The following is a 288,358-nucleotide window of genomic DNA, read 5'->3' on the forward strand; positions in this document are numbered from 1 at the left end:
TAAACTATTTTGACTCTCAAAATCTGTTCTTCTCCTTACAGCCTTATTCATTCACTTATCTATCTCCCTTTGGTTTCTGGGAGATAAAATAGTCTACATAAAACTTCCAGTAGCTTAAATGAAGGCACCAGGTGCACAATGAAACCACACCAAATTCCAGGTGTCAAAAGCTAGGTAGCCATATTCAAAAATGGTCTAATTTTAAGCACTCACCCACAGTTTCAACCCCATACAGAGGTAAATGATGTTACAGCCTAAATTATTTTTGCCCAGTAACATTAAAGAAAATCAGCAGCATATTACAGCTAACAGTCATTTTTAGCAAGTAATGTAAATGACCTGATGGGTAGGATAGAAGAGGAATATTTTTACCCCAAGTGTTTTATTTGTCTTAAGGCCTATAAGTCCTCTGTGTGTGTATATATATAATAGTACTGCATATATAATTGAGATATCTAGATGTAGATCTATAGCTATATAGCGCATATATATATCTGTATAGCACATACAGTATATAACAACAGAAATATATGTGTTAAAATATATAATGTATGAATATATAAATACATATATGTGTGTGTGTGTTTGTATAAACAGGGAATAATTGATTTTAAGACAAAGGCATACATATTCTAGTTTTAACTTGACATGTTTCCTAAGGAATACGTATCCCTTTCTTTTCTTCTTATGATCCAGTTCAGTCCTATGTTTGAACCAAATTAGCCCTAAATTCTTGATAGCTGGAATTTTTGCAACAAATCACAGCAATTAAGTGTTTTTTTGATAACAGACTCAAAATGTATGGCGCACAGTTCTTCTAAGCATCCTGCATAGGAAACAAGTTACTATAATTCCTCATGACTATCCTTATTTGCACTCTTATACATCAGTTCTGCTTGCCAGATCTCCAACTATTTGCCTTACTGTTGCTTTTCCAATAGTTAATTGCCTCACACAAGTCTCTGTTTAACACAGCATGATTTCTCAGTATGTTTGAATCTTCAAAGAGTAGTCTCTTTGGGGGTGGTCTGGGTACAGATTCTTTGTGGAAGGACAAGCTCATTAATAACTTCCTCCCTTAAAATGGATACATTTTTGAGACATTTCATTGCATTCATATTCTTAATTCTAGTACGAATAATTTAATAGGGATTTCCTAGAGTCCAGCATAGAAACTCCATTTTAATTCTTTTTTCTCCCAATTTGTTTACTGAATGTCATTGTATCAATATAACCTAAACTTGAATGTAGAAAGTAGAGTCATTGTTCACATGTAAAGTAAGACACATTTTCTGATCGAAATTTCAAAGTATGTTACAGCAGTAATAAGAGAAAATGTGTAAATTCCTCAAATAGCCATACAAAGTAAGCTGGCTCAGATATGTACACTTTGTCTAAATTATCTGAACCCTAGAAAAAGTCAGGTTCCAATGCTAGTGAAACTGATTCAAATCTTGATTATTCGCAGGTAGTTTATTTGAATTTCAGAACATCTACTCTGGATGGATATTTAAAATAAGAACCAAAGACCTTTTTGGTCAGATATTAAAGATCCTAAGGCACTCCCCTCCTATGAACTGGAAGTTGTATCAGTTCCCTAGGCCCAACTTTTCTCCTCCTTGTCTGCCACCTACCCAGACAACTTGCAGTTGGAAGTTCAAGTTGTCTGGGAAAACTGAAAGAGAGAGCCCATGCTTGCTATTGTTTCTTGCCACATAGACCTTAACAAACATAGAAGTCTGGACATTCACCCACATAGGTGCCTCAAATCCTCATGCAGTCCCACATTCCTCAGCCATAAGGATGCTAACTGCCAACTCTCATCTAAGCCCAAGCAAATCCTAAACTGTAAAAGTTGAGATTTCTCTTATATCAGAGAAACCATCACAGTCTGTTGCTGCAACATCCAACACTATTCAAAGGGAAAAGTCCTGGATTGTTAGAATCAGGTTTATGTCCATTAGGATAGGAACGTAATTGAATATATATTTGTCACTCTGGAGTTCACACCATTCTTTTAGAAGGAACCAAATTACATTTGGCAGTAACCAGCAGGTACTTTTTGAGACCAGGCAATTTCAAACTATTCTCATTCATTACTTTTCTGGTTTTGCTGTTTTTATTTTAATAGATATACCTATATTTAAGTAATAATTTGTTTCCTGATAGGGCTGAAGTAGTTCTATATCCAATTTGTATGGGACCAGGCTAGCAACGTTCTGTTTCTTATTCATCTTACTATAGTCTGTAAAATTATGTGTACCAACTATCAGAACAACCTATGTTTTAATTAACAGAATCTACTCTTTCAAATGGATGCTTTAAGTAGTATGCCCCTACTGTGTTTCCAGTGTATAGGCAACATATCCTCTTCTAAACTACAGTAAAAGTGAAGTCATTTTTAAGAGCCAATCATTTGAAATACACGGTCGAGTTCAGCAAGCATTTCTCACCGCAGTAATGTCAGTGTAGGAAATCATGATGCCATTCATGTCAACACAAAACTCCCTTTGATTTCAGTAAACCAAGAATTTTGCCAAAATTCTTTGGTTTGCTTTGGCTTTCTAAGTTTTATTATTTATCATGTTTCTCCCAGCCAGGACACAAAAGCAGAATATTCTTTTAACTGTCTCTCTTAGCTGAGCTAATTAAAGAAATATACCTACATGGAAATGGGGCAGCAGAAATAAGTCTAGATACTTTACTACTTTCTGTGTGGTATTCAGTAATGATGAGGTATCAGATCCATGCCTCTTAAGCAAGCAGTCATTATTCAACCAGTAATCAGAGTAATACATGTAGCTAGATTTACACAGATGTTCAAGGTCTCTTTATCCTGCCACCAAGCAGAAAGAAGCTTTGTAATCGTTCTCAATTCTCAATTTTTAGATTATATTATTCCAGCTGAAAATATCACCATTGCAAGTACATTATATTGTTTCAAGCGTACTTCCTATGCAGAGCCATGCTATATAGAAGTCCTGTGTCTGGTCATAGAGGTTGGGATACTTATAAATATACATTTGGTGGCTGAAATGTAGGTGGAAGAAACTCCTCCTGAACACACTGGTCTATTATATTGTCTCATGGATATACTGCTCTAACTGCAACTGTGCACCAGTGTATGCCACTTTTACACTGGGGTCTGTGAAAGCAGTGTAATAAAAATTATGTTTTTCACAAATGTCATACATTAAATTGCATTAATATTAGTATCACCGTTGACTTCAGTAGAATTGGTTAACTCATGATTAAAGTTATCCACATAATTAAGTATCTTAGGGAACCAGAAAAGAAAAGTTGACATTCAGAAGACCCTAACAAAAGCATGTAAGTGTTCTTTATTTAGATTTTTTCTCTTATATTCCCCTTTACTTTAAATGATAGTAAAACTTCAATGCGTCATGACAGATTCCCAAAGATTTCCCCCTTAATTTATTTCCTTCAAAAGTTGGGGATGGACCATTTTGAGTTTTTTTAAACTTCTCGAGAATTATCTTCCTAAGTGTTTTTTTTAATTTAAAAGAAAACAATCACGTACACAAAAAGTCCATTCTCCATCAGTAATGCTTCTTTGGTTTTTGAGATTCATAGCTCACTTCAGGAGGGGGTTTTGCTAATGAAGCTTTTGAAGCCCCAGTGACAGTGTCTGATTGTAATTGCAGAAAGGTACCTCTCTTAGAGGTTTATTTGCACTAATCAACACCATGTTGTGCCTCAAAGCTAAAGTTTTCTCAGATTCAATGCTCCTACTGGGTTATTCTGAAATAACGAAATAGCCTTTTAGGTTTACTTTTGTTCTGGCACCATACCTATTTTAATAGAATCCTTTGAAGCCACTCTTCAAACCTATTTGACAGCAGAAACTTTATAACTTCTTTTTGACACTTTTCTCCTGCATTCACCTTGCTCCCCTCCTCGGGCTCCCCACCAGCAAACCCTTAGCAAAAGTGTTGATGTAAAATATCCAGAGTCTCAAGAAACTTTGAAAGCCTGGCAGTGCTTAGGTAGCAAATCTATTAAAATAATAGATTGACTGGATGTTGGGATCTTTTATAGCAACTTACGGAGTAAAAATCAATTCTTATTTTCTTGATGGTGGCCATTTGAGAACATTGCATCCACAGTGCTGAAAGACATTTGACAGTATTGGCAGGTGATTCTTATTCACAGTCAGAATGGGTATATGCTTCTCTTCGGGGTTTAGTGGTTGGGTTTTGCTATTATATTATTAATCAGGTTAGTATCATAGAATCATAGAATCAATGAGTCGGAAGGGACCTAGACAGATCATCTAGTCCGACCTCCTGCCATGGGCAGGAAGGAGCACTGGGGGTGGCAGGGGTCATAAGACCCCAGCCAGGTGCCTATCCAGTCTCCTCTTGAAGATTTCTGTCACGGGGCACTCCCGTGCCCCGCTCCTAAGGAGGCTCAACCCCGGGAGGGGGAGAGGTGTAGCAGGGCACCCAGGGTGCCTTCTACTAGCAGTAGGAATAGGGCTGCTGATGCTCCCTGAAGCAGCACAGATGTGGTTTGCTGGGGCAACCAGGCAGGTCACATGGCCAAAAAGGGAGCAAGGCCAGACCTTTATAAACAGCTAGGCCAAAGCCTAGCTAGCAGTTCCTGTCCGGCAGCTCTGCAGAAGAGTCCAGCGGGGCAAAGACAAGCAGTGCACCCTCACCACCCAAGGGGCTGCACCATGGCGAGGGTTGAGAGGACCCTGATTAGAAGGCCTTGCGAGAGAGCCAGGTGGGCCTAGAATAGATAGGCCAGGAGGCTTATTGTTATGTTACGGCCGGCAGGCTTATGGTTTAGTTTGGTTACTGTTACACCGGAGGACCGGGTGAGGCTGTAGGGGTGTGAGGAGGCCTCACAGGAGCTCCCCCAATAATCCAGGGGGATCCTGGTGCCCAGTAAGGGCACAGTGGTTAGTGCCGGAGTTGGCACAGTGAGTGAGCGCTGGAGAGGCGCGGTGTGCAGGGTTTTGGACCCCAGCCCGTGAGGGCGGTATTTTGCCCAGTGGGGCAAATGACCCAAAGAAGGGCAGGGGGCCAGGCACGGCTACGCACCACCTGAGCCCCAAGGCACGCGAGGCGCGGCATAGGCCCCGGGGGGGGGCCACGGGCGTGAGAGGCGCGGCATAGGCCCCAGGGGGGGGGCCACGGGCACGAGAGGCGCACGAGCTAGGCCCGAGAAGGTGGGTCTGGGGCCAGGCGGGGAAAGGGCCGCCTGAGCCCAACTTTGAGAAGCCTGAGTAAGGGCGAGAAGCACAGGAAGCACAGCATAGGCCCCAGAGAGGGCGGGAGCCCCAGAGAGGGCGAGGGTAGCGCGAGCAGCGCAGCACAGGCCCCAGAGAGGGCGAGGGAAGCGTGAGCAGCGTGGCACAGACCCCAGAGAGGGCCAATCAGAACAAGAGTCTCCGGAGTGAGCAATTAGTCCCCGATCAGCACGAAGCCCCGGAGAAGGGCGGGCGCATGGTATACGTCCCGGAGAGGGGCAGGCGCGCGGCATAAGCCCAGAGAGGGGCTGACGTCCAGGTAGGGGCTAGATTGATAAGAGCTCGACAGAGCCAATAGAAGCCCAGGAGGGGTGAATATAAGACAAGAGAATGTCCGGTACAGCTGCGAGGCTTGGGGCGTGCTGAAGGGGAGGTAGGAGGCACGCATTAGCCCTTAAGGCAGGCGTGCACCAAGGCACCCCATACGGAGTAGGGGTAGGTCAACTGACGCTGTGTATTAGGAGATAAAGGCAGCCTCCCTAATTGAACCAATTACCATCAAAGACGTGGCGGGTGAGGATAAGAGGGTGTTGGATCACCTAAGTTGACATGGCAGGGGGCGTTAGCGTGATCACGGCCGCCCCTGCGCCCCACTCTGTGACAATTTCCAGGGAAGGTGAGAGCACCACCTCTCTGGGAAGCCTGTTCCAGGCTCTGGCCACCCTTACAGTGAAGTAGTTCTTCCTAATAGCTAACCTAAACCTATCCTCCCTCAGCTTGTGGCCATTGTTCCTGGTGACTCCAAGGGGGGCCCTGCTGAACAGACTTTCCCCGAGTCCCTGCTGCTGGCCCCTGAAAAAGTTGTAGGCAGCCACAAGATCCCCCCTCAGTCTCCTCTTGTGGAAACTGAAGAGATTCAGGTCCCTCAGCCTTTCCTCATAAGGCTGGCCACGGAGGCCCTCAACCATATGAGTGGCCCTCCTCTGGACCCTCTCCAGGTTCTCCACGTCCTTCTTGAAGTGCGGCGCTCAGAACTGGACACAGTACTCCAGCTGTGGCCTGACCAGCGCCACATAGAGGGGAAGCAAGACCTCTCTGGACCTGTTAGTGATGCCCCTGTTGATGTATGATAGGGTGCGGTTGGCTCTGCCTATGGCTTCGTCGCATTGTCAACTCATATTCATCCTCGAGTCAATCCTGACTCCAAGATCTCTCTCTGCCTCCGTGCTGCCGAGAGGGTCAGCCCCTAGCCTATAACCATAATGCTGGTTCCCTCTCCCCAGGTGCAGCACTCTGCACTTGTCCTTGTTGAACCGCATTCTGTTCAGATCCGCCCACTTCTCTAACCTATCCAGGTGTGTCTGGATGTGGTCCCTGCCTGCCGGTGTATTCACTTTACCCCACAGCTTGGTGTCATCAGTGAAACTTGAACAGGGTGCACTCCACAGCCTTGTCCAGGTCGCTAATGAAGATGTTGAACAGCACCAGCCCAAGGACTGAGCCCTGGGGGACTCCGCTGTCCACACCCTCCCAGGTCGACATCAACCCATCCACCACCACCCTCTGGGTTCGCCCCTGGAGCCAGTTTGCCCCCCATGTGACCGTGCATTCGTCAATGCCGCAGTCCCTCAGCTTGCCCACCAGAATTGGGTGGGACACTGTGTCGAAGGCCTTCTGGAAGTCCTGGAAGATGACATCGACTTCCTCCTTCCCATCTAAGCTCTTTGTTACCTGGTCATAGAAAGAGACCAGGTTATTCAGGCAGGATCAGCCTTGCATGAACTCATGCTGGTTACCCCTCAACATCACTTCCCCTGCAGGGCTCTCACAAATGTGGCCCTTGATAATTTTTTCAGAGACCTTCCCCAGGATAGAAGTGAGGCTGACTGGCCTGTAGTTGCCAGGCTCTTCCTTCCTCCCCTTCTTGAAAATAGGGACCACATTGGCCCTTTTCCAGTCCTCAGGGACTTGGCCCCGAGCACCAGGAGTCCTCGAACAGCCGTGCCAGTGGCTCTGCAATGACACCAGCCAATTCCCTCAGCACCCACGGATGAAGGTCATCCAGGCCCGCTAGCTTGGACACATCTAAGCCCTCCAGGTAGTCCTTAACTAGGTCTGAACTAACAGTTGGGGGACTCGCATCCTTCCCGGGCCTCTCTACGCTATCACCCAAGACCACCCTGTTGTCAGCAAACAGGAACATGGAGGCAAAGAACTTGTTGAAGAGTTCTGCCTTCTCTCACACGTGCGTCACCAACTGCCCTGCCCTGCCTCATAGGAAAGGTTTAATGGGTTAAATTATGAGAGGTTAAATTATCAAAGGGAACATGGCAAGCTTGCCACTTATTTTCACATTAATGCATTGACCAATTGCTAGGCAATACTCCATAAGACAGTTTTCAAGAAAAATAATGTTGGGGATTTAAAAAGAAAGACTGTGAACGGCTGATCTGAAGCTCTTATCAGATCAACTCTTCACTTTCTTTTCTCATCAGACATCTTTTGTTGTGCTTCTTTAGCTTCTCCATACAAATTGTGCTGTACTATCCAGCTCAGGCCTGAGCTGGTTACAGAAGTTCCCACATTTCAAAAAGTCTTACTCTCCTATTCTGTGCTCATTGTATCATTAAAAAGAGATGGCATAGTAATGACAGCACTGGAATACATGTCAGGAGACCTGGGCCCTTCACTGACACTGTTAGTGATTTCCTTTGTGATCTTCGCCCATCTGTAAGATCTGGCTAGTACTGGTTGGCCCACTTTTAAAAAGTTTTCAGATCCTCACGTATGGAAATCTTTATAGAACTGAGAAGCATGTTCTCTCAACATACAATTATATGAAGGAGAAAGGAAGGGACTGTCAGGGGAAACTTCTGCAATCTGGCCATTTAGAACCATACCCAAAGCAATCACTTAATTTCTAGGTAAAGACCACTTGGTATAAGGGGAGGCATTTTATGCAGAGGTGTCAGCTCTCCTGGATTTACAGTATATCTTTATCATAGTGTCAGGATGGGGTCCTGAAGGATGGCTGTGATCTCCCAAGGCCTTCTTACCATGCCAAGTTGGCCCAATGGGCACCCTCGATTCTCGCCTGCCACATCTTTGATGGTATGAACGATAGGGAGGCTGCCTCCAAGTTCTCTTGGACACAGTTGAGATAGATTCTCAGGACCCCATGGACCCTGGACCCTTGGTGGGTCACACTCCAGGATGGATGTCACAATAGGTGTTTTGGGGGCACCCCAGCCTTATGGGTTATACATGGCTCCAACCACTCCTCTACCATGCCCCAAGCCTCACAGATGAAGCTGATGTTGTTCTGTCTGGGCCTTGTTATAATTTGAACCCCTGGGCTCTCCAAAGCCCTGTCTTGCACTGCACCCCCTCTGGTGCTTGGGTTGGTGTACCCCAAATGCTGCGCTCTCTCTGGCACTTGGGTCCTCACACTGCCGTGGGTCCCCTATGAGGGCTCATCCATCCCCTAATAGCCTCACCCAAACCACTAGTGTTATACAACAATAAACAAAACACAAGCCCCTGGGCTGTAACATAAATTCAAGCCACCCTACCAGGGAATACTCCTTCCCACAACAGTATCAGGAGCTGCTTCTGCAGTCAGGCCTCTCCCCTTTGCTTACTCTGGGAAAGCTCCTTCCCCCTTGGCTGCTGGCCTCAACCCTGGGGGTTTATAAATGAGCTAGGCCCTCCCCTTTCCAGTCAGCTGACTGCTGGCAGGTGTGGGCCTCTAGCTCATTCTGGCTGCCCTGGTAACCAGCAGCTGGAGCTTTCACCTCACTGCCAAGCCTCTTCCCCTGGCAGTTTCAGCTCTTTAAAGAAGCAGGGCACCCTAGTGCACTGCAACACATAGTATCACTCCAGCCAGTCTACATACAGATGTTTGGAAAAGACTGAACATTCCTGACCCTGCTCAGTTGGCAGGTCATGAGTATGCCCTATTGCAGCCTTATGAAGAGGGGCTCTGGATCAGAGGTGAAAGGATTCCACACCCAGTTCTGGGAGCATGACCTGTCTGCATCTTAAATAAAATAAATCTGAGGCTGATAGTTCATTCAATGTTATAAAGCCAGCAAGTTTAACTGGCTCGTTCTAACATTACTGGCAGTCTCCATGCTTTAGAGGCTTAGAGCTAAACCAACAGGGAGATGAGTTATGACACTCCTTCCAGACAAAGTGAACCTTTTGGGCCAATGCTGAGATCACTGACTAGACAGAGCTGGAGAGTCTGAGCAATGAAGAGGCCATTATGTCAGAATACTGAGATATAAAGAGAAAGAGTCTGTAACATTCTTTTAAAGAATGAAATTAACACTTTCATGAACTCATGACAAAACACCTCCTTGGGTTCTTATTGGAAAAATTCTAATTTTTTTGTTCACAGGTTTATGTTTGTAAGGCAAAGTCATTGTGTACATTACAGGCTTTCTGAAGGAAATTCCCTGGCCAAAAAGCGTCTCAGAGATTCAGGCAAAACCAGGTTTCCTGGGAGTCTGTGCCTGCCTGACACTGATTCACTGCATCACCTTGGATAAGTCACTTAACTCTTGGGTGTCACAGCATCTCTAATCTCTACAAATGGAATCATGCCAAGACACCATGAAGAGGATGACTTGAACTTTCAAAATGCTTTTAAGATAAGAACCATTAGATACCAATATGTATCTTATTCATAGAATCATAGAAAATTAGGATTGGAAGGGACCTCAGTCCAACCCTCTGCCCCAACCCTCTCCTCAAAGCAGGACCATCCCCAGCTAGATTATTCGAGCCAGGGCTTTGGTGAGTCAGGCCTTAAAAACCTCCAAGGATGGAGATTCTATCACCTCTCTAGGTAACCCATTCCAGTGCTTCACCACGCTTCTAGTGAGAGAGTTTTTCCTAATATCCACCCTAAAATGCCCTTGCTGCAACTTGAGACTGTTGCTCCTTGTTTTGCCATCTGCCACCACTGAGAACAGTTCAGCTCCATCCCCTCTAGAACCAACCTTTCAGGTAGTTAAAGGCTGCTATCAAATCCCCCCTGTCTTCTCTTCTGCAGACTAAATAATTTCCCTCAGTCTCTCTTCATAAGTCATGTGTCCCAGCCCACAAACCACTTCCATTGCCCTCTGCTGGGCTCTCTCCAACTTGTCCACATCCTTTCTATAATGGGGGGCCCAAAACTGGACACTGTACTCCAGATGTGGGATCACCAGTGCAGAATAGAAGGGAATAATCACTTTCCTCAGTCTGCTAGCAACGCTCCTACTACTAATGAACCCCAGTATGCCATTAGTCTTCCTGGCAACATGAGCATACTGTTGATTCATATCCAGCTTATTGACCACTGTAACCCCTGGGTCCTTTTCTGCACAGCTACTGCTTAACCGGTTGGTCCCAAGCCTGTAGTCATTCTTCCCCCCAACTTGGGGTCATTCATGAATTTGCTTAGGGTGTAATCCATCCCATCTTTCAGATTGTTAATTAAGTTATCAAACAAAATTGGCTCCAGGACTGACCCCTGGGGCACCCCACTTAATACCAGTTGCCAACTAGACCTAGAGCCATCGATCACTATCTGTTGAGCCAGCTTTATACCTACCTTACAGTCCATTCATACTTCCTTAGCTTGCTTACAAGAATATTGTGGGAGACGGTATCAAAAGCCTTGCTAAAGTCCATGAATATCATGTCCACTGCTCTCCCCATATCTGTGGAGCCAGTCATCGTATCATAGAAGGAAATCAGATTGGTCAGGCATGATTTTCCCTTGGTGAATCCATGCCGACTGTTCCTGATCACTTCCTTTTTGTCCAAGTGCTTAGAAATGGATATCTTGATGACCTGCTCCATGATTTTTATGGGGACTGAGGTAAGGCTGACTGGTCAGTAGTTCCCTAGATCCTCCTTCTTCCCTTTCTTAAAGCTAGGCCCTTTTCCAATAGTCTGGGATATTGCCCAATTGCCACAAGTTTTCAAAGATAATAGCCAGTGGCTTGACAGTTACATCAGCCAGCTCCTTCAGCACCCTTGGCTACATCGCACTTAGCCCCATGGACTAGTACATGTCCAACTTTTCTAAATAGTCCCCAACCTGTTCTTTCACCATTGAGGGCTGCTCACCTTCTCTCCAAACTGTGCTGTCTGGTGCAGTAGTCTGGGAACTGACCTTGCCTGTGAAGACAGAGGTAAAAAAGGCATTGAGCACTTCTGCTTTTTCCTCATCACCTGTCACTAGTTTGCCCTCCCCCATTCAATAAGGGATCCACATTTTCCCTGATTTTCCTTTAGTTGCTAACACACTTGTAGAAACCCTTTTTGTTGCCCTTATTGTCCCTTATTATCTGCAACTGCAATTGCACATTGGCCTTCCTGATTTCATCCCTGCATGCCCAAGCAATATTCTTATACTACTACTCCTCTTATATTCTCCTTATCTGCTAGTTACTATTTGTAACATGCAGGAGCCTTTAACAGATGCTTAATCATTTGAAAATGCTAAGGCAAACCAGCAGTTTAGAGATGCTGTTCTATATAACCCAACCATTTATACACATAACAGCCAATAAGGCATTGGATTAACATTAATACAGCTCAGAATCCAGAGACAGTTTATAAGATTACTTCTAAAAAAGCATAGTTTAATAATGACACTCTCACTTGGATTTTGAGAAAAGCAACCATCAATTTCTTCAGTGCATGAAGACATAGCTTTGGTGAAAAACTATGGGCTTATCAGTGGTTCAGTTTGAATGGAGCTGCCAAGCTTTTACTACAGTGCTATAGATGTCAGTTAAGACTAACTTCCTGCTAAATGGTAAGCTGATTTATCAGCCTTTGAGGGGACAAGGATGCACACGTAAACTAAAGGCAACGGAATTAGAACAACATAGAATGGACATTGTTCAAAACAAAAGCCCATCTCCCATTAGCAGCTATTAGAGGATCTTGCTGTCAGAACATAATAGAAAATTCCCAGGTTTTAATGGCTTGACCTTCTGTTTCTGAAATGCACATGTGGGTGGTTGACAGACAGATTGTGAAGGTTAACAACTCTCTTGATTTTATCTTAAGTCTCACCCTTTTTGAAGCCCCCAGGTCATGATTACGTAAGAATTTTTTTCTGTTAGAAACAGTTTCTAGACCCAATGCGTGAAGACAAAATATTTAAAAAGGTGAACCCCAAAGGCTCAAAGACAAGATAGGAAGAAATCATCCAATGTCTTATATCTTAAATGTCATCACTTTAATCTGATCTCAGGATATTCTGGGGACAAACTCATGTTTGCTTTTTTTTAATACTGGGGCTGAAAGTAGTGGGAAGTGACACATCCAGCCAATCAAGGGGTCTTAACCTGCATAAAGTGGGGAATGTGAATGAAATAGGCCTTATTATTGATACTGGAGCAGGGCCCCATTGTAATGATCCCTGTACGTGCAGTTATAAAATGATAGTTCCTACCCCAAAGTGCTTAATATATGAGCATGTAGGGACAACAAGCAACAGAAAGAAGGGAAGCAGATAAAGCACCACAAAAACAAGTTATGCTTGGTAGAGAGCTGCAGTAAAAGGTGCACAGCTCATTTGTTCATTATTTGAATTGAAAATATTGACCTAATCATGAAAAAAACACTTTGTATATGCTATACAAAAAACTAGAACCCTTGGTTCAAAAATGATACCTTTTATTAGATCAACTGGAAAATGGCAAGAAAACTGTCCTTTTCTGCAAGCTTTCGGGATCAAAGTCCCTTTGTCAGGCTCTGGGAAAAGTGTAGATGGTACAAGATGGTAAAAAGTCCCCTTAGGTAGGAAATAAACTTCATTTTGCACAGAGGGGTCCAGAAAGTGTCTTTGTATATGCTATGAACTCTTGACTGCCATTGTCAAGTTCTTCATGCACATCCATTTCTACTCTTTTGACTCTAGGAAACATCTACACACACACACCAGTTATACAGTTTCTAAGATCCAACAATAAATTAGTAATCTAATTAGTGGACAAAGAAGGAGCTATAGTAATCTTCAATCAAGACTAATTTCACCCAGAACATCAGAAAAAGGAAGAAGAAAGCTAAGGGATGGAAAAACTCAAACGGGTAGAAAAACACTTTTCATAGAACACCCTCTACCTTTCTGACCTTCCAGTCCTCATGCTCAAGGGAAATTTACAAAACACCCTCAAAAGATGCATCTTGGAAAAAATAATTCTTAAGCTTTCTATACACTAAAAAGCAGAGACTAAACACAGATATTGACTTTATGGCTCATTATAATCTACCTGATCTCTCTCTAACCTCGCTGCACTCCATAGGTGATAATGATGTTCTTAAATGGTCTTCTGCTTTTCCACTTACTAGGTTATCCTTTCTACTGCATTTCTCTTGTCTGTTACATGATAAAAGTTTTTTTTAATCATGTTTTTAATTATATATGGACTTTTACACAGGTCTTTGTTCTATTTATTATTTAGCTCAAGCCGTGTCTACTTTTTTCTTGGACCTGAGGAAAGGTACTTGGTACCTGCTTGTTTATATTCCTATACAATTCATCCAATACAAGATATCACTCAAAATCCTTGCCTACATATGCATGCGCACAAAGATACTGGTACTTTTATTGAGAGGCATATTGCTGACATCATTATAAAAAACTCTTCCACGTGGAGCAAAAAATTAATCCCTGAAAAGGCATGAAATAGTTCAGACTACATAATACAGAAGAAGCGAAACAACAGCCTGATTTCTTTAAAACACTAGAAGGAAGTCAGGAGGTTGGGTACAATGAAACAGAGTGGGGGCAATGAGAGAAGTGCTTAAGAAAAATAGTATCATCCCTAATTCTAAGAAAGTTCCTTGTTCAGTTTTAAAAGAAAAAAAAACCATCTTTCATTCTTTACCATTTTGTGCTAATTGTGGGTTGTGAATATATCATTTGGGTCTTCCCCTGGGACAGGCTAATTTATAAAAAAAATACCCTAAAAGAGGGGTGTATTTGAAGTGCACAATTGTATCACTTCTAAGATAACCATACTCATTTGGTTACCTCAAGAAGTTTAGAAAAGGCAGTCTTTCTCTATGAAATTCAGGACACATGTAAAACTATCACATTAGCTGCAGCTACATTAAAAACACAACAAACTACCGCTTTTGCAACTTACTAAAAGGCTTCTTCAATACAGAATATTTGCAAATGTACCCCAAATTAGCAACATCTCTCTCTCATTTCACAGCTTAGCTTGCTAGTTGCATGGAAGAAACCAGTCTGAGCTGCTTGCTCCTCTAAACTAACAGAACTGATATTTTTTCCAGTTTGCTTTGCTAGAGAAACCTAGTATACACAAATTTCAGGGAGAATGGGATTAATAAAGAACCTGTTTCCCTACACTGGACATTCTAAGAGGGCAGTGAACAGAGAAGATTAGTGGCTGGAGCCACTCCACAAAACACAACACAGGTCTGAGAGTTGACCTGGGGATTCACTTAATTTATTACCATATGTCCCGGGACCCGAGAAGACTTACTGGGAGAACAGGACGCCGCGATGGAGGGAGAGCCTGCGCAGCTCGTTAGCCGCGTCTATGTACAGCTGCGGCCGGCAGCTGACGGTGGCATCAGCTGCCGGCCGGGAGATTTAAAAATGGTGGCCGCCGCTCTGGAGACAGCGGATGGAGAGGGGAACAAATGGCTGGCAAAGCCGCCCCCGCCATTAGCCCAGCGGGACGGAAGCTACAGAGCCAAAGTGTTTGAGAGTCTGGAAGCCTGGAGAAGAGGCAGAACAGTTGGATCACCAGTGGATGAAGCCTGCGGTGGCAGATCGAGTGAGCAACGAAGGATCCAGACCACCCAGAAAGATCCCAAGACGCTTGTAGTAAGTGCCATGGCAGTGGGTGCGGGAAGCGCCGAAGAGGGGCGTGAGGCTGAAGGCTCACTTGGTGGGAGAGAAAGATCGGGACGGGATCTCCACCTGGAATAGAAGGCATCGATTGAAGAATACGGGGACAGCGCTATATATCCATCCAGGAGACGTCACTCCTGGGCAAGATCTTAGGGGCGTTGGTGGCAGGTCAGGGAGGTAGACGTTATAGAAGGATCACTTTGAGGAAGTACGCAATTGATGGTGTAGGGTGATGCATCAGTGGTGGGAATTATCCTTTGTAATAGGGCTGGGATATCTATATCGGCGGGGAAGGAGTCGGCTGGCACATCACGGAGCAGGTGCAGGGAAGTGGAGACCACAGGTGGTATGAGGCCAGGGTGTAGGGGTGGCAGGATCCCCGTATGTAACCGACGAGGCCAACCCAGGACACCGAGGGACCCGTGGACTAGCCCCACCCCACTGGGATAACAGCAAAGTCGTGGCAGACGAGAAGCGGGGTTGTCGAAGCCGGTATACAACCAAACGTAGTAACGCCAGTGTTCGGTGAAGAGGGCGGTCGCCAGGACAGAGCCAGACTACTCGTAGAGAGCTACGAAGGTCTGTCTAGGACACTATATAAGAGTAATAATATTATTTTAGTTGTACCTTTCTTTAAAGATTCAAAACATCATTGTTTTACATGTGTCCTGACATCTGCTGGGAAGAGCAGTCAGCCAGATCTGACCGCTCATGTAGGTTCCTAGCCCAAATACAGGACCTCCATCTAACCCAGGAGGTGCACCAAGGGAGACGCCTTGTTGGACCTGGTGCTGGCCATGGGTGATGACCTGGTGAGGGGGCTGCGGGTGCTTGACCACCTGGGTGACAGTGATCATCGCCTGCTGGAACTCACCATCCAGCACAAGATGGCAAAGGCCTGCAGCAAGACAGCAGCCCTAGATTTCAGGAGGGTGGACTTCAATGAGCTAAGGAGAATAGTCAGGGAGACACTGAGGTCCCAGAGGGGAGGGGAGCCAGGTTCCAAGAAGAGTGGTTGGTCCTTAAGGAGACGATCCTCCATGCCCAAAGGGAGGTAGTCCCAACATGAATCAAAGGGAATAGGAGGGCACAAAAGCCTCCATGGCTCACCAAAAGCATCCGGGAATGTCTTCTAGCTAAAAGGGACGTGCACACCCAGTGGAAGGGAGGGGTAATCACCAAGGAGGACTATACTGCAGTTGCACGGAGATGCAGGGGGACAGTCAGGAAGGCCAAGGCAGAGATGGAACTGGGACTAGCTACCCAGAACAAGGACAATGAGAAGTCCTTTTTTAAATACACAGGGGGCAAAAAGAAGGTACTGGGTAATGCGGGGCCCCTGCAAGACATGCTAGGAAATTTAGTCGTCACACCAGATAACCTATTTAATGACTTCTTTGCCTCCATTTTCCTGAGCAGGGACCAGATCAGCCCCCCCAACCAGAACCCCCTCAGGCCCCATGGGAGGCACACCTAGGCCAAGGGTCAGGGAAAATCTAGTCAGGGAACTTCTGGAGAGACTGGATGTATTTAAATCAGCTGGTCCTGACGATCTCCACCCCAGAGTGCTGAGGAAATTAGCTGAGGTCATTGCGGGACCCCTGGCATGGCTTTACAAGCACTCGTGGTGCTCTGGTGTGGTGCCAGAGGACTGGAAGTGGACCAACATGGTTCCCATCTTCAAAAAAGGGAGGAAGGAGGACCTGGGAAACTATAGGCCAGTTAGTCTTACCTCGATCCTGGGTAAGCTTTTTGAGAGAATTATCCTGGCACATGTGCGCGAGGGGCCAGCCGGGGAGATTATGCTTAGGGGCAACCAACACGGGTTCATTTGAGGCAGGTCCTGTCAGACCAACCTGGTGGCCTTCTATGACTAGGTAACAAAATCCTTAGATGCAGGGGTAGCAGTGGACATAGTCTTTCTGGACTTTCGGAAGGCCTTCAACACTGTCTCTCACCCCATTCTCATTAAGAAACTGGGGGACTGTGGTCTCGACACCTACACAGTCAAATGGGTCGCCAACAGGCTGGAGGGTTGCACCCAGAGAGTGGTAGTGGATGGGTCATTTTTGACCTGGAGGGATGTGGGAAGTGTGGTCCCCCAGGGCTCGGTCCTTGGGCCTGCACTGTTCAACATCTTCATCAGTGACTTGGACAAAGGGGTAAAAAGCACCCAATTCAAATTTGCTGATGACACTAAGATGTGGGGGGATGTGGGCACGTTAGAAGGAAGGAATAGGCTACAATCAGACCTAGACAGGTTACAGTGTGGGCGGACAAGAATAGGATTCAACACTGACAAGTGCAAAGTGATGCATCTGGGGAGGAAGAACCAGCAGTATACCTACAGGCTGGGGAACTCCCTTCTCATCAGTGCAGAGGCAGAAAAGGATCTTGTAGTCATCATTGATGCCACAATGAATATGGGTAGCAGTGTGGGGATGCAGTCAGGAAGGCCAACCGCACCTTGTCATGCATCCACAGATGCATCTCATGCAGGTCCAGGGAGGTGATACTCCCCCTCTATGCAGCACTGGTCAGGCTGCAGTTGGAGTACTGCATCCAGTTCTGGGCGCCGCACTTCAGGAGGGATGTGGACAACATGGAGAGGGTCCAGAGGAGGGCCACTTGCATGATCAGCGGACAGCAGGGCAGGCCCTATGAGGACAGGCTATGGGACCTGTACCTGTTCAGCCTCCATAAGGGAAGGCTGAGGGGGGATATAGTGGCCTGTTACAAACTAGTCAGAGGGGACCAGCAGGCACTGGGGGAGTCCCTGTTCCCCAAGCAGTGCCAGGAGTGACTAGAAATAATGGTCACAAGCTGGCAGAGAGTAGATTCAGACTAGACATCAGGAGGCGCTACTTCACAGTCAGGGCGGCTAGGATCTGGAACCAACTTCCAAGCGAAGTGGTGCTGGCTCCTACCCTGGGGGTCTTTAAAACAAGGCTTGACAATCACCTTGCTGGGGTCTTTTGACCCCAGTACTCTTTCCTGCCATGGCAGGGGGTCGGACTTGATGATCTGCTCAGGTCCCTTCTGACCCTGCTAACTATGAAACTATTAAAAATTCACAAATTAAGCTTCCAAGCCAACTATTCCACTGGGCCAGGCAATGACTATTATAGGTTAGTTGAAACATGATTGAAACTCTTGGGTAGAAACCCTGCCCTTCTTAAATGAGAGCAGTCTCCAAAGCAAAACACAGGCACATATCACTGGCCAGCAAAAAAGACACACTTGAGGTCATCCTGGACTTCAAATAACATGACAGAGGGAGATTCCTGAGCACTGTCTAAAATTGAGATGTTCAGGTATGAAAGACAGTGGGAAAGAAGTATCAAAGGCACCAGAGGGGAAAAAGAGAAGTGGCAGAACCACAGGCGTACTGCTGGTATAACCCTAAAGAAATCAAAAGCAATTTTTTCTAGTGCTGGCTGAAAGAGGATTGGAGTGATAAGCAAAGATGCTATATCCAGTTTGATTTTTGCTGTGCTCAAAGAAACAGAATTTTGTTTATATTTTGTAAAAGAAAAATTGCATCGGAAAAAAACTCCCATTACCAATATCTCCTTGTAGAGATTCCCACCATTGTCAGTTCCTCAGGCAATGGTGGAAACAATTTACAAGATGCCTATATTTTTGCTTAACTACTTAGGATGCCAAGTGTGAAAATATTATTATCTCTATTTTCTACATAGGGAAACAGATGGAGACAGATTCAATCATTTACCCAAAGCATAACTATAAATTGGAAGCAGACATTTATAAAGAAAGAAACCCCCAATCCTTCTTCCCTGTTCCTTTGTCTAATCTCCCTCACAAAAAAATGGAGATCTGAAATTTCCACAAGCACTCTCACATAGTGAGCTTTAAACTCCAAAGCTGAGATCTTTTAAGCAGAAAAATTGTAAGTAGATGCCTCCTTTGATCAATGAGATTATAATGCACAATTTGCAATAGACATTTTACCCTTATTGCATCAACTTTCAAGTTTTCCATTTCTGTACAACATAGAATAAAACAGTTCCTCATTCCTGACCCAGATCTGCAGTAGGTCAAGCAATTATGAATGAAAATGCTATTTTGTTTATATGAATTCTGGTTTATGACAGAGATGAAGTTAAGAAATTCTTACTCCTGACATCTTATTAATACTGTTCCTCTAAAAAATTCCTCAGGCAATGGTGGAAGTAATTACTTAAAACTTCAACGGGATAATTACCTTAACATGTAGGCATTTTGAAGATAGAGTTACCACAGGATTTGAAAATACAATTTGTTGGGTTCTTGTCCTTTATAAAAAATGACATGAAATGTATACAATGACCCTTATTTATTTCAATGATACTTTGGTTAAGATCAAATAAGTTGTTAGTACAGTAAGGAAACTCATGATATTATTTAATTACATAATTCAACCATTCCCAGCAATTTTCTCAACACTTAATTTTGGAAATTTAAATCTTGAAATCTGTCAGAGAACATGGAGATATTAGTAAAATTAGAACACTTAAGCTGCTTGCCATTGGTCAAACCTGGGACTTAAAAGTCAATTTTAATATCTCTCAGCAGCCAAAACATTGTGATGATTCAAAGAAATTAATTAATCCCAGCCATGGCCCAAATTTTCTGCTTAAAGTGCAGTTTTTTGTTGAAAAGTAATTATCGATTTGCCTATGGGGCAACATTCAGGAAAAGTGTTAAAGGATTTCTCTACATTACAAGACCCATAGGCAACTGATGCCACCTTATTCAGGGGAGACACATGCCCCCCCCAGTGACCAGTCAGCAACTGGGGGGAGGGTCCCCCTGCAGCCAATCTCACTGACAGGGAAGCAGCCACGGTGCTCCGAGAAGGGGCTGTGGCGCTCCCGGAAGTGGCCGCAACACTTCATCTGGCGCTCCCACTCCCCAGCTGGCGCTCGCAGGGGTGATACCGGCAGTCCCACTTGCCTCCCTTACCTTGCCTAAGTAGAGAGCGTGGCCTGTCAAAGTGCGTGCATGCATCCCTGTGCAACCGCTACACGTTGCCACTGGCAACACCCAATCAAGTTAATCTATGTTAAAATAGATTAGTTAGCCTGTGTGAAACTTCACTTTTATTCAGAATTTAATTGGTGTAATCTTCCATGTCGCTTGCTAGTGTGCTTCACTCTTCCTGGCTTTTCAGGTGCCACCACCTCTTTTCTGGTTGACAGCTTGTCATTGTGGATGACACCTCATAAGGTCCCCAGGGATTCTTGCCTGCCGCATATTGTTGGTATTGGTTATAGTTGGGAGGATATTTTTAAGTCTGCCTCCCCTGGTTCCCTCCTTTGGCGCTCTCACCTGGCCTCCCATATTGGGGCTCTGCCTCCTCAACACCCCACCTTTTGCAAGCCAAAGATGTTAGTGAATATGGGACTGAGACAAAGCTTGCCATGTTCACAGTCTAGTTTGGATGGCATACCATCCGGCTTCAGGCCTCACATCAGCCTAACTTGTATTTCTATTCACCCATGATTGCCTTGCTCCCAGATGCGCTCCCTTTTCTTTTGGTTTTGACTCACAGTATCTTATAGTTTCTCTTCTCTTTCTCTCCCCAGGCTCGCTGCTGTTCCACTCCAGGTTGGCTGTATCTGGGATCCACGGTCCCAGGTAAGTGACTACTTTGCCAAGCCAGTGTAGTCTGGGTATGTCTCTTCCTGAGGCTGCCACCACTCACCCCTCTCAGGGCTGGAGATCAGTCCTGGCCACTCTGGGCCTTCTGGAGGATCCACTTCCAGTCCTCCTTGATTGTCGCCTGGTGGGATTCTTAATCCTCCCTCAGGGGGTCAGCTGGTGAACCAGCATCAGCATGCTGCCATAAAGCAGGCCCACGCTGGTACAAGTGCACATGCTGGTTCTCCCGTCTCCCTAAGCTTGGCTCTCAGAGCCTTGTAGTGTCTCATGACGTGGTCCGGACTACTCCTGGCTGTGTCATTAGTGCCCACATGGATGAGGACCAAGGGGTAGTGATCGGAGGGCCGTATGAGGTCTGGGAACATCGCCATGATGTCCCAAATCCAAGCTCTGGGCAGGCAGCAAACCAACGGGTAGCAATCGGAGGGCCGTATGAGGTCTGGGAACATCGCCATGATGTCCCAAATCCAAGCTCTGGGCAGGCAGCAAACCTCCGTGCCATGGGATCCAGGCAACAGATGGGTCCCTCCATTCCACTCAGGACGTAGTTGTCCATGTTGAGGGCTTGGCATCTCTTCCTCGGGATGTTCCAGCATCAGCCTGTGCCATACGTGGCATGGCATTGGCTCCTCTGGAGTCATCCTCACCTGCCTCCTCCTCCAATGCTGCCAGGGCCTTGTACCTGTTCCCCAGTTGTACTGGGGTGGTGGGGGAGATGACCCTGTGGCAGCACGAATAGCCCTGGCCCTGGTGGTAACCGTCTGCCATACCACTGTGTTGGGTCCTGCCCAGGGTACCTCTCTACTAGATACTTGACTCTGCAGAGAATGGAAATACCTGTCAATTTCATCCTTGGCAGCCCTGATTCTCCTCAGCCTGCTGACCTCCACCTGGAGTTCCTTCACCTGCCTCTCCAGGGCCCAAAGGTGGGCACATGTGGGACAGGCAAGGGAACTCCCATTCCCCACTCTCCGCCAGGCTGCAGAGGCCCCACCAGGCAGCCCCCACAGACTCTAACCTCCCCATGGGCTCCGTCCAGGTGGAGGCCTCAGAGGGGCCCTGGCAGGCAGCATCACTGGGGCTGGGTCCCTGGCAGCCCGCCATGTCCTTACCATTATTGTAGAGCAAAGTGTCTTCCTCTCTCCCCTGCCAAAGCCTCTGACTTGGCTCCTCCTGCTTGCCTACCTTGCACTAACACTGGCACAAACACTGGTGCACCCTTACAGAGGGCGTGTACTCCTGCCCATGAACTGGCCTGCAAACTGCCTGAAAACTGCTCCTGTTGACAGTCCCTTGTCACAGGCTCCCTGGTTGCCTGGGGAGTCTCCTTTTATACCCTTCTGAGCCTGTGGAATGAACCTTCTATAGGAATTTGCCAAGCCTAGGAATGACCTCATCTGTTTCTTGGTCTGAGGTGGGAGGTGGTTTTTATTATGGCTACCTTACTCACCAAGGGTCGTATGACCTCTTATCCAATTCTAAACCCCAGATAATTTGTTCCCCGCATCCCTAATGAACACTTTTTGGGGTTAGCAGTCATCCCTACATGACAGCATTCTTGCAGTACTGCTTTCAAATGATTCATATGTTGGAACCATGACCGCAAGTAGATGACAATATCATCAATGTATGCAGGTGCTTACATTGTATGAGGTGCAAGTATATGGTCCATGAGGCACTGGAATGTCATGGTGGCCCCATGGAGACCAAAAGGCATCCATGTAAATTCAAACAGTCACCATGGCATGCTGAAGGCAGTTTTCAACTTGCCCCTTGCTGCTATGGGTATCTGCCAATACCCTTTTGAAAGGTTGACTGTGGATATGTACCTGGTTGTCCTATCCTTTCTAGGCGCTCCTCTACATGCAGCATGGGGAAAGCATCAAACCTTGCAATTTCATTCACCCTTCGGAAATCTATGCAAATTCTCAGGGAGCCATCAGTCTTGGGTACCACGACCATAGGACCCAGGGCTACGGGACAGTATTATGACCCCTTGGGCCAGCATCTTCTTTATCTCCTGGTATATGTTAGCTTGTAAATGGTGTGGAATGGGTCTCCACCTCTCTTGCATGATGGTCCCCCTTGACGTGTTAATTTCATGCCTCACTCCTCTGGCCTTCCCATGTTTTTCATTGAACACATCACTAAACTTTTCTATGAGTGCTTGTAGCTGCTTCCGCTGATCCTTATTCAATTTCTGTCCCTGGTCTACTTTTCCCTGCTGTTTTACCCCTCTTGGCTGATCACATACTTTGGGTCCTAACTCCTCAGGCGGGTCCTCTGGGCTAGGCATCCAACCATCTGGTTCCTGCCAGGCCTTCAGCAGGTTAACGTGGTATATCTGTTGCTCCCATTGGTGGGAGTAACCCGAGGACCTTATGCCCTTCATGCAACTCCCTGACGCACGCTTGTCTATCATACTCTTGTTTTTGTCTTTGTTGTACATTTGCTAGGTTTTCTTGAGTTAGCCACCTGGCTTGCCTGAGCCTCTCTCCCATCTCTTGTTTATCTCATTGGACTCTGACTTCCTGCCATCCCGTACTTTCCCATTCCTTCCTTACTTCTTGCAGCAAGCCTCATCATGGCTTCTGCCCAAATATTAAATTGAATGGGGTGACCATCATGGACATTTTGGAGTGTTCCTCAATTTGAATAGCATTCTGGTATCAGAATTAGGTCCCACCTTCAGGGTTCCTTCTGGGCACAGCGATGTAGCAAATGCTTAATCATACCATTGAATCATTGATAAATGGAGGTACATAACTGCTGGATCCCTAGTACCTGGCACTTGGCTTTGATAACACCCAACATGAAATTTGTGCCCTGGTCCATGATTACTTGTCTTGGGACTCCTACTCTTGATATCCATTTTAATAATTCCTTGGTGATCCGAGGTGCAACTGCTGACCACAGAGGTACTGCCTCTGGGTAACAGGTCACATAATCTACTATGACCAATATATATTGGTACCCTGCTCTGCTTTTTGTCACAGGGCCCACAATGTCTAATGCTATCCTATCAATTGGTGTTTCAATGAGGGGCATCATTTGCAAGGGAGCCTTTGGCGGCCGTCTCTTTTGCACCCTCTGGCATTTAGGGCAGGCCTTGCAATGCTGTGTGACCTCCTCCCTCATTCCTGGCCAGAAAAGCCATTGGTTGATCTTGGAGATGGTCTTGCCCCTTCCAAAATAGCCCCCCATTGGGGTGATATGGGCCAATTCCCATATTCACCTGGGAAAAGGGCATGTTACCATCAGTTGCCATGTCCAATCATCCTGGACTGGGCACTTCCTTACTCTATACAATAGCCCATTATGTATCTCAAAATGTGGATCACTTACGTCAAGTGCCGGCTGTAGCACCTGGTCTTTGACACGGGCCACCTCTTCTTGGATCCACAGGAACTCCTCATCATCCTTCTGAGCTGTCCTAAATTGGGGTCCCATTGTTCCAATCCCCAGATTCAGTAGGTCTTCCTCCTCTGAGGAGGACATCTCTTCTTCAGCTGCCCAGCCTTCGAATTTGGGCAGCCTTTCCTTTCTAACTCCTCCCTTTGTAGTTCCTTTAGCAATTTGTACAAGGATGGCTAATCTCATCCTATGATCATTTGTCCATCCAGCTCAGGTGTGAATGGACTCTTATTCTACCCTTCTTATTGGATATCTTCACATTGATATAACCCCTCTCATACTGGTCGGCCTCCCCATGGATTCAACACATCGTTACCAGCCTGCACCACTATGGCATCATCTGGTATCAATCCAGCCCTCACTAGGGCCTGTGAGGATACTAGCCCATATCCAGGGTAGCTTGTACCATCTTGCTGGCCACCCAGGCCATCACCGTGGGCCAGTCCCAGATGGCTATTTCCTCACTCTGCCCAAAGCTGCTATCCATCTCTTTGACAGCTTTGCTGGCCTCTGGCTGTTCTTTGATCCCTTGATCATCCCCATCTGGTTTTCACCTTTCTTGTGTGCCCAGCATTCACTCCTGAGAGACATGGCCTGATCTTCCACATCTATAGCACACTACCCCTTTTCTCAGGTAAGTGGGGGCCCCTCACCGTGGTTCTTTTTCCTTTCTAGCACTAGCTCCCACATTCTGGCATTATCTTTCTGTAGTGGGTTCTAGTTCTGATGCTGCAAAACCCTCAGCGACCCTTAAGGCCTGTGTTGCTGTCCTCGGGAGGTGCCGTCACACCCACAGTTGGGTCTCATCTTCCAAATTCCCCACAAACTGCTCTAACAAGATTTGATCAGCTAGTGCAGCCCTATCTACCTCTTCTGGTGGTACTCACTTATTCATAATATCCTTTTGTAGTTGTATCAGATTGTGGGGCTTTCTGTCCTCTTTCCCTTTTCAGGCTCTGAACAGTCACTGTAATGCTCTGATGTTAGCGCTAAACAGTGTAATATTGAGGCTTTCACTTTGTCAGAATTGTAGGCGTCCTCCCTAGGAAGGGCCTGATATGCCGCTTGTGCTTTCCCTACTAACAGAGACCCCAACTGACTTGCCCACTGTAACCAGTATAGCCCCATTTGTATCACTGTTCTCTTGAATGACTTGATGCATGCCTCAGTGTCATCCTCCTCAGTCATCCTGTGAATTTGGAAAGAGGTCCAGTTTCACTTCATCCATTCTTGTTGTTGCAGAGCCTGTTGCTGCTGGACCTCTAGCACTTTGGTGACAGCATGTAATGTCTGGCACAACAACTCAATTTGTGGTGCTAAGTTTACCTTCATCTCTACGTCAGCCTCCAGGGCTACCCCTTTTTCATGCTTCCCAGCCAATGCACCAATTTGTAACCTCCTGTGTCGCTTGCTAGCATGCTTCTCTCTTTCTGGCCTTTTGGGTGCCACTGTCTCTTTTCTGGTTGACAGCTTGTCATCCAGGCAGATATCTCAAAAGGTCCCCAGGGATTCTCTTCTGCCATGTCTTGTTGGTATTGGTTATTGTTGGGAGGATGTTTTTACGTCCTGCCTCCCCTGGTTCCCTCCTTTGGCACTCTTGCCTGGCCTCCTGTATCAGGGCTCCACCTCCCCTACACACTGCCTTACAGCAATCAAACATGTTGATTTCAGGCCATGACTGAGACAAAGTCTGCTTGCCGTGGTAAGGGCTTTAGCCCTTATAGGTTCAAAGTCTTTGATTCCCTGATCATCCTCAGCTGGTTTTCACCTTTCTTGTGTTCCTAATATTCACTTCATCCAGCTTCAGGCCTCACATCAGCCTAACTTGTATTTCTATTCTCCCCTGGTTACCTTGCTTCCAGGTGTGCTCTCTTTTCTTTTGGTTTTGACTCACAGTATCTTATGGTTTCTCTTCTCTTTCTCTCCCCAGGCTTGTCGCTGTTCCACTCCAGGCTGGCTGCATCCAGCATCCACTGTCCCATCCCAGGTAAGAGCTCGGGCTTTGCCAAGCCAGTGTAGTCTGGGCATGCCCCCTCCTGGGGCTGCCACCACTTGCCCCTGTTGGGGCTGGAGATCGATCCTGGCTGCTCTGGGCCTTCTGGACCTTCTGGAGGACCCACTTCCAGTCCTTCTTAGTTGTCATACGGTGGGGTTCTTATTCCTTCCTCAGGGGGCTGGCCGGCGAACCGGTGTCAGCGTGCCACCATAAAGTGAGCCTACGCTAGTGCGAGTGCATGCACTGATTCTCCTATGACCCACTGTGACTGCTCCAGCTTTTTTCCCTCCAGTTTCAGTGCAGCACGTTCTCCTCTGGTGGTCCCTCTCCTGCCATGCTTTCCACCCTTGGCGGTGTCCTACCAGCTCTGTGCCTATCTCTGCTCCCGCCCACCAGGTAAGTTTTTATTCATGGTGAGCAATTTTATACAATTGGTAATAATTAAATTTACATATTTCAGTTCTATATGAAAGGAAGATTTAAATCTGAATATGTCTCCACATCTGAATATGTCTCCACTGAGGGATCTACTGTAATTTAACCAATCCACTTTCAAAAGCTTTTTCATTAATTCAGATTAATTTCCCTGAGTGTTCCTATGTATATGAAGAAAAATCTAAACATAACAACACAACTAACTCTTGTTCATGATTTTGTAATGTAGAGTCTGACTGGATGACTTGAGGAAAAAATATTTCCCTAGCCCTACAGAACCAACAGAGGCCAAGGGAGTGATTTGGTTTCTTTTTTAGCCAGTACATGAATAGAATTTCTTACCTACACCATCACACATCTCAAGGCAGGGGTGGGCAAAATCATGGCCCATGGGCCACGTCTAACCTGCCAGATGATTCTGTCTGGCCCACTGCAGGTCCCCTGGCCCCGCCCAGTCCAGGCGTAGGGGGCAGCCCAAGTCATGGCACATGCAGCTGGCCCTGCTGCTCCTGGGCACACATATGGTGCCTGGGGTGGAGCGCAGCCTGCCCTATCCCCACATGCAGCTCTTGGCACGCCACAAGCTGTAGTCCGTGGGGCCAGGTGGTTAGTAGCAAGGTGAGGGCTACTGTGTGGCCAGACTCAGCTTCCTGGCAGCCTCCATGGTGGTGATTCACTCCCACTGTCACTCAGGCTGCCACTGTCAGTGTCTCCGCTGCTGGACCAGTCCCATTGCCTGGGCACCACAGCCCATCCACCTGGCACCTACTTCTGGGGGTGCCATACAGAGCACGCAGGCAGGGTCTCCCTGGAGACTATCCCAGGACCCACACGGACAAGTCTTGCTTGCTTGGGTGGATGGGATGGGGCCATGGGCAGGGAGGGAGTAGTGTCCAGGAGTGGTGCGGGCAGGGCTGGGGCCAAGAACAAGACTGCGGGGCAGTGACAGTACAGGGCCCAGGCTTGGGGTAGAGCCATGATATGAGCCCCGCACATTCCTGCAATGGGCACCAGTTCTGCCTCAGGTCCTAACCCTGCATTGTTACTACCCCATGATCCTGGCCCCAGCCCTGTCCACCCATCCCACTCCTGGAAGCCATTCCACACCTGTCTGTGGCCCCATCCTACCTACCCAGCCAAGCATACCCTGCTTGTAGAGGTCTTTGGCTGGTCTCCATGGAGACCCTGCCTGCCCACCCACCTGTTCTGTCTGGTGTCCATACTGGTGGGTGCAGGGCAAACAGGGCCAGATAAGATCAACTGGAATCTTCGCTACTCCTCTCCCCCACCTCCACCGCCATGCTAGGCAGTGTAAATAGCCATGATGGGGGCTGAGGCCTGGTCAGCACCCCTCTCCCAGCCCCCAACAGCTCACCAAAACTCCTTAAGTGGCCTTCCAGACCAAATAATTTCACACCTCTGTCTTAGGGGCTATGAAGTTAGACAATATCACTGCAAGCCTAATTCAGCCTGAAGATTCATTGTCAATGGTGAAGATATTTGAACTGGAAATAACTGTATCACCAGAAAATTGCTTTCTGCCAGTTCAACAGTGCAAAACAAAAAGCAGTTGTAACGATGCACCCGGAGAGATCCTTCTGTACACTAGAGTATCCTCTCAGAGACTAATCCAGGGCAAACAGGGCCAAGGCTAGGGCCAGGCAGACTTCTAGCAGCTTCTGAAGTCAAGCAGGTTTAATAGTGAATTATGGCTATCTACCATCCTGAATAATGAAAATGAGCTGGTTTGCGATAAGAACCTTATGATCTGATTCTTAAAGAGACAATGAATCTCTGGATTACTACAAACACTTGTAGAAGCTTATTAAGAGGTCTTTTTGGTCTTTTTGATACTAGACCACCTTATGGGAAATTACAATATAGCAAGTCCAGTTCTGGGCGCCGCACTTCAAGAGGGATGTGGACAGCATCAAGAGGGTCCAGAGGAGGGCCACTCGCATGATCAGGGGACAGCAGGGCAGGCCCTATGAGGAGAGGCTACGGGACCTGAATCTGTTCAGCCTCCAAAAGAGAAGGCTGAGGGGGAATCTAGTGGCCTGTTATAAATTAGTCAGGGGGGGATTAGCAGGCATTGGGGGAATCACTATTCCCCCGTGCACTGCCAGGAGTGACCAGGAATAACAGTCACAAGCTGGCAGAGGGTAGGTTTAGGTTAGACATCAGGAGGCGCTACTTCACAGTCAGGGCGGCTAGGATCTGGAACCAACTTCCAAGAGAAGTGGTGCTGGCTCCTATCCTGGGGGTTTTTAAGAGGAGGTTGGCTGAACATCTTGCTGGGGTCGTTTGACCCCAGTATTATTTTCTGCCATGGCGGGGGGGTCAGATTAGATGATCTACTCAGGTCCCTTCCGACCCTAGAAACTATGAAACTATGAAACTAAGTAGGGCAGTAGCTGCAAAAAGAAATGACACTCTATGCCAGCTGAATTCAGCAAAGACTGGCAATTGGCAAAACAAAAAAGTTATTCTGGAAATAAAATGTAAGTTGGCTATGGTAATGAATGATGCGAGAAATCTAAGTGACATGCTAGAGTACAACCATAGAAAATTCCTGTAATAAAAACTAGAAATATTGACGGTTTAACTCTAGCTCATAACTCTAACCTCAGCAGGAAAAAAGCCTCTTTCCCCTGTTTATTATATTGTTAACAATTTCTGAGAAGGGACTTCAAAAACTTATGACAAGAAATCTAAACTATGAGGATAGAAAAGAAAGGTGAAAAATGATGCATTTGGAACCTGTGGAAAAGATACAAGTTTCCCCCTTTTCACTTCCTTCCAAGTCCTGTTGTAGGAAATGAGGGACTAATGTGTCCAGGTTCCTTCTCCCATAAAAGAGCATATAGGCTTGATTTATAGAATCATAGAAAATTAGGATTGGAAGGGACCTCAGGAGTTTATCTAATCCAACCCATGGCTTAAAAGCAGGACTGTCCTTAACTAGATCATCCCAGGAAAGGCTTTGTCTAACCAGGTCTTAAAAACCTCCAAGGATGGAGAGTTCACAAGCTCTCTGGGTAACCTGTTCCAGTGCTTCACTACTCTCCTAGTGAGAAAGTTTTTCCTAATATCTAACCTAAACTTCCCTTGCTGCAACTTGAGACCATTGCTCCTTGTTTTGTCATCTGCCATCACTGAGAGCAGTCTAGCTCCATCCTCTTTGGAACCCCCCTTCAGGTAGTTGAAGACTGTTATTATATCCCCCCATCAATCTTCTCTTCTCCAGACTAAATTAGCTCACTTCCCTCAGCCTCTCTTCATAAGTGATAGTCCCCAGCTCCCTTACCATTTTCATTGTCCTCTGTCTCTCTGCAAATTTTCTGCATCCTTTCTAGTTCTGCAGGGCTCGTCCTCGGGCCCACACTGTTCAATATCTTCATCGGCAACTTGGACAGGGGTGTAAAAAGCATGCTGTTCAAATTTGCAGAGGACACTAAGATGTGGGGAGAAATGAGCATGCCAGAAGGGAGGAATAGGCTGCAATTGGACCTAGACAGGTTACAGGGGTGGGCAGATGAGAACAGGATGGATTTCAACACTGACAAGTGCAAGGTACTGCACCTGGGGAGGAAGAACCAGCAGCATACCTACAGGCTGGGGAACTCCCTTCTCATCCATGCAGAGGCAGAAGAGGATCTTGGAGTCATTATTGATGCCAAAATGAACACGGGCTGGCAGTGTGAGGACGCAGTCAGGAAGGCCAACTGCACCTTGTCATGCATCCAGATGCATCTTTAGCTGGTCCAAGGAGGTGATCCTACCCCTCTATGCAACACTGGTCAGGCCACAGTTGGAGTACTGCGTCCAGTTCTGGGCACTGCACTTCAGGAGGGATGTGGACAGCATCAGGAGGGTCCAGAGGAGGGCCACATTCATGATCAGAGGTCAGCAGGGCAGGCCCTACGAGGAGAGGCTATGGGACCTGAACCTGTTTAGCATCCACAAGAGAAGGCTGAGGGGCAATCTAGTGGCCACTTACAAACTGGTCAGAGGGGACCAGCAGGCATTGGGGGAGTCCCTGTTCCCCCGAGCACTACCAGTAGTGACAAGAAGTAACGGTCACAAGCTGGCAGAGGGTAGATTTAGGCTAGATATCAGGAGGCACTACTTCACGGTCAGGGCAGCTAGGATCTGGAACCAACTTCCAAGCGAAGTGGTGCTGGCTCCTACCCTGGGGATCTTTTAAGAGGAGGCTAGATGAACACCTTGCTTGTGTCATTTGACCCCAGTACTCTTTCTTGCAAGGGCAGGGGTTTGGACTTGATGATCTGCTCAGGTCCCTTCTGACCCTACCAACTATGAAACTATGAATGAGTACTTGCTTTTCTCAATGCAAGATGCTAGTTTGATCACGCTAAATACAAAAGGCAGGAACTAGAATACTTAGAATTTCCAAATAGTAGGTAGAATTTCTTCAGTAGCAGCTTTTTTAGTTCATTAAACTGGATGTCCTGCTGAGGGAGAAATGGAAAACAAGGTAAAAGAAGTCACCATGACAAATGCAGAGACACAATCACACTGGCAGCTGCACTTTCTCCAAATACTACAGATGGGATATGCAAGATTCAGCCAGTTCTATATGTGCCAAAAGAATAATCCCAGGGATCTTTCAATAATGTTATGAAATCAAACTTTCCTCTCCCTCTCCCACACACACACACCTTGTTATACATAAAGGCCCTCAGCTGAACTTCAATTGCTGTAAAAACTCCATCAGTGGAATTGTAAGCCTGGATGCTCAAAGGAGAAAAATCAGACAGTAATATCCCTCTCATTTTACAGTGTAGTTTTGCTTTCATTAATTCTATCCATGGAAGTGACTTGACAGGACAAAGTTTTGTCCATCAGATGAAGGATTCTGCTTTTAAAATAAGTTGTGGAAATGAAATCTAAATGTCGTTCATCTGTTTTAATCAGAGAGGTGGGGGTTTCTAAACTGCACAGGAATAGCATACAACTGCATTAATAGTTTGCACCAAAAGACAGAGGTGGTGGTGGCAGACAGAACATTTGACTTTGAAGGGATTGCTACATTTATTGTTGATGTGGTTCAGCCTTCCCTTGTAACTCAGGTTTGCACCTTAAGTTGTTCCTAAATCCTTTGTTGCCCCTGGATCTCGTGGTGGCTAGGGGGCACCTATCAATATAACTCCACTTGGTGAGAAAGTTGTGTGACCCTTTCCTTTAGATTCAGATTTGGGCACCATCATCTACACCAGCACTTTTCAAATTGGTCCACAGAACCCTGGAGTTCTGTGATAGGTCCTCAGGGGTTCTACAAAGAGATCTGGGATAATGGTGGAACAGGCCAGGAAGTGATGTGCTGCTATTGTTGGACCAGCTTGCCAGGCTTCATGTCAGCTCATGCAGTCCGTGGTGCCAGGGGGAGGGGTTTCATGGCAGAAGAAATTATATGAAAGGGTTCCATGACTTCAGGAAGTTTGCAAACCACTGATCTATGCTTTCATACCCTCAAACATAGACTACTGCAATGCGATCTATGTAAGGTTGCCCTTGAAAACAGTCCAAAAGCTGCAGCCAGTGAAGAACAGGGCAGCCCATCTTCTGACAGGGTGAGTCACCAGGAGCACATAACTCCAATACTCCAAATATGCACAGATTCCCAAATAGCTTTCTGGGGGATATCCAAGTTTTGACCTAGAAGGCCCTAAGAGATCTGTACCTAAAGAACTGCCTTCTCCTTTATGCCCCATTGTGATCCCTGAGGTCAACTGAAAGCAACCTCCGGCAGGTACCATCCTGATGCCCAATCCACTTGGCAAAAATGCACAGGAAGTCATGTTTTGCTGTTGCTCCTCTGCTTGGGAACTTCCTTCCTTTTTTGGCTCACTAGAGCCTGAGGCTTGACATCTTTAAGAAGCACTCTAAGACCTTCCTATTTGGACACTTAGCAAACAAAGCAAAGCCAAAATATTGTTAGATTTCAATTTTATAGTGATCTTGTAATTCCCTTTTAAGTTGTTTTGTTCTCTTGCTGTTCTTCTAGTTCATAAGTTATTCTCCCCTCTTAATGTAAGCCAGCCTGGCCTGTGTTGGGAAGGGTGACAGAGAAACTGTATAAATACATACATGTAAAAAGTTTTAGCTTTTGGAACATAAAACTAACCTTCTATTTACGTCACAGGCCATAATGCATGGCATAGGATGTTAGTCATCCCTATGTGTCTACAGACGTGTTAAAATACTACATGAAGTTTTAGTCAAGCATGCTTAGAACATATTGGGGGTTACTTTAACTGTGTACCAAGTGTTACTAATCAGAACCACAGAACATAACGGCAGCTGACAGCTCTATTAACCAGAAATTGATGGTACTGCTGTAATGGAGTTATCAATGCATAGTTATCCTGTATAGCTTCCAGGTCCCTGCTCCACCGGGCTTTAAACTAAGCCCGCTGGGAGATGGGGGGACTACTGCCACTGCTGGCCCACTGAACGACCCTTGCAAAGCCAGCAGACCAAGGCACTTAAGGGAGCCCACCCCTGCCCCAGCCCTGGCACAATCTGTGGGCAAGGCAAGAGCCCCTAAGGGCACACTTGCCTGCCTGTACACTAATGCCAGGAGCCTGGGTAACAAGCAGGAGGAGCTTGTCCTCCTGCTCAGTGCAAAGAATTATGACGTCATTGGGATAACGGAGACCTGGTGGGACTCCACCCATGACTGGACCATGGGTATAGAGGGCTATACCCTGTACAGGAGGGATCGTGTTGACAAAAGGGGCGGGGGTGTAGCTCTCTATGTGAAGGAAAGCTACATGTCCCTGCAAGCTGATGTTGGCGACCGGCATGGACAGCTAGAGACCCTCTGGGTAAAAATTCATGGGAAAAACGGCACAGGGGACACAACGGTGGGAGTCTAGTACAGACCTCCCATTCAAAGTCCTGAGCTTGACCAGAAGTTTGCCCGGGAACTGACTGAGGCCGCTTGCTCCAGGACCTTGGTTGTCATGGGTGACTTCAATTACCTGGACATCTCCTGAGAAGATCACTCAGCAAAATCCGAGCGGTCGCAAAGCTTTCTCTCATGCGTGGATGACCTCTACCTGACTCATGAAGTCTATGGGCCAACGAGAGGCAAAGCGCTGCTCGACCTGGTACTGGCTACGGGGGACGACCTAATCGGTGACCTAGTGATCAATGGGAAGCTGGGTGACAGCGACCACGAGCTGATCACCTTCACCATCCACTGTAAAGCTGGCAAGTCAGTCAGCAACACAGAAGTCCTTGACTTCAGAAAAGCCGACTTTGACAAGCTCAAGAGGCTTGTCGGTCAGGCCCTCAGGGACCGTGACCCCAGGGAGATGGGAGTTCAAGAAGAGTGGTTGCTTCTCAAGGAAATGATCCTCAATGCACAAGCTAAATCTATTCCAACACGGAGGAAAGGCAGCAAGAAGGCACAGCAGCCCTCCTGGCTCTCTAGGGACCTAGCGGACCTCCTGCGGCTAAAAAGGAAAGCCTACAAAGGATGGAGGATGGGATTCACCTCCAAGGAGGATTATTCTGCGCTGGTCCGGTCCTGCAGGGAGCAAACCAGGAAAGCCAAGGCTGCAACTGAACTCCAACTAGCTTCAAGCATCAAGGACAACAAAAAGTCCTTTTGCAGATATGTGGGGAGCCGGAGGAAAAGCAAGGGCAACACTGGACCCCTGCTAAACCAGATGGGGCAACTGACAACTGACGCCCAGGAAAAAGCCAACCTATTAAATAGGTACTTTGCGTCAGTCTTTCATCAGTCCCGTGGGACACCCATGCCTGCTATGGGACAGGGAGATCCGGGTGATGGGGATCCCCTACCCTCCATAAATGCTGACCTCGTGAAGGAACACCTTGAGAAGCTGGACACATTCAAGTCAGCCGGCCCTGACAATCTGCACCCCAGAGTACTCAAGGAGCTGGCGAGCATCATAGCCCAGCCCCTGGCACGGATCTTTGAAAACTCCTGGCGCTTTGATGCAGTGCCCGAAGACTGGAAGAAGGCCAATGTGGTGCCGATCTTCAAGAAAGGGAGGAGAGTGGATCCGGCTAACTACAGGCCCATTAGCCTGACTTCTATCCTGAGGAATATCTTAGAAAAGTTTATTAAGGAGGCCATCCTTGATGGACTGGCCCAGGCTAACATCCTAAGGGATAGCCAGCACGGGTTTGTTGCAGGTAGGTCTTGCTTGACCAATCTCGTTTCCTTCTACGACCAGGTGACCTATCACCTGGACAAAGGAGAAGAGATTGATGTCATATATCTTGACTTCAAAGAAGCCTTTGATCTGGTATCCCACAATCATCTCTTGGCCAAACTGGCCGGTTGTGGCCTTGGCTCCACCACGATCCGCTGGCTGGGAAACTGGCTCCGTGGTCGGACCCAGAGGGTTGTAATCTATGGCAGTCACTCATCGTGGTGCCCTGTGACCAATGGGGTCCCTCAAGGCTCTGTTCTGGGACCCATCCTGTTCAACATCTTCATTAATGATGTGGACACTGGAGTCAGGAGTGGACTGGCCAAGTTCGCCGATGATACCAAACTTTGGGGCAAAGCATCCACGCCAGAAGATAGGCGGGTGATCCAGGCTGACCTGGACAAGCTCAGCAAATGGGCGGACGAGAACGTGATGGTGTTTAACACCGAAAAATGCAAGGTTCTCCACCTTGGGAGGAAAAACCTGCAGCATCCTTATAGGCTCGGCAGTGCTACGTTGGATAGCACTACAGAAGAAAGAGACTTGGGCGTCATCATTGACCACAAGATGAACATGAGCCTCCAGGGTGATGCTGCGGCTAGTAAAGCGACCAAAATGCTGGCTTGCATCCACAGATGCTTCTTGAGCGAATCCCAGGACGTCATTCTCCCCTTGTACTCGGCCTTGGTGAGGCTGCAGCTGGAGTACTGCGTCCAGTTTTGGGCTCCACAATTCAAAAAGGATGTGGAGAAGCTTGAGAGAGTCCAGAGGAGAGCCACACACATGATCAGAGGTCAGGAAAACAGATCTTACGATGACAGGCTGAGAGCCATGGGACTCTTTAGCCTGGAAAAGCGTAGGCTCGGGTGATCTGATTGCCACCTATAAGTTTATCAGGGGTGACCACCAGGATCTGGGGGAACGTTTGTTCACCAGAGCGCCCCAAGGGATGACGAGGTCGAACGGTCACAAACTCCTGCAAGACCGTTTCAGGCTGGACATAAGGAAGAATTTCTTTACCGTCCGAGCCCCCAAGGTCTGGAACAGTCTGCCAGCGGAGGTGGTTCAAGCACCTACATTGAACACCTTCAAGAGTAAATTGGATGCTTATCTTGCTGGGATCCTATGACCCCAGCTGACTTCCTGCCCTTTGGGCAGGGGGCTGGACTCGATGATCTCCCGAGGTCCCTTCCAGCCCTAATGTCTATGAAATATAATGTATAGTTATCCTGTATAGCTTCCAGGTCACACTCACTTAAGCAATGATAAATGAGCATGAAATTCTGTTAGCACAAAACAGAACCATAAATATAGGTTTTAGTTCAGGAAATGTAAGACAGCTGCAATATCAAATAACTTCCAAGGTTCTATGGGTGTCTTTAATCCTGTCAAAAATATGCCAGGTAGTACTGGATGTAAAACATTTTTGTAGACTTTTTGGAAACATTGTTGTACAGCCATTCAGGGCAAATACTGCATCCTGGAGTGCTAAAAACAAATGCAGTAATAGACAATAAAATTTATTGTAGTTGGTTGGTATCCTAAGGTCCTGCTAACTTCAGCTGTAGAGCCATCCCAAGACCCAAGCAAAAATCTACAATGTGGAAAACACATTTGGAATGGGAGAATACTGCTACATGCCAGTCACCTTTTCCCATCTAAGTCGTATCCTTATGCCCTTTTCCTCTAGCCTTCAAAGATGACCACATTCTGTTTCTTAATTCTGGGGCACAGAGCATATATCCTACCTTCCTCTGTGAGCCGCTTCTAGGAATATGCGTCTATGGCCTACTTCTTTCTAAGGATAGAGAGGGAAAGGAAGCAGGATGCCCAAAGGCTAGGAAATAGGGACAAGAATGTGTAGACTTTCTGCATCCAATGCTTACCTATGTGGTAAATTTCAGGTACACTGCAGGAAGAAGGGCTAGGAGATGGAGACTTGAAGCTGGCTTTGTACCAAAAACTTCTAGTTTCCAAAATAAGTGCAGGCTATCAGCAGCAGTTTAACACAGGAGTTTCCAGTACAGATGATTGCCATATATGGGTGATCTTTGGGTCAGCCCTAACAACCACCAGACATTTTGGCAATCAGGAAACCACCTGCCTGGAAATAAACACTTGGCTGGAAAAATCAAAGGCTTGATTTTAATCAGGAGATAAAAGCATACCTAAATCAATAAGAAAGCAGGCTTTCCAGCTCAGGTTGGTCCCTACCTTAGCCTACAATCCTCAGGATCCCAATTTGCCCAATTCATCCTTCTCCCCATGGCTGCTGTCTCAAAGCAACCACACAATTCATTATAGCATTCATATATCTGGGGCTTCTTGGCATGACAAGGAATGGCAACTGTTTTAGCTCTTAAAGTGTTGCGGTTGAAGAGTAAAAGACTATCTCCCCTCATTCCACTTTTTCTTAAGATTAGTTGCAAATTCCTCCCCTACTTGTCATGGATTGGGTAGGGCTAACATGACAATGACATGGCAACTGTCATGCTATGCCATTGTAATCAATGGTGTTGCTAATTACCTAATAATCAGTGGTGTTGCCAATTGCCTGCCAGAATCAGTCATCTCTAACTTCTTCCAAGATGTATTCCCCCCACTTTTTTAAATTAGAGTATCATACTTTATAGTCTCATGTAAGACAATGTTATTCTATCCATTTGCAGGAAAAGAGAATGCCCAAAGAAAATAAATAACTGTACTTCATGCACTTGAGGATATACTGATACCCTGGTATGAAGTATCTGCATAAGAGGTAATTGGTGAGAGGGGGGATGGTTGTCAGTTTGATGCCTTACATGGGCATTGTAAGATTTTTGTTTACTTTTAAAAAAAGCAAAAGCTTCAGCTGTCATAGGATTTCCCATGCTTATGTTTGTCACTGCAGGTTATAGCTGTCTGCCTACTGTCATAATGAGCCTCTTTTAGTATGAATACTTGGAATTAATAGTGAATTCTCTGTGTTAATACATTCAGTCTCCAGGCTCTGATATTTGTTCCTAAGAACAAAAAAAAGTAACAACTAAGCAAGGAAGTAGGTGGCAACTCTAGAGAGGAGCAACCACAGACAGTATCCTACTGCTGCAGGAGCTGTGCTAAGGGACAGCTACTCCAACCTACCTTTAATGTTTTCTGGTTTTAAAAGCCCAACCCCTTATGAATATTTACACACGCAAAACAGGATTCTATCTTCACATGCAATGGGTTATGAACAGACTACATCAAAATATTTTAGCATTCGATTAAAAAACAACTGCCATTTACTTTCAGCAAACTTGGTCTTGGTCCTTCAGTCCCAAGACAAGTGAACATTTCTCCTTACATTGGTTTGCTGGCCACTTTCTCCTTTAGCTGGTATCACTTTCAAATTTCTGGCACAGCACTTAAACAATAAACAACCTGCAAGATTCCCTTAATAAAGCTACAAGAAAGTAATCTCTCTGATCACAGCCTCTGCAGACCAAGATTAATCAAGATCAAGGCCTAGATTAGTGGTTGCCAACCTTTTTAGATTCAGGGAAACCCTCCATAACTTTTTTCTAATTTTACATCATCCCAGATGAGAAACATGGTTGTGCTGCCACTGCTTACCTCATTAGTTTTCAACTGGAGTGTTGCCACCTCTACAGCAAGATGGAACTGCCCTGCACAGCTCGTATGCAGTCAGATAAGACTAAAGTAGGAAGGGGCACCTGCTTTTGCTGCAGTCCTCCTCCCTCTGCCCCCCACCACACACACTACTCTCTGAAACAGAGGTGCATGGGACAGTTCCACCTACCCTGCACAGCTGGTTCAAAGAAAAGGTTGCAGGGGGAGCACACCAGGAAGGACTGCAGCAGAACCAGTCAACTCCTGCCTGCTTTAGGCTGTTTAGAAGGGAGCAATAGATCAAAACTGTATAGCAGGAAGAAAACAGGCAAAGATTTGGAAAGACTTGACGTCTGTTAAGTCAGCTCTTATGCTGATTCAGCAAGTTACCATACTTACTGGAAAAACAGTGCTATTTATTTCAACTCCAGTATTCTGAAGTGTTACTATACTGGAAACCCAAAACCAAATCTCAAACCCACATGTATTGAATGCTTACCCATCTAAGAGGTGCACAAGATACATGCAGGTAGAAAATAATGAAGGAGACAAAATTGCTATGATCAGAATTTTTTTTATTGTATCCCTACAAAAAATATGTAAACGTTAGCATACAGATCCAGAGAAATCAACATAAAGATGCATGAACTGTCATTTTAAAGAACGCATCAAGAATACTTCAACAGTTTATAAATTAATATATACAGCAACGCGTTTTCATAATTGGATAAGAACACCTCATAACTGAGGAATTTAGGTGCAAGAGCTGTAAAGTGAAACAAAAGTATTCTGACGCCTAACTTGATTATGAGACCACACTTCAATGTAACAGACTGCAAACCATTGTTATACGTTGTCATTTAGTTTTGCCACTAAAACACAGTATAAAACAATAGTTTTGGTAAGAAGTTTAATTTTTTTTTTTATTTGAACTTAGTTAACAAACACCCTTAAAGGAATTAAAAGCACCGAGTATTCTATAAACAGCTTTTTAGATAAATGAAATTCCAGCTTCGCAAGCTGCGTGATTAGCCCATCAGTACTCTCCATTTCTCATTATTCTGCGTGCAGCACCAAAATACATTTCTGGCTAGACAGAGAGCTCCAGATAGTTCAGAAATGGTTGGGGCTGATTGGAAGGAGGGGGAAGGCAAGAAATCAAGATGCAGAGCAAATATTACACTGACCCAACATTTTCTTTTTGGCTTTGATGCAGCATCCTGAGCAGTTTGTTCTTAAATTAAAAAGAAGCTGGGGATATAATGCTCTTGTTAATTCCTTAACCCCCCCATGCTGTTTTGCTTTAAATCTTAGGAAGTAAGTAGAATATTCAGGCTGCATTTGCTGTTACACTGCAAGTGCCCTGCAACATTTCCCTTCCAAAAATCAAATATGGAAATAAGGACACAGGAGCTATTAAACTTCAGATCTTTCAGGTAAATATATATAAATTAAAACAAGTTATTATCTGCACTACTACATGTAGGTTCTACTGTAGTCTTGACTGTAAATAGCCACAGATATTTACGTACCATATTGTCTGTCCCTACTCAGGGATCTGATATTGTGCTCAAAATGTTGGCTGTCAACAGCTTGCTATTTATACTACATCTCCAAGCATACCTGACACTTACTGAGCTAATTTAGGAGCACCAATGATAAGGAAAAACTGGACAGAAGAACCTAACACATAAGAAGCTATACTTCTAATTTGAGGTTAAACAGTAGATTGCTTACTAGAGGCAAAATGCCCATCAACATCAATGGATTTTGCCCTGCGATGCTATATTACATTTATGTACCTGAAGTTCTTTGGAACTTATTAATATATTTCTTTAATATGCTACAACAACATTCATTTGGGTCTGCAGAGATAGTAGTAGTATAATTCTTACACTTCTTTCTTTTACATACCTCCATTGTATTACATATACTCCCTTCTGTACTTCATAAAGGCACACAGATTTTAGCTCTCACCAGCAGCAGCTGTTTTAGGATATTTTCTTTTTTGTAATATGGAAAGAGCTCTCTCCCAATAATGTCCAAGCAAATATAAGATCCTAGTTCTATTTATTTTGTGTGCATATTTTGTGTGACCTACATGCACTTCTGTGTATATTTTCATAAGGGATATTATATGACAGTTGATTTGTAGCTATGTATCTAACATAAATATACCTGAACTGCAGCAAGCAATTTTGGCTTGAATAACTTCAAATGCAGCATTGTGTTCAAGACCCTGTTTGTAGTTATAATAGGTGGCTCCTACCACAATTTAAAAAAACAACAACAGAAAAACAAAATGGGAGTACGTTCCCTCTACTTCCTCTAATTTTAATTCTGTTTCTCTGTTCTTATAATTCTAGCCCTTACTTTAATTTTCCACTTTGTCTTCTTATCCTGCTTTCCTCGGGCATTGCTAAGTCAAGCAATGGCATATATAGGTGATGCTTTTATTGCTTCCCCCAATCCTTGCTGTCCTTAGACTTCCGCTTTTTATTTTAAAGAACAGGAAGTTTTTTAAGATAAAGAATAACAAGCTGAAAAACCCTGGTAATCCCAAGGAGAGAATGGATTTGTTAGAACTTCTAATAAGATGGATAATTATAAAGCTTTGCTCCATCATCCTTGTAAGTCACATGGCTATGTGTATAACAGCAACCACTTTGCACAGGAAATCTATATAATTTATAGAATCTCTTGAAAAATAAAAGCAAGGGAGAGCAAAAATAAATCCTTTGCAATTTTTAAGTCAGTCTTGGCATCTGTAGATTCTGAAGGGTAGCAAGTGTAGACCAAAATCAAGAGATGACCAAGAAGAAATGCAAACAGGTATTACTGACCTAATCGTTTCTGTAGGCAGATGATCGGTGTTTACAATGAAGAAACAAAAACAAAAATCTGGTTTGAAAGTTGTTTTTTTAGGTTAGGGTGGCATATAGGACTACAAATGTAGTATTATACACACTGATATATGTTAAGCCAATCCATATATTACATCCAGCAAGTCACACAATATATTAGAGGGAGAAAAGGAAAAATATCCTCAACATAAATGTTTACTCTAATCCTCAAAGCACAATTCTTTTTCTTCTTCCTTCTCCTCATCATCTGTGGAATCTGCATAAGATTCAATGGTATTATATAAGAAAGCATAAAGCTTGCCATCTGGTCCTGAAGTGGAACAGCTTCTGCATTCTTCATTATAATATCTAAGCAAGAGCCTGTATACATCCCCTTGAAAAGAAAATACATTTTTACTATAATTAGGACTACAATAAAATTATCGTGCATCCTATATCTCTATCTACATACACACACACACACACACACACACACACAAAAACTATATAGAAATCACAGTGTAGAAGCTGTAGGTTGCACTCCACAGGGAACTGTGTTACAGCTTGTCCGCTACAACAGAGCATGGACAGACACTGTCTTAACCCCTTCTACTCAGTTCTCTTCACAAAACCAGTTTATCAAAGTCGTGTGTGAAAACTGGTGAATCTCACTAACAGTATACATGCATGTGTGGGTACACATGCAACTGCTGTATGAATTTAAACAAGACATTACAAACTGATTATTTTGTCAGTTTATTTGCAAAGACTGATATTCAGTCAGTTCTTTGTTTCCTGTACAAAAGTTGAAGACACTGCTATGCATTCCCCTCACACCCTCCACTCAGTAATTGCCAAGGGCCCGCAAATTATTAGGTTACCTGAAATATCAGAATTTCCAGGATTACAACCAGTGTTATGAAATAGATTAGTATAAAGAAAAAAATGGGTCTATTTTATTTAAAAAATGAAACATGCCTTTTGAAATTCTCTTTAAAGCTCCAGCATGCTTTTAACTGTTGCAGACTAATTTCTGTGATGGTAGAAGTTTATGACCACTTCTGCCATAGGCCTAGACTATGCAGTAATTGTTTCTTTCATAGACTTAAAATACTAGTTTCACTTACTTGGGTTGAGTATTTTATAACAAGTGAGTACAGCTCTTATGGTGCAACCTTCTCACTGGAGAGGAATTATCCCTCTTATTACGTCACAGCAGAGGATTATTTTATGCTTACCAACAGTTTGGCTCTTCTCACAGAGAAAAGTGTGCATGTTGTAAATATCTCTCATCAGCTCAGCATCTCCAAAGGTAAAGTAAACCACATCTCTCCCAGCTTCAGCAGCTGCCAATATCTGTATTAAGGCTGAAACAAAAGGAAAAGAGGTAACACAGTCCACAGGTAGATTTCATAGATTTTTAGGGTCAGAAGGGACCTTGGTAGATCATCAAGTCCGACCCCCTGCCCTGGGCAGGAAAGAGTGCTAGGGTCAGATGACCCCAGCCAGATGTTTGTTGAGTCTCCTCTTAAAGACCTCTAAGGTAGGGGAGAACACCACCTCCCTTGGAACCCCATTTCAGACTCCGGTAACCCTTACTGTAAATAAGTTTGTCCTAATGTCTAGTCTAAATCTGCTCTCTGTCAGATTGTGGCCATTGTTTCTAGTTACTCCAAGTGGAACCCTGGTAAACAGAGTATCTCCTATATCTTGTTGGCCCCCACCCCTGCCGACAAATTTGTAGACAGCCACCAGATCCCCTCTCAGCTTTCTCTTATGGAGGCTGAAGAGATCCAGGTGCCCCAATCTCTCCTAATAGGACCTTTCCTGTAGGCCCCTAACCATACAAGTGGCCCTCCTCTAGACCCTCTCAAGTAAGTACAGGAAAGGCAACTTGCCATAGAAGAAAAATGTGTCATTTCAACTTGAGACTGTGAGCTTTAGCACAACCATCACACCACTTAGCATTTCTATCTGCACACTTCAAAGCAGTTTTACAAGTACTGCATAAGTATTACTCCCCCTGCGTATGGATGCAAAAATCATGTACACATTTGTGCGCATGCTCAAACTAAAAATCAGAAATAAACTCATAACTTAAGCATCTTGCCAGAATCACAATGGGACAGATTCTGCCACTGTTACACCCATGTTTTCCCTTGACTATAGTGGGTCTAAATTCAAGGGAGACTCAAATCAAGAACAAGCCAATATGCCTAAAGTGTGTGGGACAAGGGCACAGAGCCTTCTCTTAGGGTGCATCTACATGTGTGCTTTAATGCTTATTAGTGTATTTTAATGTGCATTAAAGCACCACTAAAAACCCTATGTTTTTTAGTTAATGTGCATTAAGATAGGCTAATGCACATTTTCCTAGTACCTCACAGTGGGGTACTAGATTTAATACACACTAACTAAAGTGTGTTAATATACATGTAGATGTGCCCTTAGAGCCCCCATATGAGCTACATGCATTGTGGATCATAAAACAGGAGTGGACAACCACCTCAGTATTTCTATTCTCCCCTACACACTGATGGCCCAGGAGCATTGAAGCCTCAGTCCCTCCAGTCAATATAACAACCAGTGCATTTGCTTGCTTATTCCACTCCAGTGGAAGAAAAGAGCTGGGACCAACAACAATTCCTGGAGCCTGTGCAAACACCCACTGTTCTTTATTCAGTGGAGACTACAAAGTGCAGACTTGTAGTAAGACACCACTCAGGACAGTAAATGTGGCCCATTTTTACTAATCAACTTGACTGGCAGATCTGAGAATACTATCATGGATTTCAATTCTCAGTTTGAACAAGGACACCCAAACTCTGACATTAGGTCATGTTAGAAAAATAGTCCTTAGTTTCTCTGCCTCAGTTTTTCTACATGGAAAAGAGAGAGAATGCTTCCTACACCCTGAGGAAATTTGTGAGGATTCATGTTAAGAAATAGTACTTAGTTACTGATGCGATAACCAGAAGTCAAATGTGCCCATCATATTTAGTCCAATTAACTTTCCAAGACTGGAAATGATGGATTGCCACTGACCATTTATTCTGCTATTGTTTTTCTTGTTTTTGACCATACACTCACAGGGAGTGTCCAGACAAGCGCACACGTGCCTCTTGCAGTGTCTCAAACCCCTTTGAGATACTGCAAGAGGCACGTGTGGGACCAAAAAAAAGTTCCCTGCGCTGGGGGGCAAAATTAGACCCCTGGATATCCAGGGGGCAAAAAGAACCACACTGCAAAACAGCCGGGCAAAGCACAGTCCCAGACTGTACCCTGAGGCAACCAGAGGATTGGGTCTTCCAGAGACACTCTGGTAGCCAGCTAGAGTGTCTCTATGACTGGCCCTTGCCATAGTGCTGAAGCATGCTGCCTGACTGTGCAGGGCAAGCAGTGGTGCAGGCCACAGTGACTGGGACCTGGGCTCCGTGCCAGGTAAGTAGGAGGAGGATGGGGCTGGAGAAAGGGGAAGGGGAAAAAGCAGGGACCCCCACCTGGCCCCCGCCCATGCTCACTCCCCTGATAGCCACCCCCTGCCCAGCACCATCCCCTTTTCTCCCCCAGCTCCCTGATCACTGCCCCACCTGCTCCCAGCTCCCCACTTGGTGCCTGCCTGGCCCCAGCCTCCCAGCACTCAGAAAAACAAAACTAAAACAAACCAACCCCCAAACCTCCCCCCACCAAAAAACTCTGGCACTCGCCAGCTGTAGCAGCGGCCGTTGTGGCTGCTGGGAACTCATGGCAGAGCCCCTCCACATGGCACAGGGCAGCTGGGTGTGGCAGGCATGCAGCCTTGGGAGCATATGCTCTTGCAGGTGGCAGCAGGTCACAGCCAGGCCGCATCCCCCACTGCCAGACTGCTGCAGTGGGTAGAAGACACAGGCAACTGAAAGGGCTGCTTCAGCAGTCCAGCTGGAACAAGTGGTAGCTTCAAAGTTGGTAGGGTTGCAAGGGACCTGAGCAGATCATCAAGTCCGACCCCTTGCCATGGCAGGAAAAAGTACTGGGGTCAAATGACCCCAGCAAGGTGTTCGTCTAGCCTCTTCTTAAAAACCCCCAGGGTAGGAGCCAGCACCACTTTGCTCAGAAGTTGGTTCCAGATCCTAGCTGCCCTGACAATGAAGTAGCGCCTCCTGATATCTAGCCTAAATCTACCCTCTGCCAGCTTGTGACCGTTATTTCTTGTCACTCCTGGTAGTGCTCGGGGGAACAGGGACTCCCCCAATGCCTGCTGGTCCCCTCCCACTAGATCCCCCCTCAGCCTTCTCTTGCAAAGGCTGAACAGGTTCAGGTCCCTTAGCCTCTCCTCATAGGGTCTGCCTTGCTGCCCCCGATCATGCGGTTGGCCCTCCTCTGGACCCTCTCCATGCTGTCCACATCCCTCTTGAATGCGGAGCCCAGAACTGGACGCAGTACTCCAACTACGGCCTGACCAGTGTCGCAAACAGGGGGAGGATCACCTCTGTGAACCTGCCTGAGATGCATCTGTGGATGCATGACAAGGTGCAGTTGGCCTTCCTGATTGCATCCCCACACTGCTGGCCCATGTTCATTTTGGCATCAAAAATGACTCCAAGATCCTTTTCTGCCTCTGCATGGATGAGAAGGGAGTTCCCCAGCCTGTAGGTATGCTGCTGGTTCTTCCTCCTCAGATGCATCACCTTGCACTTGTCAGTGTTGAAACCCATCCTGTTCTCATCTGCCCACCCCTGTAGCCTGTCTAGGTCTGATTGCAGCCTATTCCTCCTGTATAGCATGCCCACATCCCCCCACATCTTAGTGTCATCAGCAAATTTGAACAGGGTGCGTTTATCCCTCATCCAAGTCACCAATGAAGATGTTGAACAGTGCGGGCCAAAAGATAGAGCCGTGGGGAACCCCACTGCCCACATCCCTCCAGGTTGAGAATAACTCATCCATCACCACCCTCTGGGTGCGGCCCTCCAGCCACTTAGCAACCCATTTGACTGTGTAGGTGTCGACACCACAGTCCCCCAGTTTTTTAATGAGAATGGGGTGAGAGAGAGAGTCGAAGGCCTTACTAAAGTCCAGAAAGACTACGTCCACTGCTACCCCTGCATCTAAGGATTTTGTGACCTGGTTGTAGAAGGCCACCAGGTTGGTCTGACAGGACCTGCCTCTAATGAACCCATGTTGGCTGCCCCTAAGCATAACCTCTCCCACTGGCCCCTCGTGGACATGCGCCAGGATAATTCAAAAAGCTTACCCAGGATTGAGGTAAGACTAACTGGCCTATAGTTTCCTGGGTCCTCCTTCCTCCCTTTTTTGAAGATGGGAACCACGCTGGCCCTCGTCCAGTTCTCTGGCACCACACCAGAGCATCATGAGTGCTCATAAAGCCATGCCAGGTGTCCCGCAATGACCTCAGCTAATTCCCTCAGCACTCTGGGGTGGAGATCTCCAGGACCAGCTGATTTCTGGGACATCCAGTCCCTCCAGAAGTTCCTTGACTAGATCGTCACTGACCCTTGGCCTGGGTGCACCTCCCCTGGGGCCCGAGGGGGTCCCGGTGCGGGGACTGATTCAGTCCCTGCTCAGGACATGGTGATCCCAGGTACCAGTTGGCTTGGCCCCAAAAGCTCCTGAGCTACTAGCCAAGGCAGCTTTTTATACTGCTGGGGCCAGGACAGGTGCTGGCCCCAGGTTCTAGCTCCCCCCGGCTGCAGATCCAGAAAGAGCCAGGCAGGGTTATTTTGCCTCACACCAAAGTGCATGTCTGGGCACATGTGCTGAGGCAAAAAGTCCTGGCTCAAATTTGCACTGCTTCTATTTGAGCTGGTGCAAAAGCATGTGCCTACATGTGTGGATGCGCCCACAAACTGCATGCAGATTCTTCCATGGACAATATCCATTGCGGATTTTATCTATTTTAACTATATAGAAGATGTCAAAAGGAATTTTATTTTAAATATATTACTTATGGAATTTTCCTTTCACTGCACTCTGCCAGAAGAAACCAAAAGAGGATTGGTTTTCATTAATCAGTCTGAAAGAAGTTCTTTCACTTTTTATCATGGACAGACTTAAGAAATGCCTATACTCCTTAATCAATGGTCTCTTATAAACCCATAACTAGGCTTATTAATTGCACTCAACACGTGCGATCAATCTTAATTTGAAGATGATATTTTAATTAAACTACTGTAAAGCTTCAGTTGTTCAGTTTTACAAAATGACCTAATTACCTAAATTGCACAGGGAACGTGATCTAATGAATCTTCACATTCATGCCATGTAGACAATGCAACTTCACTTTTAACTAGAAGCTTAAAGGGGTATTGACACTGCTTTCCAATTCTAGCCTTACTTTCAATTGCTAAAAATGTTCCTAGTTTGGCACTTATGAAGGTAAGAGAAAAGAAACAGCTGAGCCACGAGTCAGGCATTGCGTTCATTTCTGGGTGCCACACTTCAGGAGGGATGTGGACAGCATGGAGAGGGTCCAGAGGAGGGCCACTTGCATGATAAGGGGGCAGCAGGGTAGGCCCTATGAGGAGAGGCTAAGGGAACTGAACTTGTTCAGCCTCTGCAAGAGAAGGCTGAGGGTGGATCTAGTGGCCTGTTACAAACTAGTCAGAGGGGACCAGCAGGCATTGGGGGAGTCCCTGTTCCCCCTGAGTACTACCAGGAGTGACAAGAAATAATGGTCACAAGCTGGCAGAGGGTAGATTCAGGCTAGACACCAGGAGGTGCTACTTCATTGTCAGGGCAGCTAGGATCTGGAACCAACTTCCAAGCAAAGTGGTGCTGGCCCCTACCCTGGGGGTTTTTAATAGAAGGCTGGATGAACACCTTGCTTGGGTCATTTGACCCCAGTACTCCTTCTTGCCACGGCAGGGGGTCAGACTTGATGATCTGCTCAGGTCCCATCAGACCCTACCAACTATGAAACTATTGTACATCTCAAACTCTTTCCCCTTTCCCATTTTTCATAGGGCCTGATTCAATGCAAATCCTCCCACTGGCCCCTCACTTCGATTTTGTAGATAAAGATTTTTTTCCTGGTTAATTAAGCCTCTATGATGAGTGATATGGGTAATTATGTTCTCTTCCTCACACACGGACATATACACACAGCACTTACAAATATACTTACCTGAACCTAATGAAAGTTCTGAACATTTAGGTCAGGCATGAAGTAATACTTATTGTGCGGTAGGCATACAGAAAGTATTCTATAGCCATAACCAAACAGATAGTCAGGGCACATAGATCACTGTAAAAACGGCAGGTCCCACTCTAAGATAACCTTGGCTGGATGTGGTATCACATTTCAGTGCTGTAGGTTAGAGTGACATAACAAACATCTGTACCACATCCCATTGCAACTCATTGTAGGTCACATTCTGTCAACATCCATGGGGCTTTCCAGCACCCTGCTCATCCCCCCATCTCAGGGCAGCTTTCTAGCCTTGGCCAGAGCTCATGTGGGTCTGCCCAAGTGCCAGGCCAGACCTGTCCCCAGGCTGTAACTGACAAGTCAGCAAAGCCCTTGTTTCCATCCCTACCAACCCCATTCTCTCCAACCAACTTTGAGAGCCACTGTCTGGTATTACAGCTCAATGCGTGGATTCCATCTACCCCATCTGGGCACTTGTAAAGACTGCAACTTTCAATTAAGAGCATGATACACTCCCCACACGCCCTTGCCCACAGACCCAGGGCTGTGCCCCAGCCCCATGCTGTCACTGCTTCACAATCCTGGGGTTTCTAAGGAGACTGGCTGGAAGCAGGCAGGGTGCACGACTGGGTGGATGGGATAGGGCTTGGGGTGGGCGAGAATCTCTGTCTGGGGCCAGGTCCAGGATCTTGGAATGGTGACAGCATGGAGCTGGGGTCATGCTGGGGTCAGGATCGGGGCCAGGGTCAGGACTGGAGCCAGGGCCAGACCAGAGCTGCAATCTGTTCCCTGCACATCCCTGCCTGCAGAACAGGTGCCCTTTGTCAGGGAATGTAGGCAGTGGATTGTGGGTCTGCCCAGGCCCCAGCCCTGCACTGTCACTGCCCTGAGATCCTGGCCTCAGTCACCCATCCTGCTCCTGCACAATGTTAATTACAGTGTCAAGCTTTTTAGTGCAACAACTTCTGGACCATACAGGAGCACAGTTATCTGCTGGGACAGATAGATAGAAAATTAGGTTGGAAGGGACCTCAGGAGATCACCTAGTCCAACCCCCTGCTCAAAGGACCATCCCCAACTGCATCAACCCAGCCAAGGCTTTATCTAGCTGGATCCTCCATGGATGGAGATTACACAACCTCCCTGGCTAACCAGTTCCTAGGGAGAAAGTTTTTTTTTCCTAATATGTAACCTAAACTTCCCCTGCTGTAACTGAAGACCATTGCTCCTTGTTCTGTCATCTGCCACCACTGAGAACAATTTAGCTCCGTTCCCTTTGGAACCACCCTTCAGGTAGTTAGAATCTGCTATCAAATCCCCCCCTTAGTCTTCTCTTCTCCAGACTAAATTAGCCCAGTACCCTCAGCCTCTTCTCAGAAGTCATGTGCCACTGCCCCCCTAACCATTTTTATTGCTCTCTCTAATTTGTCCACATCCTTTCTGTAGTGGAGGGCCCAAAACTGGGCACAGTACCAGATGCAACCTCACCAGTGCTGAATAGAGGGCTGAATCATTGCCCTTGAGAAAACACCTACTAAATTTAGGCCTGTAAGTCATTAGCCTTCTTTATAACAAGGACACACTGTTGGCTCATATTTCACTTGCTGTCCACTGTAACACCCAGTTCTTTTTTTGCAGAGCTGCTGCTTAGATAATCAGTCCCCAGCATGTACCAGTGCATGGGATTGTTCTGTCCTAAGTATTTGTTTGTGCTTGTCCTTACTGAACCTCATGAGACTTCTTTTGGTCCAATGCTCCAGTTTGTTGGGATCTCTCTGAATCCTAGCCCTACCCTCCAGCATATCTATTATTTCCTCCAACTTGGTGTCAACTGCAAACTTGTTGAGGGTGTACGCCATCCCATCTTTCAGATCACTGATGAAGATAGCGAACAAAACCAGGCCCAAGACTGGCCCCTGGGTACCTTGATACCTGCCAACTAGCACAGGTGTAGATGAAATGGGGGCCCTAAATTGAAACAGTGGGTTTTTAAAAGATATCACTGCAAGTGCAGTGGTTCTGAGCACTTTAAAGTTGGCACCCCAAGTTGTGCTGTCTAAATGGCTTAAGGCAGCTACCCATGCAGACAATTTACTGCTGGCCATCTAAGTGTGTTTATAGGTGAGGTAATGGTCTAATGCAACTCCTTGGTAAGTCGGTATGCTCAAGGGGAAAGATATAGTTGCCTACTCTGATATTCAGTGTGCTCTTGGCTTGACGGTTGTCCACGTGGAAGACTGATGGTACTGATTTATTGATGCTCCCCACTCAGTCAGTCAGTCAGCATGTGCATTATTGCCAAGCCATGCGGTAGTGTCTTCAACAGTCATATGCAGTTCCTCTAGTCCATCACTAAACTTAGTCAGTGGGTAGTCATCAACAGTATGTAACATGGTGCATGTTTTACCACAGCTAGTCTGGGCTGTCATGAAGATGCCAAAGGTAGAGGTTGTCTGCAGACAGACCTATTCAGCAAGGCCCGCTGACTATTCAGCAAGGCCCGCTGTGTGGCAGGTTGAAGCCAGGTGGGCAGACTGTAGAACAGGGAATGGCAACCCCCGGCACATGTGCAGATCATGGCACGTGAAGCCATTTTCCTCGGCACACGTTGGGGCCAGGGCTGGGGAGGCAGCAGCTGTTTGCAGCCTCCTGGCTGCAGCTGGCCCAGGCTAGTCCTAGCAGGTAGCTGGGAGGCTGCAAACCCTGCTGGAAGCAGCCCGGGAGCCATGGCTGCCAGCAGCTACCACAGAGCTGGGACTGGCTGCAGCCAGGAGGCTACAAACAGTTGCTGCTTCCCCACCCTGGCCCCAGTGGGTGCAGTGCTGGCACCTGCTACCTTCCCGGAGCTCAGGGCCAGGGCCAGGGCCAGGGCCAGGGCCAGGGCCAGGAAGGCAGCAGCTGTTTGTAGCCTCTCAGCTGCAGCCAGTCTAGGCTCTGGGTAGCTGCTGATAGCCAGAGAGCCGGGGGTGCTCTCAGCAGGTGGTCGGGAGGATGGAAGCCCTGCTGCAAGCAGCCCAGGCTCCGCGGCTAGCAATAGCTACTCAGAACCTGGGCCAGCTGCAAACAGCTGCTGCCTCCCCGGCCCCAGCTCCCACCCCCGGGCAACATGCAGGGTTGTGCCCCTTGCTGCAGCCCCCGCCTGCAGGGGAAGTGTGGCGAGGGCAGTGGGGAGCTGGGAGCAGCAGGCAGCTTTCTGTGCGCCCCTCTGTGCCCTTCCGTGCCAGGTTCCAACGCTGTTCTGCAGAAGTGGCGGTGAGGGCAGCACAGCAGGGAACATCGCAGGTATCTGCTGGCTCCATGGAGCCTGGGCTGGGTGGGCAGCTGGGGCCGGGAAGCAGCAACTATTTGCAGCTGGCCCAGGTTCTGGGTAGCTGCTGATGGCCACAGAGCCTGATCTGGAAGAAAAAGGGCACAAGCAGGGCATCCCGCCATGTACCCCCTGCCTTCGTTTTGTTTTTCTGGCATGCTGCACGCTGGCACCTTCCAAGGCAGGCATTGTGGGTTTTTTCGGCACTCCGGCCAAAAAACATTGCCTACCCCTGCCGTAGGATCTGTGGTAAGGAACTGGTTTGGTGATGATATTGACCTCCATTCCTCACACTAGAGGGTCTCTGCTGTGTGGTCCTAGTGTGGCACTTTGGACCACAGTGAGTGTCATGATGGTAGACATGCAGCAGGTGGATTTAAGAGATTGTTGTAGGCTTGGATTGTCATAGATCTTCTCCAGTAACTTGCTACCTGCAACTCCCCATCACATATGAGGGGTAATAATGTTGCTCGGAACTGGGAGCCATGGTAGAGGCGTCAGCCAAACAGTTCCCAAGATGATGTGCATCATTGACATTGCACATCAACGACTCTGATTCCAGACTGGTGTGCAGTACTTTGCTGCAGAGTACGAGATGGCAAGAGCTGACATCCTTAGGGTTGAGGGTCTGGCACCCCATGATGACCCAGCCAGCTTAAGGAGGTTGTTACATGTCTTAAAACTTTCATTGCTGTCTTTTTCAAGTGTTCATGACATCAAGTCTGGTCTAGTGTCATGCTCAGGTAGACAGGTTGTGCTTCATGCCTCTGGCTATTTAGGTAGATGTTTAGCTCCTGGGCAGCACTAGCACTGCATAGATGGAAAACACTGGAAATCATCTGATTAATACTTGGCTGTAAGTTCCATATCTTGCAGTAGTTAGCCAGCTTTGTCACATCACTCTTCAAAGTGTATTCTAGCTCAGAGAAAGTCCAGGCCTGGAATCTACAGCAGGTATCTTCAGCAGAGTTGAATTCCCATGGCTGCATTTCTGGCAGGTCACTGGTGTAGAGGTTGTACAAGGTCAGAGCAAGTGCAGATCCCCGAGCCAGTCTGTTGATCTGTCTTCTTTAAGTGCTTGTCTTCTCACCCATGTGCACCCTGAACCATCTGTTTAGGAGGAGCAGTTCGATGTTAGTCCTGCAGGCGGGACTCTTGCCATCTTTACAAGCAGGCCAGTGCCAAACAGTATCATATTCTGCTGTGAGGTCAAGGAAAACAGTGCCTGTCTTCAAATTCCTTTGTAAACCATTTTCAATGCTCCCCACTGACCTTATGCCTCTCAAGCACCTTCCTACCTTGCACATGGAACAAAGTAGAGGAGCTATGGCCAATACCCCGTACTGTTGTTGGGGTCTTATCAGTTTGTGTTATATTAAGTGGGGCTATAAATCTGGCTAATTGTCAGCTGACCACCCCATCCCTCAAGGTCATATTACTTTCCTGAGTGAGGCCATTGCATTTACTTGGATCCATCTGACTCAAACAGATCCCGATCTACACTAAAAGCTTTTTTTTCGAGCACCACAGCCAAGGTGTAAACAACAGGCAAAACCGTGCATTTTCACTGGCAACCCTCTTCCTAGCAACAGCCCACCACACCCCATCCCATGCCTGCACACGTGCACACACACACCCTCCCTCCCTCTCCTCCTGGAGAACCGGAAAAGGCTCATGCCTCTAGGCCCTAATGCTTAGGTTTCCCAGTCCTCCCACCTTCCACAACAGGGAGATGGAACCCAGGCATCCAGATTTTCCCAGCTGGGAGGTGGAATGTGGATGTTCTGTGCCATGGTCATGAGAAGATGTGCAGCTTCGGGCCCCAGGTGTGGGAAAGGGTCCAGACAGGGAACTCACCATAGATCCCTCAGTGTCTCCCTTGTCCGCAGGCTCTGCATTTGTGCATGGGAGGCCCAGTCATGGATCCCAAGATGCTGGATCCAGGATGGTCACCCAGACACTTGCAGAGCACCAGAGATGTGTGTAGACAGCACTAGTGACATGAGGACCTAAGGGTACCATCGATGTGGGAGATTAGAATAGACAATTCGGTGACTGCTTGCACAGTGGTGCTGCAGCATTTGAACAAGCCACCCAGGTCCAGGAACATGGCACAAACATCCAAGAAGAAGAACTACAGATGGTCAGCTACTCTCCAAGGGAGGTTGCATGTAGAGCTGCGAGAGTTGCAGTGCCAGGATAAGGAGTTTATGCACAGGGTCAAAGACCACTTGGAATTCAGCTATGACACCCCTACGTAGCATCAGAACTGCCTCCCATGGGAAGACTCCCATGGTAAGGCAGGCTGCTACCCACTCCCTGACATGAAGAGCCTCACTCCAGGTATTCCTCCCTTGGGTGACATGCCCAAGACCCCCAAGGGGGTGGCTATGGTTGGCAGCCACAGGGAATGCTCCACACTGCACAATGATTGGGAGATGCTAGGCTGCTCTAAAACAGAAGATATGGCTTGTGGGAGCTGCTGACCTGTGGTCCGTGAAGCCAGGAAAGAGTCCAGTGGAGCCCACTCCAGGGGGCAGCAGTGCAAGAGGGAAGGGGGCCAGGCTGCCTGAGATCCAATGCCAGGGGCAGCATTAACAGCCCACCTTCCAGGACCAATTCTCTACTCCCAGCAAGTGGTGGTTACAGGCACAGGGCCCCAAAGAGAACAGGTGGAAGGGGCATCTTAACAGCACACTGGGCCAGGCCACTGCAGGCCTGCAGCACAGACTCTGCAAGGAGTGGCAGCCCCATGGGCTCTGGTCCAAGTTCCAGAAGAGGCAATGTTCTACAGTTTTTCTTTATTATGCACATGAAAGTTTGGCAGATGCAACATTTAATTAAACCAAGGCTGCAGCATTCCCCCTATTGCCCAAGTTTTCATGTTTAAGTTAAGCCTCCCATGGCTGCTCACCTGCTTCTCCCTCTCAACATCATAACAGCCGGTACAGCCAGGATCTTTTCCCACTCTCTCAATGTTAAATAAGACGACGGTTCCAAGTTTCAGAGCAGACAATGTTGCATAGTTGTTGCACACTGAAAGTTTGGCGCTTCAACATTCCCAAATCAAAATGAGGCATGTCTCTTCCTTGTGCTGCATTCCCCTACACCCTGGTGTATGCCCCTTGGGAAGAGGGGGTTGAGGAAATGGGACAGGACTCAGGCAGCCAAGACTGTGGGCAGCACTGCCTGGGATGTGGGGCCAGAGGAATCTGGGGCCCAGTGCTGGGGTGGGGACACTTGAAGCCCTCTGGCCTTACTTATTCAAGGAGGACTCCCAGCCCACACAGGTGAGAAGGCAGTTAACCACGACTGCAGATCCAGACATCCTGGCATGGTGCGGGGCTGGGACCATACACATCAGCATGAAGCTCACCCTCCCCCATCTCTGTGCTGCGTGTGCTCACAGCACCAGGCCCGATGTGTAGTTGAAATGCTCCTTCCAGCAGACCACCTTCCCCCCTGTAGGACCTCATACGCCAGGGCAGGTAAGGGTAAAGCTACGCCCCTGATGAAAACCAGGGGCATTACATCAGTGATGATGATACACTATGGACCCCAGGACCATAGTGTTTGCTCTCCATCACCCCGAGGAATGGTGAGTTGCACAAGAGGTAGGCATTGTCCTCATCAGCCACATGAAAGTCAGTGGCCCAGCTGTGCCGTCGAAGCCTGGATTACATACACACAACCTAGGTGTCACAGCAGCAAAATGTTGGGGACATGGTGGCTCATGGCCAGCAGCCAATCAGGGGTGGCTTGGTCATTCAGCTCTACTCAGGAGTCTTCAGCAACCCCAGGAACCCATGGGACATGCTAGGAGGTGTGTGAGAGCCCACTGGACTCAGGCCATGCAGGTAGGCTCTGAGCTCTCTCCCTCCCCACCACAAGGGCAAATGTGTGGTCTGCTTCTTCTTGACCTAACCCTAGGTGCTTAAAACTCAAAAGGTAGAACACTTCTGCTACAGGCTTCTTGAATGCCAGTACTTAGCCTTATTACTTATTTTTGTAGTTTCAGACCTGTTCCTCCCTATTACATAGAATACAATTAAAAAATCCTAATGATCCTGCTTTAACATAATGAAGATAACAGCTTGGAAGGGGATAAACTGAAGCGGGCATCTTCAGAAAGAGATGCTAATACAACATCTTCCCCATCCAACCTTCCTCTACTTGGCCCCTGTTTCTTTCAGTATCTATTTCAAAATTGCTTTCCTTTGTTTTTAAAACCATCTGTGATCAGATGCCTGCCTATCTCAAATACCCTGAACTCAAGTCCGCTAAGGTCAATGGTAATTACTGCATTAGTTTCAACCGGCTTTGGCTTGGACTCTTACTCTCTTCACTCACTCCTCTCCAGTTCCATCACTCTGCCAAGTTACAGTATTGTTGGTGTGAAAGTTTCCATTTAGATCATACCTGCTCAGAAATCTTCAATCTCAGTCTCACCAAAAAATCATGCCTTTTCTCCCTTTTATAGAGGGCAACTAGCAAACCGCCCATCAAGAATGATGGGCAGGGGGAGGGAAGCTGGGGACAGAGGCCTGCGTCCACACCCCCGCCCCACTTTCATGGGTGGGCCCAGTCCTCCTCTCCCCTCTTGCCGCTTCATAGCCAGGCTGGGCCGGGCTGGGCTGCCCCTCCCCTCTGTCTGCTGGCCTCAGCACCCTGTTTCCTCCATCACCGCCAGCTGCAGGGCCAGGGGGGGTAGGCATGGCTGGCAGCGCTGGCCTTGTGCCCCCTTCCCCCCCACTGTATTATCACGGCCTGCAGGGAGCAGGGGGAATTGGGCCAGCGCCCTCCTTCTGTTGCCACCACTTGCAAGGACGGGGAGTGGGGCCAGCAGTGCTGGCTCTGCCCCCACCCACTCCAGTGGCACCACCTTCTGGGGGTGGGGGCTGGGCAGGGACAGAGGCCCAGGGCCAGGCTCGCTCCCCCCACTGTTGCCCCTGCTGTTTTGGGGCCGGGGCCAGAGCCAGAGCCATACCCACCAGGGGGCCAGCGGGGACAGAGCCCAGCATCCAGCCCTGTGCTCCCACTCTCCTCATCTGGCCCTACCCCCCATTCAGCCCAACCCTGTTCCCCCAGGCGATTAGGGTTTGGGCCTGGGGCCACTCCCTCCCCCTGCTGTGGCAGCCCCGCCCCCATTCCCCACCCCCTCGCACTACCACCATTGTCTCCTCCATGGAGTTTGGGCAGGGGGGGAGGGCCAGGCCCAGCCCCTCTGTCCCCGCCATCATGGTGGCACTCCGCGGCCTGCTGTCCCTACTGCTTTATTTGCACTCTGATTGGCTGCCTCGCCCCCTTGATGTGCTCCTGGGTAGGAGCATGGCGCAGGCTCTCCCAGGCAGGAGTGGGCAGGGTTTGCCCCATGCAAAGCATTGTGAGGGCAGCTGCGTGCCAGATACAATCAATATAAAATGGTGGCCACCTGTCCATGGGCTGGATCCGATCAGCTGGCAGGCCAGATCTTGTCCACCTCTGTATTGAACAGAACAGTTGGAGATATTTCTCCTGGCATCTCTGAACCAATAATGGTGAATGCCAGAGAGGGTAATAAACAAGTGACAGATCACTGTAGATATATTCTATTCAATGCTCTCTCTCTAAAACAGCAGTTAGCAATTTTTTTCAGGTTGTGGGCTGGAATGACTCTGAGTCACAAAGAGCAGGATGGGCACTAGGACCCAGCTACCACTGTGGCTGCTTCTGCTTCTTCCTACAGTGACAAGGAGTGAGTGACAATCAAAAGCTGCTGAGGCCCCTACTCCACAGGCCAGATCAACTGGCTCCAGAGGTTGGATCCAGCCCATGAGCTATAGATTGCCAACCCCTACTCTAAAGCATCCATTTCTGCCACTGTCAGAAACAGGCTACTATGGACCATTAGTCTGATCCAGTTTGGCTCTTATGTTCTGATTGTTTTTACTTTGAGAATGAAGTGCTACTTATGTCCACCACTGATGCTATTTAATGGTACATAGCAAAATTATGTTACAAATTAAGACAGCAAGTGAAGGGGAACATTGTGGTCAATAAACTCTGCTTAGCTTGAAACCAGGAAGAAGCACAACCACAAAATGGTGTGGGTAACATGTGCGCACTGCTGTAAAATAAGATTACAATGTATATAATCTGCAGAATGTGCAACTAAACTTTCTAACTTTTAAATATATAAGCATACAACCTGAAATTTGGTAGCTCAAATATACTTTGAACTGCACCTATCACACTATGTAGAAAAGTACTTTTCTTGCTCTCAAAGTGCAATTTTTCTTATTAACTATGTTCAGCATCAAGATGACTACAGCAGGAGAAAATAATTCCTATCTCCTTTCCCCTTATTGTCTATTGTCCGTCCCATACAACTGTCACATCTTTCCTGCCCAGAGCAGAGGGACTGGACCCAATGATCTTACGAGGTCCCCTCCAGCCCTAAACTTCCATGAATCTGGTCTAAAACTAAGCCTTGGATCCTTTAACGTTCCAAGTTCAGGCTTGTTTTGACACACTGAATACCTCATGAGACTTAACTTTAAGGCCTGGTCCCTAGCAAATCCAGGATCCAAACTGGATATAGGATATGATCTACTTCAATATAGTACAGAGAAAGGCAATTACACTTTTCTAAAGAAAAAAATAAGTTGCCCAGGGGCTAAAAAACAGACTGTTTTCAATACTTTTCTACAGAACAGTGGAGAGCTACCTCAAGCACCGCTCTCTCAGATGGCAAAGGAAGCCACTGCAAATCTTTAAATATCATGGGAACAAGTGTATCATGGCTGTTGGATTGCAATAAATCAAGGAGATACACAGGATAAGTATGTCCTTAACCCTTTATGTACTGTATTTACTGGAAAAATTATCATAAACTGCAATTAGGAAAGAATACAAGCATTTGTTCCATAATATGGTTCCCAGAGGTAAACAATACAACTCTCTCCTAAATATTAAAGAAGAGTTTTCTAAAATCAGAAAAGAGCTATGAGCTACCAAATCTATGGTAACTCTAAGCCATATCCTCTCCTTTGAGTTTCTTTCTGCTTGGTATCAAATGCACACAAACCTTTGGATACATATACCAAAAGCGCATCCAAACGTAGTAACTCTGGGTAGGGACAAATTTTTAGCTGCTTTTAAAGGAAAGGAGGGAGCTGCTGCTGCTCAGGAGTACACATTAGTTCAGGGGCAGGTAGTCACTTTGGCTGGCAGGCCACTTAATGAGTTCTGGCAAGCTGTCAAATGACACACACAAAACCTTTCAGTAGGCATCGTTTTAAAAAGTTACAGGTAAAAAAACAAATTGTATACTAAAAATCAAACATCTACTGTAACGTATTTTTATTTAAAAAATAATTCTGTCCTGATCTATGTGTTTTTGAGTAGTGTATATAGAGGTGATTGCATAATAACTCAAAATAAAGTGTCGCTCTTGTATATTGTGTGTGGGGCAGGGTGGAGGGAGTGTGCACATGTGTGGGGGGCTGCCAGCTCATTAAGTCCCAGAAGCCAACTGGGAGTGGGGGAAGTCCTGGGGGGGCAGGCGGCATGTGCAGCAGAGCTCACCCGGATGGTGTGGTCCACACCCCACTCCTCTTCTGGCCTGCAGTTACCCCTGCAGTGTTCCCCACAGAGCTGAGCCCCTCCAAGGTCAGCCCGCACCACACTCCTTCCTATGCCTGCTGACAGCCCTGGCCCTAGCCAGTGCACGCAGCTTCCTGCCAGAGTTGCTCCTGGTGCAGCTGCAGCCATCCAGTTACTGCTTGGCTCTCCCTGCCTCCAGCAGTTCCTCCTCCTCCTCCTGCCCCTGCTATGCTGTTCTGAGCAGAAGGTAACACAGGGAAGTGACAGTGGCCATGAAGACATGTACCAGGCACTCCCTGCCTAGCCAGACCAGGGGGGACTGCAGCCAGATTGCTCCTGTTCCTGGCTTTACTCTATTTTATAATCAGAAATATCAGGAATTATTTTCTTTGTTCTACTGACTGAGAACTTGAGTCAAGCTGTATTTTATACATATTTAATGCAGTGGTTCCCAACCTTTTTTTTCCCCTGTGGACTGGTACAGGGAAGTGACAGGGTGTTCAGAGCTGGCTGCCTCCTTCCCGGGGCTGCCCCGCCCCAGCTTTAACCCCACATGCCCGGAAGCCACTCGCCCAGGTAGACAGATGGGGGTCCAAGCGGGGGGGCTTGTGTCATGACCTGGCAGCCAACCCTTAGCCCAGTGGTTGGGAACATTGCATGGATAAAGGCTATAAGAACAGCGTACAATAATTTTTCAAAAAATAAAATAAAACCACCAGTTGGTACTGAAGTCCATGCTGAATAACTGGATACAATAGCTGAGGATAATTAATACTATTTTTGTTCTTCCGGTCTTCTGTGAAAATGCTTTAGAATCCCAAGCTGCATTTCAGAGCACACCAATACATACATGCATTGGTCAACATCATACTAAAGAGTGTACAGAATTATTTCCAAAAATATTATATCAAAATAATACAAGTTTTTAACTGCAACAGTGGCTTGATCACTGCCACAGAGTGTCAGCTCATAAAGTCTAGACAAGTGAGTCATAAAAAACAACTTGCAAAACCCATAGTTTTACACTACCTTCCATATTGAAAGATCCAAAGCTTTTTACAACAATCTTTTCTCAGTACCATAAACTCAGCTTACAGCAGGGTTGAACCACTGCCAAATTTCCCATATATAACAGTGATGCAGAACAGCATTTTAGGATGGGAGGAACAGTAAATACCTTTTGTACATGACATTTCATAGTGCTTTTTCATAGACTAAATATAATGTGTATTTTTCCATTGCACCAGACTACCAATCTACTCTTTTTTTCCATTTTATTTAAAAAGCAATATTGAGCCTCTTAGTACCAGATCAACACCGACTCAAAAGAAAATATGTTGCCTAGTGAATCACCAATATCATTTCCTGTAGCACCTACCTGTTCTTAAATACTCCTGCCCAAGTATTGTCCAACAGACTCCACTTAGAACTTTAGGCAACTTTCACTGAAGTTCTTTTAGCCAACTCAAATGAAATTGGATTGACCCCTTACTTGGTAAAACTGATTATTTGAGGCTACACACATACTTTTGGTTTATGCTTTCAGAAAACCAGATATAGCAAAACCTGCTTTGCTAGCAGTATCAAATTCAAAATATTAACTTTGAAAAAAATTAAGCTTGATACACAAAGGCAGGCAAATTGCACCAACAAACAGAAAACAGCAGACTAAATGCACTTAGCCTACTGGAGATCAGGTAGTAAATATTTCTTTCACATGAACAGGCCCTAAATTTTACTGAATAAAATATCCAGTTACAAAATATATACACCTATTTTTTATTTAATTTAATTTGTTTTATAACATATTGTTAATACCCATGCTTAAAATCTACCAGGTCCTTTCTCTCCCTTTCTCTGGTGTTAATGTATCATTTTGTTCTATAAAGCACTGGATGTTTAAGTTCTATTTGTTTTACTTTTTGGCAATGTCTCTCTTCGCATGGGCTACCCCAATAAATAAGATCAGCTTGGGATGGTCTTCTAGCAGTCCCAATATTTGACTTCCAAATAACCGAAAGGTAAGGGTCTTTGGAGCCTTTATTTTATGCTTTACTCACTTGACTTTCAGAGGAAACCTGTATATTTTCAAGCTATTGTGGGATACAGCAGCATTCATATTCAAATTAAAAATGTATTAAAGCTTATCATGAACTATTCATCATATATGATTCTGGATTGCAGTGTCTTTGTATTGATGACCTGACCTTGGTAATCTATTCTATCTAATGGAAACCAAAAAAAAATAGCTGTCATAAAATCAATGTGTACAGAATGAAAAATAGACTCTTACTGGAAAAAAAAAACAAACCATTCAGAAAGAAAATTTATGAAGCCAGCAGCCAGAAAAATCACACTAGTTACCTGTACTTTCTAACCTGACCACCTTAAATATTCATTAGGCTGAGGGTTCTCAAATTGTAGTTTGCAACCCCCAGGGGGGTCATGAGCAACTTAAAAGGGGGCTGAAAACTTCCCAGGGGATATGCGCAGCAGCATGGAGTGATGGATGGCAGCGGTGGCTGCCACCTGGGAGCTCCCTGCCCCCCCCACCATGCAGCACTTGGGGGTGTGGTATCACAAAGTTTGAGAAGCCCTGCATTGGCCAAACTTTAATTTCTGAAAATGTTAAATCCTCCACGAACATTTGACAATAAGCAAACTTCAAATTTTTTTAGACTTATCTGCATGGTAAATTGTAAGTATATACAACTAAATTAGAAGATTTATGAACCTTGAGTTATTCGCCAACTAGGAAATAGTTTCAAAGTAATGCTGGACATTGGGAACTGCTGCAGCCTAATGCTGCCATTAAAGAGAAAAAGCAGTGTGATGTCACATGGGAAAGATTTAGGAGACAAAGGTCTGAAATACACATTGCCACTAGTAAGGCAGAGTTTGGGAGACATTTAGAGGCTTAAGGGTTGCTAATATGTCCTGTTTTTCCTTTGAGATGTCAAATGCATTACATTGGTAATCAGTGGACACAAAATTATATGGAGAAAGGCACAAGTTTTCTCCTAGAAAAAAAACCACGGGCAGAGAGCCAAAGTTTACCACTGCATTTAACATTTATGCCTTCAAAACCCACATGGGGTAAGTGGGCAAGTATAAACCTTGGTTTACTCAGATTATGGTCTGCTTGAGGAAAGGAACACTAATATTTTGTATGTAGAAATGAATGCATACAACAAGCACTGGATACTAACAGCATTTTAACCTCTAAGGGGTGGGAAAAGGAAAGGGCCAGGCATTAGTCTTTTCTGTAGTGGCAAACTATGCTTACAAATACAGGCAACCCCCACTTAGCACTCTTAATTGGTTCCTGAAAAACCGAGTGTTAAGTGAAACCGAAAATATTTGATGACCCAAGAGGGCGACTGCCAGCGTTATAACAAAACTCACTGAGTGCTAAGTGGAATCACGTATCAATTTTAAATGAGTGGTATAGCAAAACAGCGCTAAGCAAAACAGCATTAAGCAGGGATTGCTTGTAATAGCTGGCTTACTTTTGCAACCAAAATTATTTATACCTATAATTTGGGTCATTGAGATATCCAAGAATTGTACACGGTTTATGAGTACAACCAATACTTAAAACAGCTTTACAGACCCCCAAACATAGGCCTAATTAAGGTCTGGCAAAAACATGTTTGTTTTTGACTTTTCTATAATCCTTAGAAGTTCTGGGATCCCAGATCCATGCTCCTTCCATTTGATCTTGCTGACTGTCAAAACAGTATTAATCTCTAAGCCCTCTACAGTACTGCAATATTTAAGAATATTAAGCAATCACATTGTTTTTGTGGATTTATATCATACATGGTTTTAACATTACTTTGGCTCTTGATCAGATGCCTGCTAGGAACATTCATTTCAGTTTTCAGGACTTCAGAAAACAAGTTTTTATTCCTTTAAATTTAAGGCAGTAAATTTTTTTTCTAGCAGCTATTTGAGTCCTGTAACTCCTTAAAGCTACAGTTTACCTTTTAATTTGGCATCACCTCCAAAAGCTCCACAGCCCCAGTTTCCTGTGGCTATCGCTGAAAGGTGCTGAGGGGGAACATTAGGTCGAGCAAAACCACAGTAGGCCTGTAGGAAGAAAAGAGGAATATCAGCAGATGAAATTATAACAAGCAAGTCATATGTTAAACAGTAGCAGTAAACAGCAGTTTACTAGTGATCCAGTATTCAATATGGCATTAAGCTGCCTTAAAAATTAAAAATCAAGACACTAACACTAAGCAACAACTGTAAGCACTGGACAAATTTAAATAAATGTTACATAAGAAAATCCTTGCTATTTCACTACCGCTAAAAAATGAATAGGAATTTTTAGAAAGAATCCTGAGAATAATTTTAACACTAGAACAATAAATTACCTGCATAGTTATACATCATTACACTAGATCCCAAGGCACTTTATATATTTAAGCTTTGTGTAATGAATACACAGCAAAGGGCCACTTTGTCCGGCACTGAAATCTCTTGGATGATATACGAGTAGTTACACGATGAACAGTTCAGCATAGAAAGAGAGACTGTTATACAGCTAAAACTAGAAGATGTATTTAGATGAGCAAAAAGCACATTACTTGAACTGAATGCTCCAGAACACTTCCAGTTTTCCTACTTGAACACAGAAGGTCAAGATTTCTCAATTATCATGGTTATCCAAGAGCACTTCTGGCAGTAGCGTACCAACTAACACTGGACCTGGAACTTCAATTAAGTGTTTATTCAGATAGGACAGCTATACAAACTAAACCAACTTCTACAGTGTTGAGGTTTCCATTACAGTGACCCATATCTGCAGATTTTCTGCCTTGGTGCCCTTGCCCCATGCCTTACAAAGCTGTCACCTTTGAGGACACAGAACTATTTTATTTCTGTCTCTCCATTCCTCAAGCAATTCAAGCCCACATTTCTCTTTGGAGGAAAGCAGTTTCTCATCTCAGATGTATTTTCAATTAGTTATATTTATTTTTTTAAAACAATTTTAATTCTACACTGGAAATTTCAGACCATAAAGCAAAAAGATGGTATTAGTTATAGGTGAAAATAATGCAGTTTTTCTTATTCTGCCTCTGTTGCAATTATACTGTAGGCTTAACGCACAATGCATCCCTTTTTATCTCCTGCCCAATCAGTTATTTCTCATACAGTGTGTCTCATCCCACTACTTAAGCAATCAAGCAGGATCCCAAGAAAGCGCCTTGCCAAATATAACAGTAGCTGGCTCTCTCATTTGACAGAAACAAACAAAATGACTTTACAAGAAAATAAAACAGTTTTTCCAGCAGTAAATTAACTATAATGAGGCTTTTTTTTCATAGTTTGTGCAGTGAAAACTTGAACAGCCTACCGCTGATCTGCACTTTCAATGTTATGAACACAACATAGTATGCTAAATTTGTATACAAACTGGGCAAATATGTCTATTTCTTTAAACTCCTGTAACCGAGAATAAAAAAACCCACCCTAAAATATAGGCCCTATGAAATACTGAATTGAGGCAAAAGGAGGGAAAAAAATCTTTAACTTTGTTACACGTCTTGGATAAAGAAATATGCTTTGACAAGAGATATATGTGGAAAAAGTAAATCTCCCTGTGAAGTTCTTGCAAAGGTATAAAAATTTATTGAATGCATTGTCTTGTACGGATTAATAAACCCATTTCTTTCACTCCATTTGAGCTGTAAATTCTGACCGATATTAGTTATAATTTGGCAGCATACCATTATTCAAGGTTTGCAGTAAAGGTCTTGCACAATAGTTCACAAATCACTTGTTCCCTCAGATGCATGTGGCTTTTTAAAGTTTCTCCCTCCAGTGAAAATATTTGTGTGTTCAACGTTTGAACCAGATTTGTAAGAAATGACAGAACCTAGCAAACATTACCTTAGCTTGTGGAAAATAAAACCTCTCCTGTTGAGAGAACTGGATTCATACTAGACACGACAATACAATACCATTTTGTTTCCCGCTTTCAAATCTACCAATTTATTTTGGGGTAATGACAAGAATAGAAAATATGGAGGAAAAGCTATCTTTTCAGTATTTTTCCTCTCAAATTTGAATTGGAAGAGCTGTAAGGTAGCCAGCTAAGTGCTGGAAGGTGGTACCTTGCACTGCTCCACAATAACCCTTATAGCCAATATAAAGGTAGAACAATCTTGTTCAAGGGAAGTCACAATAATTTCTCTCTAAAAAGTGAGACCAAGGCACTAGAATTTTATGTTTTGACTTCAGGGTACCCAATCCTACAGGAGTACTTCTACACAGTGATTGCAGAATCACCACAAATATAATCTGACTGAAGAATCAAACCTAAAACAAACCACTTCCAAAAGATGCTGCTTTTGAAATTATGCTGGTTAAAAGACCAGATGAATTTGTAAATTGCTTCAAGGAAATAAGTTAGCTCACGTTATGTTAGCTTGCTTAAAAGAGTCAGTATATTTGTGTGAATGAGCTATCATCATATTACCATTCAACACTAAGCTTGCTCCGGCATTTCATAACACTGGTTAAAATATATACACTCTCTAAGCAACAATATGCAATACTACACTGGAAATAACAGGATCAATTTGCAGTCTTAGTGTAAATTCAAGGGCCTGTGGGCAGCATCCAGCCCAGAGAGCCCCATTATCTGGTTCCTGGTGTTGTTCTTTGATCTGAATTGAGCAAGACATGCCCTATGGGCATGCTGCAAGAGGTGCCCGTTCTGGAAGCACACTGCACATGGCACCTGACCCAAGCATTCTGGGACACATACTGCCCAAAGTGCTTGCTCTGGTCAGTCTGGGACCAGCTTCTGGGGGTCCTGCATGCAGTACGGATCCCAGAATGGGTGGTGCAGTCTGGCAGGTCCAGGGTCTGTGATGCCTGTGGCACCCACTCCAATCAGACTGCAGCCCTCACAATGTCTGTTCCACCCACCTCAGGAGCTATGCTGTATGTGGCGCCTGCACTGGACACTTAGGAATGCCCACCACATGTAGCGTAGATCCCAGAGCAAGTATCAGTTCCAGTCTGGGGGTCAGGAAAGGGAGGGAATCTAGGTCCTATGGGCTCAATCTGGCCCATGAACCAGCACCAAGTCACTCATCCAATGCACAGGGCCAGATGAGTTTGACAGCTGTAGTATAAAGGTATCTCTAGTGCAGGGGCTGCAACAGCAGTGGGTGGGGGTACTCGTGCCCAGCACAGATGCTGATGCCCAGCACAAGGTTCTGGCCAGCACTGCACATTGCGGTAAGCTGCACAGCCCTTGCCAGGCGGACTCTATCGCTGGTGCTTCTCACCATGCACTTGCAACCCCCACACTCACACGGCACAGGAGGAAAACCCCATGAGCTGGATCTGGCTGCCCTCTCTGCCCCCTCCGCGTGCGTGGCAGGGAGCACCAGTGATAGAAATGGCTCAGAAGGGGCTGTGCTCCTCACCACAAGCACAAGAGTGCCTTTGATAGAGATGGCCCAGCAGACACCAGCACTGGGCACAAGCACCCCCACCTGCTGCTGTACCATGGTGAGCAGTGGGAAGGGGGGGTCCCCATACCCTCCCACAAATGCCAAACACCTACACCCTACCCCTACAACCTCTCAACACACCCTATGCCCCCCCATACACAGCTACACCCTCATAACCCTTCCACACCCCACCATATATACCCCGCCACAAAATAGACAAGACTAAGACTTTTTTAGAGTTATTATGCAACCGTCTCTATATACGCTACACAAACAAATCATGACAAAAATATTTTTTGTAACAAAATTAAAATAAGTTACAGTAGGTGTTTGACTTCTAATGTACAATTTGGTTTTTTTCTAGTTCTAAGATAGCAACTTCCTGCTCCTAAAAGGAGTATTTCTGGGGAGACAATAGGAAGGGCTCCCAATGGCAATGGTCAGGAGTGGGACTTCTGGTCGCAAGATGGTGACCAGGGGGCAGGGCAACTGTTAAGGGGCCGGGCTACTCATGTGGCCCTTGGAAGCTCACCAAACCTTGTTAAACAGCCCTCCACCCAAAATAAAGTGCCCACCCCTGCTCTAGGAATACGTACTAACTGGCAGTAATCGTTAGGGAATAAGTAGACTATTACTGTGCCCAGACTCTCTTCGTATCACATCTCTTACAGCATGTATTTGTAAATCTTACTGCTTCAATCAGACATAATGCATTTGTTAGAATTCTGAACAGCTTATTACAGAACAGCTAATCGTAGACAATGTTAGTAGCCTTTTTCCAGGATTAAGATCTGGCCCCATTAACGCAAGTGAAGATTACAGATGAGATATTGTACCTATTTGTGAAAAGGCAGAAAGATGTATGTAAAACAGATTTACTAATTTTTATTTTCTTTCAATTATTTTCTAATGCCTAATGGCAGAACTGAGGTAAAGCAGAATCACTGGAGTCAATGGATATTGATTCCGGAAATACAACAAAGGTGGCCCAGTTGTTGATTGCCTATCTAAATAAATGGTACTAATAAGTGGCCTAATTAAAATTATTAGAAAGAGCTACAATTTCTTTTCATCTAAAGTTTGCTTCCAGACACCACAAAATCGCCTCTCACAGTTTACATAAATTGTAGCCAAAAATGTCTTCTGATAACTACAGTAGTATGCACCCTAATACATTATGTACCATAGTAATTTCTAGTCTCTCGTGTAATTTAGTACAGAAGTTTTCCTTAACTTTAAGTTTACCTTACTTAATGAATTGTAAAATATATTTAAGTTAGCAGTTGGCTTAGTATTTTCCTCAAATATGATCAGTCTGTGTCAAACTCTCTCTCTGCCTAACAGAGATTCTATACAAAAACAAATGCATATATCTAGCCTAATGTATGAAAGATGCAAAGCCTGTCAATGTAATTGGTAACTTAAACTCTGGTCTCAAATGCACTGAGGTAAGTGATTTAGTTTTCCAATTAAGCTGTCACTGAAGTTTAATAAATTCATTTTTCAGGGCTTATTTCATTACTATCAGCATAGGAATATGATGAATTTTATTTTACACATGGAACACACCTTTTTTGTTTGTTTTTTTTAAACTAAATTAGTCTGGATCAGAATACAGCATGTTTGGAAAAAGATTATCTTTAAAACCACATCTTCTTCTTAACTGGAAGATAAATGAAAGAAGTTAAGCAAACTCCAGCAAATTTGGGTAAGCAAACAGAATAAGATTTGATTCTGAAAAGTGACAAATGCTTCAGTCTCCGCTGAAATAAAATAGAAAGTGAGAGCTTCCACCAGCTCTCCTGGTTGAATCACATACTGTGTTGTTCACCTATTCTAAAGATTAATTGTGTAAGGCACAGAAATTACTAAAAATACCTGTGTTACTTGTTTTATAGAAGATCTGCAGCTAAAGATATTTCTATCTGAAAAGGTTAGTGCCAAGGTGGTACAAGAGAGAAACCACCACAACTGGCTCATCAGATGGGGCTTAATACAATTAGAACTGGTAAAGTTGGCCAGATGAAATTTTATTTGGTAAAACTGAAAATGCAGAAAAAACAAACATTTCAAATGTCTTGATTTTATTCACTTGTTGTTCGGAAAAGAGAAAGACTGTAATAATATTTTAAAGAATTTTTAATTCAACTAAAATTGTTTCAGGTTAGCCCATTTTTTCATACTTCCGAATGGCTGGCAGACTGGACAGAGGGTGGAAGGACAGAGAGGAGAAAGTTATTTGTACAGTTCTATCCAAGATGTAGGTATGGGAACTCTCTGTTCAGACTAATTGAAAAGGGAAGTTTAAGTTGGACAGCTATTAGGGGGAAGAAAATTATGTCAGAATTTGATCCTGAACTAGAAACAGGGGAGGATAGCAAATAATGTGAGAATTCTTAATCACTTCTGTATAGAAACATGAAGCACTATGTTTTTTTAAAACCAGAAGAGTAGGCTAGATTAATTTGAGTTAATAAATCATAACTAGAAAACCACAAATGGTACAAGATAGTTACAAACAGGGCCTTAGGATCTCTAAAGTGTATCTGAAATAAGTGCCCAGTAGCCTGATTAGTTTTTACAATACAACCATTTATCAATCAGCACTCTATGTAGTAAGCTTCTTTTATCTTACCTTGCAAAATTTGAAGTACGCCTTTTATAAAATGACACTAAAATTAAGTTGTCCTTTAAAGGAGTTGTTGACACTGAATGAATTATTAAAAAAGCATGACAAATTATTATTTTAGCTGTGAAATAATAGACTTTAAACTTCAGGATGGATTAAAAAATTACTAGCCTTGTTGAGCTCTCTTTTAATTTTCTCAGGAGAAAACTGATCAAGGAAACGCCTGAAATGAAATGCATCTATAGCAACAATTTCAGTGCAGCGCCTCTTCCATTCATCTCTGTAGTGGGGGAAAGAGAAGAACAATGACATTAACTATTTTATATATCTCAGACAAAAAATTTCCAAAATGAGTTATTCTTTCTAGGACTTCTTCAAGAGTAAAAATATGGAAATAATGTCAGAGAAAAGCAGCAATGTAATGTCACAAGGAACTCTTCTGAAAAAGGAGTTGTTGAGGAAAACAGGAGTATTTCTAAATCTGTAGAAAGAAATCCAATTACAATCTGAATGCTAGACTTAATTGTCTAATAAAATGTGTAAATACACAAACTTTACAGATGCATTGAATGATCAGAAAAATACTAATTCTACCTATATCCCCAATATCAACTATATATTTCAAGAAGCATTTGTTCTGTTCCTATACTGTACTCGCAATTTTGTTCATTATCATATTATATTACCTAAGGAACCCTTCCAGGAACTCCTGTGCAGATCAAGGCCTGTTGACTGTAACTCCATTTAATGCTTTCATTACCAACTCTAAAACACAGCCGTTGTAGGAAAAATACCACCATCTTGCAGGGGTATATGAAGATAAACTAAGATCTGTGAAGCACTCTGATATAACGGTAATGACTGCCATAAAAAACCTTTTTAATATGTTAACAAGACTTTTGTACTGAAAACTCATAACTATAAAAGCTGTCAGAATTTGAAAATGAAGTACTGGCAGATTAGACTTTTGGCACCTGGGAAGATAAGGGAAGCCATTTAGCGCTACAAAATAAGCATATTAGGTTGGTGTTATTACAAAAAAAATTTAAAATAATCAGCAGTAACAATTGAAGTTGGCCAGCTGTCATTTTGTTTCAGAGGCAGCACACTTTCTGACTGTAGGCAGTTCAAGTGTCTCAGAATTACTCCTGCAAGTTACCTTTAGTTTCAAAAGATTCTTGTTTGAAAACCTATCATGGTTACTGAGAACTAGACATTTTTAAATGAATGCACCAATTACCTTGCATAATCCTGTAGCAAAGTATGGATTTTGTAACAAATTCCAGAGAATATATAGGCCTGGTCTATAAAAATGTAAGTATTTTACTTAATTAAAAATGTCTGTGAAAGAGAAGAGAGAAAATAAGTATCCAGAGCTAAGGTTCAAAATTTCAATGCAATTTCCTTTTGCCTTTTTCACAAACATTAATTGTTTGGGGGTTTTTTAAAGCCATTTAACAGTGAAAATGTTACCTTGGGGTCTTATCTTCATGGCTTCTTGCCCATCGGTATGTTTCGGCATAGCCTGTATATTCACTATACTGTTCAGAACCTGAAATAAATAATTTAACACATCTCACACACCATCTGCAAATCCCCTCCCATTTGAGGAGTCTTTGCTTCTCAGAATATATATGCAATTTATACCAATGTTAACGGGAGCTACACATTAGCGTTAAATGACAAAGTGACTTCTTTGTGTATGAGTATCTTTTCCAACACTGGCAGGTCACAGCTACAGGCATCTTGAATTCTCTAGCACTAACAGGCAACAAGTATATGCATTTCTCAACTTTCTCACTCCACAGTAAACTCACTAGAAAAAGGCACAAGATAGATGGCAGGGAACAATAAGCTAACTGCTTTTGCCAGGGTTGGCACCGTGAGGGAAATGGGTGTAAAGGGATGGAGGTGGAAACAGAGAGAACGGACAAAAATGATTCCAATGCAAAAATTTTCAGTGGACAATGAATGTTTAAACCAAAAGTTTCTCGTAGTGAATGCTCATTTAATACAGTCCAGACGCCTTACTGCCATCCAAGTAAAGAAAATGAGCTTGCTAAAATTTCGGAGTGCCAAGTCTGGGAAAAAGTGTCTGGTTAGCATTATTGAAATGCACTGACAGCCTTATTATAACAGAGGGAAGCTGTCATGCTCGATCAGCCCAGAAGACCAGAAAAGGTTGTATTATCTCAGTCACTGTTCTACTGTGATGGGCACAGAATAATCAGCTGTTCTTTCATACAAATAGAGTAGCAAGTTTATTTTACCCAGATTTAATAACTAATATCTAATATGAAGTTTTAAAAGTAAAGAAATTCCACACAGAACAAATCCTGATAAAATGGATTAAGTTCTTAATGTTAGGAGTTCTCTTTATAAAGTCAATTCAATTCTGCTGCCTTGGAAATACCAGGACTCAATCATACAAGGAAGGGAAGAAATCTATAATATACTGACAAGGATTAACATTTGTATTATTACAACTCATTAGTACATAGTTAAAGTCCTTAACATGACATGCACTATTATTCTGTTATGACCAGGGCTAAACAGGTAGTAGGTTCACTGTTCCTTAAACCAACTAATTTATGTACAAAACAGTAACAATAAAATCATCAACTCAGTAGTCAGAATGTAACACGACTATATTTTAACCATCATTAGTGAAATAAACCTAAACATGGGAAGGAAACACGGTAAAAATGGAAAAGTGAACTTTGTTAGAACTGTTTTCATGGGACAATTTTATTTCTCTGAAAGAAAACCTATAAAACATATGAAGGAGAAAGGACCAGAATGAAGGAGTTAATTATTGCCTTGCATTAGGAGAGATGCAGCATTTTATTACCCAATAAAAGCATTAGGCATCAAGACTGCATACCCTGAAAACAATAATGCTCCATCCAGGTCTGCTTTTCACTACATCAGGTATAAGGTGTCTCATTTTGGATCTCACTCCTTACAACTACCTCCCAACCAAGACCCCTGTCTGGAGTCAGAGGGCACGTCCAGACGAGCGTGCATGTGCATCTGGCCCCGCCTCAAACCCCTTTGAGGCAGGGCAACAGGCAAGTGCAGGAATGAAACAATGTTCCCTGCGCTGCAAACTTAGATATCATGGGGTCTAAAAAACTTGAAGTTTGCAGTACTCTGGGGGCTTGCAACAGGACACATATCAGTGGTGGCAACAGGCGGCCATACCTCTAGTGGTAGCTATTTTTGTCACTCTTCACTGGACTTTCCAATCTGTCCACATCTTTCTTGGAGTGTGGGTTCCAACACTGGACACCATACTCCAGGTGAAATCTCACCAGTGCCAAGTAGAGAGGAAGAATTACTTTCCTTGATCTGCAAGTGACGCTTCTGTTAGTACAACCCTGTATGCTGTTGGCTGTCTTGTTTTTTTCTTTTTGGCAACAAGAGCAACCTGCTGGCTTATATTCAGCTTAAGGTCCACAGTAACCCCCAGGTCTTCCTTCATAGTGCTACTCATGCAGTTGTTCCATCTCAAATGCAGGACATGTCACTTATCTTTGCAAGTGCAACTGATTTCAGGCCATTTCTCCAGTTTATCCAGGTCATTCTGAATTCTAGCTTCACCCTCCAGAGTGTCTACAGCTCAGCCCAACTTGGTATCATCTTCAAATCTGCTAAGTGTACATTCAATCCTATCCTCTGAATCATAAACAAAGATATTAAACAATACTGGACTCAGAACAACTCCCTCAGGAACCTAGGTCAACACATCCTCCCAACTGGACATTGAGGCATTGATGGCTAGTCTTTGAGCACAATGAGCCAACCAGGTTATGTGTTCACTTGCTAGTACTTTATGTAGCCACTTGACAGTACAGTAGTCTGTATTTCCTAGCATATAAATGAGAATGGCATAGGACACTATAAAAAGCCTTGCTAAAATTCAGGTTCATCACATCCACTGCTCTCCCCATATCCACAGATCCTATCACCATATCATAGAAGGAAATCGGGTTGGTCAGCCATGACTTGCTCTTGATAAATTCATGCTAGCTGTCCCAATTACTGTGTTCTCCTCCGGGTGTTTCACAATAGATTCCTTGAAGACCTGCTCTATGATCTTTCCAAGTACTGAGGTTAGACCGACTGGGGTCCATAGTCCTGGATCGTTCTTCTTCCTTTTCTTAAAGATTAACACTATATTTGCCCCTTTCCTGAATCATTTGCAACTATATTGCCTTCTGAATTCCATAAGAGATATATACTTTTCTTGCCCTACCCTGTATTTCTCACAAACTTGTAGAATCCCTTTTTATTGCTTCCTATGTCCCTTGCCAGTTCCATCTCAAATTGTACGTTGGTCTAAATTTTCTCCCTGCATGCCTCTTATATTCTCTGCCTTAGTAATAAGGTGAAGTAAGGATCCTTTCTGTAGGATTCCTTTTCAGGTTTTCAAATAAGTGAAGAACTTGCCATTTAGCCTTGCTGGACTCCTTGCTGCAGCTCCCATTCTTTCATCACTCGGGGATAGCTTGCTCCTGCACCCCTAATAAAGCCTTCCTGAAGTACAGCCAGCTCTCCTAGACTACTTTTCCCTTCAGACTTAACTCCCAGAGGATTCTGCCCACCAGTTCTCTGAGTTTGTTAGTCTGCTTTTCTTAAGTCTATTCTGCTGCTCTCCTTCCCATCCCTTCAGATCTTGAATTCTTATTTTGTGGTCAGTTACCAAAGTTAACTTCCACCTTCATATTCTCAGCCAATTCCTCCCTGTTTGTGAGCCGCAAATAGAGAAGAGCTTCCCCTGTAGCTAGCCTCTCCACCACCTTGATCAAAAAGTACATGCTCCACGAACTTGTTGGTCTACTCACTGCAGTGTTACCCTCCCATCAGATGTTGCAGTAACTGAAGTCACCATGAGAACCAAGTCCTGCAATTTAGAAACTTAATGTCTGCAACCTTTACCCAACTGACCAACCAGTGTCTGCCATATGATCCCAGCTGGGATCATTATTATCTGGTTGATGGGGAGGGTGATCTTTCTAGATACAAACTGACAGAAAATGTTCATGAGGCTCTGTGAAGGCTCATCAGCTGCCTTCTCTAATCTGCAGTCTGAGCTGCCTGCTGCATGAGGTAATGAAATCATCTAAAAATCACTCATATGTGGTACTGAAGGAAGGATGATTACCTCATCTGGAAAGGAAGACAGCAGTTTAATGTCAAGAAATCCCCCCTTCCAGGGGCTGGCTCTGAAGAGTCCTCCCATTCCAAGGTCAGGAGGGAAAGGTCAGATTCGAATAACCTGTGACAAACACCGCAATTCTCTTTAGTAAGGCACTTGGGGCCAAAGCAGCTAAGGATCCTTGCAACTTGAAACCAACAAATGAGAGGTCCTGGTCCAGAAGTTCAGTGCTTCCACCTAGTCACAGCAGGGTGCAAAGGGGAGGAAGATCTGAAACCACAGTCATCCTCTGAGTTGCAAAGACAGCATCAAGTGAGGAAATCCCAATTATGATGCCAATGAACCTCCTCCAAGTTCCTCTCTTTCTACTCTCCAGTCTCAGGCTTACCAGACTCTGGACACATCTACACATGCATTAATGTGCTGTGGTTACTGTGCATTAAGTTTAGTACTTGTAATGACACGTACTAACTAAATGTGCTGTAGCTGACGCTACTGTGAAGTAGTGCTGAAACACCCTTTTTAAGTGACACTAAAAGCGCAGAAGACTAATTCTACTGTGCATTAGCACAATAACACTGCTTTTGCCATGACGTGCTAACGTGCAGTAGAATTAGCCTACTAAACATCTCGTGTAGATGTGCCCTCTGTGTCCCAATCTACTTGGTTACCTAATTTTTTCTTGCTTTCTTTCCTTTCTATTTAAAAATCAGTGACTTCCTTACTCCAGTAAGTAAGCCATGGCTCTACTCTTTCCTTATTCTCTGTCTGCTTTCAACTCTTGCCTCATATTTAGATTGCACAAGATTTTTGAAGAAAGGGACTACACTTTTTTGTTCTGCATTTGCATGAGGGTGTCCTGGTGCAACTTAAATGCACTGAGAACAGATCCACTGCTCTCAATTCTGACTCCAAGCCCCCCAGAACAGCCTTACTGGAAAAGACTTTGGAGCCCCCAAAATCTATAGGCTAAAGTATACTTAGGTGTTTTATGAGAATGATGTGGGAAACATTGAGAGCGATAATCTTCGAGTACACTCACTAAAAAATTTCAGGGATTTTAGCTCTTAAGCTCTAATAAGTTTCTGAATGTGAACTGCTTTTTTCAACTGTTTACAAATATGCCAAATTTGGGAAGATTTTTATTGCGATAGAAAGGGGCATATTCCTAACAGGCCAACCACCTGCAAAACCCTGGGGATGCTGGACCATTTCAAGAAAAAGATCATACCATTTTTTAACATGATCCAAACAACCTATTTGTCTCTAGCTCTACTTCAGAAACTGCCAGTTTGCATGAAGTTTTCAGGAGAAAAAAAACTAAGGACGATTTAGAGCTTTTAGATTTCCAAATTCTAACTGTTGAAAGTTATCAGCAAATAAAAACATCTGAAGTGTTGGAAAACCTTAACAACAGGCCATACTAGCAGCCTTGCTTATGATATAGAAATGAGAGTAGAGAGAAACTTTTCAATTTACTCAATATTATGACAGCTGGTCCTATAAGAGAGAGTTTGTTGACTCAGGCACTAATAATTCAGAACTTTTCATAAGAATGATATAGAGGAATAAAACAAAGGGTAAACTTAATCTCTTCTAAACTTTACGGCTGGTAACTGGAAAGGTTTAAGAACTAAGTAATCAAATAAAATGCATACAACTGTTTCCTTTTTTGGCCTCATGTGACAAACAGATTCTGAATATTGATCTGTTCATTCTAAATGGCACTCTAAGGGAAAAACAAAACAGAAGCTGGGAATGGCAAATTATTGAAGAGTATATGTACAGCTTAAATATTTTCTCCACTCAAGCATTTGAGTCTAAAATGATGAGCCTTCTTACCAGCTCTTTGTTTGGCCCTTTAACCTATTATAACCCATCATTTATTGTAGAATCAGATTTCTGTAGACCTGATTCTAGGTTCCAGATGTTTGCAATGTGATGAATCAAATTTAATACTCCATTCAATATTAAATAGAAGTGACCCTAACAATTCACTTGAACAGGACCAGAAACAAATCCACTAAACTCTCAAATCAGAAAGCATGGAGCACCAGGAGCCTGCTTACGGTTATATAAATGTTAAATCAGTTGCAGAAGAAAGTGCTTCTGACAGAGCAGGCATGTGTGGTTATATGGGAGAGAATGCGAGCAAACACATGTGTGTAGTTTTTAAATTATTATACTTCGGTGATGCTGTTCTTTACTTGTTTTTCAATTCACTTATTGATTATGCTTGAGAAAACAGTCTGGCCAAAAAAGTGAAAAAAACCCAGTAAGGAAAGTGAATGACCTCTCTGACAGCTAAGAACAAACTAAGAAGCATTCAACTTTGAAACTAAATTTTTATTTTGGATACAGCATTTAGATGGAAATCACTGGGTTACCAGAAATGAAGCAATATTGTGTTGTTTCCTTTTTTTTTTTTTTTTTGTATTTAAGGGTCATCATTTTCATCTATTTTTATGAAAAAACAGCTTTTGCTAGTCAAAACATCAAATAGTGAATAAATAATCAAGAGGCTCAAGGAAGCCATATAAAATCTAAACTCATGTCCAGAAGCTCAGCATTACTGAAAACCACTGATTTTTATAAGTGAAACCCTGGAAAACTCTCTGACAAACATAGTTGATCAAGATGCAATCATCTTGCTTTTGAATCACAGGGTTAATTGTTGTTGGAAGGAAAAACAATAAAAAACAACAAAAAGATCTGCAGGAATTACTGGTTAATCTTCAGATTCTCCATACTTTTTCCTATACTTTGGCTTACCTATCAACATTTTCAATATTTGGATTAAAAATTAAAGCCTCAGATACCATATAATACTGAAGAGCCCCAAAGAAAACAGGCCTTTAAAAACCAAATGATATGCCATTTATGCAGTAAGCAAAATACCAAAAAACAGGAAGAGAAAGAAGAAAAAAATTACTAAGAACGAAGTGAGAAGCAAGGATTTTTGTGGGCAATATCTTCCATTGCAGGGGTGGCCAATCACTGTGGTATGCATGCCACAAGCAACCTCTGTGGCACACAGAAGTTTAGGCAGGGGAAGGTGTGGGGCTACTTTGTGGCATGCATGCCAAAAAGGCTAGTGCCAACTTTTACTGCACTCATTGTATCGCTGAGACAGATTTGAATGCTTATCAAAGTCTGTTCCAACAATGTGGTTGGCCAATAAAAGATATTAACCACAAAGTCTTGCCTACATTTCCTAGAGTACCACACTACAACATTACTCCAATACTAAGAAATACAGTATTTAGGCAAATATCTACTCAAGTTCAGAGGACAAACTACAAAGCAAGTTAAAGGTGGCACAAGAGTAAGTACAATAAACCAAGGCAGGCATGGTTCTTTGAGTAGATGTGATATCTTTTATTAGACCAACTGAGCAGTTGGAAAAATGTGCTTGGCAAGCTTTCAGCTGCAGTCACCTTTCTTCAGGCATAGGGAGTAGGGCTGTGCGAAGCTTTGGTAGCCAATTTGATTTGGAGGAGTTTCGGCTCGGTGTGGGGACCGAATCTCCAAATCGAATCAGGAGACCAATTAAAAACTCTGAATTGATTCAAAGCATCCGAATCAATTTGGAAAAGTTTCAGAAAAGATTCAACCGCTTCAGAGATTCGGCCATAGACTAAACAGGAAGCTGACAGCTGCCTCCAGCTGGTAAGTCTGTTGGGGTTGCGGGAGGGGAGAGCAAAGATTTGGGGCTGGGACAAGATGTCCAGCCAGGCCAGGGGGAGTGGGGGATGTGAGCACAGCAGCACTCACAGCGGGGACTCTGCCCTGCTGCAGCTTGCCCAGCCAGGGTGAGGAGGGGGAGTGGGAGCCAGATGTGGGCAAGCAGCAGCAGGGCATGCTGTTCTGAGACTCCAAGAAATGAGAGAAGCTAGAAGTGTGGCAGATGTCAGTGAGAATGTAAATAGGTGGAAATTAGAAAAACAGAAGGTAAAGTAGGGAGGGGGAAGACAGCAGGGGGAAAAAAGGTTAAAGGGAGATATTACAGTGATAGAATATAAGACGGAAAAGAGGCTGTCAGTGAAAAAGAAAATAGTTGGAGATCAGGGAAACAGGAATGAGAGAAGCTCGAAGTGTGAGATGTAGTGAAAATATAGGTAGAAAGGAAAAACAAAAGGTAAAGTAGGGGAGGGAGGGGGAAGAAAGTGAGGGGGGAAGCGGGGTGAAGGCCAAAGGGAAACATAATAGTGGTGATTCTGGGGCTCTCTATAGAACCTTTAGCAGTCACCACTGGGTTTGTTGCAATCAGGTACACAAACAGGATAATACTGTATTTTCTCACATAAAACACATAACTTTCCCCCCAAAATCAGCTGCAGGAAATGGGGAAGCACACTTTAACCAAGGAATTATGGTAATACCAACTTCTGCCATGCAAGCCTGTCAAGGGAACAGAAGGCTTCTGCCACACAAGCCTGTTCCCTCAACAGGTTTGTGTGGCAGAAGCTGCTATTACCTTTAATAATAGCAGCTCCCTTGCTGTTGTCTATGTACACTTTCTCTTTCCCTGACCAAGGCTGGTGCTGTATAAGCTGCAACCAACTCAGCAAAAGCCTCTGCTCTGGCACCCAGCGCTTACCTTTGCTATATTACTAAAATGGAGCCAAGCCCATGTGCTGAGGCAGAGGCTCCTACTGAGCCAACTGGGTGGGCCCTCAGCTGACTTCACAGGCAACACTGGCTAGGTTCAGGCTCTCAGCTGACCTGGCAGGCACGTCAGGCTGCATACCCAGCTCAGGAAGAGAAAGAGAAACGAAGAGCAGATGGGCAGTCTGACTCGGCCAGCAGCACCTATAGTGTCCTGAAGCTAGGGAGTTAACAGAGAAGCATTTTGCTCTCCCCACTCCCTGCAACAGCAGCTACCTATGTTTTCCCTGGGAAGATAGCATACTTACCAGTACTTCCAAGGAAATCTTTTTTTTCATCATTCTGCCTTTCAAAACAACATGTGTATCTTATTCCAGAAAGCACAGTAATAGTTAAACATTTGGGGAAATATATTATCCCAGGAATCTCTAGCATTCCCTTCAACATTTCTGTAGAAAGATAACGCTATCTATGTTGAAGAACTGACTGCCTTGCATGACCAGTCTCACATTAATTACAGCGATGATATCAACCAGATGCTGCACAATCACAATAAATCTAATTTTCTCCCCAATTTCTCAGACTATTCTGCAAATTTGGGCAGCACAGTTACATCCATTAGGCCACCGAGTCAAGATGTATCATAGAATGAATGTAATTTATCAGGAGGGTAGCTGCACGGAAGAGATTCACCTAAGAAGTGAGATGGAAGCAAGCCAGAGATCAAATGAAGATGATGAAATGGCCATTTCCATTAGAGGAGCAGAACATCACATTGCAGATATTAATTAGAAGGCACTATAATGAAGTAAAGTGGATTGGAGGAATACCGGTTGAATAAAAAATTACCCTGCTGCAGGTTTGTTTGTTTGTTTGTTCCTAGTACATACTTCTTTTTCTGACGGTGAATGTCTATCAACCTTGAAAACTTATTTTCTTACTGTATCCCCAGATGGGCTACCAAGCAGGCTTGTACAGTTGGGCTCATCTTTACCACCATATTTTTCCACATCCCACACATGCACAGATAAGACAAATACCTTGTTTTGGGGGGGCAAAAAGGAGAAAAAAAATATATTACTCCTCAGTCATGGCTGAATACTGGCCATGTGGAGCAGGGACAGTCTACTTATCAGTATCACACACCTTTCTCTTCCTGCTCAGCAAAAACCTAGGGGTTTAACCCTGTAACAGCTGCTACCAAATTGGCAGATAGTACAGCAGTAAGCTGTATCGTCAGGCTGAAGAGTACCAGATCCCTCAACCTTTTCTCATATGACTTGCCTTTTAAGGCTCTGATCATACAAGTGGCACTTCTTTGGAATCTCTCAAGCTTGTCCATGTCCTTGTTAAAGTGTGGTGCCCAGAACTGGATGCAGTACTCCAGCTACCGTCTCACCACTGGTGAGTACAGTGGAAGAATAGCCCCCTTGGTTTGGCCAGAGATGCATCAATTGATGCATGCCAGAATATTATTTGCCCTAGTGGCTACAGCATTGCACTTGTGGATCATTCATACTGTCATCTATTATTACCCCCTGGTCCCTTTCATTTGTGGTGCTAGTCAGTTGGTGCCACCACACCTGTAGGTGTGTTGGTGGTTGCTCATCCCAAGGTGGAGCACTTTACATTTCTTGACATTGAACTTCATCAGATTCCAATTCGCCCAACTCGCTAGCCTGTCTAGGTCTGTCTGTATCTGTAACTTATCTTCAAGCACGACCACGCTCTCCTATAACTTGGTGTCATCCGTGAACTTGGCCAGTGAGCTTTTCACCCCCACATCCAAAGAGTTAATAAAGATGTTGAAAAGTACTGGACTGAGCACCAACCTTTGCAGGACACCACTGCAAACATCTCGCCAGGATGACAGATCCATTTGCTATGACTCTCTGGGTTCTATCTTGCAGCCAGTTTCTCACCCACCTGACTGTCCTTAAGTTAAGCCCACAATTTTCTCACAAGGGCATCGGGGGATACTAAATCAAAGGCCTTTTGGTATACAATACCTCAAGGTATACAATGTCAATGTACTCCCTTGTGTGCATGTGGTGAGTTACCTGGTCATAGAAGGACATGAGGTTGGTAAGCCAAGACCTGCCTGCGACAAAGCCATGCTGGCTCATTCAGAATCTTACCTTCTGCAAGACTCCTTGAACTTTTCTAGGATTTTTCCTAGGATGGAAGTTAAGCCAATTGGTCTATAGCTACCCAAATCTTCTTGAGGATGAGCACAACATTGGCCCTCTTCCAGCCCTCAGGAACTTCTCCACAGTGCCACGAGTTGTGGAAGTGTTTCTCCAGGGGTTCTGCAGTGGCTTCGGCCAGCTCCTTCAGCACTCTTGGATGAAGATCATCCAGTCCTGCTAACCTGTAGTCTAAGTTTTTTAAGTGGTCATACACCAAATCTATGGTAATAGTAGGAAGGTGATTATTATGCTCACCTTCTACTCTAAATGGTGTTGTTTTTCCCTTGGTCCAGTGAAAGACTGAAATGAAGTAGTCATTCAGGAGTTCAGCTTTCTTCTGCGTACCAGTAAGTAGATCTCTTGAGTTGCTGAGAAATGGGCCCACATTCCCATTTGTTTTCCTCCTGTTCCCTATGTACCCAAGACAGACTTTTTGTTGTTCTTGATCCCTGTTGCTAATCTATGTTTGGTCACCGTTTAGCCTGTCTTATCTGTTCCTTGCAAATATAGGCCATCATGGAATAGTCCTCCTTGAGGCCTGCCGCAAGCTTCCATTGTTTATAAGCCTCTTTCTTCTTTCCTTCTCTTTATGATGGCTGCTGTTCTTCTTTTATTCTGTTTTGTGACTAGAAGCCTGTTTCTTTCTTCAATCAAGTTAACTGTAGCTGATCATAAGGAGGAATTGGAAAACTGTTTGGCAAAACAAGCATCTGTTAATAGTGACTGATTGTGGCTTTTACTTACACATTCTTCCTTGCTGTTTTTCTTACTAGGAACTTAAAAATAGCTCTGGAGAAGGTTTAAAAGTCTCCAGAGACCTGTGTGTAAGGGATGAGTCTTATTTCTCAGCCTGTTCCATCTATTCAGCCTGTCACTAGCCACTTCCATTAGAGCGTACGCAAAAAATATACTATATTGACATTTTTCTTGGGGGGGATTCATTTGTCCATTTAACTAAGTGGGGGGTTTTTAAAACACGTTATTGGATCATTTTAAACTTCAATTTAAAGTATCAACTGACATAAAACATTTTCAAATCCCGACTCAAAATTTCAAAACTATGCGGGACTCTAGCGATCCATTAAAATGTTGCACACTGTCAGTTCATTGGGTTTCTTCTGAATTTTTCCTTGTGTTAACTGAAGAAATTATCCAAGGTTCATCCAGAGAAAAATAAATGACAGCAAGGTAAAATATTCCATGACGTAGACCAGGCATCAGCAATATTTACTCATGGTAGGCTGGAATGACCCAGCTCATGTCTGAGGTGGGCTGACACTAGGTTGGCTCTGCTGATTATTCCTGACACCAGCTGTAGCATGGCGCAAACTAAAGCCCTTCTCCACTAAAGCCTCCGCTATCCAGTTGCAGTACAGCAAGGGCAAAGCCCATACCACCCAGCTGCGGTACAGTGCAGGCACAGCCACTGAATGCCCACAGCTCCACAGGCTGTCGGTTGCCAACCCTTAGTGTAGTGAGTTTGGTATTTCAACCCCCAGTAACTGAGACATTTTAATGTACTCCTTGCCATAGAGCTTCATCCACTTTCCACTGATTACAGTAGATGCCTTTGCACTGACTTCAGAATGAGTAGAGACACCACATTAGAAAATATGTAGTGAAATCATATTTTATCCCTGATGGCTTAACAAAATTCAGTCTTGGATTGCTAGAGTCCTGCATAGTTTCAGATCTATTTATAGTGCGTTCCTAACAGTTTTATGTAAGTTATCAATCCTGGAAGCACACGTGTACATGTATAAATTTAAACATTTGATTTGTCACAGGCTTATGACACACTTAACTTCCTTTCCCAAACTGCTGAATTTTGCTATTAAAAACACCTGTCATTTTCCACCCTAGATGTAGCTGCACTTCAAATGATAGATGGCATAAATAGTGTGCTATTAAACAGTAGTGAAGTGCTTTCAGTTGCTTCAAAAGCCAATTTCACAATTTTTATTTTGTTTACATGTGCTATTGTTCAAAACATGTATAGGCAACCTCTGCTTAATGTTGTTTCACTTAGTGCTATTTTGCTATAACGCTCATTTAAAATTGATACCTGATTTCACTTAGCGCTCAACGAGTTTCGTTATAACACTCAAGGTCGCCATCTTGGGTCATTAAAAACAACTGCGGTCACCATCTTGGGTCATCGAATACTTTTGGTTTCACTTAACACTCATTTTTTTCAGGAACCAGTTAAGAGCACTAAGCAGGGGTTGCCTGTACCTAATAACTATAACAATATGATCCCTCTTCAAATAAGTCAGTTTCGTGCATTTGCTAGGAATACTGGTAGTGATACCATCCCAAAATCAAGTATCAAGGAGTCAGGAATGGCATAATAAAAAGTGAGACTTCCTCCCCAGAAACCACTGCAGGTTTTGCATAGAATTCATGATTTGCTAACACAGAACTTTAAGAGCTTAGTGAATATTCCATATATAACCCAAGAACCGTAGACATCTTCAGTAAAGATGCTGACTTCTTCATATCAAATCTTAATATTTTCAGTCAAGAAATCCACAGTAAATTGGGACACTAGAGAGAGAGAGATGTTGGTATTGTACCAGATGCTACGATTTTCCTTTCTCTATCATGTAGCTGTTACCACCAAACCATTACATGAAAAAAATTGCCTTTATCATAAAACCTGACCTAGTACAACTTGAAGCCCATTAGATTTTTCAAAAAACCTCACACCATAGCAATACCAGGCCAATATCCTATCACAACATTAATATATGAGAAGCAGTGGCAGAAATACTCAAGTAGTAGGTGTCTTTATAAGCTAAAGTTAGGAACACAGGACACTTTTTGAAAATGTAAGTGATAATGTATGAAAGATGAGCTGGAAAACTTACAAAATATTTCATTTCAGTTTGGTGATCTATAAGAAAAATGTTATGGAATAGCCCATTTATGAACTTCACTGTTGTCAATGGGGCTTGAGCCCCTGCAATTTTAGGGATCTCAGCCTAAGTCTGTTGGCTTCACCAGCACGTCTGCATGTCACATGCATTCAAATATTTGAACAACATAACAAAGACTAACCTGTAACAATAAGACATTCATTGTGATCCAGAACTTCAGTGATGAGTCGAGATACAATCAATTCTGGATTGATTAAAAAGCGAATTTCTTCCTGTACAAGTCCTGTACCAGTGACACCACCTCCAACAAAACGGTTTGCAAAATCAACCTAATAGGAAAAAAATGGCCCAGATAGTTACAGGATAGGCAAGCATCTTTACATCCTTTCTTTAATAGAGTAAATAAGTGTGATCAGTCGTTCTGTTTGGCATTTACTTATTTAGCCACTAGCATTTAGAAATGCAACCAGTCATTCACATAGACGCAGATGAAATTCTTGCTTTTTTCCTTCTGAGCAGAATAAGCCTGGCAACATATTTTGAGGTGGGCATATTAAGAAGTTTGAGGCTGAAATTGATCATAAAACATCATACACATTTATATTTCATAAAATAAAATATTGTATACTCGAGATAATTAAAAAGGATATTTCATGTGTAATCAATTGTAAAAGAAAATATCTGCTGTTCCCATTTTTACATAGATTTATTACAATTTTCCCTGACATTCTTTAAGCAAACACTCTGCTATCAGCTGATGTCTTGAAGCATTTTTAGCTCAGTAATGCTTTGGTACCAACAGTTCTGTTTTTAGCAAGATTCACTGTGAAGTATGACTGAAGAGACCTAATCACCATGAATATAGAGAGTAAGTGTGCCAGAAAGAGAAAGACTCTCAAAGTGTTGTAGGAGTAGCACACATTTCACATTTGGCAGACTGAGAATAATATACAGTGTATCAAAATTAACCAATTACACTAATAAATAAAGAAACAGATAAATCAATCAATCAGGTCTACATTGTAAGTTAGGGTCTAGGATAAATTTATACACCAAAAGGAAGCTGTTTCATCCCAACCTTTCAAATTCAATTATGTTTTTCCCTGTCTCTATTTGGATGATCAGTGAAGACACCTGAGCCAAACTCAGAGGGTGGCAAAAAAGGAGAGGCAGACTGAATATACTGCCCTTGGACAACAAACTGGCATGATATGCCAAGCTCAAGTCTAGAATGATTTTTAATTTTGCTGGCAAGGCACTGAAACAACCAATCAGGATAATAAAGGAAAGAAATCCCCATGAAACCCAAATGGAAATGCTAACAGACATTTAGTAGCTGAGGTGTTACCAAGTGTTTGAAGTATATAAAACAAAAAAAAGTTCACACTGTCTAGCCAAGAGTTCTTCATATGAGCAGAGGGATTTACAGGGATTTGTACTGTTTATTGAGACTCAGAAATGACTCGAAGGAGGGAATATCACACCTCAGGAGATATTTATTCTTTTTGAGTTTAATGTAAATTCATATGGTACATAAAAGGAATGATAATTTCCTCCTTTCTCCTGGGGTTACAGGATGGGTGGCTAGGGAGAAGGAAGAAAAATTAATACTGTAGTGCAGTTTTTAAATTTATAATTTTTTCAATACAGGTTCAGTGGAGCGATAGAGTGAGTTAAGCAAGACTTTCCTCACATAAAACTTCAGCAATCAGCTTACAATGATGTTTTCTCCTGCCACATATATGCCATACAGCAGGGCTGGTCCACCTGCAGCACATGCCACGAGCAGCCTCTATTTGTGACACATAGCAGATCAGGGAGGGGACAGGGGGAACAGAGGCAGAAAGAGCAAGAAGCAGAAAGCAAGGTAGCAGACTGGGTAGGGAAAGGGGATCGGAGTGGCACTCGGAGAGTGCAGGGCTAATTTGCAGCATGCCTGCCAACAAGTTAGCCCCCACTACCATACAGAATCAAATCACTGGGTTCTTCAAGTTCACTCTCTCATCTGTTTCATTCAGTATCTAAGCAGAATTTTGACATCATTACTTACAATATTTTAGCTGCCTAACAACAGCTGGTTAATGTATTATTGTTACCGTATTTATTCAAATATAAGATGAGGTGTTTTCTCCCCAAATCAGCATGAGGAAAAAAGCTCCTCGTTTTACATTTACATACAAGGAAACCTCATAAAATACACTGTCCGTCATTAAACTGATGCCAAAAGCAACATGTGCTCAGTAATGGAAAACAACTGTGACGTTCATTTAAATGCAGCCAACACTGAGCACGACTACAGAACACATGGCCCACATTAGGCAATCATACTGATAAGAACCTTTTCTTCTTTTTTTCTTGGAGGCGGAAGGGGGGCTTAAAAAAAAAAGGGGTGGGGTGTTCCCTCCATAGGGAACTGGCACCAGGCCTAGAGGTACTGCAATACCAGGTCAGCACTGAGAGGCTGCTCCTTGCCATTGCACCCACAGGGGCTCCCATCTGCTGGGCCAGCCATGCCTCTAGCCCACAGGCGCTAGGAGCCCCAAGCAGCACCTCCCTCCCACCTGCCTGCCCAGCCTCTGGGCTCTGGCAGCTGCTGCATTGCAAGGACACGGACTGGCTCTTCCAGCCCAGGTCTATATGACAGACAGTCGTGTCACACAGGATCATGCCTGAGGCACCCACCTGCGGGCTTAGCACCCTCTGCCAGAAGCTGGTGCCTTCTATGTCTGGATGCAGCCAGCAGCTGGGCTCCTGCCACACTCCTTCAGCTTTCTTGGCTGGGGGCTTGCCCCAGTGCTGCAGCTCTTAGCAGAGGGTGCTCAGGCCACAGGTGGATCCCTCAGGCACTATCCTGCATGTCACATGGGTTCTTGCCAAGTGGCAGCTGCTGGAGCCCGGGGGCCAGGGTAGAGGGAACGGGGCGGAGAGGAGAGGAGGCAGGAGGGAGGTGCCGCACAGGGCTCCAGGTACCTGCAGGCTGAAGGCACCACCTGGGTGCAGCATGGCTGTTTCAGCAGGTGGCAGCCCCTGCGGGTGCTGAGGCAGGAGTGCCTGGCTCCTTACCTGGCCCTTGCAGCACCCAATGGGAGCCCCGCCGCTACACTTGTTCCTACTTAAGTCCTGCCAGTTCCACTGCACAACTTTGCTCAGATCTAGTCCCCCAGGTAACCACTAGTTACACCTCCCTGCAGCAGCCATGCCATGCTGCAGTCTGGATCCATGCCATGTCCCATACTGCCTTTGCTGGAACCATTCCCCCAACAGCAGGCAGCACTGAGCCAAGGGCCCTGTCACCCCATGCCACTGCTGCTGGTGGTGCTGCCTTCTCACTCCCTCATACTTGCTGTAAGGAACGTACTGTGGCCATGGGGTTCAGTTCTGGCTGGTGGTGGAGTTCTCTGCAATCCTACATACGACCCTCGACCCCAACTTCCTGTGATGCTCTGCCACCTCTGTCATGGGACCACTTAACCAATGTCATTAGAGAAGGTCAAATAGGTCATTTTTTTAAAGTGATATTTACATCCCCAGTATCCTATGGCTTCAAATAAAACAACAGTGTTCCTTGGTATGAAGGACACATCCTGATCAATCTGTTTTAGCTGACTGGCTCTCAGACCAAAACAACTGTGCTGGCATCAGAAAGAGCTCTGTGAACTATTAAACTGGTCACCAGCTGGGGCACAGCAATTGCTTTTTTTTAAAAAAAATATAAAAAACCATGACAGCCTGTCAAGATCACAGTCTGTAAACTCTTCTCTTGTCAATCTGCAATCCATGCCTGAAGGGAAAGACCTGAACTGTCCAGGTTTTGTAACTTTTCTGTCAAATGGCATGGGGATAGGGTACAAATGTGCAAAACAAGGTGAGCTAGGGAATACCAACACTACTAAGCCTGTCAAAATGATCAGGGTTTTGTTTGTTTGTTTGTTTCTTTTACACAGCAATGTCTCACTACTTAAAAGCAGCTCAGTGAGGTCCACATGAATAACTTCGTTAAATTCCCTGATCACTGAATGCTTTGGCTAAAGCATGATATAAATCCACGTTTGCCTTTGTTATAGACTCACCTGCAGCATGCCATGTCCATTGCTTTCGATAGTGCCTTCATAGGTGATGTGTAGCCTGGACAGTTTTTTCTGAGATCTGTAATTCAATACAGTAGAGAGACAATGTTACTTTACAGGAAAGAGAAACAATTAATTACAGCAAACGTAAAAAAAAAAAATCTCCATTATAAACATTTGCCAAAAAACGAAGCAAAATTTCTAGCTGCAGCAACATAAATCCAAAGCAATTCCACTGACTTCAAAAGAACAACTTTTATGTTTTCCAGAGAGATATTCCAGATAAACAAAGTAACTGGGCGCACCTACACATGTGCTTCAATGTGCATTAACCCATTTTAATGCGTATTAAGACGTCACAAAAAAAACACACACTTTTGCTAATGTGCATTAAAACAGGCTAACGCACCTTTTTCTAGTACCTTACAATGGAGGTACTAAATTGAATATGCATTATTAAAAGCACATTAATGAACATATAGACATGCCCACCAAGACCAGAATCCGGCACAATGAAACAAAAGACACCTGAATTGGTGATACAGGTTATGAAAACAAAAAGGAACCCCAAAACCTTTGCACTGCACCATCCATTTGATGATCTCCATTTCTTATGAAGAAAATTAATCCACCCTACTACCTCTGTGGCAAAACAGAAGTTAGTTTAGGTCAGAGGCGGGCAAAATATAGCCCGCGAGCCGCATCCAGCCCATAAGGCCATTCTATCTGGTCTCTGAGGCCCCTAAAAAAATTTATTAAATTATTATTGATCTGTCTTTGGGCAGATATTCAAAAATAACAGGAGCCAGGGCAGTAGGACCCAAGGGAAGACCTGGAGGGCTCCCGCAACAGCAGGGCCTGCCCAGCCCTGCCCCCCAACCCCAGCCGGAAGCCCCAGCAGGGGCTTCCAGCCTGGGACCACGTGGATGCACCGCGCCAGAACCTCAGGTAAGGGTGGGTGGGCAGGGAAGGAGCACGGGGAAAAGTGGCCTGGGGAAAAGCGACTTTTCCCCCACCCTGTGGCCAGCGCTCTGTGCTGCAGCCACTCACAGCCCACATGGGGCTGTCTTGAGCAGGCACAGGCTGCAAGCGGCTGCAGCACAGGGTGCTGGCCACAGGGCGGGGAGGGGCCACATTTCCCCCACGGTCTGCACCGGCTTGTAACCCGCCCACGCAGCCAGCCTGGGCCTGGCACTGGCTCTGGGCTCACCCACTGGGGCTGTGCATGGCGGCAGCAGCTGTGGCCTCCCCACTTGCCGCACCAGGCAGCGTTTGCCACTGCCACCCTTAGGCTGCCCAGTGTGCGAGCTCCAGGCAGGCAGCAACAGCAAACACTGCCCTGCGCAGCAAGCAGGGGGGCCACTTTTCTCCACACCAAGCAGCTGCTGCTGCTGCGCACACCCCCAACGGGCGAGCCCAGAGCTGGCGCAGGGCCCAGGCTGGCAGTGGGGGTGGGTTACAAGCTGGTGCTCAGCGCAGGAGAAAAGTGGCTTCTCGCCCGCCCTGTGCCTGGCACTGCAGCCCTTCACAGCCCACCTGGGGCTGCCTGTGCCTGATCAAGGCAGCCCAACATGGGCTGTGAGTGGCTGCAGCACAGAGCGCAAGCCATGGGGTGGGCGAGGGACCACTTTTCCCTTGCGCTCAGCACCAGCTCCTTCCCTGCCAGCAAGCAGGGTGTTGGGGCTGCATGCTGCACGCCCCCGCCCGTACCGCAGGGCTGGGCGGGGCACTGGGAGTGAATGGGTGTGGTAACAGGGCCCAGAGCAGGGTGGCAGAAGCGTAGGGTCCCAGCTGGCAGGGGCTCTAGGGAGGCGGGCCAACTCCCTTCTCTCCTTGCTGATGCAGCCCAGTCTACACTCCATTTTGGGCCCCACTAGTGCTGGCTCTGGGACATTGGTCCCAAGACATTGGTCCCAAGATGGCGACCGGGGCCAGGGCAACTGTCAAGGGGCGGGACTACCCATGCGGCCCTCGACAGCTTGCCAAAACTGGCTAAGTGGCCCTCCACCTGAAATAATTGCCCGCCCCAGGTTTAGGTGCCCAAAGTTAAATAACAAGTAAACAACAGAGTTGGAAACAGAATTCAGATAGTCAAGGTTTTCAGTCCCTTGCTTTGTCCACTATATTCACTGTATAGGTCTGTAACTAAATCCTCAGTACATAATGGATAGACATAAGCTCTGTTTCCCCAATGTATTATACCACGAATGGAGACACAGGAGGGAAAGTGCCTGTGGGAAGGCAGAATTCCATGCCAGTGTGCCACATAAACTGTACCTTGAGGAAAATGTGTTATGCTTGCTTTGCCTATTGCAGTGGTTCTCAAGCTCAGCAGACTCAAGGCACCCCTCAGAGTCCTGCAACACCCAGATTGATAAGCATTGCTTTACTGTCAGTTATTCGCTCTAGCTTGCTAAACTCTGAAAAATCTTGCTGTTCATGTAATTTTATTTCTGGGTGTACCCTTTAGCTTGCAATGTACTCTTGCTCTTGATTTTTATAAAATTGGCCTTATTTCAGTCAAAATGATAAATAATTTCCATGTAGAATGGAAAAAAAGAAATGTGTTTTATTTTATTAGGACACCACCCAAGTTAAAGTCAGACTAATTCTGTTAATTCCACTATGTAAGATGTTATCAATACATTTAATCATAGTATAATCAAATTTTAAAAAACAGACCAAAAAAGTAATTTAAATTTGGCTGTATTAAACATTCAGCAATTTATTTCCTGCCTAAGCCTAAATTGATCTCTTCTATTTAAGCAAAAAGAAAACATTAAGAAAAAAGAAAACAATACTTTCTATATAAGAAATTAGCACACAGAACTGAAGTACATTCATATTCATGAAGACTTATGTTGTTCATTTAGGTGGACATTAAAATAGTTTCACTTTTCAGTTAAAAAAAAATATGCATTCTCAAATCCCATGAAACTTAATGGGAAATCTCTCTATACCCTCAAATCAACAGCATTCAGTAACATACATGCATTTCATATTGATAAGTAGTAGGTGGGTATATTACTCAGCTAAAACTATAAGGCACTAAGTTAAGATTTTTTGACAAAATTATCAGCATATGCAATATTTTGCCAGATTTTTAAAAAAAAATTGTTTCTCAGGGCCATATGCACTCATGTGCCCACTTGCAAAGCTCACTAAAATTAATGGAGCTACCCTGATTCACACCAGCAGGAGATATGGCCCAAGAGATATACTGTACATTCAGTTTAAAAAAAAAATACAAGACAGCAAATGCTGAATGTAAGACAGCAAAGCTGCACGTACTCTGCCATTAATAATCACAGAAGAATTTACTTACCATGACATGTAAAAGTAATGTTTTTTTTAAAGTGTGCTTTGGACACCAAAAGCTCTTTTCTGCTAAGCACACATATATCTTGATTTACTTCTCTAATTTACAAATTATAGTAAACTCTAGTTAATTTGTGGAATTCCAATTAGAATTCAAATAATGGTGAAATTAAAACACTGGTGAACTGTTCAGTATCAACCAGTAATTGAGGGTAGGTGGAAGGTGCACTGGGAGGGAATCTAAACAATGGGTAAATTTAACCAGAGTGGAAAATTTTCCAATAAGCAAATTTACCAGAACCTACTGAAATGACACTGAGGATTTTCTCACCTTTTTCTGCATAGAGGCTTAATTCCCTTCCCCTGTCCCTTCACAGTCTCCTGCAGTAATCATCACGTTTACCTTGAAACCATACAACTAAGTTAACTGAGAGCTTTTCCTCACAAAGCCCTGTATCACCATCATCTCCAAAAATCAATCTCTTTGCAAGAGGAGAACAAAATTATTCAAGCAGTGAGTGCCAAGGGAAGGCAATGTCAGCTCCTACCCTAACTGCTTTCAATAGGATTACTTTCTAAAAATCTGTAGCAGGCCCTTTAGAGTTTGGGTAGCCATTTATCATGCTGTAACCATAACATAGCTGAAAACTGACAAGACTACCAAAAAATAATCTATTTCATGCCATTTACAAAATAGTGTCAAATTTCTCATTTTGTGTCTAGCATGTGTGTGTCCCTTTTAAGGTTAATATGAATTAGTAGTAAGTAAATGAGAAGTGAGTGTACACACCCTGGTTTTATTTTTTGCACATTTTAAGACTACGGTTTATAACTATTACAGTAATGTATGAAGCCTTTGTTTTTAAAGCACTAACCAGAATCTGCCTAGGAAACCCACAACAGAGAATACCAAGTCTATGAATTGCCATTTAGATTTTTTTTTTTTAATAGAAAAGTCCTAGAACTAAATCATTCAGGGTTATACATGCAATGCTATGTTTCCCCCAACGGCCCCCACTTCCACCACCAGAAGTAGGCTTAAACCTAAAAATGCATATTTTCTACACATGCAGGCATTATCTTATTCAAACTGTTTAACAGAATTGATAGCCCAGTCGAACACTGTTTTCCATACTGACTGTCAACTGTACTGCATTAGAATTCCTGTCACAAGTATTATTTCAAAAATTTGTTTAGATCAGGAACAACTCAGCAAAATGAAACAAGCACTAGAGATGCAATTGATGGGTACATATCAAATTTGCTTTTATATATATATATTTATTTTAATTTTTTTTACAAATTTTGGCAATTAGAAGTTGAAAATTTTGTTCTATAGAAGACTGAAAACTGCCTGAACATTAATGTTGTAATCTGGAAAACTCCCATAACTGAAGAGGGGGAAAAAATCCCAAATTACTTCTGGCCGCTGTAAAACCAATTTTCCCCCAAATTCAATTAACAAAAATCATAATTAAAAGCCCCATACAAAGTGTTGCTCTTTGTAATGATTAAGGGCCGAATCCAATTCTCAATAAAGTCACTGGGAGTCTATGGCTTTAATGGAAGTTAGACAAAGCTAAATAAAACAATTTCTCATGGTGAAATATGTTTGACTTACTTTTCCCAATCTGGAAACTCTTGGAGACTCTGCCTTGTAAATGTCACCAATCCAGTGGGTTCTATAAGCAAATCACACCCAGATAAATACATATTATCCACTGGAAGCTTCAAGTTCCAAAAAGTTACCATTTAAAATTATTCATGAATAAAAGTTACACAGATGTGATTCTTATTTGGAAATATTGTAAACCATTGCAAATAAAAGAATATCAAATTTTCCTCAAGACTAAATTCGATTCTTACGCTGACAGCACCAGTACTCAAATGGAAAAGTGCGACACAGAATGAAAATTTCACCGCGTATTCTACCTTCATTTTATATTTGTTAAACAACTAAGAAAAACAGTGTGGGCGCAGTTATATAAACCGATTCCTAATTCGAGTGTTATTTTTCTTTTTAAGTTTCATACGAAAAAAGGAAAGCACATAGAATATTTACTGAAAAACTATCTAAGCTTTAAGCATCACTAGGGCAGAATGTGCTGCCATTTGTAACAATAAGGCTTCAGATGGAATATGGTCCACTGTTCTAAGTCATCAGGTCAGGAGGTTGTTCATAAAAAGTACTCAGCTTGTGGCTGGATGGAAAGGTTGTGGAAGCAACAGACAGTTTAACATTTCAGCTGCTCTGGCTGATTAAAAAGATGCTGTGCTCATAGCTTCGAAAGACAGCTGCCGTGGAGCATATAACAGACAAAAATGGAAAGACTCAATCCTCAAGAGAAAAAAAAGAAGTCATTTGGAGTAAGGTCTTGCAGGACAAGACTTCTAATTATGTGGTTTTCTTTTATTTCCTTCCAGTAAAATTCAATTGCAAGAGAAGAAACAGCAAAAAAAGTTTTAAGTATTACTAAGAGCCATTTTTTTTTTATTCAGAGCATTCTTTGTACAGAATAAGATACAGGATCCCTATTACTCCTGTGGAAAAAACTTTGATAGACTGAGCAATATCAGAGACAATACAGTAGGATCATATTTATAAAAAATATCCTTTGGGACTATTTTATTCCCTCAGAAATTTTTCACTTTCTCTGCTACAATGTATAACTACTTTTATAATGAATTTGCATTATTAGTTGCCAAAACTAATGTTGAAAGGTAAAAAGCAAAGTGTCTGAAGAAAATGATCCATCTTCTAGGAAGTTTTAAATACTCCTACAACTTAAAAAAAGTCTTAGAAAGTTTGTTCGTTTTTTCTTTTAGAAGATGTACCTCGTATTAATGAAATATTTCCCCATAACAGCAAGACAACGTTTGACAAATTAAATATTCACCCCTGAGTACAAAACTTTTGGTTTATGTGTGCTCTGAAGTATTCCCTTACAAGGAACAAAATCAGCATTTATTATAAAATAGTTAGGGAATATGTACACTAATTTCTAGGCCTATTTCTAGCCTTATTAATTCATACTAAAAAACACAGAGGTCTTTTTGAAAGTACAACAAAGTACTAATTCAAGAATTTCAATTATTAATTTGAAATGATAATATTAAAATTCAATATACCCATTTTACAACACGCAATCTCAGCTGCTTTCATATGCACAAAGGTACAGGGCAGCTGCATTTAGAACAAGAAGGTTGTAAAAAACCAGTTTGCAAGAAGACATTTTTATTTAAGTGTAAAAATGTAGTAAGGTACATGCATCTAAGTCAGATGCATGGATGATACTTCTTTGGTGAATATAGGCGAATGATTTCTACTGACATTAGTAAGAGTTTGATGGCTAAGACAAAAGGCAGAATGGAACAATGATAGCACCAAAATGAGATTGTGTCGAGTAAAATAGGAATTTTTTAACCAAATATTCAAGGCATTTATAAAAGATACTAGCCAATTGCCTGTCAAGAATGGTGTGCCAACATCTAATGCCCCATGCTGCCACCGTTCTGCCTCTTCAGGAAGGTGGGTGGGAGAGCTGAGGCCAGCGCTGCAGGACCCCCACCCCCTGTCCGGTCCTCGGTGCTGCTTGCAGGGAGCGGGGTGGGGGAGCAGAGACCAGCGCTGCTGGCCCCAGCTCCCACAGCCCCTGTCCAGCCCTCGGCCTGGTTTTGGAATTGTGGCAGTGCTCCCACATGCTTGGAGCACTCTGACTGGCTGTTACCATCAACCAATCGGAGCGCAAATAAAGTGTTAGGGACAGACAGACAGACCTAGGCTTTTATAATATTAGAACTGTATTGTACCTGGACAGTTTTAAGATGACTTTAAGAAAAGATGCACACACAAATTTCTGATATGTATGGAGTTAATCACGAAGGAAAATGCAATTTCAAAGTGTGAAGAAAAATATTTTCTAAAACAGACCTTTAAGAACAGAAAAATTTTGCATATAAATGGGGTATGCTAGCCTCATCAAATCATTAATCACCACACCAAAAGGATAGATATACATAACCAGGGCCTGTTTTAAATCCCGGGACCAGCTTGCTAGTACCATGGCCCAAACATGGTGGGGTTCCAGATTTCCATGCCCAAATTGTGGTGTGCCCCCCACCCCATGATTGGCAGAAGGGGCAGGTTTAGGGCTAGGTTTAGTTGCACCAGGCAGGAAAACTGTGGTGCAGGGGGTTGGGGGCACTTGGAGGCTGCCTTGACAGATAGCCCTGGCATTGGGGAAGGGAGGAGAGGGGCTATTTGGTCCTCCACATATGTTCCCTCCCTCCACCCTCAATGCCCCTATTTTCCATGATATGGCTAATTGCTGAGGAAGGCCCCAGTAAGCAGCTATATTCTGGTATTTCATCGCAAATAGCATTTTTTGTGAATACACTTAATTTAATGATTTTCATGAAAAATGCAAAATCATGATTGTACAGAAAATATAATGAGGAAAAAAATGATACAACAAAGGGTCATATTTTCAATGATACAACAAAGGGTCATATTTTCAATGTCTCACTTTCTGTGCTAAAAATATCCATCACAATTTTGTACTACCGTTGTTGGGGTTTTTTTGCATTTGATACATATTCTTCATATGTGTCTGCTTTCTAACCAATGAAACTACACTTTTCATAGCACTAAAAGAAGATCTAGTGAAGTAATGAGAGGATTTACTTTTTTCCGTGACTCTTCTAAAGTAGCAGAAAAGGGTTTTAAGTTTCTCAGGTTTTCTGGGAGACCGTCCTTCAAACAACCTGAATAATAATAATAAAAAAAATAAAAGATATAAAAGCTGTTAAAGAAATGTCAGTGGCACACTAACTTTTAGTAACACCAATCTGATCAGACTTGAAAATAACAGGAATAAATTTCAATTAATAGTTGTTATGCACTTTGATTGAAAACAATTTCAGCTTCATAAAACTCAGGCTGTGAAGAGGGGCAGGATGAAGAGAAGAAAGTCTCCCAAAGAAACCCATTATGACACTGTAAGCCTGCCACACATCTTTGGTCGAGAATCACATTGGTCTAACACAACTACAATCCGAATTGAAGCAGACAGAACTCAATGAGCCAGTGGGACTTTTCTAGTTTTATGTTCCTATAGTCCTTTTTTTATTTCCAAGTTGAAGTACCAAAGTAGAGAATGGCAAGAAAAGTTTGCACTGTTATTACTCTTAATTTTTTTTTCATTTCAAAATCTTTCATTAATTTAATGTGTATCAAATTCTCAGGATTGACAGCTTTGGAAACTAGAAACTATCCACAGAAGAGGTGTGTACCAAGGAGCAAGAATGAAAGGTCTTCCACATTTTGTTACTTTTGGCTTGAAAATGGTATTTAAAGGTCTGTTTTTGGGGGGGAACTCGACTGGATTGGAATCAGTTACCTAGAAGTAAAAAGCTCCAACTCTAATACTCCAAACTTTCTAAACACCACTCAAAGAACTTATCCAGCTACATGTTGGCAATTCATTTTGGGCTGAAAATAATTTAACTATATTACTCCTTATAAATTTGATTGCATGAGAAAGACACTACTAGCCATACTTCAATATAAAAAAGAAAATTACAGACAATCTCACAAACCCCATTTTAAATTTAACAGGGGTCTACTGACATTCGGAAACTCATTTGTAAAAATCTAAGTATTAAAGGGAAACTTCTGTATGTTTGGCTTTAAGTTAACAGCTTCTTTTAAAATGTTAACTAAAATATTTTTTTTACTGAATCATCCATCTTCCAGTAACCTGCACTTGTATTGCTTAATTTGGTTTCCTACAAAATGATACAGCACGGTTATTGGTAAGATGTAATGGAATTTGTCTGGAGGGAAAAATAGTTTCCAAAAAGCCCCTGCAATATGCCTCAAGTAATACGTTCACTAAAAGATGTCTGATACAGTAGAAATCCTTGGGGTTTAAATCTATTTTTGAAAACCATTTTTTAAGTGTAGCAAAGTTAACTTAGAAAGAAGTGACAATGTTATTCATCTGTTTCTATATACCACAAAGGCAACTTGACTTTAAAAGCAAAATGCCTTCAGGTGAAGCAGGCTTTGTAGAAAACAAATGGATTACATTTTTTTCATATTAATAAACAACACATAAAAACAACAACAAAAAACCCCAGGCTTACACAAAAACTTATGTGAAGAAGCAATATTAGACGCTGAACAAATTAATATTACCTCTTTTTCAGTTCAGGACATTAGTTAGAAAAAGACAAAAGAAGTCTCTAAACCTATTTTACTGTATAGTCACTTTAAAAAGTAGTTAACTACAGGTGTTAACAAAGTACAGTGCTTACAGAGCCAAAACAGAAATTAAGTAAAATAGGTGCAAATTAAACCAAACTAAATTAGGTCTGAGAGAAAGGTTTTTGTCAGAAAGAAAAAGAGAAAAAGAAAAAATATAAAAAAGGAAAATAACAATTTACTTGTGACATTTTATTTACTGTTTATTTTTAAGTGTACCCTACATGTGGTTAAATTTATACAGAGTTAAAAATACACTCACTTATTGTCTCTTTAAATTAAGCAAGATTTTAGTTTAGATCTTAAATCCTTCTCAATCTCTGCCAAATCTCTAGTGAAAGGCTGTCTATGTAAAAAGACAGCATATGATTTGGTATAATAGGTAGTTTCTGTTCTGGAAAAGACCAAGACTTCAATAGCAAAGACTGGGGAAATTGAGACAAAAATCAAGCACAAAGGTGAAGCAAAGGTGAATTGCTTCTTTCTTTTTTGGTTATTCTAACAGAAGAGCCTTCCCTGGTTAGGAAATTTATGCAAATACATGTTCAAAACAGTACCGTCCTCAACTGTATCATCCCAGCCAAGGTTTTATCTAACCAGGTTTTAAAAACCTCTAAGGATTCCACAACCTCTCTGGGTAACCCATTTCAGTGCTTCACTACCCTCTGAGTGAGAGGGTTCTTCCTAACATCCAACCTAAACTTCCCTTGCTGCAACTTGAGATCATTGCTCCTTGTTCTGTCATCTGCCACCACTTAGAAAAGTCTAGCTCCATCCTCTTTGCAACCACCCTTCAGGCAGTTGAAGGCTGCTATTAAAATCCCCCCTCGGTCTTCTCTTCTCCAGACTAAATGGACACATGGCCCAATGCATTCTGATTAGCAATGAGTCTGCTGGAGTGGAGCGGGGAGCTTCAGCCCCACGGCTTGCATCCCTTGCGTGGAACTCTGGCAGCAGCTCCTAGACTGAAGCCTCTCACTCTAGCACCTTCCGCCTTCCAAGGCATCCGGGAGCTGAAGCTGGAGCTCCACGCATGGAACAGAAGCTTCCCCACCCCAGCAGCGCAGCGTGGCAGACTGCAGCCCTGGGTGCTGCACTAGGCAGAGGGCATAGCAGTAGCAGCTGTCAGACTCAGGGCCCACCGCCACCTCCGAGCTGGCCCTGGAAGCTCCCCTCCCTGCCCTCTTAGGGGCCGTGCTGCAGAATAAGCAGGGGCAAAAACTGTTTGCTTTTACGCTTAGTCATTCCACAAGAAGCATCGGCAACTTGTTCTTCTTACCCTGCCATATCTTAAGAGGCATCCGCTACTTGTTTCTCTCCCGCCCTGCTGACTCATAGTTAGAAAGTCCCAAGTCTTGTAACTATGTTGGCCTAAAGTACGCACGCGCTAAAGGAAGATTCCAGTACTCTGTAACAGGATATATAAGTAATGAAGGACCAGCACTTGGGGTCGGCTTTGATCTGAGTCTCATGACTCCAGGCCGACCTGCTTGCAAGCAATAAAGGCTTTGTCTCTGTGGCTCGTGGTGTGACTCACTTCTGGGGACCAAATTGGAACTTAGCCTCCAGGAGCTCGAACAGCCCCTTGTGCAACACTGCCATCCTGCAACTGCCGCAGCAAGAGGGAGTGGGGGTGCCTGGCAGACCCGGCTCAGGTCCCTGCTGGTAGGACAGCGAGCGGGGAATGAAACCCCTCTTTGGCCAGATGCCCAACCCCACATGTTCCTGCTCCAACTAGGGAGCAGAGGGCAGGCCCCTGCTGGGCTGGAGCTGAGCATCCAGCCCAAAGACCATGCAGGAATGCTGGGGGACTCTCATTTAAATTAAATCAGGAACTGGTCTGGGATAGACATTGAATAAGCTGGTTTGAGCCAAATCAGTTAAGTCTGATACTACATTTAATCAGGTTTATCTGAAACTGGTTTCGGTCACTTTAAAACTGGTTTATGTGCCTGAATATCTGTTCTGTTACAGGTTTAAACCAGTTTCTGATCACTTAAACCAGTTAACGTAATGTCTGTCCCTAGCCATGGAGTTTCCTGCTGCACATTTGCAGATGTGTGCCCTAGGTCAGAGCCAGGTGCCTGGGGCTGTCGTCCTCCAGGATCTGGCCCCAGAAGTCTCAGTGTGGTAGACGAATTCTGTGGGACACAGGCCCTGGGTGATATCTATACCTGCCAATCAACTGGATCAGCTGTGCCAGGGCGCATCCCGACACAGCTGATCCCTCAACAAAAATATTTGTTAGTAGCCTAAAAAAATAGGTTGTATGAGGGCACGATGCAAACATTAACCAGGGGTGCACCAATAAAGATTTACTTGGCAGATACCAATAGCTGATGATTAACCAACCATATCAGCCTATGCCAACCCGATAACTGATATTTAGCAACAGTGCAAGGCATTTTAAACTACTGACATAAATAAATCTTTTTTACTTAGAGCTCTGCAAAGCAACTCAAAACATCGCATCAAGCAACCCATGGACTAGGAGCTGCCTCCTGTCTGCTCCTGCCCTCGAGGAAGAAGACAATGGTCACCTTATTCCCATACATGTTGTTCTCTTGCCTGTGACTCCTACCTGCAGCCCCACTGCCCACACAGCCTTTGCTGCTGTCCTGGGCGGGCAGGGCAGATCTTCGCAGAGACTGTGGTGCCAGGCACAGTTAGAGCCCCAAAGCATGTTGCTGCCTCAGTGCTGGCAGGCCCCATGCAGCTGAGCTTCTATGGCCTCCAGGGAGAAACTGCTTTTGCGAAGGCACCCAGTGACCAGCTGAGTGGAATGTCCGTCATGCCGTGCCTTACCCGGCCCACACGCAGCCCACTGTCTCCACAGCAGCCCCAGCACTCAGGCCCCTGCTGCAAGTGCTGCATTGTCATGGCAGCAGCTATAGCATCAGAAGCTGGTAACGCTCCTTTTGTTGCTGAGCAGAGCAATTTGACTGCCCCCTGGTGCCCCCTCTCCATCCTTGCCGGGACCTGTAGTTTGCCACAGGCTTGGGCTGATGGCAGTCGCAGACTGAACTACACTTGCCAGGGTGCTCTGAGCACACTATAATTATCAACTACAATGATCAAAAAAAGCTGATAGTTGGTAATGTCATTTCTCCTTTTATCAATGCCAATCTGATAGCCAACCAATATATGGGTGCACCCCTGTTATTAACTGAAATCATTCTTCAGCCCCAAAAGACAAGATCACAAAAAAAAATTCTGAATAGAATGCAGATAATCAACTTACTGATAGGGCAATCCAAATAAAAAAGCATGAATTCAAATTTTAAGAATTCATCCAATAAAGCTCACTGCAAATCAAACACCAAGCACTACAAGACACATTTTAAATTCAAGTAATTGATAAATTACTTGCAACTACATATTGTAAGCCACTTCTAGTCTGTACAAGATATTCTAACAGCTGTACAGCTGCTTCAATTTAGTAGAGAGACAGATGCAAAAAGCTCACAGAGCTGACCATGGAGGTAATGCCAAATTTATCTCTGACCTTCTGATTTCTAAGCAAATGTAGTAGCAACGCTAATCAAATTCCAGACCTTTAAATAGATATTGAGGTATTCTGAGGAACCAAGGAAGAAGCTAAAGAAAAGGTCAGAGATATTTAACACAAGCAAGTAGACTTGTGTGTGCAATACATAAAATACATTTAATTAATATCACCTGCCAAATGTTCTTTCCAACTTAATCTTCAACTGTTTTAACACATTTGTCTTGAATATAAATCCTATACTTGATACATCAAAAATCATATAAAAACCATGTAAGACATTAGTATATTGGAGCATAACAGAAAATATGCAATCTGATGAACAATACACACAGGCATGATGATAGGTGTTGGGAGTATTTTACAAAATTTCACTATTAAATGATGGGAAAAAGATCAAATCAGTCTTATTCTAATTTTTTTCCCCTAAAACAGTGATTCTACACTGGAAAATATTAAAATATTATCAAGGTGATTACAAGTTTCCAGTTTTTTAATTACTTATATATACACATTTTCCTGATTTTACAAGTAATGTATATACCCTAGTTGACAGGTGAACAAACAGCAGCACCAATTCAAAATGCACTTATGAATATTGTTTAAGTTATTTCCCAAATGCCTCAACTTGGGCTACATACAGATATTTGGGGAGGTTAGATGGCATTTAAAATAGCCAACCAATCTAAGGTAAGTCAGGATGGGTGGGGAAATCAGGCTCATGAGGGAGGGGAGGCAGGATATGCGGGGAGGGGGGGAGTTGGGAGGGCAGGTGGAGTTCACAGGGAGAGGGGTGTGGCTAGGGCCTGGGAGGGTTTGATGGGTTCATGAGGGCTCACAGGATCTGTGAAGGTGTCTTGGGGGATAGGGGGCTCTCTCCCCAGGAACAGGGTCTATTTTTAGCCCCCCCCGACACCCTCCAGCTCCAGACAAACAATCCCCCCCGGCCAACTTACCCACCCTATCTCCCCCTCCCCTAACCTGACTTACTTCCTCAGTTCCCGGCATCGGCAAACACTGCTAAAACTGACACTAGGAGTGCCTTGCAGAACGGGAGGTTTGTGCGCTCAAGGAGGCTGGCTGATCTGTGGAGAGGGGCAAATTGCATATCTAGGTGATGGGAGGAGGGAGAGTGTTAAAAATAGCCTAGTGCCAGGGAACAGGTAGGGAGAGTGCAACCCCACAACTGGGGCCAGCAACTGGGTTTTCCCAGCCCTGGGAACTGTATGGAAGTTCAGTTAGATCGGTCTCACCAGACCTGAGCTAAGTTAGACTGCCTTGGAAGTACACAACTTAGGTCAGATTGGCTATTTTTAGACCAATCTAACTATCCTGAACTTGGTAAAGTTTGCATGTAGAGCCACTTAACAAGTGTCAGGTCTGCAGCTGGACAAACTAGGTTAGATCAAGTGGTCATTTTTAATGAAATCTAACCTCTCCGAATGTCTGTATGCAACCTTGATGCCTGGAATTTAGATTCCTTCCCCACCATTTCTTGGATTTTAAAAATAACTTAGCCAAATCTCTTCTGCACAAAGAGTAAGTACATGAACTGTCCATTATGAACATTCCTCTTACATTTTCAAGAGGAAAGAACACAACTGGTTTCTATAACTGTTTGGCTATAATACAAAACTTTGTATTTACCTGGCTATTTAATCACTTTTTCAATTAAAAAAAACAGCAGAAGAATAATACTAATCTACAAGTAGAATATCACTATAATTTACATGCTGACCAACTCTAAGAATTACATGGAACAAGCATCTTAGTTTTCACAGTTATGGAATTTAAAGCTTTAAGTTATTTGACGTAAATCATTATGCTTGTATGTACTAAAGACTGATCTCAACCCCCGTAAGGTATTAAGAGCCTTACCCATTAAGATAGTAAGCACCTTCAATTTTTACTGATGTCAGTGGGAAATACAGACAGCCCACTGCACAAAGCTCCAATGGGGAAAAATTAATGTCCCATTTCACAACATATAACAATTAAGCTAAGATTATTGCAGCTAGATTAAATGTGTGTGTAGAATTATCAGCTTTCTTGTGAAGTTGCTCTTCTCTTGGAAGCATACAGTTTTGCCTATTTTCCTTCTGGAATTCCATGGAAATATAAAAGCTGTCCAAGATGAACCCATCAAACTGAAGAGTTGCTTTCATGTCGTCATGGGAGAAATGTATAAGAGACTTAACAGGATTGGTGGGCATCCTATATTTTCTAGGACTGCAAATAGGCCTGCCCTGCTAACGGTGTCAAATGCTTTGGTTAGATCCATGAAGGCTATATACAATGGTCAATTTTGCTCTCTACACTTTTCTTGAAGTTGATTCAGGGAAAATATCATGTCTATGGTTGATCTTCTAGCCCTGAATCCACACTAAGATTCAGGGTAGACATGACTCACCAGCTGTTACAGGCACACCCAGATGGCCCTTCCAAAAGCTTTTCCTGCTATACTTAGTAGCAAGATACCTCTGTAGTTGTGGCAGTTGCCCGTATCATCTTTATTTTATACAATGTGATGGTGTCTTGTGGTACCTCATCCTCTTTCCAGCATTTGAGTAGCAGCTGATGAAGATATGGCTTTCTTTCCGCACCTGAGAATTTCTGCTGGGATGCCATCTTTTCCAGGAGCCTTGCCCCTTGATGATGAAAACAATGGCCTTACTTAGCTCTTCTACAGTGGGCTCCACGTACAACTCCAGCACGACCTGTAGAGTTGGTATTTGGTCCATTGATTCGCTGGTGATGTTTCTTTCTTGTGAGTATAGCTCTGAGTAGTGTTCAACCCAACAAGACATCTGCTTCCTTCCATTTGTAATGGCTTCACTGCTGCGTGATTTGAGAAGAGCAACTTTGTTGACAGTAGGGCCTAGAGCTTTCTTCAGACCTTCGTATATGACTTTTAGGTTTCCTGTGTCTAAGGCTTCACAGAGCTTAGTCCAGTACTGATTTGTACAGCATCTGGTTGCTCTCTGTACCTCATTATTTGCACATCGAAGTCTCACTTTGGTGCTGACTGTTGGCTTCTTATTGTGTTCCAGATAGGCTGTGTTCTTGATGCTGATGAGAGGTAATAGTTCTTCTGCATTTTCTTTGAACCAGTCCTTATTGGATGATATCTTTTTCCCCAAATGTAGCTTTAGCTGTTTCATAGATTGCAGTTCTTAATTAAACCTTTTCAAACTTCTGCCTTCTCTCTCAAATATGCTGCGTTCAAAAGCCTTCACAAACTGTTGGCACTTCCTCTGGTTCTTGGTGTCAGTGATATGAATTCTGCTCCTAGGTTTTGCTCTATGTAGTTCCTCGGCTGTAATCTTCACTTTGCTAATGATCAGGGAGTGGTCAGTGTCAGTCAGCACTGTGGAACATGCAGGTCTTCTGCACTGAAAGTAGGTCTTTCCTCTTAACAATAACAAGGTCTAGTTGGTGCCAGTGGCCTGATCGTGGATGTCACCATGACACTTTGTAGCAATCTTTCCCAGCAAAATATGAATTGTTAATGAACAGTTGGTTTTGGACACAGAATTCAAGAAGCCATTGGCTGTTTTCATTCATTTTGCCGAAGCCAAAATGTTCTAGGCAATCTGGCCATGGGCCGTCTGAACAGACCCTTGCACTGAAGTCTCCAAGAAGAAAATCACTCAGTTGATGGCATTCCTTTGACAACTTGGTGCAGTGTCATAAAATGTATCCTTCTCTTCAGGGTCAGAGTTGAGTGTTGATGCATAAGCACTTATGATGTTCACGAAACTGATGGTAGTCTGTAGTTTAAGTGAGATGATGTGCTCTGACTTCCTAATAGGTATTTCTATAAGCTTAACCAACTTGTTACACACAGCAAAACCGACAGCATGCAGATGATTTTCTTCAGTGCTTTTACCTTGTAAAAAAAGGTATAAATGGCCTCTTGGACAGAAACAGCATCTGCAAATCTTGTTTCCTGGAGTGCTGCAATGTCAATGTTGAGTTTGTGTAGCCCACGGTCAATCAAGACTGATGTCCGTATGCTGTTTGTGTACTGTAGGTTGTCACAGTCCGTCAAGCTAGGACACATGGTCCTGATGTTCTGAGCCATAAAGTTCTTAGTTGCTTGTTTTTGGCAGGTGCGAGGTTTCTGTCTACTTTTGGCTTTTGGTCTAGCCCCATGCAGCCAATGAGGAAGACAGACTGTGGTGGGTCAGCACCTAACTATCTGGGGGCTAACCAGCATTAGGAGGGGTGGTAGCTGACCAGTTCCTTCTACCATCAAAGGTGATCCATGGTGCCCTCTTCTACACCAATCAAGTGACAGCTTATGACCCATAACTGCCACCTTCTGTGTTGGGTCCATGCTGCCAGCAAGGATAGAGCATCCCCACCTGCAACAACCTGGGCAGTTGATATGGAGATACTGCTTTTCCCCTGTATCAGCGTACCCCTCTTGGATTCACTGGTTTGCTCCAAATAAAGGACAGAAGTCAGTACTTTTGGAACCAGCTATGCTGCAGGAGTTGCCAGTACAGAGGAGGTCTTTCATCTGCCTGCCTTTCAAGGCTCCACTCCTAGATCGGTTGCCAGCCATGGCTCAAGAGCCCAATCTGCCCTGTGTGAATACCCTTGGCAAAATCACTGCATGATTATGCTCATCTGGCTTTTGACAGCATTTCCTCCATCAAAGATTCTACTATCCTCCTCAGGCACTCATCCACCTGAAGCCATTGGCACTTCCTGAGGTTGACAGGTTATTTAACCACCATCCAGCACTCAGTGTTGACCAGTACAGGTTGTACTGCTTATGGTCGCAGTGATGGCAGGCTTACAATCCTCAACTGTGACCTAATGTACGTTTAAGTTCTACTGAATACACTTTTGTCTAAAAGTCAGCTCATACGGACTAATGATGATGAAAGCTCTTTTAGTATAAGATTTTCAAATCTACTGACTGAGGATTTTTAAGGTCCAAATTAGAAAAATTCATATGCTAATTTGGGAAGAGAGAGACATCTTTCCTTAATGGGTATGAAGAATAATCAATAAGAATAACCAATTTGGCATTAATTCCAAGGGAAATGCAACTATCTAGTCAGATTTTGTGTATTCTGATCAGGAAACCTCAGAGCAGCCTTATGCAAAAGTGAGACACACTAGGCACTGCAAAAAAAGTAGATAAGGTACTGTAAATTAAGCAAATCCTACCTTTCTACATTAAAACATGCCTTCCATTTTATATAACAGAAAAGTAGTTGAGAGGTTTTGAATTCCCCCAGCATCAAAAGAAATGCACTGTGCTTCAAACGTTTAACCTCACAGACAATTTCTTTTCTTACTTACTGCAAACTATTAATTGTTACAGGTATCAAATAACGTCAGGACAAACTCAGACAAAATACCACATTGTACAAAGTGTGGTCTTAACTGTAAATTTAACTTTAAATAAAATAGATACTTTTCACTCTGATTTGTATGTGAATATGTAAAAAAAACTGAGCAACAATTACAAATAGTACTCTCTCTTCCTTTAGGTATCAAATTTACTACATGTACACAAAAACTGGGAGGGTGGAGAAACAGATGGGTATCTGCTCTCTAGATTTTTGACCACATTGAGTAAATAATTTGGAACAAAAAAAGCATGTGTGGCTTTTAAAAAAAAACATTAATAGTGATATTTTTGAGTCTTGGGTACCTCAGATGTTGAAGTCATCTATGGAAGTGCAGTACTACCAAAAATTAGGCCTTAAATCCTCAGAAAGGCACCCAAAAGTTATGGATGCTTGAAATAGTTGAATGAAATGATATATCTGTGGCCATACAATGAGTTAATAAAAGAACCGTAACTTGAATTCAAACCTCAGTATTCTGTTTTAAACACTGAACCAAGTTGCCTGTACCCCATTCTTTAAATATGCTCTACAAATAATGCTAAAATATAAGGCTTCTCATTTGGTAGTTTGGAATTCAAATGCACATGCCCATTTGAAAGTGGTACAGAACATTAGACACTACTTTATAATTATTTCTATTCCCAGTAAACTTGGTTAGAATTCACAACTGCTATCTTAAACTACTTCAAAGCAATATTTAGTTGTTTGGGATGCAACTGGAAGCACTTTTTATATAAACAACATATATCCCTAATCCCTAAACAAGTTACTGCAAATACACTGGATAATTTACTCCACAGAGAATACTCATTAATGCTGCAAAACTCATATTGTTTATGGTACGAGATAATTGCATTACTACTAAATTAGATTTCTATTCCCTTGAATAAATGTACTGTACAGTTTGTCCATTTCCTTACCTATATTAAGAAATTCCATAAAAGACGCATACATCTTAACTAACACAAGTTTTCTTATTTCCAATTGCTAAGAAAAAATAGATTAAAGATCTTGGTTGACAAGGCTGAAGGAATTAACTTAGTCTACATACTGGCAGTAGAATATTTTATATTGCCACTATTATTGATGTGCACTCTAACAGTTATGTGTTGTGCATACAGTTTTATTTTCCCCGCTAACATTTGCACTAGGAAATCCACTAGGTTTATATTGCTGTGCATGTTATTTTTAAATTTGAAAAGAACTTGAACTTTTATGAGCTGAGCTATTATACAAGGGGAGAGGGAAGGAAGTCATGCCTCTAATGCACTTAGTCTCTTGTAAAAGAGAGACAGGAAAATGAGCAATTGTACCTTAGTTAACAGCAGCTGTCAAACTAGAGTCACAGTCTGGGACCCAATCCAGGTGCAAGAAGGACAGTGCCAGCATCCCAGAGCCTAATCCTGGTGTAAGAGGGAGCAATCATGGTGAGAAGCAGGCAGTGTTGCTCTTCCCATGGCCCAATCCTTGTGAGAAGGGGGGTGATGCTGGCTTCCTGATGCCCAAATCCCACTATGCAGAAGGTGGGAGGGAGAGGTGCCAGTCCTCTAGGACCCAATCTCAGCACGCAGGGGATGGGAAGGAGCGATACTGGCCACTCCCTGCCCCCACAGGCAACCAATCCTGCCAAGTCAGTCAGAGAAAGGGCGATGCCGGGCCCCAGGGCCCAGTCCAGCCCACGGATGGGCTCCATGGCCATTCATCTGGCCTGTGGGGCCAAAAGGTTGAGCACCACTGGTTTATCCTACAGTGTGACATAAAGGTGAATTTCACATAGCTAAAGAGCAGATGATATTCACTTTTGTTTCAAAGTCCTGTTCTTCCCATTTAAAACACAAGATTGCCATGAAATGAGACCTTAGCTATCAAAAATGTTAATTAAATAAAAGGATGTTCAACAAAACAGAGAAGCAGGCTCCAAGGTAACACAAGTGAAAAAATACATGACTTATTATTCTACAGGTTTTTTTTAAACTACCATTGAACATATGTATATCTAGTCCCTCCCTGATAGGATACAGTAACATATAATAAAACTGGGAATATGAACACTGTATGAAATTAAGCACACCCTAGTAGTAAAATGCTTGCATGCTTGTATTTATTACACAAACAAGCTACAGATTTTATTTCTCAGTCAAAGTTTTGGAAAGAAGAAAAATGTCTTATGTGGATATAACTTAATGAACCTGAGTTTCATTAAGGAATAAGGAATTTGTTATTAAAAAGCATACACAAAAATTGCCACCCTTCACACAGTTACTGTGCTTCATTAAAGGTCTGCACTAGATGAATTTTTGCAGCCCAGAGAAATAAGTATTTCATCCACAGTTATACAGAAGACAAATTATTTTGAAACAGTAATTTTAGAGCTGGATGTAACTGTGGATTATAATGCTGTAGGAAGAATAGGTCTTTCCCAAAAGCCAGCAGGGAAAAAAAAGCTTCTATTTCTTTACAGTGAAGTGGGCTGTTATAGCAGTTGCATAAATTATGATTTCAGGGTCTGTCTAGTACATTTTGCGCATATGTAGCCAGGTAATGAATGCCTGTTTGTATTTCCAAATTTTATAACAAACTGAGGTAAATTCTACCATTGTATCAGAAGAAAACTAATAGCTGAGAAAAAGTCATTCATTTTCTTGTCTTTTCTTGTCTCTTTTCTCCATTGAATAACTGGGAAATGAGGAGAAATTGTGGGAACAATCAGAGATTACTCCATCCTTTCCTTTTTCACACCTTTCATTTCAGAATGCCAACAAGATCAGAATACATTAAAAGACTGAGGTAGAAAATGTTACCCTTATGTATCATTTTCTCCACTGCCCATTCATCCACCTCACATTCCTTCAATTGTTTTTTATCATTTTCTCCTCATCTCTTATTACATCAGTCCCTCATACCTCTATCACATTCATTTACCCTTCCTGTCTTATTCTAGGTCAGGTCCGTATTCTTCCATACAAGACACCTTTCCCAAATGCTCATCACAATCGCAAATGAGATACAGAAAAAAATTAATGATGGTCCAGGCTGGGATAGCAAAAAGATATTAAAAGCAAAATGTAAGATAAAATGTGTTTTGTAAAAATCAACAGGGAAACTGTAAGCCCCAAGAAGAGGAATATTTTTGCATATGTGCAAAAGGGGCAAAGTTCTGCCCAACATATTGGCATTTTGTATGTACATATGCATGTATTTATTTTTGAAAAGGAGGTTCTCAGACAGTTTATGCAGCAGTGATGAAACACTGCAGAATTTATATGGTCTCAGACTGAAGGGTCAAAGACAGCAAAGAGGAACAGACCAGAATGATGCAGACACTATAGCAAAGATTGTACTCAGATATTCTATCCAATTATCAAAACAGTCATTGTCTGAAACTCTGGTAGGAGGTTACATACCTCATGCAGTCTGCCAAGGACCTAATATTTTAAACGGTTTAAAAATATAATCTCTTTGGATAGCCATTAGCATTATATTGCTCTGCTTTTACTGTGTAACTTTCAGAGAAAAGGAAAGGACATATATTCAATTTGGCAGTTTAACATCCAATTCAAAATGTTCTTCTACTCTTGACACTGATTTACCTCCTTGATTTATATTATGCTTTTAAGTAATGAAAATTTTGGCTTTGCCTCTCACATTTTCCCACAGTTTAAATTCCATGACAAAATATTATAAATAAGGGCAAACCTAAACAATTCCATGTGAGGAGATTTGGTTGCTAATCCTGAGAGCTTTCTTGCACCAGTTTTAATATAAATCCCATTAAATGAACAAATTTCTGCTTTTACATTGATCCATGTCTAAGATTTCAAAATCTGATGGCTTCCTAAAGGATGTGCCTTATGTCCCACCACAATCCTCTTGTGCTCTTGTCCAGTAACCTTACCTTGAAATCAGTATGCTAAGAGCAATCAGCTTGGATGTCTGCATATGTGCATGTGAGTGTTCACATGCATATGCACAATAACTTGGGTACCACAATCTGTATAACTGTCTTGTCTAAACTCAGAATTCTATCAATATAACTTTTAAGTTGTGATATTAAACCAGTTCAGTTTACCTGCATCACAAGAAGGTGAGTGCCACTTGATTTAAGCCAGACTGACTTTAATTTTCACTCAAGTCAATTAGGAACACAAACTGAGCTGAAAGAAGCCACTCTTATAAGAAAGACCACTCTGGTTGGATGCTGTCTTAATTAAAACAGTGCAAGCATGCATGTAGAACAGGGTAAGTCTACCTTATCAACCATTACATTTTTGTCTGTAAGATTGTTTTTTTATTCCTCAGTGATAACCTGATTACATCACTACTTCCTGTTCCCCCCCACATTATAATTTTAGAAAATAAACCTAACTACTGAATTAAGGATAATGGGCTCCTAATGATGTGAAAGGAAAACAGGCATCTTCCCTAAACGACAAAAAAATAAATTCTCTGAAGAGCCATCTGCTCCATTTATTCCAGAACACCATACCTGTTGAAGTTAATGTCTGGATAACTAGAATACTCAGACTTCATCTTGGCATTGCGTCGTGGAAATGTGCAGAAAAAAGCGTTGGCTAGAAAGCTAGCAATCTGCTCCTGTGACATTGTGATGGAGTGATTCATCTTTTGTTTCAGTAGAGGTATTGGCTACCAGAAGAGAACACAAAAATGAGAGAGAGAAATAGAGAGAGAGAGAGAGAGAGAAAGAGAAATAATTAGTTTAGCAATTCAAAAACAGGAGTACCAAATCACATTTGTTAAATTAGAGCCGGAGTAAATTAGGGCCATTTGTAGGTCCTTAAATCAGCATTTGTAATTAGAGTCAAGAGCTGTTTATCGAAGATGATTTGGAAAAGGTTTGTTTGATAAATTGCAGATTTCTAATCAATATAATAAAAGGAACAAAGAACAGCTTATCAGAGAAAAACAGATGAAAATAAGTGGAACGTAGCAATTCCTGGGCAATCTTAAAATCGAAGTAAAAATAAGAAAAAGCCACACATATATACACACAGACATACATACTCATACTCTCTGGATGCATGTCTCATTTGAGTATGGACACTTCTCCATACAACAATATGTGGACCAGTTGCATTTTGCTAGGTCACTGAGGGTGCACTCTGCAAGCTAGAACAAAGATGGCTAGTCCTAAATATGTAACTCCATGAAGACAGTTGCAGGGAGGGTGGAAGAAAGGTGGTTTTAATCTCTGGCTATACAGGTATTTTGTTACTAACAAATGTTTTGTGCTTGGCCCCTTGGGGGCAGGAGCACGCTGTTGTACTTTCATCTTCTGTTTTTAACTTTTTTTTTAAACTAAAGGTTTAAAAAGTCAAGTCTCTTTCACTTGAGCAGCTGTATTCTGGAGTCAGGATATAAAACTTAGATAAAAAGAACAATGCTCTTTTTACAGATGAAAAGTAAGAGGCAGATGGTATATATATACAAGCCACCTTTAAGCATAAACATGACTTTTTCCATTTTAAGCAATTAGGCAATGTAAATATACTTTAAATAAAAGAGGACTTGATAATAGCAAATATTATTATTAAGAAACTGATCATAAAATAAATGTGCAATCAGAAGTTGTCTTCCTTTTTGTTACCACCTATAGAACTCATCTAGTTCATAAACAGTCCTTCTATTCCACAGACAATCCAAGTCAAGTTGAATGGGGAAGAAGGCTGGCATGGGATTTAGTTTATTTTCTTTTCTCTTTTCTTTAAATCACTGATAAAATTCTGAAAACTCATTATACAGACTGTACAGATAATAGTCTAAGGGCAACCAGAGAATTATAGCACATGAAGTGCACTATAAAAGCAGAGAAGAGGTATAAGACAAGATCAGAAATTAAATGCACTGACAGAAATAAACTGAGACAGTTGTATAAAGCCTATTTACAACAATAAATAGTAGCAACCTGTATGATAAAATGAATTTTTTTGTTGATGGCATTTTCTGCCATAGGCTCCACCTTAATCTCATTCCATGCAGGAACTAAAGTTTGAAGAATTCCTTCCCCCAAAGAATTTGCAACTCTCTATAAACTGACATTATAAAAACCATGGCACAGTAATCAAGGATTGAGGGTTACAGAAGAAAAGAGCTGGCTGGAGTGGAATAACCTATCTAAAGAAGAAAAAAATAAACCAAATGCACTTCTGTAAGACCAAAATAGCAAACAAAATATCAGGCATAAAAAAGTGAAAGTTGGGCACCATTTCCAAGTTATCCAAGGAAAAAAAAAGCATAGCATGTCTTAACTAAAGCTTCAACTAAAGCCTGATCCTTATTCTGAAGGAGCATTTCTCTATCAGAATTTTTGTGGCACCTAAAGACAGTTCATCATCCTAATCTGATCGCTAAAGCTATATTGCTTTTAGATTTACTGGAGTAATGTTAGTAAATGAACAAATAATGTTTTGCAAAGTTTTCTGCTCATAGTTTTGCATAGTGGGAAGGACATTATTTAGCCAGGACACAATTTTTAAAAGATACCACAGAGCTGTCATCAAGAGATTAACATGAGTTACACATTCTGAAGAATCTTCAGCACTTGGGTTATATAAGCAATCATAAATCACATCTTTTTATAACACACTACAAAATCCAGAGAAAACATCACATAGCAAGCATTTCCAACTTATAATAAATATTACTTTTTCCCAAGCGGCAACAAATTTAATGGAAACATCTCTGAAAAGGAGTACCTTCTCCCCTCCTGTTCCTTGCAAAAGGCAGTCTCTCTCAGGTAAGTGAAGAAGCTGGTCTTAACCCCAGCTAGTAGACAAATGGGACAACTACTCCACCAGTATGGTTATAAGAACTTGAGGGCTGAATTACTTCAGGTTAATGGAAAAGAAGGGAACCAGTACAAGGCATATTGAAAGAGATGGCAGAAGTGAAAGGAAGATTTACATTAACTTCCCACTCCCTAAACTTGGCAACAAGACATTTCAACAAGCAGGGGGAAGTCTAAGAGTGGAGGAATGTAGCCATTTTTTATAGGAAGCTACTTTCTCCTTAAAACAAACTGCAAAACCAACATCCAGTTTGAACAGACCAATTGGAGGTTTACAGAAAGACCAAGGTTTATTAGAACAGCATTTATATAAAATTACACTTTTTTTTTTTTTTTTTACTTCTCATGTTATTCCATGTTCCATATTTTATTGTTAAATTTAGTGCCACTTAAAAATATATTTGCTGCTGGAAACATCTTTATTTCTCCTTTGTTTTAATAATTCCATAACTTCCTCTCCTGCCTCAAGCTTTGTGTTTAACCTCTTTTGAGTGTGCATTTCCTTCCTTTAATTAAAATCTCAGCTCCTGTCCTCATGAGCTTTGCCCCACCATATTTTCCTTTCCATCCACTGAATGCATCAGTATTTTAATACCTAATGCTGATGCTTAGAGTGCATGCTGTTATCAGGCCTCTTAAGTATTGCCTCTGGCTGTCTACAAATGCTTTATCCTTATCTGTGCTTTCAATGTTTGTTTCCTGACAATAAGAATGAAAAATGGACCTTTTCCACCAAAACAAAAGCCTAGATTCTGCAGAAGTGAGTGTGCCACATGGTTTACAACAACCAACCAACAATGTGCATCAAGAGTACTGAACAGGAACACTTCTGGTAACAATTAACACACTAATTTAGAACAACAAACCAGTACTAACTACAATATGCTCCAGCAATACTAACCCTTTTCAAGACATTTGTCATAAACAATAAACTGGCAGAACTAAAAAGTATTAGATTAATAGTATAAAAAATATCAGTTTATATAACACAAAAGAAAGACATCCTCCATTCTGCAGGAAGAATTTCTACTAAAATATTAGAAGATTAATATTCTCTCCATTAAAAGCTTGGGTATCTTAGGTTAGTTTTTAAGCAGACCATGAGGAAAAAACACATTTCTACTGCCCTTCTGTTTCTGTTGGTTGAGGGGAGGGGGAGAGTATACTAATTTTTTGGCAGGCCTGCATTAAAATTAGGAAACTAAAGTGGCCTTCACATATAATTTTATAATTTGACTTTAGAAGAAAATGTGCGTTGTTCAATTCTATATTTTCATTAGAACAAAAACAATTATTTGCCGGCACATCAGATTGACTTACTGCAACTTTGTAGATTTCAGGAACTGAAGTGAAACTAACAGACTATTATTTTGGGATTGTTTAGTCAGGGATGATCCTACCTTGAGCAGAGGACTGGACTTTCAGCCCTACTTTCCTATAAGCCTATTTTTTAATTTTAGATGATTTAACAAAAACAAACAAAACAAAACAAAATACCTTTAAACTGTGCATCAAGAGAAGCCTGTACAAATTTCCTTCATTGGGTTTCTTCCATAATACTAACGGATTTATTTAACAACACTATTATAGCTACAGCAACATAACAAAACACTGCAGGGTTGTTTTTTCTTTTTAACAGACTAATAGCTACTGTAGTAAGTGAGCTGAGTCACTGCATTTTAGGACTTTTACTTCTGAAGATAAATTTCTTTCATGTAAAACTGCCTCAGTAACTAGAATTATTGTATATTCAGTCCTAGGAGACAAATAATAAGTTAAAATATGAAACAGTTCTTTCCTGTTCTGTACAAAAGCCCTATTTTGAAAAACTTAAAAAAATAAGTCCAGATGCTGGTGCTCACAAAATCATGCAAATTCATACTTGCACAAGTCGTCTTTAGTCACCTGAGCAGTCATAATGACTTCAGTAGAAGTAAATCATAACACAGCTTTATATGAGCCAGCAAATGTATGCAGGTTTGGATGCTATTACAATAAAATAAAAAGTTAAAGTTTATTAAGAACAGTATATTCACAGATATTGTAGAAATACAAATATGATCAAGTATTTTACTCAGTAAAAATGCCTTAGGAGAATATTGCTATGATTAAAAATAGTTCTAAAGATGGTTTCAATCAAAGCCAGAGGAACTTAAATCCATTAAAATGTTTTAAAACAACAGGAGTTCTCAAAATATAAACACTTCATGCTCATCAGTAAGAGTAACATGCTATTCCAGCATATATAGAATTTTGATAAATGGTACAGAAATGGGACAGTGAATTTTCAAACTTTTTTATATCATTATGGATGTGTATTGTCCTCTTTATTCCTTAAATCTCAGCTAGATGTAGAACAACCACTAAAAAGAAACATAACAGGGCCCTCGCACTCTGACCCCAGAGAGAAAGGTGGTTAGCTATGTTAGTCTCGAGTCAGGCACAGGGCAGAGATATGCACTTTACAGACTAGTTAAATACGATGCACATAAAAATGTTTTTCGCAGCATACCTAAATATATCTTATTTAGTTAGTTTTTACTGCCTTCACTCGGACTCCAGCCATTACTTATAGTTTATAGAGAATTAACCTGACACAGGTGATTTCCCTAGATCTGTTTACTTACCTGGGTGCAGATAGTAGGGAGACAGAGTGCTAGTTTCACCATATCAGGCAGGATGGACTGGAACAAATGCTGAGCTTCTGCATCTTCAAGCACCTATCAAATGAAATAGATGTGTTTTGCACCAGAAATGTGATTACATGATTAAAGGTTGGCAGGTTCAATTTTCACAAGGGAGTGGTAGGGACCAGGAGAGAAAAGATGGAATAAATTAAGACTAATATTATTGTGTTTAATCTTCTTTCTGTTTCTACAGCATCTTTCATCAGAGGACTTCAGTTAACTTTACAAACATAGAATAGAGTCTCATACAGACATTTAGTTTCATCTGGGAGAGTTGCTGGTCTCCCAGGGAAATCACAAGCTTACAGATGTTCAGGCTTTTTCTCCTACGGTAAAAATGGCCACTGTAGGTGAAAAATAACCTGGGAACAACCAGGGTTAAATCACACCCAGAAGAGTTTCTCCTGAAAGAGAGAATGTACATGCTGTGGCTTTTCTCAGAAGAGAACACAGTTCTCCAGCACCCCCTTCTCCCTGGCCAAAGAGAGACAGTATGTCATTTGCTGAACTCTCCTGCTCCAGCAAGGAGCAAAACATGCATCCTTCACAATCCCCACATTCTGCTGTAGGGAAACACAGGCTGACCATGGGCAATCTGGGTCAGCCAATCAAAGATGCCCTATGCAATGATGTCATGTGTTGACAGGCTGACTAAGGTAGCCCTTAGAGCAGCAGTTCCTAATCTGTGGTACAGGTACCACCAGTGGTACACAGACAATCTGTTAGTGGTACGTATTAACAGATTTATTATAATTACTAATTATTATATAATTATAATTACTTTATATGACAAAAATTTGCTGGTGGTACTTAAAGTTTTATCATTTTATATAGGTGGTGTGCAATCTGTCAGAGTTTGGGAACCACTGCCTTAGAGTGCACAGATGTGTGCCCAGCCCCTTCCCCTTCCCCCAATCTGCAGTGTCAGTGCTGCAAGCTCTCCACATTTAGGACCTTAGCATTCAAATGTTTGTACATATAGCCATGAGTAAGTTTCTCTATTGGAGAACAAACCTGGAAAAATTCTCCCAGATTATCTGAATGTATATATACAACCTAATAAGTCTTACCATATCCCCTAAGGTTCAGAGCAGGTAACTGTTATCCCCTGTGATAGAGAGAGACCAACAGCAAAAGCACAGAAAAAATTCAGGAAAATCTCTGGGACCTTTACTGACAATCACAAGGCAGACCCTCAACTGGCAGAAATCAGTATAATGCTACTGAGGTCAACGGAACTTCACTTAGGTACACCAGCTTAAAGATCTGTTCCATAATCTCTAAAGACAAAGAGGCAGGTCTGAATGTGTGTGATGGGTATTCTCCTCCTGTTTATGCCCAGTTCTTTCCTTTTCTACATTACCTTCCTTTTCTACTTTCTTTGCAATTTGATGCCACTTCATCCATGCATGTTTTTATCTAATTTGAAAATGTACAGAAGGATTCTGAAGAGCAAAATAGATTGTCTTCTTCCAAGAGGTGACTGATCAAAACACTGAAGTCCTAAAAAAATTACAGATATACTCTATATATCTGAAGCTCATATCAGTTTAAAACAGTGGGAATCTTTTCAAAATACTATTCACAACAAACTATTACAGCTGATAATAGACTTGACAAAGAAAACTGATCAGTATTTGTAATTTTATTTCTGAACCTTTATTACTAAAGTGAAAAGGAGGAAAAGAAAAGAAATCTTTTAAATCATATTCAATGCCTTATATGTTTGAAGTATTCACCAGATGATTTTACTATACATTGTATCTCTGTAAAATACTACAAATAAGAGCAGCTCTTGCAAAGAGGAACTGGTGGTTTCCCTTCTTCCACAATATGCTGCTTCGGTTCTTTAATTCTGTCAGTTTTATGATTTTCTTAAGGCTATTGCCTTCAACTTTTGCCAAATTATTTCTATAACCCCATGAATTCAGAGTTTCCCTTTTATTCCCTCCTTTCAAAATATATGAAGGACCAAATAAAAAATGCTTATGAAGTTAAAAAAAGTTAAGGAACAAGAAACATGTGAAAGAAAGAAGAATTATTCAGTCTTAATACCTACACAGTTCAGCTCAGCTTGTTATTTATACTGCCCATGGACAAAAGCATAAAATTAAGTTTTTATTTAGCAACTTTAGTTAAAAATTTAGCTCTGCTCATAAACAGCAAGTCTGCAAAATCTGAAGACGATTTCACCACAGAGGAGCAACAGAACCCAAGCTACACACCTTCCAACAATAAAATTTAAATCCATGGTAAAGAAACGTAAACCTTTAAACAAAAAGTTGAATAAGGCATCTACTTCACTGCAGCAGCTACTGGCTGAGTGTACATTTGCATTTTTGTAGAGTAACAGATACTGAAAATAACTTAAATCATCTTCAATTTTAGCAGGAAACTTTGGCTTGTTCTTCATCAACATATTTTGGTCACTCACAAGTAATAAAATTAAGAAGCGTTGGAAGAACTGAATTTGAAACTTATATATTCATTTAATTCTATATATTGAAGTCTATTCAAAAGATGACATTTAGCCTTAAGTGTCTACCAGGCTGTCAACTTCTGATATTCTCTCCCCTTTGGGCAAAACTTTCTGTCTTTTAAAATTGACATATAAATAGTGGTTGGCATGCTTTGCTGACTGCCACAAACTATACAATATCACTTATCTGGTGACACATTATGGCACCAGACTTTGTCACAGCTGTCAACACTTCAACCTTTTCCTTATGCTCCTTTAGAAACAATATAATGAGAGCATAAGACCTGTCCTTCTCACACCAGAACCAAAGTCAGCTAGTTCACAACTCAGGCCTGATGCAGAATACATAATAAAATGAACATACATTTTAAAATCTGATATTGTTTCTCTCTTCCTTTCCTCTTCCCATTCACTAACAGAACTATACCTTCCTTTGTCTTTCCCCCACCTACCTGTAATATTTATTACAAGCCCTCCCTCATATATCTAGGTCTAAACTAAAGTGCCAAACTGGCATCTATTTGTAGCTGGAAGCATTCTTCTTGAACTTCAGAGAATTACCCCTATGCATAAACTTAAGCATGTGCATAAATGCTGGCAGGACTGGAGCTTAAACCATACTTTGGTGAACATTAATGGACTTTCTTCTTTTGAGATGAGTAAGGGCAACCAATTTTGGATGCTAAATTCACATGCTTTCCACGAATCTTCCCATCTTACACTACCATCTCTAGGAATCATCATTGCTTTAAATCCTCCCTTTTTTAGGGCAGAGTTGCCTAATACTTACAGTCATTTCCAAGGTGGCTGCACAACACTTCAGCTAGCAAAGGAAAGAAAGAGAGTAGAATAAAAAGATGTCACCTAAAAGCTGTCTAATGGAAACAAGCTGAAATGGTGATTTCACTCCCAGAGCGCACACTTAACTGTGACACTGTAGGCCCTCAGCTTCAGGTTCCAATAATTCTCTGGGCCATCAGCACAGTTCCATTGTTGAGGTGACATCCTTCTAGGCAAGTCAGTAATAACTTCACAGGTCTTATGGTCCAAAGGTCTTCTATTTTAGTTATTAATGCATATCTTCTGTTCCCTCATTTTCATCCTATTTCTAGCCTTTCCTTCCCTGGCTTAGCTGCCAGCTGTATGCAGTTCTATCTTCCTATCTATGCGACTGGAAGGTCATTCATCCCTTGTGGAGTGGAAGTATAAAAGGAACCAAAACCCACTTTCTTCTGCAGTTCCCTGGTCCTGGGAAATCAAAGTAACTGGACAGTCTTTCACTCACTTCCATAAATCACAACCTTTACTGAACTGCACTGCTTCTACTGAATATCCCACCATCTGTCACAGGCAGAATCTAATAGGGCCTAGCAACAGCAGAAAGGAGTGTGGGATGCCTAGTCACAATGCTGAGCACATAATGAAGGCAATATGTCCCCGCCCACAATGCAATACCTTGCACTGAAATAAAAACAAGCTATTAATTCAGATATTATGTACTAGTTAATACAGAGCAGCTACAAAGATCTTTGAACGTCTTGTGTAGACAACCCTTTATTGATTCAGGAAGGTACCTTTTAAAATCTCTTGTTCTATTATACATTTGTACTTTGCAGCATCTTCCTGGAAACTGGATTTGAAAATAAATGCATGGACAATCATATTACAGAATTAAAAGGGGTCAGGAACGTCACATAAGCTGATCCATGGCTACCGTCTGTGTGTCCATCTCTAGTCCATAGGAAGTGAAAGCAGTAACTTGGCCATGATTCATTGAGTGGTAAACTATTCATATTTAGCTTTCCACTTATCATGGGCTAAGTGCAGAAAAATATGGTCAGCTGGCACAAAGCAGCCAGCATATGGTACATCCATCTTCTTTTAACTTCTCTATGTTTGGTTCATTTGTTCATGTCCTCAATTGCACAAATGGGCAAAATCAACACTACTTTTATCACTGAAAGCTTTGGAAAATATTTTAAAGTAGGTTTTTAATTCTCAGGAAAGGTCTAGGAAACCTTTTTTATTATTATTATTAATATCTACTGCTATTTGCCAAAGAATTCACTTGGTGATTTCATCAAGGTTTGCACTTGAGTGGTTGATTAAATGAACATGACTTAGAGATGCAAATATCTCAGTGAGCTGTAGCAAAGGTAAGAGCTCCTGACCAAGCAGATCTGACCTGCAATTTAGCAAAATGAACATTTATATTGCAGTAAAAGAGGCTTGACAAAACACTGCCATAAGTAATAGCCTCTTGTCACTATTAACCGGTCCTCCAAATATAATGAATAAGTGTGTCTGACAGTCCTAATGAGAGGAGGCTGAGGTAGCATAGGGTGGTAGCGATGGTAGGGAGTTTAAATCTAAACCTGACAGCCCATCAAACCAAACAAACTAAACATACAAAACATGAATTTGGACAGCTCTATCCATCACATAAGAAGGCAGGATAATCAAGCCAAAAAAGGCAAACGGCATGCAAAGACAGCAACAGCTTAGCATTTTCTACCTGTTTGTTTTTATTTCCCCATATTAACTTGCTGTGACAGGATACTGATTGACTAAAGTGCATTTCAGTGACAAAATGAATGCTTACTTCAGACCTGATGCAATTTGTGTTTCCAAATTATAATGTATTTTTGGCTTTTTTATCAATTTCCTCTCAGACTAGAGTAGGATTTTCTCAAAAAAACACTTCCTTTTTGTAAGTATCTTGACTCATATTTGGAATTGGTCTCCAAGCCAATAGTTAGTGTGATGGCCTGCCTCTCCAGCTAGCTAGTTTCACTAATTATTGTAGCAGTGGATTATTGCTGATTTTGTGCAACATATCAACTGCATTCAAATTAAGGGATTTTGTTATATTTAAAGTTTAAGAGCAGGCCAATACTTGCATCTCTGAAATGTTTCAAGTCTTAGCATAGAATAATAGGCTGAAATAATTCTAACAACTAATAAGATCCAAAGAAAGTTTATTTCTGGATTGAATCTCTCTAGTAAAAATGAAGTACACACTTTCAGTAGCCTTTCCAAAGGAAATAAGCATCAATTAAATTTGGGTAACTGAGAAACGATGTGGTCCCAGAAAGAGAAAAAATAAATGCAATAGATACTATCCTCACTTTCACAAGGGAAAATGACTGACTGTCCATTTGAGCATGAAATCGCATTGATAAAATGTAGGTAATTTTTGTGGACATCATAGGTATAATGACAAGTGGGGGAAAGCAAGACATCCATATATATCTTTGCTATTCACAGGGAAGAGGCTATAAGCTTTTATGTTAATTTGCATTTTTTTTCTTGAATAAGATCACTGTCTTCTCCCGCTCGTAAGCATATAAAATACTGCTTCTCCTTCATCACTTTGACCACATCTTCTCTCCTTTCATCTTCTTTTCCTACCACTAAAATTGTGATGTGTTAACTTCAAAGGCCCTTCAAGATGTTTACTTCAGTCTCCCTTTGGTCGATGATGTCCACTTTCATTGCCTACATGTTAAAGTTTTCCAGTGAGCGCTTTCAGGCTATCATCTGCACTAACTTTCCTGCTTCAGAGATGCTCCTTGTAAACATGAAAGACACTACCTCATTGTCCTTCAAACCTCGCCAAAACTTCCTTCGAAGTAACAATTTAAAAAACAAACACTTGGTAATATTTAAGTACTGGTAGCCTGTAACCAACCATTCAGTTTCCCACATTACCTGTTTCCTTCAGTTCCCACATTTGTCTGTCTCTACCTGCTGTTCCCCCGTCCCACCCACAGCTTGCTAAATGTTGGTGACAGGGACCATCTCTTAGTTGTGGTACAGCTTCTAATATAATAGGCTTCTAGTTTGTGACTATATTGCAATAATCACCTCAGAGATTTGAATCCAAAGAATGTTTAAAAACTTTACCAGGAAGAGATGCAGCCTCATAGTCAGTCAGTCTGGACCACCCAATCTTTCCAAATGTTGGAATAAAAATACTTCAGAACACTGTGGAATCCTTATAAGCTTACTGACAGGGAGATTATTTGGAATAGGTAGAAAACAGATGAATTCAAATAACTTTCTTGCCCTACTGGTAATGAAACCAATTCCAAATTCCAAATTAATCTAATATACTCAGAAGACAGTTTCATGACATTCTTTACAAACTGTTTTAAATCAAACTTGCTAGTATCTCTTAGTCATCGCTTCTGGATTGGAAAAAGACTGATTCTACTCTGACTGAATTGTGACGTACCAACCTCTGTATCAACCACTGACATAGATATTAGGGTTCAATTCTCTGATAAGAGCACATTTTCCTTGCATCTAGAAAACTAGCTGTTAATCACTACTTTTATCCAAAATACTTTAAACAAGGAGGCTTGGATCCTGGCAAGAGAAAATTATAACTATTTAGGCTTTGGTTGGTTTTTTTAGAGGAGTTAATGAATTTGCAACACTGGAACATAACTGTCAGGCAAAGAATAAACTCCCTCATTTAGTTACCTCACAAAATTAATTCAGTAGAAAATATACCCAGCTGTCAAACCCATCCCATTTCTCAGACACTTGTCTGATTGGAAACCAGAGGAAAGACAAAGTAATCTTCAGAGGGAGGAAAAAAAATCACAACACTGGATTATGCAGAAAAGAGCCTTATTTGAGGGGAAAAAAGTGTTTCTGACATTTATCAAAACCACAAATTGACATTTTGAAAAGAAAAAGGAAGACAGCTTACAAGACATAGGTTAATTTATTTTTGTTTAAATTTTTGAAGGCTTGTATGCATCTGCCAATCCAACCTTGGAATGATCTCTCAGGTACATCACCTCTAAGGACTCCAGCTTCATTGTTAAAGGTTTTCAAAATGTTAGAGTCTAATGTTTTAAGAGAAATTATAAAAACAGAATTTAATTAAGTTTTTTACTTCATTTTAAAACGCTTTTTAAAGCAAATTTAAAATTTGAACACAACTGGAAATCTAACATTTTCTTCATGAGAAGAAATAGGATTGTGATTTAACACCAGGGTCTGGACATGGATACTACCTGTAATTCAACCAAGGGACTCTTCTGTCATTATAAGCAAACAGTGGAGCTCAACTATTTTCTGAGCTTAAACACACAGAGCCTTAAGAGCAAAGGCCAAGTAATTATGTTTTCTATGTAATTATGTACAACTGCTGGTGGGCACAAGATTGAAAGCCTGGAGCCTGAAATAATATTAACCACAGCAGAATTAAAAACAGTCAGCAATAGCAACAAAACTTCTCCATTAAGCAATATACTCCAGCCCTTACAAGGGGAAAACATCTTTAGGAGTGAAAGTAGTTCAGATTTGCTTGCTAAGGTAAAACAAAAGGTACATGTATTTAAATAAAAGCATCACCGTGGTAGCAGTTTTTTACACGTCTAAGAAAAACTAGATTTAAATTACCCCAGTTAGATGGTAAAGGCTATGAAAGAGACACTGGATATTAAAAAAAATTCCAGTCACTTTTGCCCTGGGTCATTTCTAACAAGTAGCCTTGTATGAAAAACTCCAGAAGTCATAGCAACTCCCCTCAAAAGGGAAAGATTATTTTGTTTTTCTGTTACATTTTAAAAGTCTGGTTCTACTACACAAAAAGTGGCTAACATGGCAGAGAAGGAATCCATGCTCACTCCATTTCAACAACATCCAGACAAACTTTTATTCCCAACTACCAGCATTGTGGAACTAGCATGCAGTCTTCCCTAAACAGTGTCTCCAGGAATTACAGCTCTGTAGGCCAAATCAGAGCATTTGTTACACATATGCAAATCCATCAAGTTATTCCTTAATTATACCTCTACAAAATAACTGATTTCAATATGAAGTCAATCCTTAGCAAGCAATACTGTTCCTATGACACTGTGGCCCCTGCCACCCATTCATTTAAAAATGCCAACAGCTGCGCCTCCTGCCATGCCACACATACATGGGAGGTGGCAGGATTTGGGGATCAAGGATCAGATCCCAATCATGCCCTTTCCACTTGCCAGTGCTGGTAAAGCCTGCAATCATGAGCGTGCACTAGCAAGTTGAAAGTCAAGTCCCTCCTACCCAGTGTGCCCCAGAGCCATCCCAGGACCAATAATTAGCTGATTGTCAGCTCTGATCCCAGGACATCACTGGGGCTGGCTCACAAGCCTGGAGTACCCCCTGCCAACAATAAGTGAATTGTTCACCCTGGTCTGAGAGAGCACTGGGGTTGGTTTGAAACCCTGAGCTGTCCTTGGGCTGGGGCCAACAGTCAGTACCTGCCCAGGGACTGCCCCAGACATGCCATAAATTCAATTTAAGGTGCCATCCAAAGTAGCTATTAAATATATTATGTGGGACGTGTCTGTTAGGGATATAAATATCATTTTTAAAATATTTGTTTAACTTTCTCTAATTATATCAGTTAAACAATTAACCAATAACACAGCAGCTCAGACAACTGCTCCCAGACTCCTGGAGTCCTTGGGCAGGTGCGGGGGAAGGTGGGGGCAAGCCCAGCCAGACAACACAGCTCTGACCTGGGTGGGAGGAAGATCCGTGTACCAGCAGCTAACTGTTTAATTGATGACTAATCATTCAGTTGCTGGCTATGGGTACCCCTCACCCCTCCTTCTTCACCCTCCTGTTCTCCTCCCTGTCCTGCTGCCTTCTGATTCCTGTTGTGGCACCATGCAGCTTCCCTTCCCCCCTTCCCTGCCAGGCTACGACCACCCAGCGCTCAAGGATAACCAGTAAGCTAACCTGTCATCACTGCACCTCGGTTAAATGATTAGAAGTTTAACCTTTCACATCTTTTTATATAGCTAGGACAATGACACATACAAAACATTGGTTAACAGTAGTGCCTTTTTTTGGAGTCAGTTTTTAGACTGTACATCACTTCAAAGTTTTCACCTTCCAAGTTTTTCACAGTCACAACTGTTCCTGCTTCCCCAGTTATCAGGTGTCAAAGGAGGAAAGAAGGGTGCTGTGATGAAGTCTGTCCATAGTAATTCTCTCTTACAAAATATGCTCTGCAATTTAGATTTAAAACGCTTCTTTCCATACAACCCAAAGCATATAAGATTTAAATCTATAATTATAAGTCCACATCTCTTACAAGTGGATTGTCTATTCCACCTCAACCTCTTCAAGGCAAATCTGTATCTAAGTTATACTCTTCACTGTAGTGCCTGCAGTGCACATCTATACACACTGATAAAAGATACAAAAATACAAGGGGGAAAACCTACAGGAAAAATACTGAATTACAGATAACATTTTACTTCAAGATGTTTAGCCTGGTATTTTAAATCTGTACATTTCAGATTAATATACACTTGCAGTATCTGAAGTATATTTTCCCCTCCCCTCCAGATCTTCATGATAGTAAGTTTTACTTTTTGTATGGGGAGATGAACTCCTTTGTGCTATTCTGAAACAAAAACCTGTCACTGAACAGTCACAACAGCATTTCAGTTTATTTTTTTTAATCTGATATTTAAAAAAAGTTTACATCTGGACTAAAATAAAATCCAGCACAGAACAATGGACAGATTATTCTCAGGCCTTAGGACATTTTATTTCTTGCTTAAAACCCTGTATTGGTAGTGCTGAGCTCCTACAACAATGCTTACTTCTGCTAGTACTGTCCAGCCAATTATAAATGATTTATCAAAAAACCAGTCATCAGTACAGCAAAAAAGTACTTTAGGTCTTCCTTTATTCAGGTTTCATTGATTACAGCAATTTTTTTTTGAGACAGTTGGTTCAAATAATAAATATATCACATACTACTTCAGTGTTTCCTACATAAGGTCTGTAGGGAGACAAAAAAAAAAAAAAAGGAAAGCATAAGCCATATGTAAACAACTTGTCAAGACACTTAATTTGTTTGCAAAACACATGCCTAAGATTAGTCATGTGCTTTCTGAAAACACATTTTTAAACATCAGAATATTGTTTTAGAGATTGGGAGTCAGAAGTGCTGAATGAGAAATGAGAAGTTCTAACAACATTTTGGTACCAACTGACTGTGAGGCTTAGGCATGTTGCTTAATGTGTACCTCCATTTCAACATCTGTAAAACATGAAACAATAATCGCCAAACTACTAGGAGATCTGAAAGCAATATTTAGATTTACATAGCTCCCTGAAAGCTCCTAAAGAAAAACACAATAGAAATAATATGATGACCTTGACAGAACTTTATTAATTCTAGCTCTATTAAAGAAATTGACTCAGTAATATTTATAAACAGACTATTCTTCTCACAGAAGAACCATGCTAATTTGACCTTTACTAATTAACCCACTACTCACACATTAGATTTGCTCCCTGCAAGGGGCATTAATGCCCTTACACATCCAACCCTTTGCAAAAGATGGACTTACCAGAACTAAAAATGAGCAGATGAGGATTAAAAGAGAATTAACATTTATTTTACAGGACTACCAGAACCTGTTCACTTGCTTCTAGCAGTGTAAGTATCTCACATGATTTTCCATAATTGATGTAAAAAAAATGCCATAGACTTGATTTACAAGTAGTTTGACAGCTAAGCCTGTTTCCTACATAATGATATAATTAGATTTTTGTCACAAATTATTAGAATCAATCAGGGTTTGAACTTTTCACACAAATCTTTACCTTTCTTTCACAAAACCTGTCTACTGGCCAAATCCCAATCTTCATTCTATTCTCCATAGAAGATCAGTCATGAACTTTGTAAAGTCCAAACTTTATTCCTTCATAGGGAATTGGAAACAATCTACAATGGATACAAGCTGTCCCTAAATAGTATGTTTATAACATTTAACAATTTAATACTTAATTATATAATAAATATTCTAAGTGTGTTTGCTTAGTGCAGTCAATGTTTGGAGCTCTGGATTTTGATTTCTTCTTTTCATTTAATGTAGAACAGGCAAGTAATTGCTTATGTTGGTATGCAGTTCACTTAATCTACATGAAAACCACTTTTATATGATGGCATTTATCTTCTACTATTGAAAGTCTATGACCTTTTATTTTCTTCTCAATAACTCCTGGGCAGTGTAAACTCTATTCATACAGAGTATAAAAAGCTCTCATGTGGCTACTTTGTCTGTGGAATTGCTCCCTAGAACTCCCTAAAGCAGAAATGGTCAACCTGTGGCCCATGTGCCACAAATAGTGTGGGCTGCTGCTGTGGTGTGAGTCCCAAGTGCTCAGTAAATGGAAGTGCCAAAATGGAGCAGGGCTTGCACCTCCTGCCAAGTGGAGCTGAGCAAGGGAAGATGCTGCTGCAAGAAGCAGCATCAGGCATCAGTCAAGAGCCCAGTTAACTGTTGCCTTGTGCTGCAGCTGCCACCAAATTCAAGGCTTTGAATGCTTGCTCAACATATGAAAATTGGCTGTGAAAGGTTAACTTAGCTCTTGTTGGTGACAGTATCTTACAGCAGCATCCCACCTCTATTTCATGCAGTCGGAGGGTCACGCCCCCCTGCCTCCTTTCCAGTGCTCCAGGGCACAAACCCTATCAGGTATATTGGTGGGGGAGGGGAGGAGCAAGGCTCAGAATGGCACTTTGCAGAAGGAAGAAGAGAGGGAAACTATGTGCATCACACCCATCAGAAAGGTTAACCACCACTACCCTAGATTTTCCAAATTCTGCCCTGGACTGCTATATTCATTGTTATCTGAGTATTGATGATGAGGTATTCGACCAAAAACCTTTGAATTTGATATAGCTCCCCTGTATAACTAATGAAATGAACACTTGAGAAAAACTAGGTACCCAGATTCTCTGCTGGCACACATTGGCAAATCTTCAATTATTTATTTTATTCAAGATTGAAGCTGAAGGGAGATATTATATGAGGGACAAAAAAAGAGGTCCAACAGATAATTTGGCCTTGTTCGTTTAAGTCTTTCCTACACATTATAGAATTATAACAAGATTTGCTAAAACATTTCTTACTTCAACAGCTTGTACGGTGCATATAATCTTGAGATTCAAAAGCTTCTCCCACCCTTCAGAGAACTGAGCAGTCACAGGTAACAATAATAATAGCTGACCAAACAGAATTAACAGGGCATATTTTAAACATGTTCAAGAGCAAAAGGCTTCAATAGGGCAGGAAGCAATGTAGGAAGCAACTTAACCAGGGAACAGCCAATGCCCCCTGAAATAACTTCCCAAGCTGTACTAGCAGGAAGTGGAGGTTTTTGCATATCATTTGACTTGCACAGCTTTTACAAACTTTACACATTAAAGAGAATGTAAGAGAATTTGAAGTACAAGAGGGGGAAAAAACTACATAAATAAATATTTAACTATTTAATAAAAAAAGCCAGGCTCCATCATCATTCAGGCAGTTAGACCCCATCACCACAAAATCATCATTGCTTCACCCTGCAGCCAAGCAATGCCCCCAACTTTTCCTCTCCTACCTGTCATCATTATTTTCATTGCCTATTCTTCTCTAACACCTTAGAATGTTTCCATTTCTACTTGCCATCTAACAGCATAGCAGTATGATTTTCAATCAGCAAGAATTTGGTGATCTAAATGACAAAAACTAGTAACAATAGGTATAAAGATAATGAAATCTTCATTAGCCACTCTTGTCCAAAAAAGCCTTTAAGTTCTATACAGGACAACACAACTACCAGATGTCTATTAGGGAGAAACAAACCATCCTTCCTCAGCACATATCCCTATTACTGATTTATACTTTAAAAGTTGAAATTAAGTGCCACAACATCCCATATTTCTGGACTCTTGATTTCTACTTTCATATATGAAATGAAATCTTAGAAGTGAGCTCCAAGGTAGTGTAAGGGCTCCCTCTTGTGTCTGCTTTGGAAAAATAATGGACAAAGGAGTTCTGATGAACTTACTGGGCTGTCTAATTGAAACAGAAACATTTTTATAAATAGAAAAGAGTAACCAAAGTTTTAATTGGGGAGGCTTAGAAATAAACTCTCATGCTCTACCATCCTGTGGCTAGACTTTTGAGTGATCTGAAATGAAAAGCCCTGCTCTACATCAGGCATAGCAGAGGCTTGGACCCAGATCTCCTACATTACAAGCTACTGCCCAACCCATCTGGATACATCCACACAACCATGCCTCCTTCAAAACCCAAAAGCTCAGATCTCAATCTGAAAACTAACACATTAACATAATACTATTTTCATGGAAACACAAACCATGTTGTTTGCACTGCAAAACTGGGTTAAACAGCCAGAAAACAGAACTGTTGTCCTCTACCAGAAAGAAAAAAAAAATCAAGTAAAGTCTTAGCTGCTGTTCTCCAAAATTAAAAAATAAAATTTCAATTTATAAAGCACTCATTGCAAGTATGTTATAAACTGCAAATATTATTCAAGCCCTTACTTCTGTAGTTATGGAGCTAACCCATATGTAAAATAAAGTTGAGGGTAAAAACCTCATTTATAAACGTAGTTTCATTCCCCACACAGCTACTAGTGTGCTTGAGAATGGCAGTCAAAAGACAAATCAACACAAATCAGGTGAATGGCAGAAAGACCAAGACAACCATTTTTCAAAGGGGCTGCTAGGTGTTTAAATATCCAGATAAATGGGGCAAGGAGGAAAATCTTACCACGCATGCACAAAATTAAAGCACTACTCTCAGAAACACAATGCCCCCCAATTTTGGTTGAGGACCTTGACTTAAGAGCTCATTTAAGAGAGATCATACAATTAGCTGCATGCACCTTAAATTATTTTTTAGCCTTCTGTGGCTAGGGTACCTCAAAGCTGCTGTATGAGATTAAGATTTAGACTATGAGGCTCAAGCTGGTGCATAGCATGATTGATACAGCAAACCAAAATAGTTTGTTTAATATAAAGATAATGAAATGAGGTGCATGTGTGTTAAAGCATGGCAGTTCATCAAAAACAGGCAATGAATAAGCTGCTGTGGAAGACTGTGGAATTACCATAACTGGGAATGGGGATAATCAAAATGAGACTTTACACAACCCATCCATCAGAAGTAGTTAAGGGGTAATGGAATTGATCCTGCCACAATACAAAGGAATAAACTAGTAATTATATGAGATATGACTAAGAGACAATTCATACAAATGTGAATAAGAATTTGTTTTATTACTACTAAGGAAAAGGAAGCTTATTTCTATGTTTGTCTGTGCTCCAGTTACATACTATTGGTCTGACATCAGACTGCTTTAGCAAGGTCTAGCACAGTACTGGCCATTACCTGAACTAAAGTGTTTATAAGTAAGAACCTTTTTGAACAGATGAAGTGAAAGAAACATCACTTTTGCAGAAGATGTATGTAAGGCCTACTACATACAGGAGTATTTCTGGCATTTAGGGACATGGCAAGTAGAATAGGGAGTAAGGGAGTTCCAGGTAGACTCTGCTCCCTTCCAACAGCCTGACATAGAACTGAGCTATAGAAGGCCATGAAAAGGCATCCATAGATGCCTTGTATTTCTGACCCCAACCCCAAGTAAATCTTGCTCCATTTTTCCACAAAGCCAAGAGACTTACTGCAATGAAAAGGAACAGGAAGCTTCTCTCCCCCTCTGTATACAGCAGTAATTCTCTTCAAAGAGATAAAAATATGCAAATACACTGCATATGCAACATTTATCTGTACTTAACAATAACAGCAAAGATTATAGGTGTCAAAAGGGTATTATAGATCCAACTACTCCATGTACACAGTCTGCCTTAAAAAGGGTGGTACTCAAGGAGTCAAAGGTATTAAAGGCACTGGCCATTTCAAGTGTCATTTCTTTAGTTCATAATAGTCTAGATTTCTTAGCATAGATCAAATTATACATACTGGCTTCAAATAAAATGCACCAACTAAATAAAACAAAGCACAAACGTAAGTGTAAATGTCACACTTTATTAGGACTGGCTCATCCCTGCTAATGGTTCCAATTAGCTCCCTCATGGTTTAAACAACCCTTTTTATTAAATTAGATTGAATCATAAAATAGTGCAGGCTTTATTGATTTAAAAAAAACCTGACTCATGCTGGGCAATAGTCCAGAAAGAGCAAGAATTTCCATTAAAATGTAAGTCTGCAGTTCCAAACCAAGGGGATAGATATGGTTAGCTATTTTAGGCTGAAGTCAGACAATGTCTGCTGACCTGGTAGCCTGTGGCAGGCTCCCTACACCAGCAGCTGCACAATTGGGATCTGAGAAATGTTATCCCCCACCTCAACCCCCGCCCCCCCCAAACAAACAAACAAAAAAATCACACAGCATCCAGACATGTCTGGCCTGGCAGGATGTGGTTTTTTGTTTTGTTTTTTGATTAGGCAGCCTCAAGGAACCAGCACAGCTGTTACAAGGTGGAGGTAGGGACATGCTTTATGTCCCAGGCTAGAGAGGGGACAGCTTGCCCACACACAGCAAGGAGAAGGGGTATGAAGGAGAAAAGGGGGTGGCAACAGAAAAGACAGGAGAGTGGGGCAAGTCAATGCAAAGCAGGGGGGGACCTGAGACTGCAGGGTGGTAAGGGAATTCATTCAATGAATGGACCGCAAATAAAAATTAAACCATATTCTATTGCCCTAATCTGTCCATTACAACAAAACAATTTTTTCCTCAAGTCTGGGACTAGCAGCTCCTTCTTCAACAACAAATCATAAAATGCTAAACAGGGTACTGCCAGTTACCTTCCTTTTTTTAGGACAGTGCATGGCATGGACATCTAAGTGAGAAAAAGAGTGATCTTTTAAAGAATACTTTAAATTTAAAATGGCATAAAGATCATTGAAGAAAAATTAAATATAGTTCAATAACAATATATTTTGTATAGTACATTTTCATGTTTTGAAATGCTGAACAAACAGTACTTATTCTTGTCACATTCGAAAAAAGCGGAAGTAAATAATAGATTTCCTGTGGCCCCAGAATCCCAGGTCTTTGACATATTTAAGTTTATAAATGCCTCAAGAAAGTTCCAGATTTGTCAGTTCAAAAAAAGACTAATATCATCCCTAGAGTCTGAATCAAGCCTTCTCCCTCACAGTAAATTACAGAATGAGACTCATCAACAGTGTCCAACAGTAGTAACAACCAACAACAAGCACAAGTAACTTGGCATACATATTAAAATTGTGCTGGATATTTAAAAATAATCTACGTAGTAATTCAAAATATTGTCTTTTTCATATCTGGTTGAAAAAAGTAACAGATTATAGCATATTAGTTCTCCAAAACAGAAACAAGAATTACATGGAATGTTATAACACATTTACCATCTTATAACTCTTAAATATTTGTATGACAATTTACACAAAACCCCCAAAACAACAGACCACAAAGACCACATTTCTTAGTAGATTCACCTGAGGAAAATAAATATTGTATCCCATAGCAGTTTATAAGTCAGTACTCATTATTTCCTTCAAGTGTACATGCATGAATGAATATAACAGTATATTGTTCATAGTACTTTGTCATTTCTCCTCAGTCAAAAAAAAAAAAAAGTAAAAATATAGACATTTAAAAATGTGAGGTTTTTTTTTTTAATTGCAGCCCTGGAATTTTAATCTCTCAGGGTTTATGGAAGGGCTACAAATTATAAACCAAGCATCCCTCTTGCTCTGAAAATCATCTGCCATAAAAGAAGTAGATAAGCTAAAACATTTTATGATCTTTGCATGCCTTTTAAAATAGAAAGTTGTGACTTCTATGAAGTAATCTGAAAATAAAAGGACAAGTGAAGGTATCTTTATTTTGGGATTTGGAAAAAACCCTCTTCATCAACGAACTTTTCCAGATGGCTGTACAGTACCAGCTGTACCATGACAAATGTTTTATACTTTGGTCCAATTTAATTAGAGACAAATCTATGCTACTGTTAATGTTGGAATTTCAATCTTTTATGGTCACATGTGCAATTAATGTCACGTTTCTTAAACATATTTTAAGACAAGAATTGCAAGGGTTAAAACATGCATCATTCAAATTTTACATCTGGCAACTCCTCACCCTCACCTCTACCCCAAAATCTGGCTTTCAACTTTGAGTTATATTTTTTGCTTCTATTGTCCCTTTGGCTACAATGTGCAGCAAACGGTTAAATTAGGCAAATGCTGGCATCCTTTGTGAACAGATCAGAATGTAAAAGCAACATGATTCTTACTCTACCACTTTCTCTTTCCAGACTGCATACATCATCTAAACCTTAAACACAAACTCATTTTAACTTCAGTCTCCCACAAGGAATGCAACACATAAATATTATGAAAATCGTATTTGTTTTAGACTTCAAAGGTACATCTGAAACAAAGTATAATGCTTCTTAGAAATGCAAACACCATGATCTATCTAGAGATCCTGGAATAAAGGAAAAACGTTACTGTATTTACTCAAATCTAAGATGAGACTGAATTTAAGATGACCCTCAATAATGAGATTCTATATATGGAAAATTTATAAATGTTATAGGTTTCCACATACAGAATCTAATTATTATAGGGTTCTCTTAAATTCCAAGCCCCACCCCCCATGCTACAGGAGGGAAAGTAGTGGCTGGGGGAGGGAAGAAAGTCACACAGCTCCCATGCCCTCCATTCCCCCACCTCTTCCCCCTGCAGCCTTCCTGCCCCCTACCACTGGCACACCCCCAATCCCAACTCTCTACAGTCTCTTCCCCTCCCCCTTTTCTCCCTACAATCCCTGCCCCTTCCCACTCCCCATAATCTTTGCCCCTTCCTCCTACTCCCCCCATAGTCTCATGGGGCACAGCATGTGGAAGTGCAGCTCTTGTGGTAGTGAGCTCTTCAGTAGGGGCACTGCTGACTGGCCAGGCAAGGGACTGAATTTCACTGTACTCTGTACCTGGAAGGCAATCCAGTCCAAGCTGGAGCAGAGCTGCCCCTGGCAATAATGGGGGGAAGGGAAAGATGCGGGAGAGGCAGAAGCTGCAAAAAGCAAGCAGTAGGGAAGGGGGAGGCTGCTGTGGGTTTGACTCAGACCCTGACCTGAGCTCAGGGCCAGAGTCAGAGATGTAGCAGCCGCCTGCCCTCCAGTCTGCTTTGTAAGCAAATGTAAAATGAGCAGTGACTGGGGAAAATTTTCTTAGATTCACGTAAATATGGTACATTCAAGGTAAACGCTTTTTAGAATGTGTCAGAGTATAGCATTATTTCAATGGTGTAATTTTACTTTTAAACTTATTAGGCATCTGATATTTAAAAAATAAAATAAATTAAAAAATATTTAAAAAAAAAAATCAAATGTCTTTCCTAAAACAAGCATCAAAATGCACCCTGAATGCATTAGCACAGGTGACCTTCCTCCTGTAATGTACTGAGAATTTGTCTCATATTCCCATGAAAAATTGCTGCATTAAGTGCATTGATTCATGGAGAATATAAATTATTAGGCAAGTGTTTTGGATTTAATTTAGTGGAATGCTACACAGGAGAGATATAAAACACAGCATGTTAGTTCCTGATGATTTCAGCAGCTGGCAAGATAGAAAGACTAACATTAGCATGTTGCCACTCAAGATGCGCAACGCCCCCTCCCTCCCCCCAAATACCTGCCACTTCAACTCAGTATAATTTTCAACTTTCCAACTGTAGATCGAATGATGTATTGCAGTGAATATATTATTCTAAAATTAATCTGATTAAATTTCTAATACAACCAACCTTGTTTTATCTAGGTCAGAGGCTGGCAATCTTGTAAAGCTGGGACTAGAACAACCCAGATCTGGTACAACTGAGGCTGAGTAGCTTCAGCGGCAAGTCAGGCCCAGGAGGCTTTCCCTGTACCAGCAGCACCAGAGAGCTATGTCTGTGCCACCACTTTCTCCTAAACCTTCTCTCCCCAGCTTAGGTGCAAGTGCAGCTTTCAGCCTGACAGCAGCTGTGCCAGGGTCAGGCAACCAGAAGCTGTGTCCACATTGCTGCTTCTTCCTGTCCCCGATCCCTTAACATCCACTTGTATGGTGGGAGTCCAGCTTGAAGCTGCTTCACCCTGATATAGCATGCCATTAGCTGGAAGCTATGTCCACACCACAGTCTAGAGGAGGGAGATCTGGGGTAGGAAAAGTGAAAGCAAAGAGAGGCAGCAGCAGCAAGGGCACAGCTTTCAGCCAGCAGGAAGCTGTACCATGCTCACGCAGTTTTCAGCTGCGACCATGCTGCAGGTGGGTAGCAGAGGTGGGGAGAAGTAGCAGCAGCATGGATGGGCTGGATCTAATGGTTTCATAGTACACATTCGGCCCATGGGCCATACATTGCTGACCCCTGATCTAAATGAATACTTTATTTCCCATCTTGGCAACAACTTTAGAAATGCCAGAGATTTTAATATAAACGACATTATATGAGTTGTACAGCTTTTGGGCAAGGGCTAATATACATTTTATATGCCTCAACCCCTCCACAGAAACCATCAGTATTAGTAATGATAATCTGGCTATAAAAGTCCAATAACAAATATAATGATCCAACAATACAAAAAGGAACATACAACAAAATAGTTTAGTTACTGTGAAAACTAAGAAAAGCTATTTTAAAAATGCACAAGATTGATTTATGTCTGTACAAACTAACTCTGAGTTCCTGTATAGCAGGGGTGCTCAACCTCCAGCTCAAGGGCCAAATGAAGCTTGCAGAGCCTGGCATCCAGGCTGCATGGGTCAGAAAATTTGACAGTGGGAGAGCAGTGACAAAATCCCAAGCCCTGTGTGCTGGGTTGCAGGTGGGGCTTGACCCTTCCTGTACACAGCCAGATCAGCCACACCCCCTTCCCTCTGCACAGATGGTTTGGGGCCAGCCCATGCCCTCTTCTCCCCAATCTAGCCTTCCCCCTCCTCATTTCCCCCCACCCCCCATTTCCTCTCACATAGGATATGGCCCAGCCCCGACGTGACTATCTCACCCTGTGGGGTTGGGCCATGCCCCCTTTCCTTCCAACCAGTCAGGTTTGAGCTGAGCCATGCCCCCTTCTGTGGGATGAGGCCATGCCCCTCTCCTTCCCCTGCAAAATGATACAACACCTTCCTCCACACAGCTTGATCAGGGCTGGGTTGCCCCCTGCCCTGCTCCACATGGCAAGATGAGGTCCCATTGCACTTGACTCAGATTGGGCCCACTGGCTGGGTCTTGTCCACAGAAAGTCCAAGTACAGCCCATCCAGCCTGCTGCACAAAAATGCTGAGTACCACTGCCTTACAGCATCCCTCTAGTTTACTGGGCTTATGACTGCTGTCTATGAACTTCCTTATTTTTCTGCATTTATGCGATTTAGTCATAAAACCTTTGTCATCAGGATTTCTAAATAATGTAGCTATTTACTTTATAATAATATAGAAGTCTTCCATACTTGCAAGAATGTAATACAGCACAGAACAATCTTATTTTAAAAATGGACATAAAAACAAGTTATTCCCGTTATATTAAACTAGGAGGGGAAGGGGTCCTCTTTTTTTTCCTCTGAAATTTCATTAACCAACAAAATATATTGGAATGCTATTTAGCCTTGAATTACTGGTGTCATTCAGAATACCAGCTGTCATTGACCTAAATATCTCCATTATATATTTGTTCTGGACAGTGAAAAGACTCAGAGGGAATCAAGAACAGAGTTGTTTTCTTATATTCACGACACTGGATTGGGATCCACAAATTGAATTCTTTGCTACCTGTCACACTTTCAATACAATGTTGGCTAAAACCACAGAAGAAAAAACATGGTTGTACTGGCAGCCTTATTTTTCTCATTTCCTGTCTACCAGGGACTTGATTTTTCAACACTATCACGCTTACTTCCTCCTGAAGGAACACATTTATTAAAATGTCAGGATTTAATCCAGATGCTTCAATTTGCCATTGGATAATCTCTTAATTCCTGTTCAAGAACCACATCTAGAGCCCTATAAATCAAGTGAAACCAAGAGTAGTCAATAAGAAATATCTGGGTGACAACAACCACATAAATCTGATTACTTAATGCATTACAGGCTAGAAAGTACCACACTAATACCTTTCTGCTCAGTACTAATTACTGCACTCTTTTACTGTCACTTAACTGAAACAAATTTAATATGGTCTGCAAAAATCAGATGTATATGTACACAATATAAGATAACAAAACTAAAATGCAAATGGCCCACGTGTATATCATCATGCTGGCAGTACATACGAAAAACAATTTTAAATCTTACCTACCATATGTCACTCAGCTTTCAGCGCTAGGAACAATTTTAGCAGTACTAGAACAGTAGAAGTGATGACTTGTGTCTAGAAGTAACAGAATTGCCGGGTCACGTACAGGAAACTTTCTTTACCAATTTAAAAACGGAAATGCTTTAATATGTATAAAGCAATCAGGGCTCCAAGTAGTGATGATATCTTTTATTAGACCAACAAGATTTTGCAAGAAAATGTTTTTAATTGCAAGTTTTGGGGCACAAACACCTTTTATCAGGCATTGGAGAAAAGATTGTAAAAGTTCTCCTGGGTAGAAATGAAAGTTCATATTTCATAGGATTTCAGGGAGGAGTCAACAGATGGAAAACTCCTCTGGGCAGGCCGTTCTTAGCTGGTAAGGAGTCTCTCAGCTCTTGTGAGGCCCTGTGATAATGCAAATTACCTTAAAACAAAGGCAGGAGCAGTATCTCAGGTTTCAAGTGGTTAGAGTGGTTATTTCTACTCAAAAGAACTTTTACAATCTTTTCTCTGATGCCCAATGCAGGGAGTTTGTGCCTGAAAGCTTGCAAGTAAAGAAATTTTTTTGCAAAAATCTTGGTGGTCTAATAAAAAGATATCACCTCTAACTATAAAACCATATTCTTTTATACCTGGTGACCACTCTTCAAATTATTTCTTTTACTTAGTCAATGACTCATCCTTAACTGGACACTTATTAACTGTGGGCACTGGAAAAAGAGGAAGACCGGTGTCAAATAAACAAATTAAGCCCATTTGAAACTATTTTCCTCAATCAAAACAGAAGGCAAACGAGGGGGGGGAAACATACTGTTAGCCACCAGCAGACCTGTAAGTATCAGCTTCCAAAAAAATCAAGGGACCCAAATTCTGCATTTCACTCCAACTGGAACATTTTGATTAATCTACTATGATCTCCATTTAGTGCTCAGATAATTTCTACTTTTCATTTTAATAGCCTACAAGCGGCAAGACTGCAAACTAGGCAAAACTTGTGAAAGGAAATATTTTGATAATGTATAGAACATTTCAAAGCTTTTTGACACTAAAACTGATTTAAAGTAATTCTCTTTCTAAACTACTTATATTCTTTGGACAGCCAACACTTTAACGTATAAAAAAGTATATTCCCAGGCAAGGAGGGAAGTTAAGGACAGTTTCATCTCTAAACATCCTAATCCTGATCTTTAAATATCCAATAAATACTAAGTCACAGTCTAAACTGGTTTACACTGCTTATTTTTTAAGCACACTACTCTATGCTATGTCCTTTGGTCTGGCATCTTTTCTTCTCATGTATATATCTTTTCCAACTCTACACATCATAAGTGTGGCAGAGCCACACAACTGCTTTATTGTTGACGCTTGTCACATTCTCATCCTGGGTGCACAGGTGTTCTGCACACATAAGGAGGTGGTCAGCAGTCTGTGGTGCATCACCACACACATATTTGGACTGTCCTTTAAGCTAACCTTATGGAGTGTGGCATTAAAGCATCCAGCTCCAGAGTGAATCCTATTTAGTTCAATCTATAAATTATGGGTGGATAGAGTATTGGGTTACTTATGAAGCTCTTGAGATGAGAATCAATCAATTAGTCTCATCCCACTTTTTGTGGTGCTGTTCAAGTGCCCATGGGGCTGTGCTCCTGCATCCATACTATTGCAACAATACCCATGCCTGCCATCTAGATGAGTTTCTTCACCTTAGTTGCTTATGTACTGGTTGCTCCAAGAGTTCATGAAGCAGGTGCTCCTGGTTTTGTTGGGCATGCTGAACATGGCCAAGAGTTGTCTTCCATCTTCTTAGTTGGGGAGGTAGGTGTCCCTGATAATACTGGCAGCATGTCAACAGGAGTATATACTACATAGCCAGTTACAGTACTATTCTCATTGCAGAGTTCATGGCAACATCAACTTGGCTGGTATGGCTACTCAACAGCAATATTTAGCAGGTGCATATACTAGTGCAAGTGTTGATGTCCTTAGCGTGGTGAACTTGGCTCCCCAGGTTGTTCCTGCCAGTCACTTATAGCACCAATACAAGAGTTAACCTTAGATGTTTTTAGTAGGTGTTCTCTGTAGGTAAGGCTCCTATCCAGAGTTACTCCCAGGTACACTGGCTTATCTGTGAAAGGAAGTTCATTACCATTCATATCAACATTGATCCACTTCTCTGCCATAGCATTACAGAGGTGGAACAATGATGCAGTGGTTTTTGACTAAACTTGAGTCTCCATTGGTGCAGGTAAGAGGCTACTGTATTCATATCCTGAGACAAGATAGTTTATATTTTTGGGACAGACTTGTCAAAGATAGACAGGGCCAAGTCATCTGAGCAGGCGTACTTTTTAGCTGTACTGTAAACTGATCCTTGTGATACCCATTATGCAGATGCTTGTATTTGCTTCTAATCTCCTCCCTTGGTGAAGAGAATGAAGGATCAGTTTGCTTTATATTAATGAAAAAGGCCACCATTCTCCTATCTGCGATCATCTTGGGTAATTTGTACTCTAGTCCTTTCAGCCAGATGGTATCATATACAGCTGTTAGATCTACCAGCACAGTACCTGCTTTTTCCCTCCTTTGAAAAGTATCTTCAATGTCTTAAGTAAGCCTGACTATCTGGTCAGTGGTACATCTATATTCATGGAACCCTGCCCCTTCTGGTGGTAACTGTGGATCAATTATGTCAGTTATCCTATTTAGGATTAGGCTTTCCAGCAGTTTGTAAACAACTGATAGTAAAGATATTGATCTGTTGTTAGCAGGGTTGTCAGCATTCTTTCCTAGTCTGGGTAGTGCAATCACATGACCATGTTTCCACAATTTGGGTATTTTGTTTCTTCACATACATGAAGACAGGAACTTCATCAGCCAGTCTCTTGGGCAGGACCTCATCTCCATTAGAAATTCTGGGTAGCTTTATCCAATCCTGCAGCGTTATGGGGTTTGATAGAGGCTACGGCAGTTTTTATTTCAAATTCTGTGTCTGGCAACTTAGAACTCTGGCATGGCTTTCCTCCCACGTGATAGAAATTTCCCTCTGACCCTCACAGGGATTGATTTCCGATAGTTTATTTCTTTATGGTTCACCACTTCTCCAGAGGCAGCTGATACTACTTTCTCTTTCTGTCTGATGATCACTGAATCTAATTCTCCACTATTTCTGAACTTCCAGAAAGATCACTTACATGCATTATAACAAGTTCAGACAGGCTTGTTGCCATGTGGTGTCATTTTCAATCAGTCAAGTGCATTCTTCAGTGTTTTTGATAAGGGCTACTCGGGACTGGTCATCCTTTTAACATAATTTTATTAATCAAACTATTATCTTGTTTGGTAATATTTAAGGGAACAGTAAGTATGCAAAAAAGTGCTGGTGCAGCATTCACTAGGAGCAAGGGTAAAACTTGTTCACAACCCCTTTTTTCTCTACTAGTAGCCTGCATCAAAGTAAATCAACAGAGACTCAAAAGTAGGTGTAAAAAGCACTGGACTGACCACGAGATAAATTCCCAGGCATTATTAAAAGACAAGGCCTTTTATGAACTATGGACACTTTTTATAGTCATCCTCCTACAGCCAACATGCCACTGTCATGGTGCTCCTAAAACAAATGTCCTCTCGAATGAATGCAAGGAAAAAAAATCTGTACCAGCTTGTTCCCTGTAGAACATTTTTTTAAACAAATATATTTAAAGAAGAATGTGACTCTATGAATTATGCAGAATATAAACAGGAAGGGTACTACATGTGCACCCAATTTAAGGAACCATAAAATGGAGGCATAAACCATACAAATGTTCCAGTATAATACAGAATATTTTTATGGTTAGTTTGTTTGGCACCTTAAATTTAACAGCTGGTTCCCAACAATCAGCTGAAACATTAAACACTGCATAGGGCGCTGCATGGCTGGGCTACCTCGCACTGGGAAGGGGAGCCTTCAGCTTCCCCTGCCAGGACTTTAAACCCCAGTAGCTCTGGCTGGGCAGCCTGGTATCGGGGAGAAGAGGTCTTCCCCCACCAGGGACTTTACACCCTGCACCAAGCCACTCCAGCCAGCTGGGTCTAGCCCTGGTTGGGGGAAGCTGACTGTGGCCAGGCAGGGACCATGTCAGAGCTGGTTCCAGACCCTAGTGCAGTCTCCTGGCCAAGATGACAATGAACAGATGATCAAGCACTCGGCTTTCAATTTGCTTTAAACCCAGGACTATGACCCTGGACTCTCCCTGCACTGACAAATATGGCACAAGTGGAATTTGATCCCCAAAATCATGTGTCCTTTCATACATGTGGGGCATAAAAAGAGGTGCAATTGTAGGCATCAGAACCCATTGCATTTTTAAATGACCATGCAGCAGCAGCCTCAGATTGAAAAACCCATAAAAGTTACTAACAAACCCAGTTGCCTCATAGCATGATTACAGCGCCAAACATGCATTTTACTGGAAGAAAAGGATTCATAATGTTACTAAAAGTTTGAGTTGATCCCAAAGAGTCTAAAATTCGTTACTGCCAACCATAACAATAGATTAGATTAATTTATAGCAGTGGTAGCTCATGGCAAAATACATGGGGGGGGGGTTCTCCCACATCTTGCTTTCAAATTAACTCTCTTTACCTTATCACAGAAGTCAGTAAGAGCAGTGAAGTCCCATTTCTTGGCATAAGCAACATTATATCTCAGTATAGCCTCCTAAGGAAGAGACAATATAAAAGCTTGAAGGTTAACAAGTGACATTCCATTGTTTATCTTTATGAAGTAACAGCTCCATCTAGTGGCACAAGACTACTTTACTAACACAGGCACTGCTAGATTGAATCCTGAGCCTGGGCTTTGTATAGGCAATATCCCCACTTCGAGATTGACAGAAGTTTTTCCTAATTCTTGTTAATTTATTGTTACAGGTTGTATAAAGTGCATCTGGGTGAAGCTCAGGAGCAGTAAAGGCTCACTAGCAGTCTACTTTGCTCCCCTCATATAGCGGTGGGTAGCAGGGAATGGGAATCAGAGCCATGGCTCCTGCACACTGCTGCTGCATGCAGCTGCAGCAATTCTGAAGTGCTCCGGCTGAGGATGCAGTCAGGAGCTGTGTCTGTCTGTAATTGAAACATTCTATTTTTGAAGTGTTTCAATGAATACCACCTTCTTGAACGTTTCTTTGGGCAGGTCTACTCGTGAGCTTTAATGTGCATTAGCCTGTTTTAATGCACATTAAAGTGTCACTAAAAACATGCTATTTATTTCACGTGCATTAAAATAGCCTAATGCACATAAAGTGTCACTTAAAAACCATGCTCTTTAGTTATGCACATTAAGACAGGCTAATAAGCATTTTCCTAGTACCTCACCATGCAGGTACAAGATTTAATGTAGATTAACCAAAGCACGTTAACGCACATGTAGACACACCCCTTAGGTAGCCGGCTGATTGTGTTTCTGTTGAAATCATTATTTTACAGCCACCAGTATTTTATTGCATTATTTATGGACATCTATACACATCCTCCAGGGTGGAGGAGGGGACAGGTGCTTTAATTAAAGCAGCTCTTAGAGACGCTCTAATAAAGCACCCGCAGTGACACTTGTATTCAGTGTCCTGCACTTCAAAATGGCATGGGGGCACTTCAACTAAAGCTCGTTCGACAAGCTTTAGTTAAAGCACCCCCACTGCCATTCTGAAACACAGGGATACTGAATACATGTGATGTGGAGGCCACTGCAGACTTGCAACAGAATTGATTCATCAAGTCTGCTCCAGCATGTGCCAATTACATGTCCATCACATGTATAGATGCCCTATGTGTACTAAGGCATCTAGAACTTTGAAAAATAAGAGATGCCTGTCCAAAAGTTAAATATAAAACAAATGTATTCATTTTAAAAATAGTGCATTTAAAAATGAAACGAGTGCATTTATATTTTAAAAAAAGATGACTGACCTATAGAGCTAAGCAGAAAATAAGAGACTAAGCAATAGACTAAGCAAAGTTGAGAAAGAACAGAATAATCTGTTCCAAATACTCATTTTCAGTGTTTTTCAGGTTAAGAAGTCTAGTTTATTAAATAATTAGTTGACACATTAAGACACTATATTCAAATTCCAAATTTAAACAAAATTATTTATTTAACAATGTAAAAAAAAGCCCTTGATGTTCTCAGACATTTGCTATAGATAGCAGATGGTAACATAGAAAGGGCTGTTACTGGATTCCTTTTAAAAAGGATGTAACAATATAATTTAATGAAACATCTTTAAAGTGATCCAAGGGATCAGAGATTTTGTTCCCAGTAGCTTTACTCTGACAGCATTCTATATACGCATGCTAAAAAGTCACATTTCCTCCATTTAGTCACTTTCCTCAGTGGTTTATATGAACAGATTATTTATAGCAATGGGAAAAAAGACATTTAGAAAACGGAAAAACATGACTACAGAGCCAAGCATGTTGATAAGGGAATTTCAGAGATATATGTAATATGTGAAAATATCTTTAACTCATTTTTAAATTGACCCCAATTGAGAATGATGTCCTTACCTTCAAATCATGTGAACAGGTGAATTTGGTAAGCAGAGCAGTCTGAATTAATTCCCATCGGCTTCCAGCAGTCCTATCACCATTCTTTAAAAATAAACAAACAAATAAAAACAAAAAGAAAGGAAAACACATCAGCTAATTAAACATACTCAACCATAAGGAACATACCACTAAAATATTCAGTGTTAATCTCACAGCTACAATGAAAACACAGAGATTCTCTATTATTTGCCAGTTTCTTGAAAGGACTGTGCTTTGAGCAACTGTTGAGGATGTCTCAAAATATGCAGTGTTTTACTTATATTTTAAAACATTGAGATAGTCTTGAGATAGCATACAAAGAGCTCTCATGCACAGGAAATATGCCTTCCTATACTGCTACAAGGGAAAAAAAATCATCATCCAGCATGGATCAAACGCTTTACAAAAAGAATGGGTTTTGCATTATAGGCAGAAGATTAAAGGGGACCATTATTAAAGGAATTCAATCCCATACTAGAAAACCTTTCATCAGAAACAATCTGCCTCTACATCCAAGAGTTGAACATTTATTAATCATGTGAAGCATGCATGCTAACAAATCTCAGCTATGGAAGTGGGATAATGGGATATGAAAAGCCCAAAAAAGCCAATGCATACTAAACCATGCAAGGCTTAATATATTATAAATAACTGCAATATCTAGAACCAAAAGGAAGGTCCATACAGTTCACAGAATAAAGCTGTTATACACCTAAGACAGTTAACAGCATCATAGAAAAATTGGCATGATCAAAATAACAGGAAAGAGGGAGGAGAGAAAAAAAATGACAAGTGTTGGTCCAAATCTCAATGGGAAAAAAAAGTAAAAATGGGAGAGGCTTATAAGCAGGGCTCCAAATTTTCTCTGTTTAAAAATTGTAACATCCCCAATTTTTTTAAAACACCTCCCCCCCCAAAATTCTCTGATTAACACAACCAAAATCTGCATTTTCCTAAGTGCTTTATGGAAACCTTTCTGGAAACAACTTCCAAGCAAAGTGATGCTGGCTCCTACCCTGAGGGTCTTTAAGAGGAGGCTAGATGTACACCTTGCTGGGGTCATTTGACCCCAGTACTCTTTCCTGCCATGGCAGGGGGTCGGACTTGATGATCTGCTCAGGTCCCTTCCGACCTTACTAACTATGAAACCATTTTCCCACAATTAAAATGAAACACCACTAAATACATAGGTATCATAGTTTCATAGTTGGTAGGGTCAGAAGGGACCTAAGCAGATCATCAAGTCCAACCCCCTGCATGGCAGGAAAGAGTACTGAGGTCAAATGACCCCAGCAAGGTGTTCATCTAGCCTCCTCTTAAAAGACCCCCAGAGTAGAAGCCAGCATCACTTCGCTTGGAAGTTGGTTCCAGATCCTAGCCACCCTGAGAGTGAAGTAGTGCCTCCTGATGTCTAATCTGAATCTACTCTCTGCCAGCTTGTGACCGTTATTTCTTGTCACTACTGGTAGTGCTCGGGGGAACAGGGACTCCCCCAATGCCTGCTGGTCCCCTCTGACTAGTTTGTAACAGGCCACTAGATCCCCCCTCAGCCTTCTCTTGTGGAAGCTGAACAGGTTCAGGTCCCTTAGCCTCTCCTCACAGGGCCTGCCCTGCTGACCCCTGATCATATGAGTGGCCCTCCTCTGGACCCTCTCCATGTTGTCCACATTCCTCCTGAAGTGCAGTGCCCAGAACTGGATGCAGTACTCCAGCTGTGGCCTGAACAGTGTTGCACAGAGGGGGAGGATCACCTCCTTGGACCTGCTCGAGATGCATCTATGGATGCATGACAAGGTGCAGTTGGCCTTCCTGACTGCATCCCCACACTGCCGGCCCATGTTCATTTTGGCATCAATAATGACTCCAAGATCCTTTTCTGCCTCTGCACTGACAAGAAGGGAGTTCCCTAAAACATTTTAGTTCTCTAAAACAATGTTTTAATGATATACTTACATGTGTAAGGCAATTTCAAAGCCTACCAGTGCCTCAATCATTGTCATAAAGTACATTCTAAATACCTATATATTTTGGCATTTGATTTTGGTTTTTTTTTACCACAGAAAATCAGAGCTTCCCCTACCCCCTTTGCTCACCAAGACATGAGTCCAGCTGCGGCTGTTTCCCCAGCTGCTTTGGGGCCCTGAGCAGCCCTGATATGCTGGTGCTATACTCTTGCCCATGGTGTTTCCCCTCACAAGCCACAGCCCCCCCAGCCCTACTGGTGCCCCTCACTCGCAACCTGCAGCCCCTACCGACTCCATCCCTGCTGGTGTCCCCCACTCCTGACCTGCAGCCCCTTGGCCCTGCCAGTGCCCCTCATTCCTGACAGACAGTCCCCTGCACTGCTGATGCCCCTCACTCCCAACCCACAGCCCCGCCAACTCTCTTCCCAGTCCTGCCGGTGCCCCTTACTCCTGACTCACAGCCCCCTACCCCTCCCAGCCCTGCTGGAAAGGGCCCTCAGCCCACTGCCTGCCCCAGCAGCAGCTGAGCCCTAGCTGCCACACATGGGAGGTGGCAGGTGCTGCAGCCAGAGCAGAGCATGGAGTCCCCCTCCTCACCATGGGCAGCATAGCCAGAGCAGAGCCAAGCAGAGCCCACAGGCGCAGGGGAGGATGCAAGCAGCCTGCTACAGGCTCAGGGCTCCCCATTCTGCTGTTCTCCCCCCAAGGTCCTCCACAACTCAGAAGGCAGAACCTGGGCCCCACAGCTGTACACTCCCGCCCCGGCCTCCATACAGCACCCCGGCACCTCAGTCTGCCCCCTCCTCTGCTCCTGCATTGCCTATGCCCTCTTCCGCCCAAAAGAGTTTCTTGCAGGCAGCTGGGGGAGCTTCCCTCAATGGCTGCGTAGCTATATTGCTGGTCAGGTACATGTGCATACATGCACACGGCGTCCCCTGTGTCCCACACTCCACCCAGTCCAAAACAGCTCCTTGTAGGCTGGAACTCTGCCAGCCTGCAAGGAGAAACCCACAGTTTTCTGCATTTTTCTTCTTTAAAGGAGAAAATTCACCTTTTTCCAGAACAAATGGAAAACCCAGATCCCTGCTTATAAGCAATGGAAGAAGAAAACCAGGACTCTACCAAGGACTTGAGCTGCGGGGCAGGGACGGGGAATATAGGGTGTAACAGTATAAGTAAAAGCACATTTTAATTGCGTAGTACGGCCAGAATTTATAATATCCACAAAATCTCAGACTCTCACTAATTAAACAAAAGTAGTCATCTTTTTCAAGAAGAGAATCAGATCCTCTCATTTTTCACCAACTAAAATTAAGACAAGAGATACCTAAACAAGAGAAAGGTTAATGGGAAAACCTCCAAACCAACTTCGTAAAAACAGACAATTTATCAAGGGGTTGCCGTGTGTGGCCTAGATGGCAGTTTATCTGTTCAGTGTTGTAAGGTTAACAGTCTTGTTTAAGTGGCATCAGAGTTTTGATAAATCTTATCTTCAGAATATCAGCTCATTTTTATAATAATATAATAATAATATAATCATTTTGCAGCTGCAGTCTAAGTACTACACAGCTAAGAAGCTATTAAAAAAAACCTACATAAAACATTTTAAGGCTATAGATTCTCCATGCTAGCCATCAGGTAGCAAAATACTATGGCCTTTAACACTGGACACAGAGTGGCATCTGCAAGAGTTTATCTAAAACAACAGCATCTCAAGTGTAGTTCAAATACAAATGCCCCAGGTAACAATAAAATATACTGGTCAACAAATCTTTAATATATCAAATACTCCAATTCAATATAGCAAATTTTATGTTCCAAAACAGAACGCTTGTGGAAATACAACAAACTGCTAGGTCATAATATTAAAAAAAAGAAAAGAAAAGTCAAGCTGCATTTTACTTCCAAAATATTTATTCACTATGGGAAGCACATTTTTTTTTGGCTTACCTCATCCTCCACAGGGTATAAGTTTTGTTCTGAACAAGGCATTTTAACATGTTTGTTATCCCACGAATCTTTATAATGGGTTGGGAATGGTTTAGGAACCTCCCCTTCTCTCAAAAGATCTACCTGCAACATAGAAAAGAGAAAGATTCATGCTGTGAAATGAACTTGCGAAATTTATATAAACAGAGACAAATTACCACAAAATGAAAGCTTCGCCAAACCTAAAAAATTCATATACTATTTAAAAACTAAAAACTTTAGCTGCAAGAATAATACAATACTTAGTTAAATACCTATCAGTAAATCCTTAAATCAAGATTAAAACATGCCAAAGCTCAAAACTGAAGTGATAAGCCCGCTACAAAAACTGCTGAATGATGTTCAATGACATAAGGTGTTTAGAAACATGAAAAAACAACCCAAAAACAAACAAAAGAGCCTTACTTTCAGCTCGGTGCACCCCACATCAAGCACAGCGCATGCCCAGAAGAGGCATCATGTTAGTTTGACCCAGCTCACCCGACGTCTGTACAGATTGTGTGCTTCAACAGGGCTTTTTGGTGCTTTCATATAATAGTTGATTGAATCACCTTTACGCAGAAGTGCCAAAAAGCCTCGCTGAAGCGCCCAATCTATATAGACACTGGGGAACCAGGTCAACCTAACATGCTTCTTTTTCCAGTAAAGCACTGTTTTGTTTTTTCACACCTGTCGGTGCCTAATGTAGTCTGACTTCTTGCACTTGGCCACAGTGGCTCATTCTAAACCTAAATTCCAATTACAGTAAAAGCTCAGTTTTCTGGCATCCCCTGGGAATGGGGGATGCTGGTTAATCAAATATTCCAGTTAATCAAATGTGTCAGTGTGCTGGAGGACAGGGAGGGAGGCCCTGCGCAGGCTGCTTTGCCCTGGGCCGTGGGCCAAAAAAGTGGCAAGAACTCTGCTCGCAGCGGCGGTAAAACCCAGAAGTGGTACTTCTGGTTTCACGTTTGCCACATCCCTCGGATGCCAGTTAATAGAGTTTTCCGGCTAATAAAGTGCCAGTTAACACAGCTTTTGCTATACAATAAAATGAGAAATAATTTGTTACACGTTTGAATAACTGCACATAGGATATTTATTTAACAGATTTCATAGACATTAGGGGCTGGAATGGACCTCATGAGATCATTGAGTCCAGCCCCCCTGCCAGAGGCAGGAAGTCTGCAGGGATCAGATGATCCCAGCAAGATAAACTACCTTTTGAATGAGTGCAGAGTAGGTGCTTTCACCACCTCTGGGGGGAGTCTGTTCCAGACCTTGGACACACTGACTGTAAAGAAGTTTTTCCTTATACTAGAGTCTGAATCAGCCTTCCACAAGTTTGTGGCTGTTAGACCTAGTTATCCCTTGGGAGTTCTGGTGAACTGTTCTCCCAGATTCTGAAGCACCCCCCCTTATATATTTATAGTCAGCTACCAAATCCCCCCTGAGCCTTCTCTTCACCAGGTTGAAGAGTCCCATGTCCCTCAGTGTCTCCTCATAAGGCTTGCTCTCTTGGCCTTTGATCATACAGGTGGCTCTCCTTTGGACTCTCTTGAGCCTATCCACATCCCTCCTGAAGTAGGGGGCCCGAAACTGGATGCAGTACTCCAGCTGCAGCCTCACTAAGGCCGCATAAAGCAGGAGGATGATGTCCGGGGTTTTGCTCAAGATGCATCGGTAGATGCATGGCAGAGTTTGGTTTGCTCTGCTGGGCATGGCATCGCCCTGGGGGCTCATGTTCATCTTGTGGTCAATCAAGACCTCCCACCCCAAATACCTTTTGGTCGTAATGCTAGCGAGCATAGCACTACCATGCCTATAAGAATAATGCTGTTTTTTCCTTCCAAGGTGAAGTACCCTGCACTTCTCTATGTCGAATGCCATCAGGTTTTGGTCTGCCCACTTTGCACGTCCAGGTTGACCTGTATCTCCAGCCTGTCCGCCTTCCCCCATAGTTTAGTGTCATCCGCGGCCTTTGCCAGTCCACATCTGACATCTGAATCCAGGCCATTAATGAAGATATTGAAGACTACCGGCCTGAGCACTGGGGGAACTCCACTGGTAACCTTGCGCCACACTGATTTGTTGCCACCAACTAGTAGCCTTTGGGTCCAACCCCAGAGCCAGTTCCCCAGCCATCAGACAGTGAGATGGTCAAGGCCACGATTCCACAGCTTAGTCATGAGAAAATCATGGGAAAACAAGTCAAAAGTCCTTCTTGAAGTGAAGATAAATGACATCAACCTTGTCTCCTTTGTCCAGGCAATGCATCACCTGGTCATAGAAGAAGAGGAGGCTGAACAGGCAAGACCTTCTAGTAATAAAACCATGTTGCCTTCTGTTAGCCTGTTGCAGATGGATCTCTTGATAATGTTCTCCAATCAATTTTGATATCTGGTCACTAGGGATCTAGGTTTTCCACTTCTCAAGGAAAGACAGACAAAAATGCAGATTTTGCCTTCACCAACCCCCCCTCACCCCCCGCCAACAGATTTCTCATTTTAACAGAGAAACATGAATTATGCATTTTTGCAAAGAGCTCTCTGAAGACTGGCAGCGCTCCAGCCTGCAAGGGGCTGGGGGGAATGGGAAGAGGTTGGTCAGGCAGGGGGCTCCCCATGCATGTATATTCACAGGGTCACCAGACAACCTAGAGAGCAGCTCCTGCAAGTAAGTCTGATGGGGGAAGGGGGGGGGAGGACAGGGACAGGACACTGAGGCCCCAGTAGGGGGAGGGGAAAGGAGGGAGGGAGTTGGGTAGGGCTGGGGCCAGAGCTACTGCCCAGCTAGGGTACTGCATGGGGCTTGGGCCACAAGGCTGGAGTGCATGGCTACAGGGCCCTGGGTGGGGGTAAGGTGCACCAGCAGGGCTGGAGAATTGCACGGGGTGGGGGGATGAGGGGCCTGGACCTGTATTTTGCAAGCTAAGGGGACAGGGGGAGCTCTGATTTTCCACAATAAGAAAACTCCAAAAATCAGATATCAAGATTTATAGGTACACAGAATTTATTTTATTATAGTGATGGAGGCAGTGGTAGGCTTCCAAATTTCTTTAAAATTGTAAATATATCAATAAAACATTGCGTTCAAGTGATACCTATATATAGTGGCATTTCTTTTAATCATGGATTTTGGGGGTTTTAATCAGAGAATTACACACACACACACACACACACTTTAAATCAGAGAAAACCAGGATCCCTGCTGATCACTAACTGAAGTTTGTCATATAAATACCAGTCTACTGGGATTAGATATATGCTCTTCTTCAGTTTTAGTTTTGCTTCAGAGGTGACGGTATTTCTGATCACAAGTTTCACTTAAACAATTCTACTTTGTGTTGCTTCAAGGAAAAAAGGCCTATGTGCTAGATTTGGTATAGAATGCAATGCTAAAATTCACTTTTCACTCATTCTGTTTTATCTTTATAATATTCTGAATTTAAAAGTTGGAGAATTTGAGCATAGAAAAACTTTCAAAGGACAAATTCTTCTCACAGAATTTGTCATAGCAAACTTTGGAAGTTATACAAGCTATATAAAAGAAAAGCTGTCCCTTCAGAGCCAGAGTCAATAAAATCTTGACTTATTTCTGCAGTCAGGACACCCAACTCATCCAAACGTGTTCCGAGACACAGAGAATATAAGTTATCTTTAAGCAAGTTAGATTTCTTAGCTTGCTTACAATAAGCAAAGGTTTCCACAAGCTGCAAAACTAATACATGATAGGGAACAAAAGCTTAGTTTTATACTAACATCAATTTATTTAAAAAAAAACTCTCTCTCTTTTCATTTAATATTTTAAATCTTCATACTCTGATGGTGACTGTATGATTGGCTGATGGTCGCAAATGGGGAAGACGAACTCCACACACAGGCATTCTCCTCATCTCTTCAATAGGCGTCCCAAACCATTTCCTATTAGTTGGAAGTTGAGGTGGGATATATTCAGGAATCTTCCTTACTGGCCTTTGAGATTTGGATTCACATAGCTCTTTCCTGCTGTTAAAGTAAGTGCAGCACATTAACACATTTTACTTGCACAGAAAAACTCTAAAGCAAATATATGTGCAGTAACATTAGGGTTCAGATTAAGCTTCTGGTCATACTAGTACTTTTCTAAAGTCATTTTTAGGTACGGTGATCATATTATTGTTAAAAGAATCCAGGATGAGGAGCACCAGCACACACCCCTCCCCCCACCAGCCCCCTGTGCACTCATACATACACCTCCCCCACTCCACAACCCACCCCCCCCACACCCTGCAGGCATGTGCATACCCCCTCCCCCAAGCCCCACAGGTACACCCCTTCCCTCCCCCCCTGCAACCCACAGGATCAGGGCAGGATAGTGCAGAGGCCCATGGCTGGGCTCTAGATCCTCCTTGCACAGAGGCTGGACCCAGCTGGGAGTGCACCCTACCCCCCACCAGCCACCCAGGACTACCACACACAGGCCGGGCCTAAGCAGCAACCACAGCAGCATGGCACAGGGCTTCTGGCCAGGCAGCCAGGATAGCTCAAACCCTGGCTCCCCATGTCCCACCAAGCATCAGTTGCAGCAGCCGCCTCTGCAACTTTTGCTTCAATTTACACCCACCGGCCAGGTTGCTAAGACAGCCTGCAAAATCTGGGTCCAGTCCAGCCAATCCAGGGTGTTTGGTCACCCTATTTTTAGCAGAATGCAAAATGCACAAGTTGTTCTCAAAAAGAGACAGAATTTTCAAGTTATTTTGTTACTTACTCAACAGCAGAAAAGCCTCACTCAAACCTGCTCCAAGTTCCCTAAACTCCGCTGAATGGAACATTATATTTAGCCAAAAGCATTGTTCCCATCATGATACAACACTTGAGTAAAGCAAAGCTGCTTCAGCATAAAATAACACAAGTGCAACTTATTTAAAACTATTTGTACAAGTGATTTCTTCTGACTGCAGTTCTTGTTTTTGAGAAAACTGATGCAATGCAAATAGCAAAGCTGTAGCTTATTGGTTCAATGTAGTCTATCACACAACCAAGCACCTTACATGCTTTTCTGAACACAACAGGCCATTTTCTGCTTTTCATTTTGCAATGAAGTTACTCAGCATCTTCCAGAGTAAAACTGAAATCAGAACCTAGATCAATCAATCATCTCCTCTGATCCAATTTACTTTAATGTTAAACACAATGTTGAAAAAGATCTGTTCTATCTATTACTATTCACATTAGTGACACAAAAAGTACAACCCGTTCTTTTAACTTTGGCAGTAGCAACACATATTTAGCCAACTGTATTTGGTTCTTTCACATTCTTCTTCTCACACAAAAAACAAAATGGATTATAAACCCTCAGGATGCTAAAGATAGCAAGAGGGACAATGCCACAAATCCAGCTAGGCAGACTCACAGAACAGCAAGCTTTGGTAAGCTACGTATCATTCTAATTTACTAACACAAACTACTTGGAAAACTATACCAAAAAATAATCACTTTCCCCCCCTATGTTATGCAGGCAGAACATGCCCTTATTTCTACAAATTTTAATTTATGAACAATAAGCATTCAGAGGACAGTTTTATCTGACAAGGAAATAATTTTATGGCCATAATACCTGTTACCAAACATATAGTTTCTTTCATAACCAACTACAAAGTACCTTAATACAATACTTTTTAGGGCAACTTTATTCAGCATTTCAGCTCTCCTAAGTTTTGGCTGCCATTTAACAACTTGTAATTCTCCATTGTTCTAGTACACATATATACACCAAAGTGAAGAGTTTGCCAGCTTCAGCTCTCAGTGAACCTGGTCCTGCAAGATGACAGCCTGATATCTGCATAAAATTCAACATCTATTTTAGCCTTCATTAGTGTGAGAAATACAGTACAACTTCCCTCCAAACTTCAACTTCTTTTAAAAATGTAATTTTTAAGTTACTCCCTAGCTCTCCCAATGGAAAAAAAAATCCAAGGAAGATTACAAAATTATATAAAAGAGAAAGGCTGATTTGGTACAAATCTGTATTTAAACAGGGGTAAGTACAACTACAATATTTTCTCACGAATATGCACTTTACCCCCCAAAATCAGCCCCCTAATATCAGGGTGCATGCAGAGATAAAGGGGCAGAAAATTATCCGGTGCTTAATTTTTCCATGGGAAATTTTCCATTTCTAAAAATTCATTGTTTCATACCATTCCTTTGTAACTATGACTGGAGGGCGATACAATATTAGGCAAGCTTGGCAGTTTCAAAGTTGTAATTATTTTTTTTCAGGTGATTACCCCTAGGAAGTGAGAGTACATACATGTTTTATTGATTTGTAACAGGAGGGTAAATACACTCATAAAATAATCCAAACCAAAAGTCAAGTTATGAATTTACCTAATTGGCTGTGCAGGTCAAATCAAAACCAAAGTTAAAATTCTTATTTCATCTCAGACTGCAAGTGAAAGCAAAACCAAAACTAAAAAAAACTGTGATTGTTTCGCGTTCAGTTCAGCAAACACACAGAGCAGTGTGTCTCATTTCTTTTCTCAAGTTGGGGAAGTTGGAAGTATTTGCATAAGATCTGTCAGGTTTTTTTTTAGAGCTTTTGCTTTGAAGTAGTTATAATAATGCCTAATCAGAAAAAAAACAAAAAACAAACAAACCTAGTGTGTGGCATCATTCTAGAGAAGTTCAAGCCACTGAAGGAAGGAAGAAAGTTGGTAGATGTAAATACTGTGGGCAGGAGTATGCTAACAACGCAACAAGAATCAAGAAATATTTAATAACATGTAGAAACTGTCCTGAAAGAGTACAAGCCATATACAGAAAGCTAATACAATGAAGTGGTGAAACAACATCATCTGAATGAAGTCTACTTCAGGAAGCCTATGCAAGTAAACAAATAAATATGCTAAACAAACACACAGTATAGACAAACATCTATACTGTTTTAAAACATTATAATTTTAAAAGTTGTTAATGCAACTCTGGACTGTCATTTATTTATTTAAAATGTGCCCGGATTTTCTGCTTGCACTAAGCACCCGAAGTGGCTTAGGTTTAACAATTTTTTTTAAATTACATAATAGATAAAATAGTTAACTATTATTTCAACCCAGAAGAGTGAGCCAAGTCCCCTGGCCGATGGCAGAGGCCAGACTATACTTCCCTTTGGCTCTGCTGTCCCAGGGCAACTGGGCAGCAAGTTGAGCAGCAGAGTATTATTTCTGGCAGGGAGTGGGGAAGCAAACCCTCTGCTGTTTCTTCTGATGGATGAGGCCAGACTAAAATAAAAATCTGTCCCCACTTTGTTGCAGGAATTTGGTACCTCAAGTGAGATAGCAGATTTGCAAAAAATGGAAAATGAAAATTTTGAGTTGCCACATACAAGGGAAAAAGAAGCAGGGTCCTCGCTATCAAGATCATTGTCACCAGATATGCGATGCACCATGAAGACAATATTTGTCAGGCAGCAGAGAATGTCTCCTCTCACCTGGTGGAAGGAATACTGTAACACCTGACTGTTGTCCAGGATTGCTCTAAAGATCCTAAGCATTCCACCAACAGCAGCTTCTTGTGAATGGAGCTGGAAGGCTTTCAGTTCAATCAAGACAAAAAAGAGGAATAGACTAACAAATGAACACATTGCTAAGCTTGTTTCTATTTCTCAAAATTTCTTGCTTCTGGAGAATCAGTCAGAAGCACAATTAGTGAAGATGATGCACTGTGATGATTTTGTCCATGGACTCATTGGTAAAACCATCCTCTCTTAAGAAAATGTGACTCAAGTAGTTCTGAATCACATTTACCTCAATCTGATTCTGAAATGAAGCTAGTAAGTAGGGCAAGTGATTCTAGAGATAGTGACAGTGAAACTGGAGGTGTCTCAATGACCTCAGGGAAAGAGTTAAGAGTTAAACTGTTGAAGTAGATGAGTGGATAACCACGGCATATCATGCACAGTTCCTTGGGTGTGCTAAAATTAGTGTCAACAGTTTTCAGTGCTTTCATTTTTTTTCTTAGATTTAAACAAACAATGTAAGGGAAGTACATGCTATTATGTATTGTCTTTACATTTTTACAGGTAATTCTAATAAAAATAATTTCTTTCCACATAAAGCTTTGAATTTGTTTGGATATAACATTTAAACCACATTAAGTGTGCTGTATTTGATTTTTTTCCTAATCAAATATTTCAGTTCAAATACTTGTGGCTATGGGGACATAAAATTAACATGGGGGTACTTTGTAGTTTGTTTAATAAATATCAGTCAAATAAACATGCTAAATCAGATTGCGCTCTATTTAGGGCATTGGAAAATTTTCCAGATCAAAGTTTCCCAAAAAATCCACATCTCTGCCTGTCTGTGGCCTAAGTTACAGCCTCTGCAAGCCATGAATTGGCGGGGTCCGTCTGGAGTTCTGACCTGCAGAAGTTTCCCTGGGGGGAACCTGTAATAACACGAGTTTGCAGAAACACATAGCCAATGTTTAAAACACAGTACCAATTCATTTCTCAGACATGTAAAGCATTCAGAGCAAAGCTTAAAAACATTAATAGGCCTACACACCTTTGCATGTTCCCCACAGCCCCACTAGCTCTGGAGCTGGAAAAAAATAAAAACGTCTATCTAACCTGCTTTCAGCATCTGTATCTCCATCTCCTGTGTCAGAGTCACACTGTTAACTTTCTGTTCATATACCCTTGATTAAGCATCCTTTATTTCTAGGATGTTTCACTTTCTAGAACTCCTTTGATCCCTGACCTTGCCCTAGAAAAAGCATCTCATTCAAAAGTGTAGGGAGCCAGCTAGGTGGATTCTCTCCTCAACTGCTGACTCAGTTATTATCTCAACTTCTGTAAAGTGGCATGCTTCAGACCATGCTGTGAAGTCTTTTTTCTTTCCCCATGTCTTTCCTGTTTCTTAATAATCCTTTTACAGGGTTCCTCTATGCATTAGAATTGCACCCGGATATATATTTAAATAAGCCTGCTATCTTTACCATATGTATCCAAATCCAAGATGACTTTGAATTTAAGATGATGTCCCAATAATTAGATTATAACAAATGTATCATTTTCCAGATACAGAATCTAATTTTTGGAGAGTTCTCTTAAATTTATCCCCATCACAGATGAGCAGGGAAGCAGGCAGCCTGATCCCTGCCCCTTACTCCCCCAGTGACTGTTCCCCGCAGCTGCCTATCGCTTAGCCCCTTACCCTGACCCCATGCCTGCTTCTCCAGCCACCTGCTTACTCTATACAATGGTTGTGGGTCCAGCCAAGGGACAGAGTACATGGTGGCTCTGGCCCCAACCAGACAGCAGTGGAAGCAGCAGCTCCAGTACTGGCGCCAAGTCAGGTCCTGAGCCAGAGCCACAGCAGCTCCCCCATGGTTGTGCATCTCCTCTGCACCCTCAACCACAACATAAAGCATGGTTTCCCCTGGGTCAGGACCAAAGTAAGAGTTGGAACCAAAGTCAGAGCTAGAACCGCAGCAGCTGCCTGCCCTGAGCTATACTTGCATCCATATAAGGTTTCTTCCTCTTTCCCCCAGACTACCCCCCCGCAACATTGAATGGAGGGGGAAAAACCTGGTCTTGGATTCAAACAAATATGGTAAAAAAACAAAAAAAACCCAAAAACATTTCTCCTCCCTCTAGCACATAATTTTGCAAGCCTTATTTAAGAATAATCTAATATTCACTCTACTGTCACTGAAGAGAAAAAATATTAAAAAGGGGGAGGAAGAGGAAAACAGATTACCTTTTCTCCTCTGACCTAGGTATCCTCATGAAATGAGCAGTGATTTTAGAGTCCTTCTTCCCGCACTGTTTTGCACATTTACATTCTGATGATGGTGTAGGAGAAATCCCTGACAACTTTGTGGGCAATTCACCCTCCTTGATGGAGTTGCCCATTCCCTCAAAACTGAGGCTAAATAGAGCACTTTCACAACTCTTGGAAGACATCTGTGACTTTCTCAATTCCAGTTCAGCATCTCCTCGTGTAAGTCTGGAAAATTTGTTTGTGGCTTTTGACATGTCAACATCCTCTCTCTCTTCAAGAAAGGGACTTGTTTCTTCATCAGCCTCTGATCCCTGGCAGCTGTTCTTAGAATTGTCAACATCCATTGGTGACTCAGGTTCACTTTCTTTCTCAAAAGCAGTAGAATCCCCAGAACTACTTCGGCACTTATTCAGTTTTCCAGGTCCTCCAATATCAGATACACAGGCATCACAACCTGCATCCGAAAGTGGGCTTTCTGGAACTACATCTTCCTCCTCCTTCTCATTAGTTACACAGACTACATGGACAGGATTGCAGCTCTTTAGCTTCTGTGAGTGACATGAAGTCACTAGCCCTTTTGTCTCATCTTTTGATGGATTTGTTATCTTCCCAGATCTCCCTGATGATAATTTCCTGAAAGCCCAATTGTCACTATTTTCTTCACAAGCTCTGTGAGCCTGCTTGCTGGTTTTGTGTATTTGATCAATGTTGGCATTTTTGAATTGGTCTCCAGGCCAAGTTCCTTTCACAGGATCTTCTTCTGAGCGCTGATCTCTACGAGTCTCCTCAGTCTCCCACTTACATACATTGCCTGTCTGAGGCAAATTGACGTGTTTTGTGCTTGCTTCTGCAGATAATCTTGGATAAACTTCCTGACAAACATTCTCTAGCTTTTTCACATCATGTTCACAAAAGCAATCTTTTTTAACTGAAGTCATCTTGGGATTGGCTTCCATGTTACTAGTCTTGTCTTGCAAGCTGTGGGGGAAAGAAGATGAAACATGTAGAGCTGAATGCTTCCCCCCCCCCAGTGCAATTTTTATAAACAGATTTAAAAGCCACTGGGTAACCCAAAGTCATAGAATTTCATCCAGGAACACTCACAAAAGGGGGAATTATTGTCTCCTAATAAGGGAACACCACCAATACCTTTTAGTTGAAGACAGACATACATATTAGAAAAATAACCTGTATCCATTTAAATTACACAAAGTAATGACGTATTAGTCACTTACTTTGATAACCCGTTCTAATGATGTTAGCCTTATAATTAAGAAGTTGTACCTTAATACCAATTTAAAATTGAAACCAATGTCACATATACCTCCTTACTCAGATTCTGTTTATACATCCAGAAATTAATCCACATAAACATAACATTCCTAAACAATACAGTATTAATAAAAACCGACTTATTAAATTCATTACTGTTCTATAGATAGAGGTTCCCCAAGTCAGGCCTAGACTAAATATTACACAGAGAATTAAGAGAAGCATGATTGAATAGTTAAAAAAAAAAAAAAAAAAAAAGGGCTGTGAATCAAAGGACCTGGTTTCTATTCCAAATTCTCATGGACTGGAAAGTCATTTCACTTCCGTGCTTACTTTTTCTCATTCACAAAACAGACGGTGTGAAACTAAATTTATTCATGTACTTTAAATCTTCAAATAGAAACTGATGTTGTGATATTATAAAATAAATAATACAAATTAAAATGTCTTACATACTGCTGTGTTTGGTCATTCCCCATCTCACTGCCTACAGATAAGAAAATTATCAATGGATAGATATTTATACATTCTACCAAGTATCTTGAAATTCAGCAGCCCCCTCCACGAATGATAATATTCTTCTCTTTGAGGATATGCTATATAGATAAAAAGAGTCCCTCACGCAGTACTAAGAGCAAAGAATCAACAGGAGAGTCAAAATATAAAAGGATAAAATGAACGACCAAGAATAACCTGACCCTGAAAAAGATATGCTAACAGAATACTAACTCTAACCAAAAGAAGTCCGAGGGACTTTTATCTTAAAACATTTACATCCTGATGCACAACACTTTACCCAGACTGTTTTCCTCCGTTCTGATTATGTTATTATCTACTTCCTAATAAATGATGACTTTGGAAAAGTGAGTAGTTGCACAAAGAATAATTTAAGCTAAGTTTTAAGGTGACTATGTCTTTTTAAAGGCCTCACATTACAAGCACAGTGGAAAGGAATTTGAAATAAAGGCCCCTAATTCCACCCTTAACTCATCTTTTTTGTCAAGAATGTGGTCTCTCTCTACATACAGTTCATATTATACGGACACCTGAGGGCCTATATCCCCCACTATACAAATGTATAATTTTCCCTTCAATGGCATTTTCCTGTTTTTGTTAGTTATTTGATCATTATAAAGGATTTTCATTTCCAATTATTTTTCACTTATACAAAAAAGTATCTTATATATTTATCTTAGGAATGAAATATGATGGTTTTCCACAGAAAGTGTTAGTGTCTAAAAGCTTGCTAAGAAGAATTTTTCAAACTATATGAGTTGGTCCAATAAAAAAATATATATATATCAGATTCACCCACAGAAACTTATTTGTTTGGGGTGAAGGATTATCAGACAGCTAAATTCATTAAAAGGGTCTTTGCTATCTTTGAGATAGTAGTCTATAGAGATACTACAATAACATAGAAAGGACCTGGACAGACAAACGCAAACCCCATTATAATTTATACTGGTTTTATATGCCTATATAAATTACAGTTGCATATCTGTTCCTTTGTGATGCAAGTATCTTGGGACCATCCAAACATTAAGCACCTTGGCTAAATGGTAACAAAGGAGGTAGACTGCTTGCCCTTAGCAAACAACTATCCTGAAATGGAATTGGACCAGTGACACAAATCAGTTTAACTAGTTCTACCCCAGTTTTCAGAAGCAATTCTTCACTGTTTGTGTAAAGTTACTCCAGGTTTGGGGTGTCCTTTAAAAAAATGGTATAATACCAATTACAACAACCTGAACCCATTACCTCTGCCAGCCAGCCTTAATTTTGTTTGCTTCAGACCAATAAAATAGCAAAGTTGTCAAAATGAGACATACGAATGCACAATTAGGCAGCTACTAAAGCATACTCCAAATTAAGACCTTGTATATGCAGACAGCTCCACTGCAGTCCATGCAGATGTACCAATTTTATTTTATTTTTTTAAATCAAAACTGGACAGGTTGATAAAATGTATAACTGACAAAACTGTTGACAACAGGACTAAGCCAACAGGTTTGAGTGATTATGGCAGGCTGTTAAACCAAATAGGACTGTAGTCAGTAAAAACTCTTACTTCCATTTTGATTTAATAGGATTCATTTTAAAAGGCAGTTGCTGTTCCACCTCCCACCCCCCAAGAGACATCTTTCAAGCAGTTACATTATAATTTTTACCTTTTTGATTCAGTTGTCTTGGGTCCTTTATTCTCCAACCAAGTGGTAATTGTCCTTTGTTTGTAAACTGAAAAACCATGACACACTACATTACATTACAACATGAAATATTAGTTGATAAACTGTAATATTTTCAAATACCCATATGATGACATTTAGTAACTGGCTGCAAGTAAAATATCACATAAATTGTCATTATCATCCCTGCTAATTGTTTGGACTAATGATTTTCAAGTTCTATAACTGTTTCATCTGTAACATACCTAACTATATTCCAAGTTCTAAGCACACATGTTAAATAAACGGTAGGGCAGGGGTAGTACCTTACAGATTCACTCAGCATGAGTGTTCATAGGCCATGGCCTACTTCACCAGATGCTGATAAGGTGCCATGGTGCCCTGCCCTCAGCCTAACATGGCTAACTGACTCTATCTGCACTTTATCTAAAGTTATAGGCTTACTTCCTTCTGCAACTCCTGCTCTCACCTCAGGATCATTTGCCAAGTACAGCAGGTACAGTATCTACTTACTATTCAAAACCAATATAAAATTAACTAGTTGGGACTCAGTGGCATGGGTGAGACATGTTTATTCATTCTATTGCTCTTCTTGCTTTCATTTCATAAAGAAGAAATGCTTCCATCTCTCTGGCTGGTATCAATACATGCCTTTAGTATATAGGGTTAAAAAAAAAGGAAGGATACAATGGATATTTGCATGGCAAATTTAAGAAAGTCAAATTTATCTTTCAACTGCCAGCACCAAACCAAATAAACCTAGCTATTAAACAAGAAGTGGTAACTCCTTCAAGAGACTGTATGGCAACTATATTTCGCAGCGAGATGGAAAGGATGAATATGCAGGATTTCCCTTTGTTTTTCTAACATTAACATTATAGTAGGCCTTACTGTGAAGCCAATTTGTGCATAGTGTATATAGCTCTTACCACATGGGGTAAAAAAAAAAAAACTCTCCCTCTCTCTCTCTCAAATTGAAGTGCACTGATACATTGATCCAATATCAGATTGGCACCGATACAAAGAAAAATCAATTATATTAGAAACTGGACAGAAGTGGCCAATAATTTCACTGATAAATGCTTGTGCGTGTGCACAATAGCAGCGCAGCACGCGGGCAGAGAGGAGCACACCCAGCAGCTTGGAAAGCTGCATCTGGCTGATAAGTCTGTTGTGGTGGAAGGGGAGGGGGAAGGGAAGGGGTGTGGGGGGGCAGATCAATGCTCCCCATGGTGAGGAAGGGAGTGGGGCTGGGTGCTGCCCAGCTGGGGGGCGGGGGGGCAGGAGGCATGGAACTGAGCCATAGCTCAACCAGGGACTGCAGAGAGGGCAGGAGCTTCCGCCACTCATCCGGAAGGGTACGGGAGAGGCTGGGGGCCACACTGTGCTGTGCTCTAGGCGGGTGGCAGTGCTGGGAGGGAGGGAGTCACACCCACCCCAGATTTCACTATATACTGCCCCCTTACTCCCCTCCCAAGACTACCGCTGCCAGCCCCGAGTGCAGCACAGCCCCAGCCCACCCTGTGAAGTTCCAGGGGTACACGCTCCCCCCCCAGATGAGCAGCAGGAATAGTGGTGGGAGTAGGCAGGCAAGTGGCACACAACGGCAAAAGCTGTGCCCCCCCAGTCCCTTGACGAACTGCAGCTCCTCCGTCCTGTGCCTGCTCCGCCCTGGCTAGGCAGTGCCTACCCCAGCCCCACTCCCTCCCCTCACCACGGGTGACATTGATCTGCCCTCACCACCCCATGCCCCTCCCCTTTCACCACAACAGACTTACCAGCTAGACTCAGCTGTACTGGAAATCAGATCACTATTGGCCGATATGCCTCCTTAAAAAAAAAAAAAAGAAAGAAAAAAAAAAGAAAAAGTCGGTATCGGCCTCCAAAACGTCTATCCATGCACGCCTAAAAAAAACCAACAAAAAAACAACACCCCCCCACCAAACAAACAAAAAAAACCCAACAGTGCATGTTAAAAGTGACCAGGAGTAGCTTTAATTCATGCATTCATTTGTTCCAAAAGTTTCAAAAGCCAAATATATAAATTTGCCAAAAATGTATATACAAATCAAAAGAATACACACAACATGCTGATTTGAATTAACCTACTCTTTTTATCTTCTGTCAACATGCAAGCCATCTATCCTTTCCTTCAGACTAGGCACTTTCTTTGAAACATACCCTATATTAGGAAGAAAAGAATTTAAGCTTTGCGTTATCCAAATCCACATAACAGAACGCTATGTTTGGGTTAAAAAAATCACAGAACTAAGATAACACATAAAAAGGCATTTTTGGGGGCACAGGTAGCCTATACTGTAAGTATTCATTCTGCCATTCTCCCATGCCCCCTGAAATCCCTGCCTTCTGTGGAGGGGATAGACTAAAAGTCTCATAGTTACAGTGGCCTCCAAGTCCCATCACAAATAATCTATTACGCCTGCCTTGCTGCTGTTCCCAGGCACCAGCTGCAGCAATGTGAAATAGACATGATTCATTGCCTATTAGGGCCCTGGAAATCATATGTAAAAAACTGATCAAAGCCTTCTTAATTCCAGTTTGTCTATTCAGCATTCTAAAATTCCCCCCTGCAATGAATTTCAAGAAGTACCACCCTCCTTCATTTAGCTCATTATCATAGAAGATTGCTTGGGAGATTGCCCATATTCCATTTATGACAGCTCTATCACATGGGGGTTACTACCACCAATTCTAGAATTCAAATCCCCTACTATTGTTATTCTGAAAATTTTGAATCATCTCAAGATCATTATATAACAACGCACATTTCAAGATTGCCTCGTATCTAGATGTGAATGGTGAGAAATAGACATCAATGAGTATCAAGGGAGGTCTATTATGAAGTGTATAATGAGGGCTGCTAGTAGACGGTTAGAGCCTATATCAATTTCTAATCCCTCAGTCGGACTCCTTATCAAGAGAAGTATAATCAAGCTTATCGTTTCATAGTTTCTAGGGTCGGAAGGGACCTGAGTAGATCATCTAGTCCGACCCCCCACCATGGCAGGAAACAATACTGGGGTCAAACAACCCCAGCAAGATGTTCAGCTAACCTCCTCTTAAAAGACCCCCAGAGTAGAAGCCAAGACCTCCTCTCTTGGAAGTTGGTTCCAGATCCTAGCCGCCCTGACCGTGAAGTAGTGCTTCTTGATATCTAGCCTAAACCTTCCCTCTGCCAGCTTGTGACTGTTATTCCTGGTCACTCCTGGCAGTGCTCGGGGGAACAGTGACTCCTCCAATGCCTGGTGACCCCCCTGACTAGGTTATAACAGGCCACTAGATCCCCCCTCAGCCTTCTCTTTTGGAGGCTGAACAGGTTCAGGTCCCGTAGCCTCTCCTCATAGGGCCTGCCCTGCTGTCCCCTGATCATGCGAGTGGCCCTCCTCCGGACCCTCTCCATGCTGTCCACATTCTTGAAGTGCGGCGCCCAGAACTGGAAGCAGTACTCCAGTTGCAGCCTGACCAGTGCCGCATAGAGGGGGAGGATCACCTCTTTGGACCTGCTCGAGATGCATCTGTGGATGCATGCCAAGGTGCGGTTGGCCTTCCTGACTGCCTCCCCACACTGTCGGCCCATGTTCATCTTGGAGTCAATTACGACTCCAAGATCCTTTTCCGCCTCCATGCTGACAAGAGGGGAGATCCCCAACCTGTAGGTATGGTGCCGGTTGTTCCTCCCAAGGTGCATCACCTTGCACTTGCCTGTGTTGAATCCCATCCTATTCACATCCGCCCACCCTTGTAGCCTGTCTAGGTCTGACTGAAGCCTGATGCTACCTTCTAGTGTGCCCACATCCCCCCACATCTTAGTGTCATCAGCAAATTTGAACAGGGTGCTTTTTACCCTCTCGTCCAAATCGCTGATGAAGATGTTGAACAGTGCGGGCCCGAGGACTGAGCCCTGCGGAACCCCACTGCCCACGTCCCTCCAGGTTGAGAAGGACCCATCTACTACCACCCTCTGGGTGCGGCCCTCCAGCCAGTTGGCGACCCAATTGACTGTGTGGGCGTCGACACCACAGTCCCCCAGTTTCTTAATGAGAATGGTGTGAGAGACAGTGTCGAATGCGGCCACCCTTTAGTTCTATCCTTCTAGTAATTTTTATAAAAACCAAATAAATCCAGGGATGCACACCATCTTTCCCTACCACAACTCTTGCAAAACCACAATGACAAAATCATTGATTATTAATCAATAATGAGAATTCTCCACAGTGGGTAATTTGTCAGATAATTTGACAATCTAGCTATGTTCCAGACCATAAGATTATTCTTACCTAGGTATGGAGCTATTTGCTTCTCCTTGGCTGCATCTACACAAGACCCTTAGAATATGCAGTTGTATAAACAAGTACTAACTGACTGTGCAGTAACAAGTAGTATTAGGCTACTGCACAGTCATTGTCACAGAAAAGGCATTTGTTGGCGCTATGGATCCATAACTCAGGTTACTGCATAGTCATTTATAACCAAGTTACTTAGTCATTTATAACCGAGTAACCTTGTTTATAACCGTGTTACTACACAGCAGCACCAATGGATGCCTTTTTTGTGATGCTGACTGCACAGTAGCCTAATACTCGTGATGCAACGCTATGGCAGTGTTTTTGCCATGTGACACTACAGCTACATGGCTCTTAGCATCTAGTTAATCTCCCGAGTCCACAGAAACGAGTAGGACAGTCATTGGCGACTACAAATGAGACTATTCTATACTCCTAAGGTCTGTGTGTATTACCTGCACACAGAACAAGGGCCAAAATCAAACTGAATTCTCCTATTCTTTTTACTGCCCAATGCTTCATCCTCGCTTTCTTATTGTCACGGTAAAATTTATAGTCGTATGCTGACAACACAGAAGAACTGGAAACTGACATGCGCATACCCACTCTGTGTCTGGAAAATTCCAGGGCTTGCCCAGCACGTGCCCCCTGGGTGACCTTAGGACCGGTCAGTCATGACTGACCTACTTTCATGACACACGCATGCTCAGTAACAGCATGGGCATGAGGTCATCTATCTAGAAATTTCTTGGAGGATAGCAGCCTGATTGGCTAAGGAGCTGCTATAAAAGACTAGTGAACCCCTCCTATGGGGGAGAGACCCGCTCGACTGATGGACAGAGGCTGACGTGTCAGGGACTGTCCCGTCAGGAGAGATCCTACCTGGAAGCAGAAGCTGCGGTGGCTGGGACTGCTCTCCAGGAGGGCTTACCAGCCCACTGGTCTCCTACCTCGGAACCTTCGGTCATTTGATCCTTCTTCGGTTTTGATTTCTTCATGTTTGATCCTACGGTTACCGGACTGATTTGGCTCTCGATCCTGACTACGATTCTGCTCAACCCGACTTGCTTCGATTACGGTTTCATCTCGGCATCCTGGGTTTCTGACTTCGGCATTGGCTATCATCACCTCTACTCGTTGTTCGCTTGGACTGGCGTCACGACGTTCCGACGGGTTACAGTTTTGTTCTCGTTATTCGTTATCCACCTATAAGCTGTTGACCAGCCCTGGGACTAGCGAGTAGGCAGCTGCCCCTATCCTTCGGGGTAGAACGCAAGGGCTTACTCGTGAACCCCGTGGGCCAACAGACCCCCTTGTTGTTTGTTTTCGCATTACTTGTTCGTAACTGTAACTGAAGCAAGCAGCTCTGCCTACGCAACCAAAGCGTAAGTGAATAAATCTCATTTGCTTTGAAACCGCATGCGTGTCCCGTACCACTCAGACTCGTCGCCGCTAATCCCACCTGTTCGTTCCAATACCACCCTCGACCCACCGTGACCTTGGGGTTTTGTTCCCTGACATGGCGTCACGAACAGGATCCACGGGAGGTGAATACGAGTCTGAGTTGATTCAGAGCTGCCCATGGCGCAGCGGGGTCCATCCAACCAGGGATTCGGATGACCTATGGAACCACGTTGCGTTCCACCAGGCCGCAAACCAGGCCTCAGCCGCGACCCATGGCTACCTGTCCCTCTGCGGGACGAGCGGGAAGGAGAGGGCTGTCTGGCTCAGTCCAGGAGCCCTGGGCTGTGTAATGAGAGACTCCCGGGCCGTTTATCGCCCAAGCAGAGAGAACGGAACCGCATCCCAGGACCGAGTAAAACCTCTGGCCGCGGCAAGCCTCAGCCCGGCTCAGCTTATCCAGTAGCAGTTCAAAAGCTAGTAACCGATCCTCAAGGTGAAACAAAAGTAACCATAACCACATGATCAAGAACCCACTCAGAAATGAGCGAGCTAAATAAAGATACCGCAATCTGCAGCGATGAGACACCTATTGCACGGCTGGGACGATTAGTAGCAGAAACCGGTAACGAAACTGTAAACCAAGATGAGGCACTGCAACTAATTTGAAGCTCCGCTTGGAGTAGGGCTAAAGTTGTCAACCCAGTTCCAGTGCTGGCGAACTATTATTGGCCAATACCAATACCAGCACTGGCAGTTGAAACCCTACAACGCCAAGTTGATACTTGGCAAGAGGGATCAGCAGGTCGTGCCAGCGCAACATCATTAATTTACGCTATCATTGGAGCATCCTACACGTTGTGGAACCCCACGCACCAGGCTCTGAACTTAACACCTGTTCAGGTACAGGGAGCGTGGCCCCACAGATCTGCCACATCCCCTGGGGATGTACCATGCCTTGCCGAGGCCATAAAGGCGGCGACAGAGATTTATGGTGGTAACCAAAGCATTACTGCTCGACTGCTACTACGTTCATCAATCAACGTCCCCGTAATACACACTCCAGGCCAGCTAGATCAGTTGCAGGGAGCGATGAAGGTGAAGCCACAAAAGAGTACGTACCCCGTTTCTGATGGAGAGCATGAACCTGCTAAAGCTTACCCAATCGAGGACCGATATCAGAAACCGTCAAGCAAAACATACGAAAGGCAACCAACGCGCAATTTTCCTACATCTAACCATAACCAACCACGCTATTCACCCCCTCAAGTAAGAAACCAATCTTCACAGCCTAAGTATTCGCCACCACAGAGACCAGCAGTGGAACGAGCGATATTCAGTTTCTTACTCATAAAATCAGTCTTGTCTAAAGAAAAGCTACGATCGCTAGGCAACAAAAGCCAGTGAGCCCTAGCAAAGGCACTAGACTTCAACGAATACAAACCGAAGCCAAAAAACGAGTAACCGCCATCCGCGTGAGTCCAGCAACTGTGCTGATTCTACAGAACAAAACAACGAACGAAAAACGGACTTTGAACTAAAACGACCTGAACCGAAATGATACTCAGAACAAACTGAACGAACTGAATTACAACGAAGCGAACCGAAACCAAACCAAAGCGAATGAGAACCGAAACTCAAAGCAATAGAACAAAACGATTTGAAATGGAAAACCGCACCTTTTCTGGCTAAAGGAGTGCAGGAGGAAGTTTGAGAAAACAACTGCAAACCGGAAACTCAAGACGGTAGGGTGAAAGTAGTTGTGGCAGTGAACGATACGAAGTTTTTTGATAACGATTCATGACCGTACGCCTCGATCGAGATACAGAATCCCGACGATCCACCTGATGTTATGATTGCAAAGTTTTTGCTGGACACCGGAACACAAGTGAATGTAATCAAACCATCAGTTCCACACCAGCGGACAGACAAAGTTATGATGGTTCAAGGTTTGAATGCAGTAACCGCAACAAACCACGTCAAGTTTCTTGTTAAAAGGTCACGGTAGACGGTTGGAGGCGGTGTTAGGGGGCATCAACCTCCTTGGGGTGCCAGGCATTCGAGCACTGCAGTTAAAACACAAGGTGCTTGAAGCACTACCAATTACCACCATACTGGAAAGCGAATGGAACAGACCAACCCTCCGTGTCAATTCCACTTGGAGGTACACCCCCATACCCACCAAACTGCACCTTCACGATCCACTCGACGCTCTGCTTGAAGAATTAGTGCAGAAAAAAATCCATCACACGGATACATGCAAGCAATCGATTATCTCTGGGATGGGGAATCCCCAAACCGGGGAAACAGCACAAAGTTCGTCTCATGGTGGACTACAGGGAGGTTAACAGGAGGTGCACGATACTCACTCAAGCAACACTCTGCACACTCCTCCAGAGTTTGCATGAAATGGCTCAATATCAAGCCACTAAATGAGCTGGAATGACATTGGACTTAAACGATATTTTTTTTCTATTCCCATAAATGATTCTGAAGGCATCTTAAATGCGTGTGTGAAGGGAAAAATTTATAAATGGAATGTGTGCCCACAGAGTTATTGTAATGATCCAGCATTGGCTACGAGTGCCATCAATGATAGCCTCCACCAATTTTATGTCACTAAACCGGACAGCAGATTAGTCCAAATATGGAGCTACACCGATGACACTGCTATCATGGGAAGAAATAGGGAACTAGTTCAACGCATCACGAATGATCTAATACAGCATCTCAACACAGCTGGTTGGGTTATGAATGAGAGCAAATCTCAGCTGACCCCAACGGACTGTATAAGTTTCTTGGGCACCACTTTCAACGGAACTACACGCCAAGGAGTGGCCCACGATGCCATCGAACTTAACAGCTGGAAACGACAGACACCATCGAGGAAGGCCGACTTCCAATCATTATTGGGCAAACTAAATTGGTTTAAACATTACAGCACACCACCACATCTGCTGATATTAGCCCGCATGCAGCGGCAGATCCGAGAACCCACAAGACAAAAAACTCCGTGGACTGAGAAAGATGCCAAAGCTCTACGCGAGCTAGTAACATCAGTCAAGGAAACAACTCTCCATGCCAAAGATCTAAGTACACCATTAACCGTCACGATTGGATTTACGGAAGAACATCTTTTTACTACCGTTAAGAATGCAGACGGAAATCTTGTATTTATTGTGCATCGGACTATTCAAGCAGCGCAACACCGATACAGTGCAACTGGAAAGACTCTCTTACCTGCTCAACTCGCCGAACCATTGGCGACCGGAAAAGGCAAGCTCAAGGCCGTCAGAGCAACCCTATTGCCCCGACTATTCCATGATCGGCCAGACCCACACTTCCAGGGCAAACCATCTACCTGGAGCGCCCTGGTGCTCAATCACCTGTACCAGTGGCACCACTGGAAGCATGAGGACCTACCACCAGCACCGACCATCAATAAGCCACAGAACATTGTACTATACGGCACAACACAACCAGCGTGGATGGCATCGGATGGCTCCACCCATGAGAACAGGAAGTATGGCTTTTACTGCCACCCATGCTCTGAACATCAAATCCACTCTGGCTGTGAATCAGCACAAAAGAACGAATTGTTAGGTTTCAGGGAAGTCGTGCGTCACTGCTTACAACATCACAATGGGACCCTTCCCGTTCCCATCATCACCATTGACTCCCAATATATCTACAAGATAGTAGCGTGTAAACCTCATCCCATAACGCAAGATGTTCTGTCAGGGAGGCTGTTCCCGTTATGATCTGAATTTTCTATACTGCCATTAATAAGGCACACAAGGTCCCACCGGATCGACACTGATCCCGTCCACGAGAAAAATCGACAAATTTTTAGAAGATTCTACCCATGCCGATGTGCTCATCACAAAAGCCACCGACGAAGCCGTATGTGTTGACCCATACCTTAATTGGCTACACGAGCACTGGGGCCATCCAGGTCCCCGGGTCTGTTACCAAAAGTGGCGCCAGACGTCCAACGACAACCCGAGATACGGTTCACACAGGGACTGGAAAAGAGTGACCCAGGCTTGTAAAGCCTGTGCAAAAGAAAAAGCTCATCCGACTGGGAATACAAAGGGCGCCCTAGATAAGGACACCTTCGCCCCAGGGAAGTCATGGCAAGTGGATCTCCTTGGTCCTTTACTCGGAGTAGCAGTCCCGAACAAAGGACTAATCGTCGTAGATTCAGGGACACGTCAACTAACCGTTGTGCCTCTTCGGAAGACGCACGCTATGGCAGTCATCACAGCTTTGACAAGCGTCTTCGCAGTTTGGAAGGTACCAACTACTATCCAATCGGACGGCAGACTGCCATTTACGTCAAGCGCGATTGATAAATTTACCAAACTCCACAACATCAAATGGCATCACCATCTACCCTATCACCCCCAATCAAATGGGGTTGTCGAATGGGCCATAGGCCTGTATAAAGAAGCCTTACGTGTCAAAGGCCACGGCACCTATAAGAACTGGACTAAGCTAAATCATGAAGTCCTAATGAATCTAAATTCGGAGAAACGACTTTGGGTAGAAAGCGACATAAAACCGATGGAACCCTGGAAACGGAAATTCAAAACGGCAGAACTCGTATGGGTCTCTCTACCAGACCCTAAAATCCGTCACCCACAAGTACTGAAAGGCGTAATACACTCCGCTGAAAATTATCCAAATACATATCTGGCTGAACTCAAGGATAGTGGATGGACCATACTCGTACATCACTATTGGCTGGCCAGACGAGCTGTTACGGACTTCGTACCATGAACCTTCTGCGTTCCCAGCAAGGGGGCATGTAATAGTCCTCTTTTGTTAGGTGCTGGACAACACCGAAGAAATAGGCCCGTTGATTAATCATGTAATAGTTTTACTACGGAATGCGTTCTGTCCTGTTTTGTTTTATTGTTTCAGATTTACCAAGTTATCGCAACCTAGTCCAAGTCACTGAGGAACATCACCTTCCCGTCCAACTCGAGGAAACTCAACACCCAAACCAGCCCGACACCCAGAATCAACAGATCGCTAGGATACAATGGCAGCGGGACCAAAAGACTCTAAAGTGACTTTTGTTCCTTGTTGTATATGTTGTGTATATGTTGTGAAAACATCCGAGCTTGACCACTCATCAAACTCAGTGTTGCACTTGTTATCGTTGTGGGCAAATGCCACAGGGGACGGAGAGACAGGGGACGGACTAACCGCATGTCTGTGGATACCATTATCGGTAGAGGACCCAGTCCTCAACTTATACCTGGTGCCATTCAATGTCACTGATTGGTTTATTAAGGTCACGCGGAGTCAAGAAACTACCATAAATGTCTCCATACCCTTAGCAGGCGGAGGTTACGTTTTGATCGAGTATACCTGGCCCTGTAATTTCACCTACGCAGATCTTTCCATTTATTCTTCTCATGTAGGGTGTTCTGCAGTGGGAAAACACTATCCTTGTACGGCCATTCCCTGGGGAATACACCCTCACGGCATCGAGTGGTCACGGCCAGATACGTCATTAAAATGGGATCCCCGTTCAATCGGTCCACCTTGACACACTGACCTAAAGCCCCATGGCAAGAAGGTGACACCGATAGTAACCCTGTCACCTCTTAGAAGCTACTCCCGTAACCACATGGAACAAATCGTTGGCTATTGATTTGACCCAACTGGGTCCTCGGGGGAATGACTCGTGGTTTGGATTCTATTACCCTACCCTGCAGGCTATACTACTAAGTGCTGCCTGTCACGGCGTGAAATCATGGATTAAACAATCCGGGCCACCAGAACAAGCAAGACACACCTTTCCCTTCCCAGGCCCGCGTGCTGAATTAAACACCCCAGCGCCGTTTGGTTTGGCCTGGGCGTGTTTCACCAGGCGGCTGTACACTACCCTACCGGCCACCCTTACGGGTGTGCAATGTTTTCTTAGTTCCATTCTATTTTGCCCGCCACTGCAGGCTTTGACATCACACCCTCCAAGCCCAGTAGTGTTACACTGTCACACCCGATCAACCACCCTGGTGTGGAGCTCCCTTACACTTGGGGAGAGGGTAGCCCAAGGCCTTAATTAGGGGTTCGAGGGACTTTTCCTCTGGGGCTATGCTATAGCCAAAGCCCGGATAGCGTTGGCCGAACTTTCAGAACAGGTCGAACTCCTGGTCAACAACACAGCAGTGGGCTTCGAACTAATAAATGAGCAACTGCAGGCCACGTCCAAAATGACCATGCGGAATCGGTTAGCTCTAGACACCCTACTTATACAGGAAGGGGGGCTATGCCAGTACTTGAACCTTTCGAGGGATGTGCTGCGTAGTCATTCCCAATGTGTCAATTCCATTGCAGAACCAGGTAAACACCATCAGAAAGATTGCATCGGACGTAAATGCGATCTCCGGTATTGGGCAAGGCTGGCTAGCTAGAGCGTTCAAACAGTTCGGGTGGAACGCGTCATCGTAGCTGCTAAATTTGTTAACCCCACTGTTATCATTTTTATTCATTTTTCTTGTTGTCATCTGTATAGTTAGTTGTATTTTTATGATTTTGAAACGTAGGTTGTTCAAGTTATCAGTGTATATTTACTCCACTGTCCCAACGTACGAATCTTTACGAAACGAAATCGATGCCGAGGAGATTTCATTCGGACGCCAAAATTTCTGTGTTGACAGCAAGGGGGCATGTCACGGTAAAATTTATAGTTGTATGCTGACAACACAGAAGAACTGGAAACTGACATGCGCATACCCACTCTGTGTCTGGAAAATTCCAGGGCTTGCCCAGCACGTGCCCCCTGGGTGACCTTAGGACCGGTCAGTCATGACTGACCTACTTTCATGACACATGCATGCTCAGTAACAGCATGGGCATGAGGTCATCTATCTAGAAATTTCTTGGAGGATAGCAGCCTGATTGGCCAAGGAGCTGCTATAAAAGACTAGTGAACCCCTCCCATGGGGTAGAGACCCGCTCGACTGATGGACAGAGGCTGACGTGTCAGGGACTGTCCCGTCAGGAGAGATCCTACCTGGAAGCAGAAGCTGGACTGCTCTCCAGGAGGGCTTACCAGCCCACTGGTCTCCTACCTCGGTACCTTCGGTCATTTGATCCTTCTTCGGTTTTGATTTCTTTGTGTTTGATCCTACGGTTACCGGACTGATTTGGCTCTCGATCCTGACTACGATTCTGCTCAACTTGACTTGCTTCGATTACAGTTTCATCTCGGCATCGGCTATCATCGCCTCTACTCGTTGTCCGCTTGGACTGGTGTCATGACGTTCCGACGGGTTACAGTTTTGTTCTCGTTATTCGTTATCCACCTATGAGCTGTTGACCAGCCCTGGGACTAGCGAGTAGGCAGCTGCCCCTATCCTTCGGGGTAGAACGCAAGGGCTTACTCGTGAACCCCGTGGGCCAACAGACCCCCTTGTTGTTTGTTTTCGCATTACTTGTTCGTAACTGTAATTGAAGCAAGCAGCTCTGCCTACGCAACCAAAGCGTAAGTGAATAAATCTCATTTGCTTTGAAACCGCACGCGTGTCCCGTACCACTCAGACTCGTCGCCGCTAATCCCACCTGTTCATTCCAATACCACCCTCGACCCACCGTGACCTTGGGGTTTTGTTCCCCGACACTTAACATCATATTTTATTTTCTGTTTTAATTTTGTGTAAGCTGACTGACTGGATAATCTCATTGTATGAGTTTAGCAAAACTATAAATGATATCAGTGTTATACTAAAGATATTTTTATTGTTTATTTTATTGCATTGTTTTAGTGAAATCTGTAAATAAACTACTACTTTAACGCCATGATGTTGAGGCAGATTGCTGAAAGCTTTCAGCAGAAGCATAGGAAATAGTTACCTAGAGACTAGGAAAACAACTTACATTTACGTTCAGTTCAGACTTAGAAGATAATCTTTACAACCATAATCATGCTTAAAGACAAACAAACAAAAAAAACCTTACAATTTTATTATTGATATCCTAGCTCCACCTTCTCCCACTAATGGTAGTTTTTTGTACCACTGAACCAAGACCATCAAGCAGCCACTACATCTACTTATCTGCTTAGACTGTGCCCATTGCAACTTTCAATCACCTCCCACCTGGGCTGAATTTGAACCAGGTGCTTATTAGTAAGATACTAAGTCTATCAACTGGCTATTTTCCAATCATTTCACAGGACAGAGAGCAACATAATGCAAAACTGTTCTGTGAGCATTTCCCCTCCCACTTAGGGCTGCATACACCACCCTTCGCTACTGTGCATCAAATAATCTCCCTGCTACAATTACAAATATTTCTTTATGGAAAAGTAGTATTAGGAAGGCAGTGTATTTTAAGGTCTTCTGATGCATGATAGAAACATGGAGGTTTGGCACCATCTGCCCAGGCAGATCTCTACGGACCTCTCATGTTCTGTAGACTACATGAACTGGAGTGGTATATTCAGCCATTCAGTCTCTCTACATCTGCTAAACTCCACATTCACCTAACCAAAACGATCAAACTATTTATTTCTTCACAGCAATTACAATGCAAGTATAATAATACAAATCCTTTTTCCTAAAATATTTCAACCTTACTTCTTATAAGAACTGTAAACATTGTATTGATGTACTTAAACTTCTTGAGAAGTTTACTATTGCTCGCTGTGTTTGTCTTTACAGAAAAAACAGCCATGTCGATAAAAGCCAGTTACTTTGAAACTTGAGAAAAAACCTGTACTGACAAAAGGAGCAATTATTAACTGGCACATAAGGGAAGAGCAAAAAGACAGCTGCAAAACAGAAAAGGTCACTCATATTTAAGTAGTCCCTACAACCTAGAAACCACTATGACATCCTACATTTCTTTACTGCCTTTGTTATACCATCTCATTTATAGTGATAAAAGCAAACTGGACCAAAACAAACAAACAAAAAAAATAGAAAGAAACAACCTACACTGAACACTAGCTTTAAAAATAAAAGTAATTCAACATATATATTTAAACTGAAAGCTATAATCAAGTTTCAAAAGGATTTCCACTAAGGAATACACATTCCCCAGAACCTACCACACAACAGAAAAAACTTAATTGTCAGATGACTCTTCGGATAACAACACTGCTCTGAAGAGATCTTTACAGAAATAACCACCATCTTTGCAAAGCATCCCCCACCACCGAGTCTTCCTTTTGGAGATTACCTCTCTTAAAAAAAAAAAAAAAAAGCTACACTTTACTGTGAAGGCCTGTAGTCTTCTGCATAAGACATACTGAAAGATTTTTTTTTCTTTTTCTTCTGCCCCTTCCCTGAAATCTACTTTTATTTTATTGTTCCCTGTGTTAGGCTTACAACACTAGGAACAGACAAATGCTCCATTGTTTGGGCACGTACAAGCTTCTTCTATACAGCACAGTAATATTCAACTCCTGACAATATAATAGCATAATATAATATTAGTATAATAACAATAGGAGTATCCTAGGCCTCTGGAGCAAAAATGAGAAAAACACGAAAAGCATGGGGGATGGATTTCATGAGCTGGAATCCCATGAAACTCAGCAACTAGGCAAAATGATGAGATGCTGAACAATGCCACACACTTTTCTGCTAATGTCTGTCCTAATAAAGGCCAAACACAAGTGCAATAAGGTATTTTAAGCAGCCTTGGAGTTACAAACTGCTGGAAAAGCACGTGCACTGCTGCTGCAGGACAGGGCCTTCCGGGGCCACGATGCCTCGCAACGCAAAGCGGGAACAGAAATCAGACCCCTGCAGCTTCCAGGAGCTACAGCGGCATCAGCCTTGACACTACACCGGATTTATTGTTGTTTTAAAATGTTTTTTGTGTGTTTGTTTTTTTAAAGAAAACCTCTGGTTACCCAAAGGAGCGATTCCACCCAACGTCTCCCCTTGGGCTCCCGGGGAAAATTAGCGAGGACTTTCAACAAGCGGGACCGGGGGACCGACTCCAACCGGGACACTCAGCCACTCCCTCGGGGCATTTCGTGAGTTCCACGACCGTGAAGATGGAGTCGTTTCCCGGGACGAGCCCTCGGCCAAGGGGAGATTCCGCGGTTTCAGCTCCGGTTACAGACGAGGCGGGAGGCTGGTCCCGGGCCGGGCCGCAGGAAGGGGCGCCCCGCCGGGCCGGACCAACCTTTGTTTCCCACGGCGGCGACGAAGCTTGCGCTGCGGGTGGGGGGCGGCGGGGAGCAGGGGGCGGCCGAGCCCAGTCGCACTCTCTTCCTGGGGGCGTCACAGTCGGCTGCTGCACTCATGCTGCCGAGCCCGGCGCTGCCCGGCCGAGCTCACCAGCGGCGAGCTAAGGCAGCACTAGCTCCCCTCAGCATCGTCCTACTAGGGCCACCGAGCTGTGCAGAAATAGGAGGACGCTCAGGCCGGGACGAGCATCAAAATGTCTCCGCCGCTCGCCATAGCAACAGCCTCACCCCGCCCCGCCCGGAAAGCAGAGCGGCGCGAAGTGGCCTGTCGTAAAGCGGAAGGGTGGTGCGGAAGCCGCGAGGTGACGGGTTCACTTGACGGCAGGGGTCGGAGCAAGCAGCGCGGAGAAGTTGCGTGGTTGCGGTTCGGGGCTGGTGGCCGCTATGGAGGGCGGTGGTAATACGTCCAGGGGCTCCGGGCTTGGCAGCCTCTTCGGAGCTGGGGGCCCGGGCTACTCGCACGCAGACCTGGCCGGCGTGCCCCGTAAGTGCCCACCCTGGCCAACGGCCTCTTCGCGCCTCAGGACTGGAGGAGCTGGGCGGGTCTTATGTCCCTGGGGAAGGCGTGGGGGAGGCGGTGTTAATAGTCCGGGTTTTGGCTGGGAGTTGAGGAATGGCTGGGGGTGAGCGAGGCAGGGTGCAGAAAGCAGAGCGGCAGCTCGGGCTCAGGAAGGGGCTTGGACGGGGGGAGAGCTTAGTTTGTGCCCCCCCAGTGCTACGAGCTGCACATCAAAGTGAGGCACCTAGACCAGCAGCTGCGTGGCATGGGGGGGGGGAGGGGTTTGGAGGACCCTGCCTAGCATTCATGGGAGGTCAGTCAAAACCAAGAGGGAAAAGCTTCAGATTCAACAGAACCAGCGTCTTCCACAAAGAAGACAGTTCCCAGGTTACGCCTCCCCCACGGCTCCTTCTCTGCATCTCTTGGGGAATTAGGGCTTGGGAGCCTTGACCAGGGATGCTTGGCTCCAGGGATTTAGCTCTGTGTGTCATGTAAAGCTTGAATCCTGAACTGCACTTCACATCTGGCAGTAGATAGGGTCTGTGTATAAGGCTGTGAGCAATTTCTATTTGACTCAGAAATATTTGTCTTAAAATAGAAAAACAGAGCTGGAAGAGACCCCTGGAAGTCATCTAATCAGAATCATCCCACACTAAAATCATCTCAGAACACCCTTACCTGATCTTAAGAACTTCCAAGGAGGGGAAACTTCAGATCTTCTCTGGATTGCCTGTCCTAGTTCTCAACCACCCGCATAGTTAGAAAGCTCTCCCTCATATGCAACTTAAATTTCATTTTTTGGCATTTAAGACAGTTTCTTCAGGTCCTGTCCCATTTGGCCACTCTCTGACCCACAGAGCCCTAGCATCCAGCCTATGGTGATCCCCATGGGTTGGAAAACCTGGGAGCAGTGGAAGCTCTGCATGGCTGGATTCAGCCTTCCCCCAGGCCATTGCCTACAGGATCAGTGCAAGGCCTGCCTCCTCTGCATCCAGACTGCTTCCCCCACAACCCAGATGTTTTGATTGGTGTGGATCCTCCCCTTCCTTTCCCCCCAACATGTCCAGATTAGGGCTACTCTACTCTGCCTGCCCCCACTTCAGGTGATCAGATCAAGGTTGGACTGTGCACACTCCACCACAGCCAGATAGGCCCATCAGCCAGATTTGGCCTACAGAGGCACTGCCCATCCAGCCCCTGGGATGAAAAGGTTAGGCAGCACTGCTTTATCACCATACTCCTTTAGCCATCCTTCACATACTTGAAGATTTACTGAGTCCCAGCCTGCAATCTTCTCTTTCCCAGACTAAATAATCCTATTTTTCAACCTTACTTACACATAATGTTTCTTAAACATTTCAATCATTGTGTTTCTCTCCACTGGGCTTTCTGATTTTTCCTTATCTTTCTTGAAGCCCAAAGACTGATGTAGTATTTTAAATCGGGCCTCACCAGTACTGAATAGAATGGAAAAATCACTTCTTCGTAGGCAACACTCTTATTCATACAGCCCGGCATGTTCTTGGCTTTATTTGCAACAAAAGTACACTTTTTACTCATTTAGCTTATGGTCTACTATAACCCCCAGATCCATTTCAGTAGTACTGCAGCCTACTAAGTTATTCCCCAATTTGTATGTGCATATGATTGCTCTGATATGTACGGACAACAAATTTTTAGGCCAAAGACCTAAGCCTTGAGCAAAATTATCTCTGGTACAGAGGATGCTTTTTTATTATTTCAGAATTTTAGTGTATTTAATCCTTTGTGTCTGTTCCTCGAGGCTTTTTTTTGTGGGGCGGGGGAAGCAGAATTCTTTTGTGGGATTTTAAAGGGGAAAAAGCAGTTCAAGGACTTTAATCAGAAGTTGCTGACTATCTTCAGGAAAGAAAACCATTTTTCTAAAACTGAATCTGAAAGTGTGGGGTTGATTTATAAACTGAATGATATACCAAAAGTGGTTTACAGAAAAGATAAGACTCATCCTCCCATTTCACAGATGTAGAAATGGAGGCATAGAAGCTAAGTCGTGAGAATAGGGAATCAGTTGATGTCAGTTTTATTGACAGTTAATCCCCTGATCATGATGTATGGTAACAATGAAAATAATATACCATCTAGATATATGTAGGTGGGAATATTATTGTGTTTTTATTATAAATGGTATTTAGGATTATTTAAAATATTTTTATAGCTAATGAAAACTGCTGTGAGAATTATCATTACTTGTATGCCTAACCATCTTTGCCCTTTTATGCTAATATTTACAAAGTGTTCTTTTCTTCCCTTTGCTGCAGTGACTGGAATGAGCCCATTGTCTCCTTATTTAAATGTGGACCCCAAGTATTTAATACAGGTAAGAAACTATTATATTGTTAAATGACTTAATGTTCATTTCATACATATGGTAATTTTAGGTAGGTGACAGTGAGAAAATTGCTTTATGTACTTGCCAATTGCATGCAGACCTTATAGTCTTATGGTAGAGCTGTCTTTGTGTCCTTTATTAATATCAGCAATTAAATTAAATTGGGAGAAATGTAAGGGCTTTGAAATTTACCTGGAGAGAAAGTGCTGTGTAACTGGAATAGACTGCCAGCAGAGGTGGTGCAAGCACCTACTCTGGACTCCTTTTTACTGCCTCTTCTTCACAATTATAATGGCTCAAGTGTCAATTGGACTTTTATCTTGCTGGGATTCTGTGACCCCAGCTGATTTCCCGCCCCTGGGGCAGGGGGCTGGATTTGATTATCTTCCAGCCATAATGTCTATGAAATCTATGAAACTGAGGGACTACTGTGTACCTGAGTTTTGCCCTATTAGCTGAGATCAGGAGGTATTATTGTAGTTCTTAAAAATAAATAAATAAATAAATAAATCACTTCACAGTACCTGAAAGGAGTAGCCCTATTTTCAGAGAGAGGGTAGATGATAGGTACAAGTTGGCAGAAGGACTCTGATTCCCAAATCATTCCCTCTGCCAAATCAATACCGGATCCCCCAGTGAGGATACATCCTTTGTGATGCTTTTGCACATAGCCATATGTCTTGTTTCTTGCTAAACATAAGCACCTGTTTCAGAATTAGTTATTTCACAAGGGATGTAGTCAAATTGAACTAGCTCACAAGTGACTGACAGAATAAGTAGAAGGCAGGGCAGAGTGGCACCTTTATAGCAGTGGTTCTCAACCTGATTAGACTCAAGGCATGTCTCCTTAACTTTTGTGAATTGAGCTCCGCCCCATTTTAAAGTCTAATTTTATTATAATGCTTTGGTCCTTGTAGAGGAGCAAGGCATTGGTAAGTCAATATAGAGAACTATAGTTGTATTTGAAATTATACATAGTTGAAGAATGCCATTTTATAATGCACAGAATTTCTGTTGTTTCAGGATACAGATGAGTTTATTTTACCTACAGGAGCCAACAAAACTCGGGGCAGGTTTGAGTTGGCCTTTTTCACCATTGGAGGCTGTTGTATGACAGGTTAGTGGCATGTTTCTTCTGTTTCAAGGTGTAAGGTTGATTTGCTTTTAAAGAAAATCCAAGAACGTGAGACTTAAATTAAAAACTGTATGGACAATCTTGTATTATTTTCTTCTTTCCTGTAGGCTGTATATTCACAGGCATAAGTTACTCCTTGACTGCTACCTGTAGGCTTAAAACGGTCATTTTCAACCAGGGTACTACAGCATTCTGGGATGCCTTGAGGTCCTTTCAAGGGTATTGAAGGGGTGCCACACAATGTTTGCACTGTTGGGTGTGCAAACATGATTCACGAGAGAAACCTAGAAGTTTCAGATATTTATGTTAACAGCTTTCCAACCTATTGTAGTCTTTCTAAGTTCTTTACAACAGAAGAACTGCTCTATTATTTCTCTAGTCAGAAAACAAATAGAAACTAAGAGCTAGCATTTTCAAAGGGATGCCCTGGGTCTCGTGAGGGGTTTCATAGATTGCATAGACATTAGGGCTGGAAGGGACTTGTTCACCCAGTATCCCTCATAAGTCTAGAATGGTTGAGAACCACTGGTTTAGAAGACTAAAAATGATTTTGCTTTTTTCTGTATGAAGTAATTGCTGCTGTTATGATTCACTAGGGGCTGCATTCGGTGCACTGAATGGTCTGCGGCTGGGTTTGAAGGAAACACAGAGCATGGCCTGGTCCAAACCTAGAAATGTGCAGTAAGTCTTTCAAAAATATATTTCAGTAATGCACTATCCTCAAAAGGTACCTGTGAGCCATTATAATTGTGAAGAAGAGGCAGTAAAAAGATGTACCCATATTTGTTCCCCCAAAGAGAATTATACATTTTTTGGAAGACCCAAGTTATAAAATGTCTTGATTAATCTGTCAAAAATGTAAGTTAGTTTTTCAGATATATCCTTCAGTCTGTTCCATTGCTTTCCTCTTTCTTAAAGAGGTTTTGGAGAGAGGATGAGTGACAATGTAGCTATTCTCTGGATATTTGTTAGAAACCATCTCCTCTCAAGTCTGTATTTCTGAAGAAAGTTGTGAGGCACAACTTCACTTTCCTGGGAATGAGTACTCTCCTTCCTCAGTGTTCCCAACCTCTGCATGATCTGGAAGGGGAGACTTAGGATGAACTCAGAGTGCTAATAGCTGGGCCTACCAAAATTTGATTTTTTAGAGAGGGATCTAGATGTGCACAGTGCTAGCATCCAAACTGCAAAAGTTGTCCTGGGTTGCACTCGTTTACCGCTGTTCTCACCTTAGTGTTGCATGACAAATTGAAAAGTGTCAGCCGACTGTGGCACTAGACTATGTGCAGTGCACTACGCTGCTGTGTGTCATTTCCATCCTACCCTCTTCCCCCAATTCCCTCTCCACAAAAAAGTTGAGACTTAGACTTGGCATAAGTATTGGGAAATGGTTTAACTTGACCCCAATACTCTTTTGTAAGAGGAAGACTAGCAATTTTGGAAAGGAAATTAGCGGTCCCTGGCAAAGTTTTAATTGGCTGTTCATATTTGAGCACTGCTTGCATTCTCTTCCCTTTTTTACCGATGTACAGAATAAAAATGTGTAAACAATACATTCTATATTCTGAATTTAATGTAATTTTCATAATTTAAATGACTTCTAATATTGGTTTTTCATCTAAAATGTAACAAATTAATAGAGGTTTTTAGGCATTACAGTGAACTATAGGCAAAAATTTCCTTTTCTTAATTGAAACTTGTCAAGTACTGATTTGACATAGTTAAGCCAGCAGATGGCAATAAAGACACACTCCCACTAATTTATTCTTTGCCCTCTAGTCCCAAGGAAAACATACTGAAGGTCACCACCTTGAAACGGTGTACTCATTTCTCTTCTTTTATCAGAATCAAAAAGGCTGCTTACACACATGGAAAAAAAAACAACAAAAACAGCACTTTTAGCTCAGCGCACCCCTGCACTGAGCACAGACATGCCTAGAAGAGACATCGTGTTAGTTTGACCTACCTGGCCTGACTCTGTATAGATCAGAAGATTCTGTCAGCTATTGGGTACAAGCACCAAAAGGCCCTGATGAAGTGCTCTATTTATACAGACATTAGGCGAGCTGGGTCAAACTGATGCACTTTGTCTTCCAGTAAAGGTCGTTTTCTTGGCGGGGGCGAGTTTCCCACGTCTGTCAGCATGCAAAGAGGCACTGGTTGTATATTTTCTTTGTGAAGCCAAACATATTGTTTCTTTTTGTATACCAGCACTGGTCTGACTGTGTTCTTGGTCCTAGCAAGTGACTGTAGCAGTCGCTTCCCCACCTCCCTCCTGCAAAAAAAACCAATCTTCTAATCACCATGAAAGCAGTTACTCATAGAAAAAGATAATCTGTTATTAGGGAAATGTCAGGGGTTTGCCTGTAGTAGCTTTTACTTAACCTTTTTGGTTCAGAAGAAAGCTGCAAACAGTGTCTCACGTTAATTTTTATTGTTGCCAGTAACTGATAAATGAGAATGAAACTTATAAAAGCTTCTTCAGTCTGTTTTGTCACATGTTTAGTTTGGCTTTCTATAGAGTTACTGCCATTGAAATATGCAGAGTGTGACAGGGTGCATGAAGCACCCTGCCACGAGCAGAAACAGGGAGAACCAGGGGAAAGAGACTTAAGTTGGGGGATCAGAGGACCCACAGCAAACCCCAACGTGATCTGGGTGAATGGAGATGCTGGCTGGGGCTGCGGCAGATCAAAGGCTGCTGCGGCAGACCCAGCCACCGGAAATCAAACAGGGAAAGAAGAGACTGGTGTGGGAAAAGAACAAGAGAAAGAAAGAAGAACCACACCAGCAAGGTAAAGGGAAACAGCTGGGTCAAGCAGGCAGTCAATAGTGAACTGCTGTGCAGGACCTACCTGAAAGGAGGGAGATTTAAAGGACGCCGAGGGAACGCCAAGGGGGTGAAAGAAGTAAGGTAGCAGAGAAAGTGAGGAGAAGAGGGAGCAAGCAAACAAAGGAGATTTTACAGAAGAACCCAGGCTAAGCTCCAACCTTGCTACTTACCAGGGGAGTTCCAACCAGGAGCAAGAGTCAGTGAAGAAATCTGAGCGACGGTGAGTCTGAATCCAGGGGCCGAAGGGAACCACTTCGGGGACCTAGAAGAAGAGGAGAGCAAAGGGGACCTTTACTCTCCCAGAGGGGAGCGGCGAAGAGAGGGAAGACCCCAGCCCCATGAGGCTGACGAGGCGGGAACCCAAAGAAGAGGTAGCTGTCTTGGGACCTGGGCAGGGCAGAACGGGGCAAGCAGGCACTTAGACCCGGGCTGTAGATACAAGCCTTCAGGTCAAGCTAACAATAAACCTTAGCAGCGGTCAACATTGTCTGGAACATCAGGTGTGGTATGGGTGTGGGCAGGGTGTGGGAAGGGTGGAGCCCTGTGAAGAGCCCAGAAGTTCTGAGTCTCTAACCATTCTCTGTTGCCTCCCTGTAGTGGCTAAGTATGATCTCCCATAACATCAAAGGCATGTTGGGTGATTTATTATAACGAGCCACTACTGTTACAGCTGGGCAGTGACGGGACTCCAGGTGGTGCTGAAGATGCCTTTACACAAGAACATACCTTTTTTTAACTGATTTTAGTGTTAAAGAGCATAAAAGCAAAAATCTTACAGAAATTTGAAAGAGATTGTGCCTTTGTGGAGTCATAATTTATCACTATTGAGTTGGATTAGTAAAACAAAAAATCCGTTTCCCACCCTTACTCCCCCAGAAAACACAAATAGTTGCAGTATCAACTTTTCTGTAATTCCTTAATAGGTAATTCCTTAAACCTATTCAAGTGCATGACATTTAAGATTCTACTTTACTGAAGTCAAATTCCCAATTACTTCACGCTACTCAAGTTACTCTTATAGCTAGGAGTCCCATGGATTTTTTACACATTCAAATACTTATGTAGTAGATTTCAGATGCATGAAAATGTTATTTCATTAAGTTTTAAATAGCTTCCTAAATGAGTCACTATTAAGTCAACATGTACCTGTAAGAAATTAGATTTTGAGTCACAGTATGACTTGACCACTGCAAGTACCTAAGAGCAACAAAGAAAGGTATAGTTCCTGCTCAAAGGAGTTTATCTTCAACTGTATATAAGGGAAAAAATATTGGTTTGCAAAAAAATTCTTACCAAATTAAACTAGTGCTTGCAAAAATGGGAGCATGTTTAAGGGTAATGCCCCATAGCTGAAGCTGGTTTCTCATTGAAACTGACTGCAGTAAATCCAGCCTGCTTGGGACTGAGCACCTGCTGGAAATTTGAAAATTCTGGTTTTTTGAAACTGAAGTGGCGGCCATCCCAAAGCGGGGTGGAGCAGCAGCTGGTCCCGGAGCCATGGTCACACATGAAACGGGGCGGTGGATGGCAGCAGCAAGCTTCCCCATCTGTGTCCTGTGGGGCAGGGAGGAGTGGTGGCCAGTCATGGAGAGCGGCTGCATATGGAGTGGTGTCATGGGGTGGCAGATGGCAGTAGCATGCAAGCTTCCCCCTCTGTCTGGGAAAGCGGAGGGGGAAACTTAAAAAGTGCCAGATTTTTTTATATCCAGATTTATGAGGTTATACTGTATCGGTTTCATAGATTATCAGTCTTGTTAGTTCTAGCAGCCCAGTAAAATTGTACAAGTCAGTTACTGAAGGTTTTTATTTCAATTGGTCCACTTAGCCAGGGACTGAAATCTATGAGAGAAAGATGACCAACAGTATGTCATGTATGTTCAATTTAGGGCTAGTCACATTTGAGTGTGCAATCAATAGTTTATGTTTCAGAAGAGAAGTTCTCTTATTCCACATTCCTAAACTTAATTATTAGGTTCCTTTCTCTCTTTTAATGTTTACAGGAGTATATATTTAAAGATTCCAAAATGTTATTTCCTCTACACTGACATAGCTAGCAACATGCCTTAGTTACTACTTTTTATTACTTGCTGAAAACTCAAAATGAGGAAATTCAAACCTACAATAATTGTAACGTGGGGCTGGGGGAGGAGGAGGATAATAGAAATTTAGGGTTGGAAAGGACCTCAGGAAGTCATCTAGTCCACCCCCCTGCTCAAAGCAGGACCATCCCCAAGAAACTGACTTCACCTATACATATAAAGGGGAAAAATGCCTCATGATGTGTTTCTGAAAGGTAGACATACTTGAACATCTCAGACCTATTCAGTTACCTCAGAATTCAAAATTCTGAGGTATCTCAGTTACCTCAAAATTCATTTTTCCCAGTCCATCTAAATATAACAATGTTTGCTATCAATCTATATTTTAATAAAAACTATTAGTAAGGGTAAAGTAGGGAAATGGTCTTTGGGAATCAGGAACAGACAGGCATAATGTGATGTTTTTCAGCTAAGTTCCAGCAGTAATAAGCAGTCCAGAGCTATACAATGTGACGGTGTTACACGGCTGAGAGAAAAATACTAGTCTTTTCATCTGGTTGTTGCTTCCATTCTGGAGGCAACTGATGCCAACATGGAATGGTAATGTGCTTCCCTGACAGTGTGTTAAGCATGTCTTAATTGCTTAATGCTGGTCTAGAAGCATACAAATATAGAAATATTTGGGCTAGCTTTCTTGACCTTCTGTTGCATACATGTATCCTAGGGCAAATATCTTCCCTCATCATTTAACTATGGTATTTACTCAAATATAATGCAACCCCCCTGCAACAACTAGATTCTATATATGGAAAATGTATAAATTCAATACAATTTTCAAGGTATAAAAATAATTATTGGAGGTTGGCCTTGAATTTGTTCCCCTTCCATGGCTATATGATGGAAAATAAATCTGGGGGGTCAGGGATCCTCTTTCACCTCTGCCCCCTCCCCAACTTTTGTCCCCTGAAGCCCATTTCTTCCCCCCTACCCCTTCCCACTGTCAGAGCCTGCTCTTCCTAAACGCATAGTGAAGGGTGCATTTGAAAACACTGACCTTAAAATACGGATATGAAAATTGCTACAGCTGTAGTACCCATAGCCTTGGTTTACCCAGAAATTATTTTTTACTTTTTTTTTTTAAACTGCTGCAAGTTTTAGCACAAGTACTCCATAAACATACTTTTTAAGTATCACTTTAGCACCTACTTAGAGAGAGTACAAGCTATCTGATGTTAGTCCAAAGCCAAAAGGCTCATGATTTACTATGTAGCTCATTGGGCAGGGCCTCAACAGAGTCAACAGTATTTCAAGCTGTGGTGACCTCTCAGCTCAGCACTGTTCAGCTACCCCCAACAAAAGGATCCATGTGCTAATTAGTCCCCCACCTATGACTGAAACTGGGTCATCTTGTCATGAGTCCTGGGATCCTCCAAAAGCTTATATGCAGACAAGGCATAGGGCAGCTTGGTCCCTCAGGGAAGGCAAGATGGAGGCTTGACATATAAAATGAAAACTTGACATGACTTTGGTTCACTTACAAACACAGGCCTAAACCATACAATATCCATATGAAACAAAATCAATACAAAAATGATAATAATACAATATACAACAGTAAAAATTAATACAAACCTAATAATAATACAGTATAAAACAGTGGATATCCAAAACCAAAAACTTGCTACCAAAATAAAAATGTTAAAGCTTTATCTTAAGTCTGAGCTTGTGCTTGTCTATAGGGAATAGAGAGGGAGAGAAAGAAAAGCCAAAAATAATTGGGGAAGGGAATGCATATCTATCGTATATATAGGGCGGGGTATATTATGTAGATATTGTGTGTGTGTGTGTGTGTGTATTCAGAAAGAAAAACTTGGGGTTTTGGTATACTTGGAGACCTCATATCCCATTCCTGAGTGAGCCTGAGCATTCTTGACTCAATCTTTAGACATGCAAATATATGCATCCCGTCAGTCATTGGATCAGAGATATTAGAGCTGTCATTCTCAGCCAGGATGCCACTAAACTCTGAGAAGTTTTGTGCCATGATGGAGTTCCATGAAGCTACAGAACTTGAGAACCACTATCTTAGATGAAAACCAAAGGTACTGCAGCAGTTGATTCTGGTGAATTTGGTAGTGTTCTTTTCTTGTTAGGTAACAATAAATAGGATTTAGGGAACAGTGTGCTGCAGGAGGTGCCCTCATTCACTGCTAAGTAAAATGTCACCAGAGGGCCTCCTAAACAGTTTAGTTATTACTGTGCTATTATGTTTCATTTCACAGGTGTTTGCCCCTGTGTCCTGTTCAGAGTCTAACTTGGGAAATTGCATTCCCCACCTCCTATAAAGCCTATCTCTTGTTTCAGCTGGCCAGAACAGCATTTGATAATCTTCAGTAGTCACAGGCAGATCTGAAAAATGTGGGGAGGGGAGCACAAACAAGACCCTAAGGGCAACATGTTGGTGAGAAACCTTAGCTGCTGTGTCAGAGGCAGGAGGGATTCCTACAAGATTGCTTGGAACTAACTTGTATGTGTTAGTTTAAGCCTCAAACTCTGGAAAAAAAAAGTTTTATTTTTGTCTGCTGATGGAGAGGAGATTTTTCTCTTCCCTCCCCTCACTTCTGTCCGTTGTAAAACTCCCTTGACACTGACAAAAATAACTTGCTGTCCACCCATTTCCCTATATCTTAATAAAGAGTTTCTTTTATTACCCCATTCTGTGGATGCTGTTAAAGAATACACAATAGCTGTGGCATTTGTCTACCCAGTTACAGCTGTATTCGTTAAATACATTAGTTTCCTGAAATGGTTACCTTATTTTGTGAAGAAGTCATTTGCTATTAGGAGTGCACCGAGAGAAGATTTTTACTGGACCAGTACCGATGGCCAGTTATTAACAAGCCATATTGACTGATACCGATCCAATTGCTGATATGCAGCCCAACAAGTTGGAGAGTAGCATCCGACTTGTAAGCATGTTGCATGGAAGAGGCGTGGAGGGGGGCAGGAGTGCAGATTGAGGTCCCCACAGTGAGGGAGGGAGTGGGGCAGGTGCTGCCCAGCTGGGGCAAGGCATGGGACAGAGCCATGAGCAGCTTGTCCTGGGTGTGTGTGTGGGGGGGGGGGGCAGCTCCTGCCACTGCATGCATACCCAAGGGGGACATGTCCCTCCTAGTTCTGTGCCTGGGGCAAGGATGGACTGCCGCTGTGGGCTGGGGCCAGGGGAGGTGCCAGGCTCTTCCCAGTGTGGGGTTGGACCAGGGCTGCATTTGGGGTGGACAAGGGTGACGCTGGGCAGATGGGTTTGGTGGGGGCTATGGCAAATTTTGGGGTGGATATAGCCCCCCTCCCAGCACCGCCACTGCCCACCCAACCTCACCTGCCCCCAATGCACCCCGGTTTATCCCCCTGCACCAGGAAAAGCCTGGCGCCACCCACCCTCACCCTGTGCACAGATCCAGGCGGCCCGTGCCTCCCCCTCCTGTGCCTCCACCAGGAGTACGTGCAGCAGCAAGAGAATGTGCCCCCCGGGATGAGCTGCTTATTGCTTCATCCTGAACTCTGCCCTGGCTGGGCAGCGCCTGCCCCTGCCCCACTCCCTCCCTCACCGTAGGGGCCTTGATCTGCCTCCCGCCACCCTCCCCGGTCTCTTCCCCTTCCCCTGCCTCTTTGTCCCCACAGACTTACCATCTGGATGCTGCTCTCCAAGCTGCTGGGCTGCATTCCTGGCCACATGAATGCAACAGCTGTGCACGTGCATGTGGCATTTATTAGCGATATTGGCCACAATCAGCCAGGAAAAGCCGATCACTGATGGTGGCAATTTTTGTTTTACTAGTTCTGATACAATACGATCCATTGTATTGGTGCACCTGTATTTGCTATACTTGTGAAGAGGGATTTTTCAATTTTTGCTGTCTGTAATTTCTAGATTCCTGATGGCTATGTAACAGTCATTAAGGAAAAAGCAAATTATCCAGTGCAGTTACTGTTGCTATTATAGAACTAGCAAGTCACTTGTAGTCTCATGTTTTATGAATTCAAACAAGATGTAAGTAAATGTTGTTTCCAGTATCACAGAATCTTCCTCTTAATTGGTGCCTTAGAGCACTACCAGAATACAAGTATGAAGCAGACCATCATAAGATTAATTAACTAATGCATTTTTTGCTTTTTTTAATTCCCCTACAGAATTTTAAATATGGTGACAAGGCAAGGGGCACTTTGGGCCAATACTCTGGGATCTTTGGGTGAGTAATATTGTGCTCATGATCATGCTAAAGGGGTTTTTGTTAACTTTCAAATGTTCTTGGGGGAAAAAATTGGTTCTTTTGCACATTAAGTGGCTTCAAGTACATTAACCTATGACCTATATTTCTAATAACTAGTGATAATAACTAGTACCTGTTTCACCTGCCATGGATTGTGGATGCTTCCATCTAAATTAAAGCCCTTTTAGGTATCTTAAAATCTTTAACTATTGAAAGTGTAGGCAACTGATACAAATAGTGTTTTTTAGAAAAATTTTTTTTTGCCAGCTTCTCCATTACTTTTTTGTCATATTCTTCCATGTCTGGAACATATGGCTTGTGTTAAGAGGACAATAGCCAAAAACACATCTTGAAGGTAAATAGCCAAATGATGTTTAAAAATGTGTAGGAAGCAAGAAGTCTGCTAGACTAACCAAGGCAGTTGATAGGAATTGAGGAAAATAGTCATTATTAATTATCTATTTAATCAATGTTATCAGTGGTGAAGATGGCCAATGAAATTGTGTTGATAAATGCCAAGAAATATTTTTGAGGGGAAAAGCATTGTTTGTCTCTAAACTAACCGTATCTGATGCTGGTGCTATTGAACGCAGGATGCTCTCCTAAATGGGCTGTGGGTCCAATTCATTATGGACATTTTTATTAGGCTGGCCTATTGCCTGAATTCTTTACTTTCAGAATGGAAAAATACCACTTAAGATACGTGTCTGAAAAAAAATGGAACTGCAAGTTCCAGGTCAGGGTTCTACTATGAGTGACACATTAACAAATCTTCACAGCTGTGTTTGAAGAAGGACGATTACTGAAGAAAATATTTGCCTTAGTTTGGTTACATTGGCATTCCAGTGGGCAAATCAGTATATTTCATATAAGGTCTTTTCAGTCAGTATATTATAGTTCTTAGTATTACTTGATATGATGCAAGTTGGTACTAGCCTTTGTTACCTGGTATGGAAGTACCATGGTAGCCCTCAGAGTGGGCTTTGGGTTTCTCCAAGTCAGGAGCAACTCCCTGGTTTTGTAACACTGTAACTGTCCAGTTTGCAGGAATCTGTTGAGCAAGATTTTTTTTTTCTGTCTAGTACTGCACACTTAGGGCTGGCTTAGTTTCCTTGCTAGTGTTGAGCAGTATCTTACTTCACCATTGGTCTCATTAACTAATGAGTAAATTTTTCTTAGTGCGAATAAGGGTCTTGCAGTCTGGTGTTTTGAGCAGCAAAGATAACTTCTGTTACAATAACTGCTTTAATTCCTGAGTAGCATGAAATGCTTTTCTATTCCTTGTCCTAGTGAAACATTGTAAATTCTGTTAAAGATTATTTGTCTTCAAAGCGATTGATCTTGTATCCACGGTAAAAGTTCACTTCAGACCAATGTTCTCTTGTCCATGGAGTATGAGATATTGTGCAGCTGATTCATATGCAGGTAGAAATAAAACGCTTATAATGAACGCAGTTCACAAGTCTGAGCAACCTAATAACTTACAGGGCAGATGCAGAGAGAAATGTCCTCCCTGTAGAATAGAAATGAGATAATGTTCTAAATTGGAAAAGTCTAAAGATGGACCCTTAAGTAGGAAAAGGGGGAGCTGTAAAGTCTGCACTGGACTGGTGACTGGTGCACTTAAGAAGGGCATGCCTTTTAACTTGTGTTAATCAGAATACTATATTCTATAAGTACTATATTAGCCGTATTGCTGATGGGGTAGGGGAGCCTGTGTTAATTCTGTGCAGATGCCTTGATATTTTTTCTTCTTTTCTAATTTAATATCTTTCCCAGCTCTGCTTTACAGTGCATTTGGAGTGATCATAGAGAAAGCACGAGGTGCAGAAGATGACTTGAACACTGTAGCTGCTGGGACCATGACAGGAATGCTGTATAAAAGCACAGGTAGGCTGGCAAGATGTTTGCAGTTGTCCTTTACACATTTATAAGCATGAAGTTAATAGTCTCAATCCATTTTTGCTCCGGAAAGTGACTGTGTAAAAATAAAAAAATAGTACCTTCATATTCAGCAGAAATTTCTTGCGTATCAGAGCGCCATGCCTGTGGACTTCAGTGAGTCAGGATTATTGTTCTTTAATCCTGTTGACTCTGCAAGACCACAGCTGCATCAGGTGGTAGTGGATGGGTTCTTCTCGACCTGGAAGGACGTGGGCAGTGGGGTTCCGCAGGGCTCGGTCCTTGGGCCCGCACTGTTCAACATCTTCATCAGTGACTTGGATGATGGGGTAGAAAGCACCCTGTTCAAGTTTGCTGATGACACTAAGATGTGGGGGGATGTGGGTGCACTAGAAGGGTGCAATAGGCTACAAGCTGACCTTGACAGGTTGCAACGGTGGGCGGATGAGAATAGGATGGGGTTTAACACTGATAAGTGCAAGGTGTTGCACATGGGGAGGAAGAACCGGCACCACACTTACAGGTTGGGGAACTCCCCTCTTGCCAGCACAGAGACGGAAAAGGATCTTGGAGTCGTCATTGACTCCACGATGAACATGGGCCGGCAGTGTGGGGAGGCAGTCAAGAAGGCCAACCGTACCCTGTCATGCATCCACAGATGCATCTCGAGCAGGTCCAGGGAGGTGATCCTCCCCCTCTATGCGGCACTGGTCAGGCCGCAGCTGGAGTACTGCGTCCAGTTCTGGGCGCCACACTTCAAGAGGGACGTGGACGATATGGAAAGAGTTCAGAGGAGGGCCACTCGTATGATCAGGGGTCAGCAGGGCAGGCCTTATGAGGAGAGGCTACGGGACCTGAACCTGTTTAGCCTCCACAAGAGAAGGTTAAGGGGGGGACCTTGTGGCCTGCTACAAACTGGTCAGGGGGGATCAGCAGGTATTGGGGGAGTCCCTGTTCCCCCGTGCGCTGCCAGGAGTGACCAGGAATAACGGTCACAAGCTGGCGGAGGGTAAGTTTAGATTAGATATTAGGAGGCGCTACTTCACAGTCAGGGCGGCTAGGGCCTGGAACCAGCTTCCAGGGGAAGTGGTGCAGGCTCCTAGCCTGGGGATTTTTAAAAGGAAGTTAGATGAGCACCTTGCCGGGGTCATCTGACCCCGGTGCTCTTTCCTGCCAAGGCAGGGGGTCGGACTAGATGATCTACCTAGGTCCCTTCCGACTCTAGCTACTATGAAACTATGCCTGCGAAGGATTTAATGGCAATGGGATTACATAGGTGGCATTCCAGGCATAGTTTATTTTTCAAAATCTTATGTTGTGATTCCTGAAAATGAAAGAATTTAAATTAACTCTCAGGTGCCAGTCTGAATTTGCGGGGCTAGGAAACTTTTGTTTCCTTCCTGGGCAAATTTAATTTGGAAATCACTGAGAAGGTAAACACAGCACTGCTTTCATGCCACTTTTCAGAGCAGACTTGCATTTAAAAAAAAAAATTGCTAGGCCTAAATTCCAAGTCTGATAATACATATGATGGATGAAGTGATCTTGTAAAATAGGAACAGTATTTTGAATTGCCTGGTTTTAGAACTATTTCTGTGCTTCAGTGTACCCTACAATAAGAGTTCTCTTGATAACACCTGGTATAATTGTTAAAATGTATAAAAAATGTGGCAATACAGACAAGTAATAGCTACAATAATTAATATCTCCAGTGCCTGGTAAGATTAAATGAAGCCAAAGATTGCATGAGCCCTCAGCCATACAAGTAATACATTAAGGCAACAAAGCATGAAGGTTCTGACTTCAAATTATATATGGTACTTGCCCTGGCAGAATTAGTTGAGTATAAATACCTTCTTTTGTTAGTCCTGTTTTTATAAGAGATAGCATCTTCCACTACTTTTCATTCCAGAACATGAATAATTTGAAGTCATGTCTGCATAGCCTTGTCAAATATTTAACTGGGATATATGTTAGCATTCAACTGTTTGTTAACATGATGAAGTATGTTAGTGTTCAGCTATTTCATGAACAGCTGATTCAGACAATTTTGTTAGTTCCCTGATAGACCCAAGGAATTATTGTCTTTAATACTCTCCTACTTCCCTGAGCAAGACCTAGACAGAACTGAGTTTGGCAAAGGTGATTGGTGGTTGCATCCACCCATATTCTGTAAAGGTGAGACGCTTTGAAAGAGCTTTGAGCCCTATCTGCGTGATGTTTTTTGGTTCTCGTGAACATCATTAATGGAAACCTTGGAAGAGAGACAGGGAAGCTTCCCATTACCCCCAAATAGAGGGGGTATTGAGGATAATTTTGCAATTTCCATTAAATATGAAGCCACATGGCATATGAAAATTAATGTCCAAAGCACCAACACAAAGCCTTTGGCTCCATTTTTTTTATTTATGTATGAGATGGTTTAATACTTTTTTCCAAGCAATTAAGAAAGTTCTTACGGACATATTCATGTTGAAAAGGTTTAAATTGACACTTTCCAAAGTGAAACATAGCAATAGTAACCAGGAATATTCGGAGTAAAATTGGCAGATCACAGAATGTGACTAACTGAACGCTAAACATATGTTGTGTTCCAACATGCATACATGAAGCACTGCACCAGTCATCTTTCTAGTACAACCCTAAATGCATATTGTTTATTATAAGTAACTAGAAGCCACTTAAAAGAAAAGTGCAACCCTAAAAACAATGCAAACCTAGCATTTTTTTAAAGTAGCTATTTTTCTTAAGGCAAAGGAATTTAGTATATTTAAGGGTTTATAAAACCACAAAGAATAGATTGTAAGAGGTGAATTTTTCAAAGCTAAGTACATTAAAACCTGTTATGCTTCAAAATCCTCTTTGGTGCAGACTATAATCTCTGCATAGTTATGCAATAAAACAATGACTCTAGCAGCCTTTCAGGAGAACTGAAAATGTATCATAGCGAGTTTACTGGAGAATAGAATAGTTTTCTGCAGAGGCAAATGTGCTAGCACTTATAGGAAGGATAGGGTCTTCACTAAAAGCGTCCTGTTAAAGTGCCTGTGCATACTTTTGCTATAGTCTTAGAGAAAGTGGACACTAATTAAAAAAAAAAAAAAAAAAAAAGTTTTACTAAAGTGTTTTGACCTTTGTAAAAGCTTGCTTGTGCATCACTTGCCTACAAATGCTTTACAAACTTAACCTAAGGAACATTCAGCCGTAACAAGCTTCCTTTCACGTTTCTGTGTGGCCCTTATCCCTGCCAAAATAGTGTGCTCTGAAGGTCAGATTTTTACACTGAGGAAAGGTACTACGAATCAGTGTTCCCATTCACTACTACTCATTTAATGCAGAAGACTGTCCAGATGGCCTTGGCAGCCTCATTATGCACCTACATAATAGCAACCTAGCTTTTGTGTAATTAACTCCCCCAAGTTATATGAGCTTTGTGCTTGTGAAGATAACAGGCTGGAAATGTAATATGTAATATTTCCTCTAGGAAAAAACACTAAGCAAGTAGGCTACCATAGTCTACACCAGTGGGACCAACCTTTTTGACAAGAGTGCCATAAATTAAGCCCTGCATTCTCCTCAAGCGCCATTCCGATCTCTTTTCCCTGCCCAATCTGCTGCTATGCTTTCTGCTCTTTGCCCAATCTGCCGTTGTGCTGCTTGCCCCCTCTTCAACCTACTGTGTGCCGCATAGGATGCCTGTGCCACTTGCTGCAGGATAGCCACCCCTGGTTTACAGTAATAGAAACTTCCCTGCTGGTTTTCAGGGATAACTTTGTGGAGAGTGCCTGCATTCACCCATTCTTTGAACTACACAGTTGTGGACAACATTTTGAGTTACTAAACCTGTTTTTTAATATATATCGAGCACAGCAGACAGGGGGGAAAAAAGCTTCTTTCTTGTTACTGAGTTCCAATGTCCAAAGCTGCCGAGCTGACAAAAACATAGATAAGGTTAGTACAGTATGTAAAGTCTTTCAGTACTCCATTTTATATGCAAAGTAATGTGCACACCACGTGAATGCACATTCAGCAGCTACATGTGGATTAATGTGACTTAGTTAATCATGTCGAAATTTGATACTTGCTTTATGCAGATATCAAATTTAGGTGGGATTAGCCTAAAATTGCCATTTTTAAAGCATATTTAGGGCATGTATATGTGGACACAGCCCGTTAATGCGCCTTAGTGGTGATTTTAGGCTAATTCCATTTAAAAGGAGGGGGTGTATACACTACCAATGAGAACAAAGATGACAGCCACACCTGTTGAAAGGAGTTAATTCCATTTTCACTTAAGCTTTAATGCTACAGAGCCTCTTTATCAAACCTGCTTAATTTCCCCCATAATGATTCAAATAATAGCTTTCAGCATTATGCATACAGTACAGAAGAAAGAAGTTACCTTTCTGTGTCACAACCATGGGACATAGCAATTCCTTTGCTAGCCTACAGTATGTCTCCAATAGACTGCAAGCTCAACTGACCCACATGGAGTCAGAGGGCAGGGGCTAGGGCCCAGTTGCCTTTGCTGGTTTTCCCTGCAGCAGCATAGGGAGAGCACCTGCAGACTGAGCTTTTTCCTGCTGCTATAAAGGTAAGCAGCTGCTACTGAAGCTTCTCCCAGAGCCAAAAATCATCAAAGCCCTATGTCTGTTGGCCTGTCCATATTCAGCCATAGGCTGTGTAGGATGTCAAACCCCTGCAATATGTCTATAGTAGCAAACTGCTGCTACCATAGCTAAAACCCTCAGTGATTGTCTTTCTGGACTGACATTTATTTGTATGCACTGCAAAGCCTGCCTGTTGACTGAATTTTTTCAGTTGCACTCATTAAACTTTTTATGAGGGGAAACCTGGTCACAAATAATTTGTGGATAGGCTGCTGTTGGAAGTTCTCGGATGTGCCACTACTTAGAAGACTGATTCCCCATAAATCTTATTTTTCCCTTGTGAGGGTCTTAAATCATTACATCAGCATTTTCAACCACCAGAGAGAGCATAATCTTGCTTCCTGAAGTATCTACATTCATTAAGACTGGTTTAAGCAGGTCTGTGCAATACCACTAAATCTTACCTTCTATGTGGTAAAGGTGGATTAGAATAAAAGACAGTCAACAGGAAGAGGAATAGGGAAGTTCAACACAAGATTGGAAATGGAATGAATAATTGATAATTTCCCTTTGCACATGGCTGGTAGTATTTTTAAAGTAAGCCATGTGTTTCTGTAGATGTTGGGAGAATGGATCTGTGAACCAAGTAAAAAAAATCATTTTCAGAAATCCATAAAGTCTAGATAAACATATACTGCCATAGAACCATTTATGATAAGGAAAATGAGTTGAAAAACTTCAGAAATACTTTGTTCACTTTAGTCAAAAAGACTTAAAGCTTTTCTCTTTGCTCTTTGACATGAGGTTTAGCTGCTGTGATTACTTACTGACTTTAGTAAAAAAAAGGGTAGCTATTTAATTGCTATTAACTTGTGGTGCTACCCTTGCAGCTTCATATGTTTGGGGTAACCATTTACCAAGATTCTCTGAGTGGATATCTAGTGATAAAGAAACAATCCCTGCATGTTCCTTACACTAGTATAAGGAGCAGGTGTATTGTTGAGAGAGTGCTGTGGGCCATCCAGAAGCATGGACTATTCAATGACAGTACATCAGATGCTCTGGATTAACTGCTCACAAGTCTCCAGCTAACTTGAGGTAGCTTGCCCGTCAGTGGGAGAGGATTAAGCTACTACACATTATGTGTCATTTACCACAGGATAAAGGAGCACAAATAAGCAGACATTCTGACATTGTGTAAACCCTCTGAGTAACTTGTTTGTGTTCTTATGACCTTAATTTCCCCTCTCCTTCCTTGATAGAAGCTGTCCTGGTAACTGCTTTATAATCCTAGAAGATGACCAGCAACCTCACACTCACAGTTTTGCCCCTTCCAAGTTAGCAAGTGTTAGTGTTGAGAGGGACTTTTGGTTGTCATAAGTTGTTCACAACTGAAAGATAAAGCCACCTCTAAATACACATTTCTGAAAGGAAAAATTAGAGTCTCTTATGTTGAAGGGAGAAGGCATCACTAAAAAGGAACTGAGATAGCTATACATTTAACAGTGCAATTCTCCCATTTAATAAGATATATATTAGGTATTTCTCCAATTATATGTGGGCAAAGCAAACAACAGATTTGTTGTTGGTTCATAATGAATATTATGATGCATGAATCTTTAGAGTCAAATTAATGCTTTAGTCCACATGGACTTTTTCAAAATCATTTTCCTTTAGAAAAATCATTAACTTTTCAACCAAGCTGTCTTATGGTGAGAGTGTGCATCTGGCCAGCAGTGGCATGTCTGCTAGAAGTAGCCAAAAGGGATTGGTCATTACTTGGAGGACTCTTGGGCACAGCCCTAAAAGTCAACAAATCTTAAGTTTATTAACAGAACTTATTGCTTTATTGCAAGTGATAAAGTCTGACCTAGTCAGATCTAGAAACTCATTGGTGTAAGTGCAATGGTTAGAAGTTCAGGAAAAAAGGAAGTCATCACTTGTATATCTCTGCTTGCCAACAAGGCCCTTTGAACTAAAGCATGACTCTCTTTTCATGGCTTCCTGCTATGTTCATCAAAATGTTGGGGGTTTGTATGTGTAAGGATATGGTTGGAAATAGGTTTTAAATTTCTTGGTATTTCTCTTTGTAGTCCTTTAACCTCTGGGACAATTTACAATAAATTATATTTAATCTGAAGACAAGCAGAAGATTTTGCTACCTGTAAATAAGGATCCCTTCAAATTACTTTAGAAACATGGTGAGCCAGTATGATCTAAATGTAGAGGACATGTTCAAATCTGCAGAGCTAGATGGGATATACCATAGATTACCAAAGGAGTTTATTGAAATAATTTCAGCCATGGGCTACCCTTTTTGCAGACTCATGGAGATCATCTGGGTGAGGTCCCAGATGATTGGAAAGGAGCAAATTTAGAACTGTTTTTAAGACAAGGAAAAAGGAAGATATAGGGAATTACAGAGCAGTCAGCTTGACCTTGACCTGCTTCATGATCTTTCTAAGTATCCTCAGGGATTCTATAATAAAGAAGCTAGAAGAGGTTATCAGAAAACACTAGCCTGGATTTACTAAGAATAAGTCATACCTGACCAATTTGATTTCCTTCTCTGACAAGGTGACAGGTTCTGTGGATGAGGGGACAGCAGTGGATATATGTACATTGATTTTAGCAAGACTTTTGGCATAGTCTCCCATACCATTCTCTGTAATAAGACAATGAAATGCAGAATATATGAAAGTACAGTTAAGTGGATACATAAATGGTTGGATTATTATGTTCAGTAAGTAGTAATGTCTAGTTAGAAGGCGGTATGAAGTGGGGTTCCCAGGGGTCTGTCTTGGGTCCAGTATGGTTTAACGTTTCCATTAATGATTTGGATGATGGGATTGAATACACACTTAGCAAATTTGCAGATGACACTGAGTTGGGTTAAATACTAGAAACTCTGGAGAGTAGGGCTAAATTCCAGGATGACCTGGATAAATGGCAGAAATCAGCCAGATGAAATCAATGAAGGACAAGTATTTGAGATAGGAGAGTTGCACTCACAAACACAAACTGGGAAATAATTGTAACAGCAGACTGGATGGAATTAAGATGAATGTCACTTGCAAATCAAGGGAAATGATTCTGCCACTCTCTGTTCAGCACAAGTGAGGCCTCAACTAGAGCACTGTGTCCATTTTTGGGCCCCACACCTCAAAAAGGATGTGTACAGATTGGAAAGAGTCCATCGGAGTGCCAGAACTGATTAGAGGCCTTGGAGATGAGACTTGGGAGGAAAGGCTATGGTTATTTAGTCTGGAGTGAAAGGTATGGTTATTTAGTCTGGAGTGAAACAAGGTTTGCTACGTCTTCAAATACCTGAAGGGCAAATATAAAATGGATTGGGATGGGCTTTTCTCTATGGCCATAGGAAACAGAACTAAGAGCAATGGCCTCAAACTGCAGCAGGGAAAGTATAAGTTCAGATTAAGAGGAACTTTCTGACTATGAGGGTGGTTAAGCATTCATTGGAACAGGCTACCTAGAGAAATAGGACATTTCCAGGGATGGCAATTCCACAGAAGCAGGTTAGACAGACACTTGACTGGGATGATTTAGTCCGAGATGATCCTGTCTGGGGCAGAGGGATGAACTAGATGACTTCATGATGTTCCTTCCGGTCCTACTTTCCTATGATCCACTTTATTCATAAAATCACCATCTTAGCTGTCACTTAGACATGAAGTTTGTATAAATAGTCAGTTGTATGAGCAGCTTAGTACAATCAGTGGACAGACTATTATTCTTAATGATCCCTCATCCTGTGGATTTGTTCCATGTATGCTGCACAAGCATCGGGCTGGGTCATGAGGACAAATACAGACTGGTTATGATAAGGAAAACAGTTGCCAGTAGGACTTGATTTTTCCATCATAAGGTGGCGGGATTGTGTTTTGGGGTGGCTTCTCTACTGCTCACGGGCAGCTCAGTTGCCCCTAATTTATTAGAAAGCCAGTAAAGTTTCATAGCTCACTCAAGCAGTTGTAGTGAAATCCAAGATGTCTATTGTATTACCCCAAATATAAGCAGGGACAGCGACCACAGTTCTGCCTGTAATTTAGCTGCTATGAGCACAAGGAATGGTCTTCAGACTCAGGACCATAGTAGTGCACTAAGTTAATACTTGGAAAGTGATTAACGGTCATTAGGGCTATACAGTCTCTTCTCAACTTGTGAATTTCTTGAACTTGAATCTCTCCAGCTGATGGCTCAGTTTCTCCCCACCACAGCCACTAACCAGAATAAGTTTCCTTGCATCAAGCCCTATATTGTCACTGTTCTAGTGTCTTTTGCAGCTGTTTGAAAATGAAACTGAACAAGAGAGAAATAGATTCTAAAGAAACAGTTTTGGTTTCCCTCAGATAATTTCCACACCCATGAGGCTAATCAACGCTAGGGAAACTTTCTAAAAAAAAACTCCCATAGAGCAGCAGGAAACTTTCAGAACAGTTCCCTAGTGCTATCCTCTGCAGATATGTAATTAATAAATAAATTAGCCCTTTAGGACTGGTAGTTTAGAGGCATTGGTTAACTATAGCTCCATTTTTAAATTCAGTGAGCAGAACAAAAGCTTACCATGTCTGAAAAAGTGGGCTTTTTAAACCAGAGGACATGGTTCAGTGCATCAAGGCAGATGACACAGAACCATTCAAACAGTTTCTTCTGCAGCTTGCAAAGAAACCAAATATTTCTCATTTTAAATATTTGAAAGACAGATGGCAGAGGCCACAAAGAGCTAATTACATAAAATCTAGCCTTCATGTTGCATTTGGTGTACATAGTGACAACCAATAGATCATTAATAGGCTATTCATGCCAGTTTCATCTTCACATTGTTGATTCAGGTTTTTTCCTTTTTATTTAAACTTTTTTTAAGGAGCAAAGATTAATTAATCTCCCTGCACAGTCTCCCTTACATATTCATCAATTAATCAATCCATCAATCTCTACACATTCAGTTGATGCAAGCAGGATTATAGCCCCAAATTTTGCCCTTCCAATTTGTATATGCAGTGCACAATTCCACCTGTCATATTGGTCGGCTCTAATTTTGAAAGCAGGTAGTGAATAGAAATGGTCTGGCAACATGGTTTGGATGCTAAGTTTCACTGTACTATGTACTTGTAAGAGAGCTGGGGTAGAAATGAAAGGCATGTTCATTGATGTGGTTAATAGACAGGACAAGCCATATGTTAGCTAAAACTAAACAAATACTTTGAGGTGACTTAGGATAACACACGTATCTCTCTTAGCTAGTGACCTTTACAGAACATTGGCCATCATCAGCTTGAGCAACCTATCTATTTTTTATTATTATTCTTCCTCTTTTAGCCCCTCAGCATGTGCCCAATGGAGATAGCAGCCCCACTGCATGTCCTGTAGATTTTGTGGTGGCAGACTTGCTATCAGGGATTAGCAGAAGCAGCTGCAAGGGCAGAGTTGGAATTTAGCCTATCTCTTAGTTGACACAGCTGGGGGTCAGGGTTTTTTTGTAATCAGGGTCTTCACATCAGAATGTTCCACACTTCCTGCCCAGCAACTCAGCTGTTTGAGAAACCAACTGTTAACTGACAGATACCTCCAGTGCTGTGCTAGGCAGCTTACACAAAAACAGGGATGGGGGAGGGCAGCTTTTCCCCACAAGAAAAATTTTAAATTCCATCTCTCAGATTCTAAGCTAGTGGTTCTCAGCCCATGCCCCACGGGCCACATGCAGCCTAATCAGCACACTGCTGCAGCCCATGTGACATCCTGTTAAAACATTGTTTAAAATAGATACACAGGAAGTAAGTTGCATGTGTGACGCCCACAACACACTGAGAGCTGCAACTGTGGCCCACTATGGCAAATAGATATTCTAAGCAATACGAACACATGACTCACTGTGTTCGTATTGCTTAGAATACCTATACGTAAATTGCCAGACATGGAAAGAGTCTCAGTGCAAGAAAGGGAGTTTCTGAAGTTATCCAAATAGAAGAGCTTCCTTGCATTTGCAATTGGCCTAGACAAATTGATGAAGAAAATAGTATAGGGAAGAGGTGTGATTTGGCTTGTTTCCATTTGTATTCTGTGAAATTCAAGTCTTGAAAGTCCCTGTAATCCACTTGATCGCAGTCCGGTTAAAGCTTTCCCTTGGATATTCTTTCTGGTCAATTTTAGCATCAGCTCAAGCTAGGGTTAGGTGCAGAGGTGGGATTTCACCATTAGCCTTTTCCCACAAGTATTTATATTCCTTGCACAAGTGTCCTTTCAACTCCTCACCTGTGACCTACCAGTAGCAGTTGCTGGTGATTGTTTACATGTAACCAGGTGGCAGCTCTTCATGTGGAAAAGCTGCTCTTGAGTTAGGTACCCAAGGCAAAATTTCAAAAATAAGACCTCAGAATTAGGCTCCTAATCCTGTTTTTGGCACCCAAGACTGACTTTCAGTACTGCTTGGCCTCAGCATCCTTTAGTAAGATGTGCATGGTGCTCAACACAGTTTAAGGATCAACCCACCTCTTCGGGAGTCTCTCTTCGGTGTTTGCTTTTTATGATACTGACTTTTGCCCTCCATCCTAAGAACCGAGGTCTCCTAACTAAATCACCGCAGCTAGCAAAAACATAGGAAGTAGAGCTAGAAATAATCTTACATACTTATATCCTCAGCTGTTTCCTCAATTTTATTACAGACCTAGACAATTGTAAATATGTTTAAGACTTAGCTCCAGTCCAGTGAGATTTTGCTTAATCTTGCTTGTCAGCTAACATTCTCTCAGTCTAGTTGACATTAATGGTTTTTGCTCCATTAAAAACTTGAATGGATTAGAGAGGAACACTAATTTAGTTTGTCATGGGTCAGAAATACAAAGTACTAGGACTTTGTCTATTAGTCTAAGGAATTTAAGATTAAATGTTTTTCATAATTCTGCAAAGTGCCAGTCTTGCAGGCAGGTTATATCAAATTGTGGATGAAATTTCTTGATGAACAGTTTTACATAAATAGTTAATTTGACCCTGGTTAATATTCAATACCTATATTTCTGCCTGGTTAGGGTCCTGGTCCCCAGTGCCACTGTGTGCATAGTATGTTCTGGGAACTGTACCAGGAACCTTTACAGTTTTAAATATTGGAAACAGCCAAAGTCTGCATGTTACCATTAAAATCACTCCCCCGGTAGCTGGATGAGAGGTGTATTCTAATAAAGGAAAATGCTAACCAGGAGAAAGAACTTATGCTGTGGATCCTAAATGTATTTTCATTATGACCCTTAACAGCAACCAAGCTTTCATTTTATTTTACCTTCATGGGCAGTAGGAGTTTATTTATAATATTTTTTATTATGTATTTTGGTATTTTGTGGCACAATAATTGTTTCTGTCCTTGTTTTTCTTTAATCTCCTGAGTACGTGAGACTAAGGAAAATAATTCAGTGACTATCCTCAGAAATCCTTGATGACTGATCTGTTCCTCCAGTTTGTTTTCAAAGTGCTGAAACTTCTAAACCCTAGAAACAGTTCTGTTTCAGTTGTATTATTTCTGTAGAGCTGCTCCATGGCTTTAATTAAGCTTTCTTGCATAAGATCACATCTGCTTCAGTTGCTTTTTTGTTGTTTACTTGTCCCTCCCCCAACCTAGATATCATTTGATGTACAGGATTAGGATCTCGGGTGGAGAATAACATGCAATTAATTTTAAAGTAGTAAAGATCTTGTCTGCATATATATACCTGTAGTCATGAAGACAGAGTAAATAAGGAAAAGCTCATTTATGAAGAGCTTAAAACCTGCAGTAACATTTAATATAAAAAGTGCTAAAGTTGATAACATTCTGCTATTAAAATTAGACTCAGGAATGAGGCATTATATCACAAGGGCTCCGTGTAGGAGAGAGTTTTATAAATGAGATCAAATGCTATAAAATCTATTTATGCTGAATGTGCTCTATTTGAGAGTCTTTCTAATTAAATGATCCTGGCTGATTGCTCTGTCTAAATGTTTCTGTTTATATAGATTAATAAATACAGTCTTCTTTTATTTCTCTTTCAGGTGGGGTGCGTGGAATAGCACGAGGAGGCATTGCAGGCTTGCTGCTTACTGGTCTCTATGCTCTCTATAACAACTGGGAGCACATGAAGGGCTCAGTAGCACGACAGTCTCTCTGAGCAGAATTTATGAGGACTGGAGATAGGAAATGCTTATGTAGTTCACCAATCAAATTGATTACAAAAAAATCAGTCTGTTGTTCCTTCATATTTTATCTACAATGTGTGTGAAGCTGAATGGCAGCTGTTGTACTGTGAGAGTTTGACACCTTTTACTGGGACTGGCACTTCATTTCCAGCCAGCAGACTGCTGGAAGCAGTAGTACCTGGAGGACCAGCAAAGTGGCCATTAACCTCCTTCTGAAGACAAAGTTACTTGGCTCTTCATCTTTGTCATATGGGCCTGAACTAGGTCTGCTTCCCTAACATGGGTCATGAAATTATCAGTGCTGTGCCGCCAGGTTTGTTCAGTTATGTGTATTATGATAGCACTACTTTATGGCTAATAAAATGTGCACCTAGAGCAAAACACTGCATTCCTTCCAACAGAAGCAAATGGTGCTGTAGCCAATGTCACTTCAGCTGGAACAAATTGGAACCCTAGTCAGTAGTGGAAAAATTGTAGATGAGGTTCTTACAGATTACAGCACAGATTAAGCAGTAAAAACGGTATATTAGGTAGTTTATTGAAGAGTGATGCTAATTAAGTTCTTTTTCTAGTCTTTGATCTTTCTTACCCCAGTAAGGGAAGTAAATAGAATTCAGTAGCTTTCTTTTGGTTATAAAATAGTTTTGTTTTGAAAGAACAGTGTCATGGGACATGGTATAGAAATTCATAAAAGAAAAAAGCCATGAGCTAATTGTCTCATGGTGTCCACTAAATAGTGAAATGAAAGAAGTAGTGGTTAGCTGTGTCCTATTACCTCACTTTTGTCAGAGCAAGTATTGAATCATGTATTGCTGTTGGCTTTTGGAGTGGTATGGCAACTTACCTTTGTTTTGAAATAGCTTTAGCTTTAGTCTACAGCACTCAGGTGCTTCAAAGTCTTAGAATTGGTTTAGACAGCAAATGTTGGAGACAAAGCAAAATGAGTGCTTGGCTCAGAAGACTGTATTTTACCGTTGGTTTATCTTGGTGCCACATTCTTTTTGTACAGATTAAATTAAGCTTTGTAGGGGTAAAAAATCTGCACCTTCATTCACAGTAAATAACCATTTCTCCCTGAATTGCCTTCACTGTGGTCTCTGAGTAGAATGGATCTGATTTTATTCTAATATACATTGGTGTCATTCAAAAGATGTTCCAAAAAATAATCTGTGGAATTAATCCTGCTCTTCAAAGTGGAAGTAAGAGTTGAGTCTTGGGTAGATGGAACCACAGCAGGAGGGTGTATTTTCCTCAGATGTTACTTAACTGTCCTATTAGCAGCAAAAGCATATGATGGCTACAGGCATTCCTTTTACATAAATGGTCTTTTGTTGAATGTGTCCTAGTATATTACATTGCACAAGACACTAATTCAGGGAATTTAGGAATTACAGTAAAGGTTTTGGATATTGATTGGTATAGGTCCTCAGGCCTTCCCTTGCTTTTTTTTTTTTAAGCTTTGTTTGCAGCTAATGTTTCCCTCAGCAGCGCTTCTCTTTAGCACAATAACATTCTTGCATAGTGTTGGAAATCTGAGTAGTGATAGCTGGGACAGCTGATTGCTAACAAGAGAGCCTCTTAGAGGGAGAAGTCCCTGTGAGGGATTCCTGGCAAGTAACAGCCCTGTTAGGTTCCATTTTCGCAGCAGCCAAAGGTTTGGTTTTCCACAAGGTTCTGTTTTCCCATGGGTCACAGGACTATGGAAGGGTCACAAACTTTAAACTTTAAAAAAAAGATTCTCCTTTAGAGGAGAAAAAGGTGGGAAGTCATGGTTTTTCCCCTTTCAGGCTGATAGACTTCCAGCTTGCAAGGGGCTGGTTGGGCCCCCTGCTGCCCCACACACTGCGGGTTGGGATGCAGGGGCAGGGTAGCAAGTTGGGAGTAAGGGGTAGTGGGTCAGGAGTGGCCATTGATATTTATGACTGGGTCCTGGTACAAAAAAGGTTGAGAACCACTGTTCCATATAATAGCTATAAAGCCTCACCTGAACCTTGTAAAGTAGTTACAGCCTAGTTCACACCCACTAGGGGATATAGTTTATTCAGAGTTCAAGTTAAGACAGTTCATGCTATACAGTAGTCCTGGATGACTAGAGCAGTATAAAGAATGGCTTTGGGTGGTTGTGTTGTGTAATAGAACCTGGTTGTAAAACAAGGTGTGAGCTATAAGCCAGTGGCTTTCAACCTGTGGTCTACAGGCACTTGGGGGTCCACAGATTGTGTCTGAGGGGTCTGTGAAAGATAATTATGATTAATCAAAAGGTATGTGAATACCCACATTTAAAATTCAAAGGGGTCCACACCTCCATTTGAAGTTTCCAAAGAGGTCTACAAACAAAAAAAGGCTGAAAAACCACTGCTGTAAGCTATTGAGCAGTCTCCATGCTGCTTGCAACAGGCAAGCAAACTTAAAGGGTTTGCACCTATTTATTCAGCAAATCACAGAACTACTTTTTTTCCCCTGAAAAATAATTTCTTCAGCCAATTCAGGTCCCAAGGAGGTGGAATCAGTAAAAGTAGAAAGCAACTCCTGCCCAAGAAGAAGAATTTACCTTACTTTCCTTCCTTGACATAATCATACAGCTTTTTGTAGCAGTCTTTTTTTTCTTTTCCTTCTCTGAGAAACCTTTGCTTTTCTCAAGAGCAAAGATGTCTGGCAGCAGCTATTTATACCCTTTATATCTACTAAGCCTTCATAGTTGAACCTAATTAATCTGCAAATTCTCAAATAATAGGGCTCCAGTTGCTAGCAGGTGCTTAATGCTAGTGTCTAATTGAGTTCAGCATATATCTGCCATTGAAATCAATGAAGTAAGCTTGGTCCTCCCCATCTTGTTAGGTAAAGAGGAAGAGTAACTGCTACAGCAACTTTCTGATTTGTTTTCTTCCACTCCAGCATCTGGACTTCTAGGTAATATAATGTAGAAAAATAGCATCTCCTGCCAGTGTAGGGCCATATCACCATAGAATCTGTGTGTCCTATTCATGGGTTAAAGAGGTGTCTTGCCCAGTACATCCAACAGTGAACTGGAAAGTGAGTTTGCCTGCCTTGAAGGTGAAGGAGGCATTTCCTATCACCATCACGTCCTTGATACACTTTTAAAAATCCTTTTACAGTCACTTTTTTCAGGGCTTTTGAGACTCTGTAAAAGAGCCTTGAACTGTTTGGGTTTTCTCCCATAGAAAATGCAAGCAATGTTGCTTTTATCTTCCTGTTTTGGTGGAAGACTTAATTTTTCTCCAGGGGGATCTGGGCACTCTCAAGTGAAGTAGAAAGGGCTGTGAATCATCTTTGCTCTTCCAGGTATATAGGAAGATTACTGGTTAGATGGGTTTAAACAAAAGGTTTTTAGTGTCAGTCAAATCAGTTCCTTTCTCAGTTAATTTGGGCTGCATGACTAGGTAGCTGGAACCTTCCTACCAAAAAGGCAAGTAAAACCAAATTTCTAATACAAGAAACTGAAGGACATGCCCTCTCTTCTTGCTTGCAGGACAAATAAAATTTAGTAGGTACAAAACTAGCCTAAATGTGCTCAGATTCATCAGCATGCCAAAGGCAAGATTAATATTTGATGCAAAACAAAGTAATGGTATCCATTCTGCAACTATCTTAATCTCTTTGCCTACATTCTACCATCTGTAGTAGACTTGTGTCAGTGGATGAAGGTCAGTGGTTTTGTTGTATTCAACCTTAAATCTAAGGTAAGAGAACAGCCACAGCTACTTATTCACTAATTGGACCACCTTTTTATCACTTCAACATCAAGCTTTAGCAATTCTACAGCTTTGGGAAAAGCCTCCCACATTTGGATATAAAGTTGTTTTTATATAGACAGGCAGGAAAAAAATTAAATAACAAAACCCTGAGGCATTAGAGAGCCCTTGTCACAGCTTCTCTCCACAGCTGGAGCTTGGCCCTGAAGAGAAGAGAAATGTGAAGCTCCTAGAAGGCGAGAAGAAAGCGTGGGAAAGGGTTCTTAGGACTCAGGATACTTAAGCCAAGTTAATTGAGCTTATTGAGAATTTACTCCATCAGCTTGAAAGATAGGGACCTAATACTCGCATTAACTGTCACCAGCTATCTTTAAGCAGGGATTCCTAAATATTTCCAAACTGTGGATCACAGCTGACGAAAATTCCTCCCAGACCTATCTTCCCTCCTATTGAGAGAATAACATCCTTTATGAACTTATACATGTCTCTGTCCAGACATCTTCTTTTAAACTGCCCTCCATTGGTTGGAGGGGGACCAGTAGAGTGCAAAAAAAGATTTTTGAGACACTCTGTGAAGTGGTACTTTAAAGTATGTGACCTGCCTATTTTAGCTCCTATCTATTTCGGGTGGAACAGGAAACTGACTCAGTAAGAACCCTTTGAAAAATGGAAGAGATGCTAGAAGTGGGGTAACCAGAGGTGGAAGCTAACAATTCTATTCTTACTTGCAGAAAAAAATTGGGATAATAGTGAAAGTAGTATGAAGGTCAAGGGTTTGACTAGAATACAACACTTGGCAAGAAAAACAGCTGAGAACTTAGAGAATGAGTTCAGTGGATATGGGAACCAAAGTAGAGGAATAAGACTGGTTCTAAACTGTTCCAGAGTTTGAAGGGTTAAATGGAGGAACAGCTGTGGGTAATCAAGGCATGTTTGAACTGCAGATGCAAGGAAAGAGGTATGGAGTCAAAGGGCAGGAAAAAGATACGGAGAACTAGAGGCCAGGTACCCTTGTGGAAGAGGAGGGACAGCAGGGCAGGGTTGGTTAATTTTGGCAAGGTGATGTTTTTTGCTTTTTCTCTGTCTCAGCTGAATGCAAGCAGCCAGCTCTGGACACTACTAACCACATTTAAAGTAGCTATTCCTGAAGACCCCAACAAAGTCTTCATGTCTGTGGTTATAAAAAGCTTGTACTGAAGTTTTCAGTCTGCCCCTTGTAGATCCTGAAAGGAGCAGGCAAAGCTTTTGCTTTTCCACTTCAGCAGGAGACTTTTTCCTCAACCATATTTATCAGAGGGGAGAGTTGAAAAAGTACCTTTCATCAGATAGTGACTGGGATCTCCAGTCTCTTACAGGCAACCTCCACTTACCACTATTTTGCTATAATGCTTATTTTAAATTGATACCTGATTCCACTTAGTGCTCAGCAAGTTTTGATAGAACACTCAGTTGTCAAAAACTTCTGGTTTTGCTTAATGTCTGGTTTTTCAGGAACCAATGAAGAGCATTAAGTGAGGGTTGCCTGTAATTCTTTGTTGGAGAGTTGCCTCCCCAAGCCTCAGGGGTATATGTGACAGAAGGGGTCACTATGCTCAGCTACTGGACAGTTGTAATTGGCAGCCAGGCTTCCCCGTGGCCTACATAGTAGTTCCTAGGAGAAAATCCAGCCTGTGCTTAGCAGCTTGCATCACAAAACAAATTCTGTCTGGAGAAAAATTTTGAGAAGGTTTGTACAAGTCCAATGACTCTTATACCACTAAACCTCTGGGCAGTATAGCAAGCAGAATACCAGAAGGCTTCTGTTGTGGTGGAATGACTTGTATAGCCATCACCAGAAACCATTTAACCTATAGGCTTTTTCAACTTAAAGGGCAGTGGGGACTTTTCCTGACTAACAAGTAGTGACTAAATACTATATAAAGCAGCAGTTGCATTCCTATTGTAAACAAGGGTTCCTATAAGTTCCTTTTTCCTAGGGACTGTTCTGAGGTCTTCAGTAGGTCTTAAGGAAGTACGGGCAGTTTCATCTTGGAAACAACTAGTTCAGAGGCATAAGCCTCTTGCAGTCAGCAGCTTACGTCCTCAAAGAATATGGAAAAAACTGGATCTTTTATAACTTACTCACCAGCTGCTAAAGGCAGGGAGCACAATTATAATTTAACCTTTTTCAAGACTAACAGTAAACTTAAGTGTCCATTGTGAAGTGTCAGGGAGGATATGTTTGCCATACTGCTACTTCTTGGGCCGCTGGTAGCAAGTGTAGAGGTCATGACTAGAGGTTAATTGAAACATAGCCTGGTAAGTAAGTAAGTAACAGCTGGGGCTCAACTGGCCTTATTAGGTTAAAACTATTTTGAAGGTATTCTGAAATAATGTGCATCACATCTGTCCCCATTCCCCCCCACCAACACACACACGCCATGCAAACTTTTTGACTGCAATGTTGTTTTAATGGAAAAGACTCATCAATGTTTTACATAAATATTCATTAGCATAACCAAACTGAAGTCAGTTGAGAAAAATAAATGAATATGTATTTGGAAAGTTTCACGGCTTACAATGAACTGACTAAATGAGCACACACTGACTTACAGAGCTATAAAAAGTGAGTTAGGCACTCCCCTCATCTTTTCATTAAGTTCATCTGTCAATCACATAGGCTGTCCCTGGTGTTAGTGTTTCCATGCAGCAAGATGTGTTCAGGAAAAAAAACTGAATTTCATGAATTCATCATTGTTTTACTTTCAGTAAAAGGCTCAAGGTATTAGAAGACAAGTTTTTAAGTAGTCCACTAAGCTTAAGCTCATAGGGTTTATACTGTCAATGTGCACATTCTCCCAAAGTGAAACTACAACTTCAGTGTGCAAAGGTTTAAGATTGTTTTTTTTAACATTTAGCTGACAAGCTACTAAAACACTGATGGTCAACAGGAATGCTCTTGCACTATAGCAATACCCAGTCTTTCCATTTGTATTCCAGGCAATCTTTAAGAAAAAATGTTTTGCAAAATCCCTCAAAGTTTGTGAACAAGAGAAATTAAATAGCTCTGCTGATTTTTATCACAAAGGTAGCCAACATACTCCATGTTTGCACTTAACACACTAATGGCTTAAAATCCTAAATGCAGAGGTAATTTAAATCCAAAATACCAAGGTTGCTAAAGGATAAAAATGTTGGATGCTAAAAGGAGATATATTTCAGGTTCAGTCACTGTTACAGTGAACAAAATTAATCTGACCTTGCTTCTCTGCAGTTAGATACTAAAGGAACAGGCACCTTTAATATCTGAAACACTGAACAGATTATCAGTATAGTGTTTTCTAGCTAAACAGGATGATAGCAGCCCAACCAGGAAGCATTCAGTGTTCATTTTTCTTTTTTTTTCTCTTAAGGATCTTAGTTCTTACCTCATGAAGAATTATGACTTACTAGTCTATCACAACAAGTTATTAGTCTAAAAATTGAAGTTATTCAGTTTTTTTAAGTAAAATTTCAAATGTTACCTTTTTAAACATTGGCTCTTGGTCTTCAGATGCATCAGGATTAGCACTGAAAACTTTTCAGTTTGACATTAATTTGAAAAGGAAAAGAGCCAAATCTGTTCTAGACACCTGAAAAACTCATTTAAGAGAAAACCCTTTCAGGAAGTTAAGTTCATTTTTACTAAATCACTCTAAAGGACTAGCACTGTAGGTTTTCAAAAAAAAAAAAAAAATCACAATAGCTTTGAGCTTGCATTAAAAAAAAATAGGATACAAATAAAATCTCTGAAGGTCCAGCTAAGGGCTCGTAAAGGCTGGGAAGCATCTTAAGACAGACAAGGGCAAACCTTTGGGTTAAAAAACTGTAGTACAGTCTAAACACCAGATGAAGATTTAAAAGCACCATGACATTCATTTTATAACTGTGTTGGCTTCAGCATACTTCAAGTACCAACCCATAATGATTCACACAGGCTCACAAAGGATACAAACTCCCAACATCTATTGTGTCGGTGTGCTTATATACACTGGACCTGTGCTTGGGAATCAGTCATTATAACACAAAGGCATTTCTGCACCTTAACTCAGTTATATATGAATAGTTTTTCTTTAATACAGTTTGGAAGAAAAATAAAGCAGATTAGTCAGATGCAAACATGATAAATTCAGCTGGCTGCAGTCACTGGGCATGAATGTGGTGAGCAGCAGGAGCGAGATGTGACAATCTTGCGTCTTCACATCTAGAGAATTCAGAATACAGAGTTACTTTTTCTGATAAACAGAAAGCAATACTTTAAGAGTTTATATAAACAGACTTGCAAGTCCAAACTTGCTTTAACTATTTATCCAAGACCTAGAATGAAATATGCACATGAAATTTAAATCCCACATTTTAACAAGTTATCACAATTTTCATACAAACATTCAATATTAAATACTAACTTACGGAAGAGTGTAAATGGCAGAAATGCATAAAAAGAGAGGACAGAGTGGGAAATAAATGGGATACTCTCAAGAGGCCTGAGCAATTAAAAGCTATTGAGAAAGTGAATTGCTTGTTGCTTAACACTGAGTATTAGATAATTTCAAAGTCTCAAAAACATACAGTTGTTCAAGACAGCATCATTGGGTGACTTTTTTTTTAAACATTTAATTAATCCCACCTGTAAAGGAGTCTGGTACAGCCACTTTTCTCTTTCTCCATTAAGTTTCATGCAGGCAAAAAGGTCACAAACAGTAGGAAGGCCAAAGTCCTGAAAATAAGACTTGATTCAATAATTATGTCCAAAAGTCACTAAAAGTTACTCTTAGTAAGCATCTGTAAATTCTGAAAAGGGGTCACAAAAGAAAATTACATCTAATAATTTTAACAGCATACTTGACTTCAGTTTATATAAAGCAGCTCTCAGTGCTGAAGTCTAATTAATTGCTGGCCTCAGCTACTTGGGTAACTAAAAAAACCCTACTAGAATTCACCCAATTAGTGACTGGGAACTGATGATACCTAAACTTAGCGTCCTTGAAATAAATGACTACCACAGCTTTGGTGTAAACAGAGGAAAGACAGTGAATACATACCAATGTTTGTCATGCTGGTGCAATACATATAAAGGAACAAACATTTATGACTGCACTTACTTGTGCTTTTTTGCATAGCAACCATTTGTCTTCCAATGGAGTCTGATTGGCATTTTCTGTATTCTTGGAATTCATCACCCAACTGTTTACATTCAAAGGAAGGTGGAATGGGGCCAGGAGGTCTAGAAAAGGACTCCTGAAGTTAACGTCTGCTTTCTCCTTACTTGCTTTTTCTTCTGTGCTTGCTGCTTTGTGCTCTGATTTAGCTAGCCAACCTGTTAAAGGACTTTCAAGCAATGCTTTCAGGGGTCTGACAACTTTCTCTAAATTATCTGCAGTAGCTGCTGATTCTTCAGCAAACTGCCTGGAAGGGTGAAGCCAGATGTTGACAGCAGGGTTTAGTTTTTCAGGCTTGGGATTCAGTAGAGGCATCTGACCTACTGGAACACCATTTTTATCTTTTCCTTCTTTTTTCAGAAGCCACTTGCAGAGAGCCTCTTTTTCACAGTTTTCATCACACACACACTCTGAAAAGCTGTTACATGGCTCATTAGCTTTGCACACATCTTCCACTTTAAGTGATGTCTGTGGGTGCTGAAGGAGCCAAGCGTTGTTTGACGCAATGGGAGACTTCTTCACATCTAGGTGTTCATTCAGGCACTTAAGATTTCCAAGATTTTCAATCTCTACACCCTTGGCCTGGCTAATACAGCAATTAGCACAGGAATCAGGTTTGGAGAGCCAATCAATTATGTTAAATTCTTCCCTAAAAGGCCTGAATTCATATTTCAATTTCTCATCTGAAGCACTATTTTTTTCTTGATCAGGAGGAGTAAGCAACCAGTCAGAAAGATCCATCTCGTCTTGCTCCTGAGACTCCGGGTTTGCACCCTTTTCAGTGGAGGTGGAAGAACTCTTGTTTCTATGGGAATCTGTTCTCTCAGAATATTCTCTTTGCTGATTCTGAAGGAGCCAGTTTTCCAGATCTTTCAGGTTTCCCCAGTCTTGCTCAAAATAACAGGCTTTGGAAGGACTTGCATCCTGACAAAAACATAAGTAGGCCCCATTAATAACAAAAAGCAGTATTTAATTACTGTTTTAATACTTAAAACGCACAATATTTTGAGAACTATTTGAGGGGAAGGCTGAGATGCAAGAGATGTGCTCCTGCACCTCCTCTGCAGTAAAACACTATCTTGCCTCTAATACAGCTTATTTAATACGTGAAAAGAATACCTGGTTGGTCTCTGGCACATGCGTTTTCATAAGCCAGTCATCAGCATTGGTGCTAGGAACATGCGAAGCCTGACAAACATTAGCAGATTTGCTTCCAAGTAGCCAGTCAGTGAGTGGGAACCCAAATGTTCCATACAGTGGTTTCTGCTAATAAAGAGTATTTTCTGCTATAAAAAACAGTTTTCTTGCTAAGCCAATCTAGAAAGAACTTTGAAATACACATCTATATCAACGTTTACTAACTAAAAGAAGAATTACAGAAATCCTCTTTCACAAAGTCTTAAAAAAAATTTCCCAAATCATTCAGGTAGCAGAAAGCCAGGTTAGAGGTGTGATTTGTTTATCCATTTCTAATAATCTAGGAAGTGGGTTAAAGACAGTTCTGAAAGCTACAACGCAATAAAAATAGTTCTTTTGAATACAGGCCCCTCTTCCCAAGTTAAATTGAAAATAAATTGCATTTAATTCATCTTCTGTCCATGGCACTTCCCAGTGAACTAATAAGTACAATGCAATCAATGATTTCAAATCCCAGATCAGCGCTCAGAACTTCAGTTGCCCTCCAATATTTTGACTAAAACGCATTTGAACTCCACAGAATGCATATGAACCCCACATTAATTTTTTAAGGAGTAGAACCAATAGAAAATGCCTAGGGAAGCTGGGATAGACATTCAACAGGTAGATTTTTGCAACGTTCATCTGGGACAGGTTGCTACAGGCTACTCAAACTGCAATAGCTTAACCAAAACCATAAGCCAGTTAGCAGAATATAATGGTAGATTACATCAGAGTTCTCTTCTTTAATCAAGTTGTATGTGCATGACAAAAAAGTCTTTACCTGCTCATAGTTGGCCAAGATACAGGTCTGCACTGGTATCCAAGGAGAACAATTTTCTGTCTCTGAAGTTTGCTACAAAAAGTATAAATTAAGTCATTTGTCCCATTTTTAAACTTGATTTCATTCAATACTAAAAACCAACATTTAACCATGAATGCTGTAACATACAGTTGCAATTAATGAACTGTTTTGTACTTCCGCCCTAAGGGCATTTATATACAAGCTCCATGAGTGAGTTGTGGGGGGGGCACCCCCATGGGCTCCATGAGCTACTCTAATGAAAGCACTTGGAGCGTCACATGCACCCATACCGACAAGTGGCAGCAGTCATGCTTTAAAGCTCATTTGATAAGCTTTAAAGCGCCCCCACTGCCATTTTTCAGCGTGGGGCCACTAACACACGTAACACTGGAGCCTGGTAATTACAGTGCATCGGAGCAGCCTTGTTGCATGTGGAGAGGTGCCCTAAGGCTGCCGACTTAAAACCAAGGCAAAAAAAAGTCTGAATAGTGCTACCTTTCAGGCCAGAAGAATGAAACAGAACTGTTTCTACTCTTTACTCTCGGCACCTGAAGAACTGCCTCTCCCTACATCATGCCGATAATATTTCCAAGTGCTACATACAAGACCACCATTAGCCACACCCCAGCCAATCTCTGACAGAAACAAAAACATTCTCGTAACAAAGGCACATATTAATGGGATTGCTGTATATATTACATACACATGCTGAATATAACTGCGCTTACTTCTAATCCTGAAACACCAGCAAAAGGCTGGCTTTTCTTACAAAATATAACAACTTGTGTGCTCAGGTCTAGACTTCACTGGAAATGAGCTGCTGCATGCTATGATTATCAGATTCTTAAAAATGTCAGTTATAACTTATCAATGACAAGTATAATACGATTAAATAGAATCATTATTTTATGCTAAACCTTACCTTTAAAAATAAGCTACCTTGAATAATGGTTGACTGGAGTTTTACAAATCCTTAGTCTTCTAAAAAGCTATGACGGAACTAGTTTCAGATATATCACCACCAGGAAAACCTGGGTACTCACCATAGTTTTGATGGCACCAAATGATGTAATAGCCTGGCGAAGGTAGGACATGTCAGCTTCAAAATTCAGGATAGAGGACTCTTCTGGTTTAAGGGTCAAGTTACCCAATCTGAAAGAAATCAGGTTTTAAATAAAATTAATGTTTCACCCATCAATTCAATTCAATTCACTGAAGCTTGTGAAATTGACAATGAGCTAATCTTGGGACAAGGCTTTAAACTGGTTCCATCACCAGCAAAGCTGAACTACATAGAACTTAGCCATTTATACAGAACCAAAAAGGTACCTATCCACAGCTCTAGACGTCTAGAATATTGTTCTTTAAACACACTAACACCAAGAACAAGTCTTCCCACCTGCCATATTTCATGGTGTATAGGTCGACACAGTGTATAGGTCACCCTGTTTTCCGACGCCAAACTTGAAAGTTTTCGTAAGCACAGTATATAAGTTGGGGGATGAGGCTGAGGCCAGGCTCAGCCCCATCCTCTGCGAGCGATGCTGGGCTCGGCTGATGGGATCAGGGCTGGGCTTGGTACTCAGCAGCACCACTCACGGGGGATGGGGCCGCACCAGCCAAGCACTGGAGCTGAGTTTTGCCCTTTCCCTTGCAAGCAGCGCCAGGCTCAGCATTCAGCTGGCACAGCCCCATTCCCTGTAATCGGTGCTGCCTGGGCCAGCCAAGCACTGAGCTCTTGCACGGGATGGCAATACAGTGCATAAGTTGATGTTGAATTTTAACAGTTAAAAATTGAGCTTCAAACCTCAACTTATACACTGAGAAATATGGTATTCCCCTTAATTTAGCTGCCATTAAAACCTTACCGCCTGGAGTAATACATACCAAGAAGTAAGGAAGGGTTTTCTGGCAATGTATTTTACTGGACAACTGTGTAGTTGAGATATGTTAGACAAGCTTTGGGGCACAAAGTGCCATTCCTCAGGTCTCAGAAAGAAGAATGAACAGCCAAAAGCTCATTTATTTATTTATATTTAGTATTTATATTATTATTTTACTATTAATTTGCTTATTAGTAATGTAGCCTATGCTCTCTGCTACTTTCCCAGACCCAGGGTAGGGCACTTCATCTCCTAAAGCTTGTCTAACATCTCCCCCAACTATGCAATTCATCCAAAAACATATTCCCCTTGCCCCTTCTCCCCCCAAAAACCCTTCTTCCTTGCATTTCTTGGACCATCAGTTATGACACTCTAATGCTACTATAACCCATGCAAACAGCTGTGCTGCATTTCACATATGCTATTCCCTATTTTTCTTTAAAAAGGGGTATACTAGAAAAAATCTTAGAATGTGTTTTCCAAAACAGTGCTAGGAATTCAGATGCATGTCATCTGAGACTGCTTTGAAATCTTACCCTTAATGTTTTAGCAGTAACACAGAATACCTCATAGTGAAGTACAGGGGTATAGGTTGTAGCCATGTTGTTCTGAAGACATAGGTAGACAAGGTTCTTTGGGTGAATCTGATAATAAAAGATATCAGATTCACCCAAAGAACCTTGTCTGTCACAGTGAAGTACACACACGATAAATGAAGAAAAGACCGCATACAGGGAGCATAACTGGAAGTCAGTTTGAAGTCAAGGTAAAGTGAATAAAAATCTCATTTGTTCATATTGTGTAACATTTTTACCTCTCCAGGCACACCGAAATCTGATTGGCTAGGTCATTACTATGGGGGTGTTCCAGTTGATGAATAATACAATTGAACTGGCCCAACAGCTGCATGAAAAACAAAACAATATTATTACATTCTTTCCACTATAGATATTAAACGTTTCTATCAACAGGTTAAAGGCATGGATATTCATAAGTTATCTTATACTTTAAAACTAATTAATATACTAACAAGACTACTGTCTGTCTAAAAGCTGCACTGAGTTAAACAAGCAACAAGCTTACCCAGTAAAGCTGTTGTGCTTGCTGCTGTAAAGCCTCCTCTTTGAGTTGCTGAATGAGATCCACCTGTTCAAACAACCAAACTTCCCGACTGCGCAGGCATTCCAGATGGCGACTTATGCAGCTGTGAATCTGAGCTTTGACCTGTAAGGTAAGTAGCAGCTCTATTTAGCATTTCTGGAATGTCTGCTGAATATGCCCAGTGTTGCAAAAAGGAAAATTTAATTAACTGTCTTAAGAGAAATACTTTTAAATAATCCTTAAACTGCCAAGCCTTGAACTAATTTTGAGAGATACCATCAGACACAAGGGTAAGAGCTGCTAACACTGCAGTCTACTGGTGCCAAGACCATTCCCCTTAAAAGGCCCCAAAGGTCAGTTCTTTAAAAGCAAATACTACCATTATTTGTAATATCTTTGTTCCTTCATTTTAAACCAAAAACAGTTTCCAGTGACGAAGAATGAATTGCTTAAAACTAAATAAATAAGTAAATTTCAAAGACTTGGAAACCCACTACAAATTCAATTTTGAGACCAGTACAAAACATTACTTAGTGAGATACAGCAGTTTCTCAGCATACATATTATTCTGGATGGCTGGGTTAGCCATGCTCAGACACGTGTCTTGTAAGGGGAATGGATGAATTATGTAGCAAGATGCTTGCTCCTTGGAAGAATTTCAGTCTATTCACACAGAGCACCACAAAGGTCTGCAGAACACTAACACAGTTACACAAGATTTGCAAAACTACTTAACTTTCTAGAAAAACGCATTTCAAATACCTCTCTCCAGTTGTCTTTAATCTGCTGTTCAGCCTTGACGATCCCACCAAGAGCTGTCTCCAAGTCCTTCTTAGCTTGAAGGCACTTCGCAAGAGACTCCTTACTGCAGGAGTTTCCAGTCCTGTCTTGTGGTCGACTCATTCTGGAAAATGTTCCTAACACACTGTTGAAACAAAATGTCCCTTTAAGTACTTCCATACCTTTTTGGATGGAAAACAATGGACAGGGTATATTCTGAGTAGCCATCATCTACTGATGATGCCACATTTGAAATATAACTTCTGAAGGGTCAAAATACCTTACAGTATAAAAACTGGCAAGATAACCGACATCCAGCAACTATTTCAGTTTTCTGCACATTTGTTCCCATATACCAACCTTTGAATTGGTGGTCTTTTTTGCTTTTAATGTGTATTAGATCACTATACTTATGTAACACCGAGGCTTTAACCAAGTTGTTAAAATTAAATGAAGTGGTTTCATCAGTGTCTTGAGAATCCCCAAGCAAACTTTTCAGCATGGTAGCTTATCTACATTAACATAAAAGGAAGGTGGTTTGTGCTGCTAAGCAACAATAGGCTGAAAATCCACATATTTGTTTCATATACTTTTGAAGTGTTTTGCATAGCTTAGATAGTCCAATGGCTGTATAAGTTTTTGGATGCAAATCAAATCAAGGAAATCATGGAAATCAAATCAAGTTTTTAGATGGAAATACAAATACTGCCTGCCATAATATCAAATCAATGTAATCAAACTTCCTTAACCTCTCTTGAAACTATTATTTGCCTAAACCCCAGCCTGTAAAAACCTTTTTAGAAAAAGTGCCCTATGATTGCCAACACAAGTTCAGCTCCACTCCTGTTTATATCACAGCTTTACAATGTTCCTACAACTAAGGAAACTGAACCTAGTTTGCAGTGGTACAAAAACTAAGAGTCTACAGGGCTGTGCTATAAACACTGGATTCACTTCAAAGGGTCCAGGAGAGTGCAGAAGGTCAGACCTCCTCTGAAATGAAGTGGTCAAGCTTTGCCCAAGTGTAACAAGGAAACATTAGTTAAAGCCTAATCAAAATTTGACTTTTTTCTAACTAGTGTAAAACAAAGGAGGTAAAAGCACTACCATGAAATGCACAATTTTCACTCCAACCACTTACAGGAACAAGCACTTAATTTGATTTAAAGATCATTTCCAATGCATTTCCCCAAATACTCAAAGGATCAAATATCGGAGGTAAAATGAGATCTTCACAAATTTTCTCTCCGCAAGTAAGACCTAAGAAAACCAGGAAGATGTAGGAGTTGCATTCTTGGTACTGCAACAAACTGAATAAATGTATCCAGACTTCGCCCAGAGTTCTCTCTTGTCCACTGCTAATACCAAGTCATCTTTTGGAGGGGCCAAGAATAACAAGCATGGAGAATCTTTCTGCAGGTTTTTAAGGACCTGTCGGGTAGAGCTGGAGAGGAGTGTGCATATGAATCCAACCCTAACAAGATTTCAGTCTCCTCCAGCAACAATAACAGTAATGCTAGCCGCAGAACAGTGACACTATTTAGCAGCTATTAATATACCCAAAGTAAGAATGATATTCTGCTTTCTAATATTTTGTTTGTATTATATTACTATAACCTACTAATTGTAGCAGCAGCCACAAAACATAAGGGCAACATGCTATTCCTGCAGTTTTATGCATAAATGTTCTACTCAAGAGAACTAACTCAGGAACATGCTTGAAGGGCTTGACAAGGACAACAGCTTTTTCACATCTACCATTTGCCAAACAACTGCATTTCCACTTGCACATTTTTTGAACATTAAGTCACTGTGGAATCTGATCCACTGTTTATACAACCACCAACACAGGAGACTATGAGAAAGCAGCTCACCTTCCACAGATCTTCTTTGTATTTTCTAACTTTTTTTTTTTATTCTGTAAAACCTTTGGGGTTGTAAGAGCCCGGTAAGTCTCATCTAAAGTATCACAATAACTGAAGGGCAGATCCTCTGCTGGTAGATAACGAGGCATTATAATGCTGAGTCCCTCATTCCTTAACTGGGGAGGGAAAGGGAAAGAGGAGATGGCCCAGGGAAAAAGACACTTGCAGGCTTAGATGCCAATTATTACCCAAAAAGCCTGACAGTGCATTTCAGCAAAGACCAAGAAACTCTAGATGTTGAACACAAAGGCTGCTATCTCCATTACACAGTTCTGGTACAATACATAGAAAAGTTAAAAGACTCAGCTAGTAAGCTGCTGTGCATTTTAATCACATGCAGAGCAGAAGAGTTTAGAAACAGCTACAGTTAACTAAGTGCAGCTAGAAGTTAAGCTGGTGACTGTCTTCTACGTTTCGAAATGCTTTACTTAAACATCTGGATTGCATTTTCTTTAAACAAAGGTGAAAGCTGAAGTGAGCTCCCTCCCTCCGAGAAAAGACCGGGGTTCTATTTGAGCTGCAGCTGCACTTGTCCTAGTGCCGGACACCGGTGAGCACAGCCCGACGCCTCCTCCCCTGCGCTCCCAGCACCAGCCCGGCCCCCGGCGAGCGCTCCCGGACAGCACGGCTCAGCCCGCGGCGCGTCCTTGTGTCCTCTCCTCGGAGCCGCCAGTTAACAGCCCGGCGCGCCGGCTCTGCCATCGGGCCAGCGAAACGTGCATCCTCCCCCGCCGCGAATGAACCTGCAACGCGGCCTCAGTCGCACACCACAGCCCCCATGCCTACCCGGCTGCACGCGTACTCAGGCCGGCCAGCCGGCCGGTGCCCCGCCTGCTCTGGCCCCTATCAGCCGCCTGCAGGCGGCGGGGCGCGGCGCCGGGCCCGCCCACGTGTCCCGGCAGCCACTGCAGCGCCGCGATCCTGCACGTCCGCACGGGGCGGGAGCGGGGCTCACGGGAGGCGCCAACTCAGGTGCGGCGCGGCAGGGAGGCGAAAACCGGGCGCTAGCCGGGGGCGGCAGTCCGGGCCAAAAAGAGCCCTCACATGCCCTCAGGGCAGCCCGGCCTTCTCCACGAGTCTCGCTGCTTCCCTGCGCCCCAGCTCACCCCCTTCCCCGACACGAGCCGACCCAGCCGCAGGGCGCCGGGCTCCCGGCTGTGCCCCGGGCGCGGGGACTGGGGGTCAGGCCGGACCCCACTGTGAAGGTCCGGGGGAGGAGATGAGCTCCCTTGCAAAATTATCGCCCAGGGATTTTTCAAACGGCCAGAAGCCAAATCGAAAACGGGGGCAAAACAACCCTTTGAACTGACACCTGAAACTGAACTGCCCTTCTTGCTGCAAGTGATCCCTGGCTGTCGCTCCTAGAAAAAATGAAGGGAACTGGCACCGAGTGTACAAGGTAGGGAACACATACATGAAAAGACCTGCACACACAGGACTCACTGGCATTGGGTAAAGGCCAAGTCATGAAGATTTCCTTTAAAATAACCGAGCCTTTAGAAAAAAATAGTAAATATCAATAATTACATCGAGTCAATCTAATCCTTTCAGAATATCTATATGAGACTAAAAGTATAACCAGGAGTGGAACAGTATTCTTGAAGGCAGGGCTTTAACTACCTGGTGTGCATCTACTTCGGCCTGCCTCAATGAAACCTCAAATGATAAGATTTCCTCCAAAATCAGTTCTCAGGTGCACCTGAATGCCCTAAATCATGACTTCTGAGTGAACAAATCTAACATTTACTCCACTCTTCCTGAAACTGAAGGAATCAGAAGTTCTCCAGATCCAGATTAAAAAATAAAAAAGGGAGCACTCCATGCAACAGATGGACAGGAACTCAACAGGACAAGACCTCTCAAAAGTAGCCATTTAAGATCAGACTACACTATTAGAATGCCTCTTGCTGATACAGGTCCCATAAAGGACCATTTAAATTTAGGACCAAAGTCTCAAAGTAATAATCATAAAACAATGTCCTATCTACTAGGTTTTGACGTATGTCAGAGTTAACATACGTATAACATTAACATCTCACATTTCAAAAAATATTCTCAAAAGCTAGAGTGAACCATTTAAAGACTTCCACATTAGTCAGGAGTGTACCTACCCCATATGTTTCTATTTGGCTCTACCCTAGCAATACAGGTGGCCAATTAACCCAATGATTTTTTTTTCTCCAGCAAATATTTTCTCCTGCCATCTGCCAGTTTAAACCACAAACCACAAAGCCAAGCACTGCAATGCATTCCACTATTTTGCCATATCCAGTGGAGATGTGGCAATATACATTACATAACAACGCACACATGAAATAATAACCCTATGGGTATATTTATTTGTGTAGGGGGAAGGGCTAACAGTCTGTAAATATCTGTCATGTTTAAGTATCTAAATGTTGTGCTTCTGCCTTAATAACAGCCAAATCTATATAAAGCATTCCTACCCCCTGTTCTAAAGGAAACCAACTTAGAAGCTATGCTTCAGTCTGCATGCTTTATTACAAGAAACACAGTGATGCCTAAAATAGGCAAGGGTATGTATTTATACCCAAAAGCTTGTAAAGACTTTTTCCAACTATTTGACTTGGTCTAATAAAAGATATCAGATTTACCCAAAGAATCTTGTCTGCCTAAAACAAGCAAAGCTTTCTCTTTTCCTTACAGTTTGCTTTTTGGTCTCAAGTCAGCTTCCAGAACCAGATTCTCTGGCTCTTTCACACAGCAGCAAAGGAGAGAATAGCCAGAAAAAACAGAAAAGGTAAAACTGAAGTTGACAGGAAGAGCAAGTCCGGTATGGATGGCAGCATGTTACCTGTTCAGAATTGTCCATCAACACCCATCTAAAAATGGGGGAAAATTGTGTTAACTAGTAACTCCTCAGGAAGATTAATGCCTGTTGATTAACTCCCGGCATTAAATGTTCCTCTGTAAAATCGTGACTGAGGTGTGGCCACAGGACACAGGAGAGCGAGAGAGATGATAAAACTATTGTACTCAAAACTAAGAGTCCTTTCCCTGCTCCCTAAAACATTAACTTTTTATATTCCTCCTCTGACTTTTAAGTTCAAGAGACTTAGAAGTGTTATTGCTTTAATGAAAGGATCACATGCCTTTGGTGGTGTGGGGCATGGGGACATTTAGTTGCCTAGGCAATCTACCAGTGGAACCAGTTTTACCAGTTTTAAATCTACAGCATAAGCAGCTGAATTACTGTTCACCTATGACTACTCCCATGAACTTTGAATGCAAACAAAGTCAAAAATCACCTCTAGTAAACTGAAGTTTCCTAACTTAATCACCAAAGAAACCATGCTTGAATAAGACTCATATTTGACAGACCCCAGTCTACACTAGTAAAATTACCTCTTGTGGTTGTCAGCACTATCTCCCCAATGGTCCAAATTGAGCCAGTGTTGAAAACTCTTTAAATTGTTACTGCTTGTCTATATTAGAAGAATCATTTCCCATTACACTAACAACAAACTGTGCATTTTCTGAGTACTCAACCCGCAGTTGGTTTGTGGGAATTGCAACAAGCAGATAGGGAAGCACTGTAACCAAATGTAGAGACTAATCCATAGAGATGAATATTTCAATACAAAATAACATGCATTTTTCAAAAACAGGGTTTCAGCATGCACACATGCAAATATATTTTTTCTGCCCTCAAAAAAGCACAAAGTTTGTGTATGCTGCTGTTAATAAGTTAGAAGCCAGAAACGTTAACATTAGAAGCTGAAAACAAGGGAGGAATCTGAAAATCATCACCTTAAGTAAATTAAAAGGCTTCAAATAATGCACTCTCTCACAGAGGAGATTGAAATGGTCTTTATTTACCCAAGCACCACTCTGGTGCTATGCCAGAGAAAGAAAACTCACTTAGCTGTACTTTCCATTTACACTCCCAGTGGAATAACCATACTGAATCAAGTGTACAATTTGCTCTGGGCTATCAGTACGTAGAACATTTTCAAATAGTAAAACTGCTTGCATGTGGAAAGTAGTTCCCATGAGTTCTAGATGCCTGACCAGTTTGTGAGTTTCAGAAGTCTCTAGACTAATCGGAGCTAATTTTGGGGTGGTGTCTTTTATTGGACCAACTACATGTTCAGAATAGCTTCTGAATATAAGACATTCCTCATCAGGTGACCTGATAAAGAGCAGGATGAAAATCTCAAAGCATAAGATTATCATAACACCAATTTTATATGGAAGGGAAAAAGAAGTATTCACATAAGCATTCCTTAAAGCCTTTTTTAAAACAACTAAATCTACTACCACACTCAACACATGGCACCTAAGGATAAAATTACTAGCTCTTTATATATCCATAACATGATTTTTTTCCTTCCAAAATTATGAACTCTACAGATATTTCATGAATACCATCTTTTTATTCCATTATTTTTGTGCTTTCACTGAAACTCTAAGAGAACACCAAACCTTCTACTGTTATCATCTCCTTCAAATCGATGCCCAAGTCATAAATGTCAGGTATGCCAAATTTATGTAATAGTTACAAGCTTCAAGAAGGGCTAATAAAATCCTAAAAGCTCATTCATACCTGCTCCATTGCCTAGTAACAAATGTTAAGTGTTTTCCAAACTTCCAGTAAACACAACACAAGACAGGGCTAGTTGGTTTTGCTTGGATTATTTCTTAATTACTATAAGTGTTTTCTACTTGAAGCTCTAGATTAGAAAAATAAATCCTTTATTTATTTACCCACCAACCTGATGGATATTTCTGACAGTTCAAAGTCACTAAACCTTGTATGCTGTGAAAAGAAACAGAGGTCAGGCACAGCTGTATGTTCACACTCAATTAGTACAAAGCCTTTACTACAAACTGACTAATCATGTTGCTGGATCTGATTGTTTACAGGGGACCTGAAGAGAAACATTTAGTGGTCTCCATTTCATTGAATTACAGAAAATAAGGGTTGGAAGGGACCTCAAGAGCTCATCTCATCCAACACTGCTCAAAGCAGGACTATCCTCAACTAGATCATCCCAGCCAAAGTTTTGCCTAGCCGCATCTTAAAAACTTCCAGGATGGGGATTGCACAACCTCTCTAGGTAATCTGTTCTAGTGTTTTAGTACCCCCTTAGTGAGAAAGTTTTTTGCTAATATCCAACCTAAACTTCCCTTGCTGCAACTTAAGACTGTTACTCCTTGTTCTGTCATCCACCACCACTGAAAACAGTCTCTAGCTCCATCCTCTTTGGAACCACCCTTTAGGTAGTTGAAGGCTGCCATTAAATCCCCCCTCAGTCTTTTTTTCTCCAAACTAAATAAGCCCAGATCCCTCAACCTCTCCTCATAAGTCATGTCCCCCAACCCCCTCACCATTTTTGTTGCCCTCCACTAGACTCTCTCCAATTTCTCCACTTCCTTTCTGTAGTCGGGGGCCCAAAACTGGACACAGTACTCCAGATGTGGCCTCACTAGTGCCAAATAGAGGGGAATAATCGCTTCCCTCAATCTGCTGACAATGCTCCTATCAGTGCAGCCCAGTAGGCCCTTCTTTGCAACAAGGGCACACTGTTGGCTCATCTTCAGCTTGACATCCACTGTAACCCCCAGGTCCTTCTCTGCAGAGCTTCTGCTTAGTCAGTTTGTCCCCAGGCTGTACCAGTGCATGGGATTCTTCTGTCCTAAGAGCAGGACTTTGCATGTGGCTTTGTTGAATCTCATGACGTTTCCTTTGGTCCAATTCTCCAATTTGTTGAGGTCTCTCTGAATCCTAGCCCTACCCTCCAACGTATCAAGTACTCCCCCACATTGGTGTCATCTTGAGGGTGCACTCCATCCTATGTCTTGCATTTCATGTCTTGCAAATTAAATGAAAACTCCATCTCCCTCAACTTATTAACTTAATTATTTAAAGGCAAAGTCAACAAATGGCAGATTAATAAGAAACTACATATCAAACCAAATACACTTGTTAAGGTACTTTCTACTCCAACATTATGTCCATCTTGCTCCATTCCATTGCATTAAGGCTGCACTGCATCCCCACTGCAGAAATGCTGTGGTCAAGTTGTGCAATGTGTTACAAAAGCCTGCACTGTACCTCAAAAAACAGAACTTTGAGCAGGGACAGAACTACAGTTAAACAGGGCACATGCAGAGTTATCACACTGCATGATATAGATGTGGCAAAAACAGATGCAACAGGACCCAAAAACCCCCTCCTTTTTAAAAGATATACTTATCTTTTAAGTATATCGTGTTAAGGCATATAACTCAAGACTGGTTACTGGCAGAGACACTGATTAGTTAAAATAATTTGAATTTAATATTGGATCTTTAAAGGTAGATCTTGCTAGGAAAATCAAAAGGTATTTCCCTTCAAGACTGAAGTACATGAGGTGTGGGAAAATAGATTCAGGTTGAAACTCAAAAAGGAATTCTACAAAAAGTGGAAAATCAGTCATATTACTAGAAGAGTATCACATGTACAGGCAAAGAGAAAACTAGTAAAGCCATGGCACAATTTAGGTGCAAGTGGAAAGGGACATAAAAGGCAATAAAGTATGTCAAGAGAAAGTCCAAAGAAACCAGCTTGGTTTCACCAACAGCAAGTCATGCCAAACCAACCTGATTCCCTTCTACGATAAGACGATAGCCTCTGTGGTTGAGGGAAAGCAGCGGATCTGATGCACCCTGACTCTAGCAAGACTTCTTCAGCTGTCTCCCACGAGGTTCCTAACAAGCAAAGGAAATACAGAGTAGATGAAAGTACGGCAAGGCAGGCACAGAACTGGTTGGATCACTGGGTTCAAACAGCTCAATATCTGGTTGAGAGAAGCTATGAAGTGGGGTTCCTGGGGGTCTGTTCTGGGTCTCATCTTACTCCACATCTTTATTAATGATTTGGACAATGGGGCCATGTACACACTGAGCTGACTTGTGAAGTTTGGTGCCATATTGGGTGGAGCTGCAGACACTGGAGGGCCGGGGATCCAGAACGACCTGGATGGACTGGGCAAGTGCTCTGCACTAAACCAGAACGAATTCAGCAAGGACTAGTGCCAAGTCCTGCACTGGGGACAGAACAACAGTACACAGACAAGCAGCCGAGCCGCACTGCAGGGAAGGACCTGGCGGTTACTGTTGAGCCAACGGAGCACTCATCGCTAAAAGCCAACAGCGATCGGGGCTGTCAGCAGGACACTGTTTCTTCGGCTCCCCGCAGCTTGGGAGGCCCCGGAGTCAGGCTGCAGCTGCGCACTCCAGGGAAGCCGCAACTGCAGAGCCGGCCTGGGCAGCAGCAGGGCTCGGGGGCCTGGGCCGCGAGCGTGGGGCCGGAGCTGTTCCCGGGGAGCGGAGCGGGCAGAGTCGGCGCTGGAGAGCAGACCGGAGGGCAGAGCCACGGGGCCGGGGCCGCAGACACACCCGGGTAGCGGCGACGCTGCCCCGCGCGGGGCCTGGACGAGGGTTCCCCAAGCCGATGCCGGTGCCGCGGGGCAGTTTCCTTCTCCCCCTTTGCCTCTCGGCTAGCCCCCGGAGCCCTCCCCCCGGTCCCAAAGCTGCCCACACTCACCGGCAGCGGCAACTCGTCCTGCAGGGCCGGAGCGTAGACCGTGGGCCGGCGCGGCTCTCGCGAGAACTGCGGCGCAGCGCGGGGCGGCTGCCCCCTGGCGGGCTGGAGGCTGTGGCGGCCCGTTCCCGGGAGATGCTCGGCCGCTGTGGGGGAAGGAAGAGACGAATGGGGAGAAGAAGGGGCCTGATCTCCAAGCGAGGAGGCAGGAAACAGCCTGCGCCAGCCAGTCGTGGGGACAGTTGGAAATGACGCCCCTGCCCCCTTCCCCCCCGGCTGGATTTTAACTTCTCTGGGAGTTGGGGCGATAGAAATGAAGCAAGAGACATCGGAGGTGTTTCCACACCCGGCCTGGGAGTTTTAGCCTTTTGCAGTCATTATTTTTCCTCTCCTACCCCAAAGATCTCCCTCCTTCCCTCACGGGTGTTGCAGGATGAGCTCCCTGCTGAGCTCTTGCCCCAGAGCAGCCCCCAGTTCCTGGCACTTCTTGTATGTCCTGAAGGAGGAGATGCCGGTGCTTGCAGTTGGATCCCTTAGGCAGTCACTGTACCTATGGCGGCAGAGTTCGTCCAAGCCTGTTGTAAGATACAGGGACTCCTGCTTAACAGCACTGAACAGAGCACTAAGAGGTGCTACCCTGCTTTGTCTTCCACCTGGCTTTAACATGGCTAATTAGCTGTCACCACTGAGCAAAAAGACCCATGGCTTTTGAACTTGCCCTGAGTTTTACTAGGGGTACCTTTTTTATTCCTCCAATATTATTTGGTCTGCTCTATCTTACTCCTTCTGCTATTGCACTCACAGAACAGGGGGAGGGGGAGAAGACTCATCAGTGTAGGGTAATGCCCCCACACTGCAGGGAGAAGGAAGAGTCTGAGGTCATCTAAGAAGAAAAAAGAAAATAAACTGAGAAAGAGAAAAGATGAGAAAGCAGCTAGCTTCCTGTAAACCCTCTAAGTGGGGGATACAAATGGACAGTACTACAGATTCATTTATCTTCCTCATTCACCACCAGCATTTAGCCTCAAAGTTACAAGTAAGCACAGAATCCTGTATTTATTATTTCAAGATTTTAATTGTCCCAAAGCCCCCAACTTTACTTCTTATTTTTACAAAAAATGATCCTGGATCCTGATTGCTTCAGTCCAGGAAATGAAAGCAGAAGTCCTGGTAAAGACACTGGGCTTGTTCTCTGCTTTGCATCCAATAGGTCCAAAGCTAACTACACCATGCACTTCCCATTTTTCTCTTCCAGTTTGGCAAACCAGTGATCCACCTGAATCTCCCTGTAAGAAATAATCATTAAATTAAGTTTGACATTGTAGATTATCAAACCAACAAGTGCTTCCTATCATTTGACACAAAACAATCATAATGTGTCACTATTGTCTCACCAAGAATCATATCTGTAACCCTGGGCGTGACACTACCCACACACCCTCACCTAAATAGTGGGACCCTGGGGTAAGCTCCCTGGGTAGCTGCTGCAGGGTACCCAAGCGGAAAGCCTCCCCTTACAATCAAACAACCTTGCAGACCCTTATAAAACTATTTACAGGATTTATTTGCTACATCTGCAGGGCTCTGCCACGGGCTGTTGGAGAGATGGCTGTGGGAAGATCCTTTCCCTGGTCTCCAGCCTGTCTCTCACCCAGTCTCTCTCCCCTTTGTTCTTCCCCAGGGAAAACTGTTCCCCTCTTTTAACCAAGCCTCTCAGCCAATCCCAGGCCAGGACTCTTCCCAGACTTTTCCTAAGGTCTCTCATTAAAACTCTGCTGAGGTTACATCACTCCTCCCACTTGCAAGAGGGCTACCTCCAAAAAAGCTTCACTCGCCCTCAGGGCAAACAGTGTCCCTTCTGGGACAAACTCTGTCCCTTTGCACTCTGTTCCTCTGCAGGGCAGCCCTTCCTATTCATTCAGGTGCGTCTATTTCTAACACTGCTACATATCTAATTTGCTTTCAACAGAGAAGTTTCAACAGCCCTTGTCTTGTGTATTGAACTGCACCCCTTAAGCGGAAAGGTGCTCCATCTTATACCAGTGAAACTTGAAGAATACTGCATATGCAGCTTCACAGAGAACACCACTCTGGAAGACAGAGGCAGCCACAGGCAATTCTGTGGAAAATCCCAAAACTGCCTGGTAGCTGAATTTAACACCCTGAAGTTTTTATAGAGTTTGAATTAGCAGTTGATTTTTTTGTACCTGGCAGGCAGCAGGAGGTCCACCAGCATCCCTGAATCCAGCACAGATCATCGACTGTCGGACTCTGTCTCCCCAAAACTTCTGCAGGCGACATGTGTTGAAATCTATGACTGGTAACTTGGCCTGATTCAAAACTCTAGACAAAGTCAGGTTTTTATTCCCACCTTAAACAGATAAAACAGATGAGAAAAGTGTACATGAAGAACACTTCCAAATTTGTTGTGAACATTTCAAAGGCCACTTAACAGCATTCATGTATACAATTTTGTGATCTTGGTCTTTGTATTAAAGGAGTGGATTCCCCCCATGCTTTCTTTTTTAACTAATTAACGTTAATTTTGTCATCCATTCCACAAACATAACACACTATGAAGCTACATTTCTCACAATATGAAATTATAATATTCTGTTATAAAAGGATCTAACTACACCTTTAGGGCAGGGCCATGGCATGACAGCTCATAACAAGAGGTTTGCATTTGCTTTACCTCGTCTAGGTAAAGAAATTCCAAGGTTATCAATATGGCATAGGCATAATTTGGTATGCAAGATCTTTGGGATAGGGCTTTCAAGTTCAATACGTTAGTAATATGCTTGGCACAGATGTGGCACAGATCCTGACTGGAACCTCAAGGCAATATCTAATTATAAAAAAGTAAGTATAGAAAACCAAGGGAAAACCTTAAACTAACTGAGGAGTTGTTGTGCCAATATCCAGGTATGTACGCACTTAACCACCAGCTCCTACAAAATATATTGTAAAGTGCTTGAAGCAGGGACCATCAGCTTCTTCTGGGTTTGTATAACTGAGACTCCTAGGCTATGGAGAGTTGTTACATTTATGCTGGAAGAAGCACCTTTCTCCCGACACCAAAAGGTGGCATACAGCCATTCAAAAGGGTTTTCATGCAAGCAAATTGGGTCTTTCACAAAAAAAGAGCAGTTCAAATCAGGAAGTTTTCTCTCTCAAGTTTTCTAGTGCAACTTTTAACAACTGTATATTTCTCTCGGGGGGAGAGAGAGCACCATCTCCCCAATGGCCCACCCAGTGCCAAACTTTCAGAAAGCCTTTCAAGGGCCCTTGTTGCCTCTGCTTGGACAAAGCCTAGATTTTTCCAGGAGTTATGGAGTTGTTTATGCCATGGTGCCAATTCCCCCCCAACAGGTCATCTTATGTTTGTGCAAGTGATAGAAGGCATTCCCTGTACTCTTCCACATCCCCCCTCCAACCATGGCTCAAACTTTCCCCATAGTTTGACCTATCCCATATGTCCCTGGGACACATCAAGCCATGGGATGATCAGCAGAGCCCAGTGGGAGTGGGCCAGCCTGAGGGGGAAAGGAGTCGATGAGAGCTGGTTGTATTATAAAGAAATCTTACTGAACAAACCTGATGTGCTTGAAGAATACCAAATGTGGCAAGCAACCAGGTTGGCTTAGCAGAGAGCTCTTCAGTGAACTTAAACATAAAAAAGAAAGCTTACAAAAAGTGGACACTTAGACAAACAACTTGGGAAGAGTATAAGAATATACTCAGGCATGCACGGATGAAGTCAGGAAGGCCAAAGCGCAGTTGGAGTTGCAGCTAGCAAGGGTCGTGAACGGTAACAAGAAGGGTTTCTACAAGTAAGTTAGGAACAAGAGGAAGGTCAGGGAAAGTGTGGGTCCCTTACTGAATGGGGGAGAAAACTTAGTGACAGATGAGGAGGAAAAGGCTGAAGTACTCAATGCTTTATTTACCTCAGTCTTCACAGGCAAGGTCAGCTCCCAGACTACTGCACCAGGTAGCACAGTTTGTGGGGAAGATGAGCAGCCCTCAGTGGTGAAAGAACAGGTTAGGGACTATTTAGAAAAGCTGGACATGTACAAGTCCATGGGACCGGATGCAATGCATCCAAGGGTATTGAGGGAGTTGGCTGATGTATTGCAGAACTCTTGGCCATTATCTTTGAAAACTTGTGGCGATTGGGGGAGGTCCCAGATGATCGGGAAAGGGCAAATATAGTCCCCATCTTTAAGAGAGGGAAAAGGAGGATCTGGGGAACTACAGACCAGTCAGCCTTATCTCAGTCCCCAGAAAAAGCATGGAGCAGGTCCTCAGAGAATCCATTTCTAAGCACTTGGAGAAGAAGAAGGTGATTAGGAACAGTCAGCATGGATACATCAAGGACAAGTCATGCCTGACCAACCTGACTGCCTTCTATGATAAGAAAAGTGGCTCTATGGATGTTTTGTTCAATATTTTCATTAACAATCTGGAAGATGGGACAGATTGCACCCTGAGCAAGTTAGTGGATGACACCAAGTTGCAGGGTGTAGTAGATACACTGGAGGATAGGGCTAGGATTCAGAGTGACCCAGACAAATTGGAGGATTGAGGATAGTAATTATTCTGCTCTATTCTGCACGGTTGAGGCCACATCTGGAGTACTGTGTCTGGTTTTGGGCCCCCCACCATAGAAAGGATTTGGACAAGTTGGAGCGAGTCCAGCAGAAAGCAATGAAAATGGTGAGATTGGGGGACATGACTTCTGAGGAGAGGCTGAGGAAACAGGGTTTATTTAGTCTGCAGAAGAAAAGACTTGGGGGGAGCGGGATTTGATAGCAGCCGTCAACTACCTGAGGGGTGGTTCCAACAAGGATGGAACTAGACTGTTCTCAGTGGTAACAGATGACAGAACAAGGAGCAATGGTCTCAAGTTGCAACAAGGGAGGTTTAAGTTGGATTTTAGGAAAAACTCTTACTAGGAGGGTGATAAAGAAAGCACTGGAACAGGTTACCTAGAGAGGTGATGGAATCTCCATCCTTGGAGGTTTTTAAGGCCTGGCTTGACAAAGCCCTCCCTGGATGTAGTTGAGGATGGCCCTGCTTTGAGCAGGATGTTGAACTAGATGACCTCCTGAGGTCCCTTCCACTCTATTTTTTATGAGGCATTTCCTCATGGCTTGACCCATCCAAGAGACACCTGGGACAGATCAATCCACAGGGAATGCCCAGGGCCCTTGCACAAAACCAGTATGACTGTGATTGACCAGCCACAGACCCAGCAGCTGAGGATGTGAACACAGCCCCATTTCACTCACAGGGGAGGAACAGGTCCAGGAAGCATGCCCACTCCCCGGGAGTGTCTCTCTCCTGCAGCCATGTCCAGCTGATACTCATATGGATGATGCCTTTTGTCTTCTATGGAGGCAGAGGGAGCAAAGGAGCAACACCCTATTGCCCTCTGGCTAGTGAGCTCACCTTTGAAGCAACTTTGTTGCTCTCCAGCCAGGGGGTTAGAATGCCTGTATGTATGCCCTCCCACAACCACCCCTCTTTTCACAATTTCCAACACTGGGATTCCCAGAAAATGAACACCTGTCCCTAGCTGTAAGTTCTGTCACAATACAAATAAATTAGGCGTGCACTGATAAAAATATTTTTGGCTGATACTGATGGCTGATTATTAACCAGCCAGATTGGCCCATCTGATTGCCGATACGTAGCCCAGCAGCATGGAGACCAACGCATGGCCAGTAAGTCTGTTGGGGGCAAGGGGCTTGGGTGGGGTGGCAGATCAAGGTCCCCATGGTGAGGGAGGGAATGGGGCTGGGGCTGGCATTACCCTGACGGGTTGGGGTGGAGATGAGGGTGGCTTGTTTGGAGGGGGTGGGAGGTGGGGAAGGGCCACAGGAGGGGTGAGCACGTCCCTGCCACTACATGTAGTGCAGGGAAGGCATAGGGGTCATGTGCCCCCCAGATTTGTGCGTGGGGTGAGGGTGGGTTGCTGCTACAGACTTGGGGATGTGGGCTGCACCAATCTCTTACCAGTGGGTGGGCTGGGCTGGGGCAAGGTGGGCAGCAGTGGTGCTGGGAGTGGGGAGTTGTGGCAAATTTTGGGATGGCTGTAGCCCACTCCATTGTCCCCCCTCTCAGCACCATTGCTGCCTGTCCCACCCACTCCAAGCACAGCCCCAGTCCAACCCCACCTCCAGGAAGAGGCTGGTGCAGCCCCCGGCTCTGAGCCTGCAGTGGACAGCCTGTCCTTACCCTGTGCATAAATCCAGGGGGTACATGGCCCCCATGCCTTCCCTGGACTGTGTGCAGTGGTGGGGAGCTGCACATCCTTTCTCCCCAACACTCCCTGGACGAGCTGCCTGCAGCTCCATCCCATGCTTCGCCCCAGCTGGACAGAGTCTGCCTTTGCCCCGCTCCTGTCCCAGCCCCACTCTCTCCCCCCCTCTCACTGTGGGGGCCTCGACCCCCCCCAACTCTTTCCCTCCCCCCATGACCCTTCCCTACCCCCCACAGACTTACCAGCCGGACACTGCTCTTCAGGCCACCGGGCTGGATTCCTGGCCATGCACATGCTGCAGCTGCGCACATGCACACCTCATTTAATCAGTGACATTCATCAGCTGCACCAGCCAAAAAAACCCAATTGCCGATCATGTTGATTTTCCTTTTATCAGTGCCGATCCATTATGGACTGATATATCAGAGCACCTCTAAAATACTAGCAGTTGCACTGTTTAAGAAAATAAAAGCCAAATTCCAGACAGGTTGTTACACCAGGTACGTGTCTCATCATGACATAAGGAGGTATTCTGTCTCTTCTGCTTAAGGACAGTGCCATGGAGGCTATACAGTCCTTCTATATATCACTGGAACATTCTCCAAGAGGCAGGTACCCTCCACACACTTACAGAGTCTAACCTCCAACACCATGGAACCAAAAATACCTCGTATGTCCCCCCATCCAGTCACCCAGCAGAAATGTCCTGGACGAAGAAAGCTGTCTCTCTTAGGCAGACAGGCATAGTGAATAAAATGGTTTGTTACAATGTCTTCCACAGGCTTGACCAAGGCGATGTCATAGTCTAGCTCATTCAGGTGAGGATAGCGAAACTACTCATGCCGATAAATTCATTTCACATGGTAGACCCTTTCTGTAGATTCAGCATGGTTAATGCTGTGCTTTCCCAGAAGAATTCTCCACTTTTCAACATCTTCCTTTTCCCTAAAAAGAATTCAGGTAACACAGACCTTCAGTAAACCAAACTCAATGCCATTTTTGTATTGGTCTTCTTTACCTTTTGTGACTATGTGCAATAGGTACTAATCCTTGCACTACCATGGTTGAGCTGAAGGTGCCATTTACTTCCAACTATGTGACAATCAGATCAAAGTATTCAAATTTATAATGGCATTCTTTAGAAGTACAAAATAGTCTGCTTAAATCAGACAAAGGGTTATTTATGGATAAAAAGCAAGATCCTATTGCAAAAGGAGATTAGAAATCAATCAGTGTAGCTTGTTTACTATTTGACAGTAGCAAAGATGGAAGCTGTAATACAGGTTCAGTGAAGAACAAAATAATTTATCACTTTTAGCAGGTTCAACAGAAGTATTTAATAGGCCTATGTGAAAGAAAAATAAACTAATGTTTTACATTGACTTAATTATTCACATGGATGTCATATAATCTGAAGTAGGTTGTTCCTTACAAAAGCTAATTCCTTTCTAAACTAGTTAATCACTAAAAGGTCCTACTCTCCCCTACTTTCTGCATGGCCTTCCTAAGATATTGAATCAACTGAATCCGTCAAACTGCTACTCAACATCTTAAATGACATGAGGGTTTTAGACAGGATTTTTGTAGTGAGGTGATTTCACCCTTATACTACCTGGCATATGGCTCGGAATATACTTCAGTGTTTTTCATAAACTTTATTTAGCCTGCTCTTATTGAATAACTGTTATAATTTGTTGTTCATTAAGCTCCATTGCATTAATTTCATTTTGCTACTTTATAATATCCTTGACATTATCTTTCACCTTATGATTGCTCTAGTACAAAATTAAAAACTATATTGCATTTATTTGCAAAGGGAAATTACCAGATGTATGACATATTTACAGAGGAATAGAATGCTTCTTACAGGGTAAGAATTATTAAATAAAACTTTACCAGATACAGGAATGAGCCACTTTCTGTATCATATGAAAGAGTCATAGAGCTTTTTGGTGATTGAAAACCAGTGTAGAATACTAATAATAGAAACACAATTGCTTTAAAAATCACAGAAGATCATGTTCATTGTTTTTTAATCTTTCCTTCCTTTGATCTTTCTTTTCAGTCCCAGTAACAAAAGCAGACATCTTTTGAACTCATTTCTACAGCAGTTCAGTAAGTTTTCCTAACATATCCTCTGGTTAGATGGATTCTTTTGTTTTTACCATGGTAATGTCTAGATTAAGAGCTCTCACCAATGTGAACAATTTTTCTTGATCAATTTCTGTCAGATCTCATGTATGTATTTTCTAGGGACTCAAGTAGAGAATGTGCCTAATTCCATATTCATTTCTTTTGGTGGAAACTGTTCACAAAGATACATCCCTCAACCCTTCAGGAATTTAAACAAAGATTCTAAGTGTAGAACTTACTTCTGAAAGCAGTGGGCAGCAGTGAGAATCCATCTTTTGTGAATGAGAGTTCCACCGCAGACATGAACAAATCTCTTGCTTGTTCTTGTTTGAAACTAGATCATAAAAATAAAGAAAATAATAGAAGTTACATAAATATGAGATTTCATTTTTAGATGTGAGTGGAAAAGTTGGTGACCATGTGATGATGCCCTCTACTGTGCAGTTTGTGTTAGTAGCAGTTGCGTGGAGTGGGAGAAGAAAGTCCATTTGCTCCTGCATTTTTGTAAAATGCAACTAAAAGAGTCATTTTGAAAGACATATGGGTCAGCTAACAAATGTGAATTGAGAAATGGGTGTCACAGGTGTGCCTGCTCGTTTAAGGGCAGAAACTGCCTAGAGAGAGGGCCCTACGAGCCAGGTAGAACCCCCACAAGTGCAGGTTGCCGTGGCACTAGGCAAATGAGGAAATTTGCCTGCACCTGCACCTTGTCAGCTGACCAGGAGGAGGCAGGGCCCTGGGCTGGGATTCAAGGGTTAGTTCTTTAGCAGCAGCCAAGGGGGAAGGTGTTTTTATAGAGATAGCTATTTGGAGATGCTTGACTGTCTGTTCTGAAGCTGGTAGGATTAAAAGGCTGTAGGAGCTCATAAGTACTTGTGGGTGGGAGGCATGTTATACTGAGAGAGAAGCTTGCCTTAAAAGGGATAGAGTGCGGACCCCAGGGTATTGTTGTGTTGTAGCCCAGGGGCTTGTGTCTTCTATTGTTATATAGACTGGTGCACTAAGCTACTGGGGAGGAGGAGGCCTCATTGGGGCACACTACAGCATGGAAAGCCTAGCACCAGTGAGGGTGCAGGGTGCAGTGGACAGCCCAGTGCCAGCAAGGGTGCAGTGGCAGGGCTGCAGAAGAGGCTCCTGTCCCCATATTTGTGGGGCAGGATGTTATGGAGCTTGAATACCTGCAAAGCGTGGGGGACCGCTTCATAGAGCCCTACTGTGTTAATGTGGTGAGTCATCAACAGAGCAGAAAGGCTAAGGTGGGAGGGTTGGAAACTTTGTAGGGCATGGTCACCCAATTGGCTGCAGAGGAGGGGAAGGGAGAGACTCCCCCTAACTGCAACCATCCACCAGCCACTGAGGGAACTGGCAACCTCAAGGTTGGGTTAAGTGGCAGCCCCAGGGAGGAGCCGGGTCAGTGGAGGAAACTGAGATTCTCAGGGAGAAGTTAGAGGACATCCCTGTAGGTAAAGGTGCACTTCTTACCAGAACTCCCTGCTGACTTGCTTAGCTGGGAAAAAGGAGTTCAAATAGGAGGTTCTAGAGGACCCCAGCTTGGAGAGACTCGGGCAGATGGCTTAGGAGCCAGAGACAGAGTTCACCCCAAATTAGAGGGAATAGGTGGTCTGGGATAAGGGACTTCTGTATCGGTTGTGGGTACTGAAGAACTGTGCCGAGACCTGGGAGCCCTGTCGCCAGCTCATAGTACCTCGTAAGTTCAGGCAACAATTGCTTTCCATGGCTCATGATTTACCTTGTGCTGGTTACATGGGTAGGGAATGGACATGCCAGTAGCTGCAAGCGAATTTTTATTAGCCCAGAGTTGCCCAGAATGTGACTGACTACTGCAGATCTTGTGAGATGTGCCACTAGATGGGCAAAAGTGGGGACAAGAGAAAGGGAGGGGCTATAGAGGATCCTATCATTGATCAACCCTTCCAAGAGTGGGTATAGACATTATGGGCCCACTGAGGCATAAGACTCAGAGGGAAGAAGTGCATCTTGACTCTAGTGGATTTTGCAACTCGGTACCTGGAGGCAATTGCCTTTGCCTCCACTGAGGCACCTCTAGTTGCTGAAGCCCTGACCAAGATCTTCTTTCAGCTGGGTTTCCCCTCTGAGATCCTGACTAAAAGGGGTGTGAACTTCCTGGCTGAGGTGGTGAAGTGCTTGTGGGAGTGCTACAGCCTACCACCCTCAGACAAATGGGCTTGTAGCAAGGTTCACTGGGACCTTGAAAGGCACGCTAAAGGCTTATGTAGACTCTAACCCCAATGACTGGGGTGAGAAACTTTCGCATTTTCTCTTTGCCTACCAGGAGGTACCCCAGGAGTCCAATGGGTACCCGCCATTCAAGTTAATGTTTGGAAGGCAAGTTAGGGGTCCTCTCAATTTGGTGAGAGAAGAGTGGGAAGGCAAAACCACTTCCACTAAGACCTTCATGGTAGATTACATGTTCAGCTTTCATCAGAAGCTAACTGACATGATGAAGGTGGCACTGGATTCCCTGGCCCAGCCCCAGGAGAAGCAAAGTGTCTGGTATGATGAAAAGGCTTGCTTACATACCTTTGAACGAGGTGATAAGGTCATGGTTTTCCTGCCACTAAAAACAGACAAGGTGCAAGCAGCTTGGGAAGGTCCCCAGGTTATCCTGGACAGGCTGGATGATGTGACCTATGTCATGTCCAGGAACAGGTCAAACAAAAAGCCTAAAATAGTACACATGAACATGCTTAAACCATACTTTAATAGAAGTGATGTGCTATCTTAGATTTCCTTAGCTGAAGGATCACCAGAGGAGCCGGTGATATATGGTAACTGGGTAGAGGCAGGATTAGAGGACCTCTGACTGCCAGATCATCTGCCTTCCCAGGACAAGCTACTTGCAGCACTCAAGGACTTAAGACAGCGTTCTCCAACAAACCAGGTAAAATGAACCTGGCAGTACACTGTATAGACAGGGACAGCCATCGCACTATCCAATCTAGACCATATGCAGTTAATGCGAAAGTGAAGCAAGAAATACAGCGGGAGCTTGCAGAGATGAGAGTTGGGGATAATCTGGACTTCAGGTAGTCCCTGGGCCAGTCTGGTGGTACTCGTCCAGAAGCAGGATGGGACTATCTGGCTCTGTGTGAACTACAGGAAGCTGAATGCTATTACCAACCCTGATGCTTACCCTATGCCCAGGACAGACTCTCTGCTTGTTCACCTGGGCCCAGCCAAGGTTATCTCTACTCTTAATCTGTCCAAAGGATTGTGGCAAATGGCACTGGATCTGGACACCATAGCCAAGTCTGCCTTTACCACACCTGTGGAACTATATGAATTTACAGTGTTACCATTTGGTATGCACAACTCTCCTGCATCTTTTCAAAGACTGATTAATAAGCTGTTACAAGGATGTGAGCAGTTTGCCATGGCTTATATCGATGACATCACCATCTTCAGTCAAGACTTTGAATCGCCCCTGATTCATCTGACCACTGTGTTGGGCAAGATCAAGCAAGCTGGTCTTACTGTGAAAGCCAAAAAGTGTCAGTTGTCCCAAATATATCACTTCAGATAGTGCCATTGCATGGGTGGAAGTCAGATTGCTCCCCTGTGGGATGAGATTGAGGCCATTAGACTGGCCACCCCCACAAACCAAGAAGCAAGTCAGAGCCTTCCTTGGCCTAACTGGATATTACAGGTGGCTTGTCCCTGGACTTGTAGCGACAGCAGCTCCCCTACATGAGCTGACCAAGAAGGGCAGCCCTGATCCAGTGGTCTGGAAGCAGGGGTGTCAGGAAGCACTTGATACCCTGAAGGCTACCCTGATCAAACAACCAATTCTGAAGGCACCGGTCTATGATAAACCCTTCTACATAGCCACTGATGCTGCCGACTCAGGACTAGGAGCTTTACTTTTACAAGAGCACAGAGAGATGCAACACCCTGTGGTTTACTTAAGCCAGAAGTTAATCCCCTGGGAGCAGAACTGTCATCTATTGAGAGAGTGTTTGGCAATTGTCAGGGTGCTGAACAAGCTGAGGCCCTATCTGTGGGGCAGCAGTTCACTGTCCTGTCAGACCAAGCCCCACTTCAGTGGCTGCAAACCATGCAGAATACCAAAGCCAAGCTTTAATGATGGGCCTGGCAACTTCAAGAGTTCAGCTTCACCAGTGAACACATCAAGGGAAGCCAGAATGTGATAGCAAATGCCCTGCCATGAAAGGACTTGGGGTAGTGGGTCGGATGGGCTCGGAGGCCCACTTAAGAGAGCTCTGGCAAGGGAATGAGGCACTCCCCAACATGCTTTAATGTTTTCTGTGTATTGTTGTTATAACCAGTCTTATGCATTTATGTAATCTCTCTTTAGGTATGCAAGGTGACCCTTCCAGACAAAACATGCTTGTACCCATGGCTCTGTGAACCCACGTGCCCAAGCTTTTAAAGGCGTGGGGGAAGTATGGCTGAATTATATCTCTGTCTTGCCCCAAACTGCTATCAAGCGAATGACCAATCTGACAATTTGGTTACCATGGTCACTGCAAAGGGCAGACACCCCTTGGCCCCATCAGCTTCAGGTAACCCTGAGTTGTAACCTGAGCTGATACATTCCTGAGGGAGGGGGAAACCTGCTCCCTCTAGCTATGTGACTGGCCTCACACACCTGGGTGGGGGCTTAAACTCCCTATTGTTCTAAGCAATGCCAATGTAACCTGAGCTGATACATTCCTGACTGGGAGGGGGCTAGAGACCCTGCCAGTCTATCTGGCAGCCAGTGATGCATTTCAAATTGGTTGGCTAGCAGCCAACAGCTGCTGGCCTTCATTGGATCAGGTAAATGAGGTCATAAGGTCTATATAAGTTAAGGACTGCCCAGGAGGTGGGAGAGCAGCCATTACAAGAACTCTCAGAAAAGCTAGACCACCTGACACTCACTCTCTCTCTTGAAACTCGTAGTCAGTGAACTGCTTGCCTTCAGAGGAAATCTCCACCTGCCTCTAGATGATACTTGTGAGTAAGCTATATATCTAGCTAGATCTCGAGTAGCTTGCAGTAACACAGATGCATAATCAAAGGCTACCATGCCACTGTTTGCTCTAAGGGATTTCTCTGATATTGCTCTACCATGTACCCTATTCCAAGCCTTTGTAGAGGGTCTAGATTATGCCTTTGGGTCCCCTTGGTTCGGCTGACTAAGGGAAACCACTATTTGTGCTTCAGACTGAGGGAAGCACCCCAAGTTCTTGCAGTCGGTCAAGTACCCCCTCAAAGACTACTAGGCCTGTGCCTCCCAGGGGGCAGAGGGCCAAGATCAGTCCAGACTCTGGGTGGTGGTCGCATTACCCTCAGGCTTGTGGGTGTGCTCCAGGAAGGAGGTTGGTCAGACATGAGGCGCCCCCAGGGAGGCGCTCGGAGCCTGGAAGGTGGTCAGGTGCAGTGAGGTGGGTGGCTTAATGCAGGAGCACCTCCTACTGGCCTGCCACACCACACATCTGGCCCGTAGGTCTTGTGGGGGGGGGGGGTGGTATTGTAAGGCACCTCCTGAGTTTGGGACCCAGTAAGGGGTCTGACAACCCACAGGTTTTAGAGGAGTCTGTCAGAACTGTAACCGAGCAGCAACTTGAGGGCAGCCTCCCAGTTCATCAGTTATACCAGCAAGATGTAGCAGGTGAAATTAGTAGGCACCCATAGGGCGGAGCTGGCACTGTCACAGTGCCCTAAGGACATCGCTGACATCCCTGGGATGGCCATATCATAACAATGGGTAATAAAAAAAACCTACTGTTAACTATGACAATCTTGGTATATTTGTCTAGTTAGACTGCCAGTATCATGTTATTGTATTTAACTATTATACCAGCTTTTCCTAGTTTGGAAGCAGACCAAATTATTCTCCACCAAATTTATGGGGTCACTATGGTTTGAAACACTGACTCTGGTGGGGCCCAGCCCAGTAATCTACATGGTAAATCATGAGCTATTTGGCTTTGGACTACTATCCGGCATAGTTTGTACTATACGCAAGTAAGGGCCAAAGTGTTTTTATGGAGTGTCTGTGCTAAAACTTGTGGCAGTTTAAAAAAAGGCAAAATACATACATTCTGGATGAAGTAAGTCTATGGGTACTATACGCAAGCTCTTACAGCCGTGTTTAATTACAAGGTTATTGTTTTCAAATTTGCTTCTCCCTTCTATGCTCAGGAGAGAGGGGGTGAAAGGAGAGAAACAGGGCAAAGGGGCTATCTGACCCCCCCAGATTTATTTTCCCTACTGTAGCAGTGGGAGGGTGACAAATTCAAGACAACCTCCAATAATTAGATTCTATGCCTGGAAAGTTACAAATTTCCCATATATTAAATCTAATTACTAGGGCAGGGGGTGCATCTTTTTAATCAGGGTCAACTTATTGGAGTAAATGCAGTACTCTTGTCCCATACTGGTTTTGTAACTAGCATGATGTGGCTTCTGCTTTTCTACTAAATTCATTTTTTATATCATCTTCCTTCCATCCTCTCACATGTCAGATCCTGTTGCATCCTGTCTGGTATACCAACTGAGCTTTTTCTGGGGGTAAGGATGATTTTTTCTGTGCACACAATGCTGGGGATGAACTCTTGACTAAGCTTTCTATTTATTTGCCCATTTGTATCTATGAATTTATTTCTATGCTGCCCTTTCTGACAAAAGCTCAGGGCAGTTTATAGAAGAGAGCAAAATAACTTCCAAAGTTGGGGAACAACTGAACAAAAATATCAAAATAAGACCAGATAAACAAATGATGACTAGCCAATCCCATTATATAAGTTGTGGCCACCGCACTGGTGCTGTAGGTCCCTGATGTATATTCTTGATGCTCTTCTTACTCGCCCACCACGCCTTGATGGAAAAATAGAGCTGATAGGGAAAAGAGCACATTTTGGGTTGACTCGGGATACTGGCTGGAGTGTCTTCCCAGAGCTCCTACTACCCAGTCACGCTGCCCAAGCCCTTGATGTCACTTTGGGGGCTTCATTCCTCTGTCTTTGTCTAATGCAGTCTCGTGGTCACGAGAATTTCCTTTGTCGTCATCTTGTTTTCCCGCCACCATTATCCCTAGGGAGATGGCATTGTGCTGCCCTTCCTTGCACTGGGCGGTTTGCTTCACAGTCCCAGTGAGGGTTAAACAATAATCCTCTGTGCTCTGGCCTTTTAAATCCTCAGAGTCACTGGCCGGTCTGTCTCTTCCCTCGCAAACCTTTTAACTGCCATCTCCTCCCCTGGGAGCCAATCTGCCTGGTCCCTGCTTCGTGAGGTCCTCCCAGGATCCAGGCAGGGCTTCATTGGGAACACCCGAGTTCTCTGGGCCTGACATGGTTCTGCCTTTCCTGCTGTGGTCTGGTTGCAGGTAAGCTTTCTTCCCTGCTTGAGATGGCACATCCCCTTTTCCTCTATAACGGGCACTGCATCTGGTGCCCTATTGCATAAGTTGATATTAAGAATACTTGAAAACCCTTTTCAATTTAATTAGAGATGTGTGAATCAATCTACTAAGGAAAATGTTGGCACATCTACTCATTTCGCCAATGATTTTTAAACCTTAACATTCTGTCCCTGTGGGAGGTCTTTATCAAAAAAAGGCAGATTCCCATCTAAATGATTGCATTTGGTGGTGGAAAAAAGCTGCCAAGCTGAAGTAAATAACTATGCTATATCTACTTCTGAAATTTATACAAGGGAGGCAGCATAATGTCCATGTCGATTCATCTGTAAGCATATACCCAAAGCATTCAGATAACTTCCATCAACGTGGTAGTATATTTTAACAGTATGTATTTTCTCTCCTACATACTACAACCTGAATGCACTTGTTAAGACAAATGAAAGTGATAAAGGATCTAACAAAAAAAAAAAAAATCACTTCTAGTTGCTCTCTCAGCAGGACTGAGTCATACCGTAAAACCGTCAGAGTTTTGATCTTTCCTTTTGACCATATAAATTAAAGTACAGCTAGGAACAAAGTAATTTTAAAATACTGTATTTGGTATAATATATGGTCAATTCAGATTATTCACAGTAGTACACAACTTCTTTAAGTGTCTGGGTATGGAGGATTTCTCCCATTTGTCCTTTGAACTATATATGGCCACCTTATTCTCCCCAAACCGGGGACATATTAAGTTAAACAAATACCAACTTCCTACCTTTTTGTTTGAGGCTTTCTCTGGGTTTTTTCAACATAATGTGCACTCCTAAACACTCTAGTCTTGGATCAGCACTTTCCCATGACTGCATGTACTGGATTGCACATATTACCAGCAATTCCAATATGTCTCTATATAATCAAAGGGGAATCTAAGAAGCCTTCTCTAGGACTGTGACATTTAAACCAAATATTAGTGGGTGCACCAACATAGGATTTCTAGATGATTCTTTCCTCTGTCTTTCCTTCATTTGGAAGATAAGAATGGGGAAAAATTGTACTGAAGTCTCTTTCTCATTTTATTTGTAAATCTTAGTTTAATGCAGATTGTCTTAATGTAATGTGTTTCATTTACCAGTTTTCTCTTTCTTATCCCCAATTCTCAGATGTCAGCTACATTTCAAATATTAATTCTTATAAGTACAACTATTTTCTTCTGTTACGCAGCTTCCACCTGCAGAAATATGGGCATCTTTTAATGGCTGAAAAATTGGAAAGCACCAACAGCTCCTTGAATAGAGCACTGTCTGAGCTACAGGCTTTGACTTTTAGCATATAAAAGACTAACAGAATAAAGAAGAAAACATGGTGCCTAGGCCTGATTTGCAGAATAATCCAGTCATATTACCAATCTACCTTATTTGGATGTATAACAAGTGATATTGCAACTGTTGAAAATATCACTGACAAAGTTCTGCAGCTTCACTGATGTCATACAGACGTAAATAAAAGTATGAAATAAAAAAAAAGGATATACAGAGAATACACCTCTGTAACTAAGTCTTCAGTTTGGTTTCAAACATTTTATTTTCTTCTGAAACTGCAATGTAATTTTTAGTTTTAACATTTGTTCTAAGAAGGAATGTGCTCCTATTATTAAATATAATGTGTAAAGAAGTAAATTGCATTATTGATTTGACAGGATTTGGGTGGCTAAAATCCAATTTAAATAGTTTTTCACCAGGTTTTTGGATTGATGACCCTCCCCACACACACACACACACACTTTACAACCACAAGAGACTCTCCATATATATTCTTAGACCACAACCTCTATTTAAGGGTTTGAGAAGCATTTGTATATATAATTTTACCATGGCTTCATTGGTAATAGGGTTGGTCCAGTACTTGGACACAGTTACAAAAAAATACTTAAAATGCACTTTGAATAACTGCTATTCAGTCCAGTATCAACAGATCCAGATGAACTGAGGATCCAGTATCAACACTGTCCACAGATGAGCTGAGGAAAGACGGCAAAATGTATCCCTCTGTAAGGTTTTGATTGTCATTTGTACCTGTAATGAAACTTGCCAAGGCCAAGAATGTGGCCTTGCTTCATTGCCTGATATAATTCTTCCCACCATGTTTGGTTGAAAGTATCCAACTCCACAATTTGCTGGCCAGTCTAAAATACACAGAGGGAAAAAATAGGCAAGCAAAGTCAGGAAGGGATCACATGTCTTAAATGCAGACAGAATTGAAAAATAAACCACTCTCTAACAACCTACAGTATTCACTAGCCTCTCATTTATAGTACAGGGATAATAAATAAGATGGACTATTTTTAAAAAGCAGATGTATACATAAGGAACATTTGGGGAACATACACCGGCTGATGTTTGTTTCAGATGCCTATGATGGTCTGAAAAGTTAATATTTGAGCCAAACATTCTTATGTTTCTCAGCCTTCAGAATTTTATTTTTTTTCCCCTGCTGAAGAATATAATACCTTCTTCTTGGGCTGCTTTGAAGATATCTGATCACAGAAACTGTCAAATGTTTTATTGGTATTTGTATCACATACTAGTGGACACATTCTTTTAAATTTCCATTTTCATCACTCTAAAACAGCTTCTTTTAAAAAAATCCATATTTCATAGAAGTGCACCCGTCCACTAGGGATAAATACCATTTTTACTTGAATACTATTTTTCCAATATAGAATCTAATTGGGGCGGTCATCTTATACATTTGTTATAACTTTCCAGGCATACAACCTAATAATTGGAGGTTTGCCTTGAATTTGTCCCCTTCCCACTGCTACAGTAGGGAAAATAAATCTGGGGGGTTAAGTAGCCCCTTGCCCTCTGCTTCCCCACAACTTTTCCCCCAGCAGCTCCTTCGCCCTCTCCTTGCTGTCAGACCCTGCTCTTACTGAGCACGCAGCAGGAGGATCAAGAGTTCTCAAAGAGGATAACCAATAACTCTGAAATTACCTCAGCCAATTCCTTCAGTACCCTAGGGGTTCATCTCATCCAGCTCTGCTCACTTGAAAGCATCTAGCTTCCCTTTTAATCTTTACTCTGTTCTGCCATTACTCTAAGCTGCTTGTCACCTTCCCTATCTTTGCTGCCAATTATAATAATCATCTGAAGTTGCCACTATTTGTAAAGACTAAATTTAAAAAGTATTAAATACTTCAGCCTTCTCTGCATCATTAGGTAATTAGATTTCCTTCTGCATTCTGTAAGAGAGCTATGATTTCTTGGGTTTTCCTCTTATTCTTTACATACTTGTAGAACCCCTTTTTATTGTCTTTTTTGCCCCGGCTCAAATTTTGTCTTGGCCTTCGTAATTTTCTCCTGTATAATATTGTTATGCTCTTCCTTAGTATTCTGACCAAGTTTCTGCTTCTTGTAGGATTCCTTTCTGAGTTTCATTTCATTGAAGAGATTGCTGTCTAGCTGGGCTGGCCTCCTGCTGTGCTTTCCATTCGTCAGTCACATCAGGATAGCTTGCTCTTGTGCTCTTGGGGCTTCTTAAAGTACAGCTAGCTCTCCTTTACTCTTCAGTCTTGCCTCCCAGGAGATCCTGCCTACCAGTTCCTAAAGTTTGTTAAAATCTGCTTATTTAAAGTCCAGTATCTGCTGGTTTCAGTGGCAACACGTAGGGCGTGCACCCCCTGAGAGCACTGTTTAGGAAGCAGGCAGGGGGGCAGGCAGGAGCACCAGTGTCCCCCCTACGAGCACTGGCTGGGGAGTGGGGCTGCCAGCAAAAGCAGCCACGCCACTTCCAGAAGTGGCCAGTGACATTGGAAGAAGGCCAGTCGTCAAGAAAGGGAGGAAAGTAGAGCCAGGGAATTACAGGCCTATCAGCCTGACTTCTATCCTGGAGGAGATCTTGGAAAAAATTATCAAAGAGACCATTCTTGACAAAGTGGCTGATGGCAACATCCTGAGGGTTAGCCAGCACGGGTTTGTTATGTGTAGGTCTTGCCTGACCAATCTCATCTCCTTCTATGACCAGGTGACATATCACCTGGACAAGGAAGAAGAGATTGATGCCATATCTTGACTTTAAAAAAGCCTTCGATCTGGTGTCCCATGATCGCCTCATAGAAAAATTAGGCAACTGTGGCCTCAGCAACATCACAGTCTGATGGCTGGGGAATTGGCTCCAAGGTCAGACCCAGAGAGTGGTAATAGACAGAAGTAAATCATTGTGGTGCGCTGTGACCAGTGGGGTCCCCCAAGGCTCTGTCCTTGGGCCTACACTCTTTAACTTCTTTATTGATAATGTAGACATTGGTATCAGAAGCGGACTGGCCAAGTTCACCAATGACACCAAACTTTGGGGTACAATGTCCACACCAGAGGATAGGCTGATGATCCAGGCTAACCTAGACAGGCTTAGAAAATGGGCGGACAAAAACCTGATGGCATTCAACACCAAAAAATGCAAGGTACTCCACCTTGGGGGAAAAAAACCCACAGCACATTTATAGGCTTGGCAGTGCTACACTTGCTAGCACCATGGCTGAAAGGGACTTAGGGGTCATGACTGACCACAAGACGAATATGAGCCACCAATGCAATATTGCAGCTGGTAAAGTGAGTAAAACTCTGGCTTGCATCCATAGATGCTTCTCAAGCAAATCCCAGGATGTCATCCTCCCATTGTACTCGGCCTTGGTGAGGCCACAACTGGAGTACTGCATCCAATTCTGGGCTCCTGAATTTAAAAAGGATGTGGAAAGGCTTGAGAGAGCCCAGAGGAGAACCATGCACATGATCAGAGGGCAGGAGAACAGGCCCTATGATGAGAGGCTGAGAGCCATGGGACTCTTCAGCCTGGAAAAGCTCATGCTTAGGGGGGACCTGGCGGCTGCCTATAATTATACAAGGGGGGTACAATGGGATTTGGAGGAATGCCTGTTCACCAGAGTGCCCCAAGGGATGACAAGGTCAAATGGCCACAAACTCCTCCAAGACCATTTCAGGCTGGACATAAGGAAAACTTCTTTACTATCTGAGCCCCCAAGGCCTGGAACAGACTGCCTCCAGAGGTGGTGCAAGCACCTACTCTGGACTCCTTTAAGAAACATTTGGATGTTTATCTTGCTGGGGTGCTTTGACTTCAGCTGGCTTCCTGCCCCTGGGGCAGGGGACTGCACTCAATGACCTTCCAAGGTCCCTTCCAGCCCTAATGTCTATGAAATTAAAACACATAAATGCAAATCTAGGAATCTGTGTTATTGGAAATATAGCATTAACATTTATAAAGTTTCTAGACAAATGGAATTGGTATACCAGAGATGATTTTAGCTTGCAGTTTCCCCTGGAGTGAACATTTGATTTAAGTAAAATTGTTCATCGCCACAAAGACCTTGAGTTAAGAGGTAGTAATATACCACAGACTCAGTGGGACACATTTTTTGATTGGTATGAAGAAGCTTTCAAAAGATGTCAAGAATCTCAAGTTCAGAGTCTTTAGGACTCCCAAGAGAAACTGAAATCTCAGATAAACGAATTAAAACAGAAAAGTGCACCAGACGGGGACCCCCCCATCAGCACCAAAACAACTTTATCCACAAATAACTGAGAATGAATCTGCAGAAGATATAATTGATTTTCTTAATGTACCATCCCCATATTGGCCCCAGGCACAATCTGAACCTGAAGAAGTCCCAAGTAACCAAATAGGCTCTTCCAGCAGAATTAGCCCACCTCACCAGGAAACTATCACTCAACAACCGTCACCTGCCCCCGGGGCATGCCCACGTCCACCGGAGGCATGGCATCTGTCTCCTGAAATCTCAACCCCCTCCTCCTGTTTAAGGTCTGGTACCCAGTATGGTCCAGCCCCTTCTTTAAAATCTAAAAAGGCTCAGCTTATGCCTTTACGCCAACTTCCAGGGCAAGGTCCAAATGGGAAAACTACAATCACAGTCCCTGTCTCCTGGACCCCAGGAGATCTCCTAAACCTTGTTAAACAATTTCCCAATTTCAGAGAGGAATCCCAAAAATTTAGAGATGAATTAGACACTGTAATCCAATGTTATAATCCAACATGGGCATATTTGAACCAATTAACGAGAAGTGTTCTGCCCTCTGAGGTGCGCAACCGCCTCATTGCACAGGGTACTTGGCCTACTCAAGACCCCGGCATAGGAGATCACTTAGCAGATGCCCGAAGATGCCTTCTTGAGGCTGTGCTTAAAATTTGCCCCAGGAAAACTGACTGGGCCAAAATATATAACTGTATACAAAATAAAGGAGAATCCCCAGCAGACTACATGGACTGATTGAAACTAGTATTTGAAAGACATTCTGGTATTGAAAATGCAACTGAAACTGCCCCAGAAGTGGTGGCTTCCACTTTTGTGCACAGACTTCTTTCTAAAGTCCAGGAACAGTTGTGCACAATTGTTTTAGGTTGGCAGACTAAGCCACTTGCAGAACTAGTCACCATTGCAAACCATTGTACAACCTGCCAGGAAAAGAAAAAGGAATCCATGGAAACTAAGCTAACATCATTACAATTACAGACTTTAGGCAGGGGCAGAAGCCGAGGTTTCCATCAAGGACAGTTCAGAGGCAGGGGACATGGTCGTGACATGAGACAAGGAGGATTTCAGTCCCAAAATAATGACAATTGTCATTATTGTGGCCAACCAGGACACTGTAAGGCTCAATGTCCTCACTGGCCTGGCCAGCTGGAGATGATGTTTAACCCGCCACCACCTCCTCTCACTCAATTCTTTGTCCTGAATCAGGGAGGCTCCTGTTAGGCCAGCCTGAGGAACAGTAACATCATCACAGCCCCACTTCTCCCACTTAATCAAATTGATCCCTTCATTTCCTGCGTGATAAATGGCATCTCTACAAAATGTTTAGTAGACACCGGTGCAAGCCGCTCTACTCTTGGAGCTGAGCTGAAGAATTTTCCACAACTCCCCTCTTCTCTGCTGTTGTAAACGCTGTAGGAATTTCAAATCAAATAGTTCCTCATCCTGTTTCCCAACCACTACATGTTTCTCTTGGTCCTGTTTCTGATCAACATGCCTTTCTCCTTAGTCCTTTTTCGCCTGTTAATGTATTAGGCGGAGATTTGCTTTGTAAACTTGGCTGTACTATCTATTGCTCTCCTAATGGTGTTTATTTACATGTCCCCTTGTGATAATGAGATAGCAGTACTTGCCACTTTAGCTAGCTCACCTCCTGAGCCTGAGTTCCCTGATCTTTCTGTGTTGCAAGAAGAAATCATAAAAGCTGTCCCTCCGTTTCCCTGGTCCCAGCATGCTAATGAAGTAGGACAAATCCATAATGCCCAGCCTGTAAAAATTAGATTAAACCTAGCTAAGCCTTTACCCAAAGTTGCTCAATACCTTTTATGTCCAGAAGCTGAAGAAGGGATACGCCCTATTATAACTCCCCTTTTAAAGCAAGGTATCATTGTCCCGAATAAGAGCTCTTGTAATACGCCTATTCTTCCTGTAAAAAAACCTGGAAAGAATACCTAGTGCTTTGTACAAGACCTTCATGCGGTAAATTCTGCAGTTTTACCTACTTTTCCTGTTGTACCAAATCCAGCTACTATCTTGGCCTGTATTCCTCCTAATGCTTGTTATTTTACTGTTGTTGACTTGTGTTCCGCATTTTTCTCTATTCCTATACACCCTGATAGCCAGTTTCTCTTTGCATTTCCTATCAAGGACTTCAGTATACCTGGACACGATTGCCCCAGGGCTATACTGAATCCCCTTCTCTTTTTTCTCAAATTCTGAAAAAAGATCTAGATGACATAATATTTAAAGAAAATTCTGTGCTTGTGCAATATGTTGATGATTTGCTCTTGGCATCTACCTCCCTTGAAGCCTGTAAAACTGATTCTTTAATTCTCCTCGCCTCTTGCCCTAAAAGGCCATAAGGCATCTAAAGAAAAGCTACACCTTTGTCTTCCTTGTGTCCACTATTTAGGTCATGATATTTCTGCTGGAGAACGACTGCTTTCCTCTTCCAGAATAGAAGCTATTCTTTAAATCCCTAGACCAACTACTGTGTCCCAAATGCGTACCTTCCTAGGCATGGCTGGTTACTGCCATCAGTGGATACTCGGCTATGCCTCTATAGTCAACCCATTGCAAAATCTGACTCTTGTTAATACCCCTGAGCCTTTACCCTGGACTTCAGAAATCAAAGCCACTTTTGCCTCTATTAAACAAGCTCTGTCACAAGTTCCTGCCTTAGGCCTTCCCGATTATACTAAACCTTTTATTCTTTTTTGTCATGAAAAGGACAGATTTGCACTTGCAGTACTTACACATGGAGACAAGCACCGTCCCATTGCTTATTATAGCTCTGCTCTTGACCCAGTTGCAGCTGGATTTCCCCCATGTCTCCAAGCTGTAGCTGCAGCTGCCATCACTGTTGAACTTTCCTCCACCCTTGTATTAGGTTCTCCCCTTACTGTTGCTGTCCCACATGCTGTAGCAGCCCTTTTACTAAAAACAAAAACCCAACACCTTTTAAATGCTAGATTAACTAAATATGAAATCTTGCTTCTCTCTGCTGGAAATGTCACCCTAACTAGGTGCCCTGTTTTAAACCCTGCTTCTCTGTTACCTACCCCTTTGGATGGTCAACCCACGATTGCATTTTTGTTACTGCTTACCTAACAATGCCCTGCACTGATCTAAAGGACAACCCCTTGCAAAACCCAGTTCTAGTATTCTACGTTGATGGATTGTGTCAAAGAAACTCAAAAGGTTCCCTTGTTGCAGGATATGCAGTATGTTCCCAATATGATGTTATAGAAAGCTATCGCTTATCTAATGTGTATTCAGCTCAAGTTGCTGAGCTTGTGGCCCTCACCAGGGCTTGCACCCTGGCCTCTGGTGCCTTTGTTAATATTTACACTGATTCTCGCTATGCTTTTGGTATTGTACATGATTATGGTCAACTTTGGAAACAAAGAGGCTTCCTCACTTCAGGAGGTGCCAAAATTAGTAATGGTCCATATGTAAATGCCTTGTTGAATGCTTTACAATTACCTTCTGCTGTTGCTATTATTAAATGCCAAGCTCACCAGAAACCTTATGATGATGTTACACGTGGGAATGCTCTGGCAGATTCTGCTGCCAAAGCTGCGGCTATTTCCACTCCTCAGGCCACTCCCGTGTTTTTGTCTATTCCAACTGACCAGTCTCCATTGGCAAGTCTTCACGACGTTGCCCTCCTCCAACATCAGGCTCCAGAACCAGAGAAACATACGTGGAGACTGGCTGGGTGTTTGTTACACCCTGACCATTTGTGGCACTCCTCAGCCAGCTGCCTGGTGGCCCCAATGGTCCTTCTTTTTCATTTTGCTCCCATACACCATGTCATGGCACATACGAGCAAGGGGGGATGATAGAAGCTGTTAAGCTTGATTGGTTTGCTCCAACTTTTCCTTCTGTGGCTCAACAGTACTGCCACACCTGTCCTATTTGTCAAGCCTGTAAAAACAAAGGCAGCAGCACCCCCCCCCCACCTTGGGGACCATTTGTAAATTTACAATTAGATTTTATTCAAATGCAGAAATGTTGTTCTTATGAATATGTTCTTGTTATTGTATGCATATTTTCTGGATGGGTAGAAGCCTACCCATGTGCAAAAGCTGACACCATCACTGTAAGCAAAAAGTTGCTCAGAGACTTTATTCCAAAGTTTGGTACTCCTTTATCCCTAGACAGATAATGAAAGAAATCTGCAAAGTCCTGCAGATCCAACAAAACTTTCATTGCCCATACCATCCACAGGCCTTGGGCCAAGTGGAACACCAAAATGGCATTCTGAAAAGTAACCTGGCCAAAATTTGTGCTGAGACTCACCTAAAGTGGCCAGATGCACTTCCCATAGACCTTATGAGTATGAGATCTACTGCTAACCGAAAGACTGGGCTTATCCCAGTCTAATGGGAAGACCCATGAGGCTCCCCGTCTCAGCACCTGTTGCCTCCCACTTTTGTGATATACATTCACTTGATGATACTATTTTGGACTATTGTAAGGCACTAATGGAGTGTGTTAAGGCTTTTCATTCACAGGTACAAGCAGCTCTCCCCAGAGAATTAGATGAGCCGTGCCATTTTATCGTGCCTGGAGATTGGGTCCATATAAAAGTCCATTAACGAAAGCCATCGCTGGAAAGGCCCATTCCAGGTACTCCTGACCACCAACACTGCAATAAAGTGTCAAGGACTCCAGATATGGATCCACGCTTCACACAGTAAGAAAACGTCAGCCCCGTTAGACCCAGAGTCTCCTCCATATCAATCTTGTAATCAGCCTCCACAGACTGGTAGCGAGCCTAGACCCTGCCAGCAGGAGAGCTCAAGACCAGTAGTGAGCCAAGCACCTATGGGCAAAGAGGATTTGCCACTACAGAGCAAAGAGGATGTTCCCCAACAACACCACTATGCCCTTCAGGAGAGGAAAAAGGCCTCTACCTAGTTCCTGGTTCCCGAGGTGGAGTTGGTTAGTCATGATTTGGATAGTTCTCAGTATTTCCTTTTGTGCCATCTTATATGAACTTGACTTACCAGTTATGAGAAACTCTGTAAACCAAGCTACACTTCTGCACTGACAAAGAAGATCATTTCATGAAAATAGGTTCTTGTCTTCAGTTAATCAAATTGGGATAGATTTAAATGTCTCTTGTTGTTGGGTATGTAGTCATATCCCTATCTATTCTACTGGAGGAATACCCATGATACTAGTACTCTTGAATGCAACGCAGATGTTAGCCCCTTATTATTCAGCTTTTCATGGAAACAAAACTTGGCAGAATGTAAGTTGCAACCAGTCTGACTATGTACAATTAGCATATGCCACCCCTGGAAAGTTCTGTTGGACCTGTAATGGATCTCATGTTATAGTAGGAGTCAGTAAGTGCGAGGTAGAATTTAAGATAAATGGGGCTTGGTTTTCTAATGGTTCCTGGATATCTAACTACCCCCTGCAAGTCAATTTTCAGGCTATTATTTACAATGGATGATATCCCTGTGCTGTAATACAGGTGGATATACTGCACTAGCTGGTCACTATTTTGTGTGTGGAGATAACACCTATAAAAATCTTTCCTCCGGTTGGAGAGGAACATGCTATATCTCTGCAGCGTATCCTGCCTTTACTATTAAAGGCAGGATTTACTTACCTAAAGGATGAATTCACAGTGTTCACGAAATTGCAGGAAAACAAACAAACTTTTGGGGTATAATGTTCCCCAGCTATGGTTCAGGCTTAGCTAATGTCCAAGATAAAAGGAAGTTGCGGCATCTCTGGAAAAGATAATGCTGCTGCTGATAGTTTTTATAAAATAAAATACAGAAATGAAGGAAATAAGGCAAATGACATTGCAAAACCAACATGTGTTAGATTATATACTAGCCAGCAAAGGAGGAGTCTATGCTTTAATAGGTAAAGAACATTGTACTTATATTCCCGATAATTCAGAAGAAATCCAAGATTTAAAAGTAAACATATTTGAAAAGAAGCAGCTAAATTGCATGAGTCAGATAGTTGGAATTTGAGTTCTTGGTTTAGCTCTTATTTCAGTTCCTTAGGTTCTACTGTCATTCATAGTTTGTTGATATTGTTTGTTGTTTTTATTGGAGTATGCCTAGTGTTTATGATAATTCAATGTTGCTTAAACTTTGCTGTTAAGCAAATGAGGAATAGCCCATCAACCAGAAACAAAAGTATATAATGTGTATGTTGAAATAGCAGAAAGTAAAGGAAAAGAAAAACTGGAAGTTGAAAGGCTAATGGCTAACTTGTTGAGGGAAAAAAAAATAAATTAGGGAATGTAGGAGTGAATTTAGTTGAGTTTCTGGCCTCCCTGACTAGAAAAAACAAACAGACAGAGACCAGAAGTGCTGATACTGCTTATTTCAGTTATATGTTTTGAGATAAAAAAAAATCTTCTATGCCTTATTACTCTGTGCACAGAAGTCCAAGTAAGTAAACTTGTTTTAGTCTCTTCAAGGTTGTATTTTTCTTCTCTTTATCTGTCTTAAGTATAAAAATGCTTGAAAACTTAGAGAAGGGGAGGATTCCTTTGAAACAGACAAGTGAGTGATTCCCCTTGCTGTATAAGATCCTCCCTGTGATCACAGTATAGCCCTAAATAAAGAAAAGCTAGCTCTGTCAGTTCTGATTCAACTACAGCGTGAAGTTTGATTTCTTTCACAAAGTGATCCAACTTTTGGGTAAGTCAGTCAGTCAAACCTGTCTTGATGTTTCCTGGTAGAAAATCCAAATTTTCATCACAGGCACTGATGATGGTGGCCTTGAGGGCACCCTACATGCTGTTGACATTCTCCCATTATTGTTGATTAGAATTCAACAGTTTTTTCATTGGGGAACTAGTGGTAGAGGTCTCGCTTGCTTGGGTCCTTCAGTGTTGATCAACTTAGTGGATGAGTCAATGTCAGTAATGTCACTCAAACTGGGTCCCAAATGATGGCTGCAGCAGAAACAATGATCAGTCCAGAAATCATCAGCTCTTAGCATAGTTTGGGTCATCTTTGCAATCCTGCACACTGACAATGACAAAGTCAATCAGGTGCCAATGCATAACTTGTGGGTGTTGCCATGACGTCTTGTGCCCATTTTTCTGACAGAACAGATGGTGTTAGTGACGGTGAGTCCATGTTCTGCACATTTGGTCAAGAGGAGGATACCACTGGAGTTGACTTTTCCTACTCCTTTGCCAATGGTTCCATTCCAGAGGTTAGAGTCCCATCCAACTCTGGCATTGAAATCAGTGAGAAAAATAGCTTTGTCTCTTTCTGGAACTTCAGAAAGGGCTTGGTCAAGCTTGGCATATTATTCCTCCTTGGTCTTATTGGCAGCATCAAGAGTTGGAGCATATGCGCTGATGACAGTGGCATATTGGCTCCCCACCAGTTTAAAATGGAGAGTCATGCAGTGCTCATTAAATTTTGACAGGGAACCCACTGAATTCATTCTTAGTGGCAAAACCAACTCCATGGAGGTCAATGTTCTCGTTCCTGCTTACCCTTCCAGAAGGAGGTATAGCTGCCTTCATGATCTTTGAGCTGCCCATCTCCCACTTGCTGTCTTGCTCAGTGCAGCTACATCAATGTTGTGTTGCCTGAGTTCTCAGGCCATGAATGCAGTGCAGTGTTCTGGGCATTCACCATTAGGGTTGTCCATGAGGGTTCTGATGTTTCAGGTCCTAAAAAAAAAAAAAAATAAAAAATGAAGGCGCGTCTTTGCTGGTATTTTTGACTAAAGGAAAAGCGATCCCATTGGACATAGTTATCCAGTCAAGAAGAAATGCAGAATACCGTATTAGACAGGTATGTTTAGGGCACCTTTTCTAGCCCTCTCCACCTGTGGAGTGAGCAGAGCAGATCCTGAAGAAGGTTGCAGTCACAGTTACAGCTGCCAAAAATCACACTCCTGTTTCATCCATGTATTAGGCCAGTGGTTCCCAATCTGTGATACACATACCACCAGTGGTATGCAGACAAACCATCTGTGGTACACCTTGACAGATTTATTACAATTACTTTATATGAAAAATATTTGTTGGTGGTACTTAAGGTTAAACTGAAAAATTTCCTGGTGGTACTTAAGGCTGTATCATTTTAAAATTGGTGGTGCACAATCTGTCAGAGTTTGGGAACTGCTGTACTAGACGACCTTCTTGTAACTGCTGCCTTTGTGCCAGTTCATGACTAGCAACTTCCAGACCTCACAATCCTTGTCTCATCACCATTAGCTGGTTAACAAAGGGCTTGAGGAATGTGCTGAAAAAGTTGTTTTTATGGGACATGCTTGTGCATGCCAACTTTTATCATGGATAAGCTGCTGCACATCAGCTACCACATGGCTCTTGACAGAATGGGACCTTGATCCAAGGGCAAGGAGACCAAGACAACCGGGGATCTCATTCTGCTGCAGCCTTTACAGCCATTGAGATTATAACATCTTCTTCTGCCTGCTCCACTGTTGAGGACTTGGAGACCCATGGTTGGGGGCTTGGCAGGCTTATTGTAGTGGTGACCTGTACTTGTCATGTCACAGCACCGTCAAAAGAGTATATTAGGCTTTTTGGGAGGGAAAAATATTGCCATCTCCTATCCCCATGACATCCCGATGGTGCTGCCACTGCTTGGTCCACAACTGTTTCTTCATCAAAAGTTACCCCTGCTTATTTTACAGCTAACCTTCCCTGAAGGTCGTTCCAGTATCTGCCACCTGTGGACATTCTGGGTAGCAGTACAGCTCTGCCCCACAGGTGTTTGCAGTATCAGAGGCAATAACTGTGTTCATGTTTTCATATAATCCATTAGTATCTTGCAATCCTTTTAAAAATTCAAAATAAAAAGCAGCTCTGTGTTAATAAAAAATTATTTCAAATTTCAGTGCATTATACAAATATGCATTATATAACGATGCACATTTTCTTCATATATAACGATGGAGTATAGCTTGGTCAAAGCAGTTCAGTTTTCCTGGCTTGTAACAGTTCAGCATATTAGATAGTGGTTTCTTAGAATGCAAAGCTAGAATAATCTGTTGTTTATACTTTTGTCTGAGTTTGTATATATTGAACAATAAGGATGCTAATGAGAGCTTGGATTTGTCTCTCTAGACAAAAAAATTATACATGTAGAATTTCTTAATAGAAACAATTTGACTAGTAGTTAGAAGATAAAGAAACAAAACCAAAATATCCATGTTGATAGAGAGGAAGAAAGTAAAGAGGTAAATCCATATACATTAAAAAAAAGTGATTTCCCCCCCACCCCCACTTAGCCTCTTATTGCTGCTGTCTACATTGCACTGATCGTATGAATAAAACTGGTAGTGCCAGTCTTCAAACCTGTCAAGCTAGTGCCTTTGAAAATTACTTAATTCATAAAAAGACATTTTAAAATGGTAATCCTAATAATTCAGGTAATACTTATCTAAATAAGTACTATGATTTTGGCAAAATATTTTAACATGCTTAAGTCACTTAGGAGTCCAAGCTTCAAATTTTACCCTTTGTGCACTTATATTACAAGTTGTGTAGATCAGGTGTATCCTCCTGTCTATGCTTCAAGAGTAGGCAGCTGCCAAAATTTCCTTCTTAAAAAAAGGGATAATAATAATAATAATAATAATAATAATAAAAGCTTCTGATCCAGAAGCATAAGAAAAATCACTTTTATTTGAACTGTAAGTAGTGTTGTTGAGCCAAGGGGGGGGGCGGGGAAAAGAGTCCCCAAGCATTTCAAATAGTTGCCCCTCACTTCACCTGAAGTGGGCTTGCTCACTGCGCTGGATTTTGTTCAGTTTCTAGACACCAGCCATTACGGTTTGATGTCAGAATATTCAGAGCAGTGTTCCGACATAAAAGCAGGCCATTTTTATAGCAGGAAGATGTTGAGGCTGAAAAGGAACATCTGCAACACCAAACACATCAAAAATCAGAGAAGGAATGGCCTTAAATTTATATTCAAATTCAAACCCTCCAGGGTGATAACATTGGCCTGTTTAACAGATTTAAAAAGGGATATCATAAAATGTCACCTTACCTAATTTCAGGGTTTTTGAAGGAAATGTGATCCGAGGTGAAGAAGCTTGTGCAAAAGCAAACACTGAAGGCAGAATAATCCATCCTGCAACCATTGCCAAGAACTTGACCAGCTAAGGGAAGAACACTGAAGTTTTATGCTGCAGCACAAGTGTCATTAGTGAACATGAAGTGGGGGAAGGACAAACAATGAACATCACTGCCTGTTGTTCCTTTCATGTTAAATACAGTCAAACAATGAAAGGCAGCTCTAAACATCATCGCCTGGATGGTTCTGCCTGTGTTTAGCATTCTAGTTACAACTGTCTGCAGGAAGGCAGTTCTCATCAGCAATTTTACACTAGGAGGCACAAAAAACAAAACAAAACAGGCACTTCTCTAAGATACTGTTGCACATTTAGGGCATCTAGTACAACACCCGATTTATAATTAAACATAATCAATCAGGCAGAGGAAAGGAACCTGTTCAATTCTTGTACATTGTTAAAACAATAGACTGATTCACACACTGAGCACTAGGTGGGGCTAAGGAACTTACGCCTATGAAGGAACATGAATGTACTTTATTCACTGGAAGCTCTTGACCCAGATTCATTAAATTACACTATCTTTAGCCACAGTGGGGACAAAACCTCTTCTTCATTATGTGGCTGAACAGCTTGCAACACCATGTGCTTAATTGTTGCTGGAACTGGCTTTTTTTGCCAGTAAGCAAACAGTAAATGGTTGGAACAGAGTTAAGATTTATTGGCATCATTCCCTCATCTGTGGCTCCAATCCCGTCTTTAAAATTTCCTTCAAATGTTGTTAGAGTAGGGTGTTCTGTAGTATATTGGAAGGCTTAATATGATATAGATGGCATCTGTTTAGGTCACATATTAGATAGGATTAATGATTCCAGAGATTTACAAGCTGCAGCTTAGTACTCTGCTTTCTGGATGCATTGACCCTTGTGCATGTGATGCATCTCCGCTCAAGACACAGCATTTCTAGAGGTTTAGGGAGGCAGAAACTGTACATCTGAATGACTGCAGCAAAGCTTACAAGTGCATTCCTTTAACCTTAGACTGTATCAAGTCTGAAAAGAGCCTCCGCTTGGCACTTGGGAGGCTTGCCACAGCTGAACATAATCTAACCATTGGGAAACATCTCTTGATAATCAGCCTATTTTTTCTTTTTCTTAATTTTATCCCACTATTCCTAGGGGCATTCTTTGCATGCAGGGAATTTAGTGCAGCCAACCTATACAAAACCTGAAGGGAAGTGATGAGAACAAAAAGAATTACAGTAACTGTACAGCACATTCCAGTGTGGAATGGGTACTTTCTTTAATTGTGAGCGGAGCAAGGTAGATAGCCATGTTAGGCTGAAGTAAGGTGCATACCTACCCTGCCTTCTGCCTACTTTCTTTAAGCCAGGAAGTAGGAACTGCTTATTTTGTGGCAAACTATCTTTGCCTGAAAGTCTAACATTTTTTAATTCAAGACAAATATATATATATGGGTCTCATTCACCCACTAGTTCCTAACTCTCTATGCTGAGTGAGCATAGTAACAGGGTTGGGACATCCTCCCCTTTATAACCAAAAGAGAAGTAGCCTATTTAGCATGTCCTCCAGTTCAAGGCTGAGAGACAACACTGTTCACATTAATTACCTTCAGTGTTTTGGTATGCAGTATGTTCAAGCATGTAAGGGCTCTGGTCCAAGCGAATTCACAGTCACTAAAGTTTCTTCCTTTTTCTCCTGAATGACTGGCTGGCTTTGGTGACATGGGAAGGTAGTAAAATACTGGAAAGGAGCTGATTGGACACCACTTCATTGGTCCCTTCAAACCTGTTTTACTAAATGAAGTGAAGATAAAATGTAATTTACAAAACAAACAAATGCTCACTTTATAGGCAAGACAGCAGGATAATACTAGCCTTCTGATGAGTTCCATATGGTTACTGAGCCTATATCTTGAGGTCTGATTTGAAGAATTTATTTCCATCCAGTAAACCATGATGTTCCTTCTTTTCCCTCCCCAATTAACACTACTACTTAGCACTAATAGGAGTGCTTTCATTTTCAAAGAGCTTTGAGACATGTATTAATCACTTCAATGTGCCTACAAGGAACAGATGGCATCAAAGTATTATCACTGCAATTTCACAGTTGGGAAAGCTCATGAGAGAAGCAACTTCAAGACAGTGTACAGAATTGCATTTCTGATTAGAACTCAGGAATTCCTGTTTTTCTGCTCTGCGCTTAGGTGTTCTTACTTAGCTCCGTCTCCCATTAATTGCTTTTGCTAAGAAGAGCTACATGGCTTTATTTGCTTTTTCACAAGAAAAATCTCCTTCCCCGTTTCCTCCTAGAGACTCCTTACCTTACTCTACCTGCTGACAGACAACTATTTGTTAGTATTTACAAGGACACTGAATAACTGATCAGTAACACTGTTTGCACTTTGAAGAATTTTTAGCAAGCAGGGTCTGGAAAAGAAAAAGCTTAGTGATAATTCTGTATTTAAGACTTTCTATCATGAGACCAAATTCTATCAGGAGTTACCAGATGGCAATCGTAATTAGGTGGTAAATGTTCTCCAGGGCAGATCTATAATTATTACTTTTATTTAGTCTGGGCTTTTAAAAGATATATTAATTGGTAGGAGGGTTTTTCTCATCATTTTTCATATGTGGTTTTAAGAATATCCTGGTAACTGTGCATGCCAATACCCTACATGTAGAGGGGTGACTATCCTTTTCTATTCACGTGTCAGGTGGAATTTTCAAATGGACTTAAAATTCAGCATCTCAAGATTCAAACTTTGAATCTACATGAATATGATATACTCAAGTATAATCTTTATTGGAGGTTTTCAGGAAGAGACTGGATAAACATTTGGCTGGGATAACATAGAAACGGCACACTGTATTAGTACAGGGAATTGGACTAAATGATGCTGGAAGTAGCTTCCAACTCTAGGATTTTATAAATCTGCACTACATGAACACGAGTTACATTATTAATTATGTAAGTTATATGGCCATATGTACCCTCTCACCTGAGAGCCAGCAGAACGTCTGAGGGAAGATACTCTCATCCTGGTGTATTTTAAGTTACCAGATCACAACTTACTATGATCAGAGTATCCAGCCTTTTTAATCAGAAAGCCAGATTAAAAAAAAAAAAAAAAAAATCACCAAGAGGCATATACACACTGGTGTTCTTAATTTTCTCTTCAGAAAAAAATGGTGCAAGATGTGAGCTTGTGAGACCAAAGCCCTTCAAATGCAGAACAAGGACAGCTAAGATTAAGTTTAGCAAGTTTTTTCTCCTTCAGAGCTTAGCTCAATGCACAATTAATGGCTTAATGGACCATGTTCTAAAACAGGAAAGAAGGGCTAATCTCAGTTTTTTTGGTCTGTCCTTCTATCAACAGTCACAATGGTTTTCAGGATGTTGATAACTGTTCCTAGGTAACTTAGATAAATGTGACATTTCACAAACAATGACAGTTAGGCACATAACAGATATCAACTATTGCCTATCACCTAGCACCAATTCAGGCTAGCTTTGAACAATTGACATACAAGGGAGAAAACGGCTCTGTCCCTTAACCCAGTACCACATCTTGAGCCATTAAGTACTCCATGCTCTAAAATACTAACTGGTTCCTCTAAAGCCAGGTTGCCAATCTCTGAAGTTTATTAGTTGTTAAGTATTATTTATGTATTCATTTGTTAGATTTTTAGGCTGTCCTTCCCCGCAAAGGTAGCTAATATATCAAACATTCTTCCCAGTGTATATAATGTTGCTTTCTTGGTTTTGGACCCAAATCTGGTGCCAGCTGTTTAAGTTAAAATTTTTAAGTGGGAAAGCATATATCTATCACATTCCAAGTTGTTAGGAAAAAACAACCACCCCAAGTCCACAAAAATATTCAGGAGTAATTTGAAACAGAGGTCTAGGACAGGACAGGAAAGGGGGATATATCAGTTAACATGTAACATTTATATTCTAAGTGCCATATGTAATTATGCAAACACCACAAGTAAAGTCAACCTAACATTCTCCTTTCCAAGGCATATTTAAAAGACAGACAGGAAGGCAGTGGCTAATGTATTTCATCCTCAGAGTTAACATATAGATATGCATTTCATTTTCCCTAAATATTCAATAAAATCTCTTACATTTTAATCCTTTCCAAAGGCAAAAGAAATCCACAGAAACATTCTGTTTCTGGTACCAAACTACAGAGATTCAATTAGTAACCTAGGACATCTATACACTATGCCAGGGGCAGGCAATTATTTTGGCTGAAGGGCCACTTCACGAATTTTGGTGAGCTGTTGAGGGCCCCACCCCCTGGCCGCCATCTTGTGGCCAGAACTCCTGCCCTCTAACCCTCCCATTGCCCCTGGAAGTAGTACTTTTGGGAGGGGGGCGTAGCATGGCCATGGAACTGGAAGTTACACTGTCACATGGCCTATGTCAGGGGTAGGCAACGTTTTTTGGCTGGAGTGCCAAAAAACCCCATAATGTTTACCTTATAAGGTGCTGGAGTGCCGGCATGCCAAAAAACCAAAACTGAGGCAGGGGGTATATTAATATAGTTAATAAACATAAACATTTCCGTTTTATGGTCAATACCAGGTTTTCTAAAAATTCTAAACTGGGTGACCATAAATAAAACTTTAGAGAGGGAAGGAAGAGGAGAGAGGGGGAGAGAGGCATGGGTAGAAGGTGACTGTAACGGGGGGCAAGCTCGGGGCCAATCTCCGTGCAGCCCCCCAACCTGTTCTTGGGCCAATTGCCCTCCTCCTTTCCTGCCATGCCTTGATCTTGATTGGTGTAATTAAGCAGGAGGCTGTCCATTCTCTGCCCCAATGCCAGGGGGCACTATCTGTGGCTCCATTCCTCTCCTACCCCGCAGCCCAAGCCTCGCAGATGCCATCTAGGTGTTCTCATCATCACTGGCCCCACATTGGGCCCCAAAATCCTCCTAACTGAACCCCAACCTAGAATCGTTTCAACAGGCGGCCTCATCCGCCTTCATACAGGCTATATATATCACTCCCCGAAACCATTTTCTCCTCTTGGGTGTGCTCTCCTCCCGGGACCTTTGGCTACCAGCCCTGGCCCACCTCCAAGCCAGTTGGAACCCCAGGCCTTTGGCTCTTGGGTGTCCCTCACAGTGGGCCCCTGGCCCTTTTGACCGGTCTGGTCCTGGTCCCAGCATGGGCCAGTACTCTCTCGATCAGTTGGAGTCTTTAGCCCTTCACACCTTCCAGGGGTCCACCCTCTGGGCTCAGATGACACCAGGATGTTCTCATAGGCCCCAGTCCCCATGCAATGGGCCCCATGAATCTTACTGTAGGACCCCATCTGGGTTCCTCCCTTCAGGTAGACTCTGCTGCCATCATACCGGGCCTCATCTCCCTGCCACCAGTTCCCCTACGGTTGCAGTCCCCTCACTGGGGCCTTTGGCTCCTCTAGCCTCAGCCCACCCCCAGGCCAGTCAGGACCCCAGGCCCCCCATCTCTTGGGCATCCCTCTTGGCGGGTCCCCTAGCCCTTCTGACCATTCTGGTCCTGGCTCCCACCTGGGCCAGTCAGGGGAAACTTTGGCAGGCCTCACTGTATGACCCATACTCTTTTCCTGGAGTCCCCCTCTCTGGGTCCTCCTTCATGGACATGGGGAGCTGGGGTGCCTCACACCATGACTGGTGCCTCAGGGTCTCACAGGGGACTGTCACTCCCCCCCAGGCAGCAGGTCATGGTGCTACTACGCATGTTATTTTTGACCCACACTCTGCTTTTCCACAGTGGAGGACTCACTGGGGTCAGGACTCAGCCCTCTCACTGTCTGGATGAGCCACCATTCTTCCCTCACTGAGCTCCATATCTCTGCCCCTCACACTGGGGTTCTCATGCTGCCCCCTTAGTTCTCATCACAGCCCCCTCACAACTGGGACTTCACATCGCATGCACTGCCCCTTCTCACTGGTGGTTCTCAGCACTGCCCCTTCTCACTGGTGGTTCTCAGCATAGCTCCCAGATCTCTACCTCTTACTCACTGGAGCTCCTCTACACTGCTCCCTCTACTCAGGGTCTTGGGACTTCCCTCCTTGGGTTGGCTCAGGTGGCCTTGGGCCTTCCCCCCACCCCAACTCTCCTTCTCAGGGGTCTCAAACCCCTGCAGGGTTCAGGCAGCCTTGAAGAGTGTAGGGAGTCAGGGCCAGGTATGGTCATCAGGGCTTGCACCCCAACAACTACCCACAATGGAACTGCAGGCCCACGACTACCTCCTATGGAACACAACCCACCCAAAGGTGAGGACTGGGGTTAAGGCACCCCAACCCACTTTTCACCAGGGTAGTAACTGGCCTGGCATTTCCTGGGGGCTCCCACACCACTGGGAGCCCCACCAGGCCACCCACTCAGAAGGGTGTAGTTTCTGGTCATACCCAGGACCAGGAACCTCCTTATCATCCCCTACAACTCCTCTCTTATCTCCAGATGAAACTCAGCAGCCTTCTGACCAGGTAGCATTGTTGCCTGGCCTCTAACAGCCCAACTGTGCTGTTTATGTGGGCAGCCCTGAATCCAAAATGGCTGCCCTCATTAGGCACCTGGTGGCTGCCAGCTCCAGGGCCTTAAAGTGGCAGGCACACACAGTGCCCTGCCACAGTGACACTGCAGGTAGACTGGCCTGGCCAGCCCCTTGGGACTTCATAGACTTCATAGATGTTAGGGCTGGAAGGGACTTTGGAAGATCTTCAAGTCCAGCCCCCCGCCCCAGGGGCAGGCAGTCAGCAGGGGGTCATAGGATTCCAGCAAGATAAACATCCAAATTTATCTTGCAGGCACTCAAAGTAGGTGCTTGAACTGCTTCTGGCAGCAATCTATTCCAGACTCTGGGGGCTCGGATAGTAAAGAAGTTCTTCCTTATGTCCAGCCTGAAATGGGCCTGGAAGAGTTTGCAACCATTCGACCTTGTCATCCCCAGATCCTGGTGAGTAACTCTTATAAACTTATAGGCAGCCATCAGATCACCCTTGAGTAGCTGGGGGGCTGGGGGGCTCAGAGCTCTGCAGACTGGACCACAGCTGGGCCCCCAGTGGCACCCAAAGTGGAGCCCAGGCTGGCCCACACAGGTCTGTGGGATGGGGTGCAACTGCCCTGCCCATGAGAGGATGCTGCCTGGGAGGGGCAGGATGCTGGGCTTGGGAGGCTCCTGGCTCAGCCTCTGTGCACACTGGGCACAGTACAAGTGGGGTGGAGTCCCCCAGGCTGTGGCAGGAGCCCCCAGGGATCTGGGAACAGCTGCACAAAGCTGTGCATTTACCTCTGCCAAGCTGCGCAATTACCTCCACCAAGCTGTGCATTTACCTCTGCCAGCCTGGCCTGTCCAGTCCCAAGTGGCTCATGCCTCAGCTGCCACTTCTCCTTGCTGGTGCTGACTCAGCTAGGCCTGCTGCATTCCGAACAGCACACAGGGAAGCAGTGACTGGGACGGTTTTGCCGTGTGCCACTCGGGGCAGGATGCAATGGGATGGGCCTGGCCAGGTCAGCACTGGTGAGGCGAAGCGGTGGCTGAGTCAGCTGAGCCATGTGCCACTTCCTAGCATGCTGCCTGGCACAGGCTCAGCCACGGCTTTTTGCCTCTCTGTTGCCAACCCATCCCAAGCAGTGCGGGAAAGTGGCACGCAGCTCAGCCACCACTTCTCCTTGCTGGTGCTGACCCAGCTGGGCCTGTCCCATCCCAAGTGGCACATAGCAAAGCCAGTCCAGTTGCTGCTTCCCTGCATGCTGCTCAGAATGCGACAGGCCCGGCCAAGTTGGCACTGGAGAGAAGCGGCGGCTGAGCTGTGTGCCGCTTGGAACCAGCCAGGACAGGCTGGCAGAGGTAAATAGAAGCTGTGGCTTTGCTGCATGCCTCTCAGGCATGGCCAAGCTGGCACTGGGGAGGGGAAGCCAGGCTGAGCTGGTCCCAACCAGCACATGGCTCAGCCGCTGCTTCTCACTGGTGCTGGCCCGGCCGGGCCTGTCCCATCCCATCCCAAGCAGAACACAGCAAAGCTGGTCCAGCCACTGTTTTGCCACATGCCAGATAGAATGGGCTGGCAGGTAAAGTCCAGCCTGCGGGCCTTATTTTGCCCACCCCTGCATTATGCAGTCTAGACAGCAGGGGGTGGAAAACTGTCCCTACCTCCAGGCAGCTGCTTCCCAATCCCATGCCCTGACTGGCAGATTGGGGCATGGGGCTGAGAAGATGTTCCCTCCCCCAGCTGCTGCTTCCCAGCCCCATGCTTCTATCAGGCATAGGTCTGGGATGCAGCAGCTGGGGAATGGGACATTTTCCCAGTCCCATGCCCTGATCTGGACATGGAGCCTCAGGAGAGAGCTTTCCCAGAGTTGGGACAGCTTCCCCCCCCAGACCAGAGCCTGACTCCAGGACCCTCTGCCAGCCCAAAGCTGGCACCTGGGGGAACCTGGAGTTCCCCCCGGTTGCTGTAGCGGGGCACTGTAGGGCCTTGCACTGAACTGCTCCCTGAAATGCTCCTGATGGGCACATGTGTAGATGCCCTGCCAGGTAAAGCATACTGTGCAGTAAGCTTACAGCACATTAATAGCGCATGTAGATGTGCCTACATAGCATTAGGCTATACCCTACAGGCAAAAGTTCCATTGACTTAATGGAAATTTTTTATGAATGAAGAATGGAAGATAAGAACTGGTGATATGCATGAAGACAGAGGTGTTCTTGTTTTTATGTAAAAGAATGGCACTGTAGACAAATGGAAGGACAACTTTTTTGGCAAGTGTGCCACAAATTAGACCCCCACCCTGCTACTCTGAACCCTTTCTCTGCCCTATCTGCTGCTCTGCTTTCTATTCTCAGCCCTGTGCTCCCTGCCCGGATTGCTGATTTGCTAATTCCTGTCCTATCTGTTACCATGCTGCCTGTCCCCTCACTAATCTGCTGTGTGCCACACACAGAGACTGCCTGGGCTACTTCTGGCACCTATGCCACAGACTGCCCCCATGCTTTAGACCTAACAACATCTGCAGTCTCTGGAAATAAGTGAAAGAGTAATGTACAAGTTCATCCCCAATGTTGTAATATTTTGCGTAGTAGAAAACATTACTTTCTTTTACGTACTCAGTACGTGCAAGTAAGAACACACAGCTGGTGATACTTTGGACACTAAAGATGTACAGAAGGAAGTGAAACACATGCATTCCATTAATCCAGTTTTGTTGCATAAATATTATATCTAAAGCAGACTTATCTACAAGAGTAGAAAAGTCCAAAATGACATGAAACCATGGAATCTGCAGTACAAAAAGAAAATTAAGTAGGAAAAGAGTTATTGAACTGGAAGAGCTTAACTCCAAAGAGGCTCTCTACGGGGTAATAAGATGCAAGGCAACTTCAGAGTGGATAAGGTCACTGGTGAGATTAGCAAAACTATACACTATGTGCATCCATTCATTAAAACCTTTATGGTGTGAGAATGCAGAGGGCTGAGGCAGCTGCTAGAAACCTGAGGCTTCAAGCTGTAGCTGACATTGATGAATCACATTTCCTGAAAATAGTCTGCATAGGCTTTTGCCCCGGGTTAATAATTTAACTCAAATATTAAAATGAGTTTTGGTCTTCCTATTGCAGAACATTAAGACATTGATTTTTTTTAATGCCTGAAGGGCACCAGGGATTTTAATAAAATATTCAAACATAAAATGGTTAGTCTGTTCAGTTCATTGATATTTGATCCTGACTTTCTATGTTAAATTCCAAAGGGATGTTTTCTTTTTCTTAGCAGTAACACCTCCTTCTAGTATTGAACCATGTGCTTGGAGACACAGATTCATCATCATTAAGGTCACAAAAGAAGCTTCCACTATAATACTGCACAACCTCTAGGCAGGTAAAACTCCTGCCTTCCACTGAAGCATCATAGGTCACCAGGATATCAGGAATAATGGGTGCCTGTGGACATGGAGGGAGGCTGCTCTAACACGTAATTACTGGCCATTGGAGCAGAGCAGACTTGATTAATCAAGTCTGCTGGAACTTGCTAATTAGTATTAGGGCCGTGCGAAGCTTCAGTCTCTGATTTGATTCGGCAGAGATCTGGCCCAATTCGGTGGCTGAATCTCCAAATCTGACTCAAATCAGGAGACCCTTTAATCTCTCTGAATCAAACTGGAACCCTCTGAATTGATTTGGAAAGATTCGGAGATTTGGACATAGAGACAGCTTTAAATGTTTTTTTCTACATACCTCTAGGTAGCAGGTGGCTTGTGAATGCTGTGATACTGGGGCATATGGAGTGTCCCACAGAAGCATGGGGAGTGGGGCCCAGCATACTCAGCAGCAGATGTGGAAGTCGACCAGAAGCACTTCCGGTCCACTTTCGGGTCTGCTGGGGAGCATACCAGGGTGCTCCCCCAACCCCTCAGCTCAGTGACTGATGCCTCCTGGGTCTGCCTCCCATGGCCGATCTCCGAGTCAGGGTTCTCCGTTGGGCAGGTGGAGGGCCTCCCACACTCCTGTGGGATGCTCCATGCACCCCAACTTCACAGCATTCACAAGCTGCACTGGCACCTCGAGGTATGTAAAAAAAATTTAAAACTGTCTGAACTGTGTCTAAAACTTAGACAGGTTACAAGGGTGGGCGGATGAGAACAGGATGGGATTCAACACTGACAAGTGCAAAGTGATGCACCTGGGGAGGAACAACCGGCACCATGCCTACAGGTTGGGGAACTCCCTTCTTGTCAGTACAGAGGCAGAAAAGGATCTTGGAGTCATCATTGATGCCAAGATGAACATGGGTCAGCAGTGTGGGGAAGCAGTCAGGAAGGCCAACCGTACCTTGTCATGCATCCACAGATGCATCTCGAGCAGGTCCAAGGAGGTGATCCTCCCCCTCTATGCGGCACTGGTCAGGCCGCAGCTGGAGTACTGCGGCCAGTTCTGGGCACCGCACTTCAGGAGGGATGTGGACAACATGGAGAGGGTCCAGAGGCAGGCCACTCATATGATCAGGGGGCAGCAGGGAAGGCCTTATGAGGAGAGGCTACAGGACCTGAACCTGTTCAGCCTCCAGAAGAGAAGGCTGAGGGGAGATCTAGTGGCCTGTTACAAACTAGTCAGGGGGGATCAGCAGGCACTGGGTAAGTCCCTGTTCCCCTGAGCACAGCCAGGAGTAACCAGGAATAACGGTCACAAGCTGGCAGAGGGTAGATTTAGGCTAGATATCAGGAAGCACTACTTCATGGTCAGGGTGGCTAGGGTCTGGAACCACCTTCCAAGAGAAGTGGTGCAGGGTCCTACCCTGGGGGTCTTTAAGAGGATGTTAGATAAACACCTTGCTGGGGTCGTTTGACTCTTTCCTGCCCCGGCAGGGGGTCGGACTAGATGATCTGCTCAGGTCCCTTCCGACCCTAGAAACTATGAAACTATGTCTGAATTGATGATTCTCTGAATCAGCATTGAATCTTCAGATTCAGATTCAGCTGAATCAGACCAGGGTCAGTGATATGAATCACTAAGGCTTTAAACTCAGAAATGAAGGGAAGTTGAAATGTATGAAATGAAGTGGCTCACCATGACTTGAATAAGAGTTGGTAGTGAGGGGGACTGTGCTCAGTGGGCACCATTGTATATCTTATTCAGATGGGCTGTACTCATTTATCCTTTACCTGGCAGGGGAAACACAATGTTTCTGGCTCCAAGAAGGCAGTTTTTCTTAAGCCCTCTCTGGGATAACTGTTCTTCTGGTGTGGTTTAGTACCTACTGAGGTGTTAGGGCTTAAAGCTCATTTTACGGAAATGGGAGACTCCTCCATAGCTTGCTCATGCAGCCATAAGGCTGAGGGCAGGCAAAGCTTGGGGGCATCCGAACCACAAGCCTCTTGGCTTGGGCCTGCATGTAGGATGCCCACCAAAAGACTTTAGAAAAATCTGAAGCCCCTCATGGGAGTGGAGGATGTTTACCAATTGTAGGGCTACATATTGTTCTGGAGTGACTCATGGATTTGGAGTTGATTTGGCTTGGAACACAACAAAATTCTTTAAAAAAAAAAATTAGAGCAAGAGAGAGATTCCCAGCAGCATGTTTACCAAATATAGGCCATATATATTATAGTTATGCTTAGTATTGGCTGCATTTAATCGACTTCACAGTTGGCTTCTATTACTGAGCACATGCTACTTTTGGCAGCAGTTTAATGATATACAATGTATTAATGTGGTTTCCTTTTATATAAATGTAAGGCAAGGGACATTTTCCCCATCACACTGACTGGGGGGAAACTGTGTCTTGTAAAAGGTTTATAATCTGAATTAAGAAATATTTTGGGAATAGGGGATTCCATAGAGCACATGTGCAAATATATTAATTACAGCAAATTCCTTTAGTTCTTGTTGCATTACTGAGAAGGTGGATAGGCATATGATAAAACTTTAGGAATATGTTTCTCTCCCGAGATAGGACATGAGGTGTAGGTACAGGTTACAGCTAAATAGGTGACAAAACATCTGTCACAAAACATCTATCATTTGTGCCGTTAAAAAAAAATCATAATTCAATGTAGATGGACATTCAGACTTCAGAAACAACTACATTTAATGTAAGAAACACCAAAGCCACTCCATATCATTTGTAACATAGACACAAAGTATGACAGCATAATCCAAGATACAAGTTTCCTTCCTGTGTTTAAGATACAATTGTACAAAAAATATGCCAGATTGCATGAGTAATTAGGTACCTTTGGTAACTGTATACTTGTGCTTTAGTTACAGTGTAAGCACTAATCCTTTTGAATACTTAAAGTTTAATTCACTATAACTACAGTCTAATGTAAGTGCTATTTCAGTAGTCCTCTAACTATACATTGGTCTGCAACGTATCCAGTTTATTGACTGAAGCTACTTTCCATATTCATCTAACAGATCATTGTCGCTCATTAACTATATAGCAATTAAACTTTAGTTTTCTATTTTAGGTATTACTAATTGGCATTTACACTATGATAACATCTAAAATGCAATTCAATTATAGCTTAAAATAGTATACTATTTCCCATAACTATTTCATTGCAATAGGTCTTAGGGTTAAGAATTTTTTACTAAAGAATTCAAGTGTTTTATTCTATTTGTGTAATCCTAGTTGGTGTATATAGACATACAACAATAAGAACTTAGAAAGAACAGTCATTTAGGAATAAAAGTCTATCATTCCTTATAATGTTATTAAATCTTGTACACAAGAACAGAGCAGTACTATTTTAATTAAAAAAAAATCAAGAGCTTGTAGGTGGTGATGTATATAACTCAACATCCCCAGCTCCTCTGGTTTCTTCCTTACTGAGTTCCATTTCACATCAGCTCAGTATCCAAACTCATTATAATGGTGCAGACAGTTCAACCATTTGTGTTAATTCTTAAGAGGCAGTGTTTCTTTACAATTTGAAATAAAAGCTGAAGTCAAGCAGCTATTTTCATTCCACTGCAGTACTGGAATGGGTACAACAGCTTGGATTTCTCAGAGAGTGCATCATTGTTCTAAATCGCCGTTTCTTCTCCCCTTTAGTAATATGTGATGGATCCTTATCCGAAGGCTCCTCAGTACCTTTTCTAGACAGCTGTATTGTGTTTGTCTGGAATTGTTCTATTTGAATCTCAAGATGCTTTTGAATAGCCAATCCAAGGACTTCTGGGTCCACAGCTGCCCCATATACTTCCCATGTCATCCCTTCATCATCCCATCTGACCTCACGAACTGGAGATTTTGCATCCTCTAGGTCCGGTTCAAGATTAACCTCTGGAAACACATGAGGGTGGTCTTCTATTACAACAGATGGACTTGTGGCCACAGATTTGTATTCCATTGTTGGAATGGTTTGCACTTCTGCATCTTTACACTCAAGAAGAGGTTTCAGTGCTTTGGTTAAGTCATTCATAGAGGTCATAGTCCATGTGTCTTTAGTCTTCATCATGTCTGCACATTGCGGGTTATTCAAGAGGAGGTAAGCAGCCTGCATCTCCTGTTCTGCTGTGCTCTCTTGAGCGCCGTGCTGAGTGTCTGGCAGTTGTGCCCTAGGAACATTACAGCATTTCAGAATTCTTTTTGCATCCAGGCCTGATTCACTAACTGATGACACCAGTTTAGGAAAAGTTGTTGCTTCTGAAGTAGAAAAGGAATGACAATATCCAGGAGTTACTTGTTCTTTTCCTGACTCACTAATTGAGCATACCAATCTTGGAACAAGCTGAATAGATGATATTGGTAAAGAATGACAATAAGCAGGAATAGTAGCATCTACCTTTATGGCAGACTCATGTCTTGTGTTACAAGGCACTGCAGTACTATTGTGAATTGTCTTTATCATGGAGGAGTACATACTGCTTGAAACATTACTGCAAATTATACCACCCTGGATAATCCTAATTGTTTCATTATGCATTGTCCCATTTGGGAAACCATTCCCAGGCATGTGGGGTCCTAAACCAATATTGTGAAATGTTCCAGGATCTGTATAAACTGTACTGTTTTGTGGAACACCACCACTTTCAAAGTTGTTTGTGGGTACCTTCTGGTCTCTATGCAAAGCTGGAATCAGAACCATACTGTTTTGATAAGTATTCTCATAAGTTCTGAATCCATATCTTGAACTCTGTAAAGATGAGTTATCCACTAACCGATCTGTGTCAGAACCCTGCTGCTTGCAGCTGCATACTAGGTCAGAATGACTTCTTTGAACTGCAGTTCCTAGTTTTCCTACTCTAATCACGCTTTGCTGGCACGCACCACAGGCTGTAGGAACATTTTCAATAGTGCTACTTTTGACATGCATCACACTATCCTTCTCCTCCCAAGGGTGTGGGGTCTGGTCAGCCAGCAAATGATTTGCAGTTTGGGTTCTATTCTGTGCATTGCTAGCAGGTGACTGATCACTCACTGTTCTGGCTGCAGATGCAATTTCAACTGCTCCAGATTGCAGGGCAGACAATTCAGGACTAAGGACATTTCTGGCATCATTCTCACCTGCCAGCACTTGGCAGACCGTACTACTGAGACTCTTCTTGAGATCTTGTCTGTTGCTCTGTCTTTCTTCAGAATTCAGTTGCCCAATACATGCTAGACTGGAGGAGCTCTTAGACAGAGGATGGTTGTTGACAGTCAAGGAATCACAGTAAATGGAGTTTAGTGTATCCTGATGGGAAGGAGTTTGAAGCGGGTGGCTGTTAGCAGCCATGATAATAAAAAAACTGCAAGAAAGGGAAAAAATATTTTAAAAATCCACCCAGAACTGAATATATACTCGTAGATGCATCAGGCCAAAAGATATCATACCCAAGCACCTACTTCCTAAGCTTTCCTTGCTTTCCATGGTCCATATGGATCTGTAGAAAGCAAAATACAGCCTCCTTCTTTATTCTCCAGTGGATACATTTGTATTTGCTCTTACTGTTCTTCTGTAAGAACTTTTCCCTCAATTGGAATCAAAATCTTGTCATATTATTGTATCTCTATTGTCTATTATTACAGCTTAAAGGACTTTTTTTCCTGCCTGGTTTCTGTTAATATTGGTAAGATATAATGTCAAGTCTGGTCTCCCCTGAATTTGTTGGAGCAGTTCTTGGGGTGTCCAGAGACCTCACTCAACTTAACTGAAGGTAGGGATATTTTTAAACAAAGACAGCTTTTCTCTTAGGTGTTCATTAGTCACTGATATTAAATGGTGCTGTAAAAAACAAAACATGTTTTCAACAGTCTGATTAAAAGTCCCTTTCTTCTCTAAGTTGTCATCACCAGGAGAAATGTATGGACTTTCTTCCACACCTCTCTGGCATATGGGCAGTCCCAGAAGAGGTGGTCAGTTGTTTCTGCCTACTAGTGGCAGGTCTGTCTTGGGTAGTTCAATGGACCTCTCTGCTCTGCACTGTTTTTGCTCAGCTTTTAATTACCTCTCTGCTGTGGATGTCCTTGAAGTAGATCAACTCGTCGAAACAGTCTGTCAGGGTCCCTTGCTGCTTGTTCAAGTGGCCAAACAGCACCACCCTCTAGTCAAGGTCTTGATCCATGCCACCATCAGCAGGAGCACAATTATTCTTCTCCACAACCCTAGGGCGATGGGAACCTGCTATGAGAATTTTTTTTAATTAATATTTTCATGTTCTAGCTCAAATCACCTAAATCAGTTCCAGATCATATTGATATACCAGAACTCAATCATTCCAAAAACCATAGGCTGAGCAGGCAGAACTCAATCATTCTAAATACCATGTATGGCGCTACAGCCAGTGAGTAACCTCTGTCCCAGGCTCTCACTGGCAGGCATCTGACATGCAGGGCCAAGCCCAGAGATCTTAGGATTCAGATGCCCCAACTTGATCCTCACAAGAGTCTGAGAAGCAAAAAACATTTATTTTATTTTATTTTTTTATTGGGAAAATTTTTCGTATAACAGGTCAAATTAGCCAGATCAGCTAGATGAGTTCCAAAACCTTTGAACTGTTCAAGAACCATACCTACTACCAGTAAGTATCCTTCACCCCAGACTTTTCAGCCTGGGGCTTCAGATACTTCCAAATCTTTTGGCAGGCACCCTATGTGCAGGCCCAAGCCCAAAGCAGCAAAAAACCACCTTTTTTTAAATGAAATTTTACATATTCCAAGCCAAATTAGCCAAACTCAATTCCAAATCTGAGAGACATTCCAGAACCATAAGTGGCCCTACTACCAGCAAACATCCTCCACCCCCATCTGGGGCTTCAGATATTTCCAAAATCATTGGCAGGCATCCTACTTGCAGGCCCAAGTCTGGAGGCTTGGGGTTCGGATGCCCCTGAGTTTCACTTGCCCCCAGCCATACGGCCCCAAGGAGCAAGCTAGGGAGGAGTCTCTAATTTCCATAAAGTGGGCATAAAGCCAAGGTTAACTATGCATTACCTGTGTGGATTCTACTCCATGCCAGCATAGCTGTCTTCCCCAGGTGCGACTAGGAAGCCACCATAGTGATCATGGTATTTCCTCTGCCAGGCAAGCACAGGACTACGCTTGATCTGAGCCCATAGCCCAAAAACACCTTGGCTGGGTAAGTGCAGCCCATCTAAATAAGATATATGGTAGTGTCGCCTCAGCACTGTCCTCCTCAGTACCAACGCTTACTCAGGCCATGATGACCTACTATTTTGACTACATTTCAACTTCCCTTCACTCCCACAGTGGAGGTGAACCTTCCCCCCCCCGCATTTCCAATTATCACCATTTCTTACCAGCCTTAAATGTCTGGCAAACTTCACCAAATGGGACTCCAAACAGTTCATCCCTCTGTTGCCCCCTTTCTCACCCTGTTGCATACAAGTAGTGTGGCCCTGCCGTCCATGAAGTGAAGTCAGACCAGGTTCTTCACATCTCATCTACATCCATTTTTGGAGGATTCCAGGACTCAAGGTAAGCACACCAGGTTCCAGTCATGAGTGGGGGTGCTAATTAGCATTTCGCTCCTTTGTGGGGATGGTATCTAAAGTATACATGTACTGAGCAGTGCTGAGCTGTGGGGTCACCATGGCTTGAAACACTGTTGACTCCACTGGGGCCAAGCTCAATGAACTATGTGGCGAATCACGAACTTTCTGCTTTGAAGTATAGTTTGCTAAATCATACATAGTTTTCAGATGGGCTGCACTAACCTGTCCTTGTCCATAGGAGGTCTATATTAAGCAGATTCTTTTTGGTATTGGGTGGTGGAACTGGAGCGTGCTCCATCCACTCCATGCATTGACCTGGTATTGCAGTGCTTCCAGGACCGGTGCAAAAAAACAGAGGGGAAAAAAAAAAAAATCATACATAGTTTGAAGTACTTTTGAGAGAAATATAAGCTGCACAATGCTACCCTAGTGACTCTGGTAAACCACTGCACGATACGGGAGGTGGTAAGAGAAAGAGACACCATATTGTTCATAGATTTACTACCTAGTGACAACTGCCGGGGGTATGGGAGTGAATCTTCCACAAGGACTTGCAGAAGCAGCACAGAGTGCCCACACAGGCATGGAAAAGCAGTGCAGAGCAGAGAGGTCCACTGAACTACCCAAGACAGACCTGCCACTGGTAGGCAGAAACAACTGACCACCTCTTCTGGGGCTGCCCATATGCCAGAGAGGTGTGGAAGAAAGGCCACACATTTCTCCTGGTGGTGACAAGTTTCAGAGACCTGACCAGAGAAGTGGTTCTCTATGGGCACCTGACCAACAGCTCGCTTTGACCAGTTCATATCCTGCTTCAGGTATACAGTGTGGAAAGCCAGGAACATGCTCCTAAACAGACACTCAGAGCTCACAGTCAAAGACTGTATTAAAATGGGACTAAGTGAAATGGACTGGTACTACAGGAAGACAGAAGAGGACAAGACAGGAAAGAAATGGTAGACTTCATCAGGTTGAGAGGGGTCTGGCACAGAACTTTTCAGATGCAGGCCCGCTGGGGAGAGCAGTAAGTGGTGGTACAGATATGGAATGGGTGTGTGAATACATGGTGTGAACTGTATAATGGGTTTCTAGTGTGCTTTGAGCTGCCAAGTGACCACAGGGGCCACCTGGCAGAGTTTCAGAGGTGGAGTTTGAGAGGGAATCAAAAACAGTCTGTTTTGCCAGGCATTTTGCAGGGCACCTACTGAGACAATGGTGAGTACAGGAGACTGTGGACCACAGAGCACCCACGGTTCTACAAGGTCCTAGAAAAGTATGGCCTGTGCAAAGAAGCCCCTGTGACCATGAGCAACCACAGGAAGATGCAGGAGATGGTCAGAGCTACAGAGACTGTTGACAGTGGACCTGCTCCCTGGCAATAGCTGCCATGGGGTTGGGGAGTGTATTTTTTCACAGGGGCCTATGGAAAGACCACAGGAACTTGAATTGGCAAGCAGCCCACCAGGCATTCCTCACGCAGGCCCTGAGGCACAGAGAGGGTCAGAGAAGCCAACCCAACTACCCCAAGGAAACCTGCCAAGGCACAGCAGAGACAGTCAACCACCTCCTGTGGTTCTGCCCATGTGCCAAAGACATGTGAAGGAAGGTAAGGATCATCAGGACCCCTAGCATCTGGCTCCACTGGGTAGTGACAGGGGTCAGGACCATCACTAGAGAGGTGGTACTGTACAGGCACCTCACCAAACAGCAGAGGTTGCCATCAGCCTGCTTTGACCAGTTTGTCTCCTGCATCATAAGTACCCTGGGGAAGACCAGTAACCTCCTGATGTACCAGCACACAAAGCTCTCAGTTGAGGACTGTGCGAACATGGGACTGAATGAGCTGCATACCTATTGCCAGAAGATGGTAGGAGAGGATGGTAAAGAGGTGGCAAAGATCATCTGGCAGGGGTCCCACTGGCACAGATCCTTGAAGAGGCACAGCCCTCCATTCCCCAACCACCCTCTGGACCTGGGGAAGAGAGCACTGACAATGAGGAAGAAAGTGAGGACAGCAAAGAAGAAAGCAGATTGAGTGACAAGGACAGCAACAACTGCAGAGATGACAAAAGCAACAGCAAAATTAACTAGAGACCACGGAAAGAAATAGAGGAACTGTGTAATTGTAACAGTAAAGTGAATGCAGACGGATGCGCAGGAACATGGATACGAGTTTTGTAATGGATGCACAGGAAAGCGTGCGTGCATATTGTAATAGGTCTATGATGATGTATGTATTTGAAGACTGTTAAGATTATAGTATGTGTGCGTAATATACCTATCTAGAAATATTTTTTTTTGCAAAAATGTCTGTTCTTATTAGTTCAAATACAGAACCTTGAGCTACCCCTGTGTGGGGTGCGGGGGGGGGAGGAGAAGGAAGAGGAAAGTGAGGACCCCCAAAACCAGGAGTTAGGAGCCTACAACATGGAGGTGAGGGGAAGAGATTTCCCAGTAAGATTCTGGATGAAGACAAGATAGCACTCACAAAACATTGCCAATGGAGAAAAAAAAAGATAACTTAGTCAAGATCATGCAGGACCTACTTAAGGTAAAGCTCACAAATTTGCATTGGCTAATTTGCCTGCCAGGGCAGTGGGGTGGAAACTTGGCTTCAGGGATTCCAAGACCAGACTGTATTTCCAGCAAAACTTCAGACAGGCAAGGGAAACCCCCAGCAGCAGGCTTTTAAATTTGCTGGGGGAGGCACAAGGAGAGGGAGACTGGTTATAATTCAAACATACTCCAGCCAAAGGACATTTATGTGAGATTTTGGCTAAAACAATACTGTGAGAAAGTAGAAAAAATGGAGTACATCCTAGACAAACTGGGTGTGTGAACTGGAGCCTGGAAAGCCAAAGTAATGCTGAAAAGCACATATTGGGAAACCAGGCAAAATACTGCATCTCCCCCCAGCATCTCCCTAGGCCCCCACAGGGGCTTTGTATTCTACTGGGGCAACCCAAATTCTGGCACAAATGTGAGAAGTAGGGGTATTTGATGGCAGAATGCCCAAACAAGATCACATGGATCTCAAAGCATCTTACAACAGAAAAGGCACATCCTTTTACTCATGTGTCAGTGAGGAAACAGGGAGTTGGTGAGCTGAAGTGACACATCCAAGTTCACATAGCAAACCAGTATCAAATTGTTATATTTGGAATACACATTTACCACCAAAACAAGGTAATGCTCATCCCCCTTGTCATTCCCACAACTGCCCTCCATCTCTCCTAATTATCAAACCTTTCAAAATATAGGGTTTCCTGGCTATCCTACAGCAAAAACCTAACACTCACCCCAGGAACTTCATGTCAATTGGCTGTTCTACCTTAAGAAATGGGACAATGGGAAAAACCATAGCCAGTCAATACTGCTGAATATGCCAAGGAGCTCCTTCCCCCTACCAACACACACACAGGGGTCTAGAAAGCTCTTGAAGCACTCAGTCACTTGATTTCAGAACCACCCAAGGCAGGTGTGGGGTTGGGACGGTGGGCCCAGAACGAATTGACATGTCAGCATAGCTGTCTTCCCCAGGTGCGACTAGGGAGGTATCAGTGAAGCTAGAAGCTCCAAACAGGACTTTATGCCTTTTTACTATATTTACTCAAATACAAGATGAGAGGGATGTGCAGGGGGAGGGGAGTGTGTGCCTTAAAAAGAAAACAAAACAAAAAGCAGGCAAGTGTTACCTCCACAGGGAACTGGCAGTGGACCTGGAGGTACCGCAATGCCAGGTAGAAACCGGGAGGGCCAGAGCCAGCCCTGACACCCTCCCCTTGGTGCTACATTTGATATTAGCCAAAGAGGCCAAGATGCTTCTGGGAATCTTTCTTTCTTTTTTTTTTTAAACAATTTTTATTAAAAACACACTTATGATCCTAAGCTTACAAAGCTGCACATATTAAGCAGTCTTGTTTTACAAGACTTCATAAATCACAGAAACAACTACATATTGAAAACATACAACTACATATTTTAAACCCTTAAACATTTCAACTTCCTATAAAAACAGAAGTCTTATAGAAATCTTTTTCTTAATACAGAACCCCAGTAAACACCTGAAATTCTCCTCCTCTCCCATCAGTCCTCCCTGTTGGTTTAGTGAAATAAGCGTGTCCTGTCCTTTTCCCTTCACATCTTCTCTTCCTCTCTCATCTCTTTTTCATCCAGATTAATGTGATATTTCAATTCATGGAGCTCCAGCTTCAGGCAAACCCCTTAAACCCCCAGAGGTTTCTTACTTTCTATAAACTAGTTTTAACACATGCTAATAAAGTACTTAATAACATTTCCCTTGGCCTCTTTGGTATGAGTCCATATACTACTACCTCCCATGCTAATGACAGGTTTATTTTGGTAACACTCAGAGGGCGCATCCACATATGCACGTACACTTGCAGCAGCTCAAATAGAAGCGGTGCAGATTTGAGCCGGGGCTTTTTGCCTCAGTGCACGTGCTCACACATGCACTTTGGTGTGGAGGAAATTGTGCCACTTGGGGCATAATAACTCTGCCTGGCTCCTCCCGAATCTGCAGCCAGGAGAAGCTAGAACCCGGGGCCAGCACCTGTGCTGTCCCCAGCAGTATAAGAAGCTGCCCTGTCCTGGCCCCATCCATACAAAAAGCTGTCCTGGCAAGCAGCTCAGGGCTACTCGCTCTCTGGAGCTTCTGGGGCCCAGTCAATTAATACCTGGGGACACTACCCCTTGTGCCAGCTGGACTACTGCATGAAACCATGGGCCCAGCCTGGCTGGGCTGCAGAGGGGGCCCAGGACCCGGCTAGGCCTGGCATGCGGTTCCTGCGTGCTGCACCGGGTCATGCTGCCACAAGACCAGCCCAGCTGGGTGGCAAGAGCAGCCCCAGGGCCGGCAGAACCAGGCTGGGCTTGGTGCATGTCCCCCTCCCCCCCACCCGCTGCTGCTGTACCCAAATCCATTTTTTAAGACACCCCCAAATCCATGTTCTTCCACATTTAAAACAAAAAAACCCACTCTACACACACATCTAGAGAGAGAGAGAGAGACAGTGATAAGTTGGGTAACACTTTATTGGTATATTTACAATGTTAAAGCAATTTGGAAGCCTACCAATGTCTCTATCATCATGAAAAAATAAATTCTAAACATCTGTGTTGATCTGTGCTTTTGGTTTTCTTCACACATGAGGGGTGTATGATGAGAGGGATGTGGTGTTTGCAGGAAGGTGGTGAGAAGGGGTGTAGAAAGGGGTGTGGGAGAAGGTGGTGGGTGGATGTGGAGGATTGTGGGTTGGTCTGTGGGTAGGAGTGAGGCAACTGCTGGAGGCACAGTGGGTATGGGGGACCTTGTGTGGGGGCTGCTCTGGAGGGGTGGGTCCCCTGGCCCCCACAGGGTGCAGCCCCCCCCCACACAACACATGGAATACCCCCCTGCACAGGGTCCCAGATCCTCCCTGGAGAGCCACAGCCCCTATCCCCCACAGGGTCCCAGCCCCCCTGCCCAGGGCCCATAACTAACCTTTAAACAGCAGCAGTGGGTGGGGGGCAGGGGGACATGCACCAAGCCCAGCCTGGTTCTGCCAGCCCTGGGGCTGCTCTTGCCACCCAGCTGGGCTGCTCTTGTGGCAGCATGACCCGGTGCAGCATGCAGGAACCACATGCCAGGCCTAGCCGGGTCCTGGGGCCCCTCTGCAGCCCAGCCAGGCTGGGCCCATGGTTTCATAGTTTCAGGGACTCCCCCAATGCCTGCTGGTCCCCTCTGACTAGTTTGTAACAGGCCACTAGATCCCTCCTCAGCCTTCTCTTGTGGAGGCTGAACAGGTTCAGGTCCCGTAGCCTCTCCTCGTAGGGCCTGCCCTGCTGCCCTGACTGTGCAAGTGGCCTTCCTCTGGACCCTCTTCATGTTGTCCACATCCCTCTTGAAGTGTGGCACCCAGCACTGGCCGCAGTACTCCAGCTGTGGCCTGACCAGTGCCACACAGAGGGGGAGTATCAGCTCCCTGGACCTGCTTGAGATGCATCTGTGGATGCATGACAAGGTGTGGTTGGCCTTCCTAACTGCATCCCCACACTGCCGGCCCATGTTCATCTTGGCATCAATGATGACTCCAAGATCCTTTTCTGCCTCTGCACTGACGAGAAGGGAGTTCCCCAGCCTGTAGGTATGGTACTGGTTGTTGCTCCCCAGGTGCAGCACCTTGCACTTGTCAGTGTTGAATCCCATCCTATTCTCATCTGCCCACCCCTGTAACCTGTCTAGGTCAGATTGCAGCCTATTCCTCCCTTGTAGCGTACCCACATCCCCCCACATCTTGGTGTCATCAGCAAATTTAAACAGGGTGCTTTTTACCCCCTCGTCCAAGTCACTGATGAAGATGTTGAACAGTGCGGGCCCGAGGACCGAGTCCCATGGAACCCCACTGCCCACATCCCTCCAGGTTGAAAATGATCCATCCACCACCACTCTCTGGGTGCAGCCCTCCAGCCAGTTGGCGACCCATTTGACTCTGTGGGTGTTGACACCATAGTCCCCCAGTTTCTTAATGAGAATGGGGTGAGAGACAGTGTCAAAGGCCTTCCAAAAGTCCAGGAAGACTATGTCCACTTCTACCCCTGCATCTAAGGATTTGGTGACCTGGTCATAGAAGGCCACCAGGTTGGTTTGACAGGACCTGCCTCTAATGAACCCGCGATGGTTGGCCCTAAGCATAATCTCCCCTGCTGGCCCCTTGTGGACATGTGCCAGAATAATTCTCTCAAAAAGCTTGCCCAGGATTGAGGTAAGACTAACTGGCCTATACTTTCCCAGGTCCTCCTTCCTCCCCTTTTTGAAGATGGGAACCACACTGGTCCTCTTCCAGTCCTCTGGCACCACACCAGAGCATGTAAAGCCATGCCAGAGCACTCGGTCCTCACCCCCCTGCAGGCACAGGGCAGAGGTGGGAGCTGGCCTTGGGGCCCAGCCCATGCTGACAGGAGCCAGCACGGCATGCGGTTCCCACGTGCTGCTCTAGGTCCTGGTGCAGCCGGGCCCGTCCTTTAGCAGAAGGACCTGACCCAGGGCGCGGCAACCACGCAGAGCTGAGCTGGGTTCTGCTGACCCTGGGGCTGCTCATGCCACCTGGCAGCACGAGCAGCCCTAAGGCCAGCAGGACCCGACTTGGCTCTGCACGGTCTCCATGCGCTGAGCCAAGCTGGGAAACACAATTTCATATAATCCTTCAGGACCTCCAGCCTTACCTTCACTATTTTATATCTCTGCATGAATCCTTCCATCCTGATGTAATGAATCAGTGTTTGGCACACCCATGGACTCTTCAGAGAAGTCTGATATAATCCCCATTTCCTCAAAATTGCAGTCATGTGAAATTGGGTGATATGCGCTCCTTTCCCCTCTCCTTCCATTACTGCCTTGCATATCATGCTTACATATTTCACACAGATGAACAATACCAAGTCCGGCAGCCCTCATACCCCCATCTCTCTTGCTTTGTACAGTTCAGCTCTAGCCAACCCTTCTCTTTTGGCATCCAGAAGAACACATGCATTTCCCTCTGTGCTTTACTTCCCACCACTACATTGACGGGAATACAATTTCTGTATATAAGATAATTGGCAGCGGCACATCCTCAGCCATTGCCACTTTTCCAGCAGAGGACAGCATCCTTCCAAGCCATAACCAAAGTATTTGCCATATCCTTGTAATCACCATTTCCCATGCTATATTACCTTTTCCCTTGGTGTCCATCAGGATCCCTAGCATTCTAATTTCACTCTCTATTTGAAGGCCCAACTTCTCCAAGATCCCCCAGTTCCCCAGTCCCATTATGATGCTTTTCAATCTATTTAGTTTAGCCCCCATTGCTTCTCTGTGCACTGATACATGCTTTAGCACGCTTTCCATTGAAAGGATATCTCTAACTACTACATTTATATCATCCACATATAGGACACATTTTACCTCACCCCCTCCTGGTATCTTTATTCTTTATGTCCTTGTCTCCTCTTATTCTTTGTGCTAACAGTTCCATGCAGCACATAAACAGCAGTAGCAACAGGGAGCACTCTTTTCTCATACCGGTGTGGATTTTGAAGGCCCCGCTCAGATGCCCACTGATTTGGACTTGATCCTCCACTTCTCTATACAATAACTTTATCCAACATATAAATTTCTCTGGGAACACCTTTTTCCTAGTACCTCAAATATGTAATCATGATCCACTCTATCACATGCTTTTTCTAAATCTAGGTTTGCTATAACCTCTCTTGGATGTGGGACACTGCATCTCTGATCACTTTGGAGATCCTTCTGCCTAGTACTGTGCATACTTGGTCTTCATGTATTATCTTCTGGAGGTTTTTCCTCATCCTCAAAGCCAGCATCTTGGCCATTAACTTATAGTCCATATTAAGGAGCATAATCAGTCTCCAGTTTTTCAGGACCTCCTTCTCCCCCTTTTTGAAAAGTCAGATCACAATGCCTCCTGTAAAAATCTTTCCCTTCCTCTTCTGTTTTCACTATTTCCTCAAAAACTTCCACTATATCCCTCCCTACCCATGCCCAAAACTTCTCATAAAATTCCATATACAGTCGATCTGTATGATTTCCCTCTTTTAAAGGTTTTTAAACACTCTTCCACTTCCTTTAAGTTTATTTCTTGTTCCATCTTCTTTGCTTCCTCCTCCTCTACTTTCTCTTCAATCTGTTCCATGAAATCTTCCTTCTTCCCATCTGTTTCCTTTGTCTCCAACTCCTGCTCCTGCTTTTCCACCTGGAAAAACTATGGCTACAACCTGGATACCTGACACACAGAAGATATTGAATTTTAGCCAATTTTTTTAATGAAATGAAATATTCATAATTTCCCAGGCAGGAAGCAACTTTGACCATCTGAAACCTGAGATCTTGCTCCTGCCTGTTTAAGGTAATTTGCATTATCACAGGAGAGCTGAGAGACTACCCACTATGAACTGTCTGCCCACAGGAGTTTTCCATCTATTGACTCCTCTGTGAAATATGAACTTCCATTTCTACCCAGGCGAATTTTTACAATCTTTTCTCCAATGCCTGATGAAGGGTATTTGTGACCAAAAGCTTGCAATTAATTTATTTTTTTGTGCAAAAATCTTGTTGGTCTAATAAAAGATATCACCTCTACCATGAGTCCCGATTACTTTTTCCTCTAGACCAATATGGCTACAGCCTGAATACCTCCCTTCCTTTAAGGTTCATCCTGGCTACTGATCAGGCTGATTGACTCCTCCCACTCCATCACTTGCATTTTTGTAGCTTTGCAAGCTTCTGGATCACTTTTGCATATTCCCATCCACCTGCTGCTTCCTGCCTTCTTGTCTCCACTCCAGGCTGGAGCCCAGAGGCATTAGCAGAAGGAAAGTGCTTGCCAGGTTTTCCTTTAACTCACCTCCCTCATTATCAGTTTTCTTCTTCCTGGTCTTCAGCCTCTGTGTTTTCTTTCTTTTCCTGGCCTATTTCTCTGGTTCCCTCTCTTGCTCCATCTCCAGTTCCATTGTCTGTAGTGTGCCTTCTTTCTTTCCTACCCCCACCTCACCATCTGAGCTGTCTGCTGTTCCCATCTTTCCTTCCATTCCATCTGTTATCTCCTCCTCAGTCACAGACATTTGGCCTCCCTCCTTCTCTGTTTCACCTTCCTTCAGAATATCTTCCACAATTTCTATGTCAGTGTCCAAACCCACCTCTCCTCCATGCTCCTCCTCCTGGTTTTGCCATTTCTTAGGGGTTCTGACAATATTTGCAAAGGCTTTGGGACACTTAAGAATGATATCAGTGCCCCTCTCCCTTACAAATAGTATATTTTAGGGAGTCCTGGCACTCTGCTGCTCTGTACCCCATCCCTTCACGTCTGTAGCACAGTGTGAGGGGACAGTGTGTGGATAGGTGCCCCACGTTTCCACATTTATTGCACTATTTTGGGTGCCCATGTGTAACAGGGGGCCTGCTCAGG

The 288,358-nt window shown here is 43.0% G+C and overlaps 4 protein-coding genes and 1 pseudogene across 17 annotated transcripts; 2 read left to right on the forward strand and 3 right to left on the reverse strand.

Moving 5' to 3' along the window:
- Positions 1 to 38,987: 38,987 nt before the first annotated feature.
- Positions 38,988 to 177,801, reverse strand: PARG (poly(ADP-ribose) glycohydrolase). Of its 11 annotated transcripts, XM_090057843.1 has the most exons (20): positions 177,517 to 177,582; positions 163,766 to 163,838; positions 163,435 to 163,486; positions 161,639 to 161,705; positions 158,172 to 159,173; positions 152,247 to 152,433; positions 148,409 to 148,531; positions 144,474 to 144,557; positions 142,555 to 142,629; positions 116,214 to 116,306; positions 111,268 to 111,425; positions 96,324 to 96,403; positions 93,261 to 93,321; positions 88,325 to 88,400; positions 84,436 to 84,583; positions 70,891 to 70,969; positions 69,589 to 69,697; positions 63,297 to 63,402; positions 42,511 to 42,639; positions 38,988 to 41,666 (listed from the first exon to the last, which is right to left on the reverse strand). In XM_090057843.1, the coding sequence occupies exons 5-20, from the start codon at positions 159,149 to 159,151 to the stop codon at positions 41,494 to 41,496; spliced, it is 2,661 nt and encodes an 886-aa protein (XP_089913969.1). In that variant the 5' UTR covers positions 159,152 to 159,173; positions 161,639 to 161,705; positions 163,435 to 163,486; positions 163,766 to 163,838; positions 177,517 to 177,582; the 3' UTR covers positions 38,988 to 41,493. The 11 variants fall into 11 exon arrangements, with proteins under 11 accessions (XP_089913969.1, XP_089913968.1, XP_089913974.1 ...); XM_090057842.1 differs by lacking the exon at positions 163,766 to 163,838 and having other exon boundaries at positions 177,517 to 177,800; XM_090057848.1 differs by lacking the exon at positions 163,766 to 163,838 and having other exon boundaries at positions 161,639 to 161,723; positions 177,517 to 177,800.
- A 68-nt stretch (positions 177,802 to 177,869) lies between these two features.
- Positions 177,870 to 206,500, forward strand: TIMM23B (translocase of inner mitochondrial membrane 23 homolog B). The gene is made up of 7 exons (XM_090057855.1): positions 177,870 to 178,064; positions 180,377 to 180,435; positions 181,471 to 181,564; positions 182,179 to 182,263; positions 190,646 to 190,704; positions 192,505 to 192,615; positions 205,278 to 206,500. The coding sequence occupies exons 1-7, from the start codon at positions 177,965 to 177,967 to the stop codon at positions 205,391 to 205,393; spliced, it is 624 nt and encodes a 207-aa protein (XP_089913981.1). The 5' UTR covers positions 177,870 to 177,964; the 3' UTR covers positions 205,394 to 206,500.
- Positions 206,501 to 211,562: 5,062 nt separating this feature from the next.
- Positions 211,563 to 229,656, reverse strand: NCOA4 (nuclear receptor coactivator 4). Of its 4 annotated transcripts, XM_090057852.1 has the most exons (11): positions 229,534 to 229,656; positions 228,588 to 228,695; positions 220,039 to 220,201; positions 219,259 to 219,399; positions 218,990 to 219,078; positions 217,336 to 217,444; positions 216,272 to 216,343; positions 215,431 to 215,577; positions 214,255 to 215,235; positions 213,780 to 213,869; positions 211,563 to 213,356 (listed from the first exon to the last, which is right to left on the reverse strand). In XM_090057852.1, the coding sequence occupies exons 3-11, from the start codon at positions 220,177 to 220,179 to the stop codon at positions 213,351 to 213,353; spliced, it is 1,776 nt and encodes a 591-aa protein (XP_089913978.1). In that variant the 5' UTR covers positions 220,180 to 220,201; positions 228,588 to 228,695; positions 229,534 to 229,656; the 3' UTR covers positions 211,563 to 213,350. The 4 variants fall into 4 exon arrangements, with proteins under 4 accessions (XP_089913978.1, XP_089913979.1, XP_089913977.1 ...); XM_090057853.1 differs by lacking the exons at positions 228,588 to 228,695; positions 229,534 to 229,656 and adding an exon at positions 222,768 to 222,875; XM_090057851.1 differs by lacking the exons at positions 228,588 to 228,695; positions 229,534 to 229,656 and adding an exon at positions 221,931 to 222,750 and having other exon boundaries at positions 215,431 to 215,574.
- A 43,939-nt stretch (positions 229,657 to 273,595) lies between these two features.
- Positions 273,596 to 277,037, reverse strand: GPRIN2 (G protein regulated inducer of neurite outgrowth 2). Its single transcript, XM_090057786.1, has 2 exons — positions 276,885 to 277,037; positions 273,596 to 276,185 (listed from the first exon to the last, which is right to left on the reverse strand). Exon 2 carries the CDS (start codon positions 276,170 to 276,172, stop codon positions 274,415 to 274,417), a length of 1,758 nt encoding a protein of 585 aa, XP_089913912.1. The 5' UTR covers positions 276,173 to 276,185; positions 276,885 to 277,037; the 3' UTR covers positions 273,596 to 274,414.
- Positions 277,038 to 278,586: 1,549 nt separating this feature from the next.
- On the forward strand, positions 278,587 to 278,742 carry LOC149859710 (U2 spliceosomal RNA; annotated as a pseudogene).
- Positions 278,743 to 288,358: the final 9,616 nt, after the last annotated feature.

The sequence above is a fragment of the Crocodylus siamensis genome, chromosome 7 (genome assembly GCF_052110815.1).
Source record: "Crocodylus siamensis isolate JL-2025a chromosome 7, ASM5211081v1, whole genome shotgun sequence".
NCBI classification, from domain to species: Eukaryota; Metazoa; Chordata; order Crocodylia; family Crocodylidae; genus Crocodylus; species Crocodylus siamensis.

What these genes read in the sequence shown, in the direction of transcription:
- PARG (XM_090057838.1), bottom strand. Translation starts at nt 177,637, where the DNA reads ATGAGTGCAGCAGCCGACTGTGACGCCCCCAGGAAGAGAGTGCGACTG. An exon ending in ATGGACATGGCATGCTGCAG is followed by an intron (nt 84,584 to 88,324) that starts GTGAGTCTATAA and finishes TTTTCCTATTAG; the next exon opens with GTTGATTTTGCAAACCGTTT. An exon ending in AGGTGATGCCAAATTAAAAG is followed by an intron (nt 42,640 to 63,296) that starts GTAAACTGTAGC and finishes CTTTTGTTTCAG; the next exon opens with CCTTAATACAGATATTGGCA.
- TIMM23B (XM_090057855.1), top strand. Translation starts at nt 177,965, where the DNA reads ATGGAGGGCGGTGGTAATACGTCCAGGGGCTCCGGGCTTGGCAGCCTC. An exon ending in ACCCCAAGTATTTAATACAG is followed by an intron (nt 180,436 to 181,470) that starts GTAAGAAACTAT and finishes CTGTTGTTTCAG; the next exon opens with GATACAGATGAGTTTATTTT. An exon ending in CAATACTCTGGGATCTTTGG is followed by an intron (nt 190,705 to 192,504) that starts GTGAGTAATATT and finishes TATCTTTCCCAG; the next exon opens with CTCTGCTTTACAGTGCATTT.
- NCOA4 (XM_090057850.1), bottom strand. Translation starts at nt 222,070, where the DNA reads ATGCCTCGTTATCTACCAGCAGAGGATCTGCCCTTCAGTTATTGTGAT. An exon ending in ACAAAGAAGATCTGTGGAAG is followed by an intron (nt 220,202 to 221,930) that starts GTGAGCTGCTTT and finishes TTGTTTCAACAG; the next exon opens with TGTGTTAGGAACATTTTCCA. An exon ending in AAGCACAACAGCTTTACTGG is followed by an intron (nt 219,079 to 219,258) that starts GTAAGCTTGTTG and finishes TTTTTCATGCAG; the next exon opens with CTGTTGGGCCAGTTCAATTG.
- GPRIN2 (XM_090057786.1), bottom strand. Translation starts at nt 276,172, where the DNA reads ATGGCTGCTAACAGCCACCCGCTTCAAACTCCTTCCCATCAGGATACA.